The sequence below is a fragment of the Ammospiza caudacuta genome, chromosome 7 (assembly GCF_027887145.1).
Source record: "Ammospiza caudacuta isolate bAmmCau1 chromosome 7, bAmmCau1.pri, whole genome shotgun sequence".
NCBI lineage: Eukaryota > Metazoa > Chordata > Aves > Passeriformes > Passerellidae > Ammospiza > Ammospiza caudacuta.
The window spans coordinates 47,636,925-47,899,519 of record NC_080599.1 but is presented as its reverse complement, the minus strand read 5'-3'; the positions used below and the strand labels follow the sequence as shown (position 1 = coordinate 47,899,519).

The 262,595-nt window shown below is 49.6% G+C and overlaps 8 protein-coding genes across 11 annotated transcripts; 5 read left to right on the top strand and 3 right to left on the bottom strand.

The window, feature by feature from the left end:
- Window positions 1–90,691: 90,691 nt before the first annotated feature.
- Window positions 90,692–150,454, top strand: LRRC7 (leucine rich repeat containing 7). Its single transcript, XM_058808472.1, has 25 exons — window positions 90,692–90,780; window positions 92,347–92,549; window positions 96,215–96,332; window positions 97,161–97,239; window positions 97,978–98,067; window positions 100,217–100,273; window positions 107,724–107,787; window positions 110,620–110,694; window positions 111,158–111,302; window positions 112,105–112,177; window positions 113,709–113,838; window positions 115,114–115,229; window positions 120,804–120,873; window positions 122,831–122,930; window positions 124,721–124,845; window positions 127,571–127,771; window positions 133,463–133,574; window positions 133,779–133,959; window positions 134,816–136,496; window positions 138,169–138,318; window positions 141,651–141,770; window positions 143,923–144,141; window positions 147,174–147,266; window positions 148,997–149,071; window positions 149,894–150,454. Exons 1-25 carry the CDS (start codon window positions 90,726–90,728, stop codon window positions 149,999–150,001), a joined length of 4,440 nt encoding a protein of 1,479 aa, XP_058664455.1. The 5' UTR covers window positions 90,692–90,725; the 3' UTR covers window positions 150,002–150,454.
- A 5,220-nt stretch (window positions 150,455–155,674) lies between these two features.
- On the bottom strand, window positions 155,675–167,163 carry LRRC40 (leucine rich repeat containing 40). Of its 2 annotated transcripts, XR_009274960.1 has the most exons (16): window positions 167,013–167,163; window positions 166,341–166,522; window positions 166,011–166,084; window positions 165,231–165,360; window positions 164,763–164,886; window positions 164,391–164,533; window positions 163,700–163,872; window positions 163,115–163,205; window positions 160,863–160,908; window positions 160,086–160,194; window positions 159,475–159,582; window positions 158,302–158,412; window positions 157,464–157,541; window positions 157,100–157,285; window positions 156,128–156,473; window positions 155,675–155,999 (listed from the first exon to the last, which is right to left on the bottom strand). XR_009274960.1 is itself a non-coding variant. In XM_058809041.1 (15 exons), the coding sequence occupies exons 1-15, from the start codon at window positions 167,161–167,163 to the stop codon at window positions 156,368–156,370; spliced, it is 1,812 nt and encodes a 603-aa protein (XP_058665024.1). In that variant the 3' UTR covers window positions 155,675–156,367. The 2 variants fall into 2 exon arrangements, 1 of the variants encoding a protein (XP_058665024.1); XM_058809041.1 differs by having other exon boundaries at window positions 155,675–156,473.
- Window positions 167,164–169,351: 2,188 nt separating this feature from the next.
- On the top strand, window positions 169,352–185,020 carry SRSF11 (serine and arginine rich splicing factor 11). 3 transcript variants are annotated; one of them, XM_058809043.1, is made up of 13 exons: window positions 169,352–169,373; window positions 169,525–169,677; window positions 174,025–174,158; window positions 177,990–178,099; window positions 179,233–179,325; window positions 180,272–180,321; window positions 180,583–180,710; window positions 181,629–181,710; window positions 181,966–182,097; window positions 182,334–182,423; window positions 182,968–183,063; window positions 183,646–183,784; window positions 183,885–185,020. In XM_058809043.1, the coding sequence occupies exons 2-13, from the start codon at window positions 169,550–169,552 to the stop codon at window positions 184,080–184,082; spliced, it is 1,380 nt and encodes a 459-aa protein (XP_058665026.1). In that variant the 5' UTR covers window positions 169,352–169,373; window positions 169,525–169,549; the 3' UTR covers window positions 184,083–185,020. The 3 variants fall into 3 exon arrangements, with proteins under 3 accessions (XP_058665026.1, XP_058665027.1, XP_058665028.1); XM_058809044.1 differs by lacking the exon at window positions 169,352–169,373 and having other exon boundaries at window positions 169,428–169,677; window positions 183,888–185,020; XM_058809045.1 differs by lacking the exons at window positions 169,352–169,373; window positions 169,525–169,677; window positions 174,025–174,158 and adding an exon at window positions 175,152–177,693.
- Window positions 185,021–188,308: 3,288 nt separating this feature from the next.
- ANKRD13C (ankyrin repeat domain 13C) lies at window positions 188,309–204,924 on the bottom strand. Its single transcript, XM_058808596.1, has 13 exons — window positions 204,618–204,924; window positions 200,244–200,285; window positions 198,717–198,821; window positions 197,680–197,765; window positions 196,646–196,691; window positions 195,869–195,935; window positions 194,455–194,599; window positions 193,618–193,749; window positions 192,729–192,890; window positions 191,959–192,038; window positions 191,309–191,407; window positions 190,622–190,722; window positions 188,309–189,840 (listed from the first exon to the last, which is right to left on the bottom strand). Exons 1-13 carry the CDS (start codon window positions 204,922–204,924, stop codon window positions 189,710–189,712), a joined length of 1,503 nt encoding a protein of 500 aa, XP_058664579.1. The 3' UTR covers window positions 188,309–189,709.
- Window positions 204,925–209,355: 4,431 nt separating this feature from the next.
- LOC131559947 (cystathionine gamma-lyase-like) lies at window positions 209,356–218,760 on the top strand. Its single transcript, XM_058808531.1, has 12 exons — window positions 209,356–209,541; window positions 211,114–211,195; window positions 211,979–212,074; window positions 212,952–213,061; window positions 213,589–213,720; window positions 214,913–214,970; window positions 215,185–215,262; window positions 215,877–216,029; window positions 216,145–216,266; window positions 216,728–216,780; window positions 217,800–217,938; window positions 218,189–218,760. The coding sequence occupies exons 1-12, from the start codon at window positions 209,380–209,382 to the stop codon at window positions 218,195–218,197; spliced, it is 1,194 nt and encodes a 397-aa protein (XP_058664514.1). The 5' UTR covers window positions 209,356–209,379; the 3' UTR covers window positions 218,198–218,760.
- Window positions 218,761–219,507: 747 nt separating this feature from the next.
- Window positions 219,508–230,067, top strand: DEPDC1 (DEP domain containing 1). The gene is made up of 12 exons (XM_058808700.1): window positions 219,508–219,599; window positions 220,330–220,595; window positions 221,773–221,917; window positions 222,591–222,709; window positions 223,113–223,243; window positions 223,690–223,737; window positions 224,412–224,552; window positions 225,018–225,791; window positions 226,330–226,502; window positions 227,142–227,318; window positions 227,523–227,708; window positions 229,344–230,067. The coding sequence occupies exons 1-12, from the start codon at window positions 219,546–219,548 to the stop codon at window positions 229,482–229,484; spliced, it is 2,355 nt and encodes a 784-aa protein (XP_058664683.1). The 5' UTR covers window positions 219,508–219,545; the 3' UTR covers window positions 229,485–230,067.
- A 2,857-nt stretch (window positions 230,068–232,924) lies between these two features.
- Window positions 232,925–239,375, top strand: RPE65 (retinoid isomerohydrolase RPE65). Its single transcript, XM_058808843.1, has 13 exons — window positions 232,925–232,995; window positions 233,316–233,466; window positions 233,827–233,934; window positions 234,026–234,167; window positions 234,698–234,845; window positions 235,110–235,191; window positions 235,384–235,516; window positions 235,634–235,773; window positions 236,609–236,738; window positions 237,590–237,704; window positions 237,809–237,903; window positions 237,994–238,105; window positions 238,597–239,375. Exons 3-13 carry the CDS (start codon window positions 233,858–233,860, stop codon window positions 238,746–238,748), a joined length of 1,326 nt encoding a protein of 441 aa, XP_058664826.1. The 5' UTR covers window positions 232,925–232,995; window positions 233,316–233,466; window positions 233,827–233,857; the 3' UTR covers window positions 238,749–239,375.
- Window positions 239,376–239,501: 126 nt separating this feature from the next.
- On the bottom strand, window positions 239,502–250,606 carry LOC131560182 (biotin-dependent 3-methylcrotonyl-coenzyme A carboxylase beta1 subunit-like). The gene is made up of 13 exons (XM_058808845.1): window positions 250,584–250,606; window positions 248,611–249,138; window positions 246,819–247,015; window positions 245,774–245,952; window positions 244,898–244,978; window positions 244,543–244,721; window positions 243,621–243,813; window positions 242,504–242,595; window positions 242,163–242,319; window positions 241,526–241,648; window positions 241,011–241,153; window positions 240,594–240,675; window positions 239,502–239,693 (listed from the first exon to the last, which is right to left on the bottom strand). Exons 2-13 carry the CDS (start codon window positions 249,126–249,128, stop codon window positions 239,610–239,612), a joined length of 2,028 nt encoding a protein of 675 aa, XP_058664828.1. The 5' UTR covers window positions 249,129–249,138; window positions 250,584–250,606; the 3' UTR covers window positions 239,502–239,609.
- Window positions 250,607–262,595: the final 11,989 nt, after the last annotated feature.

Below are 262,595 nucleotides of genomic sequence, written 5' to 3'. Positions count from 1 at the left end.
AACCCAGCCAAACAGGACGAGGGGTGTGGGATGGGCTCCTCCATCCCTGTTGGTCTGGCTCTGGGAGCTGAGGTGAGCCCCGGGTTAGTTTTAGGGCAGAAGCCACTTTGATTGGTAAATCCTGCCCTTGACATGGCCTGGGCTCTGTCCTGCTTGGAGATGGAGCTCAGCTCTGGGGCAGAGGAAGCAGAGCCACCCGGGTGTCCCTCCTGGTCCCCTGCAAGGAGAAGGAGCAGCCAGGCAGGACCCAGAGCAGCTGGGCCAGGAGATCAGGGGGGCTTGGGTGCCTCCTCTTCCTCACCCTGGGGAAGGAAATCAGGCACAATTTAATTACGTTTAATTACAGTGCCTGATGATGCTGCTCCCCAGCACAGGAAGGACGTGGAGCCGTTGGAGCAGCTCCAGAGGAGGCACCAGGATGATCAGAGGGGTGGGACACCTGGGGGTGCTCACCTGGAGAGGAGAAGGATCCAGGGAGAGCCCAGAGCCCCTGGCAGGGCCTGAAGGGGCTCCAGGAGAGCTGCAGAGGGACTGGGGACAGGGATGGAGGGACAGGACACAGGGAATGGCTCCCAGGGATGGATGGGACATTGGGAACTAGGAATTGTTCCTTGGCAGGGTGGGCAGGGCTGGGATGGAATTCCATCCCTGGATGCCTGGCAGTGCCCAAGGCCAGGGAAGGACAGGGTTTGGAGCACTGGGACAGTGGGAGGTGTCCCTGCCATGGCAGGGGTGGCACTGGGTGGGATTTAGGCTCTTTCTGAACCCATCCCAAGATTCCATGAGCTTCCTGGCATATCCTTGGTTCTTGCTCCACTGAGCCTTGTGCAGGTGGAGCTGTGTGATCTGTTCAGTTCTGTGGAGTTTGATTTCCAAATGCATTTTAAAAAGGGCAGTTCGGGGGAAGTTCAGTGTTTGGGGGCAGAGCAGGCTCTGACAGCTCCTCTCCATCAGGCACCTGTCAGTGCAGCTCCAGCATCCTCAGCAGCCCTCCAGTGCCTCAGTTACTCTGAGTGGGCTTTGAATTCATTGTGTGCACTTCAACTTTGGCAAGTTTTTGTACTTCATTTGCTTGTAAGCTACGGACAAAAATGGCAGTAATTTGAATTTTTTCTAGGTCACTGTACACTATTAGCAGCCGGTCTCCTTCCTATCAATTTCAACCATTCAGTTTTTAGCCAACAGATTTTTAAAATAAATATGCCCTGGCTGAAAAGGAGGAGATGCTGTTCTAAAATTGTTAGAGCTTGTTGTTAAAAATGACCTTCACGCAAGAGGAGGTTATTTGACTTAAATAGACTTTAAAAAACTTCTTCATTTCAGCAGAGCAGATTTTGATGGACTGAGAGACTTGCCTGACCATTAACTGGGATCAGGAAGGAATTACAGGCAGCTGGTAAGGAGGCGAAGAGCTTGGTCCTTTGTGTAGAAAATCGAGATAGGGAGAATGCTGGAATAGTGAGAGAGCCTTGGAAGGAAGAGAAATCACGCAGGTGGTGTGGTGGAGGTGGGAGCTGGCCCAGAGGGCAGCACAGGACAGGCTCACGTTGTCCTGCTTGGTGTTTGTGTCCAATAAATGTGTGTGCATCCCTGGAGCCTGGCTGCTCTCACTCAGCCCCGTGCCCTCAGTGCATCTTCCCCCTCCAGAATTCCCTTATTGCAGCCTGTGCTCATCCAGGCTGAGGGATTCCTGCCCTGGCTCTGCTCCAGCTCCAGCTTCTGGGTGGTGAATATTTACGGGCAGTAAAACCTCCTGTCCACGCTGTTAGAGCCAGAGGGACTGTGCTGGGTGAAGGTCATGTCCTCCTGCCCAGGAGCTCCCAGCCTCAATTCCTGCCCACGAGCTCCCAGTTTTCCTCCCTGGTCTCAAAAGCTGCTGCAGGACAGGGAGGGCTCCCTTCTTGCTGCGCTTGTGGTTATGAGTTAGAGACATCTCTCCTCCACCTGAGGTGGAATGGGAAGAGTGATGAAATACCAAATGTTGTCTCAGGAGAGGCTCCTCCAGCAGAGCCAGTGCTGGGTGCTGAGCAATCTCCTGACAGGAAATACAGCCAGCCCCATCCAGAATTAGCTCAGATCCATTCTTTTCAGCCAATTTTTATTTTTTTTTTTTCCCTGATAAGGCACTCGCAACACCTCTAATTTTAGCCTGGCTCTACGTTCTCAGAGCGAGCCGTGCCAGCAGGGTGGAGCGGTGCACCGCTGGGAACGTGCCCAGCTGCCCACCAGAGCACACCCCAGGGAATGGGTTTGCGGTGCCCCTCGCGTGGGCTGGGGAACAAACCCCTGCCAGCGTGTCCATGGGCTGCTCAGCACCCCGAGCAGGGTTTCTCTGTGCTTTGGGTGGGAGTGTGGAGCTGCTGGAGCTGTGGGAACTCTGCAGGGCCAGGTGGGACCCAGGGGCCAACAGGGCCAGGGTGGGGCCTGCACTTGGGTGACAGCAACCCCTGGAATGCTCCAGGCTGGGAGAGAGGGGCTGGAAAGCTGGGAAAGGCCCTGGGGATGCTGGTGACAGCAGCTGGACATGAGCCATGGGGTGCCCAGGTGGGCAAGGTGCTGATGGCTCCTGGATTGGGTCAGCCCTTTATGAGAGACCCTGAGGGGCTGGAGCATGTCCAGGAGCTGGGAAAGGAATGGAGAATCCCTGAGGGAGCCGGGCAGGGGCTGCAGAATCCCTGAGGAGCTGGGCAGGGGCTGCAGAATCCCTGAGGAGCTGGGCAGGGGCTGCAGAATCCCTGAGGAGCTGGGCAGGGGCTGCAGAATCCCTGAGGAGCTGGGCAGGGGCTGCAGAATCCCTGAGGAGCTGGGCAGGGGCTGCAGAATCCCTGAGGAGATGGGCAGGGGCTGCAGAATCCCTGAGGAGATGGGAAGGGGCTCAGCCTGGAGCAAAGGAATGCCCCAAGAGAGCTCAAGGCCAGCTTGGGGGGGGCTTGGAGCTCAAACCTGGATTTTGAACACTCCAAGTCTGAGCTCCTGCGTAGGTCCAGGCTCTACTGCTGTGTGTTTAAAAGTGGCCACAGAGACAATTTAGTCTAAACTCAGAACTGGAATTTTTCAGGATTCCGGCAATACCTCGGTTCAGACTTGGCATTGGGCTCAAATCCAGCTCATTTAAACATATTAAAAACAAACCAAAACAAATGTCACTGGGAGTTTCTGATGGCACACTCATGATAATAATGATAAATGCAATTAATATAATTTGCTTTCTTAAATTAGGGCTCTTTGAGAGTTCTGGCAGGGACTGAGACAAGCGGGCCCATGACCAAGTGATCTCCCAGCTCTCCAACCTCCCCTTTATCATCTGTGCTGTTTAAAATCATCAGGGAGTTATTTTGATAAGAGTTTGGAGCTTGTGAGGTTTGAATTACCAAGAAAACTTTAGAGGAGCACTGGGCCTGTAACAGTAAATGGGTCTGAATTAGATTTAAACTGATGTTTATTTGGGGCTAAGCCTCAGCACCAGCTTTGGGGATGTCACACCTCAAGCTCTGCTTTAATAAAATGGCAAAATCTTGGTGCAGCTCAGTGAGATTCCTGATGTGATCCCTGCTGGCTCTGGGAACGGGGATAATCTCCATCCCAAGGAGTCTCAGTGTGGTGAATCATGCAGCACAAACCCTGCTCACAAAAACCTGCCTCATTATGTAATGGTGCTCAGGGATTGCCAGGGCTCTGTCCTACAAGACACAGAACAATTTTAACCTGAGAAATACAAAAAGCTGGTTTAGAGCTGCCTGGGTTTGGGTAATGGTGCTCAGCCACTCTTTCCTTGGCAATCCTAAAGCCAAGGGGTGGTTATTTGTGGAATTAAAATTGCCTTAAAAGGAAAATGAGCATTTAGTTAGTTTTTGATCACTTTAAAATATTTGGTTTTATTTTCTTTCCGGACTGGAATTCTCCCTGAGTTTCCGGGGCTCGCCTGTGTGAGTCAAGGCTCTGGTGAATACACACTCCCTGTCACACAGACTCCTTACCTGATCACGTGAAAGACTTCACAAATTCTCCTGGGCAAGGGCAGATGTCGCCAGGTTCAAAAACAAAATTAAGCCACCAGCAGCAGCTCTTGAGAATTCCTCAGCCATCGGGGCTTAATTCCGTGGCGCTGCGCTGTTGTCTGTCAACCATTCATGCAGTTAAGGGAAAATCTCTCCCAACGTTTCCATGGTGCTGGAGCACTCCAGGAGAACAGGCAGCCCACACAGGAGCCAGCAGCAATGAAATATTAATTGAGCACCAGCACATGTTCAATAATCTCCACGCTTCATCCAGGCCCAGCAAATGAGGAGGGAAACAGCACAGCCAGGAGTTTCCCTTTGTCCAAGGGGAAAAAGCCATTTATCATGGGCTTGGGGTGGCAGTGTGTCCTGAGGGAGCAGTGCGGGGCTGGTGGGGCTGGAACTGCCCCTTCTTCATTCACATCACTCCTTTTACACAGTTTTACACAGTTTTACAGCCCTCGTGTGTCGCTCCAGTTGGTCAGCAGCTTTCTTGCCAATTATTCTGTTGGTCAGTAGCAAGTTGTTACCCTGGATTCATTGGTCACTCAAACTCTCATTGTGTGCATGCAGGGAAAGTTGTTAGTGAGAGATAGCTCTCCTTTTTCTATCTAAAACCACTTTATACAGGAGCTGCTTGTTTTTCACCCAGGAATAGATGGTTAAATTAACCAACTGCTCACACCAGGGCTGCTTTCACATGGGAACTTGCAAAGGGCTGCCTTGACAAGGCCAGCCACTGACTCCGGGAGAGCCAGACTGATTTTATGAGGTCTTTCTTTATAATTTTATAATAAGTGTGGGTCCATGGGAAGGGCTCCAGCCAGGCCTGTGCTGCTCTGCCTGCCCAGCTGCCTTTGCCATTCCCCCTCTGTGAGCTGGGATGGGTTTGGATGAGCTGGGATGGGTTAGGCCAGAGCAGCCTCCTCTCCCTGGAAAAGCAATCCTGTCCTGGTGGGTTAGAACCCTGGATACTGAGAGTTTTAAACTTTCCGTGTTAAAAGACACAGACCCTCAAGAGAACACTACATTTGACCTGAGGCCGTAGAAAAAACTTCAAAAATTAAATCAAAACAATAAGATTATAAGTGTGTAGCTTAAATATAATATAATATAATATAATATAATATAATATAATATAATATAATATAATATAATATAATATAATATAATATAATATATACTTAGAGTTTAAAGTTTTAAAATATAGTAATATATATAAAATAAGATATATATATAATATGTATAATTTTATTACGTATGATGTATATTGTAAAATATTCTAAATTTTATTATACATTATATATATTATATATTATAAAATTATATATAATTTATTTAATATATAATTATAAATAATTTATTATATATATTATATATATAATTTAAAAATATATATTATATATATAAAACAAGAGAAAAGTTTTAAAGCAGAAGCCAGCCCTTCTTCTTTACCTTCATCTTCACCTTTTTCTTCATGGGTTTGGGTAGTGTTTTGTAATTAAACAAAAAAGTCCACATTATGAAACATGAGTGATTAATTATTAAGTTATAAGCAAAATAATTTAGGTATAATTTCTTAAATAGGTTTTTTCCTTAAAACACTTTGTAAAGATAAAAGCGAAGCCATTTTATAACTCATTAGTAAAATACTGTAAAACTCACAACTTGTAAAACTGTATTATAAATTTAAAATAATAAATAGCTGAGTCCAAACACAAAATACCGTCTCAAACAATTTCAATCCCAACCCTAACCAAAAAAAATGTTCATGGAGAAAAATCAGGGGGAAACTGAGAATTGTGTTCTCTGGTTTATTTAATTTCCAGATATCTCAGAAAGGGTTCTGTCAGCTCCCTTACGTGAGAGCAGATAATGGGGGAGATATTGATATCTGAAAAGAGGTTTTCAGGGGTTGAACTGTATTTATTTTAAACTTCTGAGGTGTGTGATCTAGAAAACCTGAGAAAATGTGTGCAGATAAAGTTTCAGGAAGAAAGGGAGTGAAAACTCTGGACTTGAAAGGGAAGTTGAGAGGGAAATATCAAGGTTTGCTGCTTTTTGCCTTTTTTCCCTAATTTCTCCACTTCAGATGCTAATTAACATTTCAGAGGAAGCAAGGCTTTGCTAAAAATCCAACATCTCTCCTTAAGGCTTGGCTTAAAAAGAATCCAAGACTTGCGTTGAAAACCGGGCTAATATTGGCGTTCCTGATATTTTAAGGATAAAAGAAGGAACAAATCAAGCAAAGCCATCCTAGACAGTCTCTCAAGCCCACATAAAGACACAAATTCAGGCAAAAGAGGGTTTTAAATACTTGGCAACTCCTCTGTAACATTAACTCCAGCTCTTTCCCCTTGTTCTCCTGAGTGGTGCATCCCAGGGAGTTGTTCCTGCAGGTATTTGTGGAGTGGATTCCCCATTCCTGGTCAGACTGGGAACAATGGTGGCACCTCAAAACATTGAATTTTCTTTAATACACCAACTCTGGCAGTGGGAGCCATTCCCTGTGTTTGTTTGGGATCCTGGCTTTCCATCTCCCCCTCAGAACTTCATCTCTTATTGTAGCCCCTGAGTTTTATTTTTTTTTTTTCCCCCAGATAAAAAACATTTTGCTGATGAAACAAACTGGATTTTTCCGCCTAATGGGGGAAATTTCCATTTCCTGCTTAGCCGTGACTTTTGGGATTGTGGCTCCCAGCTTTCCTTACAGACCCTGGAATTCTGCCCTCTCTCCCTGGCAAGGGCAAAGCTTTCCTTGGCTGCTTGGCCAAGGTTGGGAGCGCACAGAGGGATTTCCAGGCTCTGCAGAGATGGGGGTTGGTGCCAGGGGCTGCTGGGGACGCTGGCATCCCCGACCCCTGCAGGAATCTCAGCACAAAGCTGGGCATGCTGGCTTAGCCATGGCAGCTCATCCGCGCATTTGAGGCTTGGCTTTTCCCTCCTGTTTTACACAGGGCACTGGGAGAGGCACAAACTCGATTTCCCTGATGTCCCTGGCAAATCCCTTTGTTCCACAGCGTGTGCTGGGGCAAGGCCACCTTGCTAACGAGAAAAGCCCCAGTGGGAGACACCAGTAATGGGTGCTTACTGCCCAGCTTTGTGAAAAGCCCTTCTGTGCTTGGATTTAAACAAAAACAAAAACAAAAAAAAAAAAAAAAAAAAAAAAAGCAGCTTTTGTTATTTTGGTGGGTTTTATCTCTTCAGCTGGTCTGGAGACAGTGTATTAGTCAGATGTGTGGGTAGTGGATCACCCAGGATGTCAAACTCGGTGTTTTAATTAAAAATACACGGCTTTGACATATTAAGCATCCATTAAAAGCCCCACTGCTTGTCTGGGGAGGCTCTGAGGGCAAAACTGAGCTGATTAAATGGAAAGAATGGAAGTGTTGCTCTGGATTATTGTTATTATTTTGCTTGTCTCCCAAGCAAGAGATCTGGAGGGTTTATCTGGCTGGGGGACAACCAGCAGGTGAAAAAATGTCATTTTTTCCCTGTTAGAGCTGAGTGCTTTTATTTGATTAGCACAGAGCAGAGTGGGGGGTGCTGGGTGGTGTGGCCTGAAGGCTTTGCAGGGAGAGGAGGAATTGTATTGTTTAAATCCTTGTGACACTTTAAACAAGGAGGATTTCTGCCCCCACGGGCTCTGTTCTCAGGTGTGCGTGGATGCAGACGTGCAGGGCTCTGGGCTTTCCTCACAATGGGAAGTTTCATTCCTTTCAGGAGCAGCTATGGGGTGTGCTCATGCCAGATAGATCAATGAATATTATTATTGATCACAGACTGTCAGAACTCAGTGCATCCCTCCAGGTGTCGTCGTCGTCGTCATCTTCTTCTTTCTTCTTTCTTCTTTCTTCTTTCTTCTTCTTCTTCTTCTTCTTCTTCTTCTTCTTCTTCTTCTTCTTCTTCTTCTTCTTCTTCTTCTTCTTCTTCTTCTCCTTCTTCTTCTCCTTCTTCTCTTTCTTCTCCTTCTCCTTCTCCTTCTCCTTCTCCTTCTCCTCCTCCTTCTTCCTCCTTCTTCCTCCTTCTTCCTCCTTCTTCCTCCTTCTTCCTCCTCCTTCTGTGATGTTGGCACTTTGGGATTGGTTTAGAGTAGAAGCTCACTGTCTAACACAGGTGATGGGTATTGGAAAGTAAGTGTAAATATGTTATACATAGTTTGTAGTATAAAAGGACAACACAGAGTGCCTGTGGCTGCCCTGCTGAGCAGATCTCGGCTGGGCAGAAAGAAAATTTTGTAGATAAGAATTAATAAACAGCCTGGGACTTCTCCATTCTGAGCAGGACTTGTTCCCCGTGAGGGTGGGCAGCCCTGGAACAGAATTCCCAGCTTTGCTGTGGCTGCCCCTGGATCCCTGGCAGTGCCCAAGGCCAGGCTGGACACTGGGGCTGGAGCACCTGGGACAGTGGGAGGTGTCCCTACCATGGAGGGGTGGAATAAATGGGTTTTAAGGCCATTTCTAGCCCAAAGCAGTCTGGGATTCCATGATTACACCAAGGAAAATGGGAAAATGAGAGGCTGCTGCACAGCTGCCTTTGCTGGGGTTATTTTAGGCAACCACAGCTTTCTTTAATTTTGAAATAGAACATCGGTGCAGAATTGGATTAATCTGGGTGAATTTGAGTGGGCTGTGGCGTTTGGTTGAAATGTGATTTTAGCTGAATGGGAAGGTGCTGGCCCCGAGCTCTGCCGAGCCCTGAGGAGGTGCAGAGCTGTGCATTGGTATTCAGGAGCTGCAGGGCTGCATTGCTGCCAGGCTATTTAAAACCTGCAGAAACCCTCCTGAAACAAGGTTATGCTCTTCATTTGCCATTCCAGGGCTGAGAAGCTGCCACCCCCAGAAAGGCAACACAAACCTCACCACACTTGGAGCTTGTCCATAACGAAGCTGAACCAAATTTGGTTCCTTTTGATGCCGCCTTTCAATGGATGTGAGGCTAAAATAGGAAGATTTAATGAGTGTAAGTGATTTAATTCCAAATGGACAGTGATTCTGCACTGAAACTCTGCAGTGTTCTGGCCACTGTTTGAGGGTTTTGAGAAGGAATTTTGGGAAGAAATGGGTTTTGAATTGCAAAACTTTGTCTCACTTGAATAGACACCCTTGTACGTGGGAGCTCTGGAAATTTAGTTACAGCTCTCCTTGAATATATTAAAATCGGGGGGTTGTGGTTTTAAAGCAAAATAATCCCAGCCCAGCTGAGGGTCAGCAGTGGTGGGTTGGGTGTGGTGGCATGCTGGATGTGGGGAAGCCTCAGGGATCGTGCCATAGTCCCAGATTTTAGGGAATGCTCTCAAAAACAGCATTAAAGTAGGGCAGCTCAGAGCCATCCCCTTGCCTCCTCTTCCAGCTTTCCTCCAGGGCTGGAGATGGGAGCCTGTGGGCTTAGGAGCAGCTCTGGGAGGGATTTGGGCACCAAAACCAGCCTGGAATCAGGAAAAGTTCTTCAGAATCCCAAGCCCAGGTTGTCCAAGCCCTGCAGGATCAGGGAGCTCTCTGCAAGGAGCACAGAACGTGGAGGGTGTTGCCATGGCAGGTGGCTGCTGTGTCTGTGCCTGAAGTTTCCTAAAATCACACAAGGGATTTGGCATCCCAAAAGGGCAGAGATCTGGCCTTGGAGCACTCCTGGCCCTTCCCTGTCCCCAAACCCAGTGACACAGCTGCTCCTGGGGCAGCAGATGGATCCAGCTCAACACAAACACCAAACCACCTCCCTAAGGAGCCAAAATGCCAGGAGGACACCCGGTGGGGCAGGAGGTGCTGGACAGAGCCTGCAGTGTCCAGGGATGGCACTCAGAGCTCTGGGCTGGGGACAGGGTGGGCATTGGTGACCCTGGAGCTCTCTTCCACCCTCTCTGGGATCTGGGATGTCAGGTTTTATCCACTGGGTGAATCTCAGCATCAGCAGCACCCACTTGACGTGTCCTTTGGTTATTTGTGGGATGAAGGGGCAGGGCCTGGGCTGGAGCAGTGGAGCACCTGCAGCTGGGGCCGTTTGGAAATGCCTGTATCCCTGTCTGATTAACATCCATTTATCCCGAGTTTCATGGGTTCTGGGGAGGGGAATTGCTGTTTGCCACTCCTCTGTTCTCATTATTGGGATGGAAGCGTGGAACTGCTTTGTTTCCTTGTGTCACAGCAGAGACTGGAATGGCCCCCCCAGCATCCCTGGAGCTGCAGAAAATCGAATTAAAGCAAAACCACTTTGCTGTGCCTGTACAAGATCCCCAGCTCTACGTCGTGGTGTTTGGGTTTTCCTTTCCTGGTGTCTGGCAGAGCTTTGGGAGTTCCTCTGCCTCCATCCCAAGGACAGGGTGGGCTGCAAGGCAGAGCCCCCGAGGCAGGAGCTGCTGCTCTCCTCCCTCCTGCTGCTGAACTTCCCTGCGAGCGCTCTGATGTGGAATATTTGGGAAGATGTAATTAAAAACCTCCTGTGCTGCTGACGTGCCTAAATCCCAGCACTGACAGGGCTTGTCAGAGCTGCCCCTGGCTCCAAGGAGAGTCCCTGAACCCTCCAACATGTGAGAAAATCCAAGGGATACCCAGAGCTGGGGAGGAGCAGCTGAGAGCAAAGCAAGGGGAGTTGTGGCAGCCTGTGGGTGATGTGCAGCTGAAAAAGGTGTGACTGGGACATATCAGAGCTGACCCTCCTGGCCAGGGCAGCACCTTCCTGTCTCCCAGATGAGCAGATCTGGGGGATAAATCCAGCCTGAGAACATCATTCAGATCTAATCAGTGCCTGGGCAGCAAATTGGAACACTCCTCACATCCCTGATGCACGGAGCCTGCCCTCACCCTGGCTGCAGGTCGTGCCTGGAATATCCTGCTCTCCATCCTGGAATATCCTACTCTGCATCCTGGAATATCCTCCTCTCCATCCCAGAATATCCTCCTCTGGAGGAATATCCTCCTCTCCGTCCTGGAATATCCTGCTCTCCATCCTGGAATATCCTGCTCTCCATCCTGGAATGTCCTCCTCTCAATATCCTCCTCTCCATCCTGGAATATCCTGCTCTCCATCCTGGAATGTCCTCCTCTCAATATCCTCCTCTCCATCCTGGAGCAGGGCCAGGGCTTCAGCATGCACAGCCTGGGCCACTGGGCCAGGGCATCTCAGGGACCGAGTCCTTGCTGGGCTCAGGGCACCCAAACCACCAGAATTCAGGAAAATGCTTCAGGATCCCAGCCCAGCTGGGCAGCACAAAGCACCCAGTGCACACCTGGCCTGGCTGTTTGCTTGGTGCCCCAGCCAGACCCGTTATCCAAAGGAATCCCGGGTGTTTTATCCAAAGGAATCACAGATGATTTATCCAAAGGAATACCAGGTGCTTCATCCCAATCCCAGGTGTTTCACCCAAAGGAATCCCAAGTGTTTTATCCAAAGGAATCACGGGTGTTTTATCCCAATCCCAGGTGTTTTATCCAAAGGATTCCTGGGTGTTTTATCCCAATCCTGAGTGTTTTACCCAAAGGGATCTCAGGTGTTTTACCCAAAGGAATTCCAAGTGTTTTATCCAAAGGAACCCCAGGTGTTTTATCCCAGTCCTGGGTGTTTTATCCAAAGGAATCCCGGGTGTTTTATCTTTATTCCCCTTTTGTGGTGGGTGAAAAGGAAATAAGGGTCAATTTCCAGTTCCTAATTCCCAAAATGTTTTGGTTTGGATCAGTACCTGAGTGCTCCGTTTTTCCCAGCCTGGCTGCTCTGTGGGTTTATCAGGAAGCTGCTGTTTCCCCCTCCATATAAACACAGAATTCCTTTTGGAATTGCTTTTGCAGCTCACTGGTGGAGTTGTGCATAAAAATACCGTGGAAAAGAAGTTGCTGTAAATATTTATTTATTCAGTGTAAAAATTTCTTTTTTGGAGCAGATCTAAAAGGTTTTCTTTAGGAAAAAGTGATTTATCCATTTAATATGTGAGCAGCAGGGATGCGCTCTGGGAATGCTCTGCCACAATCCAGAGGTTCTTTATTAATTAGTTGTTTATTAATAGTTTTCAAACATCCTGGAAGTCCAGATCCATCCCCAGTGGCTGTTGGAAATCACCCATTTTATCCAAGAATACTCAGTTTTGTCAGGAAACTTGTCCCTTGCTGTAAGATCCTCCAGATTTTTGGCATTGCTGCTATTTCTAAACTGTATTTTTAAAAATAGGGGAAATATTAATGTACCACAAGGTTTAAGGAATGGCAGAGTCAGGAGATTCCATGACTGCACTTCCCTGGTGAGGTCCCAGCTCATCTCCAGCTCCTCTTCACCCAAACCAGCCCAAATGTGCTTTGTTTCTGCTGCAAAAACATTATTTATCCTGCTGCCACACTTCATTTTGCCGACTCTTTCAAAAATCAATGATTAAAAAAAACCTCCCAGCCAGCACAGGTAGGGGAGGAGGGAGAGCTTAAAGATTCTGCTCGTTTGGAGTAATTTTTAATCTGTCCCTCTAATTATTCAATCACTGCAGGAGCGCTGAGGATGTGGCATCAGTGGCGCTGGGTTTCCGTGCTGCCTGAGGCTCTGCTCCTTCATCTTTTATTCGGATTGATCTGCACTGCCCTTCCCCAGGAGCACCAGAGGAGCCTGGCCAGGAGCCCAAAGGCACCTTTTGATTTTCCCTTGTGCTGCCAAGAGCTGTTCCAGGCACGGGGCTCTCACCTGGCTGCTCCCACACCCTGCAGGAGCACCAGAGGGGCGATCCCTGCAGCATTCCGGGTGGAAATCGGGGATTTGGGGCTGGAATCCCAGGGGATGCGGCAGGGTTACACCAGGGTGTAAGGTCTGAGGTGGGAATGTGTGGATGGCACGGAGGGAAGCTGCTCTGTAAGGTTTTCTGTGAGCTGTTTAGGTGGCCTGGAAAGGCCCAGGGATGGCCTTGAAGAGCCGGCGCTTCAAAGGACGAGGAGAGACTTCTGGTCTTGTCTCGGTCTTGGTGTTTATTAATTGTTTATCTAAAAGATTTTCTTTCAGCCCGACAGAGGTCTGCACAGCAAGTCAGCCCTGGGCACACTCCCAGAGCCCCCGGGCGGTCACTTATCTTTATACCCTAAGTTACGTGTACAATATTTATCATTTCTCCCCAATACCTTCTACCCTTATTAACCGGTGCACTTCTAGTAATGACCAATCCCAAAGTGCCACCACCACCACAGAAGATGGAGGCCAAGAAGAAGAAGAAGAAGGACAGGACACGCCCCAATTCCTCCATCTTACTTCTTTAGACCCCCCTGTACCAAAATCCTAAACCCTGTGTTTTACACTTTAACTAACTTATCCCTTCACCATTCACCCAGTGAATTCCTCCCAGTCCTCATACAGGTCTCGTCTCCTGTGTAGGATCAAAATCCTGCCACCAGACACTTCTGGCAGCATTCCAGGATTCCCGAGCCCCCCCAAGGGTGGTCTCGGCCTCTCTGCACCTCCATCCTGAGGTGCTGAGATCCCACACTGCTCCCTCGTCGCACTTTGGGGTTGCCCTGCTTCTCCCCAGTGGCCCTGGAAAAGGGATGAGCCCTGGTGGTGCCAGCCCCAGGTGTGGCTGGAGAGGGAAAGGTGGAAATGGGCAGGGCTGGAGGGGCAACCCGGCCTGGCACTGCCCAGTTCCCGCTGGGATGGCTGCGGGGCATCGTCCGGAGATGCCGAACGCTCCCGGGCTGCTCCCGGCTGAGGCACGGCGTGCCCGACCCGGCAGGGATGGGATCGGCTGCTCCCAAGGGAATTCTGTGAGGGGCTGAGCCTGGGGATGTCACAGCATTCCCAACCCTGCCTGGAGCAAGTCTGGAACCAGCTGAGCCCCAGGCTGGGAACTGCTCAGGGCCCGAGGGAGCAAACAGCCAGGGGAGGCCCAGCAGGGCCCTGGAAGCTGCGGGAATGCTCGGGTGGGAGCCAGGGGAGCCCGTGCTGTCCCACTGCTCTCACCCCAGGGCATTTCTGGATCACCCAGTCTGGATCTGCCTGCTGAGCCCACAGGGGCGTGATGAGAATTCCCTGAGTCGCTCCAGAGGCACTTTTGGCACGCGAGGCCTGGGTTTGTCCCTGTCACACCCTGCGGGGCTGGCCCGAGGCAGGCACGGAGAGCCCTGGGCAGAGATGGAGCATGTGCAGCTCCACTGCCAGGAATTCATTCAGGAATTAATTCTTCTTGGAGTGTTCAGGAGTGCCTTAAATCTTGCGTGAAGGGCTCAGGCACCCGTGGAATCTCCATCCAAATTTTTTCTTTGCATTCCTACGTAAGATGATGCTGAAATGGAGGTTAAAGTTTTGTGTCAAATGTCATCACCTGGAGGGGGAAAATAAATAAAAATCTGGAGCTCTGGGGAGCACTATCCAACATCTTGGTGAAGGATCAAGGCAAAATATTGTGATTTTGACATTGTTTTGGTTTCTGTGCAGCAGAGCTGGCTGTAAAGGGCACCCCTGAGATGCCCAGGGGTGCATGGCCCTCTCCCAGGGCAGGGTGCAGGGATGGCAGGGATGGCAGGGATGGCAGGGTGCAGGGATGGCAGAGTTCAGGGATGGCAGAGTTCAGGGCTAGCAGGATGCAGGGATGGCAGGGATGGCAGGGATGGCAGGGTGCAGGGATGGCAGGGATGGCAGGGCGCAGGGATGGCAGGGACGGCAGGGATGGCAGAGTTCAGGGATGGCAGAGTTCAGGGATGGCAGGGTGCAGGGCTAGCAGGATGCAGGGATGGCAGGGATGGCAGGGATGGCAGGGTGCAGGGATGGCAGAGTTCAGGGATGGCAGAGTTCAGGGCTAGCAGGATGCAGGGATGGCAGGGTGCAGGGATGGCAGGGATGGCAGGGATGGCAGGTATGGCAGGGATGGCAAGGATGGCAGGTATGGCAGGGATGGCAGGGATGGCAGGGATGGCAGGGGGCAGGGATGGCAGGGTGCAGGGATGGCAGGGATGGCAGGTATGGCAGGGATGGCAGAGTTCAGGGATGGCAGAGTTCAGGGATGGATGAGTTCAGGGGTGGCAGGGATGGCAGGGTGCAGGGATGGCAGGGATGGCAGGGATGGCAGGGATGGCAGGGATGGCAGAGTTCAGGGATGGCAGAGTTCAGGGATGGCAGAGTTCAGGGCTAGCAGGATGCAGGGATGGCAGGGATGGCAGGGATGGCAGGGATGGCAGGGTGCAGGGATGGCAGGGTGCAGGGATGGCAGGGTGCAGGGATGGCAGAGTTCAGGGATGGCAGGGATGGCAGGGTGAGGGTGCAGCTTTCCCTCCATGCCTGGCTGGCTCCAGGCTCAGGGAGGAAGCAGAGCACAATCATTTCTCTCTGGGCTGCTCTGACACCCAGGGCTCTGCTTTCCAGGAACGCAATTTAATCCATGGCAAGGCGAGTGTGACGGATTAATGGGAGAGTGCAGGGCTGGGATCCAATCTCTTTTATACCAGCCATAATTCCCCTCTCAGTGCTGCAGCCATCCCGGGTGCAGGGTTCCCATCCTGTTATCCCTGCAGCCTGGGGGGATCCCAGGTGCTGCTGGGCTGGGAATTATGGCCCACCTGGATCTGCCTGCAGAGTCCAGGCATTCCCAGGGGAAAAGGAAGAGGCTGCTGCGAGAGGTGGGACTCTGTTGTTCTTTATTAATCATTCCTTCCTGGAAATCAATTAGCTGGCACAGGCAGCCCAGCAATCTCCTGGTAGCCATGGAGACGGCCCGGGGAGCGGGGGGAGAAAAGTACAGTTTAGTCAGGAAAAGTCCAAATTTTGTGCTCCAGCATTTTTAACCTTTCGGAGACAATTATAAACTATTTTAATTAGCAATGTTTATCACCTGCTGCAGAACAGGAGGAGCTGCACAGGCCCCCATGGACCTCACTCATCCCGCTTTGGTGCAAAACAGGCTGGGATTTATGTTTGGAATGTGCTGAGCACCTCCAGTTCCCATTAAAACAACAATTCCTCTGGAAGCCAAATAAGCAAAGCTGATGATTTAAGCATGGAGGATGATAATTAGTGCCGGGCTGGTGCTGGGCTCTCTGCATTCCCAAAGTCTGGAACCAGCCCTGGGGATCTGTGGGGTTTGCAGGAGGCTCTGCTTTTATTTCGGGCTAAAGGATCCTTCCCATTTTCCATCTGCTGGGCTGGGAATAAAATCTGCACTGTGCCAATGCCTCAGGCCAGGGTCAGTTTGGTCAGGTTATCCATGAGAAAAGGGGATGTGGCACTCCCCAGAATGGTGCTGGGACACTTCTGGAGTGGGGACAAAGCCCCAGTTGTACCCCAAATGTGCCCCTGCTGTGGGCACAGGCCTGGGAATATTAGAGAGAGACCTGAATTTGCTTCCCGAGGTGGGACACTGGGAGTTCCCCAGGGAAAACGTTGTTCCTCCCCTGGATCCAGCACTGAGGATCCACATCTGCTCTCCTGGGGGTTCTCCTGGAGCATCCTGGCCAGAAGAGACCAGGATCTGCCCTGAACATGGCCATTTTTTCTAGGACTTCCCAAAAGGAAACTGGCCTTAAATCTGGGGCAACATTTGTTTGGATGGCAAAAAAAAAAAAAAAAAAAAAATCATTGCAAAATTTTCCACACAAAAGGAATTTGAAGGGAAGAGGCTTCACTTTGAAAACTCCCCTGTATAGAACTTCAGAATTTTGCCTTTAAAGGCCTGGATTTTATTCTCTTTGATAATTTCATTGGAGCACATCCCATGGGAGCAGGGTTTGGCAGAGCTGTGATCCTCCTCCTCAGCATCCATGAGGACAGGGGTGTGTGGGATGCCAGGAAAAGGAGGGAAGGGATAAAGGCCCTGGCCAAGGGGCTCAGGAGGTGGCATTTGTGGGGAGGTATCAGTTTTATCAAGAAATTTGTCTCTTGTGAGTTCCTCCATGGTTTTGGCATTGCTGGTGTTTCTAAGCTGTATTTTTTAAATGACGGGGACTATTAATGTACAAATTAAGGAATGGCAGAGGCAGGGGATCTGGGTGCACATGAGAAGGCCCTCATGGGATGAGCTGGTGCTGGAAGGTGTGGTTGGATTGCAGGGTGTGAATCCACAGGGAGCACTGGGAGGGTGTCCTGGCCTGTCCCCAGGCTCAGAGCCCCACCTGCACGTCCCAAACCAGCAGCAGATCCACAAATGAAGGTGCTGGAACGTTCCCTGTGCAATCCAGGCGCTCTGTGCTGGGAAGGGATGAAGGAGTGGGATGTCCTCCATGGCTGGGGGACACAGCAGGTGCCACAGATGCAGCTCAGACCCATAAATAGCAGGAAATTCCAGCTGCAGCCGACACAGAGGTGGCAGAGGTGACATCCAGGGGCGCTGTGATTACCCCTCAGTGATTCCACACCCCATCCCAGCGCTGTGGGAGCACAGCCTGCTTTGCTGGCAGCTCCCTCTGCGTCTGAGCCTGGTGCTGAACACCCAGCATTTCTCTTCACACTTCCACCCCTTCAGAAGCAGCAGTGGCATGGTGACAGCTTTGCTGGAAGTGCAGGAAAGCCCTGGCAGGGAGCTCGGGCTGCAGCTCCGGGTCCTGCAGCTATTCCTGGCTCAGGAGCGGTGTCACCCCGCAATAACAGCCCAGCAGGAATAGCAGCCCCAGGCACTGGAGCACAGCAAGCAGGGTCAGAACCCAAACCCAGATTTGTTTCTGCCAGGCTCAAAGTGGCAGGTTTTGCCTTGGGAAAAGAAGCAATCTGGATTGCTGGGAAGCAGGAGCACGTGTGTGTGTCCAAGAGAACAGGCAGAGCTGGGGTTTTATTGGGGAATTGTCCCAGTTTCCTCCTGAAAGCATTCATTGGGCTGCAATGTGTTGCCATGGGGGAGACTTCTCACTTTAATCAGAAGGAAATAAAAAAGGGGCAAAGATCCACTTGCCCCATGGGGGCTTTGGGCTGTTTTGCAGGGAAATCTGTTGGGTGGCTCAGCTCCAGACATCTCCCATGGACAGCTGTTCAGAGGAAATTCTGATTTTGTTTATTTTTGAACAGATTCCTTTGCTCTTTCTGTAGTGACTGGTGCCAAACTTTGGACAAGGGCTGGAGGGGCAGGACACAGGGAATGGCTCCCACTGCCAGGGGGCAGGGATGGATGGGAGATTGGGAATTGGGAATTGTTCCTGGCAGGGTGGGGAGGGGCTGGAATAGAATCCCCAGAGCAGCTGTGGCTGCCCCTGGATCCCTGGCAGTGCCCAAGGCCGGGCTGGACACTGGGGCTGGGAGCACCCTGGGCTCATGGACGGTGTCCCTGCCATGGAACAGTGGAACAGGATGAACTTTAAGCTTCCAATCCAAAGCAATCTGTTATTCTGGGACTCCATGGTTAGGGTTATGTGGTCCAGAAACTAATTATTCCCTTTGAGCTCTCAGAGCTGCCAGCATGGTGAAATCCCTGCAAACACCAGCCTTGGTGTGGAGAGTTTTGATAGTAGCTTTAGACCAAAGGGAAGCCTCACCTGGATTTTAGATTCCTTCCAGCTCTACCAAGGCTTTCATTTCCCCCCCAGGTTTATATAAATAAAAGTCTGTGGGCTTCTGGCTGGCTGGCAGGGATTATCCATGGCTTTTCTCAGGGGAAGCGTCCCTTTCCCTTCCAGGGGATTGTGCTGAGGGATGCAGAGCACGTTTGGCTGCTTTCACTTGGATGCACAAATTCCATCACCTCTGTTTGCTGCTCAGGCTGTGAGGGGGGATAATCCCAGCACAAAGTCAGGATCAGGCTCTGCTCTCCTGGAAAATGTGGCTCTTGGAAGAGCCTGAGCTGCTGTGTTTGCTGAGTTCCTGTGTTCCTACAGTCCAGCAGAGGAGTTTTGTGAGGTCTGTCTGTGCTGAGGGGCAGCAGAAGGCAGGGTGAGGATCCCTGACTCCATCCAGGGCTTTCCTGGGACACCACTCCCAGACTCCCAGCCCCACCCAGGCCCTGTGCTGTGCTCTTCTCTTCTCCCGGGGTATTGAGAAGCACCCTGACCCCGCAGGGTTCATCCACTCTGGTTTGGGAGCAAGGACAGGTCAGGCATCCTCCTCCAGCCTTCCAGCTGACCTGCTTTGGAATCCCATCCCATCACACATTTATAAGCAAACAGGATTTTATTCTCAGAAACTCCAAGTAGAGAGGATCTGACAGCATCACAGGAAATATTTTCCCAAATCCGTGTAGTCCTGCAAAATTAATGCAGTAGGAACAGTGAGGAGAGCTCGCTGTCGGATCATGGGCAGCACTGGGAGTCACAGCCCTGTGGAACTCCTCATACGGGTTTTGCTGGTGAATTTGGGAAACTTTGGGGACATTTCCTTGCCTGAGCAGCCCCTGCACCATTCCCCATGCAGCAGCTGGCTGCAGAGCCACGTGTGGCCAAGGGACAGCACTGGGACAAGCTTTTTGTCCCATGAGGTCGAGGTCTCTCCCTTCCAGCTCCTGGTTCTGCAGCTTGGTATCAGCCCTGGCCTCTTGTCCTGCTTGGATTGTCCCAGCTCTAAAAAGGTGTGAGAAATGCTACTCACTTCTAAAAAAAAAATTAAAAGGTTTATTAAAACCCTACAAAAGTAGAACAGAAGACTGAATAGAGAAAATATTACAGCACCAGGAGCAGAGGATTTTCCCCACCATGTGCTCGCCCACACATGGAGGTTTCACCTTTTAACCCTTTAGCTCCTCTCAAAGTTCTGTCCATCCACTCCTTCTTTGCTGTCCAGTGATAGAGGTCGCTTCCTTAAATCTAAAACTTCTCTTAACATATAGACATGATATTTGCCTTGTAATTGTGAGAGTCAACCATTCTATTACTCATCTGTCACAAAGGCTTTCTTTGTGCAGGTTGGGGAGTGGTTTTATTTTCACTCTCTTGCTGTGGTGCTCTTTCCTTGTCCCCTTTCCCCATCCCCTTGTTCTAAGGATGGTGCTGGGCTGTCACCCTGAATTTGGAGGTTTTCTAAGCCTTCTGATGTTGACATTCTTGTAGCAAACTTTCTCACACACTTTCTGTAAATAACTTATTGTTCTGCAATTTTATGGAGGAGGAGAAATCTGATGGACTGTTGGTTTGTCCAGTGTCATTGGAGAGGTGGCACTGTCACCCTCCAATCCACCATCAATTTTGGAAATCTATAAATGTTGGAATCAGGAAATAAACTTCCCACGTTGTTCACCTTGAGAGCAGCGATGTGTGCACTCGTGTTGTTTGGTGTCCTACAGTGAGTCTGGGCTGCTCCCAGACTCCTGCAGAGCAGGCGGAGCTGGGAATGCTGCCCAGCTGGGTTTGGCCTTGGCCTGGGCTCCCAAATTCCCTCAGTGGATGTGGGATGGATCCCTGTGTTCCCCTGGGGCACGGCAGGGCAGGAATTCCCCCAGCCCCTGTTCCCCTGACCCCGGGCTGGCACAGGGAGCTGTGCAGGAGCATCCTTGCAGTTCCACGCTGGAAATCCAGTGGAAGAGTGGGGTGCTGTCTGTATCCAGGGGGTCTGTCCTTTATCCAGATGCAAATCTGCCCTTCATGGAGCCCTGGATTTGCAGAGGGCTGCGTCTCCTTTGTGCCTTAAGCCGGGCCTTTTGTGGCCTTCTCCTCCTCCATCCCCACCAAAGAGGCCCCGAGCTACTTGGGGAGATTAAAAGGATGATTAAAAACCAAGAGCAAAACCAGATCCCTCATTCTTTTAAAAGGGGATTTATTTGTAATCAGGGAAAGCGGAAAATGAGGTCCCGGCCTGCCAAGCAGGAGCGAGGCCCAGTCAGGCCTCAGGCCGGGCCTGCCTCGCTCCTGCTCCTGCCCTTCTGTAATTAAATATAAACTGATGTGGGCAGCAGGGATCTGCTCCTGTTCCACACTGCCATGTGCTCCTGTGCTTTGTACTCCTGGGGTTTGTGGCATTCCCAACTGTGTGAGTGTCCCAGGGTCTCCAGGCACACCAGGAGCAGGCACTGAGCTCCCAGGATGAGGTCAAGCTTTGGGATAAACCTTACACAACAGCTCTAATGTGAAAGACTTGCCTTTTCTTTAAAAACAAGATAATTCCCCATTAAATTTTTGACCTGTTTTAATAAGAAAGTTGAAAAGAACAGAAAACTTGCATTAGGAACATGGAAATGTCTTTTTCTCTCTGTGCCAGGCTGACTCAGGTTTGTCCTTCTTGCCTTTGTACAAGAGAAACACCTTTTAAATCTATTTTTGATGTTTTGGCTGGAAAATTACTTTTAAAGGGAATAATCATGTAACACATCTCTTGTTTTCCTCACAAATCTTTGAAGCAAATGAAGGCAGAATATTTTTTTCTTCTGAATGTGTTCTGGTCCTAATTGAAGCCTGAACCTATCCCCTGTCCCTGAGGGGAGACCTTCACTTGTAATTAATTTTATATTGAATATTTATGTTAAACAGGTGGAATTACAGCACCCAACTCCATACTTTGGGCTGGAGTGCCTGAATTATGAACAGGTTCTTGCAGCCCTTCCTGAGCCCAGATGTCCCAAATTTAAGAGGCGCTGTCAGTGGGAAGGGCCTGGGCTGGGATTTACTGGGATGCAGCCTCCGTGCTGACTTTATCCTCAGCAGGTCATGCTCATAAATTCTGCTCAGTCTATTAAATAATTTCTCATTAGGAATAATTTATTGGTGGGTATTGGAGAACCCATCAGGCGTGAAGGAAGAGAGGCAAGGACAGGGAGTTTGTGTGTGCAGGGACAGGGAGTTTTGTGTCCCCTCTGCAGGGACAGGGGGATTTGTGTCACCTCTGCAGGGCCATGGCTCCCTCCCTCTTGGTGCTCCCTCCCCAGCACCTCTGCTAATGCAGAGCTGGAAGAGCAGCCAAGGATGTAATTCCTAATTATTGCAAGTGCCAAGAATCAAATTCGGTGCATTTTCAAGGCAGTTGTAGTCTCTAATTGGAGATTTTTGAGAAAACCACTTGGAATATTCAAGTTTGATGCCTCTGTTTGATGACGTGGCACATTCTCTTCTCTTTCTTGCTCACATTTCTGCACAAAGATACTCAAGGGTTTTGCATACCCAGAGTTACTTTGGGGTTTATTTCTTTTATGTTGGGGGTGCTGGAGTTGGACTCTGGTGATCCCTGTGGATCCCTTTCCAATGGGGATATTCATTCTGTGACTCTGTGCTGTGGGAATGGAGAGAGCAGCCTTTCCCTGGAAAACAGCTCATTGATCCTTGTGGATCCCTTCCCAATGGGAATATTCTGTGATTCTGTGCTGTGGTGATGGAAGGAGCAGCCTTTTCCCTGGATTGATCCTTGAGGATCCCTTCCCAATGGGAATATTCTGTGATTCTGTGCTGTGGGGATGGAGGGAGCAGCCTTTTCCCTGGAAAACAGCTCGCTGGGGCTGCAGGACTGAGCTGTGAGCAGCAGGTTGGATGAGAGTAAATCACTTAAGAGAGCCTTGCTAATATCCATAAATCATGTGGAGAGTCCTGGAATTTCACTGATCTCATCCATTGTAGCTTGTCACAGATGCTGTAATACATCCCTGAATAGCAGGAAAGAACTCCAGGAACCAGAGGCAGGACACATCTGGCATGTCTAGACTCAAAAATAGGTTAGGCTGAGAGATGTCAGCTCTTCCCCAGAGTCACTCACCAGCAGTTAACAGATTTCTGAAAGGATTTGATTTCATTTGCACCAGGAGCAAGGTCATGTTTAAATTGCTCTTAACTAAGCGTGGCCTATTTTCGCTCCTCCAGAAGTGGCTGCTCTGAGCTGAGCTGTCACCAGCAGGAGAGGGCACGTGGGACATGAGGAGAGGAAGGAAAAGTTAAAGGAGGATTTCTTTTCCTTATCCCCAGGATTTGGATGGGGTTTGTTTCAACTTCACGTTCCCATAACTCATTTTTCTGAAGGCTTCCAAATCCTCTGCGTGGTGTCAGCGGTGGCCAAGGACCATCCCCTGTTAGGGAAGGGTTCCAACACTGCTGGAAGCCCTGAGGAAGGAATTTAAGGGTGTGTTTAACGATCCCTGGTTAAACAGAGGGGTGGCTGGGGCCGCAGCGGTTTTTGGCTGGGCTGAGGAGTGAGAGAGCAGTGGCAGCGCCTTCTGCAGCCCTGGGACACAACCGGTGACAGGGACAGCCCCTGGTGCTCACAGCTCCCTGCTCCTACAGCCCCAGCTGTGCTGGGGGACATTCCACCCCCAGCAGGTGTTGGAACCCTGGTTACTGAGGATTTCAGACTCTCTGTGCTGACGGGCACTGACCCCCAAGAGACCACTGCATTTCACTTGAGGCCATAAAGATTTCCAATTTTAAATGATAGAACTAAGATTATAAGTGTGTAGTTTAAATAGAAGTGTGTAATATCACATAGTAGAAAACTTGGAGTAATAAAATATTATATATTTATATAATTTAATATTATATATTTATATACTTTAATAAAATAAAAATTAATAAATATAAAATAAAATTATAATAAATATTAAAATTAATATAATAAATAATAAGTATTATATGTTATAATAAAATAAATAAATTATAATAAAATTATAATAAATAATATTTTTATAATAAAAATATTACGTAATTAAATAAATAGAAATATAGTAATATAGCTAAAACAAATCAGGAATTTTAGTACAAAACCTAATCCTTCTTCTTCACCTTCTCCTTCATGAATTTAAGTAGTATTGTGTAATTAGATAAAAAAGTCCACACTACAAACCACGAGTGGTTAGTCATTAAGTTAAAAATAAAAATAATTTAAGGATCGTTTCTTAATTAGGGAGTTTATCCTTAAAAAACCTTATAAAGGGAGAAATAAAACTCCATTTTCTAGTTTATTATTGTGAAGGGCTGTAAAAGTCGCAATTTGTAAGACTGTAATATAAATAAAAGCTAATAAACATCTAAGTCCAAACAAAAAAAAAAATACCATCTCACATATTTAATCCCAACCTTAAAAAAATTAAAAAGAAAAAAAAATCCACAAGCAGGGATCTTCTGTCCAGCCCTGCTCCACAGCCAGGGCTGACAATTGGGATCTGCTGAGTGCGCAGGGAGCACCAGGGGAAGCCTTTGCTCTGGGTTTTCACACAAACATCAGCAAACCCAGCTGGAATCGATGGTCTGGGAGCTCTTTTCCAACGCCAGTGACCCTGTGGTTCCCTGGGATGTGCACCTGGAATGCTGCAGCCTCCTGGGCAGGCAGGGCACAGCCTGTGGGGATGCACCCAGTGCTCCCAGTGCTCCCCATCTCACCTTACCTGGCTCTGCTTCTCCAGGGAAACCAGCAGAGACATCTCTGCATGTCCAGAGTGGCGACCTTCAAGCCTTCAGAACCCAATAATTATGGATTCCCCCCTCCTCCCTGAAAGGCCATTTTCCCAGGTCCCAGGCAGTTGATTAAGTTTAATTGGATTTGATTCTCTTTGCTATCGATTTGATTCTTTCAGATCAATAGGCCGAGAAGGCAAATAAATATTTTTGCAATATGAATATGAACTCGTGAGGCAAAACGCCAGTGAAGTCATCCCCAGCTCCTTTTTTAGCTCCTTTATTCCCTGTTCCATGTTGTGACAGCGCCGTTCCTTCCTGGGCTAAGAATAGCCCCAAGTCTCCCAGGAGCAGCCTCAGCTGAGGGCTGCATGGGCACAGCCAGCTCTGCAGATTGTGGGGAGGGAAAAGCACCTCCAGCACCTTGGCTTTGTCCCTGAGCTGACCACGAGGGGTTTTTGTCCGCTGCCCTCCTTGCTGGAATAAAATTCAGCTGCAGTGAGGGGAGGAATTGAGGATAAACCCGAAGTTTTCTGTGCCTGCTGCAAAGATGCTTCATATCAGTCTGGATGGCTTTAATGCAGGAATGGACAAGTGGTGTGCCCAGGGGAGCTTTCCTGGTGTTCCCTTCTCCCTGCACGCTCCTGGGAGCAGAGGGGCAGGTGGAGGGGTCCCTGTTGCTGTCCCTGGCTCAGGGGCAGGGCAGTCTATAGGATGGAGCCTGTTTTTCCAAGGAAAAATCATGGATTTACAGCACAACCCATAGCTGGTGGCAGGGAAAGCAGTGGCACAGATGGGGACATCTGTACAGCATCCCAGTCACAGAATCCCAGATCACTGAGGTTGAAAAAGAACTCCAGGGTCAGCGAGGCCAAGCTGTGCCTGATCCCCAGCCCAGAGTGCTGAGTGCCAACTCCAGGCCTTGCTTGGACACCTCCAGGCATGGGGACTCCATCCCCTCCTCCCTTTCCAACACCTGAGCACCCTTTCCATGGAGCAATTCTCCCTGAGACATGTCCCAGATGGAGATTGAACAACACCTGGCCCCAGGTGGGAGCTGAGTCCCTGGTGAGGTGTCCCACCAACCAAACTGTACCAATTCCCCACCTCTGTGTCGGATCCTGGAGCTCATCCCTGGATTTGGGACCCAGGGAGCTGCTCCTGTCCCCTTGACCCCAGATAACCCCAGGCCAGATCAGAAAATTTCTCTTTTTCTTTTAGCTGCATCCAGCCCTCCCTGGGCTCCCCCTCACAGCTCCTCCTGAGGGCTTGGCCACCATCAGCAGCATCTGCACCCCAGACATTCCAGAGAGCTTGGGAAAGCAGCCATTCCTTCCCAGGGCATCCAAGCCCTCCTTGGCACAGCCATCCTCCTGATGAGCTGCAGGAATGTGGTGGCAGCAAATGGCATCTCACTCCAGAGAGGTTAAAATAATGGAATGGGTTTATTCCCAGCACTTCATTTTGGATGGGATTTGCAAAGGTGCCACCCTGCGCTCACACCAGCCCTGCATTTCACCACGGAGCTCTCCAGTTGGGAATTAATTAACCCTGAGTGCCCAGCCATGGGAAACAACGGATAGCAGCAGCTCCAAACCCGGTTTTATGCCTTTGTGAGTATTTGTGAACCAAAGTGCAGAAAAGTCCCTCATACCAATTTTCTGGCAGCTTTTAGAGCTTAGAATTATCTCATTAAGCACTGAAGGAGAGATGAACTCACAGTGAGAAACCTCAGCTCTAAACTTGCAAATAATTGCTCAGAGCAAGGTGAATATGCCTGATGTTTTCCAAGGGCTTAATGTGCCCAACTTGGTTCCAAAGGCATTTTCCCCCTGAGCTGTTTTTATTGTAACTTGTCCTGGCTCAGGTTTTTGTTCTTCTCTTTTTCTTTTTTTTTTTTTTTTTTTTTAGAATGTCAGTTTTTCTTTCAAGCCTTTACATTTTAATAATTGCTTTTGTGCCTTTGAATGCCTTTTGCTCCTGGCCACTCGCTGCCAGTGCTGCTCCAGCTGCCTGGCTCCACGCTGGGATGCATCCAGCTGTTCCACACATCCCTGTGCTAACGGGCAGGAGGAACTGCAGTCCTTCCCGTTCCCCAAGTCGTTCCACCAGGAGCTGGAGCTCTCCCATGAGGAGCTCGTTCTGCTGCTGCCACACTCCATGATCCCTCGTTAAATCCGGGAACACTTGACATAATTGGATCCCAGTCCACAGCTGGAGCTTGGAGTGCCACAGCAGCACAAATAAACATCTTCACCACAGCTGTGGGGATAAAAAATGTGCTCAGCTCCTGAGAAAAGCACAAAGTCGGGGAATCATGGGTTTGGAAAAGCCCTTGAAGGCCATCCAGCCATTCCCACAGCACTGCCAGCTCCTCCAGGTGGTCAGCAAGGGCTGGAGTCAGTGGTGTGGAAGATTTCCAACCTTCCATGGGTCTCTGGAAGTAAAACGCCCACAGTGGGAAAGAAAGGTGGATGTGTTAATGAGCTCTGGAAAGCTCAGGTTTTGGAAATGCTGCTCCCCGCATTAACCCTGACACGGCTGCCTGAAGGTTATTGGGAGCAGGGGGATTTCCCTGAAATCAGGTTTTGTGGTTCATCACTCCTTCAGTGCATTAGTGCAATTTCCATTTACCTAATGAACTCGTCCATTAAATTAGCATAAGTGGGGCCGATTTTGTACCTTAGCATCCACCCTGCTGCAAGGAACGTTCCTCTGGAATTCACCCATCCCTGCAGAGGCCTGGGCTGGCAAGTCCTCCTGGGAATGCCCCCCAGAGCCAGGGGATGCTGCTGCACTGGCTTCTCCCTTCCCATCTCCCATGGTTTGCTGGGACAGCAATCCAGGCCTTGGGGTGCTCCAGCCAGTCCAGACACGGCTCCAGCCCAGCTAAGTCCAGCCCAGCCAGGTCTGGGTCTAAGCGTTGTGTTGGTGTGGTCAGTGGCACTGCAAATATGGGTGAGAACAGGCTGGGAGCAGAAATATCCATGTGGAAAGAGCTCACACCCATCTCTGTGTGACAGATGGGAAAGGGGCAGGATCTGATCCTGCTCAGAGTCAGTCTGGAATGCAAAAACTCTTCTTGCCATCCCTGTCCTGCCCACAGGATTCATCCTCCATTTGCCCACTGGAGGAATTTACAGTCATTTAGGATTTAAACCTTTCCCAAAAGACACAGAATCATTAAGATTGGAAAATTTCTCCCAGATAATCAAGTGCAACCTTCAACCAAACCCCCCCATACCCACTAAAATATATCCCAAAGTGGCCACTTACAGCTGGTTTATGGACAATTCCAGGGATGCTGACTCCAGCAGCTCCCTTCCAAGGCTGAATCACTCAGGGAAGAAATTTATCCCAATATCCCACTGATATCCACTCATAAAAATCTGGAGGGTCTGGCCAACATCCAGAGGGAGAAATTTGCGGTGTGACAAACATCCTTTACACCTGGCAGAGACAGCTGACAAGGATTTCCAGCTGGTTTGGACAGAAAGGATGGGAAAGCTGCTGGGTGAGGGGCTGCTCAGCAGGAGCAGTGGCAGCAGCAAGGTTGGGTTTTGGAGAATCCCAAGATCCCCAATGGTTTGGGTTGGGAAGGGTCTTAAAGGCCATCTTGTTCCATGGGCAGGGATATCTTCCAGAGACCAGATCTTTTCCAGCAGGAACTTGGGATGCAAAGCTGCCTCCTTGGAGTCCTCCCAGGCACCAGAATGGATTTATCCATGTTTTCTGCCCCCAGGTGTTTCCCCCAGCAGTACCCAGAGCTGGGGCAGCTCTGCTGGAGCAGATTCCTGCCCACAGCAATCCCATTTTAGTGGGAAAAGCTGCTCCACAGCCCAATCCTCAGGACAAAGCGCCAGTATTCCTGATTATTCCTCCTAAATGAACATGACTTTGTTAATTCCCAGATACAAGGAATGCAGAGGAGCATATGTTCTGCCAAACAAGCTCTGTCCCCCAGGGCTCCCATCGCTCCACGCTACACCACAGCACAGGAGCCCTTCTCCTTGGATAAATCCTGGCTGGGATTTGCTCCAGCAGCCACAGTTGTGCTGAGGAAATCATTGGTTCCACGGGACTGGGGAGGACCTGGCTGTGGAACCTGGGGGAGGTGTGGGAGAGTCAGGCCATGATTTATTCCGTGTGGGAATTGTGATGATCCATTAGCTGGGTCTGTTTGTCCGCTCCCTTCCCAGCTGAAGTGATGGCTGGAGGCTGGTTTAAATGTGGAATTGAATTTAAAATTGGGGTTTATTTGGTGTAGCTCCACATCTGCTGCCGTTCCAGTGGGCTCGCCTGCTGTTTGGCCTCCCCACACGTGTCTGCATGAGGGGTTTGATTTATGTGAAGCAAAGCAGGGAAATGGGAGGTGGCAGACTGGTCCCAGTCCTGTTCATCCAGCAGGAGGGCTGGCACCCTCACGCTGCTCCAGGAACAGCTGGCAATTCATCAGCCTCTTCCCTTGGGAGCCAGCACTGCAGAATTGCCTTTCCTGAAGGAGTGGATGCCCAAGGGCTCGTTCTGGAATGGTTTCCCTGGTCCCCCCCTATCTCATTCTCACCCTGGCAGTGCCAGGCTCCTGTGGCATCCATCCCCTCTCCTTGGTGACCACAGCAGCCTGGTTTTCCAGGGAAAAGGGCTCCTTCCTGCTGATCCATGTGGATTCCCCAGATTCTCCAGCATCCTGGGATGCTGCAGCTCCTGCATGGCTCAAGGCAGGAGGGAAAGCAGCTGGGAATGTCCTTGGAGCTGCAGATCTTGGTCTGCCCAGCCCCAGCCCAGGAGCTGCTGCTGCTCAGCTCCCTGGGACTGCGATGTGTGGAAATAATCACGGAAGCCAGAAGAGCTGGAGTGTTAAACGTGCAGGGAGCGAGCTGCTGACACAGCTGCAGCCCACAGGTAGCAGCCTTTGTTAGCCCAGAGCTGCTTAATCGCACAGGAGGAACATTCCAGACTTTTTTCCGGCGTAGGTAATGTTGGATTTGCCCCCTTCACCTCCCTGGTGAGGTTTTATTTGTGTTTATGGATATCAGAGGTGAGGGGAGGCTGCTCTGGGCGCAGCAGCAGCTCCGAGGTCGTGCCTGTGCTGGGAGAATCCCACCTCCAGTGCCTCCAGTTTCTGTGGAAACAGCACGTCTCCACGGCTCCCACTTCCACGTGCTCCAGAAGTTATTAATAACCCTGGAATTGCTTCCCTGGGAGCTCTCACTCCAGGGATGCCAGGCTGGAGCCCGTGCCCAGGTGCGTGGCCTGCCCTGCATCCCAGCTGGGTGAGGTTGGATGAGGTTGGGAATGGGAAGCACTCCCAGAGCAGCTCCCAGGCTCTGCAGCCGGACCATGGGGCCCTTCCCTCGCTCTGATTCCCAGTGCTGGGAATTGCAGCCTTGGATCGGTGTTCCAGGCTGCCCAGCCAGTGTTTCGTGGCAATGTTGGGGACTTTGGGGGCTCTCCTGGATTTCTGTCTCTGCCTGCAGAGCCCCGGCTGTCTGTGCCAACCTCAGATCCTGCTCTCCACATCCCAAGCTGGAAAGAAAAGCAATAAAATTATCCACCCCTCCCAATATCCTTAATTGCGTGGCCCGGATACATCCAGAAAAGTGGAATTTTCCTTCTGTGATCTGATTTTTCCATGGTTGATTTTATTTCTGCTGGTTTAAATTGGTCAATGAGCAGCTTTGCTTTGCCCAGCACATGTGGATGGAGAGTTCTGGGGGGCATTTGCTGCTCCACTCGCTCCATTTATCCCAAGTTAAGGGGAAAATCCCTCCCTGGAGCAGGGAATTCCCGAGGGCTGGGAAGGGAACGGAGCAGTCACACTCCAGCTCCTGGTCTGGAGCATCCCCAGCTCTGCTCAGCCACCCGTTCCATGGAGATGCTTCATTGGGCTTGCAGGGAAACCCTGAGAGGCTCCACTGCCCAAGCAGGTGATGGGGACGGAATGTTGGCAGCAGCAGCCTGGGAAGGAGGGGATGGAGCTGGAGCCCAGCAGGAGCTGGCACTGCTCAGGAAATGGGGTTCTCCGAGCTTAGGGGAAAGGGAAGGGGAACTTTCCCTGGAGCAATAATTCCTTTAAGATTCCTTTGGTATTTCTCAGAGTGTCCCACGAGCAGCTGGCTCACATTCCTGGCTTTCTGTGGGTTTGCTCCTTTGCTCCTGATCTCAGGGGTGCAAATTACTGTAAATTCCCCCTGAACATTCCATGTCCATCATGTGGCTCCAGGCTGGACCTGGATCCAGGCTGTCTTCTCCATGGGATGCTCAGCTTCCAGCAGGAATTTCAGATTTTTGGGATTCTGCTGGCTTTTCCCATGGGACAGCGCAAGGCAGCAGGATGAGGTGTTCAGTTCAGGTCATCCTTGAGTTTGGAGAGATCTCAATACAACTTTTAGGAATACAGACCTTTCTAGGATGGATCCATTAAAGTTTTTGCCGCAGCCTCGTCTGTTCCAATTGATTTCAAGCAAAACTCACATAATTTGGTTTATGCTTAATGAAGTTATGAAGCCTTATTGCAAATTAGTCAAAAAGCACATTTATTCTGCTTTGGAGTCTGCCAGGAAAAAGCAGCTGCAGTGGAAGGGGCAGCAGGACTGAGGGGCCAAGCAGAATTTCCAGGGCATCCCAGGGAAAACACAAGAATTCTTTTAAAAGTGAAAATAGCTTGGAATTTCCATTGTTGCAGCCTTGTAGCTTGGAAGATCTCCTTTAAAATGCAAGGGTTTTAGGAAATAAAATTTCCTTCTTCTTTTACTTTTTTTTTTTTTTCCTTTATTTAATAAGGAAAATATGGTTAGCTCAAAGTTTGTGTTTTCTGCTGTTCAAAAATGTGTTAAAAATAAGGAGTAAACCTGCCAGTGGCCTTTAGAAGGTGCTAAATTTGCTCATGAGAGAAAGCCAGGAGTGTTTCCCACCTCCAGAGGCTTTTTGGGATACTTCCATATCCCGATTATGGGAGAGAGGCCAAAGTCTGTCTCTATAAATGTCATCCAAAGGCTGCCTAATGGAATTATCAGGAACGAGGCAGTGGAACTCCACTGGAGTCAATTGAGTTGCTCCCACTTAATTGGTGAATTTGTCATCAAATTCTTCATCTCCTCTCGGAGGGATGGAAAGATGCCATAAATTCTGGATGCTAAAACAGTCCCCACGTTGGGCTTGGTGAATAAAACCCAAACAAGGAATTGTGTGTGGCAGGAAAGAGCCAGGAGAGTTAATGAGCATTAATTGGTGACGAAGTTTGGTAGTGAGGCAGGCTTGGGACCTGCAGGTGGCTCCAGGGAAACGAGGGGTCCCTCATTCCCTCTGCCTGGAGAGTTTCTTCCTTTATTTATTTGGATTTGTGGTTTTACTCTTGGGAACGCCAGTGATGGGAACAAACTGGGGCCAGTTTGACGCTGAGGTTTTATTTCCTTTTTGCAGATTCCAAAGACTGGAGGGATCAGGAATGTTGAGGATGTTGAGCTGCAGGGGTCAAGGTGGTGTGGACACCTTGGAGAGACCTGATTGTTGTGTGAGGAGCTCCTCCTGTTCCCACATCCAGGGAAAAGGCTGGAGGCTGAGGAGAGGGCACCATCCAAAGGAGGAGCTGGGAGATCCTGAAAGCAGAGCTGACCCCTGGAGCCCCAACCCTGCTGAGGCCACCCAGACACTCCCAGCAAGGAGGAAATCAGGGCACAAAACCTGAGGCATAATTAAAAATTAGGAGCTGGCCCTCAGCAAAGCAGATTAAGGAATTAGAGTGAGGCCAAAGCCCCAGGGACTGCAGGCCAGGCTTAATTTCCCCCCTGGGGCTGGCTGAACTCCTGGCTGGTGGCTGTTGTGGTTTGATGGCTTTGAGGAGGTTGAGTTTGCTACAAAGCTCTGCTCCCATCCCCTGCCCAGCCTGGGAGCACCATCCCATGTCCCCAGCAGACGCAGTAAAGACGTGGGTTTTTTACAAACATTGATATTTCCATGGGTTAAACTGGCAGCTCCCTTCTCCTGGAGGAAGAACGTCTATGTTTCTGAGCCTGACTCATCCCCCTTCCCCTTGAATGGCTAACAATGGAGTTTTTGATCATTCCTGAGAAAAATGGAGTGAAGGAACTGTGTCTTTCCTTGGAAAACTGGAATTTGAGCTGATGGGTTGTGAGGAGAAGGCTCCTCTTGGGTAATGAACTTAAGGAATCCAGTGAACGGGCTGAGTCTGTGGCTGAGGGACACAGAGCTTCTCTGGGCTGGATGCTGAGGGTCTTCATCATCCATCCATCCATCCATCCATCCATCCATCCATCATCCATCCATCCATCCATCCATCATCCATCCATCCATCCATCCATCCATCATCCATCCATCCATCCATCCATCATCCATCCATCCATGCATCCATCCATCCATCCATCCATCCATCCATCCATCATCCATCCATCCATCCATCATCCATCCATCCATCCATCCATCCATCATCCATCCATCCATGCATCCATCCATCCATCCATCCATCCATCATCCATCCATCCATCCATCCATCCATCCATTCATCATCCATCCATCCATCCATCCATCCATCCATCCATCATCCATCCATCATCCATCCATCCATCCATCCATCATCCATCCATCCATCCATCCATCCATCCATCCATCCATCATCCATCCATCCATCATCCATCCATCCATCCATCCATCCATCCATCATCCATCCATCATCCATCCATCCATCATCCATCCATCCATCCATCATCCATCCATCATCCATCCATCCATCCATCCATCCATCCATCCATCATCCATCCATCATCCATCCATCCATCCATCCATCCATCCATCCATCATCCATCCATCCATCATCCATCCATCCATCATCCATCCATCCATCCATCATCCATCCATCCATCCATCCATCCATCCATCATCCATCCATCACCCATCCATCATCCATCCATCCATCATCCATCCATCCATCCATCCATCCATCCATCCATCCATCATCCATCCATCCATCCATCCATCCATCATCCATCCATCATCCATCCATCCATCATCCATCCATCCATCCATCATCCATCCATCATCCATCCATCCATCCATCCATCCATCCATCCATCATCCATCCATCATCCATCCATCCATCCATCCATCCATCCATCATCCATCCATCCATCATCCATCCATCCATCCATCATCCATCCATCCATCCATCATCCATCCATCCATCCATCCATCCATCCATCATCCATCCATCCATCATCCATCCATCCATCCATCCATCCATCCATCATCCATCCATCACCCATCCATCATCCATCCATCCATCCATCCATCCATCATCCATCCATCACCCATCCATCCATCCATCCATCCATCATCCATCCATCCATCCATCCATCCCTTCATCCATCCATCCATCCATCCATCCATCCATCATCCATCCATCATCCATCCATCCCTCCATCCATCCATCCATCATCCATCCATCCATCCATCCATCCATCCATCCATCATCCATCCGTCCCTCCATCCATCCATCATCCATCCATCCATCCATCCATCCATCATCCATCCATCCATCCATCCATCCATCCATCCATCCACAGCAGGTTTGCCCAGCCCCGTGTCCTCCAGCCCCAGCTGGGATGGTGGGGTTGGATGTTTGCTGATGGTGGGACCTGATGATCCTAAAGATCTTTCCCAGCCGTCGCAATTCTGTGACACTCCAATCCATGAGTTCAAAGCTGTCACTTGGGCATTGGTTTTTGGTTGGTGCTGTAAAATCCCAAAGTTATAGTCAGGAATGGTGACAGCATCCAGGGCAGTGGATGTTCCTGTCCTTGGGGGAGACAAGGAGCCCTCAGAGTTCCCAGTGACCCCAAAACTTGTGGAAGTGGCAGCAGCTTGTGCTGCTCCTTCCTCCTCTTCCTATCCCTGCTACCAACACAAAATACTTGGAGATTTTGTCTGTTGATCATGCCCTCTGTCCCGTATCCCCAGGTCCTCTGCTCAGGAGCTGTTTTCAACGTTGTTTGGAGGTTTTAGAGCCGGATCTGGTGAGCTGGGCAGGGGCTGCAGAATCCCTGAGGAGCTGGGCAGGGGCTGCAGAATCCCTGAGGAGCCGGGCAGGGGCTGCAGAATCCCTGAGGAGCTGGGCAGGGGCTCAGCCTGGGCAAAGGAGGCTCAGGGGCCCTTGTGGCTCTGCACAGCTCCTGACAGGAGGGCACAGCCGGGGGACAGTCAGGGAACAGGGACAGGAGGAGAGGGAATGGCCCCAAGTTCTGTCAGGGGAGCTCAGGGTTTATATTTTGAAATATTCCTTTATGGAAAGGTTCGCCAGCCCTGGCACAGCTGCCCAGGGCAGTGCTGAGTGCCCATGCCAGGAGGGATTTCAAAGCCCTGTGGATGTGGCACTTGGGGACACGGTCAGGGTTGGCCTGGGCACTGCTGGGGATGGTTGCACCCTCTCTTTGAGCTGTTTCCCTCAACCCCAGCTGGTTTCTGCCGGCAGGGTTGGTCACCAAAGCTGCTAAAGGGCACTGACAATTTGGGCTTGCAGCATCTGCTGTTTCTCACTTGCTCCAACCTCTGCTTTTCCCAAATTGGCTGCGAAGATTTCCTGACACGTCTCCAGCCTGTGTGAATTGCTGCAGCTCCCCTGAAGCCTGGTGAGGTTCCTGACCCCGTGGCAGGCAATAATTGGGCCCCTGGTTGTCAAAAAATACTCAAGGCTCGTGTCCACGACGGGGAAAGTTATTAGGAGGTGAAAATTGCTTCCTTGACTTTTCCTGCTTCTCGTAGTGACAGTAAACAGCACAGGAGCCCTCTGGTAAAAGCACAGAAAGAGGCTCCAGCTGACATCAGTGTGATGAGATGGAACCCCTGGAAAGGAGCCCCAGGAATCCCTGGAAAGGCAGGGAACATTTCCCAGACAGGAATTTATGCAGGAATTGGGGAAATGGGGCTTCTTTCCCTGCTCCAGGGAAATGGAAAAGATGACTCGAGCTGGGTTCTTGCTTGGATTGGTTCAATTAAGCTGAGTGAGGCTTTGAAGCTCAGGTTTATTTGATGGAGTTATTGCATGGAATTTCTGAATGTGATGCTTTAACCCCCAGAGAGGCTCTCCTGCCCGGGTGAGGGCTGGAGGAGCTGAGCTGTGCCCTGTTCCCCGGGCTCTGATGGAATGAGTGTAATTCCTGCAGGCCTTGACCCAAATCTCTTTTTCATCCCTTGCTCCTGGATTAAGCTCCTGGTCGAGGAGAGGCTTGGAGAAATTCTTGTCAGAGATGCTTAAGTAGCTCAAGAAAAGGATGAGACACAAAGAGCTGGGAGGTTTTAGTAAACACTGAATGGTTTTTGCCTCATTTCAGAGGCATTTGAGAACCCCAGAGGTGAAACAGAAATGGGGTATGGGAGGATGAGGAGCTTCTGGGAGTTTCCAGCCCCTCCTGGGCTCCAACATCCTTTAATTAGAGAGAGAAAAACCAATGAGAGACAAACCTCCACAATCTGAGGGCAGCCTTGCACCTGTAGTAAAGTCTTATTAATTTTGGGTAGGCAGTGAGTAAAGGGTCTGGGTCTGCTGGGACAGCTCAGCATCCTCAAAGCAGGGCATGGGACACCCTGAGGAATGGGAGTTAGTTAAAGCAGGCCAGGAGTAATTAGAGATGGGAGACTGCAATAATTAGAGATGGGAGGCTTGAAACCACTCTGAAGAAATTGTAATTATTCTTGATACATTTTAATAAATGAGTTATTTAAAAATAAAAGAGAGAAAACTCGCTTGGAGTAATAAAAAATCGCTAATTTAGGGAGCAGCTTCGATGCACAAGGGGAGGGAAGGAGCTGGGAGTGCCCGTGGTGGCGGGCAGGGGACAATTATTGCTCCAACCAGAGTGGGAAACAGCAGTTGGGATCCTCTTATCTCCAGGGAATTTCTCCCTTTGTTTGGTGTTTCAGGAACGTGGCAGATGGAAAAAACTCCCCCCGGCACCATCTGTGTGTCCCTGAGAAGGGATTCCTGGGAAAGGGAGGGTTTCTTTGGGACATTCCCCTTTTTATGCCATTTTGGCCCATCCAGGAGGGAATGAGGAGCTGAGTTTTGGGACAGCGCTGGTGCTGATCCATCCCGAATTCCTCCTAAATTCGGGAGTGCCACATTCCAGATGGGAACAAGGCTCAGGACACCCTGGGACTGGAACGGGAATAACTCCAAGGACAAAGTGGCTCCCCGTTGTTATTTTTCCAATCCATGTTTTTGTCTGTAAATTCAGGAGCACTTTCCAACTGAAAAAAAAAAATAAAAAATAAAAGAAGAAAATATTCATAAAGATTCCTATCAAAAAGTGTTCCCTGGTAGTTTTTTAAATGGAAACGTTTGCAGAGGGTTCAGTATTTCACAGAAATTAAAGGAAATCCATCTTGTTCCCGGAATGCTCGGCAGCATCCTAAGGAGGGAGGCAGGGGGAAATACAGCCTGGGAAGTGCTAATATATCAAGGTTTCCTCGCTCATTATCAGCAGAGGAGACATCATATACATAAAATGTAGGTCAGAGCATCGCATTTACCGCCGGATTTATCCCTGGCGGGAGGCACCGCCGCGCTCCTGCAGAACAACACACGCTCCGATAAGGAATTCCGGCGGCGCGGGGGCCTCCTTATCGCGCAGATAAGCGAATGTGCTGGCTGTCCCCAGGGATGCTCTTACAGCTTGTCGGCTCCTCCCTGCTGCCGGCCGGGGATGTCCCGCGTGGGGATGTCCCTTAGCGATGTCCCGGGGCAGGAATGTCCCATTCCCTGTGTGCTGTCCCTCCATCCCTGTCCCCAGCCCCTCTGCAGCTCTCCTGGAGCCCCTTCAGGCCCTGCCAGGGGCTCTGGGCTCTCCCTGGATCCTTCTCCTCTCCAGGCTGGGCATTCCCAGCTCTCCCAGCCCGGCTGCAGCCTTTGGAGCAACTCCAAGGATTCCTCTGGATCTCTCCTGCAGCTCCAGGTCCCTCCTGGGTTGGGATCCTGGGGCATCTCTGCAGGTGAGGCCTCACCTGAGGGGGCACAGGGACACAATTCCCTCCCCAGCTGCCCCAGGAATGGGAATTGTTAATGGGATACAGGATCCAATGAGAGACACCCCTTCGGGAGTGCAGGCTCGGCACCAGCCAGCTCCAGCTCAGGGAGGCAAAAAGAGCCCAAAATACCAATTATTGAGGGGAGAGCAGCTTGGAGCTGCATTCAAACCCGGACACAAATGTGTCTATGTAGCAAATTCCCAGGCAAACTCACGAAATTCCCGATCCATGCGAGGTTCACACGCAGCCCGTGCAGGAAATGTTCCTGCAGAAACTCTCTGGGCTGCTCATGAAATTTGAAATATCTGCTGAGTTTTACCCAGCGAAACCTCAGCCTCGTGTTTGCACCACTCGTGGCTGAATAAATATAGAAGCTGCTCTCCTCCAAATGTTTTTCCAGCTTAATTTCAGTTTCCTTGGATGGAGTAAGGAACCAGGTTCATTCCCTGTCTGGGGGAATGTGGTTCATGGAGTGAGTTCAAGGGGGGCTTTCCAGATGGAAAGGGGGAAAAAAATAAATGTATATATAAAGAAACATGTCTAAAAATACACATTTATATAATAATATATAAAAATAGAATTATATATTATATACCTTTATATATATATATATATATATATATATATAAAAGAAATTTACATATATAACAACATATATATATATATAAAAATATATAGATATAGATATAAATATATAGGTATAGATATAAATATCTATGTGTATATATATATATATGTATATATATATGTAAATTATTTTTAAATTGAGGTTGTGTGGGTTCCACAGGTTTAAAAATAAAGCCTGGCAAATCATTTAGTGTAAAAAAATAAAGGAGGGCGAAGTCAGAATGTGTCAATGAAGATGATCTCCAAGAGGAGGGACTCAAGGGTGGGATGGATTTTGCAGTGGCTGCACCCAAGGTGCTGGGAAAGCCTGGCTGGTTCCTTGCAACTGCTTCAGGGAAGATTTGGCTTCTGCTCCTTTTCCAGCAGCCTGGGCTGGGCCATGGCTCCCTCCTGCCCACCTGGGCAAGGCTTTATTTCATGTCTTGCCCTATTTTCAGAGCTTCCACACATCTGAAGTTCAGCCAAAGCCTCTCCTTCCCTCCATCCCTTTGCTCTTGGAACACCCTGGACCTGTCCCAGGGGGGTTGGTGACACGGTGGCCTTTGCTCTCTTCTACTCTCCTTTTGCTCTGCTTTACTCACTCCCAGTTTTTATCCTTCCCATGCTCTATAAAGTTATTTTTTCCCTCTAAATCCTTTCCCTGTTTCTGTCCTTAACCTCACGTCTTGATCCAGGTCCCTGTTCTCATTTTACACCATTCACAGATTTTTTTAATAACTTTTCTCCTGACCTCTGCCACCACTGCTGCTCTTCCCCAGGAGGAAGGGTTTAATTCCCCAGCTCCCCGTGCCCATGGGGCAGAAATGCAGATTTGTTGGAGTGCTTGGCTTTGAGTCCCTTTTGGGTTCCAAGAAATTTAATGGAGCCCAAGGGGAAGGACAGCAGTGTCCAGAGGGCTCAGGGGGAGGGACGGGGGCACTGGAGCAGGATGCCAGGGAAGCTGGACACTGGGAAGGTGTCCCTGCCCTCTGTGGGGCAGAGAGGAGCTGCTGGAAGGGCCCTTCCAACCAAAGCATTCCAGGACTCCCCAGCTGTGGCCACCAGGCCCTGACTGCAGCTGCCCTGGCTCTGGAGCTCCCTGTGGATTGTTTTTGGCATGGGAGGTTGCTCCAGGATCCATTCCTCCTGCTGAAACAGCCAGGATTTTGGGCTATTCCCATTTTCTGAGTTACATCAATCCTCATCCCCCCTGTGCCCTCCTCGCGGGGTGTCTGTCTCACTCCCGGGTGACTCAGACACACTCCAGCCTCTCCTGACCCACGGCTGCACCCCTGACACCCATCCCACAGCTCCCAGTCCCCCGGGGCAGGGGAGGGCAAGCAGCACCTTCCCTCCCTGATTATTTCATCCTTCCAATGGTTTTCCCTCCTCCTCCTCCTCCTCCTCCTCCTCCTCCTCCTCGCGTTCCCCAGTTTGTCATTTCTGCTGATGCTTCACCTGCAGCAATTCCCCGGGATGGATCAGCAGCTCCTGCCCACTCCTGTGCTGCTCCTCACCCTGAGTTACTGTGGGGATCCCTGCTGGTGGCAGCTCTTGTCTCTGATTTTCCCATTGTTCTGCAGAATTCCCGAGCCAGCTCATCCCAGAAATGGGGCTGGGCACGGATTCCTCTTTGTGCTCCTGCTTGGCCTGGTTCCCATTGCCGGTCCCATCCCCAAAATGTCCCAAAGCAGGGCTGCTCCCACAGCCAGCTGGGGATGGATTCCCCTGCTTTCATTCCAGTGGGCTGGCAGGAGAGTGAACAGGGCAGGCGTGCTCACACGAGCAATCCAGTTTAGTTTTAATGCAATGTTTATTCACAGCCGGTTTAATATTAATGGTAAATTGATCTTTGGAATTTTTTCCCATCAAAAATTAATGTGGTGCACTCTTTGCTTTTGTGCATGGAAAGCATCTCCCAATTAATTGGGGGATAACCACTGGAAATCCAACACTGCCACTCAGCCATTCCCAGGCCATTCATTTCCTTAAGTGCACAAGCACTCCATGAATAATTAATAATGATTAATAGTGGTATTAAACTATTACTGGTGGATCAGGAGAGCGGGGCAGGTACCAATTTGTGGTTTATAGCCAGGAAACAGTGAGGAATTTGGGAAGGGATGGATCCCTGTGTGAGCTGGGCGCTGCTCACCCTGTGGGTGGGTGCATCACAAATGTGACTTCACACCCACGTGGCCTCACAGGTGCCACCTCTGGGGCTTGGAGCACTCCCAGGCTTCTCCAGGGATTTGAGCAAACTCTTCCCAACTCGGTCTCAGGTGGGAGCTGGATGCTCTGTGTCACTACAGGACACGAAATAACACGATGTGCACGCACTGCTGTTCCCAGGGTAAAGCAAAAGGGAAGTTTAATTTCTGACCCCAACATTTATAGATTCCCAAAAGTGACAGCGGATTGGAGGGTGACAGTGCCACCTCTCCAGTGACACTGGAAAAACCAACAGTCCGTCAAATTTCTCTTATTTTATAAAAGAATGCAAAACAATGAGTTTTTTACGGAAAGGGTGTGAGAAAGTTCGTTACAAGAATGTAAACATCAGAAGGCTTAGAAAAATCTTTAAAAAATCTTCAAAACTCAGGGTGACACTCTGGATTTTCTGCCATGAGGGAGGGGGAGAGGTGTCCCAGTCCTGTGTGACACAATCGCTGTGGGGCAGAGCCAGGGGAAGGGGAAAGGAGCTTTTGCCGTGGCAGTGGGGCAGCCCCACATTCTCCACCCAGGCAGGATCCACACTTCCCTGGAGAGCAGCTCCGTGCTGGGCTGCTCTGCACCAGGCAGAACGTGCCTGGGCTGACAACATTAATATTGATTAAAGGGTTTATGACTAAGTGTGAGGAGGAAGCAGAAGCCTGTGCAGAGCTCGGAATAATTTGGAGTGGTTATTTTTGGGCCAGGATGAGATAATGGATTTACACCGAGCCAAGGGCCGGGTGCTTCATCCCATTCCCAGCCTTTATGGCTTTGGATTCTAGAGTGTCCCTGGGCACACCACCCCTGGGCCATCGTCCTTCCTCCAGGAGAAAACATCATCTTGTGCAAATTCCTGCTCCTTCCCCAGTGCTTTCTGCCTCATCAGCACCTCTTGAATCCATAAGGAAGCCAGAGAGGCTGGAAAGAAATTAATAAATGTAATTAATCAGGAAAAACTTGTCCAAACCCTTCTTTCCATATGTTTGTTTGCTAAGCCATGGGTTTTCCTTGGATGTTCTCACACAACCAAGCCACTGAGATTAAAGAATTGTTCAAGTATTCAACATGGAAAATGTGAAACACCCTAGCCTAGCCTTCACAATGATGGTCTTGGGAAGCACTGCTGGGATCTCAGAACGGGCTGGAACTGGACCTTAGAGCTGATCTTGTCCCAGCCCTGCCATGGCAGGGACACCTCCACTGTCCCAGGCTGCTCCCTGGTGGCCTTGGGCGTTCCAGGGATGTGGAGTCAGAGCAGAGCCTCACCTTTATCCCTCTGCATCCCAACCTCCCCACCATGGACCATCCCACCCCTCCCATCCACAGTCTTCTGGACGGAATTGCTGCTCCAATTCCTTCTGTGGAGTTTGGAGCCAAACCCCTGTCCCTGGCCTGTCCCAGCAGGGATGGGAGGAATCCCATGCAGCCGCTGCCTTGGTGGGACTGGGGAGGGAAAGGGCAGGAACCCACACCTTCCCCTGCCGTGACTGTCCCTGTCCCTTCCCTGCGGCTCCAGGGGAAGGAAGGAGTCTCTCCTGCAGGAGAGCCGGATGATTCAGCGGCGTGGAGCTCTCCCAGCCTCCCCTGGCTGCCTCGCTTGTCAGGGAGGATGGGCTGAGCTGAATTTTAACAAACCCATTCCCTGCAGCTCCTCCAGCACCAGCAGCGAGAAACAAGCAGAGGCATCCTGGGCACGGATCGCATCCCACTGCAGGAGCTGTGGCCTGGGCAGATCCTGCTGGGAATCTCCTGCTCCTCAGCCCAGGGATCCTCTGCTCCTGGCAGCTCCATGCTAAAGAAAAGGGATTGAAAAGGCATTTTATGCACTTTCATGTGTTTGGAAACAAATCCTCCTCCTCCAAATGTGTCCTGGATCCCTTTGCTTTGGAGTTTTTGAGATTCAGCCCCTAAAGGAGCTCCAGGAGAGCTGGGGAGGGACTGGGGACAAGGATGGAGGGACAGGACACAGGGAATGGCTCCCAGGGATGGATGGGACATTGGGAACTAGGAATTGCTCCTGGGGAGGGTTGGAATTCCCAGATTTGCTGTGGCTGCCCCTGGATCCCTGGCAGTGCCCAAGGCCAGGCTGGAGCACTGGAGCACCTGGGACAGTGGGAGGTGTCCCTGCCATGGCAGGGATGGGATGGGATGGGATGGGATGGGATGGGATGGGATGGGATGGGATGGGATGGGATGGGATGGGATGGGATGGGATGTCCCACCAGAAATCCATCCAGGACTCTATGATTCTGCCACGTGGAGATGGAACTCTGGGACATTCCCTGCGGGAAGGCTGTGCCCTGCCCACGCTGGATCCCCCTCGTTCCCAGCAGGGTGGAACGGGGGAGCCTCGCTGGAGCCCCACGGGATTCACCCCCTAACTGAGGGATTCCCTCCCTGAGAGAGGCTGGAGTGCTGTGCAAGGGCTGGATGAGCAGAACAGGAGGTGGAACTGGAGGCTGCCACTCCTGGTGCTCCCCTGCCTTGGCTCAGAGCATCCCCCGTGCCAGCTGATGAACAGGGAGCAGCTGATGCAGGCACCAGCTCCTTCCACAGCCACTTGCTATTTTTTCCTGCAGAAAATAAATTTTTTAGGGTTTTTTTTTTTTTTTTTTTTTTTTGCAGTGTCTGTCCTAGAGCATGGACAGGAAAGGTTGGCTATAAATTATGGAGGGCTGAGTCCTCTGTGGAGGGGGAAAGGAAAATGCAGGGAGCCTGAGGAAGGGGAGCACAGCAGCTCCCTGGATGGAGCCCAGGGAGATGGGGATCCCACCAAAGCCTTCTCCTGGCTGTGGGAAGAGCTCCTGGGGCTCCCTGGCTATGCAGGGAGCAGCCACATCCCACAGTCCAACCCTGCCAGGGCAATGAAAAATTCAGCAAAAGCAGTCGGAGAGAAACCAGGATCAGGGAGCTCTTTGGGGTGGAAAAGTCCTCCAGGATCACAGAGTTCAAGCCTTGAAGTGCAGCATCTGAGCACAGAAACTTCAATTGGGGAGGAGGAGGAGGCAGGGTGCTCCTCCCAGCTCCTCCATCAACTCCACTGCTGGATTTGGGATGTGGAAGAAGTCAGGAGCATTGATGGAGGAAAATGTGTTTTAGTCACTTTGTGGGGGAATTAAACAGGTTTTGCTTTGGCCAAACTGGGAAAGTGTCACTGCAGGACACGAAATAACATGATGTGCACACTGCTGTTCTCAAGGTAGAAAGGGGGAAGTTTATTTTCTGACCCCAACATTTATAGATTTCCAAAAGTTCAGAAGATTTCCAAATGGTTCAGAAGGCTGATTTATTATTTTATTATATATATTATATTAAGACCATACTAAAAGAACAGAAGAAAGGATTTCATCAGAAGGTTAGCTAAGAATAGAATAGGAAAGAATGATAACAAAAGCTTCTGTCTTGGACAGAGATTCCGAGCTAGCTGGACTGTGATTGGCCATTAATTAGAAACAACCCCATGAGCCCAATCCCAGATGCACCTGTTGCATCCCACAGCAGCAGATAACCATTGTCTGCATTTTGTTCCTGAGGCCTCCCAGCTTCTCAGGAGGAGAAATCCTAAGGAAAGGATTTTCCATAAAAGATGTCTGCCACAGTCCTCCTGCCATTCCCTGTTCCCAAATTCTGGAGCCCTTTGGAGCAAACTGAAGGGTTAAGAACATTCATCCTCCCCTCTAAGTTGCAGTCTCCAAGTTGAACCCAGGAAAAAAGCCCTAAGCCCTGTCCCTGTGTGGCTGGCAGAAAGGACATGGAGGAATTGGACTGGGGAATGGTTTGCTCATCCCAGTCTTCCTCACCTTTTTCCATTTAGTAATTCCAGGAGCCAGCCCAAGGCGAGCTGCTCCTGGAGCACACAAAGCCATCGCTCCTCACTGGCTTCCAGCGGCTCCTCAGGTTCCCTAATTCCAGCCTCAAATCCCAAATCCTCCACTTAGCAGAGGGCCAGAGATCCTGAAATCCTGCTGCTAAAAGCAAGAGGAGCCTGGGTTCCCAAAGAACTGCTGGGATGGGCTGAGGCTCCCCATCCCACGTGTGGGGAAAGCCAAAATCTGCCTCTCCTCTGCTGCATTCCCCATTATTTTGACACAAAAGAGCCTGGGGTAGGGACAGATCCATCATTCCTCTGGATTATTTCAATGTATGAGTGGGGTTTTTAATACCATGGCTTCTCCAGCTGCATCTGCCCATTTTTTATGACGTTTTCCCCATTTTCTGGAGCAGGCCTATCAATTCTCTGCTGCTTTCTTCCTCTTGCTTAATTGAAAATGTCAATTCTTGTATTTAATGAGAATTTCTACTCTATTCTAACCATGTCAGAAGAGACTTTATCCCAAATCCACTCCTAAAAACCCACTGCAAAAATTCCTGCTGCCATAAATCCACGAGGGATTCGGGACAGCTTCTGGGGCTAACAAGGATTTTGAACCCCATGTAGGAAAATTACAGCTATCTTTCCAATTTCTGTCCATCTTTTTATTAATTCCATAAATTCCCCTCGTCTGCCAGTGCTGCTCTGGGCTCTGTCCAGGGATATTGATCCTGCAGCTCTTGCCCCCACGGTTCCCCCACTCCATGAGAATATCATCCCACTTATTTTGCTTTTTTTTGGAAAGATGTGTGGAAAATCTGGAAAACCTGCCCTGCAAACCAAGGCAGAGGGAAAACAAACATCTCCTGATGCTGCTGCTGGTTTCGGGGGTGATGGGAGAGCAGCAGTGGGCATGGGAGACTCTGATTCACAATTCCTCATCCCACAGTGTTTACAGCGCTTGGGTGGGAAAAATACCTGTTCCCAGGAATGCTCCTCGGTAGGCTTGGCTTTCTCCCCGCTGCCATTGCTTAGTAACAGCTCTATTTTTAAATGCTGAGAGGGTAATAGCCCAAAAACCGGGAGTTTGCTCAGTTTCCGATCCTGCAGGCTCCAAACCCAGCGGGATGGGGCCCTTGGGACGGGCTGGGAGCTGTGGGATCGGGGCCAGGAGCTGCCCACGCCGACCTCCAGCGCTCCGGCTGCGCGAGGGAAGCCCCAAAGGGGAAATCTCAGCCCGTGGGCAGCTCCTGGAGAGGGAAGCGCGCTCCGGGACGTTCCCGGGCCCTGGAGCTGTCCTTGGTGCCGCTCCTGCGCCAGCGGCTCCTCCCGCGCACCAGAGCGGCCCCGGAGCGGTGGGGAGGGACCTTAAAGGTGCTCCGGACCCTCAAAATCCCACGGAGCTGCATCCCTGGGCAGGCACAAACCCCAGCGGAGCCAGGCACTGTGTCCTGCCACGGCCACATCTGGCACAGGGGATTGTCCATCCCTGCTTTCCCTTTGGGATTGCCCATCCCTGCTTTCCCTTTCCCATTAGGATTGTCCATCCCTGCTTTCCCTTCGGGATTGCCCATCCCTGCTTTCCCTTTCCCATTAGGATTATCCATCCCTGCTTTCCCTTCGGGATTGCCCATCCCTGCTTTCCCTTTCCCATTAGGATTATCCATCCCTGCTTTCCCTTTGGGATTGCCCTTCCCTGCTTTCCCTTTCCCTCTGGGACAGGCAGTGCTGCAGGGCTGGGAGCTGCCCAGGATTGTTCATTCCTGCTTTCCCTCTGGGACAGGCAGTGCTGCGGGGCTGGGAGCTGCTAGGATTGTTCATCTCTGATTTCCCTTTCCCGTTGGGATTACCCATCCCTGATTTCCCTTTCCCTTTGGGACAGGCAGTGCTGCGGGGCTGGGAGCTGCTAGGATTGTCCATCCCTGATTTCCCTTTCCCATTGGAATTGTCCATCCCCGTTTTCCCTTTCCCTTTGGGACTGGCTGTGCTGCGGGGCTGGGAGCTGCCAGGATTGTCCATCCCTGTTTTCCTTTTGGGATTGTCCATCCCTATTTTCCCTGTTTTCCCTTTGGGATTGTCCATCCCTGATTTCCCGGTTTTCCCATCGGGACTGGCAGTGCTGCGGGGCTGGGAGCTGCTGGGATTGTCCATCCCGGTTTTCCCGTTGGGATTGTCCATCCCTGATTTCCCTGTTTTCCCATCGGGACCGGCAGCGCTGCGGGGCCGGGAGCTGCCCAGGGCTGCTCCCCCTCTCTCCCCGCTCACCCCAGGGCCCGCGTTTCCCTCGGAGAGGCAGAGAAGGTTCCCGTGGCCCCTCCAAGGTGGAAGGCTGCGAGGCAGGGGATGGACGGAGCCGTTCCGGCGCAGTCCCGCGGCTCCGCTCCCGCTGCGGCGCCCGCAGCGCGCTTTGCCCACGCCGCTGCGGAGCGCGGCCGCTGCAGCGGGCAGCGAAGGGAATCGCCGTGCCTGGGCCGCGGGCTGTGGGCTGAGAGCTGCGGGGAGAGGCTGTGAGAGCCCCGGCTCTGCCAGGCCGGCAGCAGCAGGAACCTCTGCAGCAGAGCAGCGCGGCCGGCAGTGACCTTCAGCTGCTCTTCGCGTCCCAGCCCCGGCTGCCAGAGCCCTGCCTGGCCTGGGGGAGCTGCCAGGGAGCCGTGGGGCTGGAAACTGGGATTTGGACGCTTCTTGTAGGCACGGAGAGCTCAGCTGCTCCAGGAGCCGAGATAGGAGGGGAGGGCTCTGTGCGCCACCCGACCGCCAGGAACTCAAAAATAGAAATTGGATCGGGAATTCTCCTGACAACGCTCCTGACCCCTGTGGCCAGCACCGGACAGCCCAGTGGCTCCCAGGACACTCATGGAATCACGGAATGCCAGGCTGGTTTGGTCAGAAGGACCCTGAAGCTCGGTCATTGCAGCAGGGACCCCTCCCTCTGTCCCAGGGCACATCCCAGAGCAGGAGACCAGGATCGTCCCAGCTCCTCTCCTGGATTCCTTTGTCCTTCTGATGAGAGAGGGAACAGGCAGCAGCCTCATCTCCCTGGCTGTTACATTTTATAACAGGTTTTTAAAGTGCTTCCAGAGGATAGAAACGGAATAATTTCAGTGTTAAAAGAAGAAATTAGTTGTTCCAGTTTTAAGAGTTACCATTTTTGCAGGTCCAGCCCGATGATGTCATCGCTCCAGAAAAAATGAACTTTTCCCCACATTACCTTCAGTGCAGGGATGTAAATATCCCGAGTTATTCCGGTGTCATGCTGATGGAACAGCTCCAGCAGCTCCTCATGGACAGTGGCAATTATCCATCGGTTGCACACTGGGGATGAGGGGGAAGGCAGCACCCTGCTGCTTTTTGGGTTTCCATGAAGATTTTCCTTCCTTTCCCACCCTCGTTTTTCATCTCCTGAATTCTGCCTCAATGAAAATTCACAAACTTGTGGACCTTTTTGGGCAGAGCCTGCCAGGTCCCTCCTGCCCAGCCCTGTCACCCTCTCCCAGCTCCCAGCCGGACTCTTTGTCACCACCCACAGAGGGTGACCTGAACCCCCCGTGTCTGTGGCACCAGGGCCTCGTCCCCTCCTCTCAGCCCCACAGTGAGAGCCTCCAGAAATGGAGATCAGCCTTGTCTGGGAATACTTCAAGTAGTGAAACCAGAGGGGAAAATATATATTGGGAATTCTAAAGGGAAAATGTTCAAGGCTGTGCAGCTCCACCATTTATTGAACAGAAAGAACTCAGTCCTTAAAACTGTTCCTTCTCTCTGTAGTCCAGACTTTTAAAAAATAGGGAATAAAAATATCTTTATTTCAGGGTTATCTATGTGCTGCTTTGATTTATCCCCCATCTTCCCAGCTGGACTTGACCAGACCCTTCTGAGCCCAAACCTGCAGAGCACTGCTAGGAACACATCCAGCTTTCCTGGGAAATTTGCTGAAATATTCTAAATCAATATTCTTAGCCAGGCCCACAGCAGGAAAGGGAATTTTTATAGGAGCTTAGCAGGGTAAAAACATGGAAGAGCAGTGGCAAAGCCCAGCCTAGGGACGTGTTCCACTGACCAGCTGGAGCTGTGCCCCAGCTGAGCTCAGGGATGTGCTGGCATCCACATTTCTCACTATTCTGGCCTGCTCTTTGCTGGCCTTGCTTTTCCTGCCTCTGCTGGAGCTGGTGGAACCAGCATGGAACTGATGGGAATTGAGGATTTCGGTTCCACAGCTCCAGCCTTGCCCTTCCCAGCCCCTGGCTTGGGGGTTTGGTTCCCACCTCCCCCTGGCACATCCCTGTGCTCCTCCCTCTCCGCACTTGCCTTTTCAGGGAAGAAAATTCTCTACTTTCTCATTAAGGACTCAGCTCTTCCAGGGGTTTTCCAGCTCTTTTGTGCCCTTCAGGATCTTGGTGCTTTTCAGGAACATCAGGAAAGGAAAGAACTCTCAGCTGTAACAGAAGATTCCTATCTCGTGCTACTGTGGATCTCCTGGAGACAAATTTCCATCACCTGTCACAAACTGTCCCTGTCCCAGCTGACAACGGACACTCCCCATGTCACCCCTGAGATCAGAATCACTGGGTTGGGTGGGAAGGGACCTTAAATCCCATCCTGTTCCACCCCTGCCACGGCAGGGACGTCTCCCACTGTCCCAGGTGCTCCAGCCCCAGTGTCCAGCCTGGCCTTGGGCACTGCCAGGGATCCAGGGGCAGCCACAGCCGCTCTGGGCAGCATCAAACCAGGGCATGTGAGCTTTGAGCACTGCAAAAAATGCTGGTGGAAATTTTCCAGGCCTAATTTGACTTCCCACTCAGAGATGGAGAGAGTGGGAGAAACTGGGAGCATCCCCAGAGCAGGAATTCCTCCACCAGCCACAGGCAGAGGAGAGGCCATCAGTGCCAGGGCTGGGGGGTTCACTGCTGGATAAACCCTCCTGTGACCCTCCTCCAGCTCCCTGCTGCCAGGCAGATTGCACAGAGCGGGAGGAGCGAGGTGCTGACCTCCCCCAGCACACAGCTCTGGAGCCACCGTGTCACCACGGCCATCCCTTGTCGCTGCCAGGCCTGCCAGCGCCCCTGGGTGGCAGTGGCTGCCCCAGAGCCCCAGAATGGGACACGGCAGGAGCAGCGCTGGCTTTGCTGGCGTTCTGTGTTTCCATGAGCCCCGGAGGGATGCCGGGATGGCTCCAGGTCACACACAGGGACAGGGTGGGACAGGCACGGCCGTGTCCTGCTCTGTGACACAGCGGTGATGCTCCCGGGGATGGAGGGCACCCAGGACAGCCAGGGCAGCCTCAACCCGGGCACGATGCCCCCGCCGGCTGTTCCCCGTGACCCCCGCTGTTGTAGCCCGTGGCGACACCGCAGCCCGCAGGGGACACCGAGCTGTCCCCAGCACTGCCCGCGCAGCGCCCGGGAGGCTGCGAGCCCCTTCCCGCACCTTGGCCCGGGCGAGGAAAGGCTCCTGCGGGGCAAAGGGGCGATGCGGCGGCCGGGGCTGTCCGGGGCCGTGCCTGGGGCCGGAGATGCTCCGGGGCCGTGCCTGGGGCCGGGGATGCTCCGGGGCCGTGCCTGGGGGCCGGGGATGCTCCGGGGCCGTGCCTGGGGGCTGGGGGATGCTCCGGGGCCGTGCCTGGGGGCTGGGGCTGTCCGGGGCCGTGCCTGGGGGCTGGGGGATGCTCCGGGGCCGTGCCTGGGGGCCGTGGATGCTCCTCTCGCGGGACGCCCCGTCGGGACAGGGACGGGCGGGGACGGCGGCACCGCCTGCGCGCTCCGCTCCGCTCCGCGCCGCACCTGCCCGCCCCGCATCCCCCGCGCATCCCACACGGCATCCCCCGCCCCGCATCCTCCGCGCCGCTCCGCACCGCCCCGGGGGGGGGGGGGCGCGGCCGCGTCCCGCCCCCCCGCACCGCCCCTGCGCCGCCGCGGAGCGCAGCGCGGGCGCGCAGCGGGACCGGACCGGACCCGCCCCGCCGCCGCCGCCGCCGCCGCCGCCGCTTTGTGTCTGGGCGCCGCCCGCGGAGGCGGAGCGGGTCCGGCCCTGGGCTCCGCGGCGCGGCGGGGCGGGCGGCGGGACAGCCGCGGGCAGCCCCCGGCGGCGCCCGCGCAGCCCCCGCACCGCGGCTCGGCCGCGCATGGACGCGCGCTCCCGCCTGCACCGTGAGTACGCGGGAACGGGGCCGGGGGGGCGCGCAGCCCCGGGGATGCCCGGGCCGCCCCCGCCCCCGGGCGCGGGAGGGAGCGCGGGGCGGCTCCGCCGAGGACAAAGGAGCGCGGGGCGCGCTCGGTGCGCGCAGCCGGGCCCGCTCCGCGCCGCCGCCCCCGCGCAGCCGCGACGGCCCGGGCTGTGCCAGCGCCCGCCTGCGCGGGGGTCGGGCTCGGCGCGGCTCCTGGAAAATTCTGCGCCCTTCGCAGCGCCGGTGGAGGCGCGGGGAGGTGCGGAGGAGGCTCCTTCCCTCCCTCCCTCCTTCCCTCCCTCCCTCGTTCCCTCCCTCCGCGCAGGGGCATCGCCGCCTCCCGCGGTCCCGCGTGGCGCTGCCGCTGCATCCCCGGCCGGCACCGGCCCGGTTGGTGTCCGGCCCGTTTGCCCGGCCCGTTTGCCCTGCTGCACCAGCTGCGTGCCCGGCGTCTGGGGGCACCGGCTCACCCCGCGCTGGGGTCTGGGGGAGGCTGGGCAGGGGCGGGGGCCGTGGTGCCCCGAGCCCCCATCCCCCGTGCCCGTGTCGCTGCCGAGGGACTGCGAGTACCGAGGGCACCGAGCTGGCTTTGCTCGCGTTCTCTGGGCCAGGGAGGGTCACGGACAGGAGAGCCCTCCTGGAAGTTCCTTGGGGTTTGGGAAATAGAAACGGTCCCATGGATGTTTTTGCCGTGCCCCTCACTCCATCTACGTCCCTTCCCTTCGCTCCCGTCCATGCGTGATTCCCGGCTAAAAACGCCGGCCACGTGCCGTTGGCCGGTGCCTCTAACCTCAGGTGTTCGAGTGGCAATAATCCTTAGGAACAGCTGAAATCCAAAGCGTTCCCCCAGCGCTCCGCGAGCAGAGCAGTGACTTAATCCGGTGTGTTCTGCTGTTCCGCATCTGCTCGCTCAGCTCCTGGCGGAGGAGGAGGAGGGAGGAAGGAGGGAAGGAGGGATGCTCGCCATGGCAACCTCGCGGCGCAGATCGCAGCCACTCCGGGGAAGCAGCGGGACTCGGGGAAGGAGCAGGAGCAGCTGGGCTCGGAACCGGCGCGATCGGGCCGAGCGGTGCCTCTCGAAAGCCGGAGCCGTGCGTGGGAGCGCTGCCGGCGCCCCGGTGCGGGTGTGCAGGGGGAAGGGGCCCTCGGGGAGGTCACGGAGCGTCCTCTGCTGCAGCCGCAGTGAGAGGAGGGCTCCTCACCCTCCCAACGCCGTTAATTGCTGTGGTTATCCCGAAATTCCGGGATTTTATCATCCGGTGCCTTGCTGGGCCGCATTACCTTGGTGTCCCTGTGAACTTTAACCTTGGCCTGTGTTCCACCTGTAAAACTTTTCCTTGGATAAAGCAGCAGCAGTTTTTATTTTTTTAATTACCTCACGGAGGAGGAGCTTTGCTCTGTGCTTCTCTTACAGAGCTGATGTGAAATCCCTAAAAGGGGGGGTTAGATTGCACTGATTTTAGCAGTTGCTGGAGTAACAAAACCATTCCTGGGTGCCTGGTGGATGTGAGGAGCTGCAGCTCGGGAGCCAACGCTGCAGAGAGCTGGGCTGGAATGCCTGGGAAGGTGCTGCCTGCTCAGCAGCAAATTCCCCTCTCCCTGCACCTGCAGGGATTGCTCAGTGCTTCCCACAATGCATTAAAAATGGTTAAAGTTTAAAATCCCACAAAAAGCATTTTAAAAGGACGCTGGAATATTTCAAGGCAGCAGCACCACTAGAGCCCCCAAAATTCAGATTAATCACCTCTGAGGGGTTTGTATCTGGACGAGGCTTTGCTGGGAGCGCTGATCCTAAAGCAGAGACTCCAGGGATCCCAAACAGAGCAGGACATGGCAATGCATGCCAGGACAGGCTGGGGCTGGGTGGTGGTGGCCCCAGAGTCCCCCCAGAGCCCTGTGGCCACTGAGCCACCCCAGCTCTGTGCTGTCCCATCCCCAGGGCCTGGGCAAACCTGGGAGAGGGCTGGCATCAGGGATGGGAGACTGAGGGACAGCAGGGCTTCAGAAATGGTGAATTTTATCCTCCTGGGCATTCAGAGAATTTTATCCTCCTGGAATCCAGCTGACACCCCTTCCCCTGCCCATGGTGGGGAGCAGAGACTCCATCCCCGGGGCTGCTCCATCCCCGGGGCTGCTCCGTCCATCCCCAGCCGCGCTCCAGGGCTGCCCATCCCGGCTGTCCCCGCCTGGGAAGGGGCTGGGGACGCTCTGTGAGCAGGTACAGCAGGAGCTGCTCCCCTGCAGGGTGTGAATCCACCGGGCTGATCACCAGCACCGGGAAAATCCGCTGGGACACAGCTGGGTGCGGGAACGCAGCCCCGGCACCCGAGAAGCGTCCCAGGAACATCCAGGGCCACTCGAGAATCCCAGTTAAGGATTTCGGTGGACGCGAGCCCAGCGCAGCCCGAGCTCCTCGAGGTGGTACCAAGCCCTATTTAAAGATTTCCAAGAGCCACGACGTGTCCTTGGTTTTCATCTCAGCTCCCTCTAATTTTAGCGTGGTTTCCGTAGGCTCTCATTTGCAGATTGCATCAAATCCTAGGACGAGGCTTGCAGAACTCGGGGCTGGGTGGGTTTTTTTTTTTTTGGGTTTTTTTTTTGTTTTGTTTTGTTTTTTTTTTTTGGTTGGGATTTTTTTTTTTTTTTTTTCCCTGGGAATGCAGCAATTTGTCGAGAGCAGAGAAATCCTCCGTGTTTGACTGGGCAGAGCCGCCCCTCCTGGTGCGAGCTGCGGAGAAGTTGGGGAAGGGAGGAAGGCGGAGGGATGAGCAGGGATGGCTGCAGGCAGCTGGGGATGAGCCTGGAGAGCCCCGGGGAGAGGCTGCTGCCGGCAGGGCTGGAGCCAAGTGCAAAATTAGGGGAGGAAAGGAGCCCTAAATCCCCGCGCTCTGCGAAGGGGGAGCGAGTACCGTGTTAATGGATCGGGTTCCGGTGAATAAAGAAGAAAAGAAGCTGTAAGCTCAGGAAGGCTCTTTTTCATCATAAGGAGGAGAACACTGCTCATCCTTTAGTTCCCTTGGATCCGGAGTGAATGACTTTAGAGCCACAGGAGTTTAAGCTCATCGGAGGAAAACGGCGCTTCTTTTTCATTTTTTTTCTTTTTCTTTTTCTTTTTCTTTTTCTTTTTTTTTTTTTTTTTTTTCCTTCCCGAATATTTTTCTGGGAAAAAGATTTGGAAATGAGACTTGGAGCCAAGAGAACCTGCGGAGAGCGAATGTAACCTTCTCTAGGCTAGGAAGCAGTCAGAAATAACCCGAATTTGGCAGAGGCGGGCGAAGGGGAGCGCGGAGCGGACCCGGCCGGGATGTAGGGAGCGGCGGTGGGACCGGGAGTGCCGAGCACATTCATTCCCATGGCCGGGAATCCAGCGCTGGGCTCCGCATCACGCGCATCGCCAGGCACCGCTCCCGCCGTGTGAAGACGTCCTTGGCGGATCCGGGATTGAGATAAAGCAGTCACACCCGCCCCGCGGAGCCTTCGGACGGCGGCGGCGGCTCGGGGATCGTGCGGCGGGGATCCAGAGCGTCCCTCGGCTGCTGCGGGGCCCGGAGCCGCCCCGGCGCTGGATCCAGCGCGGTTCCGACCTCGGCTCCCCGCGACCGCCTCGGCCCTGGATTGCGGGGCAGCCCCGCTGCGGCAGGGCCGGGGCAGCGATGGCGTGGCACGGGCACGGGCACGGGCACGGCGGCGTGCCCGAGTTCCCCCCGCGGGGAGCGCGCCGGGGCAGCGGCTTCAGCCCCAACGCGAGCCACGGCCGGAGCCGCGAGCGGGGCCGGCGCCGGCGCTGGGCGTCCCTGCTGCAGAACCCAGCCCTGCTCTGCAGAGGTGCCGGGGCACGGCTGGGGGCTCGGGGGGCGCGGCTGGGGGCTCGGGGGGCACGGCTGGGGGCTCGGGGGGCACGGCTGGGGGCTGAGGGGGGCACGGCTGGGGGCTGAGGGGGGCACGGCTGGGGGCTCGGGGGGCAAACCTGTGGGATTCGGGGGGCACAGATGGGGGCTGAGGGGGGCACGGCTGGGGGGATTCGGGGGGCACAGCTGGAGGATTTAGGGGGCAAACCTGCGGGATTCGGGGGGCACAGCTGGGGGCTGAGGGAGGCAAACCTGCGGGATTCTGGGGGCACGGCTGGGGGATTCGGGGGGCACACCTGGGGGATTCGGGGGGCACGGCTGGGGGATTCGGGGGGCACGGCTGGGGGGCTTTATGGGGACAGACCGTGGTGGCTTTGGGGGGACAGATCCTGATGGCTTCAGGCGACAGACCCTGGTGGTTTTGGGGAGGCAGATCCTGATGGCTTCAGGGGGACAGACCCTGGTGGCTTTACAGGGACAGACACTGGTGGCTTTATGGGGAGAGATCCTGGTGGCTTTATGGGGACACACCTGGGGGGCTTTTTGGGGACAGACCTGGTGGCTTTACGGGGACAGATCCTGGTGGTTTTATGGGGACAGACCCTGCGGGGCTCAGAGCTGTTGCCACGAGGGGACATGGCTCTGTGGGGACAGACCTTGGTGGCTTTAGGAGTGACAATGATGGCTTTGGTGAGGGACAAACCGCACTGAGGGTTGAGAAGGTGCTGGCAGGAGGGGATAGAGCTCGGTGGGGACGCAGCTTGGTGGCTCTGTGGGGACAGACAGTGATGGCTTTGGGAGGGACAAACCCCACTGGGGGTTGAGGAGATGCTGACAGGAGGTGATACAGCTCTGGGCAGGGGGACTTTGGTGGCATTGAGGGCCAAGGAGCTGAGCTGTGGCTGCCAGGAGCTCTGGCTCCAGCTCTTCCCAGGTCAAACCCCAGCAATCTCTGCTTCTCCTGCTTTTTTTCCCAAATGTATAAAAATCAGCTCCATCCAGACACCCCCACAAGTTCTGTTTCCAGCACCACCTTCGATCTTCCCTTCGCTGCTGCCCTTCCCAGTGTCTTTGGGGCAGGGGTTCCTCAGCCCTGGGACGTGTTTGGGAGGTGGTTTTGGCCCTGCCAGAAGGGCACTTGGACAGAGGGACAGGTTGGGATGGTGCTGGAGCCACGCTGGGAATGGAGGGATGAGCCTGGGAAGGGGCACTCCCTTCACAACCAGCCCTGAATCCAGGAGCTGGGCTTTGATGGCCCTCCCGGCTGGGGAGATCCTGCTTCCCTCCTCTGGAATCTCCCAAAGCTGCACTTTGATTTCTCCCCAGGTATTTGCTGTGTGTGTGGCGTGGAGGCAGCTCTGCCTGTTGTTCCAAGAAATATTCCTACATTTTCCAGCCTGAGCACTAAATTGGTGGCTTTCAGCAGTTCCCTAATTATGTGAGACATTTTTTGTACTTAACAAATGGCTCTGATTCCTGCCAGCACTTCAGCCTGGTGTTCCAGGCCCGTGGGTGTCGGGGAACAGAACATATTTCTGTGTCTGTGAATATGATCCCACACGTTGTCTTAAGTGGGAAAATGTTCACAGCCCTTATATGGAATTTTTCCCCCCCCTCTAAATCCATCAGAGCCTTCTCCTGCAGTACTAATGCAGTTTGATCTTGCTGGTGCTCTCCAGGCTGGATTGGGAAGCTGAAATGTGCAATGGGCTTTCTTCTTTTGCTGGCAGGAGCGTGGTGTGCCCTGCTCTGCCCTCGGAGTGTTCAGGAATTGGGGATAAAAGTGGGGGGATGCTTTCCCCACCTGCAGAGCTGCCAGGTGAAGGTAGCTGGGAGCAGCAGGGGCTGTTCCCCTGGCTGGGAGCTCCCTCCCTCAGCCCTGTTAATGGCATTGCTGCAGCCAGGAATGGTGGGAAAAGATGGGAATTGAGGGAAAAAGCCGGAAATTTTGGGAAAAGCTGGGATGTGTCCCAGCACAGTGACAGGGCCCCGCTCCCCACTGCTGTGCCAGGGGGATTGTGCCATGCCACTCAGGGAGCACTTGGTGCTGGCCTGAGGGAACGCTGGGGAGAGGATGGGTGCAGATTCACGGCACAGAGCCCTGGGAGGAGCTCCTTGGGCTCATGGAGGGGCGGAATTGCCTCCCAGTGGATTTTGTCCAGGAATATCCACGGCTGCAGGAGGTGTCCCTGCCCGGTGCATCACTCCCAAACCCTCTGGGGCTTTGTGATGCCCGTGGAGGAGCAGCAGTGGGGTGAGGCCACTCTGTTCCTGGGACAGCTGAGGGGAACAAGGGCAGCAGGGCCAGGCTGGAGGGGCCAGGGTCACTCAGGGCGTGGATGGGGCTGCGGTCACTCAGAGCTGGGCACAGGGGCAGGATCACCCTGACCTGCTGGCAATGCTCTTCCCAAAGCACCCCAGGATCCCCCTGGGCTCTGCTGGCCAGGCACAGCTCAGTGTCCCCAGCTCCTTCTCCAGGGATCCTGCAGGATGTCCTGCATGAGGTTCTGCACGAGCCTGGAGCACCAGCTCAGGGAATGGACCTGCATTTGTAGGAATTTTCCTTGGGATCACAGAACAGGCGTTTCTGTATTTGTTGAGCCATGGCTGCAGATGCTGCAGTGTTTTTCTCAGGAATTTTTTTTCCCAGTAAAGCCACTTGTCAGGATTCCTGCAGAAATACCTGGGAAAGAGGCCACGCTGAAAACTGGGAGCACCATCAGCTCTCCAGCCTGGGCACAGAAAACCCTGCAAGAAGGAATTCTGTGCATTTTCCAGGGCTGTCCTTGTTCCCCCCTGCCAGGAAAAGGCACTCCCTTAACAGGATGTCATTCTCACTCTGCTGGATGAACATTTCCAGTTGTGATGACAGCCATGAGGGAACCTGGACAAGTGGCAGAGGGAGCTCCAGGAGCTGCCAGGCACAGGCCTTCCTTCCATCAGAGCTGCTATTTTGGGGGCACACATTCACCATCAGTAGGTGTGAGGCAAGGTGTCAGCCTGGATTGAATCCCTGCCCAAGACATCTTGGCTTTGCAGTGGTGACTTTGGACAAATCTCATCCCCAAGGTCACTCTGTACCCATGGGGAGGGCTGGGAAAACCCACCCACAAAGCAGCTGCCTGATTTGTTCCCTTCTTCAGATTTCCTTTAACCCAGCTGGTTTTGGGGCGCGGTGGGAGCAAGGAGGCAGGAGAGTGGCATTCCAGGGAATTTTGGAGTCCCCTTCCCTGGAGGTGACACTCAGTGCTGTGGGACAAGGTGGGGATTGGGCACAGCTGGGACTTGGTGACCTCGGAGAGCTTTTCCTCAGGAATTTTGGGATTCTGTTTCTCAGGATTTGCTGGAACCTCATCCATAGGGCTGGTGAAGGCAGGAGAACCTCATCAGCGAGGCCTCAGATTAACCTGGGCTTGGGTAAATGTGAACTCCTTTGGATTTGATCCTGCCTGGCCACCTGAACTCACCATCCCAGAGAGGGACCAACATCTCCTGCTGGCTCCAGCCAGGAACACAGAGAATGCCTTAAACTGTGGGGTGGGAAAAGCTCTTAGTGCTGGGGCACTTGTTTTCAGCTGTGAACCGTCATTTCCAGTGGTTATTTGCTTCCCAGGAAATCCTGGGCAGCTCGTCCCCCCATCCAAACACATCTGCTTTTTACTCAGCCCAATTTAATTCCTCTCTGCCCAGGGTTTCTGAGCTGTCCCACGGCTTTTTCTTCCTCTCTGGAATACCCACAAGGTCAAATCCCATCCTCTGTGTCCTCATAATTTAACTGGAGCCAGGAGAGCTCCACAGAGGGCATTCCCTGGGTCCCAGTGCAGGGCAGGACCTGTGGGAGCTCCTGAGTGAATCAGCTGCTCTGTTGGGACTCTCATCCGTGTTTATCCTAAAAAAGCTTCCCAGATTTCCTCTGGAGCAGCCACAACCCAGCTAATTGCAGCAGGGATCAAAACGGGAGTTTGAAAAGGAAGCGGAAATGAAATTAAAGAGAAAATAAAGCAAATAAATATTGAAATAGAAATAAACCACAGAGTGGAGGCTGCTGCCACCATTTAACTGCAGATACAACACGAACACTTCTTCTTAATTAAGGAGTGGAAAAAGCTAATTAGCAAACTGCATCATGGCATTGTTGTGGAGATGAGGGCTTTGTGATTAAAGTTGCTTTGAGGAAGCAGGCCAGGAAAGAAATCCAGGTTTCCTGGAAGATCTGTAATGATTTCGTAAATGATTTCCTGGAGCAGGATTCTTAATTTTATGGGATTTCAGCTGCTTGTGTGTTTGTGATTTATTTGTCAACAAGAGGAGGAAAAGCCAGGTTTGTCTGGAGCAGCTCTGAGAGCCCTGGGACAGGGTTTAGTGGGTGAAGGGCAGTGGATAGAAAGGAGCTTGAGCTGTGGTTTATTCTGCACAGGAGAATTGGGAATTTGGGATGGAATTAGAGGAGCTTTTGGGGTTGAAATTAAATGTTCTTTCACAGAACCCCAGAACGTGCTGGGACCCTCAGCATTGAGCCCAACTCCTGTTTCCCACAAAACCCAAGTGGGAACCCCAAAAAGGGGGAAAACACCCCAAAAAAGTCTCTGGAACCCAATCCAGACCATCTCGCAGTCCTGTAATTCAGAACAAATAAGTCTTGCAACTCATGCAAAAGTTAAAAAACCTTAATTTTAACAGGTTCAGGCAATTTCAGGGCATGTGGAGAAGCTGAAAAGGGCAGTGGATAGAAAGGAGCTTGAGCTGTGGTTTATTCTGCACAGGCGAATTGGGAATTTGGGATGGAATTAGAGGAGCTTTGGGGGTTGGAATTAAATGATGTTTCACAGAACCCCAGAACATGCTGAGTTGGAAGGGACCCTCAGCATTATTGAGCCCAACTCCTGTTTCCCACAAAACCCAAGCTGGAATCCCAAAAATTTGTGGAACCCAACCCAGACCATCCCGCAGTCCTGTGACTCAGAACAAAAGTCCTGCAACTCACGTTAAAGTTAAAAAAAACCTCAATTTTAAACAGGTTCAGGCAATTCCAGGGCGTGTGGAGAAGCTGAAAAGGGAAGGCATCCTTTCATCCTTTTCCACAGGAACCCTTGGAGTGGGCAGGGCCCATAGGAACCAGGAGTGAGCTGGATCTGCTCTGGTTTGGAGCAGCCCCTGGCAGGAGCCCACCCCTCAGAGTGACCCTGTTGGTCCCTGGGGTGAGGTCGCTGATGCTTGGTGGCCTCAGGGCTGGCGTGTCCCCGTTCCCAGTGCCTGGCCAGCAGATTGTTCCCTGTGCCCTGAGCCAGGCTCCCGCTGCTCGCATTTGCAGCCTCATTTCACCTGGGACAGTGCCTGGAGCAGCCCCGTGGGATGCTGGAGCAGCAGAGCTTTATGGATGAGATAATCAGCAGCTCCTGAAAGTGATTAAATAAAGGTGGCATCTCCAGCCAGCGTCCTGGCGTGGTTTTGCCAGGTTTTGATGGATCGTTTGAGTGTTTTCAGGAGGCTTTCCATACTGGGAGCAGCAGGCAGAGCATTAAATCCAGGAATCCCAGGGCCTGCTGAAGGTCAGCATTCCCTGTGGCAGGTGCAGGGCTGTGCATCCAGCACAAATATTGCCGTTTTCACATTCAGGGGGTGGTTTCTGTGCCTTTTCCTCCTGTTTCCTCAGTTTGATTGATGCAGCGTTGTATGAAATAAATGGGGGAGAAGTTATGGCAGAGACAAATGTTGGGGGTTCTGTTATGTGTTCCCTGATGCCTGTGTAGCTGTGGTCTCACAGTTGCATTGCTTCCTTTGGCTTTTTGATAGAGCAGCTTTTCATGGAATCCCAGAGTGGTTTGGGTTGGAAGGGACCTTAAAACCCATCCCATGCCATGGCAGGGACACCTCCCACATCCCAGGGTGTCCCAGCCTGGCCTGGGGCAGCCACAGCTGCTCTGGGCACCCTGTGCCAGTGGGACATCTTAAATTCCACATTTTAGATTTAACATCATCAGCAAAGTTATCCAAAGACTCCTCTGACCATTTGCCCTCAGCTTGGTGGTTCCTGGGAGGTCAAAAATTTGACATTCTTTAGAAACACCGAACTCCTAAAAATCCCGTTCATTTAGATGGTAATTAGGAGGGTTAATCAACAAGGGTTTCCTGGTGGGCTGTGGCAGCACAGGAAGGTGAACAGGTCCCAGCCTGACCTGAGCTGCTTGGAAGGACCCTCAGCAGAGCAGAGGCAGCGTCGCTGTTCCTGCATGGGTGGGGTGGCAGGAGGTGACAGTGCCACCCTGCCCACGGTGGCAGTGCAGCTCCTGTCCCCTCCCTGAGCTCCTCCTGCAGCACCAGCAGCCTGGCATCTGTGGGAAGCCCTGGTGGCTTTGCCAGGGAGTGGTTCAGGGTTTAAAGGCTGTGGTGGAGCAGCAGCTCAGCAGCTCTCTAGGCTTGATCCAGCTCAGTTCCACACCAGCCTAGGCTGGAATTCCTGCCCTTCCCATCCTTGATCCAGCTCAGTTCCACACCAGCCTAGGCTGGAATTCCTGCCTTTCCCATCCCTGATCCCAGCTCAGTTCCACACCAGCCTAGGCTGGAATTCCTGCCTTTCCCATCCCTGATCCCAGCTCAGTTCCACACCAGCCTAGGCTGGAATTCCTGCCCTTCCTATCCTTGATCCAGCTCAGTTCCACCCCAGCCTAGGCTGGAATTCCTGCCTTTCCCATCCTTGATCCCAGCTCAGTTCCACCCCAGCCTAGGCTGGAATTCCTGCCCTTCCCATCCTTGATCCAGCTCAGTTCCACACCAGCCTAGGCTGGAATTCCTGCCCTTCCCATCCTTGATCCCAGCTCAGTTCCACACCAGCCTAGGCTGGAATTCCTGCCTTTCCCATCCCTGATCCCAGCTCAGTTCCGCACCATCCTAGGTTAGCATTCCTGCCTTTCCCATCCTTGATCCCAGCTCAGTTCCACACCAGCCTAGGCTGGAATTTCTGCCAGCCCCAGCCTTGATCCCAGCTTAATTCCACACCAGCCTAGACTGCCATTCTTTGATCCCAGCTCAATCCCACACCAGCCTGGGCTGCCATTCCTGCTGGCCCCAGCCTGTGGGGGGATAGAATGTAAGAAAATAAAGATGGTGCAGAAGGCAATCTCACCCCTGAGGAGTTGCAGCTGTGCCAATCACCAAAGATTAGGAACAGGCCTGCCCTTAACAGGCCACAGCTGTGCCCTGTGAGGATGAGTGCTATAAAAGAGTGGGTTAGCTGGGTGAGAAGGGAGTTGGAGTTTGTTAGTGGTGCTGTGAGGACCTGCCTGTGAGAAATCACTGAGAAGGTATGGGAGCTTTGCAATAAGATAACAGCCTAGGCTGCCATTCCTCCTGGCCCCATCCTTGATCCCAGCTCAATTCCACACCAGCCTAAGTTGGTATTCCTGCCAGCCTAGCCTCAGCAGCAGCCCTCACCACCATCCCAAAGCTCATCTGAGGCCCTCACATAAATCAGAGCTTATTTCAAATCTGGGAGTGCCAGCACAGAATATTTTAGATATTTTAGGAATCAGAGCCTGTGTGCTTTGGCATCCAGGGTTTGGGTTTGGAGTTTGGTGGGGATTGGCTTGGGTTTTTGGTGTTTTTTTTTTTTTTTTTTTTTTTTTTTTGTTTTGGTTTGGTTTTTTGTATGTCCATTGGCATTGCCAGGCACTTTCCTTTTAAATTTTTTGGGTTTTTCACTTTCTGGTTTGTCAGAATGAACTTTGTTTGTTGTGAGCTGAACACGTGTCTGTGCTTGATGGTTGGGTGAGGGTTTTGTTACCCTGTGAAGGGGATGATGCTGCAGGGGGAGGATTAAACCTAAGCCTTATTTTACATGTTTTAATGTACCAAGTTTTAATTTGCATATTATACGAGCGTTATTTTATGTATCCTGAGACTTTTCACCCTAAAATGGAGGTTGCACTTCCCACTTTTAGCCTGGAGAAAAGGAAGAATTTCTCCATGGAAAAGGTGGTCAGGCCTTGGAGCTGCCTGGGGGAGTGGTGGGGTCCCCATTCCTGGGGGGATTTCACAGCACCGATGGAATAAAGGTCCCTGTCCATTCTCCACACTGGATTTGGGGTGCACTCCAACATTCGGTGATGTAAGAATTCCAGCAGTTGCAGAAGGAGCTCTCAGGCACTCTGACTGTCCCTGAAAGGCTTTGTTCCTTGTGATGGTTTCCAGCACTGCTTCCAGTTTCACAGGTTTTAAAAATATCCCTCCTGGTTTTGGTAGGAGGAAGTTTTCCCGCAGGAAAAGCGAAATCGCCATAAAAGGCTTGTTATTAAATCTTACGAGCTCAGTGTTTTTAATTTAACTTGTTACATCACAGGAGTGTGAATTCATTAAACTTCCTATTCTTATATGTGGGATCTATTTTAGCTGATGAATCTCTAAGAAAAAGGTTGGAGATGCGTCAGCAGCTCCTGTGGCTCTCTGGGAGGAAAATGTATGGAATTAAAAAGGGATGGATGGAAGGCAAGGGAGCAGTGCCTGTGCCCTTCATCCTGCCTGAGGAAGAGGAGGGACAGACCCTGATCATAGCCTGGGGGACAGCTTGGAGTGTTCTCATTGCCTTTTTCCACTCTCTGTCCCTGATTTTAAATCACTTTTCAGTCACTCTGGGGAGGAGCTGGATTGTCCAAAGGCTCAGAGCTGATCCCGCTCTGGCTGTGGAGATTCCCACTCACAATTTGGCTTCTCCCCTGACCCTTTCCCGTGTGAATGCCAGGCTCTCCTGTGCCACTGGAAATGCATTTCTGGGGTCCCTGATGCCCCTAATCCCAGCAGCAGGAACGCCCTGGTGCTGCAGGGTGAGAGGCACACGTGGACTGGCATTAATTTCATTAAGCTGCTGTAATTCTCCCTAAATAATGCTGTGTGCTGCTGATTCCATTGCTCTGTGCAGGATCAGTGTCAGGCTGCCAGGCCTGTGACTATTCCCCTTATCCCATTTTCTCCAGTAATTCTGTGCAGCAGCTGCCTGCTCCCTCCTAATTCCCTTTGCCAAGGAAGTGCAGTTTGTCACAAAAAAAAAGTGTTATTTTAGTTATAGTTGAGTCCTTGTCTCAGAACACAAAGGCTCCAGAGAGTTACATATGCAATCCCAAAGACTTTTCACGGTGCTTCTTTTCCAAAAATAAGGTTCTGCAGGGAACATTGGCCTGGACTAATTATTGCTGAAAAAATCCCCAGAAATTCCCATAAATACTCATTAATTCCGTGTTAGAGCCATCACAGAGGCATCAATATATTCCCTGCTCCAATAAGCAATCAGTTAATTTTACTTCTAGATTTCTTCCCAAAATCCTGGCAGTGACCAACAGGGCACCCCTTTGACCTGAGCTCTCCCAGATCCTGTTTGGGAAGCAGGGAAATTCCTGCAAAATGTGGAAACTGCTCTGACCTGCTGTGTAACCCCAGCCAGAGTGGTTTTTGTGGGCTGGAAACCACCCCAAGCCCTCCCACCCTGCTTTTCCAGGGATGATTTAACACCCCATAAATCAGGGCACGCACCCGAGCAGTGAAAAGGGACAATATCTCAAGGAACCATAGAGAAAAGTGACATTAGTTACAAATTTAGACAGTCAGTGTCACCCTGGTTGCTTATTTACAAGAGCAATAATTCACCCGAACTCAGCAGCGAGGGGAGGGGAGCTGCCACCTGAGGCTGGGCATCTTTGGCAGTTTTGTTGTCAGGAAAACACTGACGGGAAACACAATTTTCCTGGCTCCCAGTAAGTGTGGAATAAAGTGATTTTTGGGGCTGGTGGTGCACCTTGCACTGGGGGAGCTCACACTTGTGCCTCTTCCTCATCTCCCAAGATCTTCAGAATAAGGAAATCTATTTTCAGAGAGGCAGAGAAATCCCCAGTGCTGCTCAGGGACTCTGGAAAAGTCTCCCTGTGGACATGGACTGTGCTGAGGTGCCCCTGAGACACCAGGGCAGGATTTGCTGCCTTTCCTCAGATGCCTGGAGGAAACCTGAAGGAAAGCGATGTAAAGCTGCTGCTCTGGGTTAATTTAATTTGATTTGATTTCTCTCTCACACCAGTCACCCCTGGGCAGGCGCAGCTCTCAGGCAGTTGGAGGGACAGGGCAGAAAGCCCTGGGAATTCCAGGCTGTGCTTTCCTGATTCTTTGGAGGAGCAGGGCTTTGGAGTTTGTGGAATTCCATGGCCAGGAGTGGGTTTGGGGGCATTTTGGTGCTCTGAGAGTCTCGTGGTGCTGAGGGCAGCAGGACATGGCTCAAAGCACAGAACAATTTGCTAATTAAGGGCTGTGCTCGGAGTGGAACCTCGAGGAGGCTCCAGGGGAAGGGGAATGTGTTCATTTTACCTCTGCATTTGTAACTGCACAGCTGAGAGCAAGGGAGGGAGGAGAGGCTCCAGCTCAGCTGCACAGGAGAGCAGTGAGCCCCTTCCACTGAAATCAGGCTGATTGCTGGGGTTTCTTGGGTAAAGGAGAGGGGAGATTCCTCCAGGAGGCAAAGCAAGACAGAAAATAAAGATTATTCATTTATTCCTTTGCCCAAAGAGGAGCCAATCTGGAATAAGCATGAACCCCTTATTTCCAAATCCTCAGGGGAGATAATTGGATAAATAAGATAAATATTTATAAAGATAAATATTGTGCTTAAATTCAGTGCAAATTTCTCTGGTTTATTTTAATCCTTTTAGGCTTGGGTTCAAGCTTTGCTGTTCAGCTGTGCTTTAACAAGCATCATTCCAGCTGACCGTGCAACCTGAGCTTGGGGTGGGATCCTGAGGGATCAGCCTGGCCTGGGATCCTCAGGTGCTGCGTTTGTGCTGGGCACTGAGCTGTGACAGGAGCTGGGAAATCCCTCCTGGATGGCCTCTGGCACGAGGCCCAGCTGGGCAGGGATGCAAAAGGCAAACCTTTGAGAATCTCTATTTTAAACCAACAAACTCCAGGCTTCCCAGTGCTTCTGAAACTCACCTCTATTTGCTGTCGTTCCTGCTGTGGTGTTACTGATTTTGAAATACTCAGGGAGTCACAATCCTTTGGATTTTCTTAATGAAGGGCTGGGGGTTATTTGTTGGGCAGGGATTTGAGCGGGATGGACCTGTGGTGGCAGCAGGAGGAAAGGGAATTGCACAGGAGGGAAAGAGGAAGGCACTGAAGAGCAGGAGTTGTGTGACCAGGCAGCCCCAGCCTGGTCACCCATCCCTTCCTCCAGCTCCATGTGATTCCCTGTCCTTCTTTCCAAGCCAGGAACATCCCTCAGACGCCCCCTGAGTGCTCTATGCTGCTGGGGAGGTAAAGGACACTCCAAGCTCTGCAAAGCAATTCCCCTCTTGGACCTGACCCAAAAATTCCAGTCGGTGCCCTGTGCTGTGCGTAAGGAGAACATTGGGAAGTGGGAGTGAAATCCTTTGTGACAGGAGCACATCCCAGCCTTGGAATGTTCCAGTTCCAGGGGCCCTGAACCAGTCCTGCAATGGAAACAAACCGGGATTTGAACATTTAACCAGGAGCTTCGCTTTTTCTTTCCTGGCTGGAAAAGTGAAAGTTGTGCTGGGTTCTCTTTGTTGGAGAAAACTGGTCAGTGACAAAGAAATCGGGATTTGCTGTGCCTTGGTTTTGTTTGGGATGGAGGGAGAAGGGAGAAGGCCAGGAAGGAATTCCATTACTCCGAGGAAGGAATTCCATTATTCCGTGTGGAGGAGCTGAGTGGAGCAGCAGGCAGGAGTAGCCCTGGGCACTGAGAGATGTTTTGCATCACTGAGTAGAACTGGGCTTGGCAGGGCTGATGTAATTCCAGTCATTTCCTCCGAAATCCGGAGTCCCCCTGGAATTCTGTGCTGGGGATGGACACGGCCCTCAGGGACAGGGATTTCTGGGCTATGGCAGGGCAGGATTTGGATTCCCTGATCCTTGTGGGTCCCTTCCCACCACCCTGTGCTCCTCTGACTTGTTCCCATGTGGAATTGACCCCTCTGGAATACCACTTCTGAAAAAGATACCTGGGAGGATCCAGCCTGCATGAGGGGCAGCTGGGCCTGACAGGGAGCTGGGGCTGCTACATCCCTAAAATCAAATCTCTTCTGGCATCCTAAAAATGAAATACCTTCTGCTATCCCTCAGATCCAGCCTCTCTTGGTATCCCCGAAATCAAATCCCTCCTGGTGTCCCTCAGATCCACCTCTCCCTGTGCCTGTAGGCCCTGCCGCCCATTTTTAATGGAATTTAAGTGGGTGACAGGGAAAGTGCATCTGGAATTGGCCTCGTGTTTCTCACATGGAAATATCCCTGGGTGCTGTAACCACCACGGGGTGGTGGATTTATATCCCAGGAAATTCCCAGCGCTTCTGTCAGTGCAAATCAGTGATGTGGAAGGAGATAGGGGGAGAAAATCCATCCGTTTTTGGGACAAATTTCTTTCTCTGCATTTTGTAGGATATAAATCTCCTGTGTGACAAAGGAGAGCTGTTATCACCAGGGGCTAAAAGCCACCAAATAAAGCAGTTAAAAGGTTCATTCTGCTCCTAAAAAAAGAGCTCCTATCATTCCCATTACTGTCACCCTGAGTTAAGTATGGAGGATGCACAGGAAAAAAAAATCCAGACTTTTAAAATAACATTTTTACTGCAAAAATGAATATAAAATTATCAAAATTTAAAATATATTTATTTAAAATATATCTCCCTTTTAATTCTGAAGGGACTCAGTTACATAAAATATTTTCCCAATGTTTCTTTAGTTAAAAGGTGAATTTAAAACAATATTTCTAAATGAATAACTCTAATTATGTAATGTGCATTTATATAAATATAAACAGACATTTATAAATGCCTCATGTACAAGTAGATAAATACATACATTTATTAATACAAATACGGACATATAAATACATAAATATCCAAACCACACAGAAATTTAAATATGTAAACAAGCAAATATAGCTTAATTTACCAAATCCAGGGCTATTTCCATATGCAAGCACACAAGCATAAATAAATGTAGAAAATATAAATAGAGATATTTCAATATGGAAAAAAAAAATTAGAAATGCAGGTGTTTGGCTTAGATTTTGTAAGAAATTTTTAAGCACTTCCTAATTTCTGGGCAGGAGCATCCCAGGGTCTGGGGCATCGATGGCATTCCAGAAGGGATTTGTTCTGTGGGATTCCTCTGGGGCACTTGGGGTGAGGAAGGTGAAAAGTCCTTCAGTGGAAGGAGTGGAACTGTGGAGTATTTAAGGTCCTTCCCAATCCAAACCAGTCTGGGATCCTGGGATCCCTCTTTTCAGGGCATTTGGAGGTAGGAGGGAGGGGAATGAGGAATGTTGGAGGTGTCAGACTCTGCAGCCCCTGCTGCTGAGGGGGACAGCTTGGAGGGAGCATCCACAAGGAAAATGTTCAACCTGGACAGAAATCATCACAGAATCCCAGAATCATTTGGGTTGGGAGGGACCTCAGAGCCCACCCAGTGCCACCCCTGCCATGGCAGGGACACCTCCCACTGTCCCAGGTGCTCCAGCCCCAGTGTCCAGCCTGGCCTGGGACATTCCAGGGATCCAGGGGCAGCCACAGCAAATCTGGAATTCCCATCCCAGTCCCTGATCACCCTCCCAGGTGATGTGAGGTGAGGTGCTGTGCTATTCCTTCCCAGTATCCCATCCATCCCTGCCCTCTGGCAGTGGGAGCCATTCCCTGTGTCCTGTGGGTGCTGGGAATGGCTCCAGCCCTGCAGGGTGGGCAATGCACGAGTCCTTTCCTGTGGAAATCATGGAACCAGGCAGGAAAGCAGCCTGGCTCCAAATGCCACATACATACACAAAGCAGGAATGAATATGCATGGCTCACGTGGGCTCCAGCAGCAGGAGGGAGCTGGGCACTGTGGTTGTGCTGGATGGTGGACGAAGGATGAAGCGTTTCTCGTGGTGTTAGCAGCTGCAGCTGGGCCATGAGGGGTTTGGGGTGGGTTTTGGGACAGGTTCTTTACCCAGAGGATGCTGGCGCTGCCCAGATCCCCAGGGAATGGGCACAGCCCTGAGGCAGCTCCGGGAGGGTTTGGGCAGCATTGCCAGGGATGCCCAGGGTGGGATTTTGGGATTGTCCTGTGCAGGGACAGAATCTGGACTCCATGATCCCTGTGGGTCCCTGCCAGCCCAGGATATCCCATGACTCTGTGATCTGTGCATGCCAGGAATGGGGCTCAGCATCCTGGGAGCCCCAGGTGCAGCTCCAGAGCCCAATTCCCATCTCCACGTGCTCTCCTGGATGGCTTCATTAGCCCAGGGAAGGATCTGGGGGCAGGAATGGCTGGACTGGGAGTGGTGATCCCATGATGGATCACCTGTGCCAGTGGGAGCATCTGTGCTCTGGACGGGGGAATGGAATGGAATGGAATGGAATGGAATGGAATGGAATGGAATGGAATGGAATGGAATGGAATGGAATGGAATGGAATGGAATGGAATGGAATGGAATGGAATGAGCAGGGTGGAGCGGGTTCCAGGGGGAACCACATCCACGTCTGCAGGAAGGAGCTGGGGGAGCAGGGATTCCTCATCCCTGCTGGACTGCAGGATGGGAGCAGCACTGGGATAATGAATGGAGCTGGAGTAGGGAGGACTCTTTCTTGCTTTCTAAGAAAAAATAAAAAAAAAAAATTTACAAGAGAGGAGAAAAAAAGACCAAAGGAATTTCCAGGAATGGCTCCAGGTCTGTGCTCCCCCTCTCCTTCAGGGAGATGGGGTTTCCCATAGACAAGTGAATTTCCAGGTTTTTAACGAGGTCACTGAACACAGAGTAACCCCTGAGAGGGTCTGGGGGTGAAACCAGAGAGAAGCCTCGTGTGCTGACCCACCGGTGTGAAATATCCTGTGAAACAGCTGGGATGTGATGTGCAGTGATTTGGGATTCCTTCCCAAAGCACTGAGCACTGCTGCGTTCATTCTTGGCTTTCTAAGGAGCACAAAAGGCAAAACCAGGGCTAAAGTCTCGTCCCAGCTGCAGAATTCCCTGAGGATTCCCCTGTGCCTCTTTGCTGCAGCCAGCCCAGCAGCAGGCAGAATTCCTGACCCATCCCTGGGTCCTTCCCAACACAACCATCCCATGACTCGAGCATCCTCTGACAGAAAACTCCAAACTAACAGGAAAATCCTTTCTTAAAATTCCTTTTAGGAGAGACGCCACGATGTAATTAAACCGGAGTATAATTGCATTCGCACATTTGAAACGTGGCATTGAAGGGATTTTGATTGGGATGTAGCCAGTGCCTCTCCCAGGAGCAGAGATCCTGGTTTTCCCTGGCTATAAGCAAAGGCCTGGTGCACCTCAGAGAGCATCCAGAGGGAGCCCCTCTTTTTAAGGGTGCCTGTGCACTTTCCCCTGTTTTAGCAGCTTGGTAGCTCCTGAATGGACACCCAGGGACTGATTTCCAAACTGGGCTTTAACCTTCATCCATAAAAAGCACGTTTAGCTCTCCTGAAAGGCATTTTTACGTGCAAGTTGGGTAATTAGGAATTTAATCACCCTGCCTCCAGTGAGGAGAATGTTTTTTTGCACGGGGGAAAAAGCAAAGGTTTAAAGGTTTTATTCCAGAGAGCAATTTGCAAGATTGATAGCCTGAAATGACTTGTTTGCCTTAGGAATAACTGGATGGGAAATGCATTGGAAGTCATTGGGGTATCAGGAGGGAAGGCAGGAAATGCCGGAATAACTTGGTTTCACCCCAAAACACAAACCTCTGTCTGACATTTCATAGGCCCAGCTCACCCAGTGCTGGTTTTAAACCTCCAGAATCAGAATTGTTCCAACTGTTGGAACAGGCACTGAGATTCCAGTGCCTTGCTGGGGTTAAGAGCATGGAATGGTTTAGGTCGGAAAAGCCCTCTAGGATCATTGAGTTCTCATTCCTCCAACACTGCCCATGGCCCCAGCTGCCCTGAATTCTGCACATTCCCCCCAGGTTCTGAGAGTTCCTGTGGGAAATGAAGTGGCATTTTGCTTTGCCAGTAGGTTGTGTTTGATTCAGTAGGAAATCCACGATATTACAGGGAGTTTGATGTCCTTTACTGTCCCAAAGTTGGTTTTCCAGAATGGGACGAAGGCAAGATGGGGAAAAGGAAAAGGGCACTGCTGGGAGAAAAATAGTGCAGGAAGAAGGAATGGGAATATTCCAAAGGGGATGTGTGCAGTCAGATCCTCACCTGAGACTGGGGAGCTGCACTTCCTAGGGCATAAATGCAAATCCAGGAATGTTTGGGCAGTTTTATGGATAGTTATGGATAATCAGGATAACATGGAGTGGCCATTTGCTGTGTAGGTGTGAGCTCCTGGCAGATCCTGAGGGCTCATGATGGGACTTTAGTCAGGAATATCCCTTTCCTTGATGCTATTTGTTCCCAGAAGGTGATTTTATCCTGAGGTTTTTGGGTCAGGCTGTTCCATGCTGGATCCATCCATGGGCACCAGGCTGTCCTTGGATTTCTCCCTGCACTCCAGCTCTGGCAGAGAAGGGATTTGCAGAGTGTGAGTAAGACATCCAAAGAGTGGGGGAAAAGAGATTCCCTATTATTAGTGATGAGTTATGTAAGGAATGCTTGGTTACGAAAGAACGGGACCCTGCCACATTTGGAGATGTGCTGCAATTCCTGGTGCTCTCCAGCAAATCCCATCTGTGCTGCTCACTCCATCCCTGCTTCTGCAGCAGGAAACCCTCCCTGAGTGCTTTGGGAATCACCAGGTTAGGAATTAAAAAGTCCATTCTGGAAAGGAAATGTTTTGCCTGTGGCCCTTTGGAATATTTTTTTCCAACAGAATCCATGTTCCATGTAAGGCCTGGAGGGTGGCATTCCACCTGGATGTGCCTGCAGGTGTTTAGTGTTCTGAGGAGGAGAAAAGCAGTGCGTAGGATGCCATTGCAATGGCGCTCTCCAAACAGGAATTTGGGATACCCAGAGGATGGATTTCACCTCTAACTGTGGCCTTAAGAAGTTTTTAAGTGGAAATCAGTGAAGTCCTCACGGGTTAACGAGGTGCTGACTGAAGGTGCTGGGTAAGAGGGATAAAAATAGGGAATAAATATTCCTTAGGCCATGTTCAGGGGTATTTATAGCCAAGAATGGCCAGAACTCGTGATTGTATGTTTAAATACAGCTGCTAGCTGCAGCAAGAGCTCCTCAGTCATTCATCCCACCTTTAGTGGACAAATTTATTGTGCTGTTTGCTTGGTTTATCCCTTTCCTCATAAAAACTTCAGGAAAAGCTGGAAGTGCCCTGCTGTTCCCCCAGAACTGGGGGTCACAGTGTGAGGCTGAATTCCTGCTGCTGCATCTGTTCCCCTCTGCTTTACAGACACAGCAGCAGCAACACCCAGAATTAAGCAGGCTGAGTAATTTCCAGGATATCAACACTCTTTTAATTGTTTATAAATTGGCTGCATGAAGCATTTGATTGAATTTTTTTTCCCTAGGCTTGGTTCTGAATAATTTGTTTTGTTGTTGATTTGTGTTGGGGTTTTTTATGAAGTTTGGAGTTCTTGCAGCTGAAGACCAAGGGAAAAATCACTTTTTGTTTTTAGGTGTTATCAGAGGGGTTTTGAACGTTCTGGGACCCGGTGCAAACAGGGAGATGTGGCAGTGAATAGCTCTGAAGTTAAATTGTTCCTCTTCCCACATTTATGAGGGAGAATTCTGGACTGTGTCATGCGCAGATCTTTTGTATCCTTGGTGGACTTTATTTCTTGTTCAATTCGATTTTCAGAGCGCTCTGGGCTCACTCCAAGCTGATCATTAAAGCCTGGGTCACACTGTGCTCATAAAAATGAGTAAAACCGGGGTTGGGAGGGCAGCTTATTTTGGGCACTTCTTACCTGTGAAGTGCTGATTTCCCAGCTCCTCTGGAAGCCGTTTTTGGGGCACTGAGGAGCACAATGTGTGCGCTCACCGCTCGCAATGCGCGCAGGGCCCAGCCCCGAGCTCCCGGGCTGGTTTTCAAATGCTTTCAGATATTATTGTCCCCAGCCCTATAAATATTATTTAAAAGCCTTTCTGAGAGCGCTTTTGCCCCGGGGCTGCTGCACAGAGGCGCAGTGTTCTGGGGAATAATGCAGACAGGGCTTTCAGATAGCGCTGCTTTCCCTGCTGGCTTTCTTCTCCCGTGCTGAATGAAACCATTGCTGCCATGTGCTTTTTGTGTGCCTCCTCTGAGACGTGGCCTTGTCCCGGGCCCTGTCTGCCCGTGCCTCTGGGTGACTGGTGCTGCCTGCCTCGGGCAGCTGCCAAGAGCTGGGGCTCAGCCCTGCAAGACAACAAGTGAACAGGAGCCGTCGTTGGGCGAGCTCAGCCTGCGGAGATTTCTGCTTTTTTCCTCTCAGAACCATCTGCATTTTCAGGGTGGCACTGTCTGGTTCCCACATCCCTGCTTTTCCTCTTGTGCTCGTGGCCACTCCTGGCAGAATCCTCTGCCTTTCTCTGGGGAAGGAGCAGGAGCCACAGCCTGAGCATCCTCCTTGGAGGAGAGATTTGGTTGCCTGGAAACTACAGCTGAGCCAACTGGAATTTCAGCTCCAAAGGAAATTCTGGGGGTTCTTTCTTATTCTCCTTCTTTTGGGTTGGAACAAAGGCTGCAGAATTCCTTCTAAACTGCCCTAGAAGTGCTCAGTGGAGGCATTTCAGTGCCCTCTGATGCAGATGCTGGATGGAGGATACAGAACATTTGCATGAGGCAGGGTTTTGGTGTTCTGTCCTAGAAAGGTTAAAATGGATTTTCTGGAGCTGATTGAAAACTTTGACACCTCCCACTTGGGAACCAAAACTCTTAGAGGAAAATATTTGTATGGCAAGTCGTATTTTTGGCAAAATATTGTCCTCGCTTCAGAACTCAATGGCTGGGAAATTTGGGGGGATCAGAGTTGTTTCTCCAAGCCCAGCTTTGGGTTTGCTGTTCATCCTGAAGCCAGCCCAGTGATTTTTTTAAATTGCTGGCCTGTTTTATTTCCAGCTGAGGGGCACTGCCTGTTTCTCCCCTCGGTTTTAATGTGTAAAATTTGGGACATCCCCTGTCAGCAGCTGCAGAGAACAGGAGGAAAAGTGTTGGAGCAGCAGTGGCCAGCAGGGCTGCTCCTCTCCTCTCCCTCCCTTGCCCTGGGTGCTGGGGGATCTCAGGGGGGATCTGGGGACACTGGGGGTGCAGAGGTGGCAGCAGCTGCCAGGGCTGTCACCTGCTGGGGACACTGTGATCTGCTGTGGCACTGTGCAGATTTCCCAGCTGGCTCCAGGGATGGGAACTGGGTCAGGGCACCAGGAACCAGCCCTGCTCCCACAGCATGGACCCGAGGCAAAGGAAATCTGATTTTCTGTCCTGAGCCCCCTGAGCTGCTTCTCCCACCTGCTCCCAGTCAAAGGGAAGGGATGGAGGCCGGAGCTTGGCATTTCTTTGACATTGTGCTGGAGCTAATACTAATTTGTGGTGAAGAGTAGAGAGAGAGTTCCTAAAAATAAATTACTGGAGGACGTCTCCAAAGATGCACACTGACTCCTTCCCCCTCTCCCTCTGACATTTTGTTCCACCCTAATTCGTGGCATTGACAAATTTCGGGGTGGCAGGGTTTTATTGCTGTGCTTCTGTATCAGCACTAAAAGGAAATCAATGGCATTTATCTTTGGTCTCAGATGAACAAGGGGCAATGGCTTCCCACTGCCAGAGGTGGGATATTGAGAAGGAATTCCTGGCTGTAAGGGTGGGCAGGGGCTGGAATAGAATTCCCAGAGAAGCTGTGGCTGCCCCTCAATCCCATGGCAGGGGTGGCACTGGATGGGCCTTAAGGTCCCTTCCAACCAGAGCTACTCTGGGGTGGGATTCTATGAAATCTTTGCTGTAGGAGTTCCCTGTTGTGTTCATGGTGTTGAGACAGCAGAACTCACCTGCTGTCAAGTAAATTCTTATTTATTATTATCAACCTTTCCTAAAAGGCATGACTGGGTTGGCTCAGGGAACAGCACAAAGCTCCCATTTTTGACAACACAGTGTAGCCCTTCTTTTTTGTCAATTTTAGGTTCTTTTCCTTTGCTTCCTGCATTTTCAAGGGAACTGCTCAGGCTGGGCCTGCGCTCAGGGTAGAAAGTGCAAATGAAAAGCTCCCAGCTCCAGCACTGCTGCAGTGACTTCATTCAGAGCAGCCTTTTCAAAGCAGGTGCTGACCTACTTGCTTTAAATTGGGCCCTTTTTAACTGTACTTAATTAAAATTTATTCCTTTTTTAACGCGCTCCATGAAAGCCCTTTGTGCATCCCAAGGGTCACTACCTAGAAGTGGGAGCTCTGGGAATGGTGTCCCGGGGGCCACTCCACTTTTCCCCTAATAAATTGTCCTGTCCTGGTATTCAGAGCTGTTCAGTCAGCGCACATGGAAGCCTTTGTGATCCTGGAGGGTGCTCAGCAGCACTCCCTGGGTTTTCACTGCCAGCAGAAAGGAGGAAAGCGTGGGGAATGGTGGGGATGAATTCCCTGACAGCGCAGCCCTGGGAGCTGAGAGCAGTGCCTGAATTCCGAGTGCTTTCAGGGCTTCCCCATTCACTGGGGAACAAATGTCAGTCTGGGCTGTGTCACAGCAGATCTGCCGCAGCAAATTATTGCAGATTTGCACTTGACAGCGGAGTCTGACCACCCAACAATTATCATTTAATAGCTCGTTTATCCCGAGGCAGCTCTGGCCATGAGAGGGAAATCCCGGGGTCCCCGAGGTCACACGTGGCCTGGATCAGCTTGGAATTGTTAATGAAACCTCGCCCTTCATTGAAGGGTTCCCATCTCCAAAAGGAAGCTCTTGCCTTGTTTATTGGGCTATAAATCTGCTGGAAAAGGTTGGATTGCGGTTAATTAAAATGCAAGCAAACAATGAGCAGGATCTGCATCTGTCACGGGGTTTGTTTTGGGGCTGTTATTGTGTCATTTCGGAAGGGAGCAGATGAGTTTGTTTGTTCCAAAGCCAATTAGGAAGGGACAAAATGATCAGTCAGCAGCAGGTACCGGTGTGGGAACAACCTTTCCAGAGCCCCTGGTGCTGGGAAGGAACCTTTTCCTTGGAGATAAAATCTGTTTGCAGGGAAGGGTTGTCTCAGTCAAAACCTGACGGGGTTTGGAAGCTTTTATGAACTTTGTTTTGCAAGATTTTCTGTTTTCTTTACCACTGAATGGGTTAGGTTGGGAGGGACATTAAAGCCCATCCAGTTGCTCTCCCCTACACCTCCCACTGTCCCAGGCTGCTCCAAACTCATACAGCCTGGCCTTGGGGACAGTCAGGGATCCAGGGACAGCCACAGCAAATCTGGGAATTCTATTCCAGGGCCTCAAACCCTCTCAAGGAGGAATTCCTTCCCAAAATCCCACCTATCCCTGCCCTCTGGCAGCGGGAGAAGCAGAGAACCTCACCCCCTGCTCTGCTCAGTTCCACAGCTGCACCTCTCAGGGAAGATCCTGCCTTGGCTTCCAGCTCCTTTATTCCTGATATTGTGGAGACACAAAAGAAAATCCTCCTGGAACAAGGAGGATTTGTCACCCCAGAAATTCATGTGCAGGTGATGAAGATGATCAAAGCAGCCAGGGCTGCTTAGAAGTGCTCATCCCTGTTTCTGGAGAGTGCTCCATGATGTCAGCTCCTTCCCTTTGGATCAACAGGCACAAAATCCAGGAATAAAAGCATTTCCAGCATAGGGAAGTGACCTAATGAACCCCATCTTTACTGTCTCAGAATGTTCAGGGCTTGGGACTTCCTGAGCAGCACCTCCCAATCTGTTTGAAAGGGAGTAGAACTGCACAAACAGTACTTTAAAAATTCCTAAACTTGTCAAAATTTGAGGTTGGACAGCAAATTCCTAAATTAAGATCCCTCATTGGGAAATGTCAGAATTGAGTTTAATTTCTTTTTCTGTGAAATAGATTGATTTTTGCTCTAATTAGCCCATTACTTGTCACTAGAAGGTCTCAATAACATCTGAAATTATTTGACACGACATATGGATGGCATTGATCTCAAAATCAAAATATTGTCTTTATTTCATTTCCTTTCTAAGCAGCACAAATTGCTACATCTTTTTCTGGTCTGAATTCCTCCTATTTTGTCCTAATGAAACATCTTGACAGTTTGAATCAGAAAATATGGAATACCTTGGGAGTAAAAGGGAGGAAGAGCTGTTTTCATTAGTGTAAAAATGCTATCGCAGTCTCACACATGGGTGTTAAAAACATCTGCTCCTCTAATTAGTTCACTGAGTATTTCATTTTTCTACATGGCTTGGAAGGCTCAGACACGTCGTGCTGGGCTCCCTTACAACTGAAACAACAGAAAATCAACTGAACCCAGGCCTAGACAAAGGCATTGTTCTGACACTGCTCTCAAAACATTGAAATTCTGCTTGGAAACAGCAGTTCTGGGGCTCACGGCCTCAACCAAAGCCTTGAAAGCGTTAATGCAAAAAGGGTTTGAGCAGGGATGACTGGAATGTTCTGTGTGGTGACTTTCACAACACTTAATGGCATCTGAGGGACTAATTAGTGCTTAATTTGGGCTTGTTTTTGTGTGCAGTGTTTGGGGAACACAGATACATCCACATCACCATTTAATGGAAAGTACAGCAGGTTTCACTGCTGGGATATTGGTTAGAGTCGATTATGGGAAGTTTTAGTTCCCTTTTTTCCTCCTTAGGAATGCCCATTTGCCTGTGGCCCAAACTGGACCCTGCTGGGATGGGGGCTTTGGGCTGATCCTTCTCTCCTTTCCCTCTGGCTTTGTGTGACTTCTGTGCCTTTAGGGATGGCAGGGACTCTGCATCCCTTGAGGCTGGAAACTCACGTGGAACCTGTGGGAAATTCGCATAAAACATTGGAAATTCACATGGAGCATGTGGGAAATTATTCACATGAATCATGTGGGAAATTCACATGGAACGTGTGGGAAATTCACATAAAACATTGGAAATTCACATTCCATATTTTCTGATTCACGTGGAATGTGGAAAATATTCACATGGAGCGTGTGAGAAATTCACATAAAATATTGGAAATTCAAATGGAATATATAGCAAATTATTCACATGGAACATGTGGGAAATTATTCGCTTGGAACATGTGGGAAATTCACATAAAACATTGGAAATTCACACGGAACATGTAGGAAATTGTTCACTTGGAACATGTGGGAAATTTGCATAAAACATTGGAAATTCACATGGAACATGTGAGAAATTCACATGGAACGTGTGGGAAATTCACATGGAACATGTGTTGGAAAGTCACATAGAACATGTGGAAAATTGACCTACAACAGGTTTTAAAGACAATGAAAGTGTAGAACTTCCAAGCAGTTGAGGTTGGTCCCTGTGATCACCAGGGGTCACCTGGAGCAGGTTGGCCAGGCCCGTGTCCAGCAGGGTGTGGGTTTCTCCATGGTTGGAGCCCCCATGGGATAACCCGTGCCAGGGATTTGTTAGAGGCACACCAAAGGAGTGTTTTCCTGGATTCAGGTGGAATTCCATCCGTGCTGTGCCAGTGCAGGCCCTCACTCTGGGCTCATCCCAGGCCTGTGTCCTGCTGGAAGCCTGGAACTGGGCCCAGCCCCACAAGGCCTAGGTAAGCACATGGAAAAGCTGGGAGCTACCAATTGTACAAATTAGGACAGCAAATCAATTAAACCCAGCTAAATCTGAGCGGGGGATGATTTAGAATGCTGGTGCTTGGCTGCACCACGTTGATATGGACATGAACTTTTAGGAGGATGTGTTTGTGTACTGCTGCAAGAAGATGTTTCCATGCCAGACTCCAGCCCTGATTTCATTGGAGTGCTCAGAGCTGGGATTTTGGGGGTGACTCATCTTTAGTCACAGCAGAGCCTGACATTCCCATTTGGAAAGGGCAAAATCTGCACTCCAAGGGGGAGTTGGGCTGGTTTGGATTTTGTGCTGGAATATTTCAGCTCTGGAGGAGAAGGAGGAAATATTCTGTTTGCCTCCCCCCGATCTCTGTTAAAATCCCGATCTCATGAATCCTGGGTTGTGCCAGGCTGCCATGGTGTTTCTAGGATTAAAAGCCGGTCCTGGCTATTTTATAGGTGCATCAACATCCCTTGAAAAGCGTTGGAGTAACTTGGTGTGCCAAGGCAAGGAATCTGTGGGATACAGTTGGGCTGCTGCCCATGGGCATAAACCAGGAAAAATACTTGGTGGCCTTTGTGAAAACACAGGGGGAATTGTGGAATCTTGTGATGGAAGGGATTTTAGAGCCCATCCAGCTCCACCCCTGCTGTGGGCAGGGACTCCTTCCATTCCAAACCCTGCCTGAGCTGGCCTTAAGGACATTTTTGTGCCTCACAGCAGCCCTTGCAGAGCTCCCAGGTTTTGGCTTTGTCTCTAAACTGATGGCTCCTCTTAAGAAAAATTCCCTAAAAGCAAAGAATTAACTAAGGAAAATGTCATGAAAAAAAACTTGTTCTAAACCAGGAGGAACTTCTTTCTCTGGCAGACTGACATCTCCTATAATCATCTTCTAAATCCAGAAGACAGGTTCTTTGTCATCTAAATAATCGCTTTTTTGCTCTCATGGAAAGTGACAAAGTGAAATCCTCCCCTCAGAATTCCGTCTGTTCCAAGTGGATGCTCACACACCTCGCAGCCCTGCCTCAGCAGCTCCCATCTCATCTCAGGCATTGCCAGACTTCAGCTCCTCTCTCTCTCACCGAGTGTTTATTTGTAGTTTTGACTCAGTGCAACTCCCCAGAAATTAAAATTTAATAGTCCTGGGTCAGCACTGGCAGCTCTAATTCCAGCACCGAGAGCTTCCATGGATTGAATTCCATCCCAGCTCTGCTCTGCGGAGCTGAGGGGTGCTGAAGGCCGGGCTGGACGGGGTTTGGAGACCCTGGGACGGTGGAAGGTGTCCCTGCCCCTGACAGGGATGAGCTGAGGATCCTGTCCATCCCAAAGCATTCCCTGGTTCATGGGGAGCTGTTGGGTTCCTTTGGCAGGCACAGGGATTCCTTCCATGGGGATAAACACGGCTTGAATCGCTGTGGGTAAGGAAGTGGGCTGGGATTCCATCCCCACTCTGCCCCACTCCCCCTGGAACATTTCCCCCCATCCTCACAGACACAGAGCTGGCACAGGGTAACAGGTAAATTCCTGCAGTGGCTGTGCCATGGCTCTCCTGTTGTCTCTTCCCAAAGCCTTTCCTCTCCTCTGTATTCCCAGCAAGCTGCCAGCTTGTCCAGTAAATAATTCAGGAGTTTCTGTTCACACCTCCCAAAGAGCTGAGGGGTCAAGAGGGAGCTGCTGAACGTTCTTTCTGCTGGGAATAAACCCAGCAGGGTGTGCCTGGGATATCTCATCCCTACCAGCCCCTTGGGCTGTGCTGTGCCAGGAGATGATCGAGGGAAAGGACCTGTGGAATTTTATTGTTGGTCTCTGCCTGAATATGGCACTAATCCACAGTTGGAGAGTATTAAACCAGGAGAAATGTGTGCTGGAAATGATTTGGATCAAAAATAATTTAAGTGAAACATTCTGTCTTATTTTGAATTTTATTTGAATTTTATTGAATTAATTTTTTCTGACTGTGTGAGATCAGCATTCTACCAAACACATTCCCCCTTTTCAGAAGATTTCTCTGATTTAAAAAGTTTTCAAGCAAAAGCACTTCCAGCCTGGTTCTGGCAGCTGTCAATAACCAACAGTTGGAATCCCAAAGTATTTCCTTAAAATAATTCACCTGCTGGTTGAGCAGGATGAAACCTGTAAGCCTCTGAACCACCAATTTAGTGAGTAATGGGATTAAATTTCATAACAACAGCACTGACTTTCACAGCTAGGAAGGCAACAAATGTAAAATGTGCACAGAGCTGTAATTTATTTTTTCCTTTCTTTGTTTCAAACTTGAATTTGGAGAGTGAGAGCTCCAGAATGTGCTGTAAATAAATATTAAAAATGGGGTTTAAACCAAGCAGGCATTCAAGGCTGGAAGTTGTCAGGTTTCTGAGCAGGGAACAAGCTGGTTAAAATACAGTTTTTATCTCTTTTTATAGATACAGTATTCTAAAAGACTCTGTAACTATGGTTGCTGCTGTCTTTCTGTTCCATTTGTGCTGAGCAGAAGAATGGGGATATTTTTGCACCTTTTGGGAAAGGGGAATGTTTTTACTCCAGGGAAACTTGCTGTGATGAAGGGATGGAAAGGAGAGCTCAACGTGAACCCTGCCCTGCCTTAAATCTATTTCCAGTGGGCAGAACCTGGAGAAGGGAAGCTGTGGCTGGCCCAGATCCTTGGGGAAGGTGAGGAGCAGCACGAGCTGGGCTCCAGCTCAGTTCAAAGCCAGCCTTTGGTGCTCCTCCTGCAGAGGGTCTCAGCTTCCTCACACTCTGCCATCAGCCACTGGAAAATGAGGGGTTTTTCCTGATGTTTAGTCAGAATTCCCAGAGCTTCCTAGTCCTCTTGCAGCCCTCTGTGGAAATTCTTGTGCTTCCTTTTAGCTTCCCTTGGCTTTTTCCTGTGCCCTCCTGATCGAGATCTGTCCTCTCTGCCACCCTCTCAAATGGGGTGACAACACTTTGCTGACAGAGAAGCCATTTCCTGCCTCTCTTTACTGCTATTTTCCCTTTTTCCTTAGGGTTAAACCCCCATAATTATGATTGAAATAATGGGATTTTAGAGCACTTGCTTTGCCCATACCTTACACAGCCTTGAGAGGAAAATCCTGCGAGGTTGAGGGAAGATCCTACAAGGTTCTGGTTGTGGTGACTTTGTGAGAGCTTTTAGCGCTCCCTCTGAATTTCCACATTCTGCTGGACTTGTCTCCATTCCATGCAGCCCACCCCTATAACTGAGCCCTCTGGCAGGGGAAAAAGAGGAAGAAATAAAAATCCTCCGGATGAATCCAGGCCAGTTATTGATGGCGTGGGGCTCCAAAGAGGTGGAGGCCCCCAAGAACATTGCAGGAGGAGCAAGCAGGAGCAGGAGGCCTGGAGCTGGGCTGGGAGAGCTCAGGTGAGGGGTGAGGGAGCCGTGCTGGGGCCCCAGAGCAGCCCCTTGGCGTGCCCTGCTGCTCCCTGCTTCGTTCCCTGGGAGCAGCCGCGCGCCGAGCGTTGGGCTGTTGTTCATCTTCCTGATGCCATCTGTTTGCCTGGGTGGGAGGGAGGATTGGGATCCACTCCAAGCTGTTCCAAATGTTTTTCCCTGGTTGGGGCTGAGGTTCAGATGTTCACGCGCAGCTCCTGACGCCGTTCAGCGGCGCTGGCAGGGCTGGGCTTGGGGCAGTCCTGGTCCAGGGGGATCCGAGGGAGCTGGGGTCACCTCTGGCTGGGGATGGGAAGCTCTGGTGTCACTGCTGCGTGCAGAGGCAGAGGAGCTGTCCCTGAATCCCTGTGCTGCATTCCCAGTGTGTTCTGGCTGTATGCACTGATTGCTCCCTCCTCAGCTGTTTTCCCAGCCCTACCCCACCTCTCTCTGCTCCCACATCTTCTCCGTGATCATCTTGACTGCTGCTGATTTTCCATTCCTTTTTGGATTCTCTGATGTCCCACCCCAAATTCTCTTTACTTTCACTCCAAACAGCGGCCACAGCCCTGATCTTATTCTCCCTCTTTTTCTGATCCCTGTATTTTTTCCGTATGCAGCTGACACTGAGCACAGTGAGATTCCTTTTTGATTTTCTTTCCCAGTTTGCAGTTTCCTGCCTTTAAACCAGTGAATCTCACCACCCAGCTGAGCCTGGGAAGCTGAGAGGAGCTTCTGGATACTTTTTCCTGGCTTTTTGCAGTGGTTCCTGCAGGAGAGTTTTTTGCAAGTGCCTCCCTTGAGTGACAACACTGGAAAACTGTCGAAGGCTGGGAGGTGGGAACTGTGGGGATTGAAATCCCTGCAGCACTTACAGCTCAATCCCAAAATCCTGCAATGCTTTGGGATCTTAAATCCCATCCCATTCCGTGGCAGGAACACTTTCCACTGTCCCAGGCTGCTCCAAGCCACAATGTCCAGCCTGGCCTGGGATGGAACAGCCACATTCCTCTCATGGATCCCGACCCCCCACTCAATGCATGGCTGTAAAACAATTCTATTTTTAGGAAAATCCTTTTCTTTCTCCTAAATTAAGTCCTGATAGCTTGTCTTTTTAAGGCCCTGGAGGGATTGAATTTTTATTTTGCCACTGGAGAACTCAGGGAAAGGATGTGTTTAATTAAATATTAACAGAATCCTCTCTGAGTTGTAAGAGCTCAGTACCTGTAGTAAATCAGTAAATTCATGGTTGTCTGGGAGTCACCCAGCTCTGAGGACTTTAATGGATATAATTCAGTGTATTTGGGGTTAGTTTTATTGGTTTTTGGAGGTGACATCCCCATCCCCACAGGAGCTCTTTCCACTGCCTCCTCCAGGTCTCCCAAAGAGAATCCACATGGACTGAAAAGTGACAGAGTGTCTCAAAACTGAGAAACTACCAATCTTTTAGAAATATTTAAATAGAAATGAGAATAAAATAGAATAAAAATATTGATAATATAATCTAAGAATAAATAAAGTGTTTTGGCAATGGCCAGAGAAAATTATCAGATGCCAAGGGGTACTGGAGGAGGAACTGGGGACCTTGTGCTGCTGTGGGGACATTGATCCACATTTTTGTTTTCCATCATTATCAGTAGAAAGGTGGCTGGGATGATTTAAATGGAAATAAACTGATGGAATCTTCAGCTGTCCAATGAATTTAGAAAAGCTTCAGGAAAAGCCTCAGTTCCTCTGCTTGCATTGTGGGAATGACAAACAGGGATTGCTCACTTTGGTTCTGGGGAAAGATCTGAGAAATATTCCATTGGTGCCGTTCAAAAAAATGAGTTAAATATAAATGAAAGGCACCTGTTTGAGGGCTTTGCTCTGGAATGGGTGAAATTCTAATATTGGCAATTCCTGTCAGAATTAACTTGAGGTTTGTAAACTGGAATTTGGAGGATATTGTAACAACATTCCAAGTGTTGCTGGGAGTGCTGTGGCTGTAATTCCAGACAGACCTGGGCAGAATCCTCCAGATTTATATGGATGATTGGTGGCTTTTCTTTGGTTTGTAGTTGTCCAAACAATTTAATATTTGGTACCTGCCTCAGAAAATGTCCAAAAAATCCTCATTCAGCGCAGGATGGGAAATTCCCTATTTCCCTTCCCTCTGGATTACAGCTCCATGCCTTTGGGCCAGGCTTGAACTCCTTCTCTGGAGTCACCAGAGCGGGTTGTAAATGGAAATTTGGTGGTTATTTATAAGCTGCTGCCAAAAAGCAAAAGCCCAGAGGCTCTCAGTGCCTGCACCCAGCTAAGGCTGAATCCAGCAGGTGGGTGGATGGTAAATTTATCCAAGGGTTTTGTCCATGTTTTTTTAATCTGGCTCCAGGCTGTGGCTCTGGACATCCAGCACTTGTCGGGATTGCTCTGGGGAGGAATCTCAGCCTAAGCTAAATCAGCTGAGACAAGGAAAATCCTCCTGTTTAGTCGGGGTGCTTAGGATAAACAGGGGAAATAGTGGAAAAAACCCCAAAGCATATCACTGTGGCTGAATGGAAAGGATGTGCCAAAGTCTTGCAGAGCTGTTCAGTCCACAGCTGCAATTCCCAAAGGCCTGCTGTTCCCTTCCCTTAGGAGTGCAGCCCTCCTGTTCCCAGAGTGGAACAATTTGGTGCAGTTCTGGTGGCTGAGCCCGGTTTACAGCGCAAGCGATAAAATTCTCTTGAGAAAGTCATTGCTAAGATTGCATAATTGGGCATTAAAGTTCTGATTATACTTTCCAAACTCTGGGACTTTGTTAAAAACCTGACATTCCAAAGCACTGAATTTCAGTGTTTGACAGCTCAGCTGTGAGAGTTTTTTACAGAACATTTGTACCAGAAGAACAGCATGTTAATTGCCTAAAAAAAAAAAAAAAACTGGGACAGATTAATCATGGAGCAGGATACTTGGGAGAATGTAGTTCTAGAGCCCTCTGCTGATGGATTTCCTCGTGGAAAGGCTGGAGTGGCCAGCTCTGGAGGTGGCACTCGGTGACGAGCTGGGGATGGGGCACAGCTTGGACTCAATGATCCGGGAGGGCTTTCCCAACCTCACTGAGAATCTCCTGCCATTCTCCAACCATCCAAGCAGATGTCCTTGTTTTCCATGATATCCTTGCACATTCCTGCTCCTTAAACCCCTGACTCTGGAGGTGTTCCAGCTGAAATATTGGAAATATTTCACACATCACACAAATCTGTGCGCAGTGTTTGCAGAGCGACCGGCCCGAGCTGTTAGCTGGATTTGGAGAAGGAGTTTGCAGCCACAAACTGCTCATTATTTTATTCTTTATTTTTACTTTGTGGGTCTGTGTCACACAATAAAATCATGGAATCAATCTCCTGAGTGGGAAGGGACCCACAAGGATCATCCAAGTCCAACTCCTGGCCCTGCACAGGTCTTGTTTATTGTTCCTGAGGAGATTTGAAGCAGAGAGAACTCTGGTAGGGCTATAGGGCTTTGTTTTCTCAGATCTATGAAACCAAGGCTTTCTGGCACAATCATTTCCTTGGAAAAGGGAAGAATTGTCCTGGAGCTGCCCCAGGATCTCCCATTTTCCTCTACAAGGGCAGCTGCTCTGGGGGTGACTCTGACAACACCATGGCAAGGGTTGGGAGCCTCCCGTTCCCAGAGCCAGGCACGGAGAGGATTTAACTTCAGCCAGAGAGGCTGTGCTGAGTTCTGAATTCCAAATTCATCTCCCTTTGATGGGGGACCTGGCCCTGACAAAACTTGTTTAAACCCCAAAAGAGCAGGAGGCAAAACCTGGGGTATGGGAAGGAAGTGAGGATGTGCCAGGCACAGCTTTCCTCAGGGAAGGGAAATCCAGTTTCAAGGAACCATGTGCCAGTGAGGCATTTTATGAGTGAACATTCTCTGGGCAACCTGTGGCTTTGTGGACACGTTGGCAGTGTCCCAGGCCAGGCTGGATGGGGCTTGGAGCACCCTGGGACAGTGGGAGGTGTCCCTGCCATGGCAGGGGTGGCACTGGGTGGGATTTAGGGTCCCTGCACTGAAATACAGAGGAGACAGGCTCAAGAGTTCCTGGATAATGAGATGTTTATGGAGACAAATGTCAGGTCTAATGTAAAATCATTTTCTCGTATTTGAGCAACCAGTTTTCATGACTGCTTGTGGGAATTGTGCCTTTGAGATTTCCCTGGTGCTGACATTCCCTGTACAGGCTTTGGCATTCCCAGAATCCCATTTATGAGCAGCCATGGAAGCATTTTCCAGCACTGCACCCACAGACAGGAAAGGGATGGACAGAGGACAAAGAGGAAAGGTGGACAGCAAAAAGTTTTGTGCTTTTTGCCAGAATACAAAGAGCAGAGTGAGCAGGGAAAAGTTTTTAGCTGGGAATGAACGAGGGGAAGAACTAAATCTGTGTTTGTGCAGGTCAGTGGAATGTTTCTGTAGGAACTCCTAGAAGAGAGGGTAATTCCACAGTAAAGAAAGGATAATTCCATAGGACAGAAAGGCAAGAAATAATGCTGGAAGTGCAGAACATTAAACCCAGCTGCAGAGAGTTTGGGGAGCTCAGGGAAGAGGGTGTGAGCCAGAGGAGGGCTCTGGGAATGGGGCCTGTGCTTGGAGTGGGAAGGGGATGTGTGGAGGGAGGGAATCCAGGAGCATTGGGATGGGGAAGGAAGGAGAGGATGGCCCGGGTGAGAAGTTATTGCTGGGAAATAATGAAGACCAGAGGACGTTCAAGAAGGTAAATGAAAGCTGGGAAATAATGGGAATATTCATGAGAATGGGCACCTTGTGGGATAGAAACTCTCAAGGAGCAGTTGGAGTGGTGGGGGTTGGCAGAAAAGCGGGCATGGGATCAGAACTGGAATTTTCAATGGTTCAAAACTCCCTGTTTTGTTCAGAAAAGAAAAGGTTCTGTGACTGGATGGGAACATTTCCCACGCTGAGGGAACCATGCATTTTCCAGGCAGTTTGCTGTGTGCCTCCCAGAGGTTTGGGAAACACAGAAATGAGCTTAATCTCCAGTTTGGAGCTTCAGGGACACCTGCTCCAGTGGGAATGTCCCATCCCATGGGAGAGAGGCAGGGAAAGGTCCCTCATTCCTCAGGACAAGAGGGATGATGGGCTGGAGTGTGTCCAGGGCAGGGAACGGAGCTGGGGAAGGGTCTGGAGAGCAGGAGAGGCTGAGGGAGCTGGGAAGGGGCTGGAGAATCCCTGAGGGAGCTGGGCAGGGGCTCAGCCTGGAGAAAAAGAGGAAAAATTGCAGGATTATGTGATTCCACATCTGTGCCATAGGGTCAGTGTGACCGTGTTCACAGGGGTCTGAGGAAGAGGGAAGAGACGAGGATCTGACTCCATGGTTCAGAAGGCTGAGTCATTATTTTATGATATATATTACATTAAAACTATACTAAAAGAATAGAAGAAAGGATTTCATCAGAAGGCTGGCTAAGCTAAGAATAGAATAGCAAAGAATGATAACAAAGGTTTGTGGCTCAGCTCTCTGTCCGAGCCAGCTGACTGTGATTGGCCATTAATTAGAAACAACCCCATGAGCCCAATCCCAGATGCACCTGTTGCATCCCACAGCAGCAGATAACCATTGTTTGCATTTTGTTCCTGAGGCCTCCCAGCTTCTCAGGAGGAACAATCCTAAGGAAAGGATTTTCCATAAAAGATGTCTGTGACAGGTCAGCTCTCACTGGGAGCCAGAGCTGCCACTTTTAGCCCAAACTGCCCGTCCTGGCTGCAGTTTGTGGCTCCCACTGCTCTCCCTGGCACTGCCAGCTCAGCAGAACGCCCCCCTTTCCTGCTGCAGTCCTGCCAAGCTGATTCCTGTGTCAGGAATAATGCAGCTGGATTGTGATGGAAACCACTGGGAAGTGATTGGGGATTCTGTAGGAGCCTGTGAGGAAGAAAGCAGAAGTTTTGTTGTTCCTACTTAAATCCCAATTTGTTTCCGTGCTGCCTTCAGCAGGTAAACGATGTTCTCTCTGCTGTTCCTTTGGAGAGCACTTCCAGCCACTGCTCCACAAAGCAGCAAATAAAGCCCATTTCATCCCAAATTTCACAGCACATCATCTCTTAAACGGAAGGATTACTTCACATAAAAGCTGTGACACATCAAAGATGCAAGCAGAAATGTAAATTCCCTGATTTCCAGACAGCACACTTCCCCAAGAAATGTCTCCTGTTTATTGGGATTCTCTCCTGCTGAAATGTCTGCAGGGTGAGCTGTCAGAGTGATTGGAATTTCTGGCAATTAATGGCATAATGATTAATTTTCAACATGTGCCGCTAATGTGCAACAAATTACTGGAATTCTGTCACTCCTATAAAAAGAATCTGGGCTTTTCCTTGAGGTGTGCAAGAATTGTCTGTAGGGAGAACAGGACACAGATTGTTGATAATCAAAACAATCCAAACAAGTGCCTTTGCTGTCACTAAAATGCCTTTGCAATTGGAGTTATCATCATCTAGGATTATCCAAAACCATTTGCTCAGAAAATCTCCTTCAGGAAGGAATTTCAAGGAAGGAAATTGGGAATTTTGAGTCAAGGCCAATAGTAATCTTTGGAATCAATTAATATCTTATCAGAAAAGGTAAAGATTTGCCTTTATATCCCAAAGGTGTAAGGTCTGGGCATTCAAAACTGATACTTGGTCAAAATACTTCTTCAGTTTTCCTTTACCCTTTTCCCACACCTTTCCCAGACCTCAAGGTGGTCAGGTCTCCAGGGACCTCCCAGGACTTGCAGCAAAGCCAGGGACACTTCCCCTCATTAATATTCCCCAGAGACAAAAGCTGAAATCTGATTTTTCATGCTTGGTTATTTTATTTTAGGATTAGCCAAATCTGAATGTGAACCTGAATTCAGACCATTGTAATGGGGGCATAATGAAGAGAATTCAATTACCAGCATTAAATGGCATTTCTGGGGGAGATATGCTGCTTATCTGGGAATTTCTGTGCAGGAAAACAATTCAGATAGTATTGCACACCCCTCTCTTTGATAAGACCAATTCCCCTTTGGAAGCTCCCTAATAATTCTGTTATTGTGACTTTAGAGCCAGAGTTCCTTAATCTTTCAGGAAGGTTAATGAAGATTATTACCAATGGCTTCTACAGCCAGAATAAATCCCTAATTTTGCATTTCCAATTAGGAGCAGAACAGGGACAATCCCGCCTCCCTCACCTGACTCAGGGGGGAAGTTTGGGACAAAATGCTTCTTTGCTTATAGAAAGGGTGTGGAAAACCAGAATTTGGATGAAATGGAGAGACTTCCCATGGAGAATCCCAGGATTCCTGAGGCTGGGAAAGCTTTCCAAGGTCCCTGAGCCCAACCTGGGACTGATCCCCTCCGATGTTTTTTTGGAACATCAGAGATTCCATCCCCCTGCTATGGGCAGGGACACCTCCCACTGTCCCAGGCTGCTCTGAGCCTTATCCAGCCTGGCCTTGGGCATTTCCAGAGATCCAGAGGCAGCCACAGCTGCTCTGGGCATCTGTGCCACCCTCCTAAACAGGAATTCCTTCCCAAAACCCCATCCATCCCTGCCCTCTGCCAGTGGAAAGCCTTTCCCTGGGTCCTGTCCCCCTTGCTCCATCCCTCTGCCCACCCTGGGCTCTCCCCAGCAGCTCCAGGGACAGGGCTGGGGGCAACTAGAGTAAATCATAGTGAACAGGCTTTGTTATTGTAGCAGATTTTATATCAAAATTCCATACCTGCATGAGCATACGCATTTTAATCAAGGCATCAATTCATAAATAGCAGGTGTCAAATATTGGAGGCAGCTCGCTTTGCCAAAGGTAGATTGATGGAATCATATATGTGTAAATGCATGTTTATTTAAATGTGTTATGTCTGTGATAATTGAGGTTTTACTCACTGCCCAACTTCTAAGCCTCTGAGCACAAATTTTATTTCAGAATATGAAGTTTAAATATTTTAATATAAAGAGGGGCAGCATCCAGGCTGGGAATGCTCCCTCCCCTTGGAAGGAATCAAGCAGATTTTTCAGCAAGAGCAACGCTGCTCTTCAGGCAGAGAATAAGCAGCTTCCACCTCATCAGAGGCCTTTTCTGAATGGGAAAATGGGGGGGAATGCAAAACCGCAGTAAGGGCTGATGTCAGAGCTTACATAAGCACAATTCCCATGTCACAAGCACGGGATTACAGCTGCAGACAAAAGTTTGGGATGAGGAATACGGGGTAGGGGTAGTGAGAGTTACACAACTGCCAGAGCAAGGAAACCAAGCGCTGAAAACTCCCAGCGTTTGTGCAAAGCTGGTGCCCACAAAGCTGCAGCTCACAGAAAGGTGAGCAGCGAATTTAAAATCCAAAATGTGGGTGAGGAGGTGGCAGAGCTGTGGAGAGGTTCCACGTGGTTGTAAATGCAGAGAGAACCTTCTTCCGTTCCTGCAAGGCTCTGAATTATGAGCAGGGCTGTGCTTCTAATTGAGATGTGGTGCTGGAAATGAAGAGGGCTCCGAGAGCTTTGAAGTTCCCTAATTATTGCAGTGACCCAGACTGCAACTGGACACTGTGGAAATCAGCCAGGCAGCCCGCAGAATTCATTAAAGGGAAGAAAGGAAACACAAGTGGATGTCTGGCCAGTGCCAGGAGAATATCCATGGGGAAAAGGCTTTGGGATGAGGGGAAATTTGAGGGTTGTTTTCTTTTTTAATTCCAACCTTAAGCTCAGCTTTGTTGCATTTCTCATGTGTAGTCCCTGTTATCAAATCTCTTTTGGCACAGAAAAGGTAAATTCTGGGGTATTGGGACAAACTGGGCAATTCCCAGTGCCTTCCTTGGGTCAGAGGAGGGAGAAGCTGCCCTGGAACCCCCCAGGAGTCCTGGTGAATGCTCCAGAAAGGGCTCCTGCTTTCCAAACAAGTCCTTTATGGGATTTGGAGAAAATGGGAATGTGCTTTAGAGAACAGGAGGTTCAGATTGGATTCTTTGTTGGAGATTTAGATGGGACGCTGGGAAGTAATTCCATATTAATGGTGTTGATTGTGCTGCTAAAAGAGAAGGAAAACAGGAGCAGGAAAACCATCCCTGTGTGAGATGTGTGACAAAGGAGGCACTGAGGAGAATTCCCTGCTGCTCTGGAAATAATCCCTATTTTTTGAACCCTCTGACGGATGTTTTACTGCTCATTCCAGCCCTGCCACACTCCCATCCACACTCCCAAGTTCTCTGTTTTCAGCATTTCTCTTTAGTAACTTTCTAGCTCTGCCAGGTCCCTGCAACTGGGGTTTCTTGGAGTTTTCTGAATGAAATTAGAAGGGTAGGAGGGGTTTGATGTTTGGTCAGACAGCTCAGGCTGCTGCCTTTGGCTCTGGTTATTCTGGGTATTTATTGAATTTTGGCTCTGCTTGTGGCACTGCAACAACTCCCTGAGACGCCAGCCCTTCTGTGAAGTGTTCTGTGGAAAACTTGTTTGGGAGAAAAATTAAATCCATCATTAATGCATCCTGCAAACCAGCAAATTAGAAATTGATTTCTCCTGCCAATCACTCAGAGGCCGCTTCTGGAGCTTTTTGTAGCAGCACTTCCACCACCCCTGTCCTGCACCCACTGCTGGACTCTTCAGGAGAGCCCAGAATTGCAGAATTGGGGCTGGAAGGGATCTTAAATCCCATTCCATCCCACCCCTGCCGTGGCAAGGACACCTTCCACTGCCCCAGGCTGCTCCTGGCACAATTTAGGGATCCAGGGGCAGCCACAGCTGCTCTGGGAACCCCATCCCAGCCAGGAATCCCATCCCAAGGCATTTGGAGTGTTGGATTCTGTCAAGCCGTTTCATCCCATCTTTAAATCAGCTGGGTGAGCCTGCAGCAGTTTTCTCTGTCTTTCCAGCAGGTGAGGGAAATGTCTTCTCCTGTGGCTCCTGACAAACAGGGATTAGTGTTTTCCTGCACAAAAGGTCCGTGAATTGAGGAGGGATTGTAAGTTATTGTAATTGATTTCCATAAAGCTCCTCTTTTCCTCAGCTGAAGGAGTTTCTTTATAAGACAATAAACTGCAGGAGCTGATAATGAGCTGCTTGCTGGAGCTGAAAAGGAGCAGGTTATTTTATGCTGCTTTTCTCATTTATCTGTCTTTATTCAAGAAATAATCTGATTTTGGAGCTCTTTTGGAGGCTCTGATTTTCCTGTGTAATGTATGATGTGGAGCAGTGACCTCAGGACTCGGCTGTGGGGAATTTCAGTTCTGAAATGGGGAGAAGAACCAAGCTCTGGTGCTTCCAGGGGGAGTGGGAGAGGGATGAGGAATCCCCTGCAGGGATTAAGGGATGGATGAAGCTGCTGTGTCCCTGAGCCTTTTCCATCAGCAACCACCAGCATGGAGGAAAGGATCTCTGAACGTCAGCAGAGAGCAAAATGCAGGGAAGGAAAGTGTAATTACCAGAGCTGGAATTAGTCCAGGGTAGGAATTAATAATGCTGAAATTAATAAAAAGTTTAATTACCACGAGCCCACAGGGCGTGAAATTCTGCTCCTTTCAATCATAGCCCAGGTCCTTCCATTCCATACTGGTGCTTGCTACAAAAACCTTATTTTGCTTTATTTGGACTAATTCAGTGCATTGTTTTCCTAAATCTAATCCTTGGGAGTGATATGGAAAATGGGAGTTGAAGGTTGAGCCCTCCTTGCCTTTGTGGTAAATGGGTTTCAGGACAGCCTGGTTTATCCAGAATGTTTAAGTAACTCCTAAAGGCGTCCAGGATGGATTTAGGGACTGCTTGATGTGTTCCAACTCTGCTTTTGGAGCGTTCCCCCATCCTGAAGTGGTTTTGTTCCACAAGGAGTAGGGCACTGTGTAAAGTTACTCACTGAGTTAGAGGTGCACACACATACTGGGGCTCCACCACTGGGACTGAGGGTGGGAGAAGTTTGGCAAAACTTCCTGGATGTGTATTTTAGTGCAGGAAAAGGAATGGGTTTTGCTAAATCCCCTCTTGGAGCTTCCAGCAGAGCCTGGTGGCACGGGAGGAGCAGGAATGGTTTGGGATCACTCTGTAGCCAAGGGTTCCATCCCTGCTTTCCTCAGCTGCTGCAGGAAACTCTGGGAGCAGCATGGGGAGCTCTGCTGGTGTGGGGGATCCAGGGATAATTCCCATTTCCCACAGGAATCACACCCAGGTACATCCCTGCCAGCTCTGGGCCAGGGACCGGCCTTGGCTCTGTGCTTCCATGGGTGGGTTTGGATCCTGTGCCTTCCCATTTTTCCATTACAGCCAGGCTTGTGGCTGGACTAGGTGTGTTCCCATCCATCCCAGAGCAGGGAGCAGCTGCAGGGTCCAGGTTTTCTCCTTGCACTCCAAATCCCACCTTCCATTCCAGCAAGGTGCCACAGACACCACACAGTGTGCACTCTGGACATCCCTGGGCAAAACTGCTTTTCATGAGCTGCAATCCAAGCATAACTCCCAAGAACATTCCCCCAAAAGGCTGCTGAAATCCCCATTTTCCTCCCTTTTTCCCTGCAGTATGCTGCTTGGAGATGACCAGCAAAAGGAAGCTGATCGGGCGCCTGGTGCCGTGCCGGTGTTTCCGCGGCGAGGAGGAGATCGTCTCCGTGCTGGACTACTCCCACTGCGGCCTGCAGCAGGTGCCAAAGGAGGTCTTCAACTTCGAGAGGACCCTGGAGGAGCTCTACCTCGATGCCAACCAGATTGAGGAGCTTCCCAAGGTAATCCACGTCCTGCTGGGGTGCCAGGGCAAAGCTGGGGCGTGTGCCCGGCTCTGGGGATGCTGAGCTGCTGGGGAGAGGTGGAGATGGGGGCTCCAGGGATGTTCCTTGGAATCAGGGCTGGACTGGGAGGAGAAGGGGCTCCTGTTCCTTCTTCACAGCACGGGAATGGGGCAGCTTGGAGCCTGGAACTGGGAAAAACAAATTCTGCAAAATAAATGGTTCTGGCCCCAGAAATTCCTGTGGTACCCAGTACCTGGATCAGGAGTCACTGATGCCTGTGGATCCTCTCCATCCTTGCTTTTCCCTCAGGATCAGCCCCTTATCCTTGTAGGATATTCCTGGCAATGCCAGGGCTGTCCCCTGTGTCAGGATCAGCCCTTTATCCCTGTAGGACATTCCTGGGAATATCAGGGCTGTCCTTCCTATCAGGATCAGCCCTTTATCCCTGTGGGATATTTCTGGGAATATCAGGGCTGCTCTCCATGTCAGGATCAGCCCTTCATCCCCGTGGGACATTCCTGGCAATGCCAGGTCTGTCCCCTGTGTCAGGATCAGCCCTTTATCCCTATAGGATATTGCTGGGAATGCCAAGTGTCCAAGCAGGAGTTTCAGAACTGCCCTGAAATCATCCAAGCCATCCTTCCCCTGTAAAATTCCCCTTCTGGAACCTTCCAACCCGCTCTCCTGCTGATCAATGTTTGCTGTAAGGAATTAGAACCTACTGTAACCAAAATGTTCTGGAAACAAAGGAGGGAAGGGTGGAAAAACCAATTAGTGGCAGGTGCTGGTTCCATAATGAAGTGTGAAGGGACGGGATCCAGGCCTTAATGGAATTTTTTCTCCACAATAATGAAAGATGCTTACAAATCTTTAATTAAACATTGCTTCATTCTCCATCAGCTTACAGCAAATTTCCTGGTTTTGCTGCACAGAGACTTTGTAAAAAATCCATTTACAGAAGTACAAAATGGGCTTTTCCATGCCATGGGGTTGCTTTGCTGGGATGTGATGGTTCATCGCTTGGGAGGTCTCGCTCTGTGGAGGAATTCTGCACAGATGGTGGGGCAGGGCCACCAAAATCCCTTTATTTTCATGGAAAAATGCTGTGGAGAGCTGTCTGAACTCTCCTGGAGACACAGCACAGAACCAGCTGGGTTCTATCCCCAGAAATCCCAAATGGATCCTGGGGAAAACCTGCTCAGGAAGCCCTGAGGTCCCATCTTCTCCTTCTTCTTCTTCTTCTTCTTCTTCTTCTTCTTCTTCTTCTTCTTCTTCTAATAATAATAATAATAATAATAATAATAATAATAATAATAATAATAATTCCCTTCTTTTCCTTCTGCTACTGAGGAATACTGGAAGTCTCTCATTTAGGGAGGGATTTTTGGGATATTTAGGTTGGACCTCTTGGAATGATCGAAGTGTTTCCAAAAACAAATATATCAGAGCAAGATGCTGTATGGAAAAAATGAGGACCAAAGGGAAGCGGTCCAAAATGCTGAAGCTGGGATGAAGGTGATAATTTAAATTTAGAGTAAATCAAGTTTAACATAATCTTGGCCATGTGGAAGAGAAGATTAATGGCAGTGTTAATAGCACTCATCGGTTTTTGTCTTAAGCCTTTATTAATTGTAACCAGGAATTCAACAGCTGAAATAATTCCTTTATCAAATTTTCTGCTCGAGGTGTTTTTGCTGCAGAGCTCAAGGCTTTTTTTTTTTCATCTCTGAATTAATATTCCAGGAGAGAAAATGCCTTCTTTTTTCCCCCATGAAACTGGCACTGTAATACTTAACATGAACTTTTGTGTTTTACATTAAATTCTACCACTCTCTCCTCCTTCTGCAAATGTGTTTTCAAAGATTTTATTCCAGAGGAAATTTTTGGACATTTTCTGTTCTTTGCCATATATTCTGTGCCCCTGATATTAAAAAATTCTTTTGAATCAAAACTCTTGGTCATGTTTTATTATTTAATGAGAAAACAACTAAGTCCAGCTCTACTTTAGTTTCACGTGATGCTCCGAAGTCCAGTAAATTATTTTGCATTGAACTGATGCCTTAAACTCATTCTGCCTGATCTTATTTTTGCTTTCCATTGAAGTATCATACTGATGATTCTTTCCCTGCTGATTTTCAGTTCTTCATTTCTTGTATTTCTCTGTTTTTTTAAGGATTTACAAGATGTTTTTATACTTCTAACTCTCTTTTTTTGGCTAAATTCAGCCAAGTCTTTTTATTCTCTTTGCCTTTGACTTCATTCTCCTGCTGCAAAAAATCTTTTATTTGTGTGAGTCAAGTGAATTGATGACTAATAAAGGGAAAATTGATCTGGATGAGAGTGGAGTCATTGGAATCAGCATCCAGAGAAACATGAGTGGGCTGGAGTTCTCCCCAGAGGTGCAGAATAAAACCCTGATTTCATAACTCAGAGCTCGGTAGCATCACTTGGATTTGGTCTGAGAGGAATTAAAGTTGTTTCATGGGCAGAGGGAATGGTGATTCCAACAAAATCCTGATGGCCAGGGAGCTCTGGAAACTGGGAAAAATATCTGTTAAGCATCCAGTGGTTGAAAAAAAAGCAATTTTGGGACTTCATTCCATGGCTCATATTCCTTCTGATGCTTCATAAAATCATTCCAGAGGGAAGATTTTTAATTTGGCTTCTCCCTCCAGCACTTCCAAAGCCTTGGGTGTGTCCAGCTGGGGTCAGAACTGGAAGTTCCAAGCCTTCCTCTGCTCCCAAAGGAATTCCTGGTGAAAACTGGGAATCCACTTCTGTAAAATTGGAATTTGATAGAAAAATTAGAATTGAGTCCTGAATTTTGGGAAGGGGTTTCAGGAAAGTATGTTTTGGATAATGCCAAAGCATTTTTGCATCTTGAGGATAATTATTTAATCTGAATGCAGTCACAGTATTTTAAAATCTGCCATGAAATTTAATTAGGAAATTGAATATTTTAATTTAGCAGGGGGCACAAAAACTTGGGAATTTTTATGACAAATATGAAACACAGCAATAAACTGAATTATATGCAATGATATCAGAATCAAAAGATATTCATTGCAGTGAATTTACAGGTTTTGAGTAGCTTTGAACATCCTTGCTACCCATGACCTGTTTGTCATATCCCCTATCAATGTCACATTTTCTGAAAAATCCCTTTGCCAGGATTTCTTCTCCTGGGAAGCTGAGAAGCCTCAGAGAAAAAGGAAAGCAATATTATCTCATTTGCTTCTCCTGTGTTTTGCTGCTTTGGAATGTGGTTGGAGATTGTTTATCCAACACGTGAATTGTTTTGACTCAATGACCAATCACAGCCAGGCTGTGTCAGACTCTGAGGAGAGAGTCACGAGTTTTTAATTAGCATCTTGTTAAGATCCTTCTGTAAGGATCCTTTCTCTATTCTTTAGTATAGTTTTAGGATAGCATTCTTTTATATAAAATAATAAATTAGCCTTCTAAGAACATGGAGTCAGAATCATCGTTTCCTCCTTCATCCTGGGGACCCAGCAAATACCACAATCCCCGGGAATGTCTTCCCAAAAGCCCCCCTGGGAGGGTGGGATTCTGCTGTGGCCAGGGGGTGTTTGTGCTGATTGTGTGTCAGTAAGGATCCCAAATGGATTTATTTCTTCTGCCCCGCGGAACCCCCGGAACAGCAACTGTTCAACTGCCAGGCCCTGCGCAAGCTGAGCATCCCCGACAACGACCTGTCCAGCCTCCCCACGTCCATCGCCAGCCTGGTCAACCTCCGTGAGCTCGACATCAGCAAGAATGGTGAGGGCTCCCCTTCCCCAGCATCCCCAAAAAAAAAAAACCAGGAGCTGAGATGGAGTTTTGGCTCCCCGTGGCCTGGAAATTCGCGCTCCGTCTGAGGTTCCGCGCGCGGCGCCTTGTGGGAGGGTCTGTGCAAATCCAGCTCTAGTTTTTCCTTTAAAAATTGAGTTTTCTTCAGTGTCCTGTGCTCTGGGGACACTGCCCAGCTGGGAGTAGGAATGTGAGGCCAGTTTTCCATGCACTTAGGAACATTCCACTCCCAAAGGGGTTCAGAGCTCGCTGAGCTCTTCTGTGGGGGTTTAAACAATTCCCAGGATTTATCTGGGCTGGTTTGCTGCTGTGCAATCCAAAATCTGGGAATTTTCATTCCATTCTCATATCAATGGGCCTAAAAACCTTTGCTGTCTGAGCTTGAGGGTCTTCATTTTTAAAAAATGAGGCTTAGGAACTCCTGGAAACATTGGGAAATTTCTTGTCAGAGGAGGGTCTGGAGACTCTGAGGATTCTGTGACAGAAAAGCAGTTTGGGAAGGGATGAAGGCACAAATCTCAGCACAAATTATGTCACTGTTAATTCTAGAATATTATATAAACCAAACACTATCAGAAAAGTTATAATTTTGTATTTTCATGTATTTATTTAGAACTTGAGCCCTTTTGGATGATAATTCCAAACTATGTTTCCTTCCTTCTCCAGCTGAAGTCTGAGCTGGAAATCCCAACTGAGCATTTATGAACAGACTAGGCTGAACAGTTTTTGTGTAGATAATATTTGTCTATATCTAATAAATATTTTTGTGCATCTAATACTCTTTCCATGTTTTTTTAGGAATCCAAGATTTCCCAGAAAACATTAAGTGTTGTAAGTGTTTAACAATAATCGAAGCCAGCGTCAACCCCGTGTCCAAGTGAGTACCAGGAGCTCGTTTTGCTCATTCCAAGGGCACAAAATGAGCTCAGGCTTAATCTGAATGTCTTTCTAATTGTTTGAATTTAAACAATTTAAATTTGTTTCTAATTTAAACCCAGGGTGGGTTTGTCTGAGATCTGAGTACTCTGGTAGTGCCAGTCAGGCTGGGCAGTATCCATATACAGGGGTGAGGCTTCACCTGGACACTTGGCCAGCCTTTATTCTTTATTCCTTCCAAAATCTTGCAAAAACAGCAACAAAAAATGAGTTGTAAATGCAAGATTTACAAAATGGAGTGAAGGGGAGAAAGGGTGAAATGTTGATGTTTCATTTCAGTTTAAAAAAAATAGAAATAGATGAGGGAGAGGGACAAAGAATGAGAGGAAAAGAGAAGGAGGAAAAAGGAAAAAGATTAAGATAAAAGAGAGAAAGAGAAGGGAGGAGAGGAAGAAGAGAGAGGACAGGGAGAGGGAGAGGAGACCTTTAGTTTAAATCTCTCAAGCAAGAAGGGAGCAAAAGCTGCCGTCCCCTGAATATGCCAGGCCTTTGCATTTCCTGTTTGTAGCAATGCAGAGAAGATGGGAATGGGCAAAAATGTCTGTTAAAAGTGAGCTCTTCAGGAGAATTTGGGTGGAAGTAGGTGAGAGAGAAAGTCACCTTTCTACTTCTAAATATACATTGTTATTATCTCCATGGCAACTCGGGGTGAGCATTAAGGTTTGCTCTGTTTTTTTAGGCTGCCAGATGGCTTCACACAACTTCTAAATTTGACCCAGCTCTATCTAAACGATGCCTTTTTGGAGTTTCTTCCAGCTAACTTTGGAAGGTAAGGATGAGTCACCACAGCACATCCCTGTCCCTGAACCCGGCTCAGGCTCCGAGGGACAGGCTCAAAGCTGGCTCCCCTTGAAAAACTGAGCACAAACCCAGAGATTTTGGCTTTTCAGCCGTGTTTTTGGGAGTGTCAGCAGGATGGGGTGGGGAGGTGATGGAGGCTGGGGAGAGGTGAGGAGCAGCATCCCCCTGCAGCGACTCAGCTGCGGCAGGGCCAGGGGCACCGGGCTCCTCTCAGGTCCCCTCCTGGTGACAGAGGGACAGGAGGGTGCAGAGCTGTGGCTCAGCAGGGCAGGGAGGGGTGGCTGAGGGGGCTGCAACGGGCAAAGGTGGAGCGTGGGAGCAGAACCAGGGAGAGGAGCCCAGAGACAGCGGGGCAGGAGGGCGGGGAGAGAGGGCAAAAATAAACCCAGCAGGAGCGGAGCCAGAAATGTCAGGTGAGGACAGAGCAGGGGTGGTGGCAGCAGGGTGCAGTGGCTTTGGCTCTCTAATTAGAATTTCACCAGTTCTTTAGATGTCCCAGCCGAGGCACCGACTGGTGAGGTGGGTTCAGTGCTGCCAGCCACCAGTGCACCCATCCACCTCCTGCTCGGGACAGGACCGGGAGAAAGGCGAAGCAGCTCAAAACATTAAAAGGGCGTAAAGAACATTTTATTAACAGTAATAAAATGGGAAAAAAGGAGTATGAATCAAAGCAAACCCTTCAGAACACTTCTCCTGCCCCCACAAGCTTCTCTTTTCCCAGTGGACACAGAGTGAGCCCAATTCCCACAGGAGCTGGGGTCCCCACCCTGCACAGCCCTGGCAGAAATGGGGAATTTATCCCACTGGGAACTGCTGGGATTTCTGCCCTTGGATTGGCACCTGGGCAAGAGTTCAGGAGAAAAAAGATCAGCAGGGAAAAGCTCTGGTTTTATTACAGAATTCACCAAGCCCAGCTTTAGGCTGGTCCCTGCGGCCACCTGGGTGAAAGTTCTATTGTTTATTTAATTTATTTTTATTTATTTATTTTTATTTATTTCATTTATTGTTATTTACTTTATTTATTTTTATTTATTTCATTTATTATTTATTTGTTTGTTTGTTTGTTTATTATCTAAGGGAACATTTGCTCATCTCTCCAAACCAAATGACAAAATGTGACAAACTCCTGCTGGGAGTGACACTGGGCTGTTCAGGCCGGGGGAGATAAAAATGTTGGGGTACTATTATTTTATTTTATTTTATTTTATTTTATTTTATTTTATTTTATTTTGTTTCATTTCATTTCATTTCATTTCATTTCTTCTATTATTATTGTATTTTATTTTTATATTATTATGTCTATATATTATTTCTTCTATTATTATTATTGATATTATTATTAATAATATTATTATTATTCCATATTATTATTCCATATTATTATTCCATGTTATTGCTGTTGTTATTATTACTATAATAATAATTATTATAATCACACCCCCTGGGGCAGGCCTGAGCACCTCTGAGAAACACAAAATCCCAGCAGGAGGCAGGGAATTGTTTGCCTGTGAGGAGTGTGTGGGATGCCAGGATAAGCCCCAATTCCTGCCCCTGAAGTCAGATCTAAATCCAAATATCCAGGAAAGGGATGGATGGAGCCCTCAGTGTGGTGTTTGTGCCCATCCTGCTCTGGCAGAGCCCTGCTGGGGCTTGGGCTGATAATTTGGGGATTAAGGTTTAGGAGCTTAAATCTTTCAGCAGAAAACATTTTATTCCACAAGTGCTGATTTTATATGAACTCAGTGACTCTAATTCCTTTATTATTGTTGTTATTTCCTCCTGTCTCATCTATTTGGGACCTTACACTTACAAACCTTGCTCTGGTTTTCTTGGGTTTTTTTTGTTTCTTCCAAATTTCCCAACTTTTCCTGTGTTTGGAAGCACTAATAAAATCAATTTAAAATTGCTGGGAAAACCTGATAAATGTCAGAGCTTTTCGGGAGAACTCAGATCAGGGCAGACATTGCGTGAAATTATTTGGCTCTGATTTTTGTCCCACAAGAACTGGACTTTGGATTATTTTGCATTAAACAGACTTCTTAAAATTAGAATAAATAATTTCTAACAATTCTGATGGATTCTTCAAATGCATTAATTATTTTCTCTCCTATTCCCAGACTTGTCAAATTGCGAATTTTGGAGTTAAGAGAAAACCACTTGAAAACTCTACCAAAGTAAGTGCTGGGGTATTTACAATTATTCACCTGGAATTTCCAAAAGTGCCAAATATCTGGATTGGTAGCAATGCAGTGGTGATGTTTCTGTTATGAGTTGGTTTTTGGTTTTCATTTATAAAATAAATTCTACTGAAGGTTTTTAGCCAAAAAAACCAAACCAATGAACGATTCCATGATATAAGGGAAGATGGACAATGGTTGATCAGCTGAGTGTCACTAAAAAGCCAAAATTTGATCTTTTAAGATAAATATCTGATATTTTAAGATAATTATCAGACATTTTAAGATAAATATCTGCTATTTTAAGATAAATAATCAAAACTGGGAAGCACCAGATGAGCTAACCCTGGTCAGTGATGCTGTGGCGGTGTTTTATTCACCAAGGACTCATCTGAAGTGTTGAAAACACCCTCAGGAAAATATTTTATCCTCATGGTCTGTCCAGAATTAAATGTTTTGGGCTTTACTGCGCCAGCAGGATACTGAGTCCCTTCTGCCCAAGATTATTTAAGTGGGGTTTAAGAGGACAAAAAGTTCTCAAAAGTAAATTCCAGCCCTGGGTTGATCCTTCACATGGGGCACCAAAAATTATTATTGTTGTTTTTAGTGAAAGGATGGAATTATTTTAAAGTTTAAAATTATTTATTGTTTAGATAAACAGTAGTCTCAGAGATTGTGAGATTTTAAAGGAGTAAGTTGTTGATTATAGCTTAGGAGTAGTTACAAGTTTCTTCATTATGATAGATATAATTTATGTATCATATCATATATCATATCGTATCATATCATATAACGTATCAATCTAAAAATATATACTATTATTTTTATATTATTATATTAGCATCTATTTTTATTTATAATAGATCTATTATTTATAATATAAAAGATATATCTATATTATAATATAAATATATTCTATTATATTATAGATCTATTATAATATTATAATATATATTTTATAATATTATATAGTATATGATATCATATAATTATATATATTATAATATATAATATATATTACATATTATAATTTCTATAATATATAATTTTTTAAACTAATAGGCAGTTGTTCCAGGGTTTATTCTACTTTTCTAACATATCACTTACTTCTGTTGTACTGTGGATACTTTCGTCTAATGGGCTTTTAACTTACATGCACATTTCTATTCTAACTTTTAAACTCTTAGCTTTATTAAACTGCACTTTTATATTATAAACTCTTCACTATTTTATTAATACAGTTTCTCACTCAAGGCATGTACTTATAACTATAGAAACATAATTTGATGGTTTCGTTATGTTTCTGTTTTATGTCTGTGTCTGCTTTATGTTTAATGTTTTATCTTGTATTTTTACTTTATGTTTTATGTTTAATGTCTGTATCTTGTACTTTTGCATTAATCTAAGTTTATTCTAGGGCTGTAGATCCAATCTTTTGGTTGTCTGGGGAAGTTTTTCTTTTTCCAATTCCCACCCCTGGGCAGAGGAAAACCTTCCTGAGGTTCTGGGGGATTTGTTCCCAAATTCCTCTGGAAAATCGTGGGATTGCAGGGACCTCCTTGGGGCCTGGTGACTCAGCACCAGGGGTCTGCAGGGATGAGAAATTCCCTGGATTTGCTGTTCTCATCCTCTGACTCACGGCTCTCTGCAGATCTTTGGGGGTTTTTGGCAGCAGGAATTGTTTTCCTGCAGGACCTGCTGGAAAAATGACATCCAATGGATCCTTTCCAAAGGAGCAAGTCCTGATGTAGGGAAAAAAAAACCCAGAAAAATAGGATTTCTCCTGGACTTCAGGATTAATTTGCTTCTTGGGAAGGAGTAGTTGCAGCGCCCAGAAAATGGGCAGGATTCTGAGGGAACACAGTCAGAATTTGGGATTTAATGTGCAAAGTCACATCCTAAGGGACCAGCGGGAATTTGGGGGTAAATCAGGAGCTCTCCAGCTGGGAATGAGGGATGGGAGAGTTTGAGGGGTGTGAAATGCCTGGGAGCCATGGATCCAAATGGATTTATCAGGGAATTCTCACCTGAGCCCAAGGGATGTTTGTGCCATGGGGCAGATTCCAGACTCCTCCGAAAGTAAAAAAAAAATCAGAATAAAATCAGAATATTCCTGATTGCTCTCAGGAGCCCAACAGGATCTTCAAACCCCCCAAAAAAAATCAGTTTAGGGGTGAAAAAAGGGGGAGAGCTCATTTGGGAAACGGGAAAGGCTGGAGCAGGTCCTGATAGGAAAAACAGGGATTGCACAGTGAAGGGTAAGGGACGGCCTAAAAATAATGATATTTATCTAAAAAAACAGAGTTGAGGGGAGATATTTCAGTGTTTGTGTGAGCTCCCAGGGAATGTATTCACTGGGGAAACTGGGGAAATGGGCTGAAAGCAGCCAGAAACGGGACACTCCATGCCCGATGACAACGTGTGACTCCTCAGCGCTTTGATCTCCTCTGCTCTCCTTTGTTTGGGCTGCTCTGCTCCGTGGGGCTTTCAGGCTGAAATCCCTGAAATCATCAGATTTTCCAGCTCCCTCTTTGCAATCTTCCAAAATATTCCTTCCTTGTCCTTCTCCTGCTGCTTGGAGTCAGGAATGGAAGGACTTCATGGACAGGATGATGATGATGATGATGGGCTGGAGGTTTATTTTCCTTTTTCCTTGATTTTCCTTTTTCCTTGATTTTCCTTTTTCCTTTATGTTCCTCTTGTTAAAATCACTCATTTTATCTCTGTTTTCAGCCTTAAAATCGAAACCAGTTTTGGTTTTGAATTCATGTTTTAATTCATGATTCTTTCAGGCTCTGACCGTACCCAAACAGCCCCCTGTGAAAATAGAGGGTTGGTTTCAGCCCCCCAGTTTTATTAATTCTTTTTGCTGTCAAAATTCAGATTTTTCCCTTGAAAAGTTGTTGTTTTGCTTTACCTGTTGTGGGCAATGGAATGTAGGAATTTTCTGCTTTGCCTTTTTCTCCAAATCCCTCAGGCTGGGCTGAATTTCTGGGGTTCTTAGCTGCCACAATTTAAGTTACAAAAGGATTTCTGTGCATTCAATTATGTAAAAATTTAATTTTCCTATTTTGTATAATATTTTCCTATCGATGATCCAATATTTTCCTTGATCAAGGGGAAATTGGATAAATATTCCTCTCATAATTTAAAACCAAGGACAGCCTGGTTAAAATTTTCCATTAAAAGGAGAAACGGACACAGGAAGGATCTTCCTTAATTAAGATTTTCCTTCTGGGTAATGAATGAAGGGGTGAAAGCAAGATTTTGGTGCAGTTATAATTGAAAATATCTGGTCTGGCTTCCCAATTAGATATTGGGGAAAAAACTTGGGAGAAAAACACATTTTTCACCCACAAGAACTTCCTCTTAGGAATTTCCCTAAAATGGAATTTTCTCAGTGCTTAGAATTCCAAGCGTACTTTGATTTTTTTTTCTGTAAATACAATGTGAAAAAATGACATTTTTATCTGTCATTCATTCCATTTTTTCCCCAGGCCTTCCCACTTTTTTCCATATATCTCTTCCCCCCCAGATTTAGAGATAGACCCAAAGCTTTAATTTGAATTAATCCCACCAAATGAATGTGCCAGGAACCCACAAATCCCCAGAATGTGGGAAAAAATCATTTGGGAGCAAGGCAGAGTGGGGAAGTTTTCCTGTTCTTGCTGAAATTCAGATTTATTGGGATCATTTGCAACTCTTATTTATTGTTATTTCTTAAAGTGCTGGGACCGTGTATAAGGAGGTTAAACACATTAAGGTTTTTTAGCAGCATCCTAAAAATTGCGTTAAAAGCAGATTTTTGTCTTGTTTTTGAAACAAAATCAGGTGAATTAAACAAGAATCTTCCTATTATCAACAACAGAGGCCGTTTTGCAGAAGTTAATTTTGAACATTTGAAGTTTCTAGCCCCATGGAGTGACAATTTTTGTGCTTTCTGCACAGAGGGAGAAATGAATGAATAATCCAGAAATTTAAGAATGACATTCCGAGATTACAGCTCTCCCAATCCTTTACCTCCCTTCTGGCAGGAACTTGCTGGATAAAAGTGATTTTTACTTCCAGGAACCTGACAACAGAGTGGTCCAAAGCTTCCCTGCGCCTCACAGACATCCCTGCCGCAAAATCCTCATCCCTCCCACCCCCAGCCCTTCCCGAACCCCACTTTTGGAAGCTGCTTGGCAAAAATCAAATGGTTTTTGGGGGTTTTTTTGGAGCCTGTTGAAGTCAGTGGAAGAGACAATTTAAATCAGCTGAGAATCTGTCCGGGGTGGGGGGATAAATTTAGGGAGAAGCTTCGCTTTCTGCTGCTGTTTTTTGAGACGCTGCTCCACTTCCTCCCGGTTCCTGATGAGGATGGGAAGCGTTGGCCGCGCTTTGGGTTTACAAATATTTGCAGAGTCCCTGGTGCCCTTTTTTCCTCAAACAGCAGCTCTGGCTGGCTTGGGGAGCCCACACCCCGCAGATCCACTGCCTTATCAAAATATTGGCAATGTTTTAATCAGCAGCTGCTGCTGCGAGCTTTCCCTTGAGGGTTCTCCAAGCTGGATCCGTTTGCTGCTCAGGGAGGAGGATGGGAAATGCATCCCGTGGTTTTGCATTGGGGAAAAAAAAAAGGATTTTCCCATTGTTTTAATTTAGGGGAGAAAAAAGGCTTTTCCCATTGTTTTAATTTAGGGAGAAAAAAGGCTTTTCCCATTGTTTTGCTTTGGGAAAAAAAAAAAAAAAAAAAAAAAAAAGGCTTTTCCCACAGTTTTTCTTTAGGAAAAAAGGTTTTTCCTATTTTTAAAGGGGGTAAAGTTGTCTGGAAAATTGATTTTTAAATTTTATTTTGAAGTTATTTTATTTTATTAATTGATTTTATTTAAAATTATTTATTAAAATTATCTATAAAATTATTTATTATAAAAGTTATAAAATTCATAAAATTATTATTTATAACATTATATTATTTATAACATTAATTTATAAATTTTATTTATAAAATTAATTATTAATTTATTAATTAATATAATTTTGTTTTATTAATTGCTTTTATTTTTAAAATAAAAATTAATTTTTATTTTATTAATTGATTATTAATTATTATTAATTATTCTTCATAGAATCCCATAGATTTTCAAGGCTGGTTTGGGTTGGGAGGGAGCTGAAATCCCATCCAGTTCCACGGACAGGGACACCTTCCATGGGCCAGATGAGCTTTAAGCTCTTTTCCATGGGATTCTGGGGTTCTTTTCCAGAGGAAAAGAGAAAATATTATTTTCCATCTCATTAGGAATGCTGAATTCCAGGGAAAAACTTGCTGGCCCCAAGTGGAAAGAGGGGAGAACCTGGATAACCCTGGAAAACCCCCCAGCCTCACCCTCCTGGTTTTTATTTCCATGCCTCTGTAGCCTTTTAAAAAGCACATAACATTTTTAAAAATCACAAAATAATTTTAAAATAAAATTTTTAAAGCAGAAAATAATTTTAAAATAAAATAATTTTATTCTGAACCTTGTGGGAATTCCATCCTTATTGCCCAAAGTCTCCACTCACTCATGAGTGGAAGGAAAGCTCCAAATAGGATCCCCATAAAGATTTGGGGGAAATCTTTGGCACATTCATCCCCCCCATGACATCCTTTAAGCACTGAATATTTACCTGAGCATTGCCCGTAACTGCTCATTCCTGATCCACCTCTGTAAATGACCCCATGTAAAAACTCTAACAAAGCTTTCCATAAGAAAAATAAAAGTAATTATAGGAGAGAGATAAAAATAGCAGCAGCTAATGGGAAAATCTGATTTTCCATTGGCAACATCAGCAGAGCTTCGTTTTTTGATGGGGCCCCAACTCCCTGAAATTAATCTGCCCCCACATCAGTTTGTTTCTGGAGTTTTTTATTTGACTGTAGAAATGGCACAAAGAGTGGTTAAAAGTTGCATTTGAAGCTGAATTTACAGTAGAAAACACAAAGCAGTTGAAGTTGTGTTCAAAAGAATTTGGGATGAAAGACAAAGGTTTTACCAATTTGAGTGTATTTAATCACTGAAGAGTTCCAGGATTTAATAATTGAAAAGGTATAATAGATATATATAAAATATTAAAATATATGTAATATAGATAATGTATAATGTGTGTAATAATTAAAATACTAGTTATAATAATATATGGTAATACATTTCAGTGGAGTTTGTTTCCCTGGTTTTGTGGGGTTTATTTCCTGTTCCTGTGGGGTTTATTTCCTGTTTTTACTGAGTTTATTGCCTATTTCTGTGGAATTTATTTCGCTATCTCTGTGGAGAATATTTCCTGTTTCTCTGGGGTTTATTTCCCTGGTTTTGTGGGGTTTATTTTCCTGTTTCTGTGGGATTTATTTTCCTGTTCCTGTGTAGTTTATTTCCTATTTCTGTGGAGTTTATTTTCATGTTCCTGTGGGGTTTATTTTCCTGGTTTTTTGGGGGTTTATTTCCTATTTCTGTGCAGTTTATTTCCTATTTCGGATGAGTTTATTTCCCTATTTCCATGGAGTTTATTCTCTGTTTCTCTTGGGTTTATTTCCTGTTCCTGTGGACTTTAATTCCTGTTTTTCTGGAGTTTATTTCCCTGTTTTAACAAAGGAAAAGTGACATTTTCTGGCAATAAAACACAGCCCAGCCAGGCTGAAATGCTGAACCAGGGCTGTGCTTTTCAGCCACAGCCTTTCAACAATAATCACTTTTACCTCTGGTACAAATTGCAGACATAAAATGGTTGATATTTCAGATCACAGCAATTAAGGCTATGCTAATTTTTTTATTAGGATCTGTTTACCTCATGAGGCCTCTGAACTGTTGTTGCAGTTCATGTTAAATGATTTAATTATTTTTATCCTCTTTTTTCACTGCATCCCCGCAAACCCAGCGTGGTGTTTGATTCACTTTGGTCTGTCAGGGCTTAAGGAGAAATTCTGCCCTTGGGATAAAACCCTGCTCCACTTTTGTTCATGGAAACAAAGGCAAAAATTGATTTATTAACTTTGAACTTGATTAAATCTGAACCTCAGAGCAGGGGACCTGGCTCAAGAGTCCAAACACTTTCTAGTGTTTTGTAAAAAAACACAGCAAATGCATAAATCTCTCTCAAAAAGACACAATTTCTGTTATATTGCATTTCAATCACTTATTGATATAACATGGGGCATTTTCCCAGAGCAAAAATCTACCAAGATTTTGTTTATTTTTATATGAAAACAACTGTTGCTGGTTTTTCAGTTCCATGACCTCAGTCAATGTCTCAAGGATGGAATATATTGTTGGAATTTGCATCAGCACCAAACTGGTGCAATTCTTTTTTTGCCGTCAGTATCAATGCAGCTTTATTTTCCCACTAAAATATTTTCCTTTATTTTCACCCCCCGCAAAACCTGACCGATGCTTTGCCAGTTAAAATCTCATTTTGAGTCTTTGCCCACCTGTTCCAGGTCAATGCACAAGCTGACCCAGCTGGAGAGGCTCGATCTGGGCAATAATGAGTTCTCTGAGCTGGTAAGAAACGCTCCAGTTTTTAAGGGGAAACCTGGGGGCTTTGGGTGCTCTGTCCATGGGGTGTTAAACTTTTACTGGAGAGGCTTTGTGGGATCATGGCCCTGGGCAAGGGACACATTTCCCTCCAACCCAAACCAGGCTGGCATTCTGCAATTCCAGCAGAGGTCAATTCTGAACCTCATAAGGAATTTCTGCCCCTAACTCATCCCCAGAATCAGAATTAATTTCCCTGAGACCGAAATATTTTGGGAATTTTCCCTGTTCCCAGCACAGGGAGTGAGTGATGCTGTTCCTTGGGAGCCATGGAAGGGCAGGATCAGGGATTACAGTCCTACAAGGGAATAGTTCCTGTGGCTTTAGTTAAAACTGAGATAATCCCACTTCAAACAAAGCCTGAAATGTCACCTGGTGCTACAGAGCTGTAGCAAAGTCTGTACATCTGTTTTACGGAGCAGCTCCCACCCTGTTCCGGGCTGCTCATTTATTCCATGCAGGAGGAAAGAGAGGATTTAACTCCGATTTTTAATTAAAATCTTCAGCGTGGATAAACAGAGAGAAATTTTCGGAAGAGCTGTTTGGAATTTTAATTGTAGGAATTAAATCCTGCCCGAGTTCAGGGCCTCTCTTCTGGGGGTGTTTGAAAGGAATTGGACAATATTCCACATATTTCCATGGCAGCCCAGTGATCCCACGAGTGACAGATCCGGAGAGAGGTGGTCCCATCTTCCTGTTAGGCCCAGAATTCCCAAATTTACTCATTTTTCAGCCAAAATGTAGGAACTGGAATCAAATTCCAGAAGGCAAATGGGCCCAAGAGGCCAAGGCAGAGTGGGAATGTGCAGGAGAATAGAATAGAATAGAATAGAATAGAATAGAATAGAATAGAATAGAATAGAATAGAATAGAATAGAATAGAATAGAATAGAATAGAATAGAATGTGACTTTCTCAAAACTTCCTGTGAGTCTTCCATTCAGACTCAATCCCAGGAAGCTTTTCTGTGATCAGACCCTGGAACAGGCTCCTGGAAAGGGACATTTGGCCAATTCCCTGAATAATGTCCTTTATGGTTTGGTCAGACTGAATTGGTCAGGGAGCTGGACTGGGTGATCAATGTAAAACCCTTCCAGCTGGTTCCCTTCTGTTCCTATTCCTGTTCCTATTCCTCTTCCTATTCCTATTCCCATTCCTGTTCCTGTTTCTGTTCCTGTTCCTATTTTATTCCTGTTGCTATTCTATTCTATTCTATTCTATTCTATTCTATTCTATTCTATTCTATTCTATTCTATTCTATTCTATTCTATTCCTGATGCTATTCTATTCTATTCTGTTCTATTATATTTCATTCTATTCCTATTCCCATTCCTTTTCTGTCCTCTTCCTATTCCTTTTCTGTCCTATTCCCATTCCACTCTATTCCAATTGTAGCAACCTCTGAGGAAAATGAGAATATTCCCCACACAGCCCCAAACCAAAGCATTTCTAAGAGAGACAAACAAGGTTTTAATGGCACTTTGATACCAACCCACCCATGTCTGGATCATGGTGTGCCATAATGTGGAATATCCCATGGTGCTCCACAATAATGGGAAATTCCATCATCCTGAGAAATCACAGTCCAAGGAATTCCCCCCATCAAAGTGTGCTCTGCACAGGCCAGGAGCAGGCCTTGAAGAAAGGTGTCTGCTAATGAGAGGGATTGAAAAGCAAATTAAAGTTGAGAGGGGAAATTATGATTATCCATAATGACCTCAGCCCGTGAACACTCCAGAAGGATAAAGAAGCATTAATCAGCCCAGGAACAAATAGTATCAAATGCCCATTAATCAATTCAGCCTGGAAATGAGAAGTGGTTTTAATCATCGAAGGACAGCAGAATTTCAATGGAATTAACAGAGGCAAAATAAATCATCTTTAAAATGCTCACCACTAGTTTTTAATAGGAGCTCATTAGGTGGAGATGTGGAAAACAAGGGTTGAGTTCTCCTGCTCATCAGCTTTGTTCTCATCTGCTGAGGCACCAGGAGCTTCTCCCACCATTCCCTGGGCACGTGGAAAATCAGATTTATTCTGGGAATGGCAACATTCCAAACCAGACCATGCAGGGTAACTCCAGGTCTCTCCTGGGGTCTGGGGGTCCATTTGCTCCTGCCTATGTTGGAATCATTCCAGGGCAATAGTTCTGCTTCCAAAGCCTGGTTTGGAATGGAATATTTAGTGGAATATTTCATGGAACATTTAATACCAGGTTCTGACAGGCTTTGAAAAAAATCTCTACAACCTGGGAGGGCAAAGGCAAATTCCAGGTGTTGGTTTGCTGTGGGAAATGTTTTATGGGAAAGGAAAACACTGCTGAGGAAACCTGGGAATGTTTGTGGCCTGGATTTGTAATTCTGGGATTTCACAGCTGTGAGGAGTGATTTGGGGAATTGCCTTTTTTAGCTCCTCTCACTGATACCCTGAAAAGAATGAAACAGATGAAAGTTTGATTCTGCAATTCCAGGTTTTATCAGTGCCCATTTTCTCCTGTGCGTTCTGGCTCCTGCCCGTGCCAGCTGCAGATGTTAAATCTCCCCAGGACGTGTCCTTTGGGCTCATTTGTTTTGCAGAAGGCTCTTAAATTTTACAAGTTTTGATAAAGAGCAGCAGTGGTTAAATTACACCGAGGGAATGTTCTCTTCTTGTCCTTGAACACCTGGAAGGCTGAGGTGGGGTATGAAAACCAAAGGGAAGTGAAGGGGAAGCTTTATTTTCTTAAGAAAATGTTGATTTTTATTTAACTAAAGACACATTGCTTTACTTAGCTGCCCATAATAATTTCTTCTTTCCTCAGCCTGAGGTTCTTGAACAAATCCAGAATCTGAAGGAGTTGTGGATGGACAATAATTCCTTGCAAGTGCTACCTGGGGTATGGACATTTATTTTAGGGAATTACTGGGTGATTTGGTGATTCCCCTGTTTGCCTGGCAGGGAGCACCTGCCTGTGCATTTGCTTGGGTGGGTGCAGAGAGGCATTAATTAATTCATTCATTAATTATAAAAGTTTTGGGATGGTTCAACACAGAAGAGCTCCACCTGCCTGGTGGAAGGTGGGAATTGGGAATATCCCTTGGATCTGTGTCCAGATGGAGAAGCACCTCAGCTGCATGCCCAGGAATGCCAAATCCCAGCAGATTTAATGAATTTGGAGCACATTAATTAACCTGGGGGGGTTAATTTTGTTCCTTTGAGGCTGAGCCCACCCCGGCCCTGCCGGATCCGAAGGGTGCTGAGATAACTCCTGATCAGCTGGATTTGTGTGTTTGTCTCTAATTAACGCTCTAATTAACAGCTCTATCTGCTCAAGTAACTCTGTCTCACGTGCTATTAAGTCTATAGGGAAGTTAAAACAGCTCGTGTACCTGGATGTGTCCAAAAACAGGATCGAGACGGTCGACCTGGACATCTCGGGCTGTGAGGGGCTGGAGGATCTCCTCCTCTCCTCCAACATGCTGCAGCAGCTGCCAGATTCCATAGGTGAGGAGAGATCTGGCATTCCTCTCCATTTGATAGATTTTTTTAATATTTTTTAAAAATTTTAAAATTTTATTTTAATTTTGGAATCATGTGATTTTCTAATCATGGAGCGAGGCCTGCCATTAAATCCCAAAGGAGGCAGAAAAGGGTGTCTGGACAGTCCCATTTTGTGAAATCAGGAGCAGAATTCCCTGGTTGGAAGGGATTGGTCCACCTGGTTTGCTGTTTTGAGGAAAAGAAGCCAAGGAGGACAGAATTAATTTCATTTAAATGTAAAAATCAGTCTGAGAGCGATGATGAGATTGCTGTTCATTCACAGTGGGAAACAGAAATAAAAATGAAATAATTCAAATTATGAATTTTCTTTTTATTTTGACTGTTTTACATGCATGGAATTCCTGGATTATTTAGGATCACATCCCTCTGTCCACTGGGATATTTCCTTTCTGTCCCGAGCCTTTTTCTCTTTCCCTTTGAACACAGAACTGCAAAATTCCTAAATTTTAAATCAATTTAGTCACATTCCAACATGGATTGCTAATTAATGCTGCTAATAATTGACACTCTCACTGGGTGTCTTCTCCTCCTGTTTTCCATCTTGTTCTTCTACATCTCCCCATCAATCCCAGGATTTTTGTTCCATGGCCCAGATTGGTTTTCAGAGGGCATTTAGCAGGAACAAACTCATTTGGAATGATACTCCCCAAAACTCAGAGCAGAGCTGTTCAGGGTTGCCAACCATTGCTTATGGGATTCCAGGAGATCTCCATGGGAGCTCCTTATCCATCATTTCTTCCTGCAGGATTGTTGAAGAGACTGACAACCCTGAAAGTGGATGACAACCAGCTCACCATCCTGCCCAATGCCATTGGAAAGTGAGTCCAAGTTTCATCTTATTTTAATTAAAATGCCTTTTCCCTTTTGCTCAAGGAGTGTGGGCTTTCAAATAGAAAAGAAGACAAATACACTTTGAATTATGAAATAATTTCCAACCCCCAGGCTGTACCATTTCAATTTGGAGCATCACTTTTAATCCCGGGGATTTTTCAGTGCAAGGGGGAGGAAGGTGAAATATATCCAATTTTCCAAGAGGAAAACCAAAGGTTTGGGTGTGAATCAATCTGGATGAGCAGAGAAGTGAAAGTGGAAGAATTTGGGGGAAATCCATCAGTTGCCATGGCAACAGCCAGGAGCTCACAAGGATCTGGCTGTGGCCTCACAGGGATGGAGAGCTCCTAAAATATGACAGAAACTCTGTGGGAAAGCCAGGAGGATTCCAGGGGCTGGGATCATGGGAGGCTGTCTGCTGTGGGGTCTCACGTGGCTCTGCCTCCTTCTGCTGAGGTTGGTGGCTTCTGAGGGTTCCCTGGGAGGAACAGCAGCCTCTGCTTTCATTTGGCATCAAATCTGAAGGCTGAAAGATCTTTTTAATTAAGAAACCGAAATAAAGTTGAATTAGATACAGAGTGAAGACCCAGTCCTGCAGCTGAGGTTCCTGGGAATCCTCCAGAACGAGGTCTGTGGAAGGTGTGGTCAGAGCTAAAGTTCTTAACAAATCCTCCAAAACATTCGGGGAAAAAACAGAGAATCCTCTGACAAGTCCTAAGGCAGTGGACAGGGAGATGGGAGATTTTAGGAAGAAATAATTGGCTGTTATTTACCCTTATTCTGATTAAAGTACTTGAGAGTAAGAGGTGGAACGTGAGGAGCCAAGGGGGAGAGGAGCTGGGTAGTGCTCACACAACTTTCACTGGAAGGATTTTAATTTGCAGTCTCATTTTAGAAGAAGATTAGGAAATATTTCTTCAGAATATTTTAATGTACGTCTACAACCTGTATATTTAATGTGTATGTTTGTATATCTCACTCTGTCATGTGCAGTACATCCATATATTCCCACTGGAATAAATTCCCAGTCCCCCTCAGTGGTGTCTGGAGACCCAGATCCCAGACCTTCTACCTTAAACCTGTTACTTGGGTTAACAAACACTAAATTCTTGGTTCAATGGCCTTGGTTGCCCTGATCTCTGTCTGAAGTCCTTGGAATCCATGTTCCTCAATATCCCAGAAAATCTGAATGGTGGCATGGGCAATCCAGGTGGTCCTAAAGTGGGTTCCAAAAATCCCATTGTTACAGACTCCTGCCAGGGAAATGATGGGATGGTTTGGGTTGGGATGGCCCTCAAAGCCCATCCAGTGCCACCAGGGACACCTTCCACTGCCACAGGCTGCTCCAGCCTGGCCTGGGACCCTTCCAGGGATCCGGGGCAGCCCCAGCAGATATCCCCCGACTGTTCCCTCTCAGGCTGGTGGAGCCTGGAGCTGGTGAAGCCCCCAGAGGTTTGGGGTTGTTAATTTGGGGATGCAGTCCCTGCAGAGCCTCTAACGAGGGGTTTGCCGTTCCAGCCTGTCCCTGCTGGAGGAATTTGACTGCAGCTGCAACGAGCTGGAGTCGCTGCCCTCCACCATCGGGTACCTGCACAACCTGCGCACCCTGGCCGTGGACGAGAACTTCCTGCCGGAGCTGCCCAGAGAGGTGAGAGCTGCTCCAGAACCCATTCCATCCCTGGGATGTCCCCTGGGAGCCACCATCCCTGCCCTGGGATGTCCCATGGAGCCAGCATCCATCCCATTCCATCCCTGGGATGTCCCCTGGGAGCCACCGTCCCATCCCATCCCATCCCACCCCATGGATCCCATCCCATCCCATCCCATCCCATCCCATCCCATCCCATCCCATCCCATCCCATTCCATTCCATCCCTGGGATGTCCCCTGGGAGCCACCATCCTATCCCATCCCATCCCATCCCATCCCATCCCATCCCATCCCATCCCATCCCATCCCATGGATCCCATCCCATCCCATGGATCCCATCCCATCCCATCCCATCCCATCCCATCCCATCCCACCCCATGGATCCCATCCCATCCCATCCCATGGATCCCATCCCATCCCATCCCATCCCATCCCATGGATCCCATCCCATCCCATCCCATGGATCCCATCCCATCCCATCCCATCCCATCCCATCCCATCCCATCCCATGGATCCCATCCCATCCCATCCCATGGATCCCATCCCATCCCATCCCATGGATCCCATCCCATCCCATCCCATCCCACCCCATGGATCCCATCCCATCCCATCCCATCCCATGGATCCCATCCCATGGATCCCATCCCATCCCATCCCATCCCATCCCATCCCATCCCATCCCATGGATCCCATCCCATCCCATCCCATCCCATCCCATCCCATGGATCCCATCCCATCCCATCCCATCCCACCCCATGGATCCCATCCCATCCCATCCCATCCCATGGATCCCATCCCATGGATCCCATCCCATCCCATCCCATCCCATCCCATCCCATCCCATCCCATCCCATGGATCCCATCCCATCCCATCCCATCCCATGGATCCCATCCCATCCCATCCCATCCCATGGATCCCATCCCATCCCATCCCATCCCATCCATCCCTGGGATGTCCCCTGGGATCCACCATCCCACCCCTGTCCCCACAAATGGATTCCAGCTGCTGGTGGAATTGTCTGGGTGTGAAAGAGGTGCTTGGTGCTCAGACTGAGCAGTAAATCCATGGAAATTTGGGAATATCCCTGTGAGAAACCCCAGGCACTCCCTGAGGTTCCTGCCAGCCAGAAAATGTTGTTTTCTGGTTGAATTTTGGATTTCCTGCCTTTTGTGGCTTTCAGTAAAACCCATTTTAGGCGCCTCCCGACACAAAAAGTGATAATAAACATTCCCAGGTTTGGGGTTCCATCCTTTGGGCTTTTCCATTCCCGCAGATTGGGAGCTGTAAGAACGTGACTGTGATGTCCCTGCGCTCCAACAAACTGGAATTTCTGCCTGATGAGATTGGCCAGATGCAGAAGTTGAGGGTGTTAAATCTGAGTGATAACAGGTACAGTTCACAGCAACTTTTTTAGCCAATTTAAGAATTTTTTTTTAATTTAAACTTTTCCTTTGAGGTCATTATAAAGATACATTTCTCTAAAATATATTTTAAAATTAAAAAATAGAATTCTAGTTTTAAAATAGTATCATTAATTTATTTAAGCTATAAGGAAAGAATCTTGGTTGTTTTTTCTTAATCTTTGTGGTTTGGTCTCAGCTCCTTTGACATCCAAGGGAAAACTTCAAGAAAACTGAATAAGGCCAAAATCTGGATCTTGGTGTGTTTTAATAGCTTCAAACCCATTTCTTTCTTTTATCTCCTGCTGTTTCCATGCAAAAAAAAAAAATAGATATTGTCTATAGGTTTGTAATATTTAATGATTAAAATGCTGATACCCAGGGAACCAGGAAACAAAAATTAGTTATCTTGCATCCACAGAAATCCAAGGAACATTTTTCATTTCCTCCAGCAGAGTTTTTTTTTTTGTCAAACCCCAGATGGATTTGTCCTTATGCACAGGCCTGTGCTTAGATGAGAAACAAAATGCTTCAAATGAGCTGTTCTTGATCCCTGTCCTGTGCTGCCACAGGCACATGGAAAATCTGAATTTCCTTGGGATTTATCCGTGTGGATGTGCCAGGAGTGTGGTGATTTGCAGTGTCAGCACAGCTAGTGCAAGATGTGGGGGGTGAATTCCGTTTTCTCTCCACTTGCCATCCACACTCAGCAAAAATTAGGGAAGGATTTCCCAGCCCAGTTTCATTGCTGAGATTCAGGTTGAACATAAAAATATAAATTACATAAAGCCATGGAGAACCCCCTGGAATATTGTTGACAATGTTTAAAATTCCTTCATTCAGTTCCATTCTGTCCTGCATTGCAATTCCGGGGCACAAATTTGTCCTGTCCCAAATCCAGTGGATTTCCAGGTGGATGTGCCCAGGGCTGGTGCCTCCTCTGCCCTGAGGGGACACGGGGCAGAGGACTGATCCAGGATTTCCTGGGAGCCAGGAATGCGGGGAACCCTCCCTGGCACGTTCAATCACCCTGAGCAGGGTCACTGCTCCCTTTTCCAACCTGGAATCCTGCTGGGAGTCTGAGCTGGGGGAGCAGGAAACTGTTGGGAGGTGTTTGGGGTTTTTCCCATTTTTCCCCCCAGTGATTTTCCTGCTGGTCCCAGGGCCATCCCTGGTGTGCAGGGACTGGCTGGGGTGGGACAGGGGCAGGCAGGGCTCCCCCCTTGCTGGGTCCCAGCAGAATTCCAGCTCCCTGCCCAGCTGGGAGGGGATTGGGGTTTCCACTGGGGGGGGAAGAAGATTGTGGGACCAGCATGTCAGTGGTGTGGAGTGGGACGTGGTGATCCTTGGGGTGGGATGTGGTGTTTGTTCCATGGGGTGGAGTGTAATATTGCATGGGGTGGGATGTGATATTCCATGGGGCAGAATGTGGTGTTTGTTCCATGGGGTGGGATGTGATATTCCATGGGGCAGAATGTGGTGTTTGTTCCATGGGGTGGAATGTGATATTCCATGGGGTGGAATGTGATATTCCATGGGGCAGAATGTGGTGTTTGTTCCATGGGGTGGAATGTGATCTACCATGGGTTGGGATGTAGTGTTTGTTCCATGGGGCAGAATGTGGTGTTTGTTCCATTTGGTAGGATGTGATATTCCATGGGGTGGGATGTGATATTGCATGGGGCAGAATGTGGTGTTTGTTCCATGGGGTGGAATTTAATATTCCATGGGGTGGGATGTGATATTCCATGGGGCAGAATGTGGTGTTTGTTCCACGGGGTGGAATGTGATCTTCCATGGCGTGGGATGTAGTGTTTGTTCCATGGGGCAGAATGTGGTGTTTGTTCCATGGGATGGAATGTGGTGTTTGATGGGATGTGATATTCCATGGGGCAGAATGTGGTGTTTGTTCCATGGGCTGGGATGTGGCAGCCGTGCCCGTCCCACTCCCCCTCAGTGGTGTCTGGTGACCCAGATCCCAGACCTTCTACCCTTAAACCTGACTGAATTGTGTTTAAACCTGGTGGAATCATCTCCTCTACTTTTCTGGAGTGGTTTGGGAAGGGAATTTTCCCAAACGTTTCCTCCTCCGTGGCTCTCAGCTCCAGTTGAGTTTGACCATTGCCCTGCTGAGATGCTGGGGTAATTCTTTTGCCATGGAACTTCCCACCTTAATGAAAACTAGAAAGTTCTGACATTCTGGATTAAGTTCAGACACCTTCTTAATGCTGTATTTTTAGTGATTTTTTTACTTTCTGTGATCTCAGCTTCACTTTCATCACTATTCCAGCAATCCCTGTTGTCCCTTTGGATGAGCCCACACATTCACACCAAAGAGAGCTGGGGCTCCCCTCCTGCTGGAGCATTCCTGTGTTCCCACAGCAGTTCTGGCCCTCTGCTCTTCCCTGGAGCTGGCAGAGGAGGGAGATCCCAGGAGCTCTTTCCCTGGAGCCCTTGGAAGAAGGGACACATTCTGCTCAGGGGAATCTGTGCCTGAGTCCCTCTCTAGTGAATTTTGGATCAGAGACAATGGAAATCCCAGATTCCATTCTGCTCAGGGGAGTCAGTGTCTGAATCCCTCAGTGGTGAATTTGGGATCAGGACCAGATGGAAATTCCATACTCCATTCTGCTTAGGGGAATCAGTGTCTGAGTCCCTCAGTGGTGCATTTTGGATCAGGACCAGATGAAATCCCAGATTCCATTCTGCTCAGGGGAATCAGTGTCTGAGTTCCTCTCTGGTGCATTTTGGATCTCTGCTCTTTGCCACTACAGACCTTCACTCTGTTCCATGTCTTCTCCTCATCCCTGGATGCTGGGACTTGCTGATCTTTGAATTTCAGGATTTCCTCCAAGCTCCCATGTTGGAATTCCACTCAACCCAAGGCAATGCCTCCAGCTTTCCTTCCCCATGCCCACCCTCTAAGTTCTGTCCAAACTTCTCATCTCCACACCTGGGAGTCCTCTCTCCCTTCTCTTCCCATCTCCAAACCTTTCCAAAGGGAACTTTTCCAGGATTCTCTTGGCTCTGCCCAGCAGAGCCAGCAGGGTTTGGATCTGGATCCTGGAGGTGCCCATGGTGAGGTGTTTGTGCAGGAGCAGCTCTGTGGAAGCTCTGGCAGCTCCAGCTCATCCTGAATTTCTCCCTGGGGCGGCTGCTCAGCCTCAGGCACTCTGGGGAGTCTGGAAATCCCAAATTCCTTGCCAGTGACCGGTGTCCCTGTCCATGGGTAGCCACAAACACCTTGTCTCCCATCTGCTTCTCCTCTCTCCTCAGAGTCCTTCCAGGTCTGAGCCCTGTGAGTGAGAGGTAGAATTGTTAGAAAAGTCCCTTTGGGCTACACTTCCCACAGAGCCTCGGTTACTGGTAAGTGACCTTTCTTTTAGTTCCAGATTGTTCTTAAAGAGCTGAGAGAGGCCTCACTTCTGCTCTTCAAAGGACTGAGAAACCCACTTTCTATTCCTAAAGGGGCTGAGAGAAACTCCCCTTTCTATTCTTAAAGGGCTGTGAGAACCCCCATTTCTGGACCTAAAGGGGCTGAAAGAAACCCCCATTTCTGTTCCTATATGGACTGAGAGAACCCCCTCCATTTCTCTTCCTAAAAGGACTGAGAGAAATCCCTCTTTCTGTCCTAAAAGAGCTGAGAGAATCACCCCTTTCTGATCTTAAAGGGCTGAGAGAATCCCCCTTCCTGTTCCTAAAAGAGCTGAGAGAATCCCCCTCTTTCTATTCCTAAAAGGGCTGAGAGAACTTCCCCTTCCATTTCCTAAAACAGCTGAGTGAATTCCCCATTCCCATTCTTACAGAGCTGAGTGAATTCCCCTTTTCTGTCCTAAAAGAGCTGAGAGAATCCCCCCTTTCTGTCTGTGTTCTGGGGTCACTCCCACAGGAGCCAGAAGAGCTCCTCATTCCTCACCATCCATCCCCACAAACTCCATTCCCTGTGTCCTTCCCTCCTCCTGGTCAGGAATTAGGATTTAGTCAGGGTGTTTGCACTTGTGTTGCTACAGATGAAGAATTTTCCTGCGCTGCACAATTTAAAAGGAAAAAAAAAATGTGTTAGAAAAAGAGGTTGGGGCTTGGCTTGGCTGGAAATGCTCAAAGCCCAGCAATGATTTTGGGTGCTCCCCATCTTTGATCTCGAATTTGAGTTTTTTTCTTTCAAGAACTTTAAAATCAGGCCTTGTTTGACGTTTAAAAGTTGTATCCAGGGGTATTGGCACAGCAAATGAAAAATGCAGAGCTCTGTGATTTGGTTGGGAATGGAACTGGAAAATCGGCACGGAATGGTCTTATCCCACATGATCCCAAGGGCTGTGGCCAGTTCTTCTCCCTCTGATTCCAAGCTCTCCACCTGAGATCCCTGGAGAGTCCCAGTGCCCTCCCAGAGACACCTTTCAGTCCAGTCCTGACTTTGGTGCTCAATTCTGAGGTGCCCAGAAACGAGGGAATCACTTCTGTGGGATGGAGGGCCTGGGTCTGGCACAAAAGGGCTTCTCCTTCTGGTTCTTCCAAAATCTCATTTAGGATTTGCTTTTTCCAATGCTCCTTTGGTCACTCCCAAAAGCTGGGAGAGCCTCAGTCCATGGCTGGCCCAGGCCATGTGCTGGGAAAGAGCAGGGCTGGGTGGGAAATGGGGAAGGAATTGTTGGATGTGAGGGTGGGGAGGCCCTGGAATGGAATTCCCAGATTTGCCGTGGCTGCTCCATCCCTGGGAGTGCCCAAGGATGGGTTGGAGCAGCCTGGGATGGTGGAAGGTGTCGATGATGGATGGGATGGCATGGGATGGGATGGGATGGCATGGCATGGCATGGCATGGCATGGCATGGCATGGCATGGCATGGCATGGGATTTGAGGTCTCTCCCAACCCAAACCACCCTGCATTCCGTGATTCTATAAAAACAGCCTATCCAGTAGGAGTCATGGGAAAAAAATTCAAGGAAGATTCCACAAATATCCTGCCATCCATTCCCATTCCCACTCCCAGATCCCTTTTAGGAAACTGTGTTTAAATGTCTCGTTAAAATGCTGATTTATTTTTTTCCCCTGCTCCATTTAATTTTGTCATTTAGGTTCACTATGAATATTTATATTATTTTAATCTTTGGTCTGACATTCCAACAAAAATGAATTTTCCATCATCTTGGAATATTTCTGTTCCAAACCTCCAGTGTCCAATAAAGGGAGCTCTGTGAGTGACTCTGAGGTCCCTCTAAACCTCCCTGGGACCAAGATTTTTTTCTTTTTTTCTGTCTTATATGTGTAATTTTATTACACTATAACCAAAGGAAAATATCAGTTTCTCCTCAGTACCAAAGGATGTGGGGTCAGCAGTTCTACCTTCCAAACAGAACTCTTAATGTGGAATATTAATATGATTAATAATAATAGCAGGAATAGCAACAACAGGAACATGGATAAAATATTGCATTTTTGTAAAATTGATTTTAAAAGCAGTGAAGTTATAGCTATTTCAGTGTGACAAACATGCTGCATGTAAATCTTTAAATAAATTACTTTGGAAACTAAGGATTCACCTTGTCCCAATATTCTCCTTTACAGACTGAAGAATTTGCCCTTCACTTTTACCAAACTCAAGGAACTGGCAGCCTTGTGGCTTTCTGACAACCAGGTAATGCCTTTCAATATCCCCATTTTCCTTAGGAAAGGGGCTGTCAATGAACCCTGTCACTCAATTCAAGATTTAGAAGAATTTTGGAAGGGTTTGCTCCCAGCCCAGCTGTAGATTTCCATATCCAGCCATAAATCCTGTTGGGTGTCACTTTTGACCATGGAAAAATAATTTTGCAGGATTTATTTCACCAGGATCAGCTCCTGCCTCCTTACCAAAGTAGTAAATAAAGGGCAAAAGTAGCAGGGGAGTATTTTTGAAGCAGAAATTCAAGATGTTCGTTCCCAAACTCGCTATTATCCTGTTCCCACCCTGTGCTCCATCTGCTCCTCTTCCCTTGGCTTCCTCTTCCCTTTTCCCACCCATTCTCCCATCCCTGCACATTTTGAGCTCCACTGCAGTCAGGGAGAGTTCAAACAAGTCAAAGCTACACGAGGACTCTGGGTCTTGCTTTGGAGAAAACTCCTTTTTCTGTGCCTTTGAAATCTGAGGGGGCCCTGCTTTGTTCCAGGACTCTGGTTTATGGCAGATATTCTTTGGGATTCTATTTTAAACCGAATTATGCAACAGGAACCCTGAGAAATGCAACGGTTCCAGCAGCAGCTGAGCCCTAAAATAAGTCTGAAATGTACATTTGGTTTTAGAGCCGAGCCAAAAATGTGAAAGCTGAAAGGGTGGGTAATGGAAAATTATGATTAAATTTTTATGTGTTAAATGAGGATTCTTGGGGGTTTTGCATTTAAAATTTTGCATTTTAAAAAATAACATTGCCTGGCTGTGCAGCCCAGGCACAGAACACCCCCAGCCCTTTAAATATACAACATTTTCCAGCATTTTGACTTTCCTGTGGCACTGGAAGGATTGATTCCCACTCTCTGGGCTGTGACAGTCACTCCTGGGCCAGAGTGACTTTGGGTAGAGCAAAGCAGTGATCAAACATCCCCAGCTGCAGTCAAACCCAGCAGGAATTCCCAGGGAATGCTCCTTGGGAATTCTGCTGTGCCCTGCACCAGGTTTACTCCCAGGTGAACTGCCAGCCACCAGGAATTTACTCCTCATCGTTAATTAACTCTTCATTAGGCCTGGCTTAAAGCGCGTCCCAAGGGGTGTTGAGGTGTGCAGTGCCAGGTGTGCTCCCTGATCCTTTCCCCCGGAGCAGCAGGCAGGGTTCCCCATGCCCTCACGGCTGGGAATGCCAGGAATGGCAGGGCAGGCACAGGAGGCTCCACTCTCCTCCTGCCCATGGGGAATTTGTGTTCCTGCGGAGCTGCAGCAGCCTGGGGCTCCCTGGGCAGGGGGAGCTGGGACTGCCCTGCTGCCAGCAGCTCATGCGTGGGTTCCCATTCTGGTGTTGGTGGTGGTGGTGTTGTTATTGTTATTATTACCATTATTATATTGTTGATATTATTATTGTTGTTATTGTTGCTATTACTATTATCATTATCCCGTTATTATTGTTGTTTTGTTGTTGATGATATTTTCACGTTATTATTAATAATAATAATAGAATATTAATGTAATATTACATTATTAAATTTATTATTATTATTATTATTACTATTATTATTATTATTATTATTATTATTATTATTATTGATGTTGTTGTTGTTATTCCGTTTGTTCTGGTTGTTCTGGCTTGTTATTATTGTTATTATTCTTATTATTGATTATATTGTTATTGTTGTTCTTATTATTATTATTACTATTATCAGTATCCCATTATTGTTGTTATTTTGTTGTTACCTCGTTGTTGTTGTTGTTGTTGTTGTTATTACTACTACTACTACTACTACTATTCTGGTTGTTCTGGCTGTTCTTGTTATTATTATTGTTGTTGTTGTTCTGGCTCTTCTGGTTGTCCTTGCTATTATTGTTGTTATCACTGTTATCATTGCCGCTATTATTGTCGCTATTGCTGTTACTGCTCTCCTCACGCCGTGCGCTCCCTCTGCCGCAGTCCAAGGCGCTGATCCCGCTGCAGACGGAGGCGCACCCCGAGACCAAGCAGCGCGTGCTCACCAACTACATGTTCCCGCAGCAGCCCCGCAGCGACGAAGGTAAAACCCCGAGCTCAGGGGGCCTGGGGCGAGCCTGCCCCTCTGACACCCCACGGCCACGGGCACACCCCGGCCTGCCCACGGCATGGATCCGGGCATTCCTGGGCTGCCACGCCGACAGTTCTGACTGACGCTCTCAGATTGACACTTTGACACTGACATTTCTGATTGACACTCTCAGATTGACACTTGCACACTGACATTTCTGACTGACGCTCTCAGATTGACACTTGCACACTGACATTGCTGACTGACACTCTCAGATTGACACTTGCACACTGACATTGCTGACTGACACTCTGAGATTGACACTTGCACACTGACATTTCTGACTGACACTCTCAGATTGACACTTGCACACTGACATTGCTGACTGACACTCTGAGATTGACACTTTCACACTGACATTTCTGACTGACACTCTGAGATTTACACTTTGACACTGACATTTCTGACTGACACTCTGAGATTTACACTTTGACACTGACATTTCTGATTGACACTCTCAGATTGACACTTTCACACTGACATTTCTGATTGACGGTTTCAGATTTACACTTTCACACTGACATTTCTGACTGACACTCTCAGATTTACACTTTCAGTCTGATATTTTCTGATTTATGTTTTCACATTGACATTTTCCCATTTACATTTTCACATTGACATTTTCTGATAGACACTTTCACATTTACGTTTTCAGATTTACAATTTCAGATTGACATTTTCTAATTTACATTTTCAGACTGACATTTTGTGATTCACAATTTGAGACTGACGTTCTCTGATTTACATTTTCACATTGATGTTTTCTGGTTTACATTTTCACGCTGACATTCTCTGATTTACAATTTCAGGCTGACATTTTGTGATTCACAATTTTATACTGACATTCTCTGATTTACATTTTCACATTGACATTTTCTGATTTGCATTTTCACGCTGACATTCTCTGATTTACAGTTTCAGGCTGACTTTCACATTGACATTTTCAGATGTCAAAATTTTCAGATTTACACTTTCAGATTGGTATTTTCTGATTTACAGTTTCAGATTCATACCTTCAGCCTGACATTCCCTGATTTACATTTTCACATTGACATTATTTGATTCACAATTTCAGACTGACGTTTTCTGATTCACAATTTCAGACTGACATTTTCTGATTCACAGTTTCGCATTGACATTTTCTGATTTACGTTTTCAGACTGACATTTTCTGATTTAGAATTTCAGACTGACATTCTCTGATTCGTTGACATTCTCTAATTTACATTTTTCACACTGATGTTTTCTGATTTATGTTTTCAGAGTGACATTTTCTGATTTGCATTTTCACATTGACATTTTCTGATTCGCAGTTTCATACTGATGTTTTCTGAGCCGCTATTTCAGACTGACAATTTCCCGATTTACCCTTTCACCCTGACGTTTCCTGAACCCCTTTTATTTCCAGAGAGGCTTTGCAGGAGCAGTCAGAGCCCAGCTCTGGGTGTGCACACCCCAGGGATTGCTGGCTCCAGGCAGGAGCTGGGAATGCCCATCTCCATGGGGTGGGGGCTCAGAGCTCCCAAACTGGGCTGGATTCAGACTTTGCTCCACTAAATTGCCATTTTCACACTGCCCCTCTTCTCCAGGGCTGCCCCAAGCCCTGGTGCTGCTTTCCACCACTCTGATCCCACTTTTATTCACAACCCTGCAGTGGTTTCTCAGTTTCCAAACAATGACCCGGGCGACGAAGCAGGAAAATCCATTTGGCTCATTCCCAGCTCCCTCTCCCATTCCCTGCAGATTTCCAGTCAGACAGTGACAGCTTTAACCCCACTCTCTGGGAGGAGCAGAGGCAGCAGAGAATGACTGTGGCCTTTGAGTTCGAGGACAAGAAGGAAGAGGAGGAGAATCCAGGGAAAGTCAAGGTGAGTGCTGCTGGATTTATTCTGGGATTCACTTTTTGTGAATGGGCAGGGTTCAATATGCAGCTCCTGAAATGAGCTGGGTTTGGGTTTTAATATCAGATTCCTGCTCTGTCCCAAAGGGAATTGAGACAGAATTACTGTCCAACTTTATTTACAGATTATATGTTATATATTCTATTCTATTCTATTCTATTCTATTCTATTCTATTCTATTCTATTCTATTCTATTAATTTTTACAGAATTACTGTCAACCACTGCTTTTTCAGGAATATTTGAATCCCACAGGGGATCCCATATTCCTCTCCAAGCAAAAGTCAACAAGGGCTTTGCAGCCTCATGGAAGGTGCAGTGGAAAGGGCATAATCTGTGAAAAACAAAGTTCAAAGCATGAATTTCCTCCCCCAGTTTTGTGAAATTAAAGTCACTGCAGAGCTCTTCATCAATCCCTCAATCAGCTGCATTGTCAGGAGGATATTTTCAAAGCTGTCAGCCTTTACCTGCCATGGAAATCGCTCTTTCTTGAATAATATCAAGGAATTATCCCACACTTCAACCCTGCAGATTTCTAACTGTGGTAGAACACCCAGGGTAAAATGTAGGGTCAGAGATAAAATCATCTGAGGAGTTTAAATTCGATTTTACTTCTCAAATTAACAGTTCTCTTGTCAATTGCATTTTAACACCCCATTGAAAACTTGGTGGAAATTCTTCATTATTCTTTCCAATATTTTTCCCAGTTGGGAATTTCTCTCCAGCTCCTGTGCCCAGAGCCAATGGACTCTTCTGCTTTAGTGAAACAGAAAATTAAGCCAAAAGCAGCCTTCACCTCACAATAAATAGATTAAAGTGGAATTTTACCCTGGATGAATTGCAGGTTTATGGGTCACGCATAGAAAACAGCATTTGGGAAAGTTTTCTGTTGTTCCACAACTTTTATCAGAATTTTCCCTGGGGGTGACATGGCTGGAGGTTTCAACATGAACGTTTTTAGCAGTTCCACCAGAGCTTCAAGGGATAAATTTAAATAAATATAAATTCTCAACAGGCTGTAACCACCAACACTGCAGCATTTCATAACAGCAGAAGAAGTTTTCACTTTTCATCAGGAAACTGAACTTTCAGCCAGACAGATGTTAAAATTGATTTGATAATTGGGGTTTTTCAAAAGCTTTTTTCCATCACGGATTTTGAACTCTGAAAATTCTCTCTTCGGGGTCAGGCTGCTTTTGATGTAGCCCTGGAATGGGATTGGCAGGGAGTCCAGATTTCCTCTGGGACGGGGAATGTGGATCCATCAGAGAAAGATCTGCATCCCACTGCTGGTGCTGTCCCCCAGCAGAGCTGCAGGAGTTTGGCTGTGTGATATTAACACTCCCAGGGAGGGGAAACTCCTGCTGCAGTCCCAGTTTGGGGTTGTCTGTGCCATCCCAGCCTCCAGTCCCTCCTCCCTGCTGGAATTCCTGAAGATTTGCTCCGTGCCTTGCCCTCACACCACGGCCTGAGCTCTGGGAGACACCAAGTGCCTCATTGGGCCACCCCTGAACACCATTGCATTCAGCCAGAATTGAAGCAGAGCTTTCAGTGCTGCTTTCCAGACTGCATCTGTCCTTTTCCTGTTGGAATTCTTTATCAAAAGTGACATCCCACTCACAGATTTTAACATTTTCTCTTCTACCCCCTGACGATTATTCTCTCCTGGTTCGGATCTGGATGCCAGCACTTGACACAGTTTTATTTACCGAATCAATCATGCTTTTGCCTCTGAAATATTCCTATGGACAGACCATTTCCAGCTAAACCCAAAACTGTGGTTTTCCTGCTCGTTGGGAATTTAAATCCTGCAGCTCTGGCAGGAGCTATTCAAACCAGCTCACCTACACCACCAGGTAGAAGCTGCTGTGTGATTGTCCTGGTTTAGGGCAAATTTGGGAGTGAACCCCTAAAGGGGTTCCTCTAGAAAAGCAGATTCAATTGGCCTCTCCTCCAACCAGTTCAGGAGAAAATACCTTTTTAAAGAAAAGTGGAAAAAAATATTATTAAACAATAAAACAGTGGAACCTAAACAATATTAAACTCCAGATCCTTTACCACCAGCAGGAATTTGAAGTTTCCCAGCCTCGTCATCCTGAGACGCTCTGGGAAAGCTGGGAGTTCAGATTAGTGGGGTTTTCCAGGAAATCTGTGTGTCTGTCAGTCAGCCAGAGCTCAGTCAGGCCTTGGGCACTCCCTGGAGAGCTCTGGGCCTGTGCTCCCATGCCAGAAGAGCCACAGACACCCGGCTATGTTTGAGCATCATCCATCTCCAGCAGGCAATGGCTCCCAGAGGAGCAGCTCTGCTCTCAGCTGCCATCCATAATTCACATTAATTGAGTAGAGGAGCGTGGCTGAATTAATTCTGCATTTACAGCAGGGCTGTTTGGGAGAGTGTGAGGGGATGTGTCAGCAAAGTGCAGAGCTACCAACACCCTCCCAGGGGGACAGATGGGCTTGCAGGGAACCATTCCTATCCTTATTTTATGGCACTGGGATTGCATTTGATGCTGCCAAAGAGGGAATGAGCAAATTTCAGTCCTGAACCCCTCAAACTCCCCAGACAGATCACCCAATCCTCAAGGGAAGCGCCCTCAGCCCCGAACCACAACCAGGCTTTCCTTTGCGCTCTGCTTCCATCCTGCATTCCTGCCTCCATTCCTAACCCTGCCTCCTCCTTCCCTGGCTGCTCAGGTGGAGATAAACCTCAAGCGTTACCCCACGCCCTATCCCGAGGACCTGAAGAACATGGTGAAGTCAGTGCAGAACCTGGTGAGCAAACCCAGCCTGGGCGTGCGGCCCGAGAGCGCGGCGCCCGCCGCCAGCGCCGACCCCACGGGCAAGGACAAGTACGAGCACAAGTGGCCCCTGACCCCCAAGGAGATCTCCGTGGAGGTACTGGCAAGCACCCTTGCTCCTCTCCAGAATTCCAGATGCTTCTTTTTTTATGGTTTTGGAGCCCCAAAGGATGGTTTGATCCACTGGGAACCTCAGGTCGTTGTCGGGGATGCTCAGCTTGCGCAGGGCCTGGCAGTTGAACAGTTGCTGTTCCAGGGGTTCCACGGGGGAGAAGAAATAAATCCATTTGGGATCCTTACTGACACACAATCAGCACAAACACCCCCTGGCCACAGCAGAATCCCACCCTCCCAGGGGGGCTTTTGGGAAGGCATTCCCATGGTTGGCGGGGATTGTGGTATTTGCTGGGTCCCCAGGATGAAGGAGGAAATGATGACTCTGACTCCATGCTCTTAGAAGGCTAATTTATTATTTTATATAAAAGAATGCTATCCTAAAACTATACTAAAGAATAGAGAAAGGATCCTTACAGAAGGATCTTAACAAGATACTAATAAAAACTCCTGACTCTCTCCTCCGAGTCTGACACAGCCTGACCGTGATTGGGCATTGAGTCAAAACAATTCACACATTGGATAAGCAATCTCCAACCACATTCCAAAGCAGCAAAACACAGGAGAAGCAAATGGCAGAATATTGTTTTCCTTTTTCTCTGAAGCTTCTCAGCTTCCCAGGAGAAGAAATCCTGGTGAAGGGATTTTTCAGAAAATATGATGGTGACATTCCGCCTGTAAAGTTTTATGTTGAGCTGCTGGTTGCACTCAGGTTTAGATTGAGCTGCTGAGTTTCGTCCAGTTTTAGACTGAGTTGCTGTTTTTCCCAATGCTGCTGAACTTTTGGGTTGAGATCTCCCCAGCTGGGAATTTTGCTATGGATTTTTCCCAGCACTCTTCAATTTCAATGATGTGAGGTTGGCACAATGATGTGACGTAACAGGAGGATGGGCCCGGGTACCATTTCCATCCCATCCCATTTAATCTGTTAGAGACTCCTTGGGTCTGTCTGGCCCTGTGTGCCAGGAGGTTCTGCCCTTGGGATTATTGCCAGGAGCAGGAATCCAATTAACCCTGCCCAGAGTTAATGAAGGCAGCAGGAGGGCTCTTTCCTGTGCAGGGAGCAGCCCTGGATGCTGTGAGCTGCAGAATCCAGCTCTCCCTGGAGTGTTTGCCAAGCACAGGAACAAATTCAGCCCCACGATTAGTCCCTAAAAGCTGAATTCCTAAATCCTACAGCCCTTCTGGAGCTTGGTTCTCTCACCCCACCAAAGGAGGGGAATCCCTTCCCATGTGAGATGAAAAGCTTGGAGAGGTCTGCAGGAATGCCAGCATTCCTGGAAGCCTTTGCAAAGCTTTAATGCTGAAAAGAAATAAATGAGGAAAAATATTTTCCTTCTTTTTCGCTCCTTTGTTATCTGACCGTTGTGATAAACTCCTTGTCCTTGAAACATCCTTGTCTGCAGCCAGTCCTGAGGGTAGGAATTGTTCTCCCTCAGATTTCCATGGCTTTGGCACAAATATTACACATTCAGCTGGAGCTGCTCTCTCAGTGCTGACTTTTATTTGCAGTCAAACATTTTCATTCCTTAAAAAAATAATCCCCCAAAGTTTTCTCTTCAAGCTGGATTCAGAAGACTTCAACTCTAGGCACGATTTCAATTAGGACTAAAATATTGAAGTTAAATATTTAATTTCAACTAAAATAGCTAAGTTAAATCACTCATGTTTCCATCTAAATCTGAAATCTTCAATTCCACCACGATTCCTTTTTACTCATTAAATTCTCACTGTGTAAATCTGGTCCTTGAACCAGCTGGTGACTCAGGCCACGAGTCTTGACATTCTGCTCTTGTTGCTGAATATATAGAATTTATTTTGTATAATCTATCATTTGAACTTGAGTATTCTCAACAGCTTTCTGTGGGTTTTCATTATCCCTACGTGTTTCCACCTGGAATTTGATCCATGTGGCCGGGGTAGAGGTTTTAGCTGTTTGGCGTCCAGAAATCAGTGGTTTGTTAATAATTGTTAAAATAATGTTAATTTTTTCAATGAAAACATGAGCATCCCAGAGAGCTGAGGGTCCTGGGAGCTGGCAGAGCCAGGGAATGCATCCATCGCCAGGGAGGAGGAGATGGCAGCGGCACCACAAACGTGGGGTGCAGCTGGGGACACATCCCTGGCGCTGTGTGCGTACAGGGAGCTCCCAGAACCCTGCAGAAAGAGCTGAGCTGCCGCAGCCAGAGCCCGGGGTGACTCCTGAAGTGCCACTGAAAAATGGGAGAGCAGTTCCCGCCCTGCAGAGCTGGGAGCTCCCCCTGTCCCCAGCAGAGATGAGATTTCAGCTCCTGAGTTGTGATGGGGGAACTTTTCCAGATTTCAGTTTCCCTGGGATGGAGTCAAGAGTGTAGCACAGCTATTCCAGCAGCTGAAGGAAAGAAAAGGGGTGATCTTGTCCTTCCCAGACATTAGGGGGGGTTTCAGCTCCAATCAGGGTGGTGCAGACACATTTCCCTCTCCTTGGCTTCCTGCACAGGATAAAGCACGCGGGAAGTGTAGGCAGAGTGTGAATGGATTTGTGAACAATATTGGCCTGATTTCAGTTGTAACCCATTAAATAAAACATAATTAAGCTCCATTTGCTTTGCAGATAATTAGCAGACAAACTCAAGCCTCGAGTTAAAGTGCACTTTGAAATTGCAGGTGTGTTGTGATGTAGCTAAAGGCTGAAGGCAGTTTCTGATCCCAGGTAATTGAATTTCAGGTGCACTGCTCACTTTTCATCCTCAGATAAGCTGGTTTCTGATCTCTTTTGGCTTTTCCTGCAATTAATTTGCACATGTCTCTTCAGAAACTGTTTCTAAATAATGAAAGGGAGCATCTGGAATGAGGAGCTGCATGTCAAATCCACTGTACATCCTTCACCTCCATTCACAATAAGCAAACAATGTCTTGATTAATCATCAATTAAAACAAACCTCCTCATCAATCTAATTCTTTCTGGAAGATGTGAGTTTTGGCCAAAGAGGAGTCTGGGATTATTCAGGGAGTTGTGCTGCCTTTCCATGAGAAACAATGAGGAGTATCAGAATCAGCAAGTCAGGTCTTTACAGTTCCTGTTCCTGATGGGTTTGCATTGAGAATATCCCACATTTCCTCTGCCTCATCCCTTCCCAGAGCCCTGGGCTGCTCCAGGCAGATTCCAGGAGTCTGAGCATTCCAAACATTCTGTCCCTCTGGATTATAATTTAATTTAATGTTTATAATTTAATGTTCTTGTGTCCTCAGCCTGAATATTTGGTGATATTTCTCTTGCCAGTTGTTTTAATGGTTTATACCAGGAATTTTCTCCTCACCACAGTTCTGTGCCCTCTTCCTGCATCCTTCCCCAGTTAATCCTGAGGAATAAATCCTGAGGAATAATCTCCAGGCACCTACTCAACACAACTGCATTTATCTCTTCCCTTTCTCCTTGCAATTTTCTTCCTATAAGTGACCTTTTTGTTCTTCAGCTTGTAAGAAAAAGGTCCTCCTAAAGAGAGTGGAATTAAATGGAATATGATTTGGGGTTTTTACAGCGTATTTCACACATTCATGGCAGATTCACAAATGCCAGAGTGGTTCTTTCAAAAGTGCATTGGTTTTTCTTGAATAGCTGGGCTGGGGGATGAAAAGAAAAGGAAAATCCTATAGAATAGGGAATTTCATGCAGCTGAAGTTCACCATCTTGTCAAAAATGGAACTGCTGGGTCTTCCTCTCTTCCAGCAAGGGGAGGGAAGTTTGAGCTTAAAACTCCTGAAAGTTTCATGGCACAATATTGGGATTCCAGGTCCAAGCTAAAGAAACCAAAGAGCCCCCCAAGAGCCCCCAGCCTGACCCTGAGCTCAGCCCGAAATCACCTCTGGAGGCCCCGGGCAGGGAGGAGAGAGCCCAAGGCTCAGAGGTACAGGCACAGGTGGAGAGACTCACCTTGTGCTCTGCTCTGCACCCACACAGAGCCCAAGGCTCAGAGGTACAGACACACCTGGGCACACCTGGGCTGCTCAGGTGGAGAGATTCACCCTCTGACTGCTCTGCACCTGCACTGCCCCCAAGGCTCAGAGGTACAGGCACACCTGGGCTGCTCAGGTGGAGTGATTCACCCTCTGCTCTGCTCTGCATCCGCACTGCCCCCAAGGCTCAGAGGTACAGACACAGGTGGAGAGATTCACCCTCTGCACTGCTCTGCACCCACACAGAGCCCAAAGCTCAGAGGTACAGGCACAGGTGGAGAGATTCACCCTCTGCACTGCTCTGCACCTGCACTGCCCCCAAGGCTCAGAGGTACAGACACACCTGGGCACACCTGGGCTGCTCAGGTGGAGAGATTCACCCTCTGACTGCTCTGCACCTGCACTGCCCCCAAGGCTCAGAGGTACAGGCACACCTGGGCTGCTCAGGTGGAGAACTTCACCCTCTGACTGCTCTGCACCCGCACTGCCCCCAGCTCCGGGCTCCCACCAGCTGGTCCTGCTGCACTGGGAAAGGGCACTGGGCACCTGTGGAGCACCAGGGGAATCCTCTGCATGGGGAAGGGAGGGCTGGGTCACTCCATGTGGGAATCACCATGGAACTGCCTTAAATATCAGCCCTGAGGGCGTTGATTAAACTGAGGATGGCTCTTTCTGAGAAGGTCCTGCCTCCAGCAGAACATCAGATACAGAGGGTTTGAAATGGCTCTGGTGCAAACAGAACTAAATTCTCCAAGGATAAATCACATGGCAAATGCTTCTACAAATTTCTGTCACTAAAAAAGGTATTTGATGGCAGCAAACCCCTGAAAGTTTCCTTCTTGTAAGTGAAAACAAGAAAATGTTTTAAACCTTGTAGCATTAAACATTCTAGCAATGCAAATTTGGTTTGGCTACTCCAGCTTAAATTGTTTCTCTAATTATTACATCTCTCCCTCTGGCCTTCCCTCTCCAAACTCACTGGAGAACCTTCACAACGTGTACAGAGACCCTCCTGTGTCACCCATCCCTGTCCCCCCACCCTCCTCATCTCTGAGCTTTCTGCAGGGATGAGAAAAGCCCCAAAATTCCCATTGGTGCCTTCATTCCCTCCCAGCCACCCTAAGGGCTTAACTGCCCTAATTTAAAATTTCTCTTTCTAAGAACAAGTCCCACTTTCCTCCCCCAGTTTAACTGGGGTTATTTTCAGCACATGTTCTCTTTCAGGGCCTGTGTGAAGGTCAGGTGTGCTGAACCCTCAGGCAGAAGTTTATTAAATCCAAATAATTTTAATTTAGCCACAAACCCCTCAGAGACAAAGCCATTTTAATTAAGTACAGCTCCAGGGACAGCTGAATCTCTGGAAGGACTCACCAGAAATAACTGAGCGAGGAATCCTCCCTCTGAAATACCAATTGTTTACACTCAATTAGTGTTTGTTTCTTTCTGCTGGCAGCATTTTTGGTGACCTTGACTTCATCAAAAATGTTTACAGGGCCTTGATGTATCTTGCAAGTTCCATCTGGTTTGTCCACATTTCCATAACGAGCACATCACCCTAATTTTGAGGAGGATTAATTAGAACTCTCTGCTGACAAATTAGAACCTCCTGCACTGCACTGCCCGTGTGGTGGGTTTGGGGGGTTTGATGATCTCGAGGAGCAGGCTGTGAGCTGTTTGTGTGCTGCAGGTTGAGGTGCTGCTGTTCCCTGTGCTCACTGTGCCTCGTTGTGTCCCTCAGGACGCCTTTGGACACCCTGCCAGCGAGATGAGGATAGGGGAGCTCCGTCCGTCCATGCCCGAGACGCCGCTCTACCCGCCCAAACTCGTCCTGCTGGGTAAAGACAAGAAAGGTACTGATGGATTTGCAGCCTTTGAGATGAAACCTTGTGATGGGGATGTGCCGCCTCTGCTTGTAAACCATAGCCTGTGGGCATTTGTGCACGTATCAGTACAGCCCAATGCAATGCAATAACAGATTTACGTTAAAATGTGATTTTCTGGTGTTCCGTTCCCGAGTGCCGGCCCCTGAAAGCGTTTGCTGTGTTTTGTTTCAGAGTCGACAGATGAGTCTGAAGCAGATAAGATCCATTGTCTGAATAACAGCGTTTCCTCAGGCACTTACTCAGACTATTCCCCTTCCCAGGCTTCCTCAGGGTCCTCCAACGCGCACGTAAAAATGGGCTCCCTGCAGACCACGGCTAAAGAAGCAGTGAATAACTCTTTGTGGGGGAACAGGTGTGACATCTTTCCTGACACAGCTTCTGCCTCCCTTTTGTCCTCTCTGGGCCCACAGAGCGACCCTGTTAGGGCGTTTGGGTTTAAAAATCCACGTTTTTGTCCCTTGTTGGCTGTGCAGAGATGGCCGCCCTCCATATTCCATAATCCCACAGCTGGTGGGTTCAGCTCTGTGCCATCTCCAGGTATTAATGCTCCTGGAGATGGAGCTGCAGCTGTTGGTGTCCTATTATTGCTGTCCCAGCTCCCTCTGCCCTGGACCTCCAAAAAGGTTCTTGGAGAGCCATAAGCTGCACTGGACACATTCCAGGACCAGCCTGTGCCTGCCCTAAACCCCCTCACATTGTTCCCTCCACAGCTCTGCCCCTTAAAGAGCTGGATGGGAACAGGCAAAAAAACCGCCTGTGGTGTCTGGTTAAAAAGTGGGGAAACCTTCTGCTGCAATCATCCGTTATTTTTACAGCAGGATAGTCTGTTCAGCAGGATTTCTGGGAACACAGCATGGAGCCAGCCAGGCCTCTGAGTGACTTCTTAGCTTCTCTGTGTGTGCCCTGACAGAGCCTGTGCTCCGGGGCAGAAACCTGCTGCCACCGTTCCCGTGCCAGTGGCACAGCATCCACGGAGCTCCCAACAGCTTGAGAGTAGCTCAGGCAGTGCTAAAACCACCGAGGGGGCAGGTTTGATTCCCGGACTCAGTGATCCTTGTTGGGGCCCTTCCAGCTGGGAATATTCCGTGCTAAGCATCCCCGGATTCTCCCGGTGCGATCCCAAAGCCGAGCTGCTTTCCAAGGACAATGAGCGCTGGCATGCCGGGACAGAGGACATTTGATCTTGTTCCCCTCTCTTGTCTTTGCAGGCTGGCCCAGTCGTTCCCACAGCCCCTGGAGACCAAGCCATTGCTGAGCCAGCGGGAAGCGGCTCCGGCCGGGACCGTCCCGGCGCGCCCGGAGCGGCGCCCGCTGAGCGACGCCTTCGCCGACAGCTGGAACGACGGCTCCCACTACGACAACACGGGATTCGTGGCCGAGGAGAGCGCGGCAGAGAACGCCGGCACCAACCCCCTGCTCAGCACCAAATCCAGGAGCTCCTCCGCCCACGGGCGCCGGCCGCTGATCCGGCAGGACAGGATCGTGGGCATCCCCCTGGAGCTGGAGCAGCCCGCGCTCAGAAACACACACGACTCTGAAGTGCCTCCTCCCAACCCTTGGCAAAATTGGACCAGAACCCCCAGTCCTTTTGAAGACAGGACAGCTTTTCCTTCCAAACTGGAAAGCACCCCCAACACCAGCCCTTTGCCCGAGCGGAAAGATCACGTCAAGGAGTCTCCCGAAATGACGAGCACTTTCACTCCAGGAATCCCGTGGGAATACCACGACCCCAACGCTAACAGGAGCCTCACAAACGTCTATTCCCACGTGCACTGTCGCCCGGACCCTTCCAAAAACGTCATCTCCATCAGCAAGAGCACGGAGCGGCTCTCCCCCATGATGAGGGATTTAAAAACGAACAAGTTTAAGAAGTCGCAGAGCATCGACGAGATCGACATCGGTGCGTACAAGGTGTACAACATCCCCCTGGAAAACTATGCATCCGGGAACGACACCGTGGGCCCCCACGAGAGGGTGGACAAGCTGCTGGGCCCGGAGCACGGCGTGCTGAGCATGTCCCGCAGCCAGTCCGTGCCCATGCTGGACGACGAGCTGCTGACCTACGGCAGCGTCAAGGTGCAGCCGCAGCACAAGGCGTCGGTCACCAAGAAGGTTTATCAGTTCGACCAAAGCTTCAACCCCCAGGGCGCCGTGGAGCTCCCGGCCGACAAGCGGCTCCTGCCGCCCTTCCAGCTCAACGCCGAGTACCTGCCCCAGCCGGCCAAGAGCCTGCCCCAGGAGCTGGTGAGCCCGCGGGGCTACCGCGGCTACGCGCCCGTGGAGCCCATGTTCTCCTTCTCGCAGCCCTCGGTGGGCGAGGAGCCGGCGGCCACCCCGTTCAGCGGCCCGGCCGCGCGCCCCGGCTTCCTGCGCAGGGCGGATTCTCTGGTCAGCTCGGCGGAGATGTCGGTGTTCCGCAGGGTGGGCGAGCCCCAGGAGCTGCCCCCCGGGGCGGACAGGTACGGCCGGGCCCCGTTCCGCGGCGCCCCGGAGCGCCAGGGCAGCATGGCCGTGCCCGAGGCCCAGTTCCTCAAGCGCAACGGGCGCTACGAAGACGAGCACCCTTCCTACCAGGAAGTGAAAGCCCAGACTGGGAGCTTCCCAGTTAAAAACCTCACGCAAAGGAGGCCCCTGTCGGCACGAAGCTACAGCACAGAGAGCTACGGCACGGCCCAAACGCGGCCGGTCTCAGCGAGGCCCACCATGGCAGCTCTGCTGGAAAAGATTCCGTCAGACTATAACTTGGGTAACTATGGCGACAAGCCTTCCGATAGCAGTGATATAAAGCCGAGGCCTCCCCCTGGGAAGGGAAATGAGAGCTGTGCTAAAATGCCCGCTGACTGGAGACAACAGCTACTTAGACATATAGAAGCTAGAAGGTTAGACAGGGTATGTTTGGCATTTCTCTGCAATTAATGCCTTTAGTTGTGTGTTTCGCTCTGTCAAACGATTTGCACGTGCAGTGGTGACCACCAGAATTCCCAGGGATGAAATTCCTGCCGTGGTGTCAGGGGGACCGGCCCGCCGAGGGCCCTGGGGGTGCTCGGCTGGAGTGAGGGACCCCAGAAAATCCAGAGGCTCCTCACTGACGGTGCCCCTCGGGACGGCCGCCGGGGCGGAGGCTCCGGGCGCTGGGTGAGCCCAGAGGCCTCACGCCGGGGCCGTTCCTTGGGGCAGTCACTGGGGCGGTGATTCTGAACCCTGGGTGAATCCAGGGGCTCTGTCACTGGGCTGGTGACTCCTGCAGCTCTGCCCAAACTCAGGAGGAACCCTGAGGTTCTCCCCTGCCCGTGGAAGCGCTGCTGGAGGCACCAGGTCAGTAAGGACCGAGAGCTTGGAGAGGTGCTGGGCACATCTTGGCAGTAAAAGGGAATAAAGGAAAAAGAGAATAAGTAATAAAATGTATTTTAGCTCTGGTGTCACTGTTAGTGCAGTGGGCTTAAAAGTGTCTATAACTGAGAAATATCCCTGGGTATCCACTGCCACGGTTCTGATGGGAATGTGATCATCACTCCTTTTAGCTGTAGGAAGTTATGCTGATTTGCCTTCTATCCAAAGGGTACTTTAGTGCATGATTCAGTCATTACCTATTTAATGACCTAATCCATGAATCCTATTTACTCCGTGATTTGAAGTGGTTGTGACAAATTCCTGTGGTGAAATGCATAAGGGGTCATTGCCAAATGTGTCCATATATGCTTTATGCTAGAGCCTCCTGAGTTTGGTGTTAATATTCTCCTTACCTTCCATGATATTAAATTATCCTTAAGGATCAAATGGGGAAACTTCAAAAAGGGGCTCCAAGGCCAAAGCGTTTTCCTCCCTCAGCTCTTTTCCTTGTGTTGTGTAAACCCACTGGGAACTGCCTCCCACCCAGAGGAAGCAGTGCACCCTGAGCAGGGCCCTTCCTGGCGCAAAAAAAACCCTTGCCAGGTGTTGCTGGCTTAAGGAACACCTTTACACTTGGCTTACAACGTGTATGAAGAGTTCCAGGGTTTAACCCTGGAAAGCTGGCACTGGTGTCTGTCCCTAAGCCCTGCGAGGTGGTTCCTGCTGGGTGCAGAGCTCCAAGGAGCTGAGCTGAGCTGGGCTGGGCTGGGCTGGGCTGGGCTGATGGGAACCCTGGAGAGCAGCCCCTGTCCCTGGGGTGGGCACAGCACCCGTGTCCCTGCCCTGCCCTGCCCTGCCCTGCCCTGCCCTGCCCTGCCCAGCCAGGTTTTTGGGGAGCAGGGCTCGCTCCTCCCCGCCAGGCACAGCCCTGGCTGCGCAGCCCACCCCGAATTTGGCCATTTTTTTTGCAAAAGCGAGATTGGTACGAGGTGAAGTGCAGATCCCACCACCCCCTTGTGCTGTCAGCGTGGAAGTCCTCTCTGGTGCCCATTTTCTGTACGAGGAGCAATGTACTCGCTGTGTGTGACCAGTGCATGCCTGGAGGAGCTCTCGAGACTCGGGACAGTTTGTTGGCTTAAACTAAAACTCTGTGAACTTAACCATGTATGTGTGAGACTTAATTCTCAGCATGTGTGTTCATATGTGTCCCGTGGTTGTTTCCTCTACTCAGAGCGCTGCTTACAAACACCACACAGTTAGCCTTGGCATGCTGCACTCTGGAGGGGTTTCAGCCATGCATGCCGGCCGAAGCATGACTTTAAACTTGCAGCCTAAATCTAAATTTGAAAACCAAATGCTTCAAGAGCTACCTCTACCGAAAGTAAGTATGGGCTAGCCAGCATTGCCGGCATTCCCGGTTAATTAATGATCCTTGCTTCCTCCTGGTTTAGCTTCTGCCTCTTCCTCCTGCTTTGAGGATGCCCACTCCACAAAGCAGGGCTGGCAGGGACGCAGCTCTGCCCCTTGCTGGCCTTGCTTTTTGGATTCTGGGCTCCCTGGCTGTCATTCCTGCTCTCCTGCTCTCCTCACACACGCCAGCGCTGCCATTTGCTCAGTGGGGAACATGGTTTGCTCTGGGACTGTTTGATCCTAGAAAAACGGGTGTGGAAATGTTATACAGGCTCCAGGAGACAGGGATTTCAATATCTGAGCAATAATTGGGTGTGCTGTAATTCCTGATGGGTTTTGAACACGATACCACACCCAAACCCATTTCAAACTTCAAGTAACACCTAAAAAAGAGAGTATTTCCCTCATTTATTTACTGTTTATCTTATATTTATTATGTATATATTGTTGACTAGTACAGACATACAAAACCATGTATTCCCAAGGAATATCTGAAGGGAGAGGCACACAGGACAAGGCAGAGAGGGTCATTCCTGCAGGATTCTCAATGCCAGGGAGGGATGCTGAGAGCTTTCCCTGCATCCTGAGGGATGGGCATAGCTCAGCCTCCCCCTGCCCTGGCACAGAAACCAAGGGGACAAATCAGCAGCAGCTCTGTGAGTGATGAAAGGGCAGCAGAGCCCAGGTCCCAGTGTTCCATCTGTGCTGGGAATGGCCAGGCTGGCCCCTGTGGAACAGCAATTCCCAAAGGAGCCTCCCAAGGGTTCAGAGCTCAGATCCAGGGGTTTGAGGAGAGCAGGACGATGCAGCAGCAGCAGGAGCTGGCCCAGAGCTCAGCCCTGCTCCCCTTGCCCACCTCCAGCTGGAATTCCCAGCAATCCAGGGCAGGGGGAGCTGTGCCAGGCCTTCCCCAGTGTCCCCAGCCCTCCATCTCCTGCCACCTCCATCCATGTCCCCCGTGCTGCTCTGGGTCTGTGCTGCTCTGTGGTGGGGCGGGGGGCTCCCAGGGGATCCCCCCGGATGTGTGTGCTGGGCAGGGACACCCCAGTGTTGTCTTTGCTTCCCGGACCTGTCTGTCTGCTCAGGTACTTGTCGCCTGTCCCTGGAAAAGTCCATTGGGAAAAACCCATCAACCCCAGAGAGAGGTGCTGGTTCCCTCCACATGTTGGGAGTGAGGTGGTTTGGGCACTGCCAGGGTTTCAGGCTGTAGGTGAATGTGGATATTAATGATGGATGTCTGAGGAAACCCAGGAATCTGCTCTGTGATCTATTCTGGGGTGTGGTCTGACGTGGGTTATTCTGCTTTTCTCTCTCACCAGCATTCCATTGCTCCATGTCCATAGAAACTGTGATGCTGAACTGCACTGAGGGGTTGTTCTCTCACTGTACTGTTTGGGGAAATGATTGTTGGGAAAGGTCACTGCAGGGGGAAATGACTGTTGGAAAAATGCTGTGTATATTTAGTGTTGTTGAATTTTATTGCTTCACACCTTCCACAGAATTTGCATTTCCTAAAGAATCCAGGCCACAGCAGTTTAATCCTTGCCTCTTCTGCTCCCTCCTTCCCGTGGCCTGGATTCAAGAGAGTAATGAGTGAGCTCTGGCTGTCAGGAAACCAACCTTAACAATGAATTGCCTTGAAAATGTTCATGACATTGATCTGCCCCTGCAGAAAATGTGGGAAGTGCTGCATTTCCTCTTTTCCCCACATTTCCTGGAAGTGGAGCTGGGTTGCAGCCTGTCCCAGCTCAGAAAACGGCCACAATTTTGGGGTCAAATTCCTTTTGCTGCAGCAAATGAAATCCCAGGGTTTCCCTGTTTCTGGAGGAAGCTGAGAGCACTCTCTGCATTTTCCCTTTTACCTGTGGAGTACGAATTCCCCTCTGCAGGTCAGGCCCAGCTCTCTCCAGAGGGATAATTTCTGCTTTTGGCTGCCAGTGAAAAGTTTTAAAAGCTCATGGTTTGGTGCAGCCCATTCTTAGAATGGGAATTCCCACCTTGCTTGGGAATCTCGGAGGACACCCAGAGAGGCCCATAAATGGATCCCTCAGGATGTGACCAGATTCCCAGGGCAGCTCTGGAGGAAATTGCTCAGTTTTCCATTTTTCTATTTTTAATGGGGGTAAAGAAAGCTCTGCAAGGAGATCCTGGACTTTAAACTGGGGAAATGTTTTTTCTAGTGGTTTTTCATAGAAGGAAAATCACAAATTCAGTTATTTTTCTAGAGGATTTCTTGAATGATGGAAGAATTATAATGGAAGTTTCTTTTCATTTTAAATAATCACTTCACGTCAGAGATGTGATTTAAATCATAATTTCCTTCTATTTACTTTTCAACTTCTGTCTAAAAACAGTTTTTAATGGAAAAATTCCCACCTTTCACATTTCAAAGAAAATTTGATTAATTCCTTCATCCATCTAGAGAAGTGTATCCTGATTTCTTATGTTTTTTACCCAAAGCTGGAGAAGAAATGCCTGGAATGGCAGAGGGGAAGAACAGACATTTTTTGCTCCTTTGCAGACTCCCATTAATCAATAAACACTGAAGTGTGCCAGGTGCTGTCAGTGGCAGGACAGTGCTGGAATTTTGGGAAGTCTGACACCCAGAAGGAGTTGAGAAAACTCCCAGTGATGATGGAGAAATAGAGGGACGGATAATGGAAATTCAGGGTGGGGCAGGAAAAGTCCAAACCCCCTCCAAAGCCTAAAAACAAGAATGAAACAACCAGGGGGAAAGTGACAAGGAAGAAACATGGAACAGGAGAGAAAAGGGAATTATTGGGGAAACTTTCCCTGTGTGTTGTGACCATTCATGATGAGGCAAACATTGAATTCCAGGTCAATATTGTACAAAAATTGTTCCTGGCACAAGGCAGGAGGTTCTGGGAGCTGCACACGGAGCCAGCCCAGCCTCAGCACTGCCAGCAGGGGATGTTTGCTGCAGAAAACACAAACAGCTCCTTTGCCTTGGTGGCAAATCCTCCCCACAAAGTTCCTGCTGCTGGAATGAGCAGGGAGCAAATCCTAACTCCAGAGTTAACGCCAGGCTCTTTAAACATAGGAATTTCACCAAAATCCGTTTTTCTGAAAGTAACGAGTCCCGTCCAATGAGTTTTCTCTCTCACCATTCATTATTCTCATTATTTCTGTCCTGAGCCCCTCAAGCCCTGCTGCTTGCCCCCAGAGAGCCCCCGGTGCCGCGAGCGCTGGGCAGGCCGGGCGCCGTGTGCGTGGCTGGGCTGCTGTGGCTGCGTGTGGGGGGTTTGTGCTGGTGACTAAGGGCTGCCCTGCCTTTGTGAACAGACCCCGTCGCAGCAGAGCAGCCTCCTGGACAACGGGCAGGACGAGGTGGCCGTGGGCAGCCCCTGGAACCCCTACCCGCTGGGCCGGCGGGACGTGCCCCCCGACACCGTCACCAAGAAGGTAAGGGGGGACAGCAGGCATGGGACAGCCTGGGGACAGCAGGACAGCAATGGGGACAGCAGGACAGCAATGGGGACAGCCCTGGGGGCAGCCCTGGCGGCAGCAGGACAGCTCTGGGCAGCACCCGTGGCTGCTCCAACCCTGAAAGCAGGAATTGCTGTGATTGAGGGCAGTGTTTGATTGAGGCCCTGATGCCTTGTGCAGGCTGCCCCAGAGCAGAGCTCCAGAATAAAGCAGGGACTGATTCCAAGGATCTCCTCCATGGATGCACCTTGGGCAGCACCAGAGCCCAGCCAGGGCTGCACCCAAGATGAACCAAAATGGCCCCAAAATGCACGAGCGGGCACGGGCTCTGTCCCTGGGATCAGCTCTGCTCCATTTGCACCTTGCAGTTCATTGTCCCATTCCAGCTTTAGCCCTGCAGTCCCACCCTGCTTGTTTTTCTCTCTCCAGCCCACGGGGTTTGTGCTCCGGGGCTGAGATTTGGATCATTTGTCCTTGGTGCCCAGCTGGAGCAGGAATTGTTTTGTCTCCCTGCTCTGTGCACAGAGCCCACCAACACTTAACATGAAGCCCAGACCCACACACTAAAGCAGCACAGAATCTGACAATATAAAAGCCAAACCCTGAGGCATCAGCCCTCTGTGTGCTCTGGTTCTGCTGTGGGCAGTGGGCACAGGGGGCTGGGCAGGGCTGCTCCTGCCCTGCTCCTGCAGGGTCTCATCCCAAGGTTTCACCCCAGGGATGATCCCAAGGTTTCTCCTGCCCTGCTCCTGCAGGATCTCATCCCAAGGTTTCAGCCCAGGGATGATGCTCAGTCCACAAACAGCATGAGGGGTGGGATGGCTGCAGCCCAGCCCTGCACAGGCACAGCCTTTTGCTGTTAAACTCCCTGGAAGAGTCACTTTCTGGTGCTTCTGTGGTGGTGGACACTGAATTCCAGTGCTTGGAGCTCCTGGCTGCCCCTCCCAGCCCCAGCCCTGCTCAGCAGTGCTCTGACCCTAAAGTTGGAGACTGGAGAATCCTCACGGCCCTATTGGAGGAGGAGCTGCAGGGATGGGACAGGATAATCACAGGGATCACTGTCAGGAGATCCCTCCTGAAGTCCCAGCAGTGAGTGACACCACCGTGCACAGAGGAGCATCCCAAGGAGCTCCTGCTGCTCCAAGCTTTGTCCTTGGAGATGCAGCCAGGGATCCCTGAGTGCAGGAGGGTTGCTGAGGGTGGAAACAAAAGCCGTTGCTCCCAGAGATGCCTGCAGGCACAGGAGGAGGAGGGAAACTGATGGTGAGGGATGGAGCTGGCCCAACAGCCGAGTTGCTGGTGCCCTGATCTGCGGGAAATGGGGATGAGCAGAGCCAGAACCCCGCATTTCCCGGCTGCAGGGGGAAACGCCGGGTCAGAGCAGGGAGTGGGACTCGGGAGCCGGGGCCGGGGCAGGGTGTGGGGCTCCGGGGCCGGGGCCGGGGCAGGGTGTGGGGCTCCTGGTGCCGGGGCCGGGTCAGAGCAGGGAGCGGGGCTCCGGGGCCGGGTCAGAGCAGGGAGCGGGGCTCGGGAGCCGGGGCCGGGTCAGAGCAGGGAGCGGGGCTCGGGAGCCGGGTCAGAGCAGGGAGCGGGGCTCGGGAGCCGGGGCCGGGTCAGAGCAGGGAGCGGGGCTCGGGAGCCGGGTCAGAGCAGGGAGCGGGGCTCGGGAGCCGGGGCCGGGTCAGAGCAGGGAGCGGGGCTCCGGGGCCGGGTCAGAGCAGGGAGCGGGGCTCCGGGGCCGGGTCAGAGCAGGGAGCGGGGCTCGGGAGCCGGGGCCGGGTCAGAGCAGGGAGCGGGGCTCGGGAGCCGGGTCAGAGCAGGGAGCGGGGCTCGGGAGCCGGGGCCGGGTCAGAGCAGGGAGCGGGGCTCCGGGGCCGGGTCAGAGCAGGGAGCGGGGCTCCGGGGCCGGGTCAGAGCACGGAGCGGGGCTCCGGGGCCGGGTCAGAGCAGGGAGCGGGGCTCCGGGGCCGGGTCAGAGCACGGAGCGGGGCTCCGGGGCCGGGTCAGAGCACGGAGCGGGGCTCCGGGGCCGGGTCAGAGCACGGAGCGGGGCTCCGGGGCCGGGCCCGGGTCAGAGCACGGAGCCGGGCTCCGGGGCAGGCTGTTCTGACGCGCCGCTCGCCCACAGGCAGGTAGCCACATCCAGACGCTGATGGGCTCGCAGAGCCTGCAGCACCGGAGCCGGGAGCAGCAGTACGAGGGCGGCATGAACAAGGTGACCATCCAGCAGTACCAGCCGCCGCTGCCCATCCAGATCCCGTCCTCGCAGGGCTCCCGGGCCCCCCAGCCCCAGCGGTGCCTCATCCAGACCAAGGGCCAGCGCAGCACCGACGCCTACCAGGAGCAGGTGAGCCTCGGGGGCATGGGCACAGCCCGGGCTGTGGTGTGGTGAGGTACCAGGACGAGGTGAGAGATGAGAAATTGGCTCCAGGTTCTCAGAGGGCTGATATATTATATTATATTATATTATATTATATTATATTATATTATATTATATTATATTATATTATATTATATCATATCATATTATATCATATCATATTATATTATATCATATTATATTATATTCTTAATTATGTATTCCTATTTATTATATATTTTATATTATAAAATATAATTATATATTATAATATAAAATCTATAATAAATATTAATATATAATTAATATGTAATTTATTATATCTAGTAATATATAATTATATATATTGTATACATATAATGTATAGTTATAATATTTCTAATATTTATATTATATTATACTATATTGTATTATACATTATATATAATATTATATTATATTTGTTATATTACATTATATTTATTAATATAAAAACATATATTTCTTAATATTTAATGTATAATATATAGTAAATAGAATGCGTTAGTAATTAAGATATTCATTAATAATATTCTATTTTATGTTATAATATTATTAATATTATAATATTAATATTTATAAATATTATATATTTATTATAAGAAATTATATACTAAAACTATACTAAAGAAAGATAAAAGGTACATACAGAAGGCTAGCAAAGAATGAAGAATAAAATCCCGTGCCTCACCAGGGTCCTGACACAGCTGGGACTGGGATTGGTCATTAGGTTAAAACAATTCACGTGCTGGGAAAGCAATTGTCCAAGTCACATTCCAGAGCAGCTTCCCAGGAGAAGAAATCCTGGTGAAGGGATTTTTCATAAAATGTCACAGTGACACTGGGGGGCACGGGGCAGCTCCGGGGCGCCAGAAATCCCAGAGGGGCTCCTCCAAAGTGCCCACGGGAGAGGGAACCCTGGGCAGGAGTGGGGGAGCTGAGCCGGGGAGTCCAGAGGAGCTGGGACTGGGGGAGCTCTGGTGTGTCTAGGGGAGCTCTGGTTGGACTGGGAGAGCCCTGGTTGGACTGGGGGAGCTCTGGTTGGACTGGGGGAGCTCTGGTGTGTCTAGGGGAGCTCTTGTTGGACTGGGAGAGCTCTGGTGTGTCTAGGGGAGCTCTGGTCGGACTGGGAGAGCTCTGGTGTGTCTAGGGGAGCTCTGGTTGGACTGGGGGAGCTCTGGTTGGACTGGGGGAGCTCTGGTTGGACTGGGGGAGCTCTGGTGTGTCTAGGGGAGCTCTGGTCGGACTGGGAGAGCTCTGGTGTGTCTAGGGGAGCTCTGGTTGGACTGGGGGAGCTCTGGTTGGACTGGGAGAGCTCTGGTTGGACTGGGGGAGCTCTGGTTGGACTGGGGGAGCTCTGGTTGGACTGGGAGAGCTCTGGTGTGTCTAGGGGAGCTCTGGTTGGACTGGGAGAGCTCTGGCTGGACTGGGGGAGCTCTGGTTGGACTGGGGGAGCTCTGGGTGGACTGGGGGAGCTCTGGTTGGACTGGGAGAGCTCTGGTTGGACTGGGGGAGCTCTGGTTGGACTGGGAGAGCCCTGGTTGGACTGGGGGAGCTCTGGTTGGATTGGGGGAGCTCTGGTTGGACTGGGGGAGCTCTGGTTGGACTGGGGGAGCTCTGGTGTGTCTGGGGGAGCTCTGGTTGGACTGGGAGAGCTCTGGTGTGTCTAGGGGAGCTCTGGTTGGACTGGGAGAGCCCTGGTTTGACTGGGGGAGCTCTGGTTGGACTGGGAGAGCCCTGGTTGGACTGGGGGAGCTCTGGTGTGTCTAGGGGAGCTCTGGTTGGACTGGGAGAGCTCTGGTTGGACTGGGGGAGCTCTGATTGGACTGGGAGAGCTCTGGTTGGACTGGGAGAGCTCTGGTTGGACTGGGGGAGCTCTGGTGTGTCTAGGGGAGCTCTGGGTGGACTGGGGGAGCTCTGGTTGGACTGGGAGAGCTCTGGCTGGACTGGGGGAGCTCTGGTTGGACTGGGAGAGCTCTGGTTGGACTGGGAGAGCTCTGGTGTGTCTAGGGAAGCTCTGGTTGGACTGGGAGAGCTCTGGTTGGACTGGGGGAGCTCTGGTCGGACTGGGAGAGCTCTGGTTGGACTGGGGGAGCTCTGGTTGGACTGAGGGAGCTCTGGTGTGTCTGGGGGAGCTCTGGTTGGATTGGGGGAGCTCTGGTTGGACTGGGGGAGCTCTGGTTGGATTGGGGGAGCTCTGGTGTGTCTGGGGGAGCTCTGGTTGGACTGGGGGAGCTCTGGTTGGACTGGGGGAGCTCTGGTGTGTCTGGGGGAGCTCTGGTTGGACTGGGGGAGCTCTGGTGTGTCTAGGGGAGCTCTGGTTGGGCTGGGGACAGGCTGGGTCCATCCCTTGCCCAGCACCAGCCATCAGTACCCATTTTCTCCCAGTGTGACCCAGTGCCACCGTTTGGAACTGAGGTCCCTGGGCAGTGCTGGCTCAGACTGAGTTCATTTTCAGCCTCTGCCCTTTGCCCAGTGACTCCATTTGGGGCCAGCAGGGCAGGGCTCTGGGGGCACCCTGCTCTGCCCAGACCTGCCCAGCACAGCCCAGCTGCTGCCCCAGTGCCCCAGCCTGGCACGGGCACTTGTCCCAGGGTGCTGCACATCTGGCTCCTCCTGGGAAAATAAAATTGCACCAGGCAAAGCCTCACTGATGGGTTTATCCCAACGTTTAAGTGAAAAACTTGGCCAGGGTGAACTTCTCTTTCATTAATCTAAAGGGGTTTTTTCCTCCCTGAAAAGAGAACATTAAAATCCATGCAAAAATCCATGAACCACAGGGAATGTTATGGTATCAATGCAGTGTGGGAAGATACTGCCAGTTCTTCCAGCTTATATATTTTATAGTTTTGTAATACTTCTATGTTTTAGCAATATTCCAGTGGCTTTTCCCATTTTGTGGAGTGCAGGGGCTCAGCTCCTCCAGGGAAATGGGATGTGAGGGCAGGAGGTGCCTGCCTGGGGCAGGGTGCAGTGCTGACACCCCTGTTTTTCCTGCCTAGTTTTGTGTGAGGATAGAGAAGAATCCTGGCCTTGGCTTTAGTATCAGTGGTGGAATAAGTGGACAAGGAAATCCATTCAAACCTTCTGATAAGGTAAGTGTGAAATTCCTCTCTCCCCGCTCCTGGTCTGAGAGGTCACAGAGTGGAGGCAAAGAACAGGAGGGGATATTTGTGCCTCTCTGTTGGTGTAATTGAAAGATTTTTTTCCCCATTCTTAGCTTTGTTCTTGGGTGGATTTTTTGTTGTTTGTTTATTTTGGCAGAGTGTTGTTTGCTTGTTTTCCCAGTTAAAGAAGATGAGGGAATCAAGCATCAATCCCATGAGTGTCTGGCCCATATTCCCTGGATAAAAAAATTTTTTTGGGCTGTTTTCTGGAGAATTGTCTCTCTCACTTTTTAAGAGTTGCCTTAGGCCCCAATTAAATTTTTAGTAAATTAATTAGAGTATATTATATATTATATTATATTATATTTTATTGTATTGTATTATATTATATTATATTATATTATATTATATTATATTATATTATATTATATTATTAATTATGTATTCATATTTAATATATATTTTATATTATAAAATATAATTATATATTATTCTATTCTATTCTATTCTATTCTATTCTATTATATTATATTTCCTATACTAAAGTACAGTATCATCCCTTGAGGCTGAAATTCCAGGGTTTGTAGCTGCTGTGTCAAATAAAAACAGCCTGGAAGTCCCTGGATCCTTACAGACCCCATGGCAGCAGATGTCTCCTGTTCTGGGAGTTAAAACTGACACCTGGTGGTGGCCAGGGACACTCAGGGCTCATTCTGGGAATTGCACATTTCAGATAAATCGATTTGCAATAGAAAGAGGCCACGAAAACTCCAAGGTGTGCTGAGTCCCAGCTGCCGGGGCTGTAGGAGTGGGAAGTGGACTCTTACCCCTGTGGGTTTGTGTTTGGTGCCGTGGAACTGACTGGAGTTTGTTGGAAAGGAGGCCTTGAACACATGCCTGGAGCTGATGTTCTTGGATAATACTGGATTCACGTTGCAGGGACAGTGGGAACTTCCATAAATATTTCAGATAATGAAATTGAAGCTGTGCAAAGATTGCTGTACTGATTATGATACACATTGTTCCAACAATTAACACTTGCTCCATTTTAATTTCCCTCCTGACAAGCTGCCACTCCCGCCCTGTTCACACTGGACTTTCTTTGTGATGTGGATTTTAGTGTAAGATTGTGGTGGTGTTCACAGGGGTCCCAGGATGAGGGAAGAGATGAGAATGTGGCTCCATGTTTCAGAAGGCTGATTTATTATTTTATGATATATATTATATTAAAAGAAAATTATATACTAAAAGAATAGAAGAAAGGATTTCATCAGAAGGCTTGAAAAGAATAGAAAGGAATGATAATAAAATCTTGTGACTGCTGAGTCCCAACACAGCTGGACCTGTGATTGGTCATCAAGTAGAAACAACTCACAAGGACCAATCCCAGATGCACCTGTTGCATTCCACAGCAGCAGATAACCCTTGTTTTTCTTTTCCTCTGAGGCTTCTCAGGAAAAAAAATCCTAGCAAAGGATTTTTCAGAAAATATGTCTGTGACATAAGATGACCCACAATTATTGATAAGTGCTGAAGGTCCCAGGGAGCTGCTCCACCCCCAGACTGGAGTTTGATAGCAAACAAATAAACCAGTTTGGTGTCAGCCCCTCTCCAGGGCGTGCAGAGCCCCCAGGCCCCAGCCAGGGAGGGAGCCCCGTGTTTTTTGGGATGTAGTTCTTGGAGAAAGCATCCTAACCTGTGTTACTTCTGACTTATAGGGTATCTTTGTTACTAGGGTTCAGCCTGACGGCCCCGCCTCCAGCCTGCTCCAGCCCGGAGACAAAATCCTCCAGGTAGGGATCTGGGGGTGCTGGGCTCAGAGCTCAGCCTGGGAGCACACAGGGTGCGTTTGCAGCAGGGCTGAGCTGCTGTGGCATTTTGGGGACTTCAGTGTTGATTTACAGCCGGTGCCCAAAGCACTCTTTGCCCTGGTGGCCACCACCTCCCTGGGCAGCCATTCCAGAACTTTATCACCTTTCTGGAAAAAACTTTTTCCTGATACCCAACCTGTATTTCCCTTGGTGCAGCTGGAGCCTGTGTCAGGACCCTGATCAGCCCCAGCCATTCCCCTTTGTCCCCCTCAGCACCTCATTGCAGATTCTCCAGGCAGATCCTCCCTCTGGAGCCTGTCCCTGTCTGTGCCACCAGCTGGGGCTCGGATCCATCTCCCCCCGGCCTTGGCCCACTGTCCCCACACTCTGCCCCAGGATCTCCCTCTGGATCCCTCCCATCCCACAGGGCAGAACTCTGGAGTTCCATTAATGCCTCATTTTGGCACAGCTGTCGGTGCATTTGGAATCCTCCCTGCCTGGAATTTGGATTCCTCTTTCCCAGAGGAAAGGTATTTTATTGTGTTGAGGCTTTCAGCATGGTCAGAGCCCAGAGCTGTCCCAGAGTCACAGCCTGATTCAGTGGGGATGAAATCACTCCTTGGAGCCGCCAGCCCAGCCCCAAAGCCGTCCCACACAGGACAAGGGCAACGTGTGCTCTGTGTTCATGAGAAACCCTCACGTGTTCATTATTTATTTCAGCCTTGCTTTTAATTGCCAAATAGTCATTTTTTTCCCCCGAAACAAGGCACTGAAGCCTCTCCCATTGTGTTTTCCCTGCTGCAGGCCAACGGACACAGCTTTGTACACCTGGAACACGAGAAGGCTGTGCTCCTACTGAAGAGTTTCCAGAACACAGTAGACTTAGTTATCCAACGTGAGCTTACTGTCTAAATATTTTTTTATAAATAGTAAATATGTCTAGCCAGATCTAATGTTCAAAAGGATTTATACATAGGAAACCAATTTTTTGCCAATTGCTGGACCAATGGCAAACGGTAGTGCCAAATGTATAATACTCTATGTTAGTACCAATCATCGGGAGAAAATATAAGAATTAACTCTATAAATATATTGTTCATGTGGCTCCGTATTAGTTTTACTTGTCAGCCTCTGGCTGTGCATTGGTGCGTTTTTTTAACCAAGTTCCTTCTTAAAAGTCAATTTCATATGATTTCAAAACACAGAAGCACATACAAATCCTTTAGGAATTCTGCTGTCCATCAGAAACACTGCCTCAAAGTTGTATATGCCTTTATAAAGATGAAATATATTAACCTGTACTTCCCATGAAATATTTCTATCATGTCGCATACGAAAGTATAGAGAAGAAAATATTTTCATAAACACCTCAAAGAAAGTATATATTAAATTAAATTTAATAATGTTCATTTATTTTCAATGCAAAGATATTCTATGCCTTATGAAAATACCTGTACATATGCCGTGTGTATAGCTGGCTCCGTAGGGATCAGGAACAATTCACTACACAGGGTGAGAGACTTCTCCAGCTGTAACTCTGGGACCTCGGGACAAGGAGCCCACGTGGGAATGGGACAGCTCCCTCTGGAATGGGTGAACAACTCCCTCTGGAGTGGGATAGCTTGTTCTGGAATGGGATAAATCTATCTGGAGTGGGATAGCTTGTTCTGGAATGGGATAGCTCCTTCTGGAATGGGTGAACAACTCCCTCTGAAATGGGATAGCTCCCTCTGGAATAGGTGAATTCATTCTGGAATGGGATAGCTCATTCTGGAATGGGATAAGTCCCTCTGGAATGGGATAGCTCCCTCTGGAATAGGTGAATTCATTCTGGAATGGGATAGCTCATTCTGGAATGGGATAAGTCCCTCTGGAATGGGATAGCTCCCTCTGGAATAGGTGAATTCATTCTGGAATGGGATAGCTCCTTCTGGATTGGGGTAACTCCCTCTGGAATGGGGCAACTCCCTTTGGAATGGGATAGCTCCTTCTGGAATGGGTGAAATCCTTCTGGAATGGGGTAACACCCTCTGGAGTCGGGTGACTCCTTCTGGAATGGGATATCTCCCTCTGGAATGGGGTGACTCCCTTTGGAATGGGATATCTCCCTGTGGAATGGGATATCTCCCTCTGGAGTGGGGTAACTCCCTCTGGAATGGGTGAACTCTCTCTGGAAGGGGGTGACTCCCTTCAGGACAGGTTAACTCCCTTTGCTTTGGCTCTTCCCTCGATTCCATGTGCACACACTACAGGAGAACACCGAGGACAGGCAGGTTTGGCTCACGGATGGAGGAAGGTTGTGATGGTGGCAGTAAAACTCCTTTTGTTGCTGCTAATTTAACTCGTTAATTTTTCATTTCAGACTCCCCATTGACATTGTTGTGTATTTTCCCCCCTGCTCCAGGCCCTGCTCGGGATATTCCCATGGGTGAGGCTTTCTGGGATCCTGGGCTGGGTCCTGGGAAGGGATGGGCACAGACACATCCCAGGAGCTGCAGGTGACCCCAGACCAGCCCAGCAGGAGCATTCCCAGCACAGGGCCAGGGACAGCCCCTCGTGTCCAGGTCCTGGGGCTGTTCCCAAAGCCCAGACCATGCCCAGCTGCTGCTGCTCAGGGGTGCCAGGGTCCAGCCTGGTTATCCCTGACAGCAAAATGGGAAAACACAGGGAAAGCCCTGCAGGGGATTTCAGGGGATCCCAGTGCCCTGGAGCAATGGCCAGGGGCTGAGGGACAGCTGGCTCTGGGATCACCTGCACCATTCCCACCCAAAATCCCACAGCCCAGGGTGCAGCCACAGCCCACGGGGATGCTCCCCTTCTCCAAGAATTCCCAAACCTTCTCTCTCTGGCTGCGGGACCTGGGCAGCTGCAGGCCCGGGGAAGCCCCCACCCCTGATAATTTGCCATTTTCCCAGTGCCAGCTCACAGTTCCTACCCAGGTGATGGCAAACCAGGGAAGTTCTCAGCCAATTGTTCCCAACAGTAACCATTTAACATCCTCAAATCCGCTTTCATGTTTTCCAAGGTATTTTTTAACACATCCACGTCTGCATGTGTGTTTGGTGGCAGTGCCAGCCCTGGGAGGGGACAGGGGGCTCCACACAGGGAACAGGCAGGACAAGGCTGAGGGTGATGGGGCAGCTGAGAGCAGAGCCAAGGAAATCCAGGAAAAATCTGAGTAGGAAATGTCCAGGAGGTTGGTTTGCTGTTGGTAGTGAGCACTTGGAGTGTAAAGATGTTAAACCCCTTGGTTAAAGCCCTTTCCAGGGCCTGAAGGGGCTCCAGGAGAGCTGGGGAGGGACTTGAGACAAGGCATGCAGGGACAGGACACAGGGAATGGCTCCCACTGCCAGAGGGCAGGGATGGATGGGAGATTGGGAATTGGGAATTGTTCCTGGCAGGGTGGGCAGGGGCTGGAATAGAATTCCCAGAGCAGCTGTGGCTGCCCCTGGATCCCTGGCAGTGCCCAAGGCCAGGCTGGACACTGGGGCTGGAGCACCTGGGACAGTGGGAGGGGTCCCTGCCATGGCAGGGGTGGCACTGGGTGGCTCTGAGGTCCCTTCCCCTCCAGCCCATCCTGGGATACTGGGACCCCTTTGGGATGCTGGGACCCCTTTGGGATGCTGGGACCCCTCTCTGCTGGAGTTCAGCACCGATTACCTGATGCAATCAGAGATGCCTCTGCACAGAGCTCTGGGGGGGATGCAAGGACAGGGAATGCAAACCCAGGGAAATGAACCCCCACAATGGGATCAGCTGAGGGCAGGGCTCAGGGGAGGCCCCGCTCCCAGGGGATCAGGGTGTTTATTCTGTTTATTCCCAGGAGCTGCCCTGGATGAGGGATGTCCTGCTGGGACCCCTGGCCAGGCAGAGCCTGTCCCACAGCAGCAGGGCTGGGGACGGGTCCCCAGATGGCTCAGGGGGTGACAGAGCTGCAGGGTCAGCACCCCCCCTGGCAGGGTTTGGCCACAGACAAACACAGCAAGTCCCACCTCAGAATTTCTTTCCCTGGGGTGGCAGGGCCCTGAGCAGGGTCTGGGGTTTCCCTCTGGGGACATCCCAACCCCACCCCGTCCCCGTGTCCCCGTGTCCCCTGCCCCCGGCTGGGCTGGATGGTGCCCAGAGGTCCCTCCCGTGATTCTGTGACCTGGTGGCGTGTCACAGTTAGAACTCCCAAAGGGAACTGGGGATGCTGTGCCAGCGGGAGCTCCCTGCCCGTGCCCGTCCCTCGCCATCCCTCTGGAAGTGCCCGGCTCCAGGGCTGTCCCTGGCAGGCAGGCCAGGCCCCCGTGCCCACACGGCTTCCTGGGCAGCAGCTTGGGCAGGACACGGATCCAGGGACCCACGGGGAGCTGGCCTGGCCCTGGAGCCACGTGCGGGCACAGCTGTGGTGCCACTGGGGCCGGGCCTGCAGGGCACCACCACCCAACCCCAAATGGCACCGTTTGCAAATCACAGAATTTCAAACCAAAAAGAAAATGAAACCCCAAAAAAAAGCTTTTTGCCAATCCTCTCCCTGGCTGATTCCAGCTGATCTAGTGGAAGTGACTGACTGGCACCAGTCCGGGCACTCCTGGCACTGCCCTGTGTCCCTTGGGTGGCGGTGGCTGTGTCCCCTCCCTCCTCCTCCTCCTCCTCCCTGGGCAGGGCACTCTCATCACTTCGGTTTTCTACCTGTGAGTACTGTATCCAGTTCAGAACCAACAGCTTCCTTTAGTAAAGATTTTACCATTTTATAAAAGACATGTTTAATTATGATGGAGATGGCTGTATTGTAATTAATATTTTGAGATAATTGTGATTTTGAGCTTAAATTATATACAGAAATGGTCATTTTTGTATGTGTTCAAAGATTGCTATATTCCAGATGACTGTACTTTTCAGTTGAATTCCAGTATCCATGTAAATAAAGCTGAATGAGGAAATATTTACTACTTTATTAACATAGATTGTGAATGTACTTCATGTTTTTTGCAGTATAAAGACTTACTGAACTTGAAAGCTGCTTCATTTTATGTGCAAAAAGGTACTTCAAAAATTCTATTTTAAATCTATTGATTGAGTGCAATCAGCTCCTGTCCCCTGGCACACGCAGGTTGTCCCCTCCCCGTGCCCTGGAGGGCCTGGCCCGTGCTGTGGGGCTGCTGCATTTGGCAGCTGCTCTGCAAAGAGGGAGCCCAGGGACTGAACCGATGCTGTGCAGTGCAGCAGAGCCATTTTCGGCTTTGCTGTACCCACCTTTTTCAGTATTTCCAAGAAAAAAGTGTTTTGAATAACATTAAAAAGTCTCTTTATTGTATAAATAATAAAAACGTCACCTTATTGTAAGGCTTTCGGGTGGTTTTTGTTTTTTCCTGGCAGAAAGGACCTTTCAGAGGGTGGGGAAGGGTGGAATGAATCTGGAAAATTGGGCAACTCCCGAACTCCCTGGCTACAGCCAGGGGAGACATCAAATATGGAAAGAGAGTGATGGAAATGGGGAAGAAAACTCAGGTTTGGCATCTGTGGGGGCAAATGTATGGAAAGATAAATGCATGGAAGAAATGGATGAAAGGACAAAATGTATGGAAGGATAAATGCATGGAAGAAATGGATGAAAGGACAAATTGTATGGAAGGATAAATGCATGGAAGAAATGGATGAAAGGACAAAATGTATGGAATGATAAATGCATGGAAGAAATGGATGAAAGGACAAAATGTATGGAATGATAAATGCATGGAGAATGAATGCATGAAGAAACAGATGAAAGGACAAATGCACGAAGGACAAAATGCATGGAAACAAAAGGGGGCAGGGGTGAGGGCAGCAGCAGCTCCATCACCCAAGGAGCTGCAGAAGTGGCCCTGGAGCTCCAGGTGTCCCCTGCTGTCACCACACACAGGCCCTGTCATCTGTTTCCGACAGGACAGATCCTGCCCTTCCCATCCCCACTCCCCTAGGCCTTTCCCAGCCCATTCCCTTTCCCATTTCCCTGCAGCCAGGACCAGGTTCTGCTCCCCTCCTTGGGGACACAGGGAGGTGCAGCTGGGCCTGAGCCCCCTGAGCCATCCCTGCTCCAGCTGGAAGGCAATTCCCACACCTGGGGAGCTGAGGGTGTTTTTATGTTCATCTGGACACGTTCAAAACCTGGGAATTTTAGTGAGGAACTGCAAAAAGTCCTGCAGTGGGACAGAACATCCAGGGCTGTGTCCATGAGACCCTGAGGGGCTGGAGAGTGTCCAGGGCAGGGAATGGAGCCCCAGGAGGGGCTGGAGAATGAAAGGGAAGGGGCTCACCTGGAGCAAAGGAGGCTCAGGGGCCCTTGTGGCTCTGCACAGCTCCTGCCAGGAGGGCACAGCCGGGGGGTCGGGATCTGCTCAGGGAACAGGGACAGGAGCAGAGGGAACGGCCTCAGGGTGGACACCAGCAGCAATTTCCCCATGGAAAGCAGGCTCAGGCCTTGGAGGGTGGTGGAGCCCACCCACAGCACTGCTACCATTAAAGGTATCACCTGCAGGACATTTGGAAGTGTGTCTGAACAAGAGAAGTTCTCCATGTTCCCATCTACAGAGCTGTTACAGCTTGAAGGACCCAAGGCAGACATGCAAGAGGAACGTTTATTGTCTCAGCACAGCACCAGCCCCATTTTCACTCAGGCGAGCCCTGCACACACCTGGGGCATCTCTCACCACCTCACAGCTCAAGCACTCCACCTCACTCACACCAGGGGACAGCAATGAAACAATAGAAAACAGGAATACAAACCCCAGAGTGTTCCCTTCTGCCTTTGCCCCAGTGCTTCAATGGTGACAACTCTCTCCAGAGCCCAGCTCAGCTGCAGGAAGGATTGTGCCTTGCTGAAGGCAGCTTTCCTTGCTGTCCTTTATTACAAACAGTGTAAACAGAGAGGTGTGGGATCCTGAAATCCCTGCTGGAACATGCAGAGGGTGGGGAATGTTTCACAGCTGGGTCCTTAACACTGGGCAGACTCCCAGCCAGGAGCAGGACAAGGATGGAAGCAGTGGAGCCCAGGGGTGCTGGTGGGACAGGGGGTACCTGGCTGCTCCTGTTCTGCTGGAATGTGCAGCTCTGCAGGTATTAGAGCAGTGCAGCTGTGCCCTTGGCCAGGCCAGGCTCAGGTGGGAATGGCCAGGGCTCAGTGGGAATGCAGCTCCAAAGTTATTTCAGCACGGCAGCCGTGCCCTTGGCCAAGCCAGGCTCAGGAGGAATACCCAGGGCTCAGGGCAGTGCCCAGGGCTCAGGGCAGTGCCCAGGGCTCAGGAGCAGTGCCCAGGCTCAGCAGGGGATGCGGCTCCTCAGGTACTCCAGCACAGCAGCCGTGCCCTTGGCCAGCACGGCGGCGCGGGGCGTGCGGAACGGGTTCCCTTCCAGCAGCAGGCTCCTGCAAACAGGGGTGAGTTACTGGGATAAATCTCCTTGTACCCACACACTCAGCCACGGCAGGCACATTTCTGAGGCCTGTGAAATTCCTGGGGAGTCGCCCTTCTGTGCTGCTACAGGAGTTTGGGTTTCTGCTGAGCTTTGAGACAGCTGAGTTTTAATTTATGCTGATAAATCAGTGGGGGTGTAGAACACACCCCACTCCTTCAGCCTCTGCCAGGAGGAGAGAGAAGAGAACTTCTGGAATATAGAAACAGAATTCCAGAGTGGCTCAGGCTGGAAGGGAGCAGTGGGGTCAGCTGGTCCAACCTCCCTGCTCAATGGGAGCTGCACCAGCAGTGTGACTGAGAGCACAGGAAATGTCACCCCCAAGGCTTCACCACGAGCTTCACACAACTCCCAGACCCTCAACATCAGTTCTAAATGATAAAACAACTCCCACAATTCTCTGCAATATTGAGAAATTAGGGAAGAGATTATTGAAGAAACTGCCCTGTTCTACAGGTGGCCAGAGACCCTTTTTGGGCAATCCCAACACCCTTTCAATGGGTGCTTTTGCCTCTGGCAAACACTCCCTGAAGAACTGACAGCAAATGTGTTTATAAGCAGCCCCCTGGCCCCACACACCTGAGGCTCTCACAGTTGCCCAGCTCTGGGGGCACATGCAGAAGGTCATTGTTCTGCAGGTCCAGCGTTCCCAGCTTGTCCAGCCCCTTCAGCTGCACGGGGTCGATGGATCCCACCTGGTTGTTGCTGAGCAGGATGTTCTCCAGGGCTGGCAGGTGATACAGGACACTGGGGAACACCTTAAATCTTCAGGAGGACAAAGGAGGGATAGTCAGAAACAGGGCATTTGGAAGAGGAGCACTTCATGGGAGCTCCAGCTCATTGAAGTGGCTCCTTGTTCTCACACCACAGGAAAACTGTGTCAAACTCAGCCCAGATCTTTTCATTATTGTATTAAAAAAAAAAAGTCTGAAGAGTTTCTCACCTATTATAAGCAAGATTTATTGTGTGCAGTCTTTTCAGTGCCTCCATTTCCTCAGGCAAGGCTGTCAGAAAATTGTTTCTGTTATCAAAGAAAGACAAACAACAAGCAGTAAATTTAGTCAGGGGTTTGCCTGAGAATTCCCAGATCAGCTACACAGTCTGGGGCCGGTCCACTGCCTCACAGCAGGGACCAGAGCATGCCAGGGATTCCCATTTCTGCCAGGAGGACACTCAAAGCCTGTCCTCTAAAGATTCCCAAGTATTCCCAAGCAGCCACCAACTGCACACAGCTGCCTGGAAATTCAGCTCCTCGTTTCCAGAGGAAAGCTTATCAAAGTGCCCAGACCCTGGAGCCAAAGTGAATCACTCCAAAGGTCACTCCAAAGCTCCCCAAAATCAATGGATTGAGCTAATCCTGAGCTAAACGAAGCCAGGAGCATTTCTCAGGAATCAGAGGAGGCAAGGTGACAACGAGGAGCCATCTCCTGCCTCTCTTTCTGGCAGTGCAACAGAATCTGCACCTTCCCTGTCCTAACTCCCAGGAATTTTTGGTGTGGTTTTCTTCTGGGGGGTTGGGGGAGTGTTTTGAAATAGCAACATCTCAGAACCCTTCTCTGAGTGAGGCAGGATCTCTCCTCCAGCACATTTCAGAACTGGTCCATTTCTTTTTGTGTCTTCTTTAAGCAAGGCCCAAATTTAGGCCAGCTCCTATTCTGGCTCTGACAGGGAGAGATTTTGGGAGTGAAGATGATTTCAGTGCTGCCATCCCACTGCAACAGATGGCTGCTCTAGGGAAAGAAGCTGCCAGGCAAGGAAGTGCAACAACACACATCACCAACCTGAGATCCAAATGTGTCAGCTTCTGGAGCAGGCACAGCCCCGAGGAAATGGAGGAGATTTTGTTGAAGGCCAGGCTGACATCACAAACTGAGTCCTTCAGCTCCACAAGCCTGAAGCACAAAAGGAGATGCTCTCACCATGGAAGCTCGTGGTTGCTTTGTAAGTTATTAAAAAACCCTGTTTATTCTACAGATCAAGGACAAGTTGTGCTTTTTTCTGAAGGGATTTTGGGGAGATAATGCAATGTCACCTGTGGGAGCTCTGTTCCTACAGCCTTACATGTGGGGTAAGGCAAAGCCCAAATAATTTATCTACAATTATCAGACTGCATTTTCTCTCACAAACATTGCTACCAAAGCCTCCTCAATAAATGCAGTCAGGAGCTGTTTCAGAGACCATGGCCCAGGTGACATCACTGCCACCTCATGCCCTTGATACGTTTTAACACAGACTTTACCCACCTTCTTCTGCAGCCAAAAAACCTGACCAAAAATTCCTATTTTTTTCCCATCTTTTGTTTCTGCTCTCCTGTTGTGCTGTTACAAACTCTAGTAGCACCTGCTGCTGCTTGCAGGAGGTTATTTATTGTACTAACATGCTTTGGTGTAAAGGTTTTCACAGCTCAAAAAGTTCCCTGTTAAACCCCCCAAACAGAATCTCTGGCTTAGCCCTGAAACAAAAGGCAATTAAATGAGAAAACTCTCCTGTCTCCTGTCTGGATTTGCATGAAATGGAATTCTGTGGCAGCTGCACACTCCCCCACATCCATCCCAGGGAAAATTCAGCAGCCTCTCACACGGTGACACACAGCATGGGATGCACAAGCAGCAGCTCCCAAAATTGAGTCTCTAGAAGCCTTTTTGTCCCTCTGGGATTGCACCTGCCCAAGCTGTCTGTGCCAGAGGCTGTGTTCAGCACCCCTGGGAATAAACTGCCCTCAAAAACCAGTGTGGATGGTCTCTGGGGGCTCCCAGAGACACAGCAGCCTTCCTCCTGACACAGAGGGATCATTGGTTCCCAGCAGTGCCAGGGAAAGCCTTTCCTTGGCTGTGGCTGGCCCTGGCGACTGCACACACTGGGATCTGTGTGCACAAACAGCTCAGGGGACAACAGCACGCTGGAAACCAAGGCAGGAGAGCAAAGCCCAGGTGGGAATGGGCTCCCAGCAGTACCTTGGGGGGATCTCCCTGAGCTGGTTCTTGCTGAAGTTGACGGTGGCCACGGGGTTGGCACCCACGGCATCGAACACGGCCTCGGGGATCTCGGCAGCCTGCTTGTCACTGGGACAGGAGTGACACCAATTAACCACTGCCTGCTAATCAACACAGCACTTTCACCCTCTTCTAGAGAAGAGCAGAACACAGGGAGCAGCTGCAGGAAACCCCCAGCACTGCCCCATGCCCACAATGTCACCAAACAGGATTTTTTTCCACTTCCTAACCCTTCCAGGTCCTTTAAAGGAATAACTGAGCAGCAACTCCCCAGCCATAAGATGTTCTGGGACTTAGTGAAAATCATAAAGAGCTTCAAGGGTACTAAAAGCACCTGCTGGGATTCAGCACTTCAGCAAGTTACTACAGAATATCTGATAATACAAAAAAATAATTCAACCCCCACCATCTAAATCTGCCCATTCCCAAGCACAGGAATTAAAAGGGCAAACGCCCACATGCAGCAGGGTTCATGGACAGCTTGGTGTGCAACGAAGGTGGGGAAAAAACCCACAAGTATAAAATAGGACAGTGTTCTCACAGCTTCAGGAATGAGCAATATTCCCTAATACCTGTAGTCCAATAATTTCAGTGTGGTTATGGCGTGGATGTTGACCTTGGACTGGCTGGGAAGAGTCATGGCTGTCACAGGAGGCTCTTCATTGGGGCCAGGTCCATCATCTGGGGACACCAGAGGGGGGCAGGCACACAGCTGAGCTGCTCTGAGTGCCCCAGGCAGCTGCCACCACCCCCCTCTAATCCTTCAATCATTTCCTAATAAAGGGTTTTTACCATCTTAGATTTGGGGGTTCTTTCAGGGTGAAGGAGGGCAGTGCTGACCTGGACTTTGCCAAGCAGGAGAGGGAGCACTGGAGATGAGATTCTGTGAGGCTCTGCTCCGTGGGGTAGGGGGCTGGAAACTACAAAACCCAGGGAATTCTGACAGGAAATGATGGCCTAGAGCAGCTTTACCCACAGTGGCACATCTGACCACAATTTCAGTTCTAGCATTCATGTTTACAAACCCTCCTCTATGAATTTCCTTCTGGTCACTCCCCACAATCCACATGAAAAAGCTCCTGCAAGCTTGTAATGGGAATTCCCATCCAGCTGAGCAGGGTGAGTCTGGGTTTGTAAAGGACAATCCTCAATTCAGAATGTTTATTATTCAGTATTAGCTAATAGGAGAAGAAACTGAAATATCACACCGAAGTGTTGAGTAAAAGAAATTACTACTGCAAGATAACTGGGAAGAACCTGGATTTAAACAACCACCTTCCCTAAACTTTAATTTACTTTAATTTCTTAGAATATTCTCTTTAAAACGAAGTGGAAAAAAAGCAACATACCTTGGATTTTGCTTCTCAGATATTTCAGCAGTTCCTGGGTGCCTTTCTTTAAAAAAGAAACAAGCCCCAAGTCACCCAGCAGTACTTGTACATCTGGGGGGACGGTGCAGAGGGACAATGCCAGCACACAGGTGGAGCCCACAGCACTCCTGACTAAAAATCCCACTGAAAACCCCACAGCAGCTCGGGAGCTTGCTTAGTTGTCATTTTATTTATTCCAGCTGAAAACTTCTGATCCTGAATCACAGCCTCAGGCTGCACTTCTGTAGCTCCTTATGTGAAGATTTTTGCCACTTCCAAGAGCAAGTAACAAAGTTCCAAGGAGCTTCATTTTCCCTTTAAAAGGCTCCAGCACAATTTGCTGTGGAGAGCACACAGTGCCAGTGAAGCTGACTGCTCACTGTTCTGCTACCTTTTTATGGCCCAGATCATAAACTCTGGGAAAATCGTGGCAGTTTGCATCATTTGCTGTCAAAAATCAGCCCCGAAGATTTCCCTCAGTCCTCTCACAGCAACTCCCAGTGGTCAGACACAGTTGCCACCTGCACAAACCTGAGGGTAGTGAAGTCCAATCTCCTCTGCACTGTTTGTTTTAGGGGAAAGGCAGGTTTGGGGTGTGATTTTAGAGGGTTTTCCAGAACCAGGGACTGACCTAAAGTGCTGGATGTGAATGAACATTTCTCATTGCAGCTGACACAGCCCAGGGGACTGGGTGAACACAGAAGGATAAAGGGAATGTGGATGTTAGAAAGGAGGGAATTGCCACAAGGAAACAGGCAGGGAGAGGGGGACTGTGCTGAGCATGGCAAGGGAAGCCAACACAGAACAAGCTGGGAAGTTGTGAGGGAAAGGTGAAGGTCAAACTGAAATCTCAGTAACAGATGTGTGGGAAGGAAAGCAGAGAGCAGGGTAAAGCTCCAGAGCCAAGTAATGGCAGGGGAGTTAACAAAAACAGAACAGAAATGAACTGGAAATTCATCAAGATCCAGGAATGGGGCTGGAACTGGAATGAGAGGCCTGAGGAAGAGAAGGTGAGCTGGGCAGGGCTGGAGAAGGGAAGAGAAGGATCTGCTGCTCCTCTACACTCACCCCAGTCCTTCATCTCAGTATCCACCTGCTCCAAGCTGTGCCTGGGGAGCCCTAGAGCTCCTCCACCAATTGCTCCTTTAAACCAAGTGGAAAAAATCCAACCAGGCAGAGAAAATTGAGCCACATGAATTTACAGTGTTGGTGATGGATCCAGGCAGCACAAACAGAGCGTGGCCTGAGGGGCTCCTCGTGCCTGGCCTTTGCCCCAGGTGGGAAACACAGCCCAGCAGTGACAATGGCAGCTGAAGCAGCAAACCCTCAGTAATCCAGGAACAGCACAACTCCAGCACTCCTGACTCAGACTGCTTTCCAGGAGCACTTTGGACAAGTGCTCATTAACTCAGGGCACACTGCTCCCTCAGCCAGGCACACCAGGGCTTCCCTCTCCTGACAGATGTTACAGATTTCATTGCCACACAGACTTGTCAGCTCTGCTTATTTTGGGAGCATCCCAGTGCTTTGGGAACGCTGATTTTACAACCCTGGCAAAGGCACAGAAGTAGGAATGTGCAGCACCACTGAGGAGAGGGGCCTGCCAGGGCAAACACCACAGGGAATTGCGCAGCAGGAGTGGTGCCCAGGCTCCTGCTGCCCTAAGGACTCCTTTCCTTGGGATCAACCCACACCCTCCCCTTGCTGCCTCCCTACAAGAGAACAGAGAACTGAATCCTAGAACCTTCATTAAGACAAGACTCAAAGCCCATCCCACTCCACCCTTGCCACGGCAGGGACCCCTCCCACTGTCCCAGGTGCTCCAGCCCCAGTGTCCAGCCTGGCCTTGGGCACTGCCAGGGATCCAGGGGCAGCCACAGCAAAGCTGGGAATTCTATTCCAGGGCCTGCCCACCCTCCCAAGGAACAACTCCTAATTCCCAATCTCCCATCCATCCCTGCCCTCTGGCAGTGGGAGCCATTCCCTGTGTCCTGTCCCTCCATCCCTGTCCAAAGTCTCTCTCCACCTCTCCTGCAGCTCCTCCAGGCCACACTGAGCTCACCCCAAAGCCTCTCCTCTCCAGGTGAACACTCCCAGCTGTCCCAGCCTTTCCTCCCAGCAGAGCTGCTCCATCCCTGGCACCATCCTGGTGCCTCCTCTGGACCCCCTCCAGCAGCTCCAGGTCCCTCCTGTGCAGATGCCCACACACACAGCCAAACCCCAGTGCTCACTTGCAGCAGGTCTCTCCGAATGGTTCTCAAAGGATTTCCCTCCAGGGCCAGGAATTTCAGCTGAGGGAGGTTCCCCAGGGTGTAAGGCAACCTGCAGAGGGAAACAACTGATTGATTCCAAAGCAGCCCCCCAGGGATGGGCACTCCAACCCTCCCAGGGCAGTTCCAGTGTCTGACACCCCTTTCCATTGGGAAATTCCTTCTGTGCCCATCCTGAGCTGCCCTGGCCCAGCCTGGGGCCATTCCCTCTGCTCCTGTCCCTGTTCCCTGGGGCACAGCCCGACCCCCTGGCTGTGCCCTCCTGGCAGGAGCTGTGCAGAGCCACAAGGGCCCCCTGAGCCTCCTTTGCTCCAGGCTGAGCCCCTGCCCAGCTCCCTCAGCCTCTCCCCAGCTCCCTCAGCTGCTCCTCCAAGTCACAGCTAAGTCACAGGCAGAACATTTCACAAGTCCCAGTTTGATCTCAGCAATCCCACAACACACAGAGGGCTCCTTCATTTCCTGACTGAGTCATTCCTCAAGCGCCCTTCCCATGGAAGGAAGGAAGGAGCTGCCAGCACCCAGCCCCAGCCCAGGTGCCACTATTACCTACTGATGTCATTGTTGGCCAGGTCGAGCCTCTCCAGCTTCTGCAGCACCGTGATCTCCTCGGGCACTGCCTTGATCTTGTTGTCCCTGAGCTCCAGCACACACAGGGAGCTCAGCTGCTTCAGATTCTCTGCATTCAGGATTTCTATCTGATTCTCCCCAGCATGTAACTCCTACAGGAACAAAGAGCACCACAACTGTTTCAAATTACTTTATAACTTCTCTCCTAAGTTGTGACATCAGCAGTATGATGATGTGGAGAATATGGATATCTTGACTCCCTTTCATCTGCCTACAAAATACCTGGATATAACCTGATTATGTTAAAAGGAAAAACAGTGTATATGATCCATAGTTACAAAGAAAAAATTATAATGAACAAAGTGAATTTATCCAGAAAAAGTTCCCAGAGATAAAAAAAAAAAAACTGTTGCAGGCAATATTAGATCCAGCTTTCAGTCATTCCTCTCCTGAAGACTTTTTATTTTCCAAATCTGGAAAGTCCTGCAAACTCAAAAGACTGAACAATGAGGGCAGGAAGAGAAGTTGCACGTTAAACAGAGTTCTAAACACAGAGCTGTCATCCGGTTTTGATCACAGCGCCTCACAAAAGCTGGTGTTTAAAGCAACTGTCATTATTTCAAAGTTTACAGCACAGGCATTTCCAGCAGAGCAGCCATTCCAAGCTCACCTTCAGTAACTTGCAGGAGGGAAGCTCTGGCAAGGAGCGCAGTTTGTTTTTCCTCAGGTAAAGCTGCTCCAGGGATGCCATGCTTGCTAATTTAGGAGGGACCGTTTCCAGGTAATTTTTGGTACAATCCAGTTGCCTCAAGCCTGGGGAAGTCAATGTCCAGTGAGAAACAGAGGAGAAGATAAAAATACCTTTCTACAGCAGCACAAATATCCTGGGGTTTAGTTTAAAATAAACACAACATTTTGCCAAGCAGATTCTAGAAGTAATAACTCAGATTTAAAGATCCATTTTAAAACCCTGCACGGTATTGCTGAACATAAGCACAGCACTGGCTGTTTGGCATTTAATAACCCAAAGAAAGTGATTTACTTTTCATGGCACTGAGATCTGCAGGCAGCTCCTTGAGCTGGTTGCAGGCCAGGTTGAGCCTCACCAAGTTCACCAGCAGAGCAAAACTGGTGGGGATGGCTGTGAGCTGGTTGTTGGACACGTCCTGCACATGGAAACAGAGAGAGAGAGCTGAGAGGTGTCTGAAACATCCCAGGAGTGCTGCTACTGCAAAGTTAATTAGTGGCAGAACAGTAAAATTAGATTGCTGACAACTGGCACAAGTGTGAGAGAAGGAACAACTCCCCCAGGACTGACAGATCACCGGGGATTTCAGCTTTCCCAAAATATGTCAAACCAAGAACACACTAAAAACAAACCCCACCATACAGTAACTGACACTACAACAGCCACTGGAATATTTGCCAAGTGCTGCTGCAGAACGCAGGGATTTTAACTAGCAGAGAAACCCTTCCCAAACACAGGAGCAGGTCTGAAGCCGTGCTTTACCAGCTCCTCCAGGCTGAGGAGCTGCCCCAGCCCCTCGGGCAGCTGGCTCAGCTCGTTGTGCTGCACCAGGAGGCTCCTCAGACGCGGCAGCTGCAGCAGCTCCTCGGGAAGGCTCCTCAGTTTGTTGTGGCTGGGGTGGAAACACGGAACACAAAGGGAAAGGAAAAACACTCAGGAGATTTTAGGAATGTAACTGCACACAGAACATTTGTGTGCCACAGCCTGCTGGTCAGGACACTGCCACCTCTAAAGAACAACTGACTATTTGTTCAAGAAGACTTCTAATCCTACTCTGAATTTACAACATTCCAGGTTTTTTGTTTATGTACTTCACACACACAGTGATAGCATAACCTCTCCTTGTGCATAAATTTACAAAATTACCCCAGTAAACAGAAGACTCTGAACCTTCCAGCACAAACAAGATCTACACTGTTATTTACAATGAGCATTATTCATGACTGGAAATGTTTTATCCTCAGAACTGCCAGACTGAAGCAAATAAATGCAAATAAATATTTTGTGTATCATTATTCAGAATATCACTGTTTGCACCTTCCAAGCAATTGTGACTTTGAATATCAGTGAAAACAATTTCTAGAAACCCAAGGCCACCACCAGTTTAGATCCAAAATGGATAATGCAACAAACATATAATTACACTCTACAGTGAGTAATCTGGAATTAAATTTTTGAAAGAAAGGTTGCTATCCTGCAATCTCACTCACACCCGAAAGTTGTCGCAGCATTTCTCATGTTTGATCTGTAACATGGCCTCACCTGACATCGAGTTTCTGGAGATTTTCAAGTTGCCCTAAAGCAGAAGGAAGTGATGTCAGTTGATTGTCATGCACCTGGAAAAGAGAGGTTTTAGGACACAGTTACTAACTTGTACCTCAGAAGGGTTTTTTTTGGGGAAGAATTTCTCCTCAATATCCCATCTGTCCCAGCCCTCTGGTAGTGGGAAGCCGTTCTCCCTTGTTGTGGCACTCCAGGGCCCTGTGAAATGGATACACCAGGGAAATGGAAAACAAATACCCAGGATAGCATTTCCCCATGTCCTACAGGGAAGCACCCACCGTCAGAGCACCAAGGGATCCCTGTACTCACGTCCAGCATGGTGAGGGCAGGCAGCAGCTGCACATCCTCCGAGAGGCTCTGCAGCTTGTTGGAGGCCAGGATCAGCTTGGTCAGGTCCGTCTGCTCCCACCAGCGATCGGCAGCTCCAAAGGACAGGTTCTGCTGGGCTTCCTCCGGTGTGTCCAGGTTGATCCTCCACACGTGCTCAGGCACTGCAGCACAAACACAGCCGTCAGCTGAACCCCCGCAGGTGTCCGTTCCAAGATTTCACAGTCAGAGTGCTTTTTGGGTGTAAAATTATTGAGTGGGTTGGCATGGAAGGGACCTTGATGATCATCTAGTTCCAACCCTTCTGCCTTGGGGGGTGACATATACAGAGATAGATAAATATACGCGGACGCATATGGCCATATACATATGTAAGTACATATGTAGAAACATACATCTATACACAGCTACATATATATATACATGCACACATATATATATAATACACACATCCCAATAGCCACTCTCCAGTCCATTGTGTTCCAGAGACATTTTTGCAGAGATATAAACAGAAACCGATGGAAACATGCCAGAAACAGACACCAGCGAGCAGATGGCGCTCCCCGGGAGCCGCTCCCGCCCCGCCCGCAGCCCGGCGGCTCCCGGGGCTCCCCGGCCGCAGCCCCGGCCCCAGCCCCGGCCGGGCTCACGCACCGTGGGTGAGGCCGCGTCCCGCCAGGTTGAGCTGCCCGCTGCGCCGGGCCAGCCGCAGCAGCCCCTGCGGCACCGGCGGCGGCTCGGCCACCCGCCCGAACCCCGGCCCCGCACCGCCGCCGCCCGCCCGCGCCCGCCGAGCCGCCGCCATCGCCGCCACAGCCCGAGCGGGGCCGGGGCCGGGGCCGGGGCTGGGGCCGGGGCCGGGGCCGCGCGGTGACGGCTCGCTCGCTGCCGGGGCCGGCGCTGGAGCCGCCCTCAGCCGGAGCCGCCCGCCCGCCGCGCAGGCGGGGCCCCGCGGGCGGACCCGGCCCAGCCCCGGCGCCGCCATTTCCCGGCCCGCGGTGCCGAAATGGAGCCCCGGAACGCGGCTGCTCGCGGTGCTGTACACGGACACACGAGGAGCAGCACACGGAACGGCGCTTTCGCATCAGTTTATTGTGTTTGCTTTCCCCCTTAGCCCTGTGCGCAGCTACACTGCAGCGTTCTGGGGGGCTGTGCGGGGCTGGGCTCCGTGATCTCCAGGGTCTGTTCCATGCTCAGCAGATTTTCAGGATGGTTTGGGTTGGGAGGGATCCAGCGGCTGAGGTGGAACGAAATTATATTCAAAGTCACAACAGCTTGGAAGGTGCAGTGATGTTCTCATTAATCATACAAAATATTCCGTGCCTTCGCTGCCCCAGGCTGCTCCCAGCCCCAGTGTCCAGCCTGGTGTTGGACACTTCCAGGGATCCAGGAGCAGTCTCTGTGCCAGAACTTCCCCACCCTCCCAGGAAAGGATTTCTCCCCAATATCCCATCCAAACCAGCCCATGGAACCAGCCCCGTGCCTGCAGATCCCACCAGCAGTTCCCAGTGAGAGAAAAATGCTGATAAAGGAATGTGGCCCCACGTTGGACTGTAGTTCTCTTTGCTCCGTAACAGCACATCTGTGCTTCAAACACTCCCCTCTTTGAAAAATGCTTCTACAAGAAGTTCCATTGGAATGAAAAGTAATTAGTGAAGGTTTAAGTACATTAGTCAAGTTTGTAATTCAGGAAACTCACTTCAGGCACTTGCTCTTGATTAAGGATATTGGCCTCATTATTTTTTTTACCAGTGTTCTTTAATCTCCCCACTTCTTTTTTTCCTCTCTCAGTGGAGTCAGAAACACACAGAAAATACTGGGTATTTCAACTGATTATTTTAAAAAACAGTGGTGGTTAAAAATGGGTTTTAAGGACTTCAGAGGGCGAGTGCTCTGTGCCTCAGGGCCCCTGGTATAAACTGTGTCACTTTCATCTCATTCGGTTTCAGTGCTGTTGGATAGCTAAGGTCCACGTGGAACATTGCTGACAAATTCAAATCTGGAATTTAAATAAGCTTTTGGCAATTCAGTACAAGATACGGCATCAGTAATATTTCAGAAGTGGAAATGTGATATCTGCTAAGGGAGGACAGTAAGCATCTCCTACTTTATGAATCAGATGAGGTAGAATTTCAGAAGGATTAATAAATAAAGCTGGTTTTATTTACGTTCAGGAACATTTATGGGAAACACATTAACATAAAACAACAAAGTCATCTGGAAATAGCATGATTTGTACTATGTAAACTGCAAATACATTTTTTTCCCCTCTCTAATGAGAAATTCCCACCCCAACATTTTACTGCTCATTATGCCTTTTCTGGGGATACCTGAAAACAGAGATAGAAGTAAGGGAGTAAAAAGCAGGTATATTTATTGAAAGGCCTTAAGGTATATTAAGGGCAGACAAAGCCCACCAGGTACCACACCCAAAAATAGATGACGGGTCACGAATTTTTACACTTTTATAAGTTTGGTCCATTTGCATATCGGGGATTAATGCTGCAATTACATCTTCAGGTGATGAAGTTGTTTACCCCAAGTTTGCTCCCCTCAACTCACTTTTGTTTACATTTCTGGGCCTGAGACAGTGAGGAGTCCTTGATTCCCAGGCCTGGAGAGAAACTGTCGTGTCTGACCAAACTGTGAACTAGGATTGTATATGGAGTTTAGAGCTCTACACTAAAGAACTGCAGGATCACAAACATAGAAAAACAGAAAATCCAGAATCCTAATGCGTAAGTGGGACAGTGTATTTTGCGTGACTTTGCTCTGTGCGATGACGAGGGACGAGGCGGCAGTAGCGGCCCCTCAGAGCCCCCTCAGCTTTCCCGCGCGCGGGGCCGTGAGGGGGTGGGTGGGGGGGGGGCCGAGGGCGCCCCCTCCGCGCACGCGCCGCCCCCGCGCGCGGGCGTCCCTCTCCTCCGCGCGCGTCGGGCGGCGCGGCGCACGCGCGGGGCGGCGCGCGCAGGCGCGGCGCGGTGCACCGTGGGATACTGCGGCCCGGGCAGGCTGGTGAGGCGGCGCGCGCGGGGCCGGCGGGGGCGAGCGGAGCGGGCCGGGGGCGGCGGGGCCGGGCCGAGCGGACGGGGCCGGGGGCGGCGAAGCGCAGCGCCCCGCCCGCGCCTCACCCGCCCCGCGCCCCCGCTGCGTGTGTCTGCTGCAGCACCGGCGGAGCGGGCGGCGGCGCGATGGCCTCCAGCAGCGGCACCGACGTGATCCAGGTCACCAACGTCTCGCCCAGCGCCAGCTCGGAGCAGATGCGGACCCTCTTCGGCTTCCTGGGCAAGATCGAGGAGCTGCGCCTCTTCCCCCCCGAGTGAGTGCGGGCCCGGCCCGGCCCCGCCGCCTCCCCCCCGTCCGTCCGTCCCTCCCCCCCCGCCCTGCCCGCGGCCCGGCGCCGCCTCCCTCGCTCCCTGCCTGGCTCCCGGCCCGGCCGCCCCCGCTCCCCGCGATCCCGCCCGGCCGCGCCGGGGGCGGCTCTCGCTGCCGGTGCGCCCCGCTCGGCCCCGCTCGGGCGCGGGACTGCGCGGATCGGTGCGGGCGGGGAGCGGCACGTGCGGCTCCGGTGCAACCCACGTTTGTCTCCGGGAGTTGTTTGTGCCCGCTGAGCCTCTGCTCTCTGCGTCACCCCCGCGGCGCCAGAACTTCCAGTGTACACAAATGCGGTTGTTACAAAGGATCGTTTGCTAGAAGAGCAGCTTACCGCTAATGTGCAAAAAATACACTTCTGGTATTTGTGTTCCGTGCAAACAGATCCGTGCTGAGCAGAAAGGAAAGTGACAAATACGGATTTGTCTGTTGCACCTCTTGCGAGGAATTCAGCGCAAATTAAAACAAATAATGTGCATTTCAAGTGCGTATATAACTGAAAAGAAAGTTTCAGGTACCCTGGCAATTTACAAATAGCAACAAACAAAAAAAAAAAGAAGACAGTTTTTATATCTTCACTTGCAGTTAAGTTCTAATGAACATAAATTAAGTTCTAATGAACATAAATCCTTTCTGATGCAGTATAAAACCTGGGTGTTGGCAGTGCTGATGGTTTCAGTTTGATTGATTTACAAAGCCTGGTGTCATCATGTGTTGGTGGTTTGCATATTCATCATATAAATTAAAGGGTTTCTTTCTGCCACGTTGAAGATTAATCTAACAATCAATTATTTGTAATGCCCAAAATTACTTGGGTTTATTATTTTAGGGGAAAAAGACCTATAGCAGAACATTTGTTTTTCCTCCTCGAGGTTTCTATCCCTGTTAACAGAAACCAAAGACGGTTCCAGAGGGAGTTCCCTCGTTCCCAGCTGGGATACCTGGCGTGGCAGGAGCAGTCCTTTCCCGGCCTGCTCTATGTTTGAGCACTTTGTCTCGTTTTTCAGGGCGGTTGTTGGAGGTGATTTGTGTCTCTGAAACTTTGTAGCTTTCGATACACATTAACTAACCTGTTCTGAGGTTGCTGCCGTGCCTTGGTGTCCTTTCCCTCGTGTGAGGAGCTCAGCCGCAGGGAGTTTTCCCTGAGCTGATGGGAGTCTGCTCTGGCACTTCGGGGCCCCATCCACACCCCCCCAAAGAAAGGGACATTTTCTAATAGTGCCACATTCTTTTTCTGCTCCTTCTCCCTCAGATTCCATCTCCTGACTTCTCCCTTCCCGTGGTGCCCGTGCATTTTTGGAGGGATGTGGGATATAAATCATAATCAGTGAATTCTCCCCATGATCTGGATTCCTTCCTGGATCCTGCTGGGATTCTCCCTTGCCTGTAGTATTTGAGGAACCAATCCCATTTCCTTTGCTCCACCTCTTTGTTTGATCTGTGTCACTCTGGCTCTGCTGTGGAACTTCCTCATTCTCCTGCTGTTCCAGATCATGTGTAACTTCCTGAGCTTCTCTCAGTTCCTGTTTTTCCTCCTCTCCCCTCATCCACCCCTTTTCCCAATTTATTTAATCCCCTGTTTCTCATTTCTTGTACACCTCAGCTGCATCTTTAATGCACAATCTGCTTTGGGACTTCTTCCAATTTTCCTCCCCCTCCTCCCCCTGCTTTTGCCCAACTCCATTGCCTGGTTCTCATCTTTATTATATTCCATAAAGCTGCATCCAGACTGGAAAGTGGAGGGAGTGGATTTCTGAGTTTCCTGTATTGCAGCCCCAGGAAATCCTTGTGTGTCCCAGCATTCCAATGGCTGAGAGACAATTCCTGAATGCTTCAGCCTTGGGTGAATTAGAATAATGATGGATGGTGGCTTTTTTTGGGAGCTGTTGAGAACATCCAGTTCTTGCTGAATTTCACCCAGCTTGGATTTGAGAGTGAGTGGAAATACCATTTTTAAAAGTGCAATACACAGATGTAAATTAAATGTCAGGCTGCAGAAGCGTTGCCTCACACATTTTCAGTTGATATTTTAGGTTCATTATTTTGGGAGAAAGCTCAGCTACCCCAAAGCATCCCCACAGGCACTCCTGGCTGTAAACAGGATCTGCTGAAGAGTCAATAGGATCTGCCCTGATTCACATTCCTTTGTTATCTGGCATTTTAAAAATGCCTCAAAATCCTGGGCTGCATCTCTATAATGAATTGTGTAATTTTTATACAGTTTAGATTAGGAACTCTTTCAGCTCTGCCATCAACCCTTGATTTACTTTCCTTTACAATTTTTCTGTGATTTTGTTAAACGCCTTCTACTAAGGCTTCTTTGGTTCTATGTAATCATTATTTTTTATTTCTTGTTATTTCTTATTATTAATTTTTACTTACGGGCTAAAGAAGGCACCATTTTGGCAAGCTACTGTGGATTCCTGGGCACAAATGAGCCAACAGATTCAATTTTTTTTCTCATTTATCACTGCAGTTATTTCCCAATTTATTCAGTCTGCAAGCTGTGGGAGCAAGTGGCTGTTTCTAATTTTAATGTTTCAGAAGCTGCAATGTGCTGGCTCCAATTTGGTTTTCCACACCAGGTGAAATGTAAGGTTATTGAAGTGTGGTCTGACAGACACTGGGGGCAGTTGTGCGTGTTGGGGCCGGTGGGGCTGAAGGTGAGGGAGCTTTTGGCATTTGCAGTGCCCAAAATAGAGCCTGGATCTGTGTGCTGGTGTCGGAGCTGTTCCCTGAATGCCGACAGCCCCCGGTGCTGAAAGGCTTGATCAGCCTCAGCAGCCCAGATCAAACTGCTCTGGAGCGGGGGTGCCTTTGAAGTCGGATGTTTTGGAGTTGGGCTGGCAATCCAGGTAGGAAAAGCAGCTTTTTGTCAGGATCAGGGATGTTTTCAGAGCTCCCCAGGCTGATCTGGATCTCTGGCCTGGCGTAGGAACAAGGGGTTTAGGATTTGCTGCTGCTTCCACTCCCTGCTCCTTTCTGGAGGCAGCTTTTAACTCCTCTGTCCCACAGTTCTGTCTGCAGAAGAATTTTCCTTCCTGTCTTTCACTTTGTACATCCAATTACAGCAAAATCTGCCCCACTTTAAGGACGGGGGGGCTCTTAAAACCCATGCCTGGACTGACTGCACCTGGTTTTTCAGTTTGGTTTGGTATTAGGGAAGTTACAGCTGTAGTGCTACCATTATTTCCTGTCATAGGAAGTTGATATTTCTGGGTTGGTTTTTCTTTGAAGTGGCTCAGAACTTCTCAGTTTTGCGTTTGTAGGTTGACAGTCACTTGTTCTGAGCTGGAACAGCACAGGCCTGCCTTGGAGAGAAGTCTGTTTTAGTGTGCTCAGCTTTCCAGTCCTGCCTGAGCTCCTTGCATTTCCTTCTGTTTGTTCTTCCCTGCTGAAGACAGGCAGGAGCTCAGCACTGGGCATTCCTCAGGATGTGAGAGCATGGTGAAGCTCAGTCTAGAAGCTGGGATGGAATTTGGTTGATGAATGAAACAGAATCCCAGACTGGTTTGGGTTGGCAGTGACCTTAGAGCCCACCCAGTGCCACCCCTGCCATGGCAGGGATACCTTCACTGTCCCAGGCTGCTCCAGCCTGGCCTTGGGCACTGCAGGGATCCAGGGGCAGCCACAGCTGCTCTGGGAATTCCATTCCAGGTCTCAGCACCCTCCCAGCCAGGAATTCCTTCCCAACATCCCCTCCCTCCCTGCCCTCTGTCAGATCAAATCCTTCACCCCACACCCTGCCCCTACACGCCCAAGGATCCTTTAATCATCACCCTCTTCCTTTCACAATTTACCTTAATCAGTCATCTGGGGCCTAAAGCAGCGAGTGTGAAACCTCAGGGTTTAACTGAGACAGAATTGGTCACTTTATCTCCTTTTTCAGCCAAGTTTTCCTCCCAGCCAGGGCGGAATTTGCATTTAGGTGGCCGCTCTTGTGCAGCTCCAGGGGATAACAGAGCTCTCGTGCAGCTCCAGGGGATAACAGAGCTCCCGTGCAGCTCCAGGGGATAACAGAGCTCTCGTGCAGCTCCAGGGGATAACAGAGCTCCCGTGCAGCTCCAGGGGATAACAGAGCTCTCGTGCAGCTCCAGGGGATAACAGAGCTCTCGTGCAGCTCCAGGGGATAACAGAGCTCCCGTGCAGCTCCAGGGGATAACAGAGCTCCCGTGCAGCTCCAGGGGATAACAGAGCTCTCGTGCAGCTCCAAGAGGGGGCTATAACAGCTGGTGTGGGTTGGGGTTGGGTGGCAGTGTCCCTGCTGTCCCTGACGTGGCTCTGTCTCTTGCAGTGACTCCCCCTTGCCGGTGTCGTCGCGCGTGTGCTTTGTAAAGTTCCACGACCCCGACTCGGCCGTGGTGGCCCAGCACCTGACAAACACTGTGTTCGTTGACAGAGCCCTCATAGTCGTTCCCTATGCTGAAGGTTTGTAACTTGTTTGGTGTTCTATGGGGCCACCCTTGGGTGGTGGTTGGTTCCTGTCCAGTGCTCAGAATTTAACAGTAGTGTGTCAAACACGTCAGAGATTGCCATTCTGAAACCCTTGGTATATTGCCTTGGCCCCTGCGTTTGGTCACTGTGTTTCATAGTGACACCAAATCTAACTGGAAAGTTTTGTGTGTCTTGAAGTTTTTTTGTGTGTGTCTTAAGAACATTTTAGGCAGAATTCTATGCCAATTTTGCTCTGTGTCAGTCTCAATGAGACATTTTCCCAAACAGTTTGTAATGCAAACAGGTCCATATTTTAAGGAAATTTTACCTTAATAATTGTTTCACTCTCTTCATGAGAATGGTTTCTCCCTCCCTGAGAGTGCATGGGAGAGTAATTAACATTCCTTTGGGCTATGCTGCCACTGCATTTATTTGGGAACATCCCCAAAAAAAGGCCCTCACTCTCCTTGTGGAGTCCAGTATACCAAGGGTTTGAATAATTACGGTTTAATTCAAAAGTGACAACTTCCAAGAGGTGCCACATGGGCACTGGTCCTAGTTTTTAATTCCAAGTTTTCTTGTTCATCCTTGATATATTTAATAGAATTTCACTAAATAATAAACTCTTCTCTCTGTTATTTGTGTGTGTGATTTTTGTAGTGGAGAAGGCAAATGCAAAGCCCTTCCAGATGACTGAAAAACAGTGGGTCCTCTGCAGCTACAGGGGATTCTAGCCATTAACTAAAGGCCAGCAAGCACTCAAGTCCCCAAGTGTTTTCCTGGTGTAACCACTTGTTAACTACATTTTCTCTTCTTCTTTTTATTTTTACATTTTAGGGTGTTACAGTAATTTGAAAGGCAATGAGCAGGGTTTTTGGAACTTACCTTAAAAGCAAAGTGCTGAGAAGACACCTCTTCTTACAGAAGTCTTATTAAACTCTTCTAGACTTGCTTTAGAAGTAACTGATTTCCATTGTACTTGTGCATTTCTTGATTTACTTCTGGGAAAGGTTGAATTGAATAAAATCTTGCAGATTAAGTCATACTACACTGCTAAGTTGGGTACATGGCCTGGGGTCACACCTGTAATCTTAATCTGTCCTGTGCTGGAGCTGTCTCTTGAGGCCTGGGGAGCTGTCTTATCTTATCTTTGTATTCTTTAAGCTTAAAAGATACGAAACTTAAACTTTAAAAGATGTCCAGCCTAATTCCTGGAGTGTAGGAATGTGCAGTGTGGCCTCTGACTGAGCCCTGCTGCTCCTGAGGGCACAGAGCCCCTTCTGCAGTGGAGTTACTGCTCCTGCTGCCACTGCTGCAGAACAGCAGAGCTGAGAGCTTCTTGTCCCTGTGTGGGTGTTAACACAGCACCAGGCCAGTGGGATTCTGCTGGAGTATTCTCCAAGGCCCATGGGAATAATGCCGGTGTTTAACTTGCTACAAGGATAAACCCACTTTTCTCTTTGTCAGTCTCACTTTGTCCATTCTGGATAAACCTGGCACACAGAGAAACCTGCCCAGCAGCTGGGCTGCAGAAAATGCAATTGTTAAAGTAGAATATTTTCCTGGGCCTGTCAAGGAGTCACTCCTGGGCTGTACCTTGTGTTGTCTGACAGTTCAGAATGTAATGGCCTTGGCACATCACAAGGGAGATGTTCAGCCACTAAAGCATTGCCCCTGGGTTGATAATCCCATCCTTGTGTCCCTGTGCTGGAATACAGTTTCCCCCAAAATTCAGCTGCCAGGGTCCCAGCTGAAGCAGGAGCAGCATTTCCCCAGCCCACAGTGCCACTGCTGCTGTGCTTAAAGCCAGGCCTGTGCTGAGTGGGGCCCTCCTCTCTCTGATGTCTGCTGTGCTAATGAACCTGTGTGATTATTGCCTGTCACTAAAGCAAATGTTTATTATCTGTTTAGTGCAATAATTCCCCCCCGTCCCAAGTTTTAGCTCACACAGACACTTTGGTGTTGACTGTTGCTTTGTGTTATAGAACTATACACAAAGGCTACGGTAAGGTTTAGTATTTGTCATTTTCTCTGGGCTAATTCCTGGATTTGGAAGGAACTCTTAAGGTTAAAGATGGCTGGGGGGGGTGTTTAGGTTCTTTGGTTAATGTTTGTTTCTTTTGTCTGTTTCTTTTTCTTTCATTTCTACACATTCATGCAGTATTTCATGGTTCTAACAAAGCAGCAGTAAAAAAAGCTCTTGAAGCATGAAAATTAACTGGTGAGGGGCCTCATTGCTTTTTTTAAATTATAGTTTATTTAAATACTTTTAAAAGAAACAATTAGAGGATCAGATGCATGAATTTTTTTAATGGATGCCGATCTTCTGTGAGGTGTCTCGAGCTAAGTCTGAGGATTTGTATTTAGATGCCAGAAATGTTGTAGTTGCACTAATTTGAAATGTTTAGCTGTAATTGATAAATATCCTCTTGAGACATAATTTTGCATGCCAAATGACCCCATAATCTCTCTGTAGGTATGTTGATATATTTATGCATTCCTGCCCTTTGCCTCCATGACCTTTTTCCCTGTCCCTCCATAACTTTGGGTATCTAAAGTGCTGCCAGCTCAGTGCCACGAGCCAGATATCAGTGCTGTGTATTGTACATTTGTGTAGATTATCGGCACTTCTCAGTATAGGTGGGAGGAACCATTACCTTTATTTAACAGTGGTTTTTCTTTTTTGTTGTTGTGTTTTACAGTTCTTTTCCCTGGTTCAGCCTGAACTATATACCAGGCCCTGCTGAAAATACCACCCAACAGTTTTCTTCTGCAGCTTATCCAGTTTCTCTTAAGTGCCCTGTACATATTGTATGTTTTATGATGAGATGCAGTTTCTTAATATGTATTACAGAAACACTACTGGTATTTGCAACTATATAGTACAATTGTTTTATTGAACTCTCATTCTGGGGGCTTGGGCACATTAACAAATTAATCCATCTGTATAGGGCTTTTGCTGTTGGATAGAGTAAAACTCCCTCCACACCTGTTTGCTAGTAGGGCCCTGAGCGCTCTGTGTGCAGAGCAGGCAGTGCAGTAACCCCTGGGCTTAGCTGGCTGCAAGAGTCCCCTGTGCCACGGCAGGTGGCAGCAGCACTGCTGGTGCTCTAGGCTGGCACGTATTGGAGCAAAAGCATTTTACTGCACAGGTAAGGAATGTGCCAGCATCCCTGTGTGTATCCCAGCCACAGACACGGCCCCAGCCTTCCCGGAGAGCCGCAGGGACCGCACTCCCTGTGACGCGTCAGCAAAAGCCCTACCCAAACACCCATCCCTTCTCTTTAAGTTTGCCAAAATTTGTATGGTAGGTGTAAAAAGAAAACATAGTGAACTGTACCATATTATTAACCCCTAAATCCAACTTTTTTTGTCTTGTGTATCTTGATTTTTCTGTGTGCTTTGTAGTGAAGCAGCCGACACGAGTCGTTGTTCATAAAACAGCTTTTGAAAGTTGAGAGCACTCTCACCCCTGGAGAACCGACTGTGCTTGCTTACGTTTGGTTCATGACTTAAAAATCGAGTACAGGTGATGAAACCTTGGCAGTGTTAACAACAAAGTAGTGTGTATTGTGCTATTTTTTTGCTCTAGAAACTTAACCTTTTGTAGAGAAAAAGGAACAGTCAAATTGTCACCCATTGAAGTTGCATTCTGACAAAAAAAGTTAATGCTAAATATTAATAGCCATCAAGCTTTGTATTTTAGCCAACATAAGTACTTTCAACAAACTCAGGTGGTGTATCAGGGAGACTTTGCTGGGTGTATTTGTGTATTTGGTGCCTCTGGGCTGGGATGCCCTCTAATGCCAGGCTGTTTCCCTGCAGGAGTCATTCCTGATGAGACTAAGGCTTTGTCTCTCTTGGCACCAGCTAATGCCGTGGCAGGGCTGCTGCCCGGGGGTGGCCTGCTGCCCACTCCCAACCCTCTCTCTCAGGTAGGCTGGGGACCCCTGGGTGCCTGCTGCTGCATTCCCCTTCATTCCTGCTCTTTCTTTCAGGACTGATGTGTTCGTTCCAATTCCTAGAGTGATTTATTGACCCTGCTGGATTGGGGCATGACAGTGACAAGTTGTTAGATGGAATATCCTTATTTCCTCTTTCCTGGTTTCCCAGGGCCCTGTTTGTGCCTCCCGCCCCTCTCACCCGCTGTACTTTACAGATGGGACAAGCAGTAGAGATCTCACAGACTGTAAATTCCTCAAGTCCAAGGAGCTGCCACACTGTGAGATTCCCTTCATTAATCCTCCAGCTGAGGGGAAAATTGGAGCCTGCTTGTGTGAACCCACAGGAATTCATGTGGAAGATGAACAGTGAGAATTGCACATTGTGGGAAGAGCTGGAGTCACAGCTCAGCTCTTAACAGGGCACAGAATCAAAGTGCAGGAGGCAAATTAATCACAATAAAGCCTCATTAATTCTGCACCTCTCAAACCCTCCCCAGCTCCTGCTTAGCTGAAGGAGCCCCTGGCCATGGAGCTGCTCAGGAGGGAAGAGCCTGAATTTAAGCTTTGAAACCCAGGGAAGGGGTTGGGAGAACCAAATACAACCCAAAGATTACATTCACTAAAAAAAGTGTGCATGTGAATCCTGGAAATGGATGCTGAGCCACCTGAACTGCAGCTGTGGCTCTGCTCCCAGCCCCTCTGGTGGGATGTGTTCAGCACATCCATTTCAGGGGACTGTGCTGCACAGTTCAGCACATCTTGGCACTGTGTGTTGGGTTTGGCTGTCTGTCTCAGTCATCTCATTTGAAATGGCCCAAAATGAGCTGCTTTAGGGAGCCTTCTGCTCTCCCAGTAGCTTTTTAACCAAATTGGAGACATTTGCAGGGATGCAGTCTTGTTAAATTGCTTTTCAACGTAAACTATGCTAAAATTAACTAGAAATGGGGCAATAGCCTCAAAAACTTGGAATTAATTTCCATTTTAGCACTGAAAAATAACTTCGTTTTCAACTATCCCTTCAGTTTGCTGGAATGCTTTGCTCCTTCACCTTTATTTCCCCTGCCCAGTGATGTCCCTGACTGATTTTTGTCACTGCTGTGCCCTAACTGCTGTCTCTGCCACAGATTGGTGCTGTCCCTTTAGCTGCTTTAGGAGCTCCTGCTCTCGACCCTGCCCTTGCTGCTCTTGGGCTTCCTGGAGCAAACCTGAACTCCCAGGTATGTCCTCATTCCAAATATCTTTTATTGCCCCCTCTTTCCTGCTCTGAGAGTGGTTTTCATTTGTGTCACCTCACAGCCACTGCCTGGGAACTCCGGGGATTGGAATGAAAATACCTGCTTGAATATCAAAGTAAATGCTGGAAGGGGCCAAGGAATAATTTGGGAATAGCAATGAAGTATTTCAAATATGTGTCATTATCAGGCCAGGAACCTGCCTTGTTCTTCAAGTAAAAAGTAGTTTGGCTTTTTAATTTTGTAGGTGTCAAAAATGTGAGGAAACTTCATCAGGTTGTTACAGCTGAACGAAAAAGGCTTTTAAGTACTAGAATATTTATATCAATAAAAATATATCAATATAAATATATTGGTCATATCTGTAACAAACATTTCAACAATGAAAGTTGGAGTTCATTATAAAAAAATGAGTGAGAATTAAACTTTTTTTTCTTAACACCCCATTGGTGCAGGAAGTGATCATGATACTTGGATTATCCTAAGAGCTGTAACATTTTTAACATGGAATATTTAAATGTTTGTAAGTTGGCATTGAGCTCTTCAGTGGACAGACAGCTTAGAGAGGGCTCTGTTCTCTTGCAGTGACAGAAATAACCTGTGCACAAAAAGTTACTAGTACATAAGGACAAACACACCCCAGCAATGTATTTTTATCTGCTGGTATTTTTATCCATTTGTGATTTTACCCGTTTGTGGTTTATCCCTGATCCTGCCCAGGCAGGGCGGGCTTTGGCTGCTGTGGAAAATGAATCCCCAGTGTGGGGTGTTCACACCCTCCCAGCACAGCACCCAGAGTTGCCTTTCCCCTTTGCTGGGGGTGTTCTGCTCTGCTTTTCCAGCTGGGAAAACTCCAGGGGGCATTCCAAGGGAGGTTCTCTGGAGCTCTCACATCTCCCAGCCTGGTTCTAACTTTGTTTTTCCCTCGCAGTCTCTTGCAGCAGATCAGCTCCTAAAACTGATGAGCACAGTGGATCCAAAGTAAGCACCAGCGTTCCCAAACCCTTGTACTGCACTGCTGGGGGATTCCATGGGTTCAGTGCCCAGGCCCTGTCCTGCTGGAGCTGGAAGGGCCTTGGAGCAGCCTGGGTAGGGAGGGTTCCCTGCCCATGGCAGGGGTGGGATCAGATGGGCTTGATGTCCCTCCAAACCAAAACCACTCCAGGGTTCCCGAGTCTGACAGTGCAGAACTGTATCCCTTGGGTTGCTGAGTGCTGAGTTTTGGAATTCTGTGTTGGCCAGGTTGAACCACGTGGCTGCAGGTCTCGTGTCCCCCAGTCTGAAGTCAGATACCTCCAGTAAAGAAATAGAAGAGGCCATGAAGAGAGTCCGAGAAGCACAGTCCTTAATCTCTGCTGCTATAGAGCCAGGTAATTGCAGCCCGGAATGAGCCATTGCAGCCAGCGTGGGGCTTGGACACTGCACTGAGCAGAACTGGTGCTCTGCAGAGCCCTGCCTTCATGCCTGTGCTCTGTGGGGATTCCTTTAGTAGGTTTTTAATCATCCTGCAGTGGATGCTCCGTTTCCTGCAGAAACAGGTTGAAATTAATCCATTGATTTCCCAAAGTTCACTGATTTGAAGGCTGTAAAACAACCAGGCTTCCCTGAGGGGAGTTCTTGCTGCTGCCTCGAATTCCAAGGGAATGTGCATTTCCTGGCCTCACCACTTGGCACCCTGCTGATGTTTCTCAGGGATGCTTTCGTTAATCTTGATTCCTAATCTGGGAGGTTTGTAAATAATTCTTTTTTGGAGCTTCTTTCAGCAGGTTTGGTTTTAGAACAAGCAGCTCCCTCACAAATGTCAGAGCCACCAAATCTGAGAGGCAGAAACTTGAACACTGAAAATACAGAATATTCATCAGTCCTGCAGCCTCCTGATGATTTCTAGGAAAGAACAGAGCTCCTGTTCTTGTTCAGTTTCAGGCCTTTTTGTGGGACATTCAAAACAATCATTTGTCAGGTTCTTCAGCCCCTCAGGAAATGGCAGATTCTGGGATTTTCACAGGATTTTCCATTGCCCTGCAGCCTTTCACTGACTTAAGATTTTTTCTGAATTTTGACTTCTCCAATTTAACATAAAACTGTTATTTTATGTCACAAACATATGCCCATCCTCTGTTGGTTCTTTTTGTCTTCTTGTGAAGAAAATTATAGATGAGCCTTCATTGCAAATGGCAAGATCAGGTTGATTTATATCAATTATATGAAGCTCTGGGTCCTTTCCTTTAGAAAATCTTTTTGAATATTAAAATAAAACATTGGTTTTTATTCTGGTTTTCCTTTTCCAGACAAAAAAGATGAAAAGCGAAGACATTCAAGGTCGAGGTCGCGCTCGAGGAGGAGGAGGACGCCTTCCTCATCCAGACACAGGTGACTGAGCAATTCCTTAGCAACACCTCCCACAGCTGGAACAATTCCTGCAAAAATCGTCCTTGGGAAGAGCCTTGGGTTTGATTTGGGGCTCCAGAGCTTCATTGCCATTTCAGCGTGCAGGGCTCCTGGCGGGCCAGGCTGAGCTGTGGGTGGAGGCTGTGGTTGGGTTGGGGGTTCCTGGCCCCGAGCAGCTGGGCTGGGAGCAGTCCCAGGATCTCCTCCCTGTGACTCCATGTTGGTTGTCCCTGGCAGACGCTCCAGGAGCAGGTCAAGGAGAAGGTCCCATTCCAAATCCAGAAGCAGGAGGCGATCCAAAAGTCCGAGGAGAAGGAGATCTCATTCCAGAGAGAGGAGCAGGAGGTCTCGGAGCACGTCCAAAACCAGGTAATGACTCCAGGGAGTCCAGTCCTGAGCAGGGCAGGGACTGTGCCCTGTGCCGCCACTGCTGGGTCCCCACGGGGCTGTGTCCCCACAGCTCAGAGAGGACATGGAGGGGCTGGAGCACCTGGAGGGCTCAGCCTGGGGAGCCACCCCTGCCCCTCCAGCTCTGCATCCCTTTCCCTGGACAGCAGATTAGGAAGTGCTGTTTGAAAGTGACTTAATCTCTTTTCTACTAAAAGGGATAAAAAGAAGGAAGAGAAAGAAAAGAAACGTTCTAAAACTCCCCCCAAAAGCTACAGCACAACCAGAAGATCCAGAAGCACAAGCAGGTACAGAAATGGGATTTTCCTTGCTCTCTGTTCCCAGCAGGATTTTGATGCACTTCAATATTAAATAGAAAAAAATGTTCTTGTGATAGAGCAGCTGGTGTGTGGAAGGTGTCCCTGCCCATGGAAGGAGCTGGGCTTTGAGGTCCCTTCCACCCCAAACTATGCCTGGATCCCATTGGATCATGGTTCCAATGAGGATGTGTCTGGTACAGGCACAACAGCACCTCTACCACCTGTGTCTGTTGATACTTGCATTTTCCTGCAGTGTCTGAGGTAAATTCTTTAGGCTTAGAACAGTTTTCCTTGCTCTGTGTCAGAGTTTGATGCTCCAGGGTCTCTGCGAAGCTCTTCCTCATTTAGGGAATAAATGTAGGCAAAAGTGTTTCATTAAAAAAAAAATCCAAATTTAGCTTGCAGTTTCAACGACTCTTTAGTTGTTAATCCAGCGTAGCCCTGTGAACAGGGCTAGGGTTGAAGTTAGAGATGCATTTGCAGCTGTAAAAAAATCAGCAGAGATTTGCAAAGCTCCTGTGTCTCCCTGCAGAGAACGGCGGCGCCGGCGGAGCCGGAGCGGGACGCGGTCCCCGAAAAAGCCCAGGTCTCCCAAACGGAAAATGTCCCGGTCCCCGTCGCCCAGAAGGTCAGGGAAGCACTTGGCTGGGAACAATGGTGTCTGGGTGGGGAATGCCCAAATTGTGACCTTCAGGGAGGCTCCAGGGGGTTGCGTGTGGGGGAATCTTTGCTGCTTTTGTGGAGCTGCTCTGGGGTTGGCAGGGAGCTCCAAGGGTCAGGGGTTCCAGGGGTGATATGAGTAGATGTGCCACCATTCCCAGCCCCTTTGGCTCTGCACAGTAGGAATCAGCTGATTTTGGGTGGCCTGGGTGTTCGGTGACCCTGTCCCAGGATGGGGAACTCAGGGTGCTCCTCTTGCTGTTCGTGCTGTCCAGGTTTTGCACTCCATGATCCCTGTGGGGCCCTTCAGCTCAGGAGATTCCATGGTTCTGTTTGCCACAGCATTGCTCAGCCTTGGCTTTGTGCTGTTGTCCTTGAGCCAGAGCTAAGAAGTTGGGATTTTGGGTATTTCCTGGAAGCACAGCCTGTTCCCTACTTGCCCTCTGCCATTTTCCTTTGGGTTTGCTGTGGGTAACGCTCTGGACACAGTTCCAGCTGTGGAATGGGGTGATAAGGATGGGCCTGATCCTCTTCCTGCTGGTCCTCATAGGCATAAAAAGGAAAAGAAGAAGGACAAAGACAAGGAGAGGAGCAGAGACGAGAGGGAGCGGTCAACGAGCAAGAAAAAGAAGAGCAAAGACAAGGAGAAGGATCGAGACCGGAAATCCGAGAGCGACAAGGATGTGAAAGTATGTTCCAAAAAGGCCTGGGGCTGCTCCCAGCCCTGCCCCGCATCCCCCCCGGCCCGGCCCACAGGGAAGTGCTAACGTGTCCCTTTCCCTGGCAAAGCAGGTCACAAGGGACTACGACGAGGAGGAACAGGGCTACGACAGCGAGAAGGAGAAGAAGGAGGAGAAGAAGGTGGCGGACGCTCCCTCCCCCAAAGGGAAGGAGCCCGTGGCCGAGAAGGGCAGCGGGGATCCGGGCAGGGAGTCCAAGGTGAACGGGGACGACCACCACGAGGAGGACATGGACATGAGCGACTGAGCCGCCCACAGCCCCTCAGTGTGATCCTTTATGCTGTATTTGTTAATCCTCAACCTAGATGTATCCAGCTCCGAGCTCTCCATGGTCTGTCCATCCCAATACTAACTCACACCCAAAGCTTGAGACAGGGATCCCCTGCTCCGGGGCCCAGCTGGGGCCGGGCTCCCAGCACGGGCTGGGCCACCCCTCCTCCTTCCCTCCCTCCCTCCCTGCTTCCCTCCCTCCCTCTGGAGTGTCCCGGGCTGAGCCAGCAGTGTGGCAGTGTCCCAGGGGTGTGGGGAGTGTGGCACAGCCCCCTGTCCTGTGGGAATGCCCTGGGAGTGTGGCACAGCCCTCCTGTCCTGCAGCCACCGAGGGGTCGGCCTTGGATCGCACCAGCTCTTTGTGCTCTTGGCTTTAGTTCTGGTTTTAAGCCACGTGCTGGGCTTGGTTGGGTTTGCTTTCTGGCGGGTTTTGGTTGGCTTTGCCCAGGGTTCTGTGCCCTGACCTTCCTGAGGGCTCTGTCTCCACTGTGTCCGTTCAGACCTCGGGAAGGGGAATCCTGGCCGTGCCCAGTGAGGGAGGGTTGGGGGAGCAGCCTCACCCAGGGCTGGGGCTCAGGAGCTCACCCGCTGCAGCAGGGAGTGCATTTTAAAATGACCTTGGTCTGTTTTTAAAGCAAGTCCATTGATAATGTACTTTTTACTTGATCTCAAGTTGTACAAACAGATAAATTTGTGTTCCTGTCCCGGCCGTTCCCTCTCTCCCGCACTCGGTGATCCCATGGTATTTGCAGAGTAGTTACCCAAAGCTGTTCCTTAGTTCCAGCAGCTCCAGAGCTTTTACTTTTGTGCAGGTAAAGAGACAAAAGTAGCCGACAGTCTGTGCCATGTCGATGTACAGTTTCAGAAAATGTTTTACAAAACTTTGATAATAAAACCCTGAAACTTCACCTCCTCTTCCTAGAAAACTCCTGGGTTTTATTTCTACCTCTGAGTGCACCAAACTTAACCTGCTCCTTACAGGAGACTTTTCCATCTCTGTTACAGTGAAGAAGGAATTATTTTACTTTTTGGGGGGAAATGGGTTAAAATGGGAATGTGGAGGTTTATGGGACTGCTGAGAAGGAGCTGGGAGTGCTGGTGGATGAAAAGCAAGAGCAGCTCTGGGGAGACCGTGCCTGGCAGGGAGCTCCAGCCACTGCAGTTATGAAAACTCTTTAACTGGCAGTGGCTGGAGCCCTTGCAGGAAGTTTTCCTGCCCCTTTGGAAACAGGAGATTTTCCATCAGCAGCTCTGTACCTGCAGAGGGAGGCCCTGATCCCTCTCAGCTCAGGGGCTGATACTGGGGGCAGGAGAGCAAGGCTAAATTAAAAAGCTTAATAGCCCCAAAGCTATCCCTCCAAACCCCCCCTTCCCCCTCAAAAAAAGCCCCCAGCCCTCCCTCAAAAAAACCAAAACCCAGAGGAACCCAAAACCCCACACAGTCTCCCTCAAAGCCAAAATACCAAACCAAAAATCCCCTCCAAGCCCCCACCCTCCTGCAATGCCAAAGCCTCCATGGCCATCCAGGCTTTGCTCTCCTTTCCCCCATAACTGTCCAGCCTGTCATCCAGGGGAGGCTGTTCCTGGATGGAGGAGCTGAAACCTCTGGAAGGACTGAACAGAGTTCAGTGAATTTCAGGCTCCTTTTCCCCCCTTCCTCCCGGGCAGCTGTTCCCAATCTGCTCCCTCAGCTCCGGGTGAGGCTGGGGGCCGCTCCTGCATCCTTTCCCCGTAAAACCTGGGATTCAGAGAGGGCCGAGAGGAGGCTGTAATGAAAATGCAGGATTTTATTTAAAAAATGACCAAGAAAATGCCCTTGCAGAACGCAGCAGCAGGAGCTCGTTCCCTCCCCTCCGGTCCCGCTCCCGCAGCGCAGCCGAGGCCCGGCGGGACAGGAGAGGGAAGCCTGGATTGCACAGGTGGAGCAGCTTCCAAATCCAACAGCATAGTTTGGTCTTTATTCTAACAATGATACAACCCAAAGTGACTATGAGTGAAGGGAAGGGAAAACCAGGGAGCGGACGACAGGAAAACCAAGAGAGCTGACTCGTTTTCCATGGGAGTTACAAACTGTCAGGAACAGAAAAGTGAAACTGCAGCATTACAGGAATTGGTTAATCCGGATTAAATAACGCAGTTCTCCTGGCAGGAATTACAACTCAGGAGCAGAGACAGAAAATAACAGAGGGCTGTGGGAATACCAACGGAACCGGGGGATTCCAGCACAAACACACCTGGGAGGGACGAACGGACTCAACGCAGGAACAGGAATTGCTGTGCTGGGAGTGCAGTGCCTGGACAGCAGCTCCGGAGAGGAAATCCAGGGTGTTCCCTTTGCCACGGGACAGAGCAGGAGCTTGGAAGACCAGAGGAACAGTTTGGTTCAGAAACAACCCACGGGATCCTTCCGCAGTGAGGTCGCAATTGGGTTGAGCAAAATTCCTGGTTGTCTTTTAAGAGCCATAAAAATCCTCAGGAAAAAAAGAAGTGGTGGGAAGGGAGCCCCAGCCTGGGCAGGAGCAGCAGGATGTGATTCCCACCAGGTCCAGCTCCCTTCTCCTCCTGCCCTGGACACCGACTCCAGCTGGGGCATCCAGGGCTGCTCCTGGTCCCCTGACATTCCCAGGCCACGGGGACGAGCTGGAGCTGCTGCACAGACACAATCCGGGGATCTGCGCTCACTCCCAGGGACCAAACCCTCCTGAACACCTGGCCTGGCCTCCAGGAAAACAAAGCCCAGGTGAGGCTCTGCTGGATCAATGCTGCTTGGAAAAGGAATTTCCCAGGGACAGGGGAGGGACCCTGTGCCCCAGGCTGGGGCTGGGAACACCCTGGACACACATCCGGGCCCACAAACATTCCCTGTGTCCATTCAACACAACCCCGTGACAAAAACAGGCTTCAGTGGAGAACACATGGGTATAAACACGGATCTCAACGTGGGCAGCCCCTCGGGATGCACAGGCTCAGCCCCGTGTCCCTCCGACTGAGAATTCCTGCAGTGCATCCATCGGGAATGCCCAGGTGTCCCTACGTGTGAGAACTCCTCACCAGGAATGTTCAGACAGGAAACACATCCCAGGAGGAGGGACAAGTACTGAGAGCAGCTCTGGGAGCCCGGGGGCTGCCCTGGGAGCTGGGGGACAATGCAGGGAATTGCCATCCCTCAGCTCCACAGGGAGAGCAGGAGCAGCTGGAGTTCCTGGGATAACCCAGCACAAGGACAGCCCAAAGCTGTGCCCACATTCCAAGGCAGAACAAGCCTTAGGAGCAGCTTCCTGCAGCCCTTCCTGCAGCCCCTGGAAGTGTCCCAGGGAGCAGCCCTGTCTGGGGGTGAAAATCCCCCATGTCTGCAGCCAGAGGCCACAGGAACCACAGGAAACGCTTCCAGGACCTGCCCTGGGCTTTGGGCACACACCCTGCGGCCACCAGGGCTGTCCAGAGGGGACAGAGCCACAGCACCCTCAGTCCCACAGGAGGCCACCCAAACCCTTTTTGTTTTCCAGTTCCAAGGCCAGGATCCCCCCTGGGATCCAGCAGTGGCTGCACTGCCCAGGCCCCGCAGCCCCAGCAACACTTCCACGGAGCCAGGGATGGATTTGGGATGAGCAAAAATGCAAAGGACACAAAGCCATGGATGTCCCTGTACCACTGAGCAAAGGGAGCTCTGACATTCACCTCGGGGAGGAACCTCTCACCACTGGAATTGCCAAGGAAGGGGGTGCCCTGTACGGCACCTGGCACAGGTCCTGCAGCTACACAGAACACCCCAAAGGGACCCCTGGAGGGGACAGGGAACCCCTGGGAGGGAAGAGCCCTGTGCTGCCCCACAGGCACCAATCCAAGCTCCAGCTCAGCCCCACAGACATCCCCAGTCTGTCCCAGAGGACCCCCCCTGGCTCCCAGGAGCAGCACAGACGGTGCCAGTTCATCCCAGAGGTGTGAAACACATCAGGAATTCATCATGACTTGGGAGAACAAGTTCCATCATTCCCAGAGGATGCTCCACACCTGCCCTGACACGGCACTGCAGGAGTCATTTCCCTTTGCTTGTTTTCCCTAAAGTTTCATTTTGGATTTGAGGTTGAATTAACAACAAAGCTGCACTGCTCCCCTGTCCCAGTGCTCCCCTGTCCCAGTGCTCCCCTGTCCCAGTGCTCCCCTGTCCCAGTGCTTCCCTGTTCCCCAGGTCCACAGAGGAGCTGGGAAAGGACCAACCCCACCCTCCCACTGCAGTGCTCCTGGACTTTGCTGACAGTGCTTCCCTGGGCCTCCTCTCTGTCCCTCCCCAGAGCAGCCTCTTTGGGATGGATCAGAGATTCCAGCAGTTTGGAATTCCCTGCTCTCAGGTGTGCCTGACACCTTGCCCTGTGCTGAGCCCCTTCCTTGTCCCTTGTGCTCAGCACAGCTGTTCTCTCCACTGAGCATCAATGATCCTCTTCATTATAAACTTTGATCCTTAACTCTATGGAATTCCAGAAAAAGTTTTACCTACAGTGCACAAAGAATATAATTTGGAAAATATTTACATTTTTGTACAATGACACCACAGCACTTGAATCTAAATTTCTTCATACAAACAAATAGCACCATCAGCCTTCTGCACAAGTCTTGCCTAACAAACCCCCAAAAGGTGGATTATTGTTAGATGGGGAGACTGGAACAACTGGGAATGGGAATAAGCTCGAGGAGCTGGAGTACTGAACCATCCATGAAGGGGGGCTGCACAAGATGACCTTTAAGGTCCCCCCACCCCACACCAGTCTGGGATTCTCTGTGATTTAAACACCAAGAGGCAGGGAATGAATGTGGGAGCAGCCCAAGCTGCCCGTGAGCACCAGGGTGGCCCCGAGTGCAGGGAGAGCTGCTCCTGCAGTGAGGGGCAATGCCTGAGCCCCTCCCAGCTCCCACACGCTGACCTGGCCGTGCTCGGCCTCTCTGGGACACCTCTCCCAGGCGGGGTCAAATAAAGGATAAACAACGAGTGACATTCCTGGCCAGGCAGCCCCGGAGGGCTCCCCCAGCCCAGGGAGCCAGGCAGGAGCAGGGAGCAGGGAGGGAAGGGGAAGGGAGGGATCAGGCAGGGACGGCACCGGGCTGGGCCGGCGCTGCCGAGGTGCCTCGCTCCCTGCAGAGCACGGCTGGCTCTGCCTGGGTGCAGCAGGAGATCCAAGTGTCAGTGGTGCCCATTTGGTGCATTCATCTACAGCCAAGGCATTCCTCCAGGATACCTTCCAACATTCCAACATTCCGTGCCTGAGCTGGGAGCTCAGGGAGCAGGGGAGGGACAGGGGGCTCGCCTCACCCCAGCCCCAGCTCGGTGCCAAGGTCCAGCAGTGCCTCGCGGATCACCACAAGTGTAAAAAATTTAAAAACCAGCAGCTCCTCCCAGCTGGGGCGGCAGCTCCGAGCCAGGAGCGGCTGTGCCAGAGGGGATGGCAGCAGGAGGCTCGGGGAGGCGGGGGCTGGAGGGGCTGGGTGCCCAGCGCAGCGCCAGCTCCTTCCCTCGGCTGCGGGCTCACGAGTTCATCCCTTGCTGTGCCCCACGGCCCTGCCCTGGCCCTGGGACGCCGGGCTGGTGCTCCCAGGAGCTCCCAGCCCCCCCTAGAGGTCCGGGAAGCGGCTGGGATCCTCCTTGTAGTCGTCGGGAATGGTGAAGATGGAGTCATCGAACTCGTCGTAGCGGAACTCCTGGAACGTCACAGTGGCCGTGATGGTGGGGAACACCGGGATGTCTGCGGGGACAGGGCACGCTCAGGGACAGCCAGAGTGCCACCAGTCCCCACCCCTGCCAGGCTGGGAGCAGCCTGGGTTATAGTGGGAGGTGTCCCTGCCCATGGGAATGGGAGCACGAGCTGGAATCTGAGGTCATTCCCAACCCAAAGTGCTCTGGAACGCTGTGCAAATACAGCAGAACTGGCAGGCTCACACAGCTCCCTGCAGCTCCAGAACCCTGCATCCTTAGCAAAGGGGCTACTGCTTCTGGGATCATCTATCCCATGAGTAAGCTGACCTCAGACATTTCCATCTGTTACAAGTGCAATAGTTTTCTATTTTTCACTTTAAATCAATCTATCCCCAGTAATCCCTGAAGAAAAGGAAACACAGGAATGTTACAAAATACTCCACACCTGAGATCCTCCCCATATGCAGGAATAATCCAGCACATCCCACTGCCCTTGGAGCAAGGCCCCAGCACTTCTGTGCTCCTGAACTCTCAGTAGCACACCCCTAGGTGAGGGTTCCTCCCCAAAACTCCACAAAAGACCTTCTGAACATATTGCAAGAATAAATGCACATGTTTCGATCTGGATTGGATATTTGGGAAAATTTCTCTTGGAAAGGGTTTTCCAGCATCCCCATGCCTGAAGAGATTTCAAAGTTGTGTAGATGTGGCACTGGGGGACATGGGGCAGTGGTGGCCTTGGCAGTGCTGGGGAATGGTTGGACTCAGAGGGCTTTTCCAACCTAAAATTCTGGATAAATAAAGCCCCAGGAGCTGCTGCGTGCTCTTACCTAATTTGACAGGAAAGCCTGGTGGAAGCTTCATTTGAACAAATTCTCTAAGTTTGTTAAAGTGCTTGAAGGGTGCAATGACTTCTAAGACATTCAACAACCTGCAAAGGAGAGCAGAGCCCGTGACAGATCCTCCTGCCACACACACCCTGTCCCTCTGGACAGGAAAACGTGACCCAAAGGGCCCGGGGGACACACAGGGTGACAATGACAGCATCCCCCTTCTCCATCCCAGGGCATCAGGATCACCCCACATCCAGAATTACAAGAAACCAACACCAGGATAGCAACTCTTTATCCTCATTTTCCACAGGAGATGAGGGATGAGGTACCACCCCCCTTTCTCCATGGACATGTGGAACTGACCTGGCTTTGCACTGGGTTAGGGGACACAACTTTGTGCTAAAATTTATTACAGAGAGAACCATTTCAGAATTCTGTGGGATCAGACACCAGCTGCTGATAACCCTGATAACCCTGCCCAAAACTCTGCACTTATCAAGCCAGGTAAGGGCTTGGCTCCTCCCCCAGTGCCAGCAGCTCCCAGGTTAAGGGATTCCTTGCTCAATAGCCTGACTGCACTCGCACTCCCACTCCTGGGGATCTGGAGGGTTCTTTCTGCAGCTCATGAACACACTAAAACATTCCCAACAGGAATAACTCCCGTGGCCAGGAGCTTTGACTCACGATTCGATTCCTAAAGGGAATTCCTGGCTCATTGCTATCGTGGCTTTGAAGGTTTTCTTGCTCTCCTTGCAGACCAGCTCCCTGCCCAGGTGAGGAGCTCTGTGAGGGAGAGACAAAGTCAGTGTTTCCCAGGGCAATCGTGGGTTTAGAGGAAGGAAAACAGACTTGGGTTGGAAAACCTCAGGGAGGAATCCCTACTCCCAAAGGGTTTGCTTTATTGTAAAGCTGTGCAGAACAAAGATAAAAAAACCTCTTAATTTAGATTACTCTGCTAAACCAGGAGACAGGACAAAACCAAGAAAACTACTCCAGTAAAATAATTCCTCATAAACACAGTGTTAATAAACCCTACAGGAAGTGTTTATTAACCACTACCCAGAAATGCCCATGGCAGGGGTGGAAGTGGATGGGCTTCAAGGTCCCTTCCAGTCCAGAGCATCCCAGGACTCCCTGCCTGTAGCTGAGGCACTGACACTGCTCCCACACACAAGGATCCCTTCCCAGCCCACTGAGACACCAAACCCAGCGCTCCTCCCTCCCCACAAGCAGCACCCACCAAGTGGAGAACCCAAAACCCCCAGAGACCCCCAGCCCCCTGCCAGGGATGCAGAGGGGTCCCTGGAAGCCCGGGCAGGCCCAGCAGCACTCACTTGCCACTCTCTGCAGAGATGTACTCCTCCCAGGAGATGGTGTTGGGGGACGGCGGCGTCAGCGACTGCCGGCGCACGGGCTGTGGGACAAGCACAGCTCAGCTCAGAGCTCCTGCCCCCCTTCCCTCCTGCTGCCATTCCCACCTGGAGCTGCCCCCAGCTCCAAACACAGCCACAGCCTGCCCTGCTCAGCCAGCCCCTGCTCTCAGCCCCCATGGGCCCTTTCTCTAGGACTGGGCTGTGCTGCTCCCCCATAACGAGTTAATTCGGGGCTCCGAGTGCCAAGGCAGCAGCTCCAGCTCACACAGAAATAAATTAATCACTTTAAAAGCTCTGTGTGTGCTCCCAGCTGAAGCCTGGCTCTTTCTGAAGAGCTCTTGATTTCCTGGTGCTAATCACAGGCTTCCTCCCATTTTAATGAAGCTCAAAGGAGCACGATTGCCTTTCTGGCTTCCCTTTCATTCCCAACAATCGACATTGGGCCTAAAAGAATCCGCAGTTGATTTGCCACAGCCAAACCCCTCATCTCTTCTAAGAGACAAATTAAGGCTGAATACCCAATGTAACCACAGAAATCCCTCCCTGTGTGCACTAATCAGGCTAATTCATTAATGCATCACCAAAATTATACTTGTGGGTCATGTTTGTGATTTTTAGATTATGCCAATCAAAAGAAAATAAAAACATTATCTATGTATTTTGCACCACGAGGAGTGGTGTTCAAGATTATTCTCCCACATCCTGGGCAAAGTTAAGTTAATCAACTATACCTCAAAATTCTGCTCCATGAGGTTTCCCCCTTTGCTCAGGCTCTCCATGATCGCTTTATTCCGAAGGATGTCCTCCTCACTGAGATGTTCCCTTCTTTTCCTGGATTCCAACACCAGTCCATTCACCAAGTAGAAATCTGCCAGGAAGTTTCCTACTCTTTCCTGCACGAAAGGAATCGGGACATTAATGACTCACAGAAGATAAAATACTAACATTTTGATTCTTGCGTATCAAATAATGGCAATAAGGGAACCTGGGGATTGAGCCAGAATTCCTCCAGCCCCCCACACGGGCTGGCACAGGAACAGGTACTTCTTATGCAGGGAAGCTTTAAGACAGAGATTGTTGAATAATTTGAGTGAAATCCCTTTCCAGAGCACTCCCATCCCTGCCTTTCTCCAGCAGGAGCACACAGAATCCTTCCTGCACTCCCTGGAACCACCTGCAGAGATCAGAGCCTCCTGGAACAAAACCATTCCCAGCACAAGCACAGTCTGTCCTCCCCCTGCCCAACAGCTACAGAATCCTTCTTCCTTGTTTTCCCTGCTGAAGGCAGTCCAGCAGAGAGATTCCACATGAAATGAATTTGTGCTCATTTGGGATACGGGGACAGGGATTTTTCCTTTGTCCAGCACCCCTTATCCTTCCAGAATCCTGGATTGGTCGGTGCCACAAGGGACCTCAAAGCCCACCCCATTCCAGCTCCCTGCCATGGCAGGGACACCTTCCACCATCCCAGGCTGCTCCAAGCCCTGTCCAGCCTGGCCTGGGCACTGCCAGGGATCCAGGGGCAGCCAGAGTTTCTCCAGGAATCTGCCCCAGTGCTTCCTGCAGTGCCTTTCCCTCCTCCCTCCTGCCCAGCAGCAGCTCTGAGCCCCCCTCACTCACAGTTTTGTCCTCCCTGAAGAGCCACCCAGTCTGGGCCCGTGTGAACGTGATGGATTTGGTGGATAAGGTGGCAGAGTAAATATCACTGCTCATCAAAATGTCAACCTCCTCTTCTGTCTCCATCTCAGATTCCTGGAAGAAAAATTCCAAAATACTCAGCAGAACTCAGCAAACAACGATTGCTTCCTCTAAAGAGACACCAATAAACACAAATGCATAAGCCTTGTCCTTTGGATCTTTTCCCAGAAGCAGCATTTCCTGCATTTTCAAGTGGGTTTATAAAACCTCTGGCCAAATGGTTTCCAAATAGTTTAATCTTGAATATTAATGTGAATAAAGCATCCCAATGGGATTTATGCAGCAGCTCAGCAGCCACACCCTTTCCACAGTCAATAATCCATCTGCTTAAGTGATTGGGGGATAAAACTGTAATTAAAGACTTGACTAATTACAGGGGGTCCAGTGAGTCAGACCCTCACACTGTTATCAGCTGAACTGGCCATGGAGTGACTAAAAGGATGCAAAGCAGTGGGAACAGATCTGAAAATCCACCTGAGGACAGCTGAGTTGAGCCCAGTGGAAAGATGAAAAGCAGCACATCATAATTTAAACCACATCTTTCCAGTCCATTCCCATTCCAGCTTCTCCTCAACCAGAAATCTGGATTCAAAGCTGGCTTCCCTCACAAAATTTGATTTCACCTTCACAGCTCAAATTGGAAGAACTGAGGTAAAAATTCTTTGCTTTGCAGCTCTTTGGGTGTTTCTGAGGCAAATTCTGTTTGACACATTCCCAAAAGAGCCTGGGATGTGTCCCACCCCCTTCCCAGAGCTTTACCTCGTGGTGTATTCGCTGGTAAACTTTTTGCTCATTGTCTAAAACTACAAAAGATTCGGAGGGTGCGGCGTCACCGTTAAAAATGAAGCTTAAATCCCCTCGTTGGCACTTCATGTCAGTAAAGTCTATCAGAGTTGTGTCCAGCCTGTGAAAACAACCCCAAATGTCACAAAAATTACCCACAAATGCTGGAGGAAATTCAGCTTTCAAGCAGGAAAGTGCATTTTTTAATGGCAAACAAACACATGAAGGGCTGAGTTTTCATAGGATTTCATAAGTGAGGCCTGGATGCAGAAATCGGCAAAAAATTGCTATAAAAGTGAAGTTCTCTTCAGAAAATTGTATTTAATACTGCCAGCATGAGGAGGGGAGGGGGAGATAATCTATTCAGTGCTACACACTGAGAAACAACTCCTCAGCAGGGTCCTGACTTGAATAACGACACTGGGACATGACCCAAAATCTGAAGAGGACTCAGAAACAAACTCATTTTTTAAAATTTTATTTATTTTCATTGCTATTTCTATTTCTCTCCCTCACCAACACCAAAGACATGCGCCTGCAGACCTGAGTAACTGGAAGAAGATGGACCTGAGGCCATGGATGTCTGTAGTAATTCATGTCCACTATTGCCAGAGCATTTATTTCTCATAAAGAGGTGGTTAAAGAACCTCAGCTGGGTAACTTCAACTCTAAAGTGGTGAGGGATTAAAACTCCTCATAGATTTGCCTCTGATTCCAAGGAAAAACCTGTATTTATCTATTTCCCCTCAGTTCATGCCTCATACAGGCAGAGCATTCAGAAATGAGAAGGAAAGCAACAATCCCAGACTCAAACTTCAGCTAAAAATTCACTTTACAGACCCAAGCTGCCCCTTCAATACAACAAAAATTTCTACAGATTGAATCTCCAGGATCATATTCTTGCCTCTCTGTTTTAAATTTTGGACCCTAAAGAAAATGCCAGAAAATACATTTGGTTCCAAACTAAAAAGAGTTGAGCTCAGAGAGACTCCTGAAATCCCCTACTGAGTTTGTGAATTTGTCACATTAAACACCTTAAAGAGAGAAATTATATCACTTTTTCGGTTGTTTTTTTTGTTTTTTTTTTTTTTTTAAGTAGAGACTGGAGCAGCAACACTTCTCCAGGAAATACTGGAATTTATTTGCAATTGTGTTATAAATACCCAATCCCTGTTTTTCACTGGCACATCTGGTAGATAAAGCCTTATCCAGCTGAACTGCTCTTGCTCTATATTTAAGTTACATTCAGCTCAACAGATAATCAGAGAGCCTGAAATCGCAAGGCTCAGTGCTGTGCCATGGATGAGCCCAGGCTCCTCAGGGATTCAGGCTCACTGGGATCCAGCTTTGCCCTGGCACAGAAGTATTTGGGTACAAAAGCAGCACTCACCTGATATTTATACCTTGTTTGTGTATTTTACATGCATCAGAAGGCAGAATTCGGGAAAGTAAAGGCACTAAAGGAGGGAGAGAAAAGGCAATCAGGGCACTGAGATCCCTCTGCAAAGTATTCCCATTAAAGCTATTCAATCAGTCTGATTCTGGATGTGTTTTAATGAAAATACAGCATTTTCCAACATCTCAATCAAACACAACATCAGGGGTATTTCTATTTGATAAAATTGATTTTTTTGTAATTGTAATTGCATACCCTGCTTCCAATATCAGACAGAATTTGTATTTCCATCACAGGTAAACCATTTACAAATCCTAATAACTGTGGCTGTTCATAATTTGAATTCTGGGATTTAACAGTTTATGTAATGCACCAAGGGAAAGAAAGCCTGGTTCCAATTAAAGCAGACCAGCCACAAGCATAAAAATGATCCAAGGTATTAATACTAATTATTAAATTAATAAAACACATAAAATCATGGAAGTCCAGACTGGTTTGGATTGGGGGGACCTTAAGGATCATCCCCATCCCACCCACTGCCATGGCCCAGGTTCTTAAAACAAAGAGCTACCTCCCCTCCTTAGTGAGTCACTGGAGAAGAGAATTCAGCTCCAAAAGTGAGTAAGCAAAACTAAATCTTGAAAAAGTTGTGTGTCCTTTCCTCAGCACTGAGATCCCAAGCACTGTGGCTGTTCCAGCACAAAGCACAGAACAAGTGTGCTGCAGGCTGATTGCATTATCTCCCTGGGGAAGGGACATGGAAGCACTCACCCCAACTTTGAAAATCCCAGTGAAGCTCTAGATAGAAGTCACCTAGCTGAGAAGAAAAGAAGAATGTGTTAACAAGCCTTTCAGGCTAAGAAACTGTAAAATTTGCTGGAAGACAGGCAGAAGTTGTGTTTGGCAAAGAAAACTTTCTCTAATGTTGTACTTGAATTTGTACTGAACTTGAACATCACTGAAGCTTTAGCTGCAGCAGAATCAATAATGACAAAATGATGTAACTCATCTGAACTCACATTTTTAATAATTTCTTAATACTAGGTCAACTATCAAGCCCTGGATTGCAAAAGATTTATTGGAAACGTGTTTAAAAAGCACCTATGGAGCTCTCTGCTTGCTTTGATTGATCCCATCAATCCCACAGAATTAGAATTAATTATACAATAATTAATGAGTCAAGTTTCAGGCAGGAGTGTTGCAAAGACCAATTGCCAGTGGCCTCGTGGAAATGTGCTGAAGTCATCAGGTCAGAGCACGTGTGAGCCAGAGCCAACCCAGCACGAGGTGCTCAGGGATCACAACACAGCTCAGCCTCCACAGGGACAAGTTAATGAACTTCTGAGAAATAACTGGGCTTCTACAAACTGCTGTCCCCAAACTGAGCAATATTTCACTGTGCCCAAGGGGAACTGGCTGCTGGGTGCTGATGGAGAATGAAACCAAAAATCTCCTCCAGCACTGGGCAAGGGGATTTGGGGACTGAACACACCAGGAAATTATTCACTGATACAAGATTTAAGAAAGTTTTAAAAATCTAATGAAATAGATCCTTTAACTCTGAGATTGCAATGATGATGAGCAGGTCTGCCTTACACAAACCTTATATTTGAATTTCTAGAAGTTGAAAGGAAGTATGACCTTAAAATAAATATAATTCTGGCTTAAAACAGAGCCAAGATTGCTTTTAAGAGCAGAAGATTGGTAAAAACATGGAAAAAACTTGCTGGCAGTTTTCCAGAGTGTCCATACTCAGAGCACAAGTCACTGCTTTCCACCCATCTGGTTTTGTCAGCACAACTCACCTCTTTCAGGGCTTTTAATAACCGAGGTCGCTTCTCTTCAACACTTTCCCTGGACTGCTGCTTGAGCTTCCTCAGGAGTGCTGAAACTACACAGGAATTAATCCATGAACTCTGGTTGTTTGGTAATTACAGGTGAGTGTCTTACTTGAGGTCTTAAACCCAATAATGCAATGGAACATTTCATCAGACCTGAGGAATTAATCCCAGCTACAGGAACTGCACGTTAACCTGCTCAGATCACCCCAGGAAGGAAAGCCTCAATAATTGTTTGTAAAATTAACTATAGAATCATGTCAAGAGGGTTTGTACACAGGTATTAGTAAATATGTGGATACAAATATACTGAGTAACATCTACTCCACTGAGAAAATCAATAGTGAGGAGCTGACAAGAGAATGCTGTTGGTAGATTATAAAGTAGTGCATTAATATATTAATAATATATTTATATGTGCAATATGTGGTGAGTTTTCTGCTATAGGAATGCACCACCACACATGGTAATACCAAATACTATTAACATCCACCAGTGAGTAGCAGCAGAATAATTTCCTTTTGCTACTCCATGTCTGAGGTGAATAAACAATATTTGAATAATACATAACATATAAATTACATTTTCCCACTGGACTGTTGAGATGCAGCCTAAAAGCCACATCCCACTGGCAACTGACACATAAACAAGCCTGTGACCACAGGGAGCAGGCCAAGGAGATGATCCCACCCAGCCCAGATCCATCTGGATCCCGTCCCTGCCATTCCAAACCCAGAACATGCTCGTGCAGAGCTCTCCCAATGCCCTCAGTCTGAGCAGAGTTAACAGCTTGCTTATGTAACCCAGTGCAATTTCTTATCAAGGAAATGGATGTGCCTGATCATGTTCAGATATAAAATGTTCAGCTGATTAAGAGAAACCCTTCAGAGAGCTGAAAGAGGGCTGTGGGAAAATAACCCAGCTTGAGAGCTCTGCTTTCCTGCTCTGAATGAGCCCCAGTTTGGGATTAACTGGCAAACTGGGATGAATGAAGACGTGCTTACTCATCTGTCTGTCTCCATAGCTGATGGCTTCGGCCAGAGGGCTCCATCCCTGAGCGTTTTTCACCTTTACTGGAGCATTATGGGCTAAAAGCAGGTGGGCACATTCTGGAACAAAATATCCACAGTTATTTACAGTAAAGGATGCAGCAGGAGCAGTCAGGATAAAACTCTACCAAAGCAATTCATATCAAAGATATTACAGAGATTATCAAAACACATATCTGGGTTCTGACTCACTCTAACAAACAAAGCCATTTATGCAAGGACTTCCAGCACTTCCCTGTTCAATATTATCACTAAAAATAATTGGTGATCAGCCACCAATTATATAACACTGAAGAGACTTGTCCCTCCTGCTACGTGGAGTTTGCTTTTTATAATATTTCTGCATGTCAGATACACACACCACCATGGAACAAGGATATTTATATTTAATGCATGACATCAGCTCTCTCTGCTGCACACACAAAGCAGAGATACCTCAGGGCCTTCATCCCTCTCCAGGGGGTGAATGGATCACGGGGACACGGATTTGGGGTAACTCCCATCAGGTACAGGGGAGGCAGAGGAGCCTGAGGCACCAACACATCCCTGTGTGCCACAACATCCTGGGGAATCTGGATTTAAGGAGGGCAAACAGGCACCTCTGAGGAAAGCCTCAGAGCAGGTGTGGAACCAACAGCTGCATTCCCCATCCACAGGTGGACATGATGGTGGAAAACTGAAGGAAGCAAGGAGGGTTTCAGTGCTCCCATGTGCTCCTTGGAATGGTTCTGCAGCTTCCAACCATGAGGAAACCTCAGCACATGTCACTAAAGCCACCCTGAGCTGTCTGGAGGTGATGCAGCAGGGCCCAGCTGTCTCATCACCAGGACAGGACTTCCTGGGTTATTTTCCTGCCACAGGTGCCACAGGAAACTGCACTGGTCATTCCAGATGCAGCAGCTGTGAGTCAGTGCAGGCTGAGTGGCCGGGGAGGAAGAGATCCCTCCCTGCTGAACAAACTGTCTCCTGTGGGATAAACAAAGGCCCTGACTAACCCAGCCAAGACACCCAGGGATTTTTATGGCTCCTTAAACAGTGCCCAGGACAACAACATCACTCTGCAGGGAGCAGGCAAATCAGCTTGGAATCTCCAGCCAGATTCCATTTCCAGTTCAATAAACAGGCTGGGAGAGCTGGGGGTGCTCAGCTGCAGGGGAGAAGGCTCCAGAGAGAGCTCAGAGACCCTGGCAGGGCATGAAGGGGCTCCAGGAGAGCTGCAGAGGGGCTGGGGACAAGAGGAGACAGGAAAGGGGGAATGGCTTCCCACTGCCAGAGGGCAGGGTTAGGTGGAATTCTGGGAATAAAGTTCAGATTTCCTTTCCCACTCTTCTTCTCCAAATCCATGTGGCATCTTCCTCCCAGAAAACCTCACTAGCTTGAAACACAAGCTCACACTCAGGAAAGGGAAAAACCCCTTTTTTCCTCTTGCCCCCAAATCTTCAGGATCGCTGAAAAGGTAACAAAACAAATGGTTCTACCCACCTTTATGTCCCAACATCACAGCAAGATGTAAAGGAGTGTTTCCTAAGAGAAACCACAGAAATAAAAGAGATGAGATGAAAGTCAGCAGAATCCATTGCAATCCCTTCCTTAGGAAACTGCAGTTCCTGCTCTAACCCAGGAACACAGCAACACCCACCAGAGGAGTGACATTTGCTTGGATTGTGATTGTCAAAATAAATATATTGAGACACATTTCATGGGCCAAGAGAGGGTTTTTAATGATATCTTGAAACTCACTCCAGACAAAGAGGTCCAGAGGTGTCTTTGAGAAAGACACAACCCCAGTGCTCCCCACAAGCTGAAGGGTCTGATCCCTTCCCAGCCTGACATATCTGGGTTAAAAGCTACTCACAGATATGATACTGATTAAAAATTTAACAGCCTGTTTTATTAATATTTCAAAGACTGAGTACTCATTTTTTACAACTACAGTACTGGGCATATTGAGAAGGAACAGCACCTTCACTACAAAGCTGCCTTTTGGCTGTTTCCAAAGAAAGCTTTGGAGATAGCAGCAGCCTCTCAAAGCTGTCCCCATTTTCCTGGTGATGCTCGTGACACAGGTGGTATTTGTGTTGTTAAATATTCACTGTGAGGCACCCAGAGCTGTTTTTCCTGGATTATTGCTGCTACCAGGCTCATGACACCATTTATTCAGGCAGCTTAAGGATGTAAAGTTCTTCCATTTAACTGTATTTTGTACATTTAAACATCTTCTTAGAGCAGTCAAGAGAAAAAAATGCTGGAAAACAAATTTTTTGTGCAATTCTAACACACACACTCGGCTGAGAGCTGTTCTCTAACTCCCATTTTGTCAGCAGGAAGAACCTGCTCTGTGCAGAGGGTGTGCTGCACATCTGGAGAGGCTGCCACAGGAATGCCAGCACCCTGCAGCATCAGGGGAATTCAGATGGAGATGGGAGGGAGCTCTGTCCTGCCTGCCCAGGAGGGCTGACAGGGCTGTTCAAGGTGTCCTGCATCTCATCCTTGCAGGACACTGGCAGCAGCCCAGGCAGCCACAGCCCAGCTCATTATACACTGACCCAGCTCAGCTCCTGCTGCTATTAATAGCTGCTCCAACATCTGGGAGCACAGCACTGGGAGTCCTGGACGCTGCCAGGCTCTGCCAGGGTGTGCAAATAACCTTCCTGAGGAGCAGGTCTGAGAGGGAGCCACACTGAGTGCCCAGGAAATGCCAATCACCTGACCCAAGGGGAAACATTGTCATAAAATCACGGAGTCACAGGAATGGTGAGGGTGGAAAAGCCCTGAAGGATCACCAAGTCCAAGCTGTGCCCAATTCCCACCTTGTCACCAGCACTGGGTGCCACATCCAGCCCTTCCTTGGGCACCTCCAGGGATGGGCACTGCAACCCTCCCTGGGCAGTTCCAGAGCCTTCCCATGGACCCCCCTTTCCATGGGGAATTCCTGCTGATGTCCAGCCCAGTTCTCCCCTGACAGAACTTGGGGCCATTCCCTCTCCTCCTGTCCCTGTTCCCTGACTGACCCATGGCTGTGCCCTCCTGTCAGGAGCTGTGCAGAGCTACAAGGGCCCCTGAGCCTCCTCTGCTCCAGGCTGAGCCCCTGCCCAGCTCCTCAGAGATTCTGCAGCCCCTGCCCAGCTCCTCAGGGATTCTGCAGCCCCTGCCCAGCTCCTCAGGGATTCTGCAGCCCCTGCCCAGCTCCCTCAGGGATTCTGCAGCCCCTGCCCAGCTCCTCAGGGATTCTGCAGCCCCTGCCCAGCTCCTCAGAGATTCTGCAGCCCCTGCCCAGCTCCTCAGGGATTCTGCAGCCCCTGCCCAGCTCCCTCAGGGATTCTGCAGCCCCTGCCCAGCTCCTCAGGGATTCTGCAGCCCCTGCCCAGCTCCTCAGGGATTCTGCAGCCCCTGCCCAGCTCCTCAGGGATTCTGCAGCCCCTGCCCATCTCCATTTCCTGCCCCAGACATGCTCCAGCCCCTCAGGGTCTTTTTTGGAATGAAGGCCACAGAACTGACCCCAGGATTTGAGGTGGGGCCTCAGCAGTGCCCAGCACAGCCACAGCCCCCTTTCCCAAGAAATCAGTGCTCCAGCAGCTCCTGGAATCCTGCCTGTGCCCATCCAGGTGGGCAAACAAAGCCTGCTGACCCAACACCACACCTCAAACACAGCACCTGTCCCCACACACGTGTGGCCTTTCACCTCTGCTGAGGTACCTGCCCACCCACAGGGAGCCAGGGCTGTTTTCCAGCAAGAGGATTTGTCTGTTCAGGATTTAAGCTCTTAAATGCATGTTATAATAAAGCTGGAAGTTATCTACTAGGTGTAGCTACAGGCTTCTCCCAGGAAACTCATTGTTTGGGAATAATGACACCGGCCTTCCTCTGGGCAGTGATTTGGAGGTTAATTTGGGAAGCTGGGGAGGCACTCAATTAACACTCAATTGCTTTTAGCAGAACAGCAGGAGTCTCCCATTCCACAGGATTTGGCTTTCCTGCACTGAACCAACACTAAAACAGGCCTGGATTATTAACAATAAATTCTCTCTCCCCTCTGTCCAATCCTTTAGCACATCCCTGGATTCCTCTGGCTTATTTCTGAGCAAATCATCAGCTGGAGTGTCCCCCAAATTATTCCCAGTTCCAGTGTGTGTAAACAAGTGACAGATGGAAACAGGCAGGAAGAAAACAATAACAGGGAAATGTTACTCAGGCCTTTGGAATGTCAAACCATCAAGAGGTTTGTTGTGGGTGTTTTTTTTTGAATAGTTCAAGTAAAAACTTGGAGGAAGATGATGAGTCAGAGATCCCCAAAGTGTCCCAACTCTGCACAGAGCTGGGAAAGCAGGGAGATCTTAATTAGAGATTTATATATGGATCCAAAAAGGATGGAATCAATGTGTGAGATACACACTGAGGGTGACAGCACAGCAAAGAGAGATCAGGAAGTGCCTTCAAGGAAAAATTTGGAGCTGCTGCTGCTGCTGAGCTGCTTGAAGGGGAACTGGAGGAGGAACAGGAGAAGCAGCAGCAGGAATAGAGAAAGTGGGAAAATTCCTCCCCAAGTCTGCTGCTTTCATTCTAGCAGGATTTGCTGGAATGAAGGTGGCAGGATAAACAGATCTGTAGCTGGATTTGGAGCTCTGCCCTTAGGAAAGCGCTGTGCCAGCTGTAGGGAACACTCCTGCCCATCCTGGCTGGGAGCTGAGCCCTGTGCTACCCTGCAGCCCTCAGCTGCCTTCCAGTGCCACCACAGACACAGCTGGAACCCCCAACTCCATCGTTCCTGCCACCGTGCCAGCCCCGGAGATCCTTCACCTTCGTGCTCCCTTCGAATTTCCAGACCACAGTGAAGCAAAGCCCATCTCCTTATCAGAAACACAACACAAGCCTGCTCTTTATCACAACTTCTCAGACACCGCACACGTGGAACTGGGAGTTCTCCAGCAGAAATGGATCATGTTACTCTCCAAACGGCTATTGAAATAGAGATTAGAACCAACCACGAAGGTCAAGCTGATCCCCCAGGCTGATTTATTTGTTAACAGCATAAAATATCCTCCAAATTAAAACGTTTTGAAATGTCCTGGCAAGACATTCAATATTTACAAATTTCAGAGCAGCACAGGGATCAGATTCCATCTCTGTCGCTGACACTGCTGTGGACAAGGCATTTGCAGAGGAGCAGCTGAGAACAACTCTCTCAAAATCCAGAGCCACAGCATTTAAAAAGAAAGGGGAAAAAAGGGTTGATCTTTGTAGCCCGGGGAAATATCAAAAACTGCTCTGCCAACAGCCAAAGGAACAACTCAGCATCCCCCAAAGCAAACGGGTGACAGCTCAGACACCCTAAAAAAGAACAAATCTTTTAAATGCAGTGGGGTCTTGGACACAGAGCAACACCTGCTCAGAGGCAGCTCTGCCAGCACAGTGCTGGTACTGGAGCTCACAGTGCTCATTCATATTACGAAAATCATGGAATTACGGAATGGTTTCGAATGGACCTTAAAGCCCATCCCTGCCATGCCAGAGACACCTTCCACTGAATCAGGATGCTCCAAGCCCTGTCCAGCCTGGCCTTGGGCACTGCCAGGGATCCAGGGGCAGCCACAGCTGCTCTGGGCACCCTGTGCCAGGGCCTCAGCACCCCGCCAGGGAAGAATCCCTTCCCAGCATCCCATCCATCCCTGCCTCCCGTCAGTGGAAGCCATCCCCCTTGGCCAGTCACTCCATCCCTTGTCCACAACCCTTCCTACAGGGTATTCACCCACCCTTATGAAACTCCCAAGGAATTCCCTATTCCCCGGTCCAGCATCCGCATCTCCCGCCCCGCCGGGACGCGGCCCGAGCCCCGGTTCCCCGGTGCGTCCCGCTCACCGTGACTGTCCTTCTGGGCGATGCCCTGCGTGCGGATGAGCGCCGAGAGCCGCCGCACGTCCCCCTTGAACACGCACTCGTGCACGGGGAAGGGGCCGCGCTCGGGCCCGGCGGAGGCGGCCCGGGCCGGCGGGCGGTGCCGGTGAGCGCCGGGCCCGCGGTGCCCCCCGGCCCGCCCGCCCTTCCCGCCCGTGAAGGCGCCCCCGGGCGCCGCGGCCGCCTCGTCCTCGCCGGCCGCCAGCAGGTCCCCGTCCTCCTTGCTGGGCTTGTGGTCCCTGCGCAGCGAGCGGAGCTTCTCGCCGGTCATGGCCGGCGGGAGCGCCCGCAGCGCTCGGAGCCCGCGGGGCCGGTCCCGCCCGGAGCCCCCGGAGCGGCCGCAGCTCCGCCCGCGCCTCACGGGCCTCGGCTCCGCGCCGCCATCTTCGGCCGCCGCTCTCGCGAGACTGCGCCGCACCGAGAGAGCGCGCGGGAGGAGCCACGGAGTGACCGGGAGGGGCGGGGCGGGATCCGCCCAACGGGGACGGCCTGAGGGGAGGAGGGATCGGGGATCGGTCCCAGCAACCGCATCCTGAGGGGAGGAGGGATCGGGGATCGGTCCCAGCAACCGCATCCTGTGGGACGGGATCCGGGATCGATCCCAACAACCGCATCCTGAGGGGAGGAGGGATTAGGGATCCGTCCCAGCAACCGCATCCTGAGGGGAGGGATCGGGGATCGATCCCAGCAACCGCATCCTGTGGGACGGGATCCGGGATCGATCCCAACAACCGCATCCTGAGGGGAGGAGGGATCGAGGATCGATCCCAACAACCGCATCCTGAGGGGAGGAGGGATCGAGGATCGATCCCAGCAACCGCATCCTGAGGGGAGGGATCGGGGATCGATCCCAACAACCGCATCCTGAGGAGAGGGATCGGGGATCGGTCCCAACAACCGCATCCTGAGGAGAGGGATCGGGGATCGATCCCAGCAACCGCATCCTGAGGGGAGGGATCGGGGATCGATCCCAACAACCGCATCCTGAGGAGAGGGATCGGGGATCGATCCCAACAGCCGCATCCTGAGGGGAGGAGGGATCGAGGATCGATCCCAGCAACCGCATCCTGAGGGGAGGGATCGGGGATCGATCCCAACAACCGCATCCTGAGGGGAGGAGGGATCGAGGATCGATCCCAGCAACCGCATCCTGAGGGGAGGAGGGATCGGGGATCGGTCCCATCAACCGCATCCTGTGGGACGGGATCCGGGATCGATCCCAACAACCGCATCCTGAGGGGAGGGATCGCGGATCGGTCCCAGCAACCGCATCCTGAGGGGAGGGATCGGGGATCGATCCCAACAACCGCATCCTGAGGAGAGGGATCGGGGATCGATCCCAGCAACCGCATCCTGAGGAGAGGGATCGGGGATCGATCCCAACAACCGCATCCTGAGGGGAGGGATCGGGGATCGATCCCAACAACCGCATCCTGAGGAGAGGGATCGGGGATCGATCCCAACAACCGCATCCTGAGGGGAGGGATCGGGGATCGATCCCAACAACCGCATCCTGAGGGGAGGGATCGGGGATCGATCCCAACAACCGCATCCTGAGGGGAGGAGGGATCGGGGATCGATCCCAGCAACCGCATCCTGAGGGGAGGAGGGATCGGGGATCGATCCCAACAACCGCATCCTGAGGGGAGGGATCGGGGATCGATCCCAGCAACCGCATCCTGAGGGGAGGAGGGATTAGGGATCCGTCCCAACAACCGCATCCTGAGGGGAGGGATCGGGGATCGATCCCAGCAACCGCATCCTGAGGGGAGGAGGGATTAGGGATCCGTCCCAACAACCACATCCTGAGGGGAGGGATCGGGGATCGATCCCAACAACCGCATCCTGAGGGGAGGGATCGGGGATCGGTCCCAACAACCGCATCCTGATGGGAGGAGGGATTAGGGATCCGTCCCAACAACCGCATCCTGAGGGGAGGAGGGATCGGGGATCCGTCCCAGCAACCGCATCCTGAGGAGAGGGATCGGGGGTGGATTCCAACACATCCTGAGGAGTGGGATCGGATATCAGTCCCAACAGGCAACGGGCACACCCTGAGGGACGGGATCCATCCCAACAGGCACATCCCAAGGGGCCGGGACAGGGAGACTCCATGACTCTCTAAGCAGCTGTTCCAGTGCTTTCCCACCCTCCATGGAAAGTTCTTTGGGAAATGCTGGGACCTGGACAAGTGTTCCTCAAAGGGAAAAACAGGACAGCGCCCCTGTCGTGGTGCGAGCCCTTGCAGGTGCACTGTCAGCTCAGAAAGGACCTGTCTGGGTTGGAACTTCCCAATTCCCCACTGCACGTCCTGCTCCTGGGCCAGTTCTGCAAGTTTCTGCTTCAAATATGGGATGAGTAATTGTGAAAATGATGGTGTCCCAAATTCCTGGTGAATTGGATTTTTTAATAATTCTCCCAGGGAAAACAACCCCCAAGTTGCCAGGGAGACCAGACCTGCTGTGATAACAGAATTACCAGCCTGGTGGCCTTGTCTTTCCTGAGTGACCAAGAAGAATTCTAGGCAGATTTAGGAATTCCTGTGCTTGCTGTCCCCAGCTGCTTCCCACACAGCTTTTTACAGTCCTAATACACAATTTGAAGTAATTCTAGGAAAAAAATAGAAAAAAACCCAACAATTTGCTTTTGCTCTATACTCCAGTGGTCTTTCCACTGAGATTTTTCTGTGTCTCCCTGGTTTTTTGAGGAAAGTCAAACCCATTTGCAGGCAGAATGTGAGAGGCTGGCACTGTGAGCAGTTCTGATGTCTCCTGTTCTCCCATGCTGGAAACACGCACAGAGCACGGCTGGTCTTGTGGAATGGAGGGATTGGCTCAGGTTTTAGCTGATGGTGGAAGCCTCACGCTGCATTTTTAATTACTAGAGGCATGAAGTCACTGTTTACCAGCTTATTATGGACTCCCTTATTCACCCCAGAAATGGAACGAAGGCATTACTCATGGGAAGGGCTCTGGGAAAACTGGTGTTTGTAGGGAATCCTAACTGTGGGATTACTTTACACTTACAAATTTTTGAGAAGGGCTTTTTTTTGTCTGCCTATCAACAGAACTTTCCTGCAGCAAGCAGATTGATCAACAGGGGATGGAATTCCTGCCTCCTAAATCCCAGGTTCCTGCCTGTATGTGAGGCTGGGGCATGGTACTGCACACATCCAGAGGTTTGCTCTTCTTAGATCCAGCTCTGCTCACATTTTATCCATATTTTTGTTGTAAAAAAAAAAAATGTTTCCTTACAAAGTCTAATATATAAATCATTCATCAGCGGCCTTCAGCACATGTGTGTCCTTTGTCCTCAGATGTCAAAGTGCTGTTCCATGGACATCAGTCCACGTAGGATAACCTTGGCAGGGAGACTCAGTGAATTAATTTTTAATCACAGAACTCCAGAATGGGTCAGGCTGAAGGGACCACAGGGGCTCCTCTGCAGTCACCTCCCTGCTCCAGCAGGGACATCCCAGAGCACAGGTTTGTGTCCCAATGGTTCTGGAATATCCCCAGAGAGAAGAGTCCACAGCCTCTGTGCACAATCTGCTTAGGGCTGGAGCAGAAGCTCTGCCTCCTGTGCTGGGGGAATTGCTGGGCTCAGTCCCTGCCCATGGCTCTGGGGCCATTGCTGGGTCTGGAGCGGAGCCCTCTGACCTCTGTACACAGGGACACCCAGGGATAGACAGGGACACACAGGGATAGACAGGGACACACAGGGGGACACAGGGATAGACAGGGACACACAGGGATAGACAGGGACACACAGGGATAGACAGGGACACACAGGGGGACACAGGGATAGACAGGGACACACAGGGATAGACAGGGACACACAGGGGGACACAGGGATAGACAGGGACACACAGGGATAGACAGGGACACACAGGGGGACACAGGGATAGACAGGGACACACAGGGATAGACAGGGACACACAGGGGGACACAGGGATAGACAGGGACACACAGGGATAGACAGGGACACCCAGGGATAGACAGGGACACACAGGGACACAGGGATAGACGGGGACACACAGGGATACCCAGGGACATCCAGGGACACCCAGGGCTGAGGGCCCTTCTCAGCTGGGGCTCCTCTCCAGGCTGAGCAGCCCCAGCTCCCTCAGCCTTTCCTGGGCACCGAGATGCTCCAGGCCCTTGCTCAGCTCCAGGAGCTCCTGTCCCTGCTGTGCTGAGGATCCAGAGCTGGACACAGCACCCAGAGGTGTCCCCAGGGCTGGACACAGGGGCAGGATCCCCCCTGACCTGCTGGGATTGATTGTGGTACCCCAGGATCCCACTGGGCACCGCTGGCCGGGCACAGCTCGTCGTCCCTCAGCACCCCCAGGTCCTTCCCCCAGAGCAGCTCCAGCCGGTCCCCCGGCCAGTGCTGCGCTGGGGCTATTCCCGGTGCTGAGGTACTGCAGGCAGCGCTGCCGGGCAGTCAGCACGCTGCTCCCTGTGGGTCATTCCCGTGCTGCCAGATTGTTCCCGGTTCCTCCCGGGAAAGGCGCCCCTGGGTCCCGCCACGGCTCCCGGGAGCGGCCCCTCAGCGCGCAGCGCCCCCCAGCGGGCGGGCGCTGCCTGTGCAGGGCGGGCCCCGCCCCACCGGCAGCCAATGGGAGGGCGCGAGGGCCCCTCCCCGCCGGCGCCGCAGCCAATGAGGAGCCCTCGCCCCGCCGAGCCCCCGGAGCGCTGAGGGCCGGTCCCACACAGACGCGGCCATGGCAGGCAAGGGGACGGAGGGGTTCTTGCCGCCCTTCAAGCACTTCGCCACCCATGCCATCCATGCCGGCCAGGAGCCCGAGCAATGGCGCTCCGGGGCCATGGTGCCGCCCATCTCGCTCTCCACCACTTTCAAGCAGCGGGCTCCCGGCGACCACGCGGTGAGTGTGGCCGCCACCGGGGCGCTGAGTCATCCACAGGGACACCGAGCCCCCTTCCGGGCTTGGGCACACGCGGGAGGCCGCGAGCATCCGGCGTGTCCCGGCCGGGGCAACGGGAGGCGGCAGGGCCTGGGCAGGGCAGGGAGCTCCCGGCGCGGATGTTTCCCCCCGTGGCAGCTCCTGGGCAGACGCGAGCATCTCGCTGGGCCGGGAGCGGGGCTCCTCACGGGGCCCTTGCAGAGCCGCCCGGCCGCGATCCCGTGCTTGTGCTCCGGTACGGCCCTGCTGAGCGGCGGCGGCACCGGAGGAGCCGCTGTGCTCCCTTGCAGCCGGAGCCAGCCCGGGGCTCGCTGTTCCCGCTGCGGGCGGCGATCCGGAGCGGTTGGGACGAGGTTGGGATGGGATTGGGATGAGGTTGGGATGGGATTGGGATGATTCCCGTGGGAAAGGCGGGGGAAGGGGAGCAGGGAGCACGCGGTGCCCCGCGCTCGCAGGAACGCTGCTCCGGGGGCTGCCCGGAGCCGGAAACACGGGCGGCTCTCCCGGCCCTGCCCCCGCTCCAGGGCCCGGGCAGAATCCCTGTTCCACTGCACACGCTATGTGTAAGAGCCTCCTTCGGTCCTCCTTCCAAACCGAGGGAATATTTCCTAAGGAGTTTGTGGATGCCCTGTAGAAAGTGCTAGAAAGGTTTGACGGGACGTGGCACAAAGCTGCCACTCCTCAATCAGCACCTGCTCTAAACTCGCGTTGTGCTGGTGGCGCAGGAGGAATTTGCCTTGTGATTCCTCATTCCACACAGAATCCCAGCTGTGCTGAGGAGGCCCTCAGGAGGAGTCACGCTGCTGTATCCACATCCTGATGACAGGATCCGTGCTCTTGCCGGGAGCTCTGCCAGAGCGATCTGCAGAATTCCTGACTATGAGGAAGTTGACATTAAAGAGAAATCCTAAAAGCAGGCAAATCCCAGGGTGCTCAGCAGGTTCTCTTGGTAACAACTGCATCTGTGCGTGCATGAGTCTTATTTTCCTCATTGAATTTCCTCAGAATTTGCATAAAAGCTGTGGCAATTGGAAACGTGTGGGTTGTCAAGAGCTGATGAGGGGAGTTGTCCGGTGCCTGTGGGTGTGATGGAGGTGGACACGTTTTTCCTGAGAATTCCCTCCAGAGAGGCTTAGGAGTCTCCCTCACTGGAGATACCCATAGCTGTCTAGACATGATCCTGTGCCCTGTGCTCTGCTCAGCAGGGAATGGGACCAGGGCACCCTCATGGTCCCAGCCAGAGCCAGCCTGGCATTCTCAGGGTGGTTGGACTGTGCAGCCCAAGCCCTTTCTCCCACAGTGGCCACAGATGGATGTCTGGGGAGAAGCAGGAGAATGTGGCTCCTTGCCCCAGTGCACCCGAGGCCCTTTCTCTGACAGGGATGCCCACTGCATGTTGTGCCAGGACAGAATCCTGCTGCTTTGGGAGGAGCTGGATGCCCTCAGCCAGGGCTCTTTAAGGAACCTAGAACTGCTGTTACCCCAGACTTTCTCAGTGCTCTCTCTGATGTTTGTTTCTTATTTCCACCCCAGGGTTATGACTACATCCGGTCTGGGAACCCCACTCGGGATTGCCTGGAAAAGGCTGTGGCCGCCCTCGATGGAGCCAAATACAGTGAGCACCTCATGGGTTGGACGGGGCTTGGAGCAGCCTGGGACAGGGGGTGGCACTGGGTGGGCTTTGGGGTCCCTCCATCCCAAACCATTCCATGATTCCCTCACCACGGCTCTGGCTCTTGGCTGTGGGCAGGAGCAGCTCCAAGGTGGGGAAGAGCCCAGGACTTCTGGTCCAGCAAAGTCCAGCTCCATGCCTGGGTTTGCCTGCTGCTCCCTCAGTGTGGCTGATGCCTGGGCTGAGCTGGATCCGTCCTTGTGCAGCAGCACTGGAGGCAGTGGGAGCAGGCAGCCCCTGGCCCCAGTCCATTCCCAGTGTGTCCCAGCCTGTCCCAGTGTGTCCCAGTCCATTTCCAGTGTGTCCCAGCCTGTCCCAGTGTGTCCCAGTCCATTTCCAGTGTGTCCCAGTCCATTTCCAGTGTGTCCCAGTCCATTCCCAGTGTGTCCCAGTCCATTCCCAGTGTGTCCCAGCCTGTCCCAGTGTGTCCCAGTCCATTCCCAGTGTGTCCCAGTCCATTTCCAGTGTGTCCCAGCCCATTTCCAGTGTGTCCCAGCCCATTTCCAGTGTGTCCCAGTCCATTCCCAGTGTGTCCCAGCCTGTCCCAGTGTATCCCAGTGTCTGTCCTGGTTCCATGCTGTCCACATCCATCCCCTGCTGTCACTGGCTCCACATTCCCAGTGAGGCAGTGACAGAACAGGTTCTTTTCAGAGGCAAAGTGAGGAAGGCCAAGGCAAGTCGGACTTGTTGTGTCACATCAAACACTGATGATCCTTTCTCCTCCAGGCTTGGCTTATTCCTCTGGCTTAGCAGCTCTTTTGAACATCTGTCACCTGCTGAAGTCAGGGGACTCAGTTATCTGCATGGATGATGTCTATGGAGGTGGGTACAGCACCCAGTGGCTTCAGCCTTCTTTGTGCAGGGGCTCAAACCTGTCTGTGGCTCTCAGGAACTCTGAATTTCCCCTGTAGGACCCCACTGTTCTTTGAATCCTGTTTTTATCAATCCCTCTCCCTCACAGCTCCCCAGTGGCAGAGTGCACCCAGCTCAGCCAGAGTCCCTCTCTGAGCAGGGTGAGCTCACTCCAGTTCCTGGGAGCTTTCCCCTCTCCTTGGAGCCTCAGCCTGGTTTCTGCAGGGCTGAGTTTCATTGCTCCTCCTCTGCCTTGGTTTGTTCCAAAGAAAGGGCTTCTCACAAAAGAACCTCCCAAACATCACTCAGATGTTCCCTTCAGCTCCCAGAATCCACCTCCATGTCCCATCCCTTCCTGCTCAGATGGAAAACTGAGTCCCTGGGGATCAGCTTGGCAAAAGGACCCAACCAATGAATTTTTAATGCAGGAGTGTTTCTGGTAGTGAGTGCTGCACATCCATTGATCACCTGCTGGATTCTTTTAATCTTCCCTGGGAAAGGCTTCAAAGACAGGAAGGAATCATTTTTATTGGAGTGATGGGAAACTGTAGCTGGAGTCTTCCCCTTGATTGTTCTTCTGTGTTTAATTTCCTGATCATAAACCCCACATTGATTTCAAGTACTTCCCAAATCACTCTGATCCCATATTTAAATTATTACTATTTCATGATCACTCAATCTGCAACAATCTTTAAACTTTGTAAATAAAGAAAATATAAATGTGCCATGGATGGTGTGCAGCATCAAGCTGTGCCCTCCTGACTGTCCCTGCATGATGCAGGAGGCTGCAGAGCAGGGAATGAAAGTTAAGGAAGTTTTTCATTTTGTGATTTTTGGGTTTTTTAAGGCACAAACAGATACTTCCAGAAAGTAGCCTCAGAAAATAATTTGAAAGTAATTTTTGTTGACTGCACAAAGCCAAAATGCCTGGAAGCTGCAATTACACCAGAGACCAAGGTAGGGGAGAGGGAAGTGGACTTTAAAGGGACGTTAAATTGTTTTATCCTTGCTCCTGTTGGGGTTGGGGCTGTGCTGAGCTGAGGGGGCAGCTTGGGGCACAGCTGCATCCACCCTATCCCCCTGTGCCCCTCACGGGCAGCATCCTGAGAAGGGCAGAGCCCTGCAGAGAGGAGGGAACAGGACAGAGGTGAGGAGGAGCAGAGGGAGCGCGGAGCCGGGGGGGCTCCGTGGCACTGCTGGGTGATCCCTGCCCCAGGGGAAGGGAGCCGTGCTGGGCAGGGCTCTGGGAAAGGCTCTGTCCTGCTGCTGAGCCCTTCTCCAGCTGGGATGGCACAAGCCCAGCTGCAGGGAAAGCTCCCTGGGCTCGGAGGAGCCGCTGGAGCCTCCCCTGGCTCTGGCAGGGCCACTGCCCGTCCCCAGGGCCCAAAGCCACGGGGAGCTGCCAGCACTGGGCACCCAGAGCCCCTGGGACTCAGCCCAGCGCTGGGAGCTCTCTGACCTGGAGTTGTGTTGGGTTTGTGCAGCTGGTTTGGCTCGAGAGCCCCACGAACCCCACGCTGAAGGTGATCGACATCCAAGCCTGCGCAGACATCGCGCACAGGCACCCGGGGGTGCTGGTGGCCGTGGACAACAGCTTCATGTCTCCATATTTCCAGGTGTGTCACCTGCCCCAAGACAGGGGGATTGGGAAAGGGATGGGAAAGGGATTGTATCAGATCTGTTTCCCAGGAGACCAAGCTGAGCCCTGGTGTTGTAGGTTTAAAGTCACCGTTTTTGCAGAGTGCAAAGTGCCTGCAGGGTACGGTGATCTTGCTGAATTAAGAGAACTTGGCAGAAAATGTTAATGCTTAGCTCAAGCAGCTCTGCAGTTGGCCTGGGACATGCCAGAGGCTTGGGGATTTGCCCTGCAATGTGTTGTTCACTTCAGAGTTCCCAATTTCCTCCAGAAAGGGCTGTGTGGAAGAGCACAGGGTGCTGGTTAATGTGTCTGGAGCAGCCCAGTGTGGAGGGAAAGCCAGCGCTAATGATTAATTGGTGGGAGCAGTAGGTGAGGTACCACACTGGGCTAAGAAAAGGAGAATTTCACAGTCATCTGTCCATCAATGTTGAGTGTAAAAGTCCTTTTCCATTATGGTTCTGGCTGGGCATCTCCACATTCCCTGGGTGGGAGTCTGTGTTTAATGAGGCAGCAGCAGTTTTGGCAACTGCCTGCTTGGTTAAGTTTTAAGAGTGATGCCCCTCACTCTTTAGAATGTGCTGATACCATGTGCAAAGTGCCTTAATTAGTGACTGATTAAAAATCTGGCACTGCTCAGCCCCTCTTGCCCATCCAGCTCCTGGATTGTCTCCCCTCAGGAGGCTCCTGGGCAGAGCACTGGGAGCTGAGGGGAGAGAGCTGCCAGAGGAAGCTCCTTTGCTCATGCTCTCAGCTCCTCCAGGGCAGGATCTGCAACAGCTGGAAAGCAAAGCAATTCTTTTGCTCTGCAGCTGGATCCCTCATTTCCCGTGGAAATGCCCTTTGTGGGCTCCATGCCATGGTGTGTCCCTGCCCCAGCTGAGCTGCAGAAGTGTTTTCCCAGCTCTGCACTGTGTGTTGGGTGTGCTCAATCTCTTCTCTCCCTGGAGCCTGTGGGAGTGGGAGCAGTGCTCTTAAATCACATTTTCTTGTGCTTCCCTTGAATTCAGAGTGCCTCCCTGTAGTGCTGCCTTTAGCACATGTTCTATTGTCATGCTCAGGTTTTTGTGTTTGTTTCTCCCCTTGTTTATCCTGTGTGAGCTCAGAGCCCTTTGGAATGGCTGGGGATGAACCCAAACTGGAATGATGATGTTATTTTCCTTTCCTTTCAGCGTCCTTTGGCCCTGGGGGCTGATATTTGTATGTCTTCTGCAACCAAATACATGAATGGTGAGTGTGAGAGTTCAGCACATGCTTAGGGCAGGGATGGAGGGAGACTGGGAGGGAATTCCTGGCTGGGAGGGTGGGGAGGCCCCTGGATCCCTGGCAGTGCCCAAGGCCAGGTTGGACCCTGGGGCTGGAGCAGCCTGGGGTGGTGGGAGGTGTCCCAGGGGTTTTATTTACACCTGGGGCTGATCCCATTCTTGTCCCCTGTCATTTGCAGGGCACAGCGATGTCCTCATGGGCCTGGTCTCTGTAAACAGGGATGATATCTATGAGAGGCTGAAATTCCTGCAGTACTGTAAGTCTAGACAGGGAATTCCTGACAGGAATCCTGTTCACATCCACAGCTGCTGCTGGGGAGGGTGGGCACGCACACAAGTGGCAAATCAGCCTGGAATGTCAATTAACAGAGCTGGGAAAGCTCAATAAAACAGTCCCATAAAATGAGAGACGTTGATCTCCCCTTCCTGAGCACTCCAGGAGAGCACTGGGACCCATCCTGAAACCACTGAGGTGCCACCTGCAGCCTGGGGGGTTTGAAACTCCCTCACCCATCAGGGTGTGCCCAATGCAGAATTTTCCTGCCTCGCATGATTCCAGCAATTTTCCGGCCTCCTCTTTGTCAGGAATAAATTCCTGTTCAGGGTTGTGCCCTCTGCACTGAGGGTGCACTGTGCCCAATAAATAATGTAATCCTTGAGGCCTGAGCCTGTTAATTGGCCTCATTAATTGGCTGTCCCATGTGGGAGATGAGGAACAGAGATTGCCTTGGGTGTCTTCCCACTTGTGCCAGGGTCAGCAATGCTGGAGGTGAGGATGTGCTTGGCTGTGCTGAATGCAGAGCACCAGTGTTGCTGTGGGATTCTCTGGAATTCTGTGTGATTCTGTGGGATTCTGTTCCCATTCCCACAGCCCTGGGAGCTGTCCCCTCTCCCTTTGACTGCTTCCTCTGCAACCGGGGCCTCAAGACTCTGCACATCAGGATGAAGCTGCACTTCCACAACGGCCTGGCTGTGGCCAAGTTCCTGGAATCCCATCCCAGTGTGGAGAAAGTCATTTACCCAGGTGGGTGAGCAGGGACCAGGGAGCTGTGGTGCCCAGTGATGGGCTGGGTGAGGCTGAGCTGCCCCAGCTCTGCACTGGCATTCACTGGGAATTCTCCCAACTCTCTCCATTCCAGGGCTGTCTTCCCACCCTCAGTACGAGGTGATGAAGAGGCAGTGCGCTGGCTGTCCTGGGATGGTTACGTTCTACATCAAAGGGAAAAAAGAAAATGCCTCTGCCTTTCTCAGGAACTTAAAGGTAAAATAAAGACAATAAAATCACCCTCAGAGGGAGCTGAATCTGCCCTGCTGATGGGAGGGTGGGGTGGCTTTTCTTGCCAATCCTTTGGGTGTGTCCCATAAATCCCACTATAAATCAGGAATAATTTGTCCATGGGGTGAATGAGAGGGAACAAAGGGACCCCTCATCCCCCTGGGAGTGTTTGTTTGTTTGCTCCCAGGGTGAGGCGTGTCCAGCTCAGCTGCTGCTGGCAAAGGGCTTTCTGCAGGGCTGGGCAGCTGGGGCTGGTGCAGCTCTGCTGGAATATTGCAGAGTGCCCTCAGGGGGAAAGGCACTGAGGGAGCCCCTGGCTCTGGGAATGCTTGGCTGGGTCCTTGGCCCAGCCTGTGCTGGTGTTTGGCCAGGTGTGCACTCTGCCTGTGCCCGTGTTTGTGTCCTGAGCCCACTCCTGTAATGACTCCTCTCCCTTTCTCCCACAGGTGTTTGCCTTGGCTGAGAGTCTGGGTGGCTATGAGAGCCTGGCAGAGCATCCGTGAGTTCATCCTCCCATCCTCAGAGCCCCAAAAAGCTGCAGAGCACCACGAAATTCCCACGATTTCCCAGCCCCCAGAGCTGTTTTGCTGTTTTGCCTTTAGCTAAACTCAGGAACTGCTGTGCAGCACAGAGCCAGGGGAGGTTGCAGAGGGAGGGAATCCTGTGGGAGGGCAGAGATTGAGGAATTTCACCTGGAGGGCTGAGGCACAGTTGGTGTCCATGAAGGCAATCCCAGAAGCTGCAGAGTGCTGGGATGGAGGAATGAATGCCCTGCTCCCTGCTCACACGAGGGGCACGGTCACTGTGTGCCCCCAGCTGCCTCTGGGCCCTGGCAGGGCCTCCTGGGCCTTTTAAACTGCTCAAAACAGCATCTTCATGGAATTGCATCATCGCACTCAAAGCCAGCTTGCTTTTGGAAAAGGTCCATGGAGATTATTGGCTAAATTTAAATGTTAAATCATTTCACTGACTGATTTCACAGCAAACCTTGAACCCCTCCAGCAGCTGAAAGGAGCTGGTGCCAGTGACAGCACCAGGGAAATCCCTTCTTGCCTGTGTCCTGTGTAGCTGGAGAGAATAAACCCTCCAGAGTCCTTTGGGGCACTTTGAGAAGGGATCTGAGACACCAGGAATGAAACCAGGAGATTTTATACTGGAGGTTGCACATTCCCCATGTGCAGAGCTCACAGAGCTTCTGTAGAATGAAGGAGCAGCTCTGGAAGGAAGAGCAGTAGGAATTTCTCCTTTGTCAGGTCCAGATATTTATATATCCACTTCTTGTTAATAATTTGTGTCCTGCACATACGAGCTGGAGATGCAATTCCCTGACTTGTCAGCATTCCCAGCATTTCCAGGAGCTGCTGCCAGGGGCTCTCTGCATCTGTGGGGTCACACAGGTGGCACAGAGGAGGTGTCAGATCCTGCTGCATTTCAGGGGTGCTGGCAGGGAACCAGCCAGGCTGCTTTTACCAATACAAGTCCCAGATTCTTGGGATAAAGATATTTTTGTCCTTTCAGGGCCATCATGACCCACGCCTCAGTGCCTGAGGCGGAAAGGAAAACTCTGGGAATCAGTGACACCTTGATCCGCCTCTCGGTGGGGCTGGAGGATGAGGAGGATCTGCTGGCAGACCTGGACCAGGCCCTGAAGGCTGCGGTGAGTGGGGAGTTCCTCTATAAAATCATCCCCAGCCAGCCTTTCCCCGGGGCTGAGCCCTCAGCTCCTCCCTGGTGGACCCTGGGCTGGGGAGGGAAAGTTTCCCTGTTTGCAGCCCTGCTCAGGCACAGTTCCCCATGGGTTCAGGAGAATCAAATGCTAAATGTGACTTTAATTTATGAAAAGGAGATAAAAATATGTGGTTGATAGAGGGACAGAGCACACTGACCCCTCCCTTTCCTTCCTGCAGTTTGCATAAACCTTGAGGGTCAATAAGGACCTTGGAACTGGACATGGCTGTGGACGAGGACACGGAAAACCAAACCGCTCTTGCTTTGCCTCTGGGAATTCCAGTCTGGGTTCCTGGGACTGTCCCTGCTGCTGCTGGGCTGCTCTCCCTGGCTGTGCAGGGTGTGCTGGGCACAGCCTGGGCTCTGCCTGGAGCCAGGAGCTGTGTGGGAGCAGCCGTGGGCACCCCGGGAATGTGATCCCAGTTCTCCCAGCAGAGCTCGGTGTTCCTCCTGCTCCTGCAGGGTTGGGGGCACAGGGGCTGCTGCCTCTTGCTGCTCTCGGGTCATTCTCCTCTCACCCATCCGCTCAGCTCAAAAACTTGATGGAGCTCAGATGTATTTTAATTAAGTTAGAAATTTGCCTAAGAGCTTTTTCTTCTCTTGATGTTTTATTGAAAATGAAGTGAAATCAAACACCTGGTAAATAATAACTTTCTAAAGAATAGTCTTAGTCTCTTTTAAGAAAAAACCATGTGCTGTGGAAATAATTGGAATAATTTTAATTAAAACACACTTTTCCTTTCCTTGCTTATATTGCCGTGTGCACGTGCTCTTTGTGTTCAAAATCAGAGGATGGAGTGACCCTGGAGCTGTTGGGATTTTCCTGTGGGAAAGCAGGAGGGGAATGGAGCTGAGGGGAGAGAGGGAATGGAGCTGAGGGGAGAGAGGGAATGGAGCTGAGGGGAGGCTGGAGCTGAGGGGAGAGAGGGAATGGAGCTGAGGGGAGGCTGGAGCTGAGGGGAGAGAGGGAATGGAGCTGAGGGGAGGCTGGAGCTGAGGGGGAGAGGGAATGGAGCTGAGGAGGGGCTGGAGCTGAGGCAGGACCATTCTGTACTGGCCACAGCCAGAATAACCTTCATTGCACAGAGGGATTAAATCCTGACTAAACCCAAGTGAAGGTGTTCCCACCCAGCCCTCCTCATCCCACAGCACCCCAGACTGGGCTGGGTTGGAATGGACCTCAGAGCCCAGCCAGTGCCACCCCTACACCTCAGGAGCAGCTGTGACCTGCGGCGGGGCCAGCTGTCCCAGCACGTTAATGACTGTTAGGTAACGAACTCGGCTCCATGAATTTCTGTAATTACTGTTAATCACAGCAGGGTAATTAACGCCGGTGAAAGTGCTCGGGTCGGGATCCGAACCCGCGGCCTCAGCGTCCCCTCTGCCCGGCCCGCCCAGTGGCGTCACGCGCCGCGTGCGTCTGCCTTGGCCAATCAGCGGCCGCCGGCGGATTCGAACGGCGGGGCGGCGGCGGCGGCCGTTGTGCGCGCGGCGGGGCCGGCAGGGGGCGCTGCGCTCCCCGCCTGAGGGGCCGCCATGGCCGTGCCGGGACCGGGACCCGGACCGGGGCCGTACCGCGCCACGAGGCTGGTGAGCACCGAGCGGGGCTGGGCGGAACCGGGCCGGGCGGGAGCCGGGGGCGCGGCTGCTGCGGGGGGAGCGGGGCGCCCGTGGCACCCGTGCGAGCGCCGCGGGGCGGGAGGCGGCTCTGCCCCTCGGGTCTGCTGTCACGACAGAGGGGCGCTTGGGGATACGCCCTGCCAGCTGCCGCGACACCTGGGTGCCCTGGGACCCCCTGCCTGCTGTCGTGACGGGGCTCAGGGACCCTCCCCGCTCGCTGTCGCGACACGTGGCTGCCTGGCGCCTTCTGCCCCGGCTCCGTTTTCTCGGTGTGCGGGTGCGCGGGGCCGCCACACGGGGGCGCCCTGAGACATCCCATAGGACGGTGTGAGGGTGCCCTGGCACCCCCCTGCGCTCTGTCGCGATATTGGCTGCTCAGGGACACTCTGTAGGACGATATGTGGGTGCCCTGGCACCCCCTGCGCTCTGTCGCGACATTGGCTGCGCAGGGACACCCCGTGCCACGATATGTGGGTGCCGTGGCACCCCCCTGCTCTCTGTGGCCATGTGGGTACCCTGGCATCCCCCTGCGCTCTGTCGCGATATTGGGTGCGCACGGACATCCCTACCCTCGCGACATGGGGGTACCCGGAGACCTCCCCCGCTCCGCCCTCTGTCACATAAAGTTGACGCCCCGCTGTCGCGACATGCCGTTGTCGGCGGTGGCTGCAAGCGGCGGTGCCGCTCGGTGTCCCCGCAGTGGAACGAGGTGACGCGCTGCTTCCGGGCCGGGATGCCCGTGCGGCGGCACCGGCAGCGGCTCCGCTCGCACGGCAGCTGCTTCACGGCGGCCGAGGCCGCGGACTGGCTGCACCAGGTGCTCCGCAGCAACAGCAGCTTCGGGCCCGACGTCACCCGGCAGCAGACGGTGCAGCTCCTGCGGAAATTCCTCAAAAACCACGTCATCGAGGACATCAAGGGCCGCTGGGGCGCTGAGAACCTGGAGGACAACGGTGCCCTGTACAGGTACTGAGTCAGAGTTATCCCCCGGTCTCGCAGGTTGGGAGTTTTAGTTTTGTGACAAACGCCAATCGCGTGTTTTTAAAGTTTTAAAAGTTTAATAGTAATAAAATGGTTATAAAAATAGTAATACAATCAGAGTAATGATAATTTGGATTAGGCCAGTATGAGACAATAGAGACAAAGAGTTACAGACAGTCCGGGTACCTTTTCTGGGTAGCAAGAGCCCGAAAAAGGACCCACGTTAGCAGAGGATTAACCCTTAAAAACAACAGCCTGTTGCATATTCATACCTCTCATACATGATGCATAAATTCCATTCAAACACAGGATTCTGTCTGGTCATCATCAACTTCCTCCTCTGAATCCTGACAGCGCCTTTGAGGCAGAAAAAGTTCGTTTCTCCTGATAAGGGAGCAATAAATTCTCTTTCTCTGAAAGATTCAGGTGTCCTGTGGCTGCTATCTCAGTGCTAGTCCTCTCTTTTAAAAAGTATCCCACGTAGCATAGTTTCTATATTAACATTATGTTGTCACCTAAAACTACATTTAACACACTACTTAAGAGAATTAATCCAGCATAACTTTCTAACACAACACATATAACATTCATTTTAATATTTGGAAAAAGCCAATCATAAAATACAATCATAAAATACATTTTTCACAATTTAAAATGCTTAGATTTGCAAAAAGAGCTTTGTTTGGGTTAAACATCCTAGGTAACAAGTTAATTATCAGCACAGTTTTTCTCCTTTGAGTGTTTTGCTTCCCTCCTGTGTGTGTCCCTGCTTTTGTCCATCCGAGGTTTTTGCTGGAATACACACTGCACTCCAGTGCTTTGGAGTGAAGCCAGGGTGTTTTGTAGGAGCTGCCTGCTGGGTTTGCTTCTCTTGGGCCTTTTACACAAAGCCTGAGTGGGAAGCAGAGCCAAGCAGCTCTGAAATCAAAGGTATTAATGGCCCCCACTTCTCACGTTCTGGGCTCAGGCTGTGCCAACACCTTCAGCTGGACTTTGGCATCAGGGAAAACAGCCTAAAGCTAATTTATCATATGATAAACTTACAAAAATATTTCCTAACAGAGTCACACCGCTATGGACTCAGAGGTTTTGTTTTGTCAAGTCATTTATTTGATTACAGATCAGTTCTGAATGTATTTAACATCTCTCCCATTCATTACAGATTCCCTCCGACCTCTCCAGTCAAACCTCTACCAAGCCCACCAAGGGAGAACTTGGAAAACTTCTCTGGAGACAAAGGAAAACTTTTTAAACTGCCCAGCTCATCTAAAAGGGGTTTGAAGAAACAGGAGTTCCTGCAGTCTGTGGTAATAACTTCTGTTCCTCACAGCAGTGCAGTTGGCTTGCATTGTCTTTAGTCTTTAAAATTTAGTGACACTGCTCTATTGTGGCATCTCCCCTAAGAAAGAATAGTTTAGACTTAAGGAATTTGGAAATATTAAGAAACAAATTTATACGAGAGGGATTTTTATTTTGTTTTGGATTTTCTTTGTTTTGTTTCAGTGCAGAATTATCCCTGCTAAGGATTTTAAAGTACTGGGAGGGTTGAAAGGTGAAGTCCTAGAAATGATCTGCACAGTATGGCCTTGTTGAAATTTAATTTATTGCTGGGGGACAACTAAAAGGCACAAATAATTTAATTGGTCATCTTTTAGTGTGGCTCTTGATTCAGCTGAGATTGGCATGCATAAATTCTGAATTTAGGTTCCAGTCCTAAAGGAGAATAATTCACATATTAATACATCTGAATTTGAGGTGTTTTAAGCTTTTAAATTGCTGATTTTTTGATTGATCAGGAGTTTTTCCCCATTTCTTTTTAGTTGTGTGCTCCATTTCAGTGCTGAGGCTGCAGGTTACCCCCTGGCTCATGTGGAATTTAATGTTCCACAGAATGCCCTGTGCTTCTAATTCCAATTTTCTGTAATTTTTAATTGCCTTAAGAAGCTCATTTATCTTACAGTACAAACCACTCATTTTCAGGAAAACTTAGCAAGACCAAAAGCTGATGTAGCAGAAGAAAAGAAGGAAGGCACACAGCAAAGGAGGGAAATAACACAGGAATATGTGCAAGAAACATGGAGAAATATCATCCAGATACAGTGAGTGAGGAATTACACACAGCACCTTCTCCTTCAGTGGGAAATGGCCCAAGCAAGCTTTCACCATTTGTTTTTAATTGTTAAAACTATGTTTAAAATTTAATTTGAATTTTTGAAGGGTTTAATTTTTTTCCTGTTGTTTACACAGGTTTTCTAATCTGTTTATTAACTTTGGGTTGCTACATTTAAGGAATTTGTGATTAGAGGCTGAAATCTATTTTAAACACCTCAGGTGCTCTTCCTTCTGACTGTTGCTGTTTGTCCCAGGGAAAAGTGTCCCCAGTTGTCCTCCTGGAAGTGAGAAGTTACCAAACAGCACCTTAGCTCACCCAGAGTTTTGGAATAGTATGGAAAGAACATGTTTTCCTTCATCCCTTGCAAATCTTGCTCTCTTCCTCCCCAGTCTGCAGACCATTTTGGGACTGCCCTCGCTGGAGGAGGTTCTGCAGCCAGCCCAGATCATCCCTGAGTTTGTCATGTACAACATGAGCAACACCAGCAAACACGGCGTGGTCATCCTGCAGGACAAAGCAGGTGACATTTATTTCCCTAGATTTGCTTAAAAATTATTTGTTTATAAATAATAATTCATCTGTTTCACAGTCTGCTGTTTCCACTTTTTCCCCAGCCACAGCACAGCTCAGGGACCTTCAATCCCATCCCACCCCTGCCATGGCAGGGACACCTTCCCCTGTGCCAGGCTGCTCCAGCCTGGCCCTGGGCACTGCCAGGGATCCAGGGGCAGCCAAAATTCCATCCCAGCCAAAAATTCCTTCCCAATATCCCATCTAACCCTGCCCGCCTTCAGCTTGAAATTACTCCCCTTTATCCTCTCAAAATTACATGTGGAGCAGTATTTAAAATCAGTTTTAGATTTAATCTTTCATGCTTTATGTGTTATTTAATATGTGTGAGCCATTATTAGTTGTTAATTATTTGGGCTCATGTCTAAATGATGCTTTTATCTGTTTGGATTTCAGAAGACCTCCCTCACTGGGTGCTGTCAGCCATGAAGTGCTTGGCCTACTGTAAGTCACTGAAGAGCTTTCAAGTTCCAGAAACCTCTTTTGAGAGTTGGAAGGGAAATATTTGTGTGTGTGAAATCAGCTGTGACGTTTCAGTTCAGAAACCTGTGGGTGGTTTCCTCTAATGCAATTTTTCAGGAGTGAAAGGGACTTTGCTTTTCCAGTCCTTGGCTTTTAGCTGGACCAAAACATTTCCTACACTTCATATTAAACTGGGGAGATCCATTTTCTTTGCTTTGTAAACAATCAACTCTAAATTAATTAGATGAGTGCCTCTCAAATGAGACCAGAGATAATGAGCTTTTTTATCCACGTGCTGAGCTTCCTTTTGCTCAGGGAGCTTGAACTGGGAGAAGTGGGATCACTGTGCTTTGGAAATGAAGGCACACACTAAGGGTGGGTGATAATTTTGCTGAGGAACCTATGAAGACCACAGATTAATTTTTCTTTATTTATTTTCTTGGTGTGGAATAGAACTGAGCACAGCTCTCTAGTGGCTGCCTGGAATCTCTTACACTGCTTTTGCTTGCAATTTGTGCCAAATACAATATTTGTGGATTACTGATAGGATTCTTTGCTTGTGGAAGAAGAATAAATTTAGGCTGATCTTCAGAAGTTTCTTTTCTAGTGGTACTGTGGATTTTTGGTGTGAATTTCCTCTCTTCCCCTCTTTTCAGGGCCCAGGAACAAGGACATGAGCCAGGACACCTACAGTGGCTTTGAGCGGGACGTGTTCAGAACAGTTGCTGATTATTTTCTCAGTCTTCCTGAGCCATTGCTTACTTTTGAATACTATGAGCTCTTTGTTAATATCTTAGGTATGTGTGAGTTTAGAAACAGTCAGGGAAGCTCTTGAGTTCAGATCAGCTGGGGACAAATGTGATTCAAAGCAGAGCTCGGCCTCCTGATGTGTGTGGGAGCTCCGGTCTGAGGAGGATCATCACTGCTCCATTCTGTATTAGTGTTAGTTAAAATGTACTTCTGCCTCATGATTTCCCATTTAAATTGCTGTTTCAGCTCACATTCTAAATATTCAATAACAAGAACTTCAGAAGGTGTGCTTGTTCTGCCTGCTCCTCACTATTGCAGTGTTACCTGTCTTTGTTCTTGCATGTTGGATGCAATGGCCTTGTTAAATTGCTTTGGAACTGAGCTAAAGTCTTCTTAATTAATATCTTAATTAATATCTTGACTTTGTTGTCTGTCTGCCCAGTTAGCAGCTCTCTGAACTGGTTCATTTTCACACCACTTGCACCTTTAACATCTCTTTCATTCCCTGATAGTTTTGTGTGGCTACATCCAAATTCCTGATCTGGGCAGTGGAAATCGTTCTGTCCAAGAGGAGAAATGTGACCCTCAGCCTTCAAAACCTCCTCACTTGAACTCTTTCAAGTCCACTGAGTGTCTTCTCCTAAGCCTGCTCCTCAAAGAGTCTGACAAGAAGGAGAAAGGAGAAGCTTCCAGGAGGTTTTCCTCAGAGGAGCTGAGAGCCCAGAGCCGGCACGGAAAGAAATGGCAGCAGCACAAACTGCCACGGCAGCAAGGGAGTGCTGGGAGCCTGATAGGAGGGAGCTGCCAGAATCTTGCAGGACCCAGGAATGCCCAAGAGCCACCTGGAGCATTTAGGACAAGGTGTTACTCCTTGGAGAGAATTGGAGCTGCTGCTTCAAGTGTGTGTGATAAAGGAGGACGTGCCCCCCTCAGGGCAGGTGTGAGCACCAGCACGAGGAGCGGAGAGCTGCTGGAGGAGCACAGAGGGCCCTCGGTGCTGGAGCTGGGCTGGGGCAGCTCAAGCCCAGCCCAGGGCCTCGGGAGAGTGCCTGGCCCGTGTCCCTGGGCCCAGGAGCTGTGGGGTGGCAGCCAGGGGCCACCCCTGAGCCTGCTGGGCAGGAGGAGCTCCAGGAGCTGCAGTGCCATCAACAGGCCCAGCGCTGAGATCACAGTGCAGCCCCGGGGGCAGGGCACAGCCATCAGCGTCCAAAGGAGACTCTGCAGGAGCAGCACCGAGCTGGCAGCACGCTCTGCCCCCCCCTCCCCTTGTGTGCTGCCTGGCACAAGTAAGGGCTCCCTGCAGCACGCTGTACTGCCTTGTGCTGTGGCCTCACTAACCCCTGCTTCCCTCACCTCTGCCACTCTGCTAGGATAGGCACAGAGCATGCATCTGTGGGGTTTTAAAGGAAATCTGCTGGCATTATTGTTTAAGCTGCTGTAGCTCTGCTAACTGTGTGTAGTAACTTTGGAGTAGGAGCTCCATGTGTCAGTGATTGGCCTTTCTGCTCAGGTTGAGTGATGGGGACAGGGAATCTGCACACACCTGCCTGTTGGAGATGTCTTTTTCTGTTCTGTAAATCTGTATTTTCTGGGAATAATTAGTGTCACTCCTTAATTGTATTGTGGTCCTAACTGCACCATAATGGAGGAAGTTGAAGATGACCACACAAACAAAGGCCTGTACATTCTCTTCTGTGTTACAGCTGATTTATCTGAAACATAAATAATCACACTGAAAAATAGGAAATCTGTGATACTGAGGTAGAAACATGCTGGAAGCTGGTTCAGATCTTAATGCCAGCTGTCTTTGTGGTTGACTTGTAGATCTGCTGCAGCCTCACCTGGAGAGGATTGCAGTGGAGGCCCTGCAGATCTGCTGCCTGCTGCTGCCCCCGCCGAGGCGCAGGAAGCTGCAGCTGCTGCTCAGGATGATGAACAGGATCAGTGGCAACGTCGACATGCCACGGCTGCACGATGCCATGGGCACCAGGTCCCTGGTAAGGGCAGGAAAACTCTTCTTAGAGGAATGCAGAGATTCCTCAGCCTGATTTCTCACCCTGCTGCTCTTTGGAATCCCAAACTGGTTTGGGTTGGGAGGGACCTTAAAGCCCATCTCATTCCAGTTTAATCCTGGTGTGCATTAGGTTGGCTCTGCAGGTTTTAATCACCCCACTTGTCTCCTCCAATTGAGGATTTAGGCTTGGGTTAGAAGTAGGAAGAAATTCTTTATTCAGAGGGTGGGCAGGCCCTGGCACAGGTGCCCAGAGCAGCTGTGGCTGCCCCTGGATCCCTGGCAGTGCCCAAGGCCAGGCTGGACAGGGCTGGGAACACCTGGGGCAGTGGGAGCTGTCCCTGCTCCAACCCACACCGTTCCAGGAACCTATTCTACAGTCCTGTGGAGATGTTCAGTTTTCTATAGGTTAAGCCTTTCTCTGCTACCACCTTTTACAATATGTATTTTTAACTGAAAGTGCTGTTCAATTTCAAAGAAATTACTTTAATTCAGCTGATGACTCTTCCTCCTTGTGTGACCCTACTTGGAAGTTGGTACTGGGGGATTTGAGCCACTGTGGAGTGGAGAGGAGGGAAATCATCCCCCCAGCTTTCTCCACTGCAGCTGTGCTGAACTCTTCCAGCTGATCCAGACATTCTCCCGCTGTGTCCTGCGCTGTGCAGAGGAGGAGGACCTGGATGAGCTGCTCTCCACACGCCTGCTGTCCTTCCTGATGGACCATCAGCAGGAAATACTCCAGGTCCCAGCTTACCTGCAGGTTGCTGTGCAGGATCACCTCGAGTACATGAAGAAGGCTCAGGTTGGTGCCGTGAGAGCAGTGCAGATTTATTTGTTAATTGCTTCTTCTGAAGTTGGGAAAATGCAAATAACCCCAGGACATTTTGAATGTGTAGATATTAATTACAATGTTTTGCAGCTTGTGAGTGGGTGTGGGTGTTTATTGGGTACTTACTCCAACAGTACAGAATCAGTTGAGTGCATGCAGAGCCCTTTTTTCTTCCAGTGCAAACAGGAAAAAGAAGAAATTTGTGCCATCTTGCCAACGTATTCCTACTGCAAACAAATCACTCCTCAGGAGTTTGAAGAACAAAAGGTCTCTACCTCACAGGCTGCAGTGGCAGAGCTCCTGGAGAACATCATCAAGGATAAAAACCTCTCTGTGAAGGAGAAGAAGAAAAAGTTGAAACAGGTGAGGTTATTTCATTTGCTTGTGCAGTGCCTTTGTGAGGGATGGGCCCAGAGCCTGGGGCAGGAGAGGAGCAGAATGTGCTGAGAAATGTTTGTGCTCAAGAGCTGTGAGTGCTTCATGTGCTCTGCTTGGGATTTTAAAGATGGTTTTTAATGCTGCATCCTCTGGAGCCAGGCTGGGACACCTGGGGGTGCTCCCCTGGAGAGGAGAAGGATCCAGGGAGAGCCCAGAGCCCCTGGCAGGGCCTGGAGGGGCTCCAGGAGAGCTGCAGAGGGGCTGGGGACAGGGATGGAGGGACAGCACACAGGGAATGGCTCCCACTGCCAGAGGGCAGGGATGGGTGGGACATTGGGAATTGGGAATTGTTCCCTGGCAGGGTGGGCAGGCCCTGGCACAGGCTGCCCACCCTGGATCCCTGGCAGTGCCCAAGGCCAGGCTGGACACTGGGGCTGGAGCAGCCTGGCACAGTGGGAGGTGTCCCTGCCATGGCAGGGGTGGAACAGGATGGGATTTAAGGTCCCTTCCAATCCAAACCACTCCATAATAATGCAGCCTTTGACTGGCAGCAGTGTTCAAACAATGGTGTAAAACCAGGACAAATGGTTCCTGATGGAACTGCAGCCTGGATTCCTGTGCTGCACTGGCCATCCAAGTCACCATTAACAGGCCAGAGGTGGGGTTAAATTCAGTAGGGGTTAAAAGCAATGATTTTTGGCTTTAAGAGACCAAACTCTCTCTGTTGAGAATCCTGAAACATTCTTTTGGTGGCCTTGGCTTTGTGTTTTGTAACATTTACAGTGCTCAAGATTATCTTGCACTTCTCTCGCCTACCAACAACTTGCCTAATAGTAAGGCTAAAGCACAGCAGTTCTGGCAGGATTTAATCCTGGAGGGTTTTTCTTTCTTTTGGCAAGTCTTCCTGCCCAATGGAATAGTTTTGTACTTGTCCTGGAATCTCCTAAACGAGTCTTGTGACTCCCCTTTGAACAAGCAGCTTTTGAGGACAGCCTCACTTGGCTTTGGTGCCCCTCCTGCAGCTCTGACTTCATGTGTGTTGTGGAAACGTTGTGGGCCTCTAAAAGTGACTCTGGTTTGGTTCATCAAAACTTCTGAATCTAAAGACGAATGGTGAATTATAGTTGATAAATGGTCCCAGTACTGGAGGTGCCTCAGCAGTGCCAGCACAGGGATGGGCACTGCCCTGGGCCTGCTGGACACATTCTGCTTGATGGGAAATGTTGGGAATTCATGGGAAGAGCCAAATTCATGGCACTTTCTAGAGAGTAAGTTCCCAATTGCGTCAACACCAGAAGTTACAAAGGTGGTTTGGATCCATCCGTGGGAAGGTTTGGCTCATGTCCAGATGTATTTACATTTTTTCATCCCTCCCTGAGGCCTTGCAAGGGAAACAGGCACAGTGTCCAAATCACTGCTCTGGTTCCAGGTGCTTTCATTTCCATGGAATCAGTGGTAAGCTTTCCTGGGAGAAGCCTTGGCTCCCTGTTGGGTAAGAGAGTTTATCCAAGGCGTTCCTGGAAGGCAGCTCTGCAGGCACAGAGTGTGCTGTGGCACAGCTGGAGCTGTCGTGGGATTTCCTCTGGGGTTTTCTCATCCTGGCTGCTGTGTGTGCTGCAGTTCCAGAAGGAATACCCCCAGATCTACGGGAGCAGGTTCCCAAGGACGGAGTCGGAAGCGCAGCTCCTGGAGAACAAACCCACCCTCAAGCAGCCCATGCTGAGCCTCAGGAAACCCAAATTCCGCAGCCTCAGGTACTGATTTCACCCTCCTGAGCCACCTCTCCCTGCCTGAAGTCTGAGGGATTCACCAAAGGAATTGCTGCAGGAGTTTGGTGCTGGCTGTGCTGTGGAAGGGGGAAATGTTTACATGGACACTGTGCTGGAAGGTGCCAAAATACCTTTTTTGGTGCAGATACTTTGGAATAACTTCTAAAAGAAAAATATTTATCTGTTTACAAATTATTACAATATATCGGAGTAGGAAAATGTAAAAATACACATAAAGCTGTTGTTAACCAAAAATTTATATATTTTTTAATGGGAAACTAATGATGTGCCTCTTGTTATAACCTTTAAATGTCTGTCAGGAATTTGTGCCATTTATTGTAGTTTTTACATGTGTGTTGTGACTAAGTGCCTTTTCTATTCTCAAAAATGTTTGTCTTTAAACAAAGGAGCTTCTATGAGTTCAGAACCAGGAGAGCCAGTTCACCATAAATAAATTATTATCTCACTCCATAAATGCTTCTGTTCACACTCCATAAATGCTTCTGTTTTCATATCATCTGTAAAACCCTCATCAGCTTTTTGATATTTATTTATATTAAAAGACTTGAAGTGTATTTCTGCATTTTCATGGAAAATTCATTTTGGATCTGTTAGTGAGATTCTCAAAATAGGAGTGATGGATGATCCATGAAGTGAGAACAGAATATACTAATTTTCCCTATTTTTCCCAGAGGTAGGGATTTGCTTAATAATTATGATAAGATAAAGGTTCCCCCACAGGAGTTGAAATCTGCAGGAATATTTTTGGGAAAGTATAATTAATAATAATTAATCTACTGCCTGGCTCTGAGATCCCAGACTGGTTTAGGTTGGGAGGGACCTTAAATCCCACCCTGCCATGGCAGGGACATTTCCCACTGTCCCAGCCCCGGTGTCCAGCCTGGCCTTGGGCACTGCCAGGGATCCAGGGGCAGCCACAGCAAATCTGGGCACCTGTGCCAGGGCCTGCCCACCCTCACAGCCAGGATTCCTTGGTACATCTGTGATCCTGAGCCTGTCAGTTCTCTCCCCAAAAAATACCATTTTTCTCCTTTTTTGGGAAAGGTTTTGTAAAAGAGAAACCTGAATTAGCCTCATTTTACCCTGTATTAATGATGCCTTATGTCCTGAGGGTAACTTTGTGCTTTCAGGGCAGGGGGCAGCTGTTCCTGTCCTGGAACATCTGTAACCAGCCTCCAGCACTCAGCACCTGCCTGGACTTGCTTCCAGTGCTTCCTACCCCATGCCATGTTGCATAAATGCTTTGTTTATGTAGTGTTCCAGTTAAGTAACTTATTGGGTGAGAAGCTCACATTTCCAGGATTTGGCTTTCAAAGGCCTGCCCTCATTACTCCCAGTTCTTGATCCAGGTTATTTAATGTTCCCTTCTAAGGTTTTGACAGACCTTAGCCAAAATGGGAATAAAAAGAGAAATTATAATTATGGTTCTTCAATGGAAAGGGTTAATGGGAGGCCTTAATCACGATCTCAGTGCAGTATCCTGGTTTTTCTGTGAGAAGCCTTAAATGAGCCCTTGTCCAAGTGGAAACGCTGCCTTGAAAGGGAACAAGCAAAACCCCAGGGAGATAGGCAACCCTCATGTGTTGGTTGTGGCAGCAAATGGAGCAGGGGATGTTTAATGTCACTTTCTGTCCCTTCATCCCAGTTTGGGTCCCTGGAGCTGTTTCTATATGGAAGCAGCACCTGAATGTATGTGATGATAAAACACCTTCATCCTCTGTCTCTGAGGGGACAGCAGGAAACAGAGACCTTGTTAATCTTTGAAATTGCTCTTTACAGCGCTGTTGTTTTTGTAAATGTTTTCATAACTATTTTAATAAATGAATTAAAAACCAAACCATTCTTACAAGAGGTGGTTCCTAATGATGAGTCTGGAGGAGACTGAGGGACACCTCCAGGGGCTGAGGGACAGCTCCAATCTCCGCTCCCTGTGACAGGACCCAGGGAATGGCTGCAGCTGGGCCAGGGGAGGTTTAGGTTGGATTTCGGGAAGGTTCCTCATCCAGAGGGTGCTGGCACTGCCCAGGCTCCCCAGGGAATGGGCACGGCCCCGAGGCTGCCAGAGCAGCTCCAGGAGGGCTCAGACAGCGCTCGGATGGGATTGTTGGGGTGTCTGTGCAGGGCCAGGATCGCTGACCCCTGTGGGTCCCTCCAGCTCGGGGGATTCCTCGATGTTTGCCTCTGGCACTCTCCTCCCCTGGTGTCTCTGGTGTCACACACTCCTGGGAGGCTCTGGAGGAGCCGGGATGGTCCCTGCAGAGCCGGGTGCCGCTGCCAGCGCCCGGCACGGCTCCAGCGCTCCGTCCCACTCCTCCCTGGGCTTTTCTTCTTTGTAATCACTTCTGCTTGGGAAGAATTTAGGTCTCAGGAAAACAGTGAAAGCCCCTTTTTGTGTGAACAGCAGGACAAAAGCTCCCAAAGCCCGGGGAGGATTTTGGTGCTGAAAGACGGCTCTGTTCCCGGGGTGCTCTCATTGGTGGGGGCTGTTTTGGGATGGGGCTGCCCTGGGCAGGGCTCAGCACCCCATAAATACCCAGCACAGCTCTGGCTCCCTGCTTGGCTCCAGAGGCTCAGGCCCTTCATCAGGGAGGATGTACAGCCAGTGAGTATCCCTGAGGCTCCTCTCTGTGGGAGCACATCCCACGTGGAGCACTGGCTGGGGCTGGGGGCAGCGGGGTTTGGAGGGGAGGAGAGGTGGGGAGGTCTCCATGTCTCCATCTCACAGCCCATGCCAAGGTGTGGTCCTGGTCTGGGGGAACAGGCTCACCTCCAGGTTCCAGAGGATTGACCAGAATTTAGAGCAGTATAATAGAATCCTGGAATGGTTTGGGTTGGAATTGACCTTAAAGCCCATCCAGTGCCACCCCTGCCATGGGCAGAGCCACCTTCCACTGTTCCAGGTGCTCCAAGCCCTGTCCAGCCTGGCCTTGGCACTGCCAGGGATCCAGGGGCAGCCACAGCAAATCTGGGCGGAGTTCACCAGCCTGTGCCTGGTGTGTCTTCATGGGCTTTGCAGCACATAGAATTGGAACCCAACAAATAATTCTTTGCTTCAAAAAAAAAAAGGCAAAAAAGAAAAAGGAAAAAAATTTAAAAAGGCTTTTTCAAGAGCTGAGAGATACAAGCTGGATTTTGCTTTTCTGGTGATTTGGGTGTCCTGGTTTGTTGGGCTGCAGTATGGGGTGTCCCCTCGGTGTCCCTGTCCCTCTTCACACTCGGGACAGTTCTCAGCAGCTGTTTGGAACCTCAGAGCCTTTCCCCATGGAAAGGTGCTTCTCCTTCCTTCCTCCCCCAAGTTCTTTGCAAGCCATGGATCATCCAGTGCAGAAAGATCCATCCCTCCCTGGGGGGGCTCCCAGCTGTGCCCCAACTCCGGGCTCACCAGCTGTGCCCTTCCAGGGTGGAGCATCCTGCTGGAGGCTACAAGAAGCTCTTTGAGACAGTGGAGGAGCTGTCCTCTCCAGTGACTGCCCACGTCACAGGTTGGTCTGGGGCCTCATCTCCTCCTGCTGCCCTTTGCTCCCGCAGCTCTGGGGCTGCCAGGGCTTTACACGGCTGGATGTGAAGGAGCTCACAGGGCTGGTGATTTGGGGTAGAGAAAGGTCAGATTGGGTGGGGAGCTCTTTAGACAATACTGAATGTCTTGGTCCACAGCAGGTGTGAAGAAATCAGAGCTTGAAAAGGTCATTTGTGTTTAAACACTAAGCTTAATTAGAAAATGAAGTTTTGATTTTCTCACTGTCACAATGAAAATTCCTTGGTCTGATTTGCTGTGCCCATCCCAACGCTGGGTCTCCCACAGGCAGGATTCCCACCTGGCTGCGAGGAAGCCTCCTGAGATGTGGTCCTGGCTTGTTTGAGGTGGGCTCAGAGCCCTTCTACCATCTCTTTGATGGCCAGGCACTGCTGCACAAGTTTGACTTCAAGGAGGGGCATGTCACCTACCACCGAAGGTACGAGCCAGTTTTCCAAGCAAAAGGAATAAATAAGGAAGCATTTGCTTGTGTGAAATGCTGGGAACAGGCTGTGTCTGTGGGAGATCCTGGTTATTTCGAGTCCATGTGGTTATTGGAAGAGCTCTAGCAGTGATATCATTAACCCAGCTCCAGATGCAATCTGAGGTTGTGGAGAGCTCCAGATGCAATGAGAGGCTTGTGGAGAGCTCCAGCTGCAATGAGAGGTTGTGGAGAGCTCCAGCTGCAATGAGAGGTTGTGCCAGAGCTCTCCTGGGGTTCATCAAAGGAATGTCTGTATTTATTGCACAGCCTGGTGTCCCAGTGTCCCGTGTAACAGAGTTTCCCTCCTGGCCCCAGGTTTGTCCGGACCGACGCCTACGTGCGAGCCATGACGGAGAAGAGGATCGTGATAACGGAGTTTGGCACCTACGCCTACCCAGACCCCTGCAAGAACATCTTCTCCAGGTCCCTCGGGTGGTGCACACACTGCTGGGATGTCCCATGGAGTTTCTGCTTCCCAGGAGCCCCTGACTGCCTGTTGGTTTTCTCTGCTCAGGTTTTTCTCCTACTTCAAAGGGGTGGAGGTGACGGATAACGCCCTGGTGAATGTCTACCCTGTGGGTGAGGATTACTATGCCTGCACTGAGACCAACTTCATCACCAGGATTAACCCAGACACCCTGGAGACCATCAAGCAGGTGGGTCTTTGTCCTGGGAGTCACAGAATGGGTTGGGTTGGCAGGGATCTTAAAGCCCATCCAGTGCCATCCCTGCCATGGGCAGGGACACCTCCCACTGTCCCCAAGTGTCCAGCCTGGCCTTGGGCACTGCCAGGGATCCAGGGGCACCCTCAGCTGCTCTGGGCACCTGTGCCAGGGCCTGCCCACCCTCACAGACATTCTTCCCAATATCCACCTAACTCTGCCCTCCTGTCCCTCCATGCCTTGTCCCCAGTTCCTCTCCAGCTCTCCTGGAGCCCCTTTAGGCACTGGGAGGGTCCCCCCTGAGCCTTCTCCTCTCCAGGTGAGCACCCCCAGCTCTCCCATGGCAGAGGGGCTCCAGCCCCTGCAGCATCTTCAAGTTGTGGTTGGAGTTTGCAAATCAGAGCGCAGTTGCAGACTTTGAGAGGAATTTCCCACATGCAGAGCAAGGATATATTGACTCCAAACACCTTGCAGATCTTGTGCCTTCCCACCTCACTCCTGACTCTGTCCCTGCTGTTCTCCAGGTGGATCTCTGTAAATATGTGTCTGTCAATGGGGCAACAGCTCATCCCCACATTGAGAACGATGGCACCGTTTACAACATTGGCAATTGCTTTGGGAAAAACTTTGCCCTGGCCTACAACATCATCCGGATTCCTCCTCTGCAGGCAGGTCAGTCAAGGCCTCCTCGGAGCCAGCTGGGAAACTTTTCCCTTATGAATCATTTCTTTGTCCTTTAAATGAACTTTGTTATCCAGTTAAGTTTTTTCTAAGCTCCTTTAATTTTTATTTTTTTAATGTTGTATTTAAGTCATTTCCAGGTGGCTTCTAAATGATGAATTTTGTGTTAAAGGCAGGAATTTGCTGGGTAGAGGCTGTAAGTGCAGCCCACATGTTGGGTGAGACCTCCATAACCTCTCACCTGTCCCATTCCAGACAAGGAAGACCCCATGAACAAGTCGGAGGTGGTGGTGCAGTTCCCCTGCAGTGACAGGTTCAAGCCCTCCTATGTCCACAGGTAACATTCCATGGGGTCAGCAGGTCAGCTGCAACCAGGGACTAGTTTTCACATGTATTCAGCAATGAAAATTAGGTGATTAACCAAAATAAATTTTGAGCAATGATCCATGTGTTTAAGATAAGCAGCTCCATGGTTTTTGTCCAAAGTGACCCCAGTGAGCCTGATGTGCTCCCCTGCCTTTCCCCACAGCTTTGGGCTGACCCCAAACTACATCGTGTTTGTGGAGACACCAGTGAAAATCAACCTGCTCAAGTTCCTCTCCTCCTGGAGCCTCTGGGGAGCCAACTACATGGACTGCTTCGAGTCCAACGAGACCATGGGGGTAAGCGTGGGCTCATCCCAAACTGGGCTGGACGGGGCAGCCAGACCTGGCTTGGGGCGTCCCTTGGCTTCACCTTCGTTTCCCTGAGCCTACGCCCAGCTGCTGTGTGCTTTGCAGGTGTGGCTTCACGTGGCAGAGAAGAAGAAAGGCAGGCTCCTCAACCTCAAATACCGCACCTCGGCCTTCAACCTCTTCCACCACATCAACACCTACGAGGACAACGGGTTCCTGATCGTGGACCTGTGCACCTGGAAGGGGTGAGGCCAAAGCTCCCTGGGCACCACCACTGCCCCTTGCACCACACCCCCCCCTCCCTGCCCTGGCACATCCTTGCTGAGGCGTCCGGCACTTCCACCAACCCATTGAACATCTAACACGTGGTGACATGTAGACTACACAGCACTGAGCTCTCCAGAGGTGCAGGGAGCCTGCTTGACACTCATTTTCCAGGAAAAAAAAATTTCATCTGTTATTTACTTTTATCTTTAAGAAATGTTAGTGATTGGTGAAGGGTTGATGCTATTCTGGCTCCTGGGGCTGCAATGATCAGGGTGTGTGTGAGGCTTGAATGCTGCTCTTCATGTAAACACAGAAATGTGGCACTGAAATGATGAAGCTCAACCCTGTGTTGGCTGCATACCCAGGATACCCTGAGCTGAGCTGATCCTGGCACAGAATCATAGAATTCCAGACTGCTTTGGGTTGGAAGGGACCATAAACTCATCTTGTTCCACCCCCTGGCATAAGCAAGGTTGCTCCAAGCCCCTTCCTGTGCCTGTGCTGAACACCAGCAGTTGCTGGGTTTTTGTGACAGGGGCTGTGGTGCACACACAGCTCAGCTCTGCTGAGGAGCTGGACTGGGGCTTCTGTCACTCTGTTTTTCCCCATGCAGTGTCCAAGGCCAGGTTGGACAGGGCTTGGAGCACTCTGGGACAGTGGAAGGTCTCCCTGCCCATGGCAGGGGATGGGACGAGATAAACATTAAGAACCCTCCAACCCAAACCATTCTAGGCTTCTATGAATTTTTGGCAAAAACCACCTACACTTCCCCCACACCTGCAAAGGCCAGCTGTGTTTGTCTGTTTGGTGCAGGTTTGAGTTTGTCTACAACTACCTGTACCTGGCCAACCTTCGGGCCAACTGGGACGAGGTGAAGCGGCAGGCGGAGAAGGCGCCGCAGCCCGAGGCCCGCAGATACGTCCTGCCCCTGAGCATCAACAAGGTACTGCAGGCTGCTCCTCTCCCTGCCAGGCTCCTGCCCCACTTGCTTCAAATTCAACCTTTTCATCAAGAGAGAAAACCTGAAGTATGGGCCTTCAGAGAAACTTTGTATTTTCTTTAGCTGACCAATGTTTTTCTAGTTTATTTTATATGGCTGCCAAGAGAGGCTGTGGCTGCTCCATCCCCTGGAAGTGTCCAAGGCTGGGCTGGATGGAGCTCTGAGTAACTGGTCTAGTGGAAGGTGTCCCTGCCCATGGTGAGGAAAATGAGCTGAGCTTTATGGTCCCTTCCAACCCAAACTCTTTGATGACTCCACGTGTTACTATTCATGGCAGAGCCTGTGGGGCAGCAGTTAATACCGGATCTGCTCAAAGCACAGAAGGGAGCAGCCACAGCCCAAGCACGTGTGGTTAAATCCTCCAGCCCTCGGTGTGAGGTCCCTGGAGCTGCCAGCCTGGCACAGACAGAGCTCTCTGGCTGGCAGCTGCTGGGTTCCTTTCCATGACCCTGCTCGTGGTGGCTGCTGGGTGGGCCAAGGGCTGCAGGGGACCGGTCAGCAGAGCCTCTCACGGAGCTCACTGGGCTGTGGATCAAGTGAGAAGTGCAAGCCCACGTGGCAGTGCTTAATGAAGCCCCTGAATGCCCCCAGCAGGGAGGGAAGCTGTGTTTAGGCTGAGGATCAGGACAGTTCTTGCAGCACTGCCAAGCACAGAGGAGCAGTCACCTCCTGCCACTCCTGAGGCTCTGCCACACATCACCGCCTTCCCTGTTCAGTGCTGTTTGCTACAGCTCTGTGCAAATAATCCACAACTTTTCTCCAATCCCTTGGGTATTTATTTCTCTTTGTCACAGGCTGACACAGGGAAGAACCTGGTCACCCTGCCCTACACGACGGCCACGGCGACGCTGCGCAGTGACGAGACCATCTGGCTGGAGCCAGAGGTGATTTTCTCGGGGCCACGGCACGGTACGATGCCAGCCCGGCTCCCCCAGGCCACAGCAGCCACGTGCTGCCTGCACGCCGTGTCCCCCTAACCCTCAGCATTTATGCACATTTACTTCTCCTTGTAGCCTTTGAGTTCCCCCAGATCAACTACAGGAAGTACGGAGGGAAGCCGTACACGTACACCTACGGGCTGGGGCTGAACCACTTTGTCCCAGACAGGGTAAATGTCAGCCAATGGGGGATGCCTTCGATTTGGGGACAACAAGGAGCATTTCTGAGCTCTGTGGTTGTGTGCTGTCCCCACCTTTAGCTGTGCAAGCTGAATGTGAAAACCAAGGAGACCTGGGTGTGGCAGGAGCCAGATGCTTACCCGTCAGAGCCAATCTTCGTTTCCCACCCGGATGCGCTGGAGGAAGATGATGGTAATGCTGGGGGTGGTGGGATTGGGATTGGGATTGGGATTGGGATTGGGATTGGGATTGGGATTGGGATTGGGATTGGGATGGGGATTGGGATTGGGAAGGGCTGTGCCAGGCTGGCTGCAGGGCTGAGATGGGACTGGTATGAACACTGGTGGGAAATTTCTGAGGAAACACGGGAAAACTAAAACTATAGTAATAACATTTTTGGGTTGGGAAGGACATTAAAACTCATCCCGTTCCACCCCCTGCCATGGGCATGGACACATTCCACTGTCCCAGGTTGCTCCAAGCCTTGAACCTGGCCTTGGGCAGTTGCAGGGGCAGCCACAGCTTCCCTGGGCAGCGTGTGCCGTGTCCCTGTCCCTCAGCATGGATGACTCTCCCGGGATTTCTGGTGCCCTGAGTGCCAGGGCTGCTCTCGCCTTGCCCAGCCGGGGTCAGACACAGCCCACACCCACCTGGGCCACACCCAGCGTGTTCTCACCTTGCAGGGGTGGTGCTGAGCATCGTGATCAGCCCGGGGGCGGGGCCCAAGCCCGCCTTCCTCCTCATCCTCAACGCCAAAGACATGAGCGAGGTGGCCAGGGCCGAGGTGGAGGTGAACATTCCTGTGACATTCCATGGGCTCTTCAAGAGAGCGTGAGCACAAACAGCTTCTTCCAGCTCCCAAAGGTGCAGCCTCTGTTTACAGGTGACCCAAACTCCTTCCACAGCCCTTTGCGTTTGTGGGGCTGCTTAACTCAGATCAAGCAGTTCAGTCTTGTCAATGATTCTTCAAAATGGTTAATCAGGTATTTTTTTAAATGCACCCTTTGGTACCATTTCCAGTTAAACCACAAGTTGGGGGTGGTGGAGAGGTTCTGTTTATGCAAAATTAAACTTTGTAGCTGCAGCAGAGCAAAAGAAGCTGAAAGAGCAGAGAGTAACCTCAACACTTTTACATGTGGTAACATAGTGTACAACTGGCTGTGCTCTGTTACATGGTTGAGAATTTTTAGCCTAAACTGAACGATTCTGGATTGAAACACCATCCTGGTCATTGCTGTGGTACCCTCAGAGCAATCCCAGTGCAGTTTTCCACAGCTGCTTTGGGAATCCCAAGAGGGTGGCAGGCAGAGTTTTGTTCTTCACCCAGGCTGCAAACTGCACACCTTCCCTTGTGTGTTTGCTCCTTTCCCTTTCTTTTGTTCAAGTGTCCTTGATTTCTGGATTTCATGTAAAAACATGGACATGAAAAAATCAAGCAATTGTTACCCCTTGGGCTGACTTTGCTTCCTTAGAGTGCTACAGATGTTTAGCTTAATCCTTCCTTCTCCCAAAATAAACTTTCTGCTGATGTTAAAAGAGGTTATTGTTGAGAATAAAAACTTCCTGCCAGCAGATTCAAAATCGGGGATTCTTGTTTGTCTTCAATTGTTCAACACTTTTATTAATGGTATCAAAGCATTAGAAAACCTCTATACTCAGAGTTCTGGTAGAGGGTTCTGGTTTGAGGGGGCTGCAGTTACATCCTGATGATGGGATGGGGACGGGGAGACACAGCCTGGTACTTCTTCTGTTCCATGATCTCCAAGCACTGGGCAATCACCTAATTAAAAACAAAAACCAATATAAACAATGAGTCTCAAACAAAACAAAACCCAACCAGTACAACTCATTAGTTCTGAGCTTATTTTTATTTGTTCCTTCTGTTTGTGGAACACTGAACAAGGTAAAATTAACAGTTCAACTCTCTCTTATTTTCATGTGTAGCTCATAAAGTGGGAATTTCAGGGCTACAGGACTAAAGAAACTTCTTGGTGCTCTCTGTTATCAAAGTTCCCATAAACTCCATGAAAATATTTACCATCCACATAGTTCCAAAAATAGGCACCATATTTAGAAGGGTTGTGTTGTGATTTAACCCCAGCTGAAACCAGGACAGATTGAGATCTTCAAGTAAACAAACTTCAGAAATGCAGAGAAGATTTTTATTGCTAATAAACAATCTAACAAGGAAAAATAAAAGAACAAAGGCAGCAGCTTTCAGAAAGAACCTAATGGAGGGAGGGATTTCTGCCAATTTCAAATCAATAAAAAGGCAGGGGAGCATCCCAAATGCACACAGCAAATTTAAAGCAGGAAGAGAAAATTGCAAAAAGCAACATCCCAGGATAAAAGAATGTTTTGGAAACAAAAGGAATTCTGAGGAGCCTGAACTCCAAAGAGTGAAGATATGGGTAATTATATGGAAAAAAAGGGATTCAGATGCAGATTCAAATTATGGTAATTCAAAGGAGAGGCTCAGTGAGGAAATGCTGTGGTCAATTCAAGAGAAACTTTTTAAATAAACTAATGGGGAAGAGCAAGGATGAGAATTACAGAGAGAAATTCCATGGAGTGAGAAGTGGGAGCCCCAGGTCTGGATTCAGCACATTGCCAACCCTGAGTGAGTCATGCTCACCCACTGTGAGACTGGAGAACAAAATGGCCTAAAAGGAAAACCCACCTTTCTGGTGTCTTGAGGTAGGATGATCCCATCATCCCAGAGCCTGGCAGAGGAGTAAAAGGCACTGCTTTCTTCCTCTAACCTGGAGAGGGCAGAGAACTGAACAGGCTTAAAAGCACAATAAAAACAGCAGAGCAGTGAAAAGAAATTACAGATGAAACAGGCAAATCCATCCATCTGAAGAGAATGGGCAGCACTGCTGTTAAAATGAGTCAGAAAGCAGCAAATAACAAAGCTGACCATTCTGAGTAACAGGAAGACCCTAACAGAAAGACATTAAACTGTGTGGAAATCTAAAATATTTTTGCAGTAGATCCATGTTTGTTTCATTTGTAGGGATGTGTTGCTCTATAAGATGAACAAAAGTAGGTAATTGAACCATGAAATCCCTGTCAGGTTGATACTGAATGTCCTTACTTTGCCTTCAGCTGTTTTAGCTCCAGTTCCTCTCCTGTCCAGTCCCCAGCTGGTGGAACTGTGGGGAAATTTTGAGAATCCACAAGACCAACTCTTGCATTGGGCCACAGGAACAGAAAGTTTGGACTGAACGATCTCCCACACTGCAAGGAAAAAACCAAAGAAACAGAACAAACCCACTGAGATGAATCATAAAGACGTGTCTGTGGGATGAAACCACCAAGGGCAAGGCGGGATGGAGCACAGGTGGATTTGTATGAGGACAGACACCCTGTGCTAGGAACCACCACCTCCCCACTGCCTTCAATATTTCTATTTTAATATTTCATTTTGAATTCCAAGCACTTCCATGTTTGATTCTTCCATGTTTGCTTCTCAGCAATCACATGCATTGTTGCATTTCTTACTTAAACATGAGTTCAGAGCTCAGTTCCCCAGCTGCGTTTTAGAAATGCAGTGACACTTGAGCAGTGTGACAGGTGTGTCCCCAAGCCCTGGGCTGCTGCCACCCATACCATGACGTAGCTGTCACTCCCAAAACAGCCTCCAATGACAATGGTTATTTTGGGAACAGCAGCACAGGCAACTGCAGCCATCATGGAGGCCTGGGCCTTCAGCCTGTTGGAATGAGCCTCTGCCTGGAATAAAAATAGATATTTTAGATCCTTTAAGACCTTATTCTAGATTGTCTTCATTCCCAACAAACTTGTATTTCTAAATTATTTATTTATTTACAATTCTGCAGAAACAGATCTGGGATCTGATGGAGGTTTTACTTTCCTTAGCCTAGGACAAATCCTACTGGGCTTTAATGCCTTCACTTTCAAAAGAGAAATAGCCAATTTTCTAGAGTGCAGAGTAAGCAGAGGAATCAATAACCTGTATTTCAATGTCAAAAAGCACTGCAAATACCAAACTTTCCAGCTTGCCTTGCTAACTGAACAGTATCATTTTATACCAGCATCATCCAGGCCTGCTTAAAATTCAAGTGAGAATGTTCTTAAATCTTTCTGTTAGCAAAGTCATTACAAAGCTTCATCAAGAGTGGTTAAAGAAACAGTTTTCCTAACCGTTAATAATTCTGAAAATGTAACTTTAGGCCCAACAAGAACTCGGAGTTGTTGGAAATGCATCGAAGCAAACATGCCATACCTGTGAGATGCTTGCAGGCCCTGCTGGCTGTGGAGCAGTGTTTTGGAGGAAGAGGATGGGAATTCCCCTCTGGCCACAGAGCTGGACAAAGTGGCTGCCCTTGAGAGCAGCATCGTGAGCCAGCTCCCCATTGCTGGCCACTATCCCCACCAAGTGCCTACAGAACAAACAGGGACAGTTGGACTCCGTGATCTGAGAGGTCCTTTCCAACCTCAGCAATTCCATGATTCTCCCTCTTGAGCCCTAGGAATGGCTGGAGTGGTGTGGGACCTGCTGAGGCCACAAAAGCTGTTGAGAAATGCATGTGCAGCCAATTGGATGGGGAATGTTCCCAGCCATACCCTCCCACATGGCCAAATCCTGTCACCAATGTTGTCCCATAGGCAGCCTTGAATTCCTGGAATCTGCTTCCATCCAGCAGCCGGCTCAGGATCTGCAAACAAATACACAGACTTGACTTTACTAGAGAATTTGAGGTGAAAATAGAAGAGTTCTGCTAAAAGAAATGCTCTGTTCAAACAGCAGCAGACCTGAGTTATGCAAGATGAGCACAGAGGGTCTTTGGGTGACTTGCTAAATGCTCAATATGCACAAACCATCCAATTTGTGTTTAGTTTAATTACCAACTGTGTATTTTAAGACAAAGGCCAACTCCAAAATTATTTTAGTTTTACAAAGCACAGCTGTTCCTGTGCATAAAAATGTAAAAAAGCAAAAACCAAACCCCAGCGTGTGCAGTTTCAGATTTTGTGCGTAAGAAATGTTTGGTTGATATTGCTCATGCTTCTCTCCAACACAGTTAAAAGCTGCCTTCAAAGCTTTCTACAGTCAATTCCCTCAAGTGCAGGGATTTACTACTGGAAAAGGTACTGCATTCACATCCTTGGAGACAAAATCTCATGTAGAACACAAAGGAAGCAGCGCGGGCACCTCTGCACGTCTCTGCTTCAGCTTTAGTTCCATCCCAACGTCAAACAAGTGTGATTTGAGCTGTGTTGTTTTTTCAGTCAATAATTTCATAATTTCTTTTACATTATTTGAATGTTTGGGGGGAAAAAACAAAAAGGCAGGGGAAGGGAAACACAGACATGAAAGGGGTGTATGCTCTCAAGGCAGCCAACACAGTGCAAGACATAAAGCAAGCATCCCAACAGTGCCTGGAATCAGCTGGGCAACACTGGCACAATCTGGATTATTTTATCTCCAGCAGGATTTCAGGTATTTAAATGTTTTTATAATAAACATTTAAATATTCTATAATAAATATAAATTATTTCTTATAAATATTTTAATAACAAAATTAAATATTTTCTATAATCCCACAGAACTGTTGCCATCCTGCTTTATTTCAGGCTTAAGACAGGCTGGCAACAGATGAGGTAATAATTCAGAATAACACCTGGAGCTGTGGGACAGAGCAGAGTGAAGGATGCAGGAATGAAATCCCTGTTCCCTTACCAGTTTGACAGGAAGAGTGTAGCTGTAAGCCAGTGGTGCCAGGCCCAGGAGCTCCTCAGGGCTGTACAAGGGACTGTCAGGCTCCCTGTCCTGCTCTGGCACCGGCTCACAGTTTAAGGTAGAGACAATATTACGAATGCACTCATAGGCCTCCTTTTCTGAGGGTGCAAAATGGTCACTGCAGCCACTGACTCTGGGAGAGAGAGACATTAATTAGCATTGAATTAATGAGTTCTATATCCTGAGAGAAAACCCAAACTCTAGGAAAAGAGCTGAGAGTCTCCAAATGCCCTGTGGAAATACTGTGTGATTTGTTTCTGTATGAATGAGCTGAAAGCAGTCACTCAGTGGAATTTCTGGGCAGTCCAATCCCAAATCAAATTCATAGTAAGGAGTTGATCTTCCCCATGACTTTTGTGTTTATCTGGATTAAAGAAAGACCTTGGGATTTATTTTTTGCGATGCTGTTGTTGCAGACAATATCAAAAGGGAAAAGAGGAAAGCAAACTTCAGGAATTATTTCAAACTAAGTGGTTGCAGCCAAGATACAAGGACAGGAATGTATTCCATGTAGCATAATTGGGTTAAATATGTGTATTCTGGAAAACACTTGGAAAAGAGGAGATAGCATCCCTTTTCTGTAGCTGCTCCCTGTGAGGGACAGAGGAAATTACTTGCCTGAAGTCGTTCAAGAAGTATGTGGAACAATAGAGATCCAAATCCAACCTGTCCAGTCCCTGCCTCACCCCATCAATAACCTCGTTTTACTTCCATTTGGCTAATTTAACCCAAACCCCTGAACCTGAGAAGGCAAGCCAGTGTAAGCACAGGTTCCACTCTCAGCCCTGCTCTGAAATGCCAATTCACATTCCTTTCAGGCTGAGCGTGCTGAATTCCCTGCTTTTGAGAAATCTCCACCTACTGTGAGTGAAGCCTGGCTCCTCCAAGCTCCTCAGGAGAGACATCTTCTCCTGTGGCAGCTCTTACCAGGGGCGGCCCAGCGAGGAACAGCATCCCAATTTTATCAATGATCACGGATTCCTCGGCCATGGTGGGCACGTAGGCACCTCCAGCCACACAGGAGCCACACACCACGGCCACCTGAGGGGACACACACACAGCAGTGCTGGACAGGGGACAGGAAAGGCAAAGCCAAGCCCAAAGTTGTTTCAGAAACGCACAAAGTGCTAAATCACAGCACTTGGGGAACAAACCAGAAATTTTACTACCCATTTACACGTTCCCTACACCCCCTTGCACCCCCCATGCCACTGTACCTGAGGGATTCCCATGGCAGACATGATTGCCTCGTTGTAGAAAACTCTGCCACCATGCATCTTGTCAGGAAACAGCTCTGACTGAGGGGCAAGGAAAAGTAAAAGGGATTTTTAATGGTAACTACAAAACTTGATGCTTCCTCTTTACTCCATTCATTCCCAAACACACCAAAACTGACACTGGGAAGGTCCCCATCAATAATCACTCCTGATTAATATTTCATATATTTCATATACAGCATTCATTATGGTATTTATTCCTTTATACGTTGTCAAATACCCCAAAAATACCTATTTGCTTTGAAAGCACAAGTTAAGTTTTGTGACTTTTCTCTGAAATCAATATATTCTACACAAACTGACCGTAAATGTGGAGAAGGGAAGGGTGGTAGTTCTACTTCATCTGTGAAATCCCTTTGGCAGTTTCATTTTTTGCTTAGTTTTGGATACAATTCCAGGTTAACTTCCAGGTAACTTTTAAAATTTAATAACTTTAATTAACTTTAAAATTCCAGGTAACTTCTCCTGTGTGCTTGCCCTCCGCTGGAGAGAGAACAACTACAGTCTCTATGACAGGATGATCTCTGCATTTCATAGAAGAACCTGTTCACATTCTTATTTTGCAGTCAGATTTGCAAAAACTCTACATTTAAAGGCCACAGAGCTTAGTGCACCACTGGCACAAACAGGACAATAAAATACAGAACACTTTAGAGACTCTGGAGTGAAAATAGACACCTCCCACTTTATCAGACACAAAAGCAGCTCAGCACACTCACTGGAGTTTCCAAGCTCTGCTCAGGTGGGAGGCGCAGGGCTAGCCCAGGTGCTGAAATAAACACTGATATTTTGTGCTCTGCAGAGTGCCAGCAGTACCTGCAGGGGCAGGAAGGCTCCCCCACTGTCCACCAGGTGCACAGACAGCAGCCTGTTCTCCATGGCAATTTCCTGGGCTCTCAGCTGCTTTTTCACTCCAATTGGGTAAAGGGTTCCTCCTTTCACAGTGGCATCACCCGCAAAGAAGACACACCAGATCCCACAGATTCTGCCAATTCCTGCAAGCAGTACCACAGATAGTTATCAGGGCTCTCTAAAGCAATAGGTAAAGCAAGGGGGGCAAACCTTTTAACTTTTTCAGGCGTTTTTCTCAGTAATGCTACATCAAGAAGCTCCAAATTAATATGAAAATACCACACAGAGAAGAAATCTACACTCTTCTCTGGAATGACAGTATTTAAAAAATAATCCAAATGACAGAAAAACCTCAAATAAATTTACTTACTTCTGGTGACAATGTAACAGAAAGAAATACACTGTAACTATCCCTTGAGATAAAAGGGAAGGCAATTAAAAATTACCCCTATAAAACTGAAAAGCATAACAATCTGTGATGATAAAAAGGGTTTTCATACTGTACTTCTAGCTACTTTTTGAACTGAAACCACTCTTCAAAATGCAATTTCGCTGATATTGAATGAAATTGAATTTCATTGAAATTTCATTTTGAAGAGCTGTTCCAGTTTAAAGAGACAATGTCTGCATAGAAAATGCAATTGTCTGTGATTTGAAAAACACTTCCAAATGTATGTCACAGCTCCTGTCTCTCACAGTAACTTTGTCCTCTCTCCTTAAAGAGGCAACAGCTGATTTGACACATCACCCTACATCTTTTGAGACAAAAATTAGTGAGTGGTAAGTGGAATTACTAAATCTAGAAGAAATTAAAAACTGTTCTTTCAAAAGCTTCTCCCATTACGGTAAAACAGCAGTGGCTGAACTCCTCCCTGCTGGGAATAAGAACTGGACAAAACCAGCGTTCACTTTTCCTAGGAAAGCACTTCAGATGCCAAAATACCCCATAACCTTCATTCCATAACCTTTCCTCCCCGTTTCCCTCTCAGAGCCCCCAGCACGCCGTTACCCGTGAGGCAGCCGGCAGCGGGGACATTCCCGTAGGGCATGTGCAGCCCTGCCAGCGGGGACAGCTCCAGGAAATCCGCATCGTCCAGCAGCAGCCGGAGGCGCTCCCGCACGAACAGCTTCTTGTTGCGCTGCGTGTGCCGCAGGACGGCGTCTGCTCCCCCTCCTTCCTTCACCCGCTCCAGCAGCTCCGAGTACCTGATGGGGAAAATCCAAAGTTTCGCTCACGGGAACGAAGCTGCGGTCACACGCTGGAGGGGAGGATGGCTTCCAGAGGGACACGGACAGGGGAGAGCTGCGGCTGGAGGAGCCTCAGGAGCTCGACACGGCCCAGTGCAGGTCCGGCCCTGGGCTGGGAAAATCCCAAACACAAACACGGGCTGTGGGAGAAGGGATGGACAGGAGATCGGGAGGATTTGGGGTGCTGGTGGATGAGAAGCTCATCCTGCCCTGTCCAGAGGAACCCGTGGAGCTGCTGCAGGGCTGGAGCCCCTCTGGAGCCAGGCTGGGACACCTGGGGGTGCTCCCCTGGAGAGGAGAAGGATCCAGGGAGAGCCCAGAGCCCCTGGCAGGGCCTGGAGGGGCTCCAGGAGAGCTGCAGAGGGGCTGGGGACAGGGATGGAGGGACAGCACACAGGGAATGGCTCCCAGGGATGGATGGGACATTGGGAACTAGGAATTGTTTCCTGTGAGGGTGGGCGGGCCCTGGAATAGAATTCCCAGCTTTGCTGTGGCTGCCCCTGGATCTCTGGCAGTGCCCAAAGCCAGGGTTTAGAGCACCTGGAACAGTGGGACGTGTCCCTGCCATAGCAGGGGTGGCACTGGATGGACTTTGAGGGCCCTCCTGACCCAAACCATTTTCCTTACAAGCTACCCTTTAGCAGATTGAGCTTAAATATATTGCACAGTTTTCACACAAATCGCATGAAAATTAAGATAAATTCACATTTTCAGATTATTGTTTTTCCAAGGTGTAGTAAAAAGCAAAGGTCTATTATTTAAAGCAAACGTTTCACTTTTGTTATCCAAAAAACTGTTTAATAAAGCTAATAATATAATATATAATAATGAGGCTATCATAATGTGCCTGTCCTAATTCAGCATGAGCCTCCATGTTCCACCTGCTCTTGGGAATAATCCAGCCAAGAGCTTTGGGTGTGACTCTGTGGTCTGGGTGGGCTCCCTGCACACAATGGAGTCTGGAAAAACTTCGAAGGAAAAGGATTTTACTCATGTCCTCAATGCCACCACAGGAGGGCACAGTGTGTTTTCCAAAGCTTTGCTTCCAGCTCGCGGATTACTCCCCTGAACAAAGGCCTTTGCAATTTTGCCATCTGATCTTTCGGGACGAACGCATAAAACACATTTGTCGTTTCATCTGTAAATGATGATGGACAGCAGCACCCATCCCCTACTCTGTCAGGAGTGTGTCACCATTTACGTCTTTGCATTCAAAATGCAACACGCAACAAATGTTACGTAGGTCTGGAAAAAGTATTTCTTGGCAATATGTGCAAAACAACACATGGCACTGTTTCAAATAGTTTGCACCTTGGGTATTTCAGTCAACATTTCATGGACTGGTTTGTGTCGTAAGAGACCTCAAAGCTCATCCAGGAACACCAGGCTGCTCCAACTCCCGTCCAACCTGGCCTTCCAGGGATTGAGCAGCTACATTGCTCCATGGGGCAAGTATTGTCCCATGATAAAAATCCCTAAAGTGCCCGTGAGTGACTCTTACACCATGTCACAAATAGCAACGCTCTAAAAACCCCACAAAACCGCTTTATTACCTTTTAATCACAGCCTCGCTGTTCCTTAAATTCTCTTGGAACACATGTCGGTACACGGCGGGGACACGTCCGTCTAGAACTGGGACTGTTTTGGGATGGCGCCTAGATTTGGTTTTATCACTTAAAAACCGGCGGGGAGGCAGGTGCTGTGTCCTTCCCCAGCGCTGCCTCGGCAGCAGCAGCTCCCGATATTCCCTCTGGAGCAGGCAGAAAGGGGTTCTCTCCCGATATTCCCTCTGGAGCAGGCAGAAAGGGGTTTTCTCCCGATATTCCCTCTGGAGCCGGCAGATCGGAGTTTTCTCTCGATATTCCCTCCGGAGCAGGAAGATCGGGGGTTGTTCCTGATACTCCTCCTGGAGCAGGCGGATCTGGGTTTTCTCCCGATATTCGCTCTGGAGCAGGTGGATCGGGGTTTTCTCCCGATATTCACTCTGGAACAGGCAGGTCAGGGGCCGCAGTGGCACGGAAGGCCCGGGGAGCCGCCGGCCCAGGGCGCACAGCAGGCCCGGGCTCCACATCGCCCCAGAACTGAGGGAAAACGAGTGATAGGAATTAAAGAGCAGGTTCCTCCTGCTGGGTGGCAGCGCGGCCCCTTCGCCTCGGGCGCGGGTCATGAGGAGACGCCCTTACTCCATTCCGCCATGAGAGGGCACCGCCGGTGCCTGCCCTGCCCCGGGGACCGTGAGGGGACACCCCGGTTCCTGCAGGGGACATGAGGGGACGCCCTGACTCCATTCTGCCGTGAGGGGACACCCCGGTTCCTGCAGGGGACATGAGGGGACGCCCTGACTCCATTCTGCCGTGAGGGGGACACCTCTGTTCCCGCAGGGGACATGAGGGGACGCCCTGACTCCATTCTGCCGTGAGGGGGACACCTCTGTTCCCGCAGGGGACATGAGGGGACGCCCTGACTCCATTCTGCCGTGAGGGGACACCCCGGTTCCTGCAGGGGACATGAGGGGACGCCCTGACTCCATTCTGCCGTGAGGGGGACACCTCTGTTCCTGCAGGGGACATGAGGGGACGCCCTGACTCCATTCTGCCGTGAGGGGGACACCTCTGTTCCCGCAGGGGACATGAGGGGACGCCCTGACTCCATTCTGCCGTGAGGGGACACCCCGGTTCCTGCAGGGGACATGAGGGGACGCCCTGACTCCATTCTGCCGTGAGGGGGACACCTCTGTTCCCGCAGGGGACATGAGGGGACGCCCTGACTCCATTCTGCCGTGAGGGGGACACCTCTGTTCCCGCAGGGGACATAAGGGGACGCTCTGACTCCAGCCCTGCATCGAGGGTGGAGAGGCGACACTCCCGACTCCCGTCTTCCCGCAGGAGTCGTGAGGGGACACCCCTGCTTCCCCCTTTGATACGGGGGTCATGAGGAGCCACTTTGGCTCCAGTCGGTCGTGAGGGGGACACCCACTGTTCCTGCGGGGCCGGGAGAGAACCCCCCATTTTCCTGCGGGGACCATGAGGGGACACCCCGGTTCCCGCGCGGTTCGTGAGGGGACGCCCCTGTACCCGCGCTAACCATGAGGGGACACCCCCGGCCTCTGTGGGGACCGTGAGGGGACGCCCCTGTTCCCGCGGGGGCTGTGAGGGGACACCCCGGTTCCTGCGGGGGCTGTGAGGGGACACCCCGGTTCCTGCAGAGGCGGTGAGGGGACACCCCTGCACCCGCGGGGGCCGTGAGGGGGACACCCCTGTACCCGCGGGGACCGTGAGGGGACACCCCCGGTCCCTGCCGTGCCACGGCCGCCGCGAGGGGACAGCCCCGCTCCGCGCCGGGCCGGGCGGGCCCAGCCGGGCCTGCGGAGCGCGGCGGGGCCGGCACCGAGGCCGCCCGGGCCGGGTAAGGAGCGCGGGCCCGCGGCCCCTCGGCCGGAGCTCCGCGGCCCCCGCGGGCCCCACTCCCCGCCCGCCCCGCGCCCGCCGCGGCCCCGCCGACCCTGCCGCCACCGCCCCTTCCTTACCCCGTCCGGTCCCCGCCCGCCGGTCGGGGCGGCTCCGCAGGGCGGCCCGCCCCCGGTGTCCTGTGCCCTCGGTGTCCTCTGTCCCTGGTGTCCTGTGCGCCGAGTGTCCTATGCCATGTGCATCCTTTGTCCCTGCCGTCCCATGCCCCGGGTGTCCTGTGCCCTGAGTATCCCCTTCCTTGTGTGCCCTGTGCCCCAGATGTGATCTCTGAAATTCAGTTTATCATTAGAATTTTGAAACGCATTTGATTTTTCTCCTTCCACACCTCATCCCATCTCTGGGCTGCTTTGGTTTGCTACTGCCAACCATGGCACAACCTTCTAGAAATTACTGTGTGTTGCCTTTCAGTGCCTTCATTAAAATGCATCCCTGCCAGGGAGCTCTTTATCTGTATTATACATATTAATAAGGATGGGTAGCAATAATTAAGGGATGACTAATATGTTCGTGAGTGAAAGTATCCAGCATGGGCTGGAATTCGTAGGTAAATACATTATATATGTTATTAAAAATTTCTGAAGGTAATAATTAAAATTTCCTGAGATATAATAATTTAAAATAATATTTGCTGTCCTTTTACAGTTATAGCAGACAGGACACTTTTCAGTGCTGTGCTCCCTTGTGGCAAGAAGCTCAGTTCAGGTGGAGCTGTGGGAGGAGGTGCCGCTGCCCTGGGTGGCTTCAGCTGTCCCGGAGGATGTGCCTGAGTCCCTGTGGCTGTCCCAAGCCCTGTGACAGGGAGAAGGTCTGTGCTGGACCAGGGAGAGCCCCGGGAGCAGCGGGCAGAGATGCTCTGCCTCATCAAAGGCAGCACTCAAGGGCAGCACAGACACTGCAGAGTCACCACTGCCAGGGCCTGCCAGCCCTCCAAAGGAACAATTCCTGCCCAATCTCCCATCCATCCCTGCCCTCTGGCAGTGGGAGCCATTCCCTGTGTCCTGTCCCTCCACCCTTGTCCCCAGTCCCTCTGCAGCTCTCCTGGAGCCCCTTCAGGCCCTGCAAGGGGCTCTGAGCTCTCCATTGATGCAGACGTTATGGGGACTGATCCAGCCACAAGAGGTTCCTGATGGAGCCCATGCATTAATCCAGCAGCTGCTGCACCTTTCAGGCTGCTTTGGGGCATTTCTGGGGATGGCTGTTGCTCACTTTAGTTCTCCCCTCCTTCCCTGGTGTAGCCAGAGCTCTTTTCTCCCAACACTTTGAGAAACTTGTGAAGAGCTGAAGAGCAGACAGAGTCACTGCGCAGCTTTACAGAGATCTTTTGCATTTCCTGTGGGATGTCATGTGAATTTTTGTGCTCTCTGTGGTGCAGGTGGTAACGGGGAAGGAAGGAGTGGTGACAGAAATCCATGTAAAGCAGAATACATTTGAAGAAGTCTGGATTTCAGATGGTTGGTGGTGGTGCTCAGCTTTCTGGAGGAGGAATTGCAGATGCAAACACTTTGGATATGTGTTTGAAGTGAGATTTGGGCTCCCTGGTGTTTCTGGGCTCCTTTTAAACTTGACCCATATAATTTCCCTGGATTCATGAGATTTTTGAGTTCTCTGTTCTGTGAATGTATCAGTGACTCTTGTCCAATTATATTTTCATGCTTATTTCATTTTCCATAATTGTTAGGCTTCCATAGGAGACATCTCTGAATCACTGATGTTGCATAGCAATTTCATTATATGTGATTTTAATGTGCAGATTTCCTATAAATACCATTTGCTGTTAGTTTCTTGGCCTATATTGTGGTGGCTTTGGCAGCGCTGGTTTAACAGTTGGGCTTGATGACCTCAAAGCTCTTTTCCAGCCTAAATGTATCACTGATTCTTTATTATTTTACAGGTTTTCCAGCAGATAGAATCAGTGTCACAGGCAGAACTTGCTGTATGTAACAACAGGCGTTTTCACTCAGGCTTAGAAGAGTAATTTGATTTCATTCTCATGAAAGTTAAATGCTGTTTGCTCAGATTAAAGGAGAAAGAAACAGCCCCCACATCTCTGAGTGCCTGTTTATCCCAGAGAGAAGGCGTCAGCCACCAGTTGGTACCGGGAGGCAGCCTGGGATAAATAACAAATCCTCTAATTAAGAGCCAACGGATCCTAATTGACTTATGTTAGTCCTCCAGCTGGGCTCAGCCTTGCTCTCCTGTCAAGGCATGGAGCATCCTTTGTTTCAGGCACCCTGAGGTAGGCAAACCCAGCCCCTGTGAGAGGCTGCAGCCTTGTGTAGTGTTTGAAGTTGTTATTTCAGGAGCTTATTTTAGCCACTCCTGAGCTGAGCATTGAGACTATATAGAGCAGCATTTAGGGAAAACGTTCATGTGGTGGTGGCTTCCTTTACCATGAGCTGCAGCCCTGCCAGCCAAGCTGAGCTGTGCCATTTAAGGAACACTGAAGCTTTGAATGAAGCTTAAACTTAGAAACTTTGCTGGAGTGCACCGGATGCTGGGGGAAACCAGAACACACTTTTTGGATTGTCACACCAAAGGCAGGAGGGTTCCCACAGAGCCCTCCTCCTTGTGGAGCTTCTGTTTCATATTTAGATTTTGTTTTTTAGTGCCCAAAGAGCTTTTAGTTGGGTTCTGACCATGGTGGCCTGGAAATTGGGCTAAATTAAAACAGGGTTTTTCTGTTTACTTAGAAGTGCTAACAGACTTGGACAGTCCTGCAGCGTTTTTCAGGACTTACATCATTCTAAAATAGATTTGACTCAAAACAAATTTGATAAGACAGTAATTCTATCTTGATGTGTGTGAGAATCTCACTTGTTTGCATCTACCCCAAAGGAAGAGCTGAGCCTGGGTGGTGTGCTGAGGGAGAGTCTGGACTTGATATGAAATATTAAGAAGATTATTTATTTTAATTGCTGGAAGATCCAAGAGAACACAAGGAGTTAAATGAAGTAGTTGGAGGATACAGGAGAAGGTGGGAGCCTGACCCTCAGTAAGTAAATGCCATTCCCCCTGAGGGTTTTATCATATGCTCCCATACTACTCAGCTTCTTATTTTGGGTGATTTGGGGTTTTATGAATCCCCAGACAGAGATCCAGGGATGTCTTCCCCAGCTGTGCCAAAAGATGAGGGTCCATTGAGTCATGGAAGTTTTGTGCACTATTTGTTCATCACAGCTGTATGAGACAGCAGCTGTATTACAACACCTCTCAAAAATTATGTATTAGCATCAAACCCTTAGCCACAGTTATTTTCCACATCATTTACCAGTATCACAGTATTTTAAACTCCAGTTTAGCCTTCCCTGCTTCTCAGCTTGCTGCCACAAAGAGCTGACAATCCCAAGAATAATCCCATAATAACTCCAATTGTGGAACCACAGCTGATTTGGAGAAGACAAACAATGTGTCCTCTTGTTTCCATCACTGAGAAATGTGAGTTTCTGGTTTGCCTTACTCTTGCAAAAAGTGCACAGAGCAAAAAGAGAAGAATTATCTTAGAGGAACATCTTCTGATTAAGGCATAATTAATAACGTGTACATAACTAACAGTGTGTACAGAATTAATAGGGTGTACAATTCCCTGTAGCAGGGCCAGTCTGTCCTAAATTGCACTGGTGAGAACCGTAAAGAACAGAATTTTATTGTGAGAATGCAGGTAAGTGGTGATGATAGCCAAATTGGAAGCAAAATGACTTTCATGGGCCCAGACCTGTTGGTTTTAGCTGCCCAGGTATGTGAATCCTCTGAGCAGCTGCTCTTGTACAGTTTGAAATGCAGCAACTGTGTGAAGATCTGCTGCTCCCTGCTTCAAAGGCCTGACCAAGAGTGTTCTGAGGTAATCCAAAAGCTCTTTGTGGGTGAGAGGAGCTGCAGATTCAGTTGCAAACTCCAGGAAAGCGCTGATGGATTTATTCCCCTGTGCAAACCCCTGGCACCGGGCGCTGACACCAAAGCCTCAGGCCGTGCCCGAGCTTTGGAGTGCCTTGCCCATGGGTTTGTAAGGCCATTCCCAGCTAGTAATTGGTGACTGGATGTGGTCAGGGCAGGCAGATAAACACTGCAGGAAGGGGCTGAATCACTCAGTAAATATCCTATCGATGCTGTAGGAGCTGCTGTTACTCACAGCACCTTTGGGGGGACGTGACGCGTTTGTTTCCGGGAAAACATTGCTTGAAAGAAGAATTGAGGTTAGATGTGTTCCAATTCTGCAGCTCCACACCTTCCTCATGCATCTCTTGTCTCCTTCAGACCAGTTCAACATCCCCCTCCTTCCTTCCCATCCCCTTGGAGCTGATCCCCCACTCTGAGGTCACAGCAGAGAAGTTTTCATTCTGTAAATGCCAGCGTAGTTGCATCATTAAAAGCCCCCAAAGCAGATGGTCTGGGTTAAAGCAAAAAGGCTTTTTTTTTTTTGCCAGTGAAGCAGCATTATAGTGATTAGAGCAGCCTGTTGGCAGTTTCTGTCAGCAATTTTTGCAAGCATGTAATATATAAAAGGATAAAAATACCATTTACTGTGATTTGCTCACCACAGAAAGAGGCCAGAGCGATACAGTACCAAAATCAGGGGGAAAAGCCCTGCAAGTGGTTTTCTGTTCCCTCTTCTGCACTTTTCCAGGATCCTGGTGGATAAATAAGTTTGCCTGAAGAGTCTGACCCTCCTTGTGGGAGCTGGGGCACCCCATTAGCCAGTAGCCCCACTCTGCGTCAGCAAAGTCCTCAGCAAAGCTGGATAGTTTTACAATCATGTACCACATTTTTGAAAACAAAAACCTCATTTCTGAGCTTTGAACTCCATGAAATTTGCCATGATTTGTAAAATATCTCTGCCTTGAATTATGGTGCAAAGTTTCAGCAATAAAACTGAGTATTAAGGAACAATACATAGAAAATCACAGACAAGATGCTGCAGTGATACCAGAAAATCCTCCTCCAGTTCCTGTTTTCCTGATCCACTTGGCATGAAGTGTTTTCTTGACTTCTACTTACTATTCTCATAAAAACCACAGGGGTTTCTTCTCACTGCTACTTGTTTTGTCCAAGATCCAGTAATTGGTACCATGTGAATTCACATTTTGCAGTGACAGAACAGAAATGGGGTTCCAAAAAATCACTTCAGCATCTCAGCCTCTGGCAAACATCAGGGCTGCAACCCCCCAGTCTCTAAGAACCCATGGATTTACACATCAAGTATCTTATTTTACTCCTGCTGGTAACCCCTATGTGAATATTTACAGCTCAAATGGAATCATGATTAAAAATGAATAGATTTTTGTGAAAATTCTGTGGCCTCTTCAGACTGGAATTGTTTTACCCTTGATTTGCACATAATCCCTTGGTATATTCATAATAATTTTAGTTATTGGTAACATATTTTGCTGAGTTTGGTGCACTAAAAATTATGTCTGTGGTATGAACCAGTGAAGCCAGAAAAAGAGGGGAAAATGAAAATCAGAGCTAGAGCAGCCTGTGAAGTGCTAAGGTACATTCTAAAGGCTTGGTGGGAGGGTTTGGTTTCTGCAGCCCCCCCTGGGTTACCTCTCCTCTCCAGGGCACTTGGATCATCTTCCCCCTGAGAGCCTTGGTTTCATTGAGCTGAGTGTGAGAAACATTGGCTCGGCAGGGAGCCCTTCAGCTGGGCTGGAGAGGGAGGGCTGGGATTCTCAAGGAAAAAGCTTCCTTGGAACCCCTACGGCACGGGAAAGTTCCTTTGATTCAGAATCTTTTTGAGCTGGGCTCACCTACTGCAGCTCTCAGCCTTGTTGGTGCATAAAAGAGCCCTTCAAATTTCCCCCAGTTTGTTTGACTGGATCCTTTTTCCAGCATTCAGCACTGATGGCCACAGCTGAATCATTTCAGGTGACAAATACCCCTAACAGTGGGTTCTACATTCTGATGGGGACATTTTTAGCTGGTATTGTTAGAAAAGAAGTAAAATAAATGAGCACAGGCTTTCAAACTAGAAGCACAGCAGTGCTTCTAAGGAGCTGTTCTGGATAACTGTAAAGAAATGGAAGGAAATGTCAATGTCCTGGCAAGTGACTTTAATGCAGTAAAATCAGGACTGTGAGAGCAGGAACTGGATGTGGAAATTCACTGGTTCCAGCCCTGGCCCATCACTTGATTACCCTGTCCTGGTGTTGGATGAGGAATTTCTATGAATAAGGCAGAACATATCCACAGGGTGGGGAAAAGGGATGGAGAAACAGTTCTGCTGCTGGCAGGTGTCACTGAGAGCTCCCTGTGGCACATGGAACTGGTGCTTTGCATGTGCAGCTCTCTTTGCCCCCAGTAAATCCAGTCCTGATCACCCAGGCAACAAACAGGGAACTCTGGAATATTCACAGAGATGATGCTACAGAAATTCCAGACACCATGGTGGGACTAGCAGTTAGCAGAGGGAACTTTTCCACAAAAACCTCCAAGAGATTTCCAGCTATAACATTTTAAACTTTGAAAATATAATCAAATTTTTCATTTTTAGGTCTCTGAGCATCTCAGCAGAAGAGCAGTGATGTAATTAAAAGCTTCATTAATGCCAGAGTAGTTATGAACTGCAGGAATGGCTGTTACATCAGGAATTCTTCTTGTAGAGCTGCAGCAGCTTTTTGATTCTTCAGAACTCAGGAGAAACATAAAGGTAAAAGAAATAGTGGAAAATATTATTTAATCTAAATCTATTTAATTTAAATCTATTTAGTCTAAATTTATTTAATCTATTATTAAATCCACTTAATCTGAATCTACAAATACCAATATGTTAAAAAAGAGGAAATGTTGCAGGTGGATTACACACTGTCTGTACATAAATTTCAAATATAACAGTGTTTAAAATTATTAATTTTCATTTATTTTCTTGCTACAGTATGATCAAAATGTGTCTGCTGTGAATTTTTTTCAGTGCAAAATTCAGAATTGTGCTTCCTATTTATAATTGGTCAAATAATCCAGATGCCAGTTGCTGTTTGCTCTGTTTATTGCATTTATACTTATGGATGTGTTATGTAAATATTCTCAGAGTCACCACACTAGATTTCAGAACGAAAACCTTCACAGAATCATGGAATAGAATCTTGGGATGGTTTGGGTTGGAAAGGACCTTAAAGCTCATCCAGTTCCAAGGGCAAGGACCCTTCCACAGGCCAGGCTGGAAGTCCAAGCTGGCCTTGAATAATTAGAGTAAGAATTTCCACGCACATTTGCACACAGTGCTGAGGTACCTGGTTAATCAGATTCCTGAGAGACTTTCAAAGTCTGGGATGAGTTTCTGGGAAGTTTAACACCTCCAGAACTTTCCCACCACTCCTACATTTGCTCACATTTTTAAAAGAGTGCTATAATTTGATATTTAATTATTGTCCAGCCTGGAAAGGAGGGAGCTGGGGAGGAGAGTTTGAGGCAGCTGCTGAGGGGTTGGAGCCTGGAATTTCCCTGTTCCTCTGGAGCCCACCTGGGAGAAGGAGTGATGCCTTGTGCAGGCTGCCCTAGAGCAGAGACTAGATGGAGGTACAGAATAAAGCAGGGATTTATTCACAGCATCTCCTCCATGGATCCACCTTTGGCAGCACCAGAGCCCAGCCAGGGCTGCACCCAAGATGAACCAAAATGGCCCCAAAATGCACGAGCGGGCACGGGCTCTGTCCCTGGGATCAGCTCTGCTCCATTTGCACCTTGCAGTTCATTGTCCCATTCCAGCTTTAGCCCCTGCAGTCCCACCCTGCTTGTTTTTCTCTCTCCAGCCCACGGGGTTTGTGCTCTGGGGCTGAGATTTGGGTCATTTGTCCTTGGTGCCCAGCTGGAGCAGGAATTGTTTTGTCTCCCTGCTCTGTGCACAGAGCTCAGCATCCCTGAATGTGAACCCAGCCCCACACACTAAAGCAGCTCAGAATGTGAAAATAGAAAAGCCAAACCTGAGGCATCAGGGGCTCTGTACCCCCGCCCTCCTTTGCTCTCTGTGTCACTTCTCCCCAGCAGCTCAGAGGAATGAGCAGCTCTCCCTCCCCAGCAGAGCTCCGAATCCAGCCCGGCCCATTGAGGCGCAGCGGGACCGCGGCATTAATCCGAGCGGGAATGTGCGAATTCCTGCCTGCTCTTCCTTTGCCTGGTGCTGGGACCCGGCCAGGGGAGAGCAGGGCTCGCAGCTCCCGGCATTCCACGACATGGATTGGCCCCAGAGGGTCGCTCAGGTGCTGCTCCCTCTGCCAGGTTCGGCACAGGAGAAATATAAGTACAATGCACCTCCCATTCGAAGTTTTGGGTTATTTTTGGAGTTACCGAATTCTCCGAGGCAAAATGAGAATGGAGATGTTTTGGAATGCTGGCCCTCAGCATCACAGAAAGCAGGGCTGGGAGAATTCACTGACAGCCCATTGTCTTGCCACTTGGGAGTTGCTCTTTTCCTGATCTTAAGGAGATTACCATGGGGAATTCTGTTTTCTTTAGATTGTTTTCTTACTGAGAGCCTGGCACAGGGTGCCCAGATTTGCTGTGGCTGCCCCTGGATCCCTGCAGTGCCCAAGGCCAGGCTGGACACTGGGGCTGGAGCAGCCTGGCACAGTGGGAGGTGTCCCTGCCATGGCAGGAGTGGCACTGGGTGGGCTTTAAGGTCCATTCCAACCCAAAGAATTCCATGAGAACTGCTACTCATGCAGCAAGAAGCAAGAATTGCTGATGGAGCAGGACTCCACCTGATAAAAAAGTCACAGACATAAATGCTCCTTCTTGTGCAATGACATTTCCAATGAATTCGGCTTCTTTCTCCAGGTATATTCATTACTGAATGGTTCAGCACAGTGTCCACCACAGTTAGGTCATTACATCTTAAACTCAGTACTAATCTTTAACCCAAATCTCTCATTTTTTTACCATACTTGGTGTGTGCAAAAGAAATAGGAATAGGGAAATTTATTTATTTACAAAGATTTTGAAAGCCTATGATAATTAGTTCTGAAGGCTTCATCTGGGTTTTATCAATACCTCTCTCAGTCAGGAGGAAGAAGGAAAATGAATTTTTACAGTGGACATTCATCATCTTTAAAATAGAACTGTCACTAAGACAGACCCCTGCCAAGACAGTCCATTAAATGCACTCAAGATTCATAAAACTTTCACAAGGAAAGAGATCTAATAAGCCCAAGGAGAAATCAGAGCTCTTGGTCCATTTGCACCCCCAGCTGAGTTTCTGGGTTTGTTTTAACTTGCTGGTCTCTCTCTGAGTTTGAAAGCCTGTTCAGTTTTAATTAACCTGTTGCCTGTTCAAATTTGGAACAAGGTGGGAGGTTCAGGGTGAAGTTACAGAGATGCAGCAACCTGATCTGATAGATCCTTACTGGGGGAGGAGCTGCTCCTCCTCCTCCCTGCATTCCTGGAGTTTATCACGTGCTGGCTCTGCTCGGGCCCCTCCAGCTGCAAACCAAGCAGAAAACACAGCTGAGAGCTGTTTGCCGGACAGGAAATTTTATCAGCTCACCAAAATCTCTAATGAGTGCCATCCTTGGAATATCAGAGTGGAGGCAGAGCCACACTGGAGCACACTGCAGCACAGGAGACTGCAGGGCTTCCCACATACCTCTGCTCCCGGAACAAGGAATTCAGGATGGGCACAGATCCCTTCTGTGGGATCTGCTGGGCTGGGAAAGCTCCTGGTACAATTGGTATTCCCCAGTGGTGGCTCCCACCCAGTGCAAAGCAGCTGGTTTTGATTGCAGGGCGCTTTGTTTGTGCCAGAGGTCTCCTCCATCCCTCTGCCTCAGGAAGGGGAGCTGAGCACACCAGGGCTGGGACATCCCTGGGCCCTCAGGCATCAAACAGTGCTGAGCAGGGAAAAGCTCCCAGCTGGCACAACCTTTACACAGCAAAGAGGAGGAGGGAAAAGCACAGTAAGTGTTGCCTGTTGAACAGAGCAGGCATTTCTGAGTGATCCCCAAAACCCTCCCCAAAGAGCCCCCACAGCTCCTGCCAAGGGCTGCGAGGGTGATGGGACAGCCCCTGCCTGCAGCCTGCCTGAGCAGCCAAACCAACCTGCTCTGCATCTTTTCCACCATTTCTTATCAAAACACTGCCCTGATACAGGGAGGCTCTTACAAAACATAATAAAGCCTGCTGCTGCCAAGGAATGATTGCTGCTAGCATTTTTTTTTTTCCACAATTATTTTCAGGGTTGTCCTTTCGAGGCAGACCAGATCAAGGAGTGGTGCGTGCAGTACCTCATCCCAGGATAAATCCAGGGAGGCTCTATGACTCAGGAATGACTCACTGCTCCTCCTCTGTTCCTTCCAGACTCTTGGGGGTGTGCTAATTTATTGTCAGTCTGTATCTGCAGTCAATTATTCCCCCCAGCTCAGCTCCCCTGTGCAGAAGGAATTCAGGCACGTTCTGCTCATTGCTCACCTCTCCAGAGAGGCAAACAGGTGAGCAGACAGTGTCACCTTCACTCTGGCATCCAGAGAAAAGGGAGAGGGATTTTCCCTTCCTTGAATAACATGTCCAGGTTAATGATCTGGAACTGGAGTGTTCCTACCAAATCCCCCAAATCCCAATTACTAAACTAAGACTGACCTTTCAGAGAGTTATTTCGAAAAAACTTGGATATAATAAGGTGGGCATGACTCAAACAACAGGAGGAAAGTGTCTGCCTCACAGCTCAGGCCCACAAATTGCTTTCACTGTCAGAATCAAGCATTCAGAATAAAAACACAAAACAAGAATGATTAATCTCTTTTTTTCTCTTTTGCAAGACAGATTGAAGCATCCCAGTGGAGCTGCAGGGGAAGTGTTTAAACAATGCCTGCTTAGTGTCCAGCAAGTCCTCACTGGTAGGAATATAAGAAAAAAACCCCTGAAATATGAGATTTTTACATATTCGTGTACAAGATACATAAGCCCAGAGAATCACAGAAGCATGAAAATTACTGAGTACAAATAGGCCTTTTCAGCTCTTCCCAGCCAAATTTTGTGAGCCTGAGGACACGACAGATACAGCAGAAATGCATAAAAAATATTTTTCCAGTGGGAATGCTGATTTAAAAATCCCTTCCTCCATGTCATTCAGCTCGCCCCCATCTGATTTTTTTACCTCCTCCGAGGCTGTTTTGTGAGACATTTTTCAGTGGCAGCACTGGCTCAAGACATAGCATCTTTATCACTTCCAACTGCTTATTCCCAGCATTGTGTTGTCCTGGCACGAGGGGCTGTGTGGTAAATGCTTGTTCTGCACAGACTGGGGCTGAAGTGGTCTTGAACCAGCCTTGCAAATCAAAGAGAGATTGAAAACAAAGCTGCAGAATGGCAAAATAGCAATGAAATATAATTTTGGAATTATATACTTTAAAATGTAAACAAATCCCCATATCCTAAATTCATGGAATTACAGAATCCTGGAATGGTTTGGGCTGGAAGGGACTTTAATGATCTTGTCCCAGCCTTCTGCCAAACACCTCTCATTAAATGTTCTAATCAGCCAAACCTTCTGAGGCAGTGACAAGCTCTCAGAAATGATCCCACACGATGCTGCAACTTGACATTATTATATATTCAAATAATTTTATTAAGCACAGTGTGGGAAGCTTGGCTGTTTTTCAAAATATCTGCATCCAAAAGAAGTCCCTACACCTACAAAAATAGCAGACAGACTCCAGATCAGAGTGTTATTCACAACATCAGACTTGTGATCAATAGCTGGGAGAGTGTTGCCAGAAATAGTCCTGCTCTGGAAACACTTCCTGCTGCCTCAGAACAGGTTGTGCTCCTGTCCTTCTGCACTTTCTCTTGGATTTTATCTCCAAGTACACAGAGAAGAAGCAAAGCTGCCTGACTGGTGTAGCTGTGCTGTGAATCAGGCCAGAAGCACCAAAATCACCAAGAGCCAGCACTGCCTGTGTATTTCTGACAGGGATGGATCCCTCATCCCATTCCCCCACTTGCACAGGAATTCACACAGCCTCTTGATGAACCGGATGGGAAATCGATCCAGCTGGAAAAGCAAAGATCCACATCCCCTTTCCAACACAAAAAAGGCTCTCCCAGCCAGATTGCTGCTCAGTCTGTGCTGTGTGCAGACAGGACAAAGT

Bases quoted from the DNA above. Each gene is read 5' to 3' on its own strand.
- LRRC7 (XM_058808472.1), top strand. From the start codon at position 90,726: ATGTCTTCTCCTGTGGCTCCTGACAAACAGGGATTAGTGTTTTCCTGC. The intron at 111,303-112,104 runs GTGAGGAGAGAT...TTCTTCCTGCAG, and splicing joins GCAGCTGCCAGATTCCATAG to GATTGTTGAAGAGACTGACA. The intron at 144,142-147,173 runs GTGAGCCTCGGG...TTTCCTGCCTAG, and splicing joins CCGACGCCTACCAGGAGCAG to TTTTGTGTGAGGATAGAGAA.
- LRRC40 (XM_058809041.1), bottom strand. From the start codon at position 167,163: ATGGCGGCGGCTCGGCGGGCGCGGGCGGGCGGCGGCGGTGCGGGGCCG. The intron at 164,534-164,762 runs GTAAATCACTTT...TGACTTCCCCAG, and splicing joins AGATCTCAGTGCCATGAAAA to GCTTGAGGCAACTGGATTGT. The intron at 159,583-160,085 runs GTATTAGGGAAT...CTCCTGTCCCAG, and splicing joins CTGAAATTATTGGACTACAG to TGACAAGCAGGCTGCCGAGA.
- SRSF11 (XM_058809043.1), top strand. From the start codon at position 169,550: ATGGCCTCCAGCAGCGGCACCGACGTGATCCAGGTCACCAACGTCTCG. The intron at 169,678-174,024 runs GTGAGTGCGGGC...TGTCTCTTGCAG, and splicing joins CTGCGCCTCTTCCCCCCCGA to TGACTCCCCCTTGCCGGTGT. The intron at 179,326-180,271 runs GTATGTCCTCAT...TTTCCCTCGCAG, and splicing joins GAGCAAACCTGAACTCCCAG to TCTCTTGCAGCAGATCAGCT.
- ANKRD13C (XM_058808596.1), bottom strand. From the start codon at position 204,924: ATGACCGGCGAGAAGCTCCGCTCGCTGCGCAGGGACCACAAGCCCAGC. The intron at 195,936-196,645 runs GTGAGTGCTTCC...TCCCTCCTTTAG, and splicing joins CTGGGATTTTCAAAGTTGGG to TGCCTTTACTTTCCCGAATT. The intron at 192,039-192,728 runs GTATAGTTGATT...CTTGTCCCACAG, and splicing joins TCATGGAGCAGAATTTTGAG to CCCGTGCGCCGGCAGTCGCT.
- LOC131559947 (XM_058808531.1), top strand. From the start codon at position 209,380: ATGGCAGGCAAGGGGACGGAGGGGTTCTTGCCGCCCTTCAAGCACTTC. The intron at 211,196-211,978 runs GTGAGCACCTCA...TTTCTCCTCCAG, and splicing joins CCTCGATGGAGCCAAATACA to GCTTGGCTTATTCCTCTGGC. The intron at 214,971-215,184 runs GTGAGTGTGAGA...TGTCATTTGCAG, and splicing joins TGCAACCAAATACATGAATG to GGCACAGCGATGTCCTCATG.
- DEPDC1 (XM_058808700.1), top strand. From the start codon at position 219,546: ATGGCCGTGCCGGGACCGGGACCCGGACCGGGGCCGTACCGCGCCACG. The intron at 224,553-225,017 runs GTATGTGTGAGT...ATTCCCTGATAG, and splicing joins GCTCTTTGTTAATATCTTAG to TTTTGTGTGGCTACATCCAA. The intron at 225,792-226,329 runs GTAAGGGCTCCC...GTTGACTTGTAG, and splicing joins TTGTGTGCTGCCTGGCACAA to ATCTGCTGCAGCCTCACCTG.
- RPE65 (XM_058808843.1), top strand. From the start codon at position 233,858: ATGACGGAGAAGAGGATCGTGATAACGGAGTTTGGCACCTACGCCTAC. The intron at 235,192-235,383 runs GTAACATTCCAT...CTTTCCCCACAG, and splicing joins AAGCCCTCCTATGTCCACAG to CTTTGGGCTGACCCCAAACT. The intron at 237,904-237,993 runs GTAAATGTCAGC...CCCCACCTTTAG, and splicing joins ACCACTTTGTCCCAGACAGG to CTGTGCAAGCTGAATGTGAA.
- LOC131560182 (XM_058808845.1), bottom strand. From the start codon at position 249,128: ATGTGGAGCCCGGGCCTGCTGTGCGCCCTGGGCCGGCGGCTCCCCGGG. The intron at 245,953-246,818 runs GTAACGGCGTGC...TACTGCTTGCAG, and splicing joins CGCTGCCGGCTGCCTCACGG to GAATTGGCAGAATCTGTGGG. The intron at 240,676-241,010 runs GTAAGGACATTC...TGCCCTCTCCAG, and splicing joins CTAAAACAGCTGAAGGCAAA to GTTAGAGGAAGAAAGCAGTG.